A 288,358-nucleotide genomic window follows, 5' to 3' on the forward strand; every position below is an offset into this window, starting at 1 on the left:
TAAATTGGGAATACTGCCTTTTTGTTTTTTTTAAACAGGGCTCTTGTAAGGTCCATATAAAGCACTCGGGAAGTCATACCCATTATTAGCATTATCATGATATCACAAAACTATGTGAAATAAAATGATGGGCACCCTATGACTGTTGTGAATCTTGTCATAAGTCTGAGGGATGCTAACAACAGGCAAACTCACGTTTCCCTGTCGAGCTCTCAGCCTGGGGTAAGTGACTAATTGAAGGATAAAGAAAGGTTAAGTGATGCACCCTTGTCATTAGATGCTGGGGGTGTGGTTGGATCGCACACTCTGATCTGGGGCTGCCAGGGCAGAGAGCACTTTGAGGACCGTGGGGCCGCTGCTGGGAAAGGGGAGGAGAGGAGAGGGAGGGGGAAAGTAGATGGGGCTGACCAAAGAGTAGTCTAAACCACGCATCAGCCAAGGGGCCGTGAGCTCCTGGAAACCCTCCTACCAGAATATGCTAGTTCACCAGCATCACTGAGCTGACGATTGCTTATCAGTCCTTTCCCAGGGAGTGTCACTCAGAATGGGACCTGGGGAGGGCTGGCATTGTGACATCCCCCTTCCCATGCGCTCTTTCTTCCCCTCTCTTATTGATCAGGACAGCTCATCCTTGTTAGCACTCAAAAACCATAGGATGAAAGCTTGATAAACCTGACTATGAAGCTGTGAGAAGTTTCAGGCATTTGAAACTGGCCTGGATAAGGCCTGAGGGAATCGATAGCAAGTGAGTCAAGAAAGTCAGAAGGCCCCTGGAAGGTTGGGAAATAAAGCATGGGGCCGAGAGAGCCGAGTGCTTCAGAGCAAATTAAAAGTCCACGGAGAGTGACGGAGGCCAACGCTCTGGGAGGTAGGAAGACAAGGACTGGCTGCAAATATCATATCCAGCTTCTTGAATGTTTAAGCTGCTTTGCCAATGGGCGTGCTCACCACTGAGCTCAGGTCTCCCTTCCACCCTAGGGGACAAACGTTTTGGTGGCTTTGTACACTGTCTGGCTCATGCACGATCTACATTCTGTATCATGCTGGTGATCCAGGCCTCTCTTTGCTTCCCCATAGGCCTCATAGACCGGCATTCAACTGCCCGCTGATTCATTGATCAACAAGGCTGTTACTAGGACTTCTTAACTCTTAATTTATTTTTAACATTTATTGAACAGCATTACATGCTAGACACTGTGCTTTACCTGCATCATCTCATCTTAATCTCATAAAAACTTTATGAAGCATGTACTCTCATTATATTTGTTTTGCAGAGACGGAAACTGAGTCCCAGAGAGGTCACATAATGCACCTAGTCCTCACAGTTAGTAAGTAGTGGGGCCAAAATTCAAACTCAGCCTCTAACACCAGTGTCCGTGAGGTTGAACACAGTGTTCTATAGCCTGACCAGCCACCATTGCTTAAATTTTGACTTCTTAATGTCTGTAAAAGTGAGTGCCTAAAGATAGAAGATCAGTGATTTTTTTTTTTGGAGGGAGCAGGGATATTAACCTAATTATAGTACATTTTCACAATTTTCCATTCACTTATAAATATATTTTGTTCAGTAAAAATAATAGAGCACTTGGGGCTGGCTCAGTGGCATAGTGGTTAAGTTTGTGAGCTCTGCTTCGGCAGCCCGGGGTTTGCAGGTTTGGATCCTGGGTGTGGACCTACATACTGCTCATCAAGCCATGATGTGGTGGTGTCCCAAATACAAAAAAAAAAAAAAAAAAAATAGAGGAAGATTGGCAACAGATGTTAGCTCAGGGCCAATCTTTCCCACCAAAAAAATAAAAGTAAAAAAAAATAGAGCACCAACTATTCTTGGCTTGGTTGATAACTGGTGAGGATTCAAATACAAAGGGCCATCCTTGCCTTTCAGGAGCTTTCCATCTCATGGAACAGGGAGACATATTGGTAAGTGAATTTTGTGTTTCCTTATGATGAGTGCTAAAGATAAGTGTGCTTGGAGGCTGTGGGAGCTCCTGGGAGGGGCACCAAATCCACACTGGGCAGAGGGTGTCTTTCTGGGGAAGTTGATGCCAAAACTAAGTCTTGAAGACCAGTGAGAGGGAAAGGGTGTCTCATCCAGGCAGGACATTGAGGCCTTGGAGATGTGCTAGAACCATGTGGCTGGGATATGAGGCATGAGAGGTGGGATGACAGGTTGGTGAGAGATGGGACTGATGATACAGGTATGATCAGACCATGAAAGGCCTTGCATGTTGGCCAAGGAGTGGGTCCGTATCCTCACAGCAATGGCGTGCCATTGAACAGCTTGCCATAGAGGAGAGACATGGTAGACTGGAAAGCCACTCTGAGAAGAGTGGAGAAGAATCAGAACAGGGCTCCTGCAGTGGAGGGACAAGATAGGAAGTGAGTGCAGAGATCCAAGTGAGTGATTGAGGAGCAGGGCGGCAGAGGGCTTTGAGTTGGGGAGACGGCTTTAAACACTGGATTCCCCTCCATCCCAAATCAGAAAACACATGCGATGCCTTCATTTTAACGTTGTTAATGTCAAACTCAAATTCAAATTGGTATTTCTATCTTTCTTATATCTAATGTTCATTGATTAGCACTGAGTCTACAGACATTATTGAAGCCTTAGTGGCAGGTACCGTTCAAAGTCTTTACACGTGTCATGTCATTTCATCTGCCTCTCAACCTTCTGGGATGGGTTTTATTCTCTTCATTTTAGAGATAAAGAAGTTGAGGCTCAGGAAGGTTAACAATTTGCCCAGAGTCCTTCAAAGTAATGAAGCTGGGATTCAAAACAAGCCCAGCATTCTCAGGGAAGTCCCATCATGGATTTTGGGTATTTGTTTTGGGGGGTATTTCTTTCCTTTCCCATTCACACCCACACTTTATTACTGTATATTAGTAATCCAGGTCCTTTAAGAAATTCATTTTGTACCCTCCAATTTCACAAAAGTCGGGCAGTTAACTGACATAGCTTGCTCTTAATGCTCTGAATATATCCTTTTCCTTTTTATTATCTTTTATTGACTGCCTTCAGGTGGCAAATGGCATCACATGACAATCTTTGGTGTATAGAACTCTGGGAAAAAAATCGTTTGTTTCTCTCTTGACATCCAACCCAACTCATTCAAGAACCACTGACTAGCTGCAGTGTCCCGGCACCGGGTGTTTGAAGATGTCCGACTCAGTCCTTAGGGAATGATGGTGCACAGAGGGGATGGACACAGTGCAGCCAAAGGTGAGACCATGTGGTCAGTGCCATCCTAGAGGTACATGCTGAACTCTCTGACTCTTGGGGAGGATCACTCCTTCTGCTTAGGGGGCCGTGGAGGAATGGGGAAGGCTTCTCTGAGAAGGTGACAATTGAACTGGTTGTGGAGGTGGAACAGCATATCTTCAGCGAGAGAAGGGCAGAACAACAGCAACCACAATGACACAGCATCATCGTTAAGTCCTTGCTATGTGCCAAGCCCTGTGTTAAGAACTTTACAAGTATTATTTATTTGTTCCTCCCATTAACCCTACGAGGTATCAACTGCTAGTATCCCCATTTTACGGATGAGGAAATGAAGGCTTAGAGAGGATTTACACCTAAGCGGTGTGATGCCAGCACATTGTCTTGAGCACTGCAGCCCAGGGCCAGGCACTCAAGCTAGAGAAGAGAGCTTGAGCAAAGCCTCAGAGATGGGAAAATGCCCAGCACGCTTGAGGCGAGGGGTGGGTAAAAGGTGGGCGTAGGCTTGAAAGGCGGATGGGGCCCGTGTGTGATAGGCCTTGCATATCATGATGTTATTTTGCCAGCAAAGTTAAATTGCAGTCATGTGATCTGATTTAATCAGGTCTGTGCTTCACACAGGTTACTCGGGCGGCAGGACAGAGCAGGAGGCCCAAGCGTCTCTGCCCACAGGGGATCAGGCCCATAAAGTCAAGGGAAGCAGGCTGTGTGGGAAGGAGGGAATGTCCCTGCTGAAGGTGACAGGCTCCACGCCTCCAGCTCTTCCTGGCTCACTGTAGCCATGTGGGAATGAAACCTCTTGGTTGTCAGGCCCTCTGATTTTTAAAGAAACTTTTGAAACCAAAATTTTATTTGAAATTTCCTGATTTTAAAATGTAGGAAACTAGTTCAGATTATTATAGAACATTTTCAGAGCCAAACAAATTATGTGTGTGGGCTGCTGCTAGTTTGCCACCTCTGATGTGGAAGATGGCTTGGAATAGACTCAGAGGAAGGAGACCAATGTTAGGAGGCCAATGTAATAGTCTAGACTAAAGAAGACCTGACAAAGGCCATGGCCATAGGAACGAAGAGGAGGGGGCAGGCTTGAAATGCATTTTAAATGGATTAAATAGAATTTGGTGATTTTGGATATGGAAGGTGGAAGAAGGAGGAGTCTAGGTTGACTGGGGGATTGATGGAACCATTAATCCATTTAATTTCTGGACAATTATTTATTGAGTATCTACTATCTGAAAGATACTGCGTTAGAAGCTGAGATACAGCAAGGAACAAGACACAGTACTTCGCTAAGAAAGAGCTCAGAATGTAGCAAAGAGGTCCATCCGAGGTTAAGCACAGAGAGACCTGGGGGCACAGAGGAGCGCCTCTCCCAGTCTTAGGAAGCAAGGTGTCAGGGAGGCCTCTGCTCATAAGGAATGCAGAAGTGCATGTGTGAGAGGGAAGATCGCAAACCATTCCTCCAGCTGAGCCTTATCGCCAACCCAGCAGTTTCTCTGATCTGACAGCCCCTGTGATTCTTTTAGGTGTGTGACAGTTAAAAGTCCACACAGCTTACTCACAAAGGAATGTGACACATTCCTTTCTTGCATCATGCTTTCTTTTTGTCCTCTGTTAAAATGGTCAGCATAAGTGGGCACATGGCTGAGAGTAGCAGATGCTGGTGTTACTGCCATCATCCACGTCCTCCCCAGGTCCCCTCCCACTAGCTCAGCTGAGGTGTCACAATATTTGTGAAATGAACCTGGGCTTGTTTTTTTTCATTTACTTATTGCTGTTGTGAATAATCTGCTTTCTTTCAGGCATTATTGTTATTGTATGGTGGATTAATTAAGGGGGAGGCACTATGTGCTGGCAATCACTGTACTCCTTCCTGAGAGCACCGACATTCTTTTTTCAAATTTAGACAAGGTTTTGCTTTATACATTCAACAAATAATTGTTGGGCACCTACCATGCACCCGGAACTATTCTAGCTGCTTGGCATGCATTCGTGCATAAAGAAGGACTCCTACCCTCATGCAGCCTTATTTTCTTGCAGCCTAAATGATTTGGCTCCTATTGATTTCTGTGTTGCCATTTTGGGATGTGCACACATGGATGGCCCCCTCCCAGCCAGGAGAATGTTCCATCCAGCCCTCTCTCAGGTGGGGCTGTGTTCTCCATCATCTGGGCCTCCCTGTCCCCGAGTATGGATTGTCCACAGCATGGCAGCTTCTTACCCTGGCAATCGGAGCTCCACTGTCTCAAATAGAACCTTAAGTGCTTTGCCCAAGTTCTAAATATCACTGTCATTGCCTTTTCTCTGACCATAATTTCTTTTTAAATCCCATAGATAGTACCTCCTCTACATACTCTGAAAACAATTTATGTTCTCTTTTGAGAAGATAATTTAACTGTGTCCTTAAATGCTCCCATTGACCTATTCATCAAATGTACACCTTCTGTCAGAAAGCCCTTATAATCTTTAATCCTTTGTCCTCAACTAGGAGTTCCTTCTGGGGGAGAGTCTCCAGATGCATCCAAAGGGTCCTGGAACCTAAGCTTGAGCTGGTCCACTGATGTGAATTTGATAGTGCAGGATACTCCGGCAAATTCCCCAGGGAGGCTGGTTCTCACCAGATCATTGGGTCTGCAAGATAAGCCTGGGATGAGGGACCCAGAGGCCACTGCAGGCGTCGTTTGGGCTGGGTGCGTTCCCCACTCAGAGAGCATGGCTCAAGGATCTCTTGGAGACATAAGCTGCCCCCTGAGGGTCAGGAAGCTTCAATTTGGATAGCAGCCAACTGGGGTAGTGCCAAACCACCAAACACCTCTGGAAGTCCTCCACCTTTTTGGACCATCCTGCATCTACAGCAGAGTCCTTACAGCTTCCATGAGCCACAAAAATGCAAGCAATATAGAGGAAAGAGGAAAGTTACACCAAAGGAAGAGTTAAAAAAGAATCTATGAAATCTCGATGCTGTTCCTTAATAGCTCTGTAGCCTTGGTCAAGCATTTAGGCCTGTCTGAGCCTCACTTTTACCCTTCAAATAAGGTAAAAAAAGAAAAAAAGAGGTTAAAATACAGGGAACCTATGTCCATAAGGTGCTCCACAAATGTCAGTTTTTGCTGTCGTTATTATCATTTTTAGCAGACTTCCCTCCTGGAGTCCACACTATTCTGTAACTGAGCTACTCCAAGGGCTCTCTCTCCCTCAGCAGGCTGAGGAAAGTCCAACAGTCCAACAGTCAACGCCAGTAAGCCACTCTCTGCCCTGCCTGTCAGTCAGCCAGCACGGGCCTGAGAATCTGTGCAGCTGTCGCCTTGCCACCAGCTAGTGTGGACCTTGCATTTTATTGCTTCTTATCTAAGCCTAGAAATTCTTTGGCAAGGGCTCCACTAGCACAGCTTTGTCTGTGTCACTGCACCCAGTTTACTGAGGGCACCCCACTGGACCCGGAGACAAGGAGGTGTCAGCTCACCAGGGATGGGTCACTGGCGCACTTTCAGCTGCCCTGCTGAGTTCTGTGTGGCTCCAGCCTGTGGAACTAACTGACTAGGCTCACATCCTGAGCCTTGGGGATTAAGGCATAAAATGAGGGTAAAATGATGCCATGAGCCTGGAATTTTGGGAAATGGGTGTGCTCGAACTGCACACACTAATAGAGATGTCCATGAGATTTAACCAGAACCAAAGAATCGTCTAAATCTCAAATTCCTGGCAGCCACCTGGACCTAATTTTTTAGGTTAGGCTTCCACTGGCTCCATGTTCTCAGATGAAAATCAGAAGTACAACAATATGAAGGTCAATCATTGTTCATGAGACAAAAAGAGAAGGAAGAGAGCAGAGAGAGCTGGTTGACATCCATTTATACATGCTTCACATGAGTTTTTAGAATTGGGCAAGTGACCATAAAATGTTAATATTAGAAGGGACCATCAAGATCATGAGGAATAGAATCCAGAGTGCTTAAGTAAGTTGTCTAAGATTGCACACGATTTAGTGGTGAAACCAGTACTACATGCCAGTCCAATGAACGGGGAATGGCACATTTAAAAAGATGGCAAATATGTCATTTCATGTACAGATATGTCATGTATCAGGAGTTTTACCATGGTGTTATTTTTGGAGACAAAAAATCAAAGCAACATAAATATCCATAGTCCATTAATAGGGAATTGTTTAAATGCTTTACAGTAGATGCACATAATAGAATACTTTGTAGCCATTACAAATAATGAGGTAGACCTACATTATTGACACGGGCAGCTGTGGGGCTGAGCTAGGACACTTGTGACCTACTGTTGTGTGATAACAGCAGATGCCAATGCAGCACGTACCTTATCTTGGGTAAAAGTTTATATATATATATATATATATATATATATATATATATATATCTGTGCACATATATATGAAAGAATGTTTACAATAGTTATCTCAGAGGTGAGGGTTTGGACGTTTTAACTTGCTCATTTACATTTTCATGCAATGTTGGAATTTTGTTCAAAGATCATGTGTCATTTTTTATCATCATAAATCCAACAGTAAAAGGATATCCTCTTTTTTGTCATGGGTCCCCGTGCGCAGCCTCAGAGGTTTGCAGGATGGTGGGAGTGAATGTGCCCACATCTGGTTGGTTTGTTGCTGCTTTCCCCCTCAGTAACAGGCCTGTGCTGCTGGCACATATTCCAGAAGGAAAGGCATTATGCAAGGCATGACACCTTGGATCTTCAAATGGAAATTATTAATGCAAGGGTCAGAGGAAGACGTCCCCAGAACATCCAGATACAGTCTCCATTTAAGAGTAAAAATTAGGAGGAACAGAGTGGTTGGTTTGAGCCTCTGTGGATGTGACCACCCTCAAAATAGTCACAAATGAGTGGCAGAGGAAATTTAATAAGAATAGGACCCCTAACTCTAATTAAGATGGTTGGGTGTAGTCACAGGCAAGCATGTTTGAAGTGAAGTTATAACTAGAAAGATGAAAAAAAAAGGAAACGGAATGAGTCGCATGGGATGGCGCCATCATTTGGCTGAAGGCACAGAGTGTTAACCAAAGGGGCATGATCAGCCTAGGGTCTGGAAAAGGAGGTGTGTGCTTGTCAGCGATTTCTCAGCCCTGTCAGGGAAAAACGGCTGTGAATCCTGTGTCCACAAACTCCGCCAGGTTCCAGAGCCTTGAGGCACCTCCCTACATGCCACCCACAAACAACCCGGGTGGACCTGGCATCCGTGTGTTTGGAATGGCAAATGCCACCTTGTGTGTGTGCATGTGCGCGGGTCTCAAGGATTCGAAAGAGGTCTGTTTAGTCCTGTAAAGACTTAAAAATATTCAATCAATTATCCTAAAATTTAACCAGAAAGAATATCCCATTTTCCAATGAGGCTGAAAAAGTGAGTCGCTCTGCTTAGCGTGTGTTTGCTTTCACCAAGAAACAATTCGTGTCCCTGACAGTGTTAACTTGGTCACAAAGATCACTTCTAGACTGTCTATGTCTTGGGGGCTCTGCTGACCACACAGCTCCAGTGGGAAACATGTTTTAAGACTCCTAGGCTGAGCTGCCCGGCTTTGTGCCCCTTCCCTGTTGATGTTCCTCCAGCAAATGTAAAGATATGCGCTAACTGCCTTTCCTACAGCTGTGGGGGCTCAGCTAGAGGGATGCTCTCACCAGCATCTGAGTTTGAGGGAAAATCCTAAGGGAGGACACCAGATTCTTTTACTTGGGGATTGGACGTTTCATTTATTGAATGTAGTTAATTTTAATTGAACACCTGCTCTGTAGCCAGCATCTACCTAATGGAGCTGCTGCCCACTGTATGCAAAGGGAGGGAGAGTCACTCTAATTACTTACGAATATTCAGTTCTTTACCTGAAATGGTCCTTTGAGCAGCAGGAATAACGCGTTTAGTAACATAGAGGGGCAAAGGGAAGAGGTGATATACCTTTAAGATCTACCTTCTAGCATTGCAGTTGACATTAGTTGGAGAATGACAGGATCGTTTGACTTTTTATTTTGGCCACAACTGCTTATCTGTTGGCTTGTTATTCTTCTCTGGCTATGAAGCCACAGCCGTGTGGACATGGCTAAGGAGGTCTGTTCTTTTGGCCATTTCAACCATCCATGCCACATCCCAACTGTCTGAAGAAGTTGGTTACAGCTATTACTATCAATCTGGTAACTGTCTGAAGTGGCAGCATAGGCTTACTTCCCTGGCCCAGTTCCGATGTCATTGTCAACACAGCCATCTCTCTGCTATGACTGTATACATCGCACCGCTTGGGTAGTGGGGCCTTCCACTCAGCTGGAAGTGTTGGGCCAAGGACCCACATTCTGGGAACGCTGTTGCAGTTTCATCAGTTTTATCTTTCAAGAGCAGTTTCAGGATGAGCTTGCTAAGAAACAAGAAAGGGGGAGTCTAAGGGGATTTAAGGGGCTTCTCATTTTATGAATTTATATTAAAATTATATTTCCCTGGGAAGAATTTAAGAAAGTAAACAAAAAAAGCAGGAAGGAAAAGGCCAGAGGGAGAAATCAAGAGAGGAGCATAGCAGAAAGAAGTGACAGGAAGCAAAGAGGGAAGAATATGACATTTCTGGTAAACTCTCAAATTTCAAGCAAGAGTGGCAAGGAACAAACATTCATTTAACTTTGGAAGATCCTACATAACTTTTTGTTAGTCTATTTACCTTTCCGGTAATGTTTGCTAATATTAACATTGACATCCCCTGCCCATGTAACAACTTTGGGGAACGTGTTTGAGATTCTTTTTGGCTGAGTTTAAGCAAAAACAATTTCAAGCTATTATTACTTTTCTTTTCGGGGGGCCATAGGCGCCAGACCTACCTCCTGCATCTAGTTGTTAAAAGCCCTTGATTCATACATTCATTCAAAGTGTTTATACTGGTTCAAACCGTTTACACCAGTCTAAACCTGAAAACTCTGCCCCAAATGGCATCATGCCAGGAGTTGATTGTTATTGCCTCAGAAGGAGGGGGAAATATTCCTGTGGCGAGGGTAAAGCTGTGGCACTGGGCAAAAGGGGACATTCCTTCCCACAAATATATGGCTTTATTGAGGTCAGTTGAAACTTTGCCCGCTTCTTTACTCATGTGGAAAATGAATGTGTCTAAATGAGGGAAATGGAAGCACAGAGCAGAAAGGCAGATTATCCCAAATTGTTTGAAAAGACTGTGTACATGCCAGAGAGAGCTGTGTTCTCCAGCCCCGTGTGGCTTCAGATCCCTGAACCCTTTACTGTCCACATCTTAAAATTGTCCCACTCATGGCCACAGAAAGAAGCAACTTAACACTTTATTTACATCCAAAGGCACAATAAATTGGAGCTTCAGCCAGAACAGATTCAATTTCCTTCCCAGACTTGATAACTTTGTTTTATAAAATGAGCTCACTGACATTCATGGGTTAATTACCAGCCTTTGGAAATCCTGGACTGGCATTTATCTTTCAAAAATATTTACACAACTTAGCTTTATATGGTACCACTGTGTGTGTGTGTGTGTGTGTGTTGTGTGTGTGTGTGTGTTTGAAGAGCTCAAAGCATTTAACATTTTCTCTCCAAAACCTAAACATCTCCGAAAGTAAACAAGAAGGTGAGATTTACTACGAGGCCCATCTGGAAGGCTGTGACATCTACTCACTTTAAGGTTGAAATGCAGGAGGCAGATCGCTTGCTCACTCCACTGCCGGGCAGTGGAGAGGAAAATGAGAATTCCTGTTCTGAGTCCCACTTTCAGAACCCCTTCCTCAACCCACTGCTTCTCCCTCTCAGACCCAGTGCAGGAATCCAGAGGGACCAAACGACTCCTCTCCTCAAGTACCTTAAGGGAAGTTTCTGCTTTTTTCCTTTGTTAACCCCAAGACAGGGGCAGGAGGGAGAATGCTTCTGTTCCCATGTTCTCTGGCTCCAGATCTCTCTTTAGAAAATGCATCTAGACCAGATACTCCTCAGCATCCCAGGATGCTGCCTCTGGAGCCTGGCCCTCCTCTCCTTGCTGCTGGGGGAAGAGAGAGTTTGAAACCGGCAGGTGGCCTTGGAGGTGAAAGGCAAACCCCGGGCTGGGAGAAGGCCTGCAGAGTGGCTGACTGCAGCTGGGCAGAATGTGCCAGTCATTCCACACTCACAGCCAGTCATTCCACACACACAGCCGCAAGGTTCCCGGGGCCTCACCAGGAGACATCCTCCCCTCCCTGAGGGTTAAGCTGCTCAGAGATCACAGGGACTGTTGACCCACCACTGGGAGTGGCTCCTCTCAAACAGGTCTGTTTTATCACCAAATGAGTGATGGGGGAGGGGAGAGGTGAGGAAACATATGGGAAACTGACACAATCTTCCATCACATCATCATTTTTTTTTTTTTAAAGATTTTATTTTTTTTCTTTTTCTCCCCAAAGCCCCCCCGGTACATAGTTGTATATTCTTTGTTGTGGGTCCTTGTAGTTGTGGCATGTGGGACGCTGCCTCAGCGTGGTTTGATGAGCAGTTCCATGTCCGCGCCCAGGATTTGAACCAACGAAACACTGGGCCACCTGCAGCGGAGCGCGCGAACTTAACCCCTCGGCCACGGGGTCAGCCCCGACATCATCAGTTTTTAACAAAAAAATCTACATTGTCTCATCTTTACCTGGACAGATTTCAGTTCTCAGGGACTTGGGAAGATGCAGCATCAAATCAGTGTGTGTGTGTGTGTGTGTGTGTGGTATTGTCTCCATCAGTCAGTTTAACAAATATTCTCTCCTTTCCATTTGGAAATATTTTTTCCTAAAAACCAAAGTAATATAGGTTCATGGCAGAAGATTTGGAAAATATAGAAATGCTGTCCAGAAGAAACTAAAATTCACCTATAATTTTACCACCTAGTTTGTCAACGTTTTGGTGGCTCCACCAGCGCGTTCTCTATTCTTCTGTGGAAACTAGGTTACCAGAGGACAGGGATCTGGCTAACAGCTGTGACCCAGTGCTCAGAACAGTGCCTGGTGCATGGTGACGTGCAGACGTATTGGTTGAGTGAATCAATAAATAACTGTATAAGAATAAATTGAACGGAGGTCGGTTTTCACGATACAGCAGTGAACAACAGAAATAGAGTTGCGTGGACAGTGGCAGACTTGGAACCAAGCTGCTGCTGCTAATTCACTGAGTCTCCTTGGCTCAATCATTTCACCTCTCTGGGCCTGAGTTTCTTCTTCAGTAAAATAACTGTTATAGTTAACATTTATTGAGTGCTTACTATATGCCAAGGATTGTTATAAGCTCCCCATGTACTTTTCTACTGTAATTCTGTGAGATAGGTACCTTCTACCCCCATTTTATGCACGGGGAGACTGAGGCATGGAGAGGTTGTTATGCCCACAGTCACACAGTTAATAAGTGGGGAGCTGGCCTTGAACTCAGGCCCCTGGGCTCTCTGTCTCCGGTGGAATGCCTCGGCTGTAGGATGAGATACCTTCCAGGGTCCCTCCCAGCTCCAGGGCTGAGTGAGAGAGGAGGGGTGCAGGGAAGTTGTGATGATTGCTCTGCTGCCAAGCACAAGAAGCTCAGTTGTGGAGCAAGGTCCAGCTGATTATTACATGGAGATCAGAGAGCAAAGTTCTTAACTGAGGACTTCCCCCTGAACGTGTGGAGTCCATCTGGGCATTCCCTTAATTAGAGACCAGTCCGCTGTCCAACCTGCACTCCATCATTCAGAGAGCGTCTCCTTCTGCCTCCAGCGCTTCATCTTACAGCCACCCAGAGGACGGTGCGCCAGGACCAGGCAGGGAAGCAAATCAGAAATCAACCCATGGCTCCTGACAGCCAGCAGCCGCTGATGCATTTGGTGGGAGGAAGAATGGGAATCTCCTTGGATGATGAGCTAGGATTTCAATGGGCAGGGCACTGTCCCCTTCCCTCCCCCTCCCCAGAGGAAAGTTTGGGCAGATAACTGATGTTTTGTCCTATGGCCATGGTAACCAAGTCCCCTTTTTGGTGAAGAGGAATGGGCTTTGGTAAACAGATCTATTTGTGTGACTCCTATTACTCATGTGAAGCAATGTCACTCCTTTTTCCACTGTGGTCTGTGTGTCTGAGTCAGAGAGAGCCTAAACAGGCTTCTTTGAATTGATGGCTCACTCCCAGCCTCTCTTGACGGACTGCCAATTTAGCAGGGCGTAGCTTACCAACAAATCTTTTTTTTTTTTTAAAGCCAGACTGATTCATAGAAACTCCTTTAAAACTCAGTGAAAAGAAACCGCCCATCACACACCCCAGCACACCAGCGCAGGAAACTTATAACCTCGGGAGGCAGGGCCCTCCCGTCACTGCCTTCACATACCTCCAGAAGAGCGGACGAGCGCCAGCTCCTGCCACTCAGGGCGCCTCCGACCCGGTAAGGCGGCTCCCAGCGCGGCGGGGAAGCTCAGCGAACTTTCTCTCCTTCCCGCTGCGCTCCTTCTTCTGACCTCATCTAAGCGTAGCTGTTTCTTCTCTCCTTCGACATTTTTCTATGATTCCTGGAATTGAATCCTTGAAACTTTTGGCTAAAAGTGGGTCTCGAGACGACTTTTTTCCATAAGATTCAGAAAAACACACTTTCCCCGGGGAGGCGCGGAGGGGGTTAGGGAAATCGGTAAGACTGGGCTGTAATTCTGTCTCGTAGTAACTGGGTTCTTGCTCTGAGGATGTGAAGAGAGCAGGGACTTTGGAACACAGCTGGATAGGGTATTCTTTGCGCGGGAGAGACTACACACCTTCGAAATGACGTGCCGCACATGCCAGATGTTCTTAATTCCTCCTTTTTCCCTCAAATTTCTTCAGGACGTGAATTGTTTCTCTGCTTGTTGGCTGTTTGCTGGCCCTTTTGGGCCCATGGTGAATAGATAGCTGCTTGGCAGTTTATTTTTGTTGTTGCTTTTGCTGCTGCCCTTTGCTTGTTCCTCCACATCTGTTTAAATTTGTTTTTTCTCCCCTGCGTGGGACGAGGGGCTTGGTTTGTTGAAATAGAACCGTTAGAGACAGAAAGAGAGGGGTTGGGGGGGGGGGACCAACTGGTGTTGCAAATAAAACGCAGGAGGGGTTCGTTTGGTGGAATCGGGAGACTGATGTGGATCCCAGAGTTCCTTCTCTCCTCTGCCAGATGTGGAGGAAGGGGAGAGGCAGGCGGGAAACTGAGTCTGGAGGAGCGGGTAGAGCAGGGGACCTTCATCCCGTAAAAAAAAAAATGTTGAAGGCTTTTTGCTCCCACCCCAGAAACAGCCGCATGTAGTGCTGAGTGGAAATGTGGTGTATCAGAAATGATCAAAGAATTTTTTGAGGTGGCTGTGGAATTTTTCTGCATGGGAGGCAGTGGTCCTTTCAAAACATTTACCTTCTCACTCTTTCCAAAACATGGTTGTACAGATGTCAACACTCGTGCTCGTCATGAATCTGGAGAAAGGATGAAGAGTGATTTGTATTTGCTTTTTTTTTTTTAGATTAGCATTTTCGTTGAGGTGTGGCCCATTTCAACATAGAGACTGGTGTTTTTCTCCCACATAAACAAGATGAGGAAAATGACAGGATTCAGCTTGTCTTGCAAAATTAGGCTTTTCCTCTAGAAACACAGCACGTTGGAAGAGAAGATTTCAATGTAATCAGTCTGTGTACATTGTACGGGCGAGGCTCTTGGTAAAACTGCCCTGGAGGGGATGATGAAGTAAGTGTGAGGGCAACTTTTCAAGAGGCAGGGAGCTCCCACATTTGCTTCAAATGTTTATTATTTCCAGATTACATGGCTGTGGATCAGGGAAGCCATTATTAAGTAGATAGTAATGGTATTCCGTGAAGTTAGTACAAATCCTTTAGTTCTGTGCAGGTTAAAACTAATAAGCAATATTTAGCCAGTCAGCCAATAGAAAATACTGGCAATTCTGGGGGGCGTATACCATCGTGAATTGCATTATTTGTGCAGCGTTTTGCATCACGCTATAGTTTTATAAATGAGAAAATAGGCTGCATGTTGTTTCCCGGAGTTTGAGGGCAACTTAAAAAATGCCGTTCTGCTTCCCACTTTCCCTTCTTTCTCCAAGAAGTAGTGAGAGAGTTCCTCGGAGGCAGGAGTTTTTCTGGATTTCAGTCATAAGTCTCTGACAATACTAAATGTGAGGTTTTTTTTTTCTCCCTGCTGCCTTCCACCCTCAGAGGCAGATCAAATTCCACCCCAGACTCTGGAGAATGGGGCGGGGGCGGAGTGCTGTCTGGAGGGCGGCAGGACATCCGGTCTGGAGTCCTGGTCAGAGGGCCCCCCAGATTGTACATTGTCTGAGGGTACTAAACTGTCCTGGGAGTTGGCAGAAGGCCATCCAGGACCAACCCAGAGCAGAGCCCGTCCCAGAACAGACGCTGGCTACGTCCCAGGAGTACGGGGCAGACCTCTGAGGAGAGGCAAGACATCCCTTCTACGGCTGCCAAAAAGATTGACTGTGGCTTTCCCAACTCCTCCTGCTTCCCTCCCAAGACCAGCTTAGGCCCACCCGTTCCCAGGGGGACATCCAGACTCCAGGTCTGGGGGAAGTGGGGGGCAGGGAGGACGGGGAGGGCTAGAGAATGGGTTGCCAAGAGACCATCCTGGGATGCAGACCCTCTTGGCCTGGTCTGGGTGACTCTGGGGATTTGGGTTCCTGCTGGACCCCCTGGGATCAGTGGAGAGAGAGCAGTCAGAGACCCAGATGACTTCTGGATGCAGCAAAACGGCCTTTCTCTGGACTCCTCAGACCCTGCTGGGGAATAGAGCTGAAAAATGCCCACAGAAAAGCACACACAAGGCAAATTCAGTTATATGGCATCCTTGATTTTGTTCACTGAATTCTTAGTTTGGGAGGGCTCCTGGAGATCAACTTGTTTGTTCTTCTACGATATGTAGAAATGTTGTTTCTCTGCCACCCAGGACAGAGGGCCGTTTCATGTTTCCTTTACACTTCCGGGGAGGCGAGATCTGTGCCTCAGAGTGCACCCCTGTGCTCAGCCCCCTTTGCTGGACAGCTCTAACGTTAAATCCAGCAAAGCTGGCTTCTCTATGACTTCTATGCTTTGTTCCTAGTTCTGCGGTCCTGAAGTGACCCAGAAAACATCTGTTCCTTTGTTGTTGTTGTGTTCTACCTAATCCTCCTTATCCTCTAAACATTTAACCCTCGTTTAGTATTCAATAGGTAAAATTTGATGGAACTGGATTGTATTATTATTATTATTTTTGCCTAAGACTCAGAAAGAGCAGGGGACATTTTTGAAGCTTTGAAACTATGCACATAGTCAACCATATCCACCTGATTTGATTCCGAGGTGTTTCATTTTCTACACACATGAATATGTTTCCTTCTTTAACTTACCCCATGGATATACATAGCTGCCTAACACAAAGGTCAGAGACATTTGGGATGCTCAGATGTCCATACTCAGAGGGGCACACCCGTTGCTACTCATGAAGTCATGATTAAACAATCCGCTACCAGAAACACAGGCTTCTGGGGTTATCCTATAACTTGGCCTATAGTTCATGTGGCCCACGCCTGTATACTGTTGTCACTGTAATGGTGGACACTATAGGAACAGGCTGCCAATCAAATGTAACCTCTTGTAATTGCTGGCTGACAATCTGGATGTCAGTCCCTTGGGAAGAGCTCATAATGCTTAACCAACGTAGAACTGGAATTTTCTGATCATAAACTTCCCTTTTCCAGTACTCATCCCAGTTTTGCCCAGATGACCCCGAATTTCTATTCAGTAATCAAGGGAGCCCAAATATGGCTCTAATTAGGAGTTCACTTGGATTCCCAACACCACGCCTCCAAACACATGTGTCCCAAGACCACTCTTTGTGTCACTTCAGTGCCTGGCGTGCTGACTGGGTGAAATCATTTTTCTCAATTTAACTGGGAGAGCCACTGATACTTAAGCATACAGATAAAAGTACAAACCCTTGCGGGGAATTGCTGTTTCTCCCTCTTCCTTTTTTACAAAATAGTTGGGGCAACGTTTTGTTCCCTGCTGTAGAAATCGCATTTCCCTGGAAGTAAAATGGACTCGTCTGCTCTTGGTGCCGTTGGCCTTATGAGGATGGAGCAGTTTTTGTATTTCCTGAGGCTGTTCCATGAAATCTCTCTTCAAATGGGGTAATTAAGATTGAGAACCCTTTAGGCATAAGTTAAAACTGGTGACAAGAATCCTGGCATAGATGCAAAATGGCTGAGTAGGAGACCGAGGGGCTGTGGTCGTATCCCACCTCTGCCTCGTGACCATGGGCAAGACCTGGTCTTCTCCACTGAGGGAACTGAACTTGGGAGTCTCCAAAGCCCCTTGCAGCTCTGAAATTCTGTTGTTCTGAGGTCCTACCATTCCTATTTTGAGAAATCCCTTGGTCTCATGCTAACAGCCAGTTTAATCCCTAAAAATTGGTAAAAAAGTGAAACTAGACAACCTGTTGCATTGGAAGGAATTTTATGGAGGCTTGAGGACCCAGTGCTTCATCTGCTGAGAGATTCCTCAGATGTGATGTTCACAGGACTTATCATCAGATAGCAGTGAGCATTCATCTGGGTCTTAGAAGAAAAGAAAGAGGTTTGATTAAACATGAAGGATGCCAGCTTAGATGGGGAGGGGCAGGCTAGCTAAGCCTGTTAAGACACTGACAACAGCAAGGAATTCACCAGGAACCAAACCAGACTCGGAGAAACTGAGCAGGTCCTGGGAAAGAACTCCACCCTCTTCTCAAGGAGGGAGACTCTGCAGCATGAGGGTGTGGCTGGAAAGGTGCGGATGAGAGCAGATGAGCAAGAAATGGAGAGGGAGAAAGGGGAGGTGCAGGGGGGAGGGAGGCGGGGAGGGGGCAAGGGGGACTGCGTGTGTTTCCTTAGGCCTGTGTGTTGGGGGAGAGAGGTGGGCAGACAGAAAGGCCTAGAAGAGGGAGAAAGAGCTAAGTGGAAAGAGAAAGACAGGGAGAAGGTGAAAGAGCAAGGGAGAAGTGCAAGGAGGATGTTTCTACTCCTAACGGGCCTTCCCTCTTGTTTGGGGCCCACTCACCCTCAATGTTTCAGGACAGTCCTAAGGGTCGAATATTCTGTTATTTGTCCTGCATGAAGAATCTTTTGTTGCTCAGGCAACAAATGTTGGTCAATACATCCTTGGTATCATGTGAGTTTCCATCAAATATTTGTGCCAAAGGGCAGTGATGTCCCCGATGTTTCTTCTCTTCAGAAGGGTCAGATCAGAGTTGAGAGCAAAATGAGGTCCGTGATACTTGGACTTCTTCTTTCAAATAATCAAAGACCCCTCCCTTAGGGGCTGGAGACAGGGAATTGGAGAGAGGCCTCTTATCCTGAAGCAATGAGTTGGGCAAGCCGGAGTGTTCACACTGATTTTGGAGATAGGTCCTGAAGCTGAAACGCCGGGCTTCCCTTTTTTGGGCTGTGGTGGGGAGGGAGCCCGGGTGCTGTGGGTGGGGGCCAGGATGGAATGTTTGAAGCTTGTCTCGGGGCTGGCGGGGTGGGGATCTGGGTTGGGCCTCTGGTGGCCCTGCAGGGCTGGCTCTGCTGGTGGACCTTCTCAGCAACGTGACAGGAAGCAACAGCAGCCCTGGAGAGACCCTTGGTCTTTTGCCAGTGGAACCGTTTTGAGGGGCTAAGCTGACCCACTGATCAATAGGTGGTAGTGGGAGAAATAGAGTGGAAGGTAGTTCTGGTAGAGGTTTTAGAACTTCTGCCGAACCCAGAGACAACCAGAGGAGAGAGAAGATGATGCTGGAGTGGAAGAGGCCTGGCCTGGAACATGCGAGCTGTGGGCTTCAGTTCCCATTCTACTCTCCTCGTTTGTCAAGGGATTGGACTGAATAACCTCAATGCCTCTAGACCTCTGAATCACCAGTTGCCTTCCAAAAGAGAAACATAGCTCGCAGCCCACCCAATGCCCTCGCACTGAGGGCGCCTCTGGCTGTGGCCACGTCCCTCCCAGCTCGCTGCCACCTCCCACAGCTGCAGCTGTGCTGGTTGAAGCGTGTTGCCGCCATCTACTGTCAGACCGCCCAAGCGCCACTGGGGCTGGGCCACACCTTGGATTTTCTTCCCAGACCCTAGTTATTATCTTGGCAACATCTCCCTTGAAGACATTCTGGCCGCCAGAACACTTCTCTTTCGTCAGAAGCAGAAGACAACGGAAGCTTCCGTCCTCCCCCAGGGGACATGGCCCGATGGCATGACCAGCTGCGGTCTGGGGGTGTGGGCTGGACCCAGCTTCACAGCCCAGGTCCAGCCTGAGCCTTTGCAGATGTTGCCCAGATCCACCCCCTCCCCGGACACAGAGGAGGACAAGAGGAAATAAGAGTGAGAGGTTATTCCCCTCGGGAGCATTTGCAAAAACAAGATTCGTGCTACTTGTTTGCCTTTAGCACATGTGTTGGTCCTCAGATTCTGCCAGAGAAGCTCGAAGCCCATTTCTCTGGCCCAAGCCTCTCAATATACATAAAGGAACAAAGGGAATAACCAGCAACCATAGAGCTTTTGCCCTGTGTCAGGCACGAGCCCTTCAATGCTCACACTAACCTCTGGGGTCTGCAGGTCACAGGTGAGAAGTGGGAGAGTCAGCAACACCATGCTGTACACTTTAACCATCTTACAATTTTCTATGTCAGTAATAACTCAGTGAAACTAGAAGGAAAACAAAAGAAGAGGCGGAGTCAGAATTTGAACCTGGAACCCAGGCTCTTTACCACTATGTACCCTGTCTCTCTAGGAGTCACTGGCCAGAGAGGTTATGTGATTTTCCCAAAGTCAGCAGTTAGAGGCAGAATTTTTATGAGGATCTGGCTTTCTACTAGATATTCTTTTTCTTTCTTTTCTCCTTTTTGAAAAATAACATGGTTGTTCCTCCACGCCAGTTCCTCATCCTGAACTCTGTCAGAGCCTATGCTAGTCTACACTTGTGCCAAATAAACACCACTCTTTCTGTAATAGCCCCCATTTATGATAGCCCGCACTGGGGAGAGGCAGTCCCCGCCACCCCAGGACCGTGAAAAGATAGCTGTTTTCCCTGGAGCATGTAGTAGTTACTTTTGTTGCTTGATTCTTGCTGTTTCTCCCCACCATAAACACTGCTCTGCGCTTAAAAACATCAGGTCCCAGGATGGTGTGCACATAGCTAGGTGCAACCTAAAATTCTTTCTTTCACACCAAACATGAGACATCCAGAGGCAGGAAGAAGTGGCCCTTTAGGATCTTTTTTCTCCACATTTCCCACAGAGAAATTAATGCTCCCTCTCCCTCCCCTACGTAAAAACAATATTTAGAATGGAAAAGCACACTCGACATAAAACAACAATAACAATGGCCAGAAGAGCTCATCCAAGGTCTCGTCCACTCAGCCTACCTTTGATTCCAGCCTTTTCCTTCTCTGGCTACATCCTCTATGGCTGTTCCCCAAAGAGAGTATTTCCTCTTCTGCTTTTGTGTAAAATGGACATCCACTTTGTCAACCCAAGTGATCCGCAATGGGAGATGAACACATCAAAAAACAACCAATGAGAGCAAAATGTGCCCGACGGGCAGAGGGTGGAAAGGCCTTCGTGCCGCCGCCACCCTGCCCGGGGTTCTTAGGGAGAAGCGGCAGCCGCAATGTTGGGTGTCGCCCCGAGGAAGATGGCATGGAGACACGGGCTGACTCAGGGAGATCGTATGACCAGCAGTGGCCTTCCTATCGTCTTTCTCATGCCTTGGAGGAAGCACCCTGTCTTCGGTCAGATGGTATGAGAAAAACTTTCTTCACAGTTTGTAGTTATCCAGAAAGAGAGGCGATGTCCCTGCCAGGAAACCATCAACCAATCAAAGACAGAGTGGTGTCTAGCAGTTGAGTCATCTCAGGATTGTGCTATGAGTTGATTGGGATTTTGAGATCTAAGGGGATGTCCTCTGGCTAATTCTCTGCTAACGTGAAAGTTCTGCTGCAGAGGTGACCATTCTACAAAAAATCTGAAGAGGAAGCTTTAGACTAAGGGCAGAAGATCAGGGGCAGTTGTTGCCAAGAGCAGACGCTGATGCATTGTCTGAAGGACCTTTCTAGTGGGAGGGTCTTGATAGGTAGTGAGCTCCCCGTGACTGGAAGAGTTTAAGCATGATTTAGATAGCTCCTTGGTTTAGCTTTGTAGATGAGTTTCCCCTTTTGGGGAGGAATTTTAAAGCCCCGCTCCAGTCCAGAGATTCTATAACTTAAAGAGATAGATAGAAAAGGTAAATCTGTGGACAAGTTAGTGTTTGGAAATTTAAGACATTTTCTTTGTATTCACCTATTTCCTCTTGAATAAAAGGCAACAAACACGTAGATACCCTTGTATATTCAAATGTCAGAGGTACTCAGGAAATATTCACGTGTTTACACAGATATTTATATGAAAATATGTAACAGTTTGCATATAATAAGATGCTCAGTACATATTTATAGTAATTATAAATTATTTCTAAAAATAATAGAGGACTAAAGTACATGTATATAAAAAAAAAAGAGAAACACTTTCTATCTATAATTCTGTTCTTTATTATGAAGCCTTCAGTCACTTTGACATTGATTATTTTCCCACCAAGAAGAAAACATTGCCTTTTACTCACTGAACAGCTATTTATTTGGCACCTGTCATAGACAAGATTCTCCCTTCAGCAACTTAGAGTCTAGGGGGTCGGGGAGCCAAGCGTTTTCATAAATAACTCTGTTGGCAGGCAGGCTGCCACTGGTGGTTTTAATAAAGGGCTATGTGAGAACTATAGCATAATAGGGGAAAATGACTACCTCTGACTTATGTATCCGGGAAGGCTTCCTGGAGGAGGCAGGATTTGAGCTTCCATGAAAATAATTTGATAGGTAGTTACTGGAGAAAGGACACAAAGGCAGGGCTTTCTTTTAAGAAACCAAATTCTTAGGATTCCCAGGGCCAGTGGGAGGTGTTTGGAGCCTCTTTCCTGGTGATTGGTGGTGGGGTGGTGGGGTGTTTGGAGGATTTTGAACAGAGGAGTGACATGGTCAGATAACACAGGGGCATGGAGGGTATATTAGAGGGGAAGGAGTTCAAAAAGAGGATCACGGGAGAGGCTGATGTCATGGTCCAGGGTAGGACCTAAAGGACAATGACAATGGGAGTGGAAAGTAAGGAATGGATGAGCCATAAATAAAGGAGGAAGAACTCATGGCCTGACTGTGGTGTTTTGGGCAATAAAACTGGGATGTGAGGAAGGAGAGAGAGGGAATTTGGTAGCTGACCATATTGCTCCCTTCTCCCCAGAAAAGCTGGGGCTGCCTTAGGCTCTCAGGGAAATGGCTGAATTGTCTCCTAGGTGGCCAGCCGGATGCACACGCTGCTCAGAAAGTCTCTTGCGCCATGTGGTAGAGGATGCCCTGCTTTGCCTCTGTCAGGGAGAATCTCACGTACTCTAATGAACCATGGACGTTTGAGCTCTGCGGGACTCCCCCACTGCTCCCACACCTCCTGCCCCCCGTTTCCGATTATGTTATGCCCCCAGGCTCAGGCTAGTTCTTCAGGTACTCAAGCCTAGGATTGCCACCACTTCCTTTGCCAGAGAAGTAGGTTTCTGGTTGCCCTACTTTACTGTATTGCTCCCAATTATTGTGCCTTAAGCCACCTCAAAGAATGTGTCCCCTAGGCTCTGGTGGCAGTTCAATAAACACAAAGACTCCATGGCAGGAAGAAGTTGTCTGACCCCCAGCTTGGCAATCATGGAGCCAAGTTACCAACATCTAAACTCCTCTACTGTGCATTTAGAAGTCAGTTATTCTCAAAGTCTCTGCAGTATTAGTTACCCATCAGAGAAGGAAAGGTATCCACAGGGGCCTGATTCATTTCTCATGGCTGAGCCTCCTGAAAGTGTGTGGCCACCTGAACTAAGGCAAAGAGACAATGCAAGTCGGCCTCACAACTCTGTTCCTTTGATTCTTACAATTTTTTGGGGGGCGGAGGTGGTCTCAAAGGGAGACAAGAAACCAATAAAGATTTAAGTGGATGGAGACAACTAGAAAGGGCTGTTGTCCCTGTCCATCTGCTCCCTCCCACGTTAGTCATTTACACCTCCCATCGCCAGCAATCGTAATTCTCAGGGTCATTTCCACTAACAGTAATAAATTTTCTGTTAGCAAAGAACCCAATCCAAATCTAGAATGGTCAGTGGTGGCAAGGCTTGTATCGGGGACAGGAGCATAAGGAGGCCTCTGCTCTAATGTGGTCTGGGCAATTCAGGGAAAAAAAGAGGAAGCGTGGTCAAAAACAAAAGATGGCGGTGGTGGAAAGGGAACCGGCAGGCCTGTGTGTTAGGGCAGAAAGAAGAACAGAAAAGGGATTACAGAGAACTCATGTGGGGCTCTCAGTCTCTAACCTCCATTGCTCTTAACAGTCCCTCCTCTCTAGAGTCAACATTCATGTCTCGTATACGTTTCCCACCCAGCCCCAGGGAGCCCTGGCCACCCCTGTCCCAGGCATGTTGGGTAGATGAGGGTAAAGGAAGAGATCTTACTCTGCTTACAGTGGTGGGTGGAGAAATGTGTTCCTGGCACCCTACTACAACAGTCAGTGGACGTCCTATCCTTTAAGAACATGGTGAGTTGACCAGTTTTGATGCCCTGGGTCTGAGAGCCTATGCACCACATAACTTGCTGTTATAGGGGTTCCCAGCAAACAGCTGACAAACTTTGGGACTGTCCAGTGCTCCAAATGCTCTGTGAGCGGCAGGCATTTCACCCAGGGATTCAGCATTGCAGTGCTGTTACTCTGGTTTGAGCTGCCCAACTACGACTAGGGGTATGCTTTCCATTGGAGAGTGCCATCCATAGCATTTTAGAGAGGTGTGAGAGAGAAATCAGTGATTGCTTTAGTGACATATACTGCCAGGAAAGAAAGTCATGGAAGCCAATACTTCCAATAATATAAATGCTCAGAAATGGTCTCTTTTCAGTGCTTTTGTATGAAGCAGATACACACCAGGGCAGGGAATGAGGCTCCTTACGAGCCACACTGCAAGTAATGGGTGGGTGGAAGTCTCTAGTGTGAACTCTACTGTTATTTATACTCATTCTGCTCTGCTATTTGATAAATGCCCCATTCACGCGCTAGGTACCACTCGTGGTTGTTCATAAAGATTTCAAGGATTGCTTGCCCACCCACCCCCGGCTGAGGGTTTTTCTGCTGGGGGTTCTCTAGTATGGGGTCTGAGCAACTGAGGTGATCCAGGCCAGAAATTTAAGAAGATAGTTCATTCTGTTTCCAACTGTGTTGAGGAGGGCCATTGAAAACAATGGAAGCCCCTCTAAGCTGACAGTGGCTGATACTAATAAAACCTGATAAAATTTGGGCCAGTGAAAAGATGGACAAGTCATAGGTATTATGTGGTTAGTCCAGCTAAACAGCCCCCACCTCTGGCTGGATACAGCAGCCGAAAGCAGAGAGAATTGTTTGTTCTGTACACTAAGAACACTGATAAAACAAGACGTGATTCTCCTTTCCTTGGTGAGTAGGCGTGGCACAGTCACAGAAATCTAAAATGAAAGAGAGTCTCCTCTTTGCTGGATTGCCCCAGCCTCTCCTCCTGCCTGTGATTGGCAGGGGCAGAAGGATCAGGCGGGGCTTTGTGTAAGATCAGAAGTGAGACCCAGAAGCCAGGAACTCGTGCGCCCTGGGGGTGTGGTGGGCAGGCCAGGGTGGAGGTGCCGTGGGAGCAGAGTGCTTTGAATGCAATAATGTTCAAGTCATCAAAAAGGAGAGTAGAGCAGGGGTGAGAGGAGTCAGATGTGACTTTGGAGGGTGACAGAACAAGCCAAGGAGACAAAAGATGCTACTGAATTCCCAACAGCATGTCAGGGAGGGAACACAGGACATCTTCCTCTGCCTCGTGGAAGAGGCCTCACTTGGGGTGTTACATTCTGTTCTTGGCTCATCAACCACTTCCTGCTCTTAAGAGGAGGGTGTTTGTAAATTAGAAGCTAAAGGAACCGAAAAGCCATTTATAGAGCCCAAGGAGGATTAAATGTAAGATTCTTTCTATAATATTTTAATTCTCCGCATTCAGCTTGTTCCTTTCCCCATGAGGGGCGAGATCAGGATCAAGTGATGGTGGGAATCTTGGTGATGTTGGGAGGATGGTCTGAGGGCTGAGAAAGTGAGCTTTCTCCTCCTCATTATCCAGGCTGTGTTCTTAGTGGTCTCCCCACTCAAGGGGCAAAGATTAGGCATCATGACAGTTTCTAAGAGGATCAAAATGATTTTGTACGCACGACCTTGTGAACTAGATAGCAGATCTCCTCTTACTTGCACTTAACCTAGGGCAACCTGGTGATTGACTGGGTTGGGTCGACAACAGCTACTCAACTTCATACAATAATAATAGTAATCCTAATAGCCACAACCAAAGCAGCCCCATTAGTACTGCCGTGTGCCAGGCACTGTGCTAAGAGTTTCACATATGATCCAATTTATACCTCACATTTCCCTGTACAATTGACATTGCAACCCCCGCTTCATATAGGAGGAAACTGAGACCCAAAGGTCAAATCACTGTGTGATTCTAACTCAGCCTCTGTCTGATTCAAAAACCTCTTTTCACTGTGCATTCAAGTCAAGCAGAAAATTGTGGAGGTGTGCAAGAACTGAGAAAAGCAGAAATGGATTTGAATGTGTGGGGAGATTATTAATAGCAGGCATGAAAGCTTCCAGCTCTCCCCTGAGGTGGCAGGATAAACTTCATCATTTTTGTCGTTCACAGATAAATTGGACAAATGCCTACAAAATAGCCTGGGTTGGAAGGAGGGCAGAGGTGGTTAGAGCCGGTCGGGGGGGGGACCGTGGAAGCCGGTGTCTGCCTCTCATTCCTGGCCTGTAAAGAGCCAGGCGGCCTCCAGTACATTAGATCAATCTGGATTTTGAGCACCTGATGAGGAAAGTGAGAGAAGATAAAAGGCACCTGAAGTGTCGGTCTGACAGCATCAGTGCTCTCCAATAAATAGCTGGTACAGTAGGAGAGTGTTCGAGCGCACTCAAAGCTTCAATTAAATCAGGTGCAATGAGAGAGAGCAGGGACAACTGCAGAATGTGCACAGCCATCTCCTCCCTGTGTCGGGACATCCACACATCCCCCCCTGCCCGGGCTGTGAATAACCTGGAGCCCTTCCCTTTTGGAGTCCCCACGAGCCTGCGCTGCATCCGAACTGTCTTGGGCGTGACAAAGCACTCCTTCTGCAGCTGACATAAATCAGACTAGCGTCCCCCATGTGCCTCCTTCACACTTCCTTTATTGTCGAGGTTTTATGATCAGTGGGCTCCCTTCTCCACTGCTGAGATCACGGCTGAATGCTTTTGTTTATCCATGCACCTTCTTAATCTATATTAGTTCCCAATTCTCCCACCTCCCGGGTGATTGATGCATTTGCCTGTCTTTGTCCTGAGTCCTGAGGGACTGAAATTTGTATAAATGGCATGCACAAGTAGAAGGCATGTTTGGTGGTATCTCAAGCTGCATATTCTAAAGCCCCCTGAACTGTCATATTGAGCAGAAGGAAATATAACACTATGCCCCCAGATCCATAGCAGAGTCCCCACGGTGAGGCACACACAGCCCCAAGGCTCAGGTGCAGTAATACAGATCCGGGATATTCAATCAGGAGGTGATCAGACCACTACACTGTAATTAGGTTGTTATAATTATTGAATACCAAACAGCATTATAATCATAGAAGTTGTGGCTCTCACGTTTTATATCTCACCCGGGATCAAATTAGTAGCCTGTTCAATCTATGGGCATTGAGTAATAGCTGCTGTTCTGTGGAAGGCATCCACTTCTATGAAAATTGCTGGATGAGCAGTCTGATAGAGGCAGGGACACCTCCCTAGTGGAAAATGGAAATTTATATGACATTGTTGCACAGAGATCTAGAAATTACAGCTGTGAAAAGGCCTTTTAAAAATCAAAACACCTCTAAAACACAAACAGACTAAAATGTTAAGTTACCATTAAATGTTCTTTTTTTGAAACAGGCTGTATTTGAGAGATGAGTGTATAAACACCCGAGAAGCAGAATTGTGCTTATATTTAGGTATATTTACATAGACTAATAGGCACTTAGCGAACTAGGTGTTTTCAGGAATTTATGATGAACTTGTGATGGTTTTTATTGCAACTCCTCCTGATGTTAGCAGATGGTCCACACATGTGGGAAAGCTGAATTGAACCTGACAGTAACTTTCTTTCCCTTTTGTCTTCTTTCTTTTCAGAACTCTCGTTGCTCGCGAGTCATCAAAAAGCCAACATGCTGGTATTACTGGCTGGTATCTTTGTGGTCCACATCGCCACTGTCGTTATGTTATTTGTTTCCACCATTGCCAATGTGAGTAATGTTCTTTCGTCCATTCATTCAACCAGAAGTTGTTTGAATATTTACATAACGCGCTACAAGAGAAATTTAAGCTGCCATCCCTGCCCTTCATGGAGTTGCAGTTTATTTATGGAAAAAAAAAAAACATATACACTCACACTTCAAACAATGAAATAATAGGAGGAGAAAAGCCAGTGTCTGCAGGAGTAATCTCGCCAGGGCTGTAGGCGTCTAGAGCCTGGAGAACACAATGAGGCTGCTTCAGTCTCTAGAGCTTTCTAGTAGGAGGTGGGGTTTGAGGTGGAACTTGGAGGGCGGGGAGCTGGGTGGGGTTTTTCTTGGTGAAAGATGAGTGGTGGAAGGAGCACAGGGTTGCATTTCGGGCAGGAGAGCTAGCTAAGGTGCCCAGGGACCGGGGCGGGCTTTGTTCGGGGCATAATGAGGATCCCTGTGTGGCAGGAGCAGCACGTCCCTTCGTCCTGGGAACTCTGATCAGAAGGACAGGTGGGAGTGAGACGATGAGAGGCTTGGGTGGCCAGACTGATAAATTCAAGTTCTGAGCAGAGAGTAGCATGTGAAAGTGGAATTTTGCAAGATTAACTTGGTTCCACGGAATTAACTCGCTCAAATAAAACAACATAAAAATATCATGGAGGTGCCGAGTCTCTTGTCTCTGAATCTTGGGCTACTCTGACCTCTAGTGGCAGTTTGTAGTGTCCAATTTGCTTTTATTGTGCTTTTCTCAGGAGAAAAAAACAAGATAGCCCCTTGGACATGAAAACCAAGGCCAGCCATCACTAGACAGGCAAAAGATGGTTCCAGAATCTCTTTAGGTCCTGTTAGAGTTGGAAGATAAATGGGTTTAAAAGTTCAGATAGAAGAGTTTGGCCAACATCGGTGGGTGTGATTGTAAGCAAGGCTAATTTAAGCGTAACTATGCTAAGACAGAATCCTCACGCATGCGGCCTCCTCCAGACTAATTTAGCCGTTCTCTATGCCAATCCCCGAGTCTCACAGGATAACAGGTCTGATAAACAACTTCGGACTGTACTAGTGGATGCCGAAGTGCTGTATATCTGAATTATCAGCCTCTAATATAGGGATCGGCACACAGTTTGTTGAATCAAGAGCAGGCGATCGCACCTCCGCCGCCCTGCCTTTTCAGTAACGTGCATTTTAACAGACACTCTGTGTGGACAGGGCTGGTGTTTGTTTTCCGTCCCAGCAGGATGACTGTTTCTCTTGGGCCAGGTAGGAGGGGCGCTGACACCATGGCAAGCATCGGGGAATACATTTTGGTCTGTTCTACTTTCAGCTGCCCCCCAGGAAAGCTCTTGCTGTCCTGTTTTACTAGGAAAATACTTTGCATGTCGTGACAATTTGATCTTTCTGTTTAAATGAAAGTGGCTTGCTGATCACCCAGGCTCATTGCTGTTTTCTTAGCCCTATGTTTCTTAGTTGTCCAGTCGAACATTTTTCCTTACCATTTTTTCCTTCTTAGCCAGGCCCTTACATGAAACAATCTTCATGGAGTGTATGAATTGTGCTACTGAAAACCAATTTCCTCATGCAGGGTTTCCGTTTCTTAGAACCTTAGAATTTTAAACCACTGTGGTTGAATTACTTCTTTTTCTAAAAAGTGATGAGGAATGTGACGCCCAGAGAGGCTTGGCGAGTTTTCCTGGGTCACACATGCTTCTCTTTCTTTTTTTTCTGGGGAACTTTGTGACTTCAGCTTTAGTTGGACTTATGTCCACCGACAGATGGGCTGCTTAGCCGTATTTATGGCTAAATATGGTGCCTTGCTTAAGATTTGGTCCTGACACAGGCTGATTTGTTGTTTCTTTTTCTTTTAAAGCAGAGGGTCAGTTTTTAATCAACATTCTTTTTCTTTTCGTTATAGGTCTGGGTGGTTGCAAATGACGGATCATCATCATTAGGTCTTTGGAAAAACTGTAGCAATGGTGTCTGCGATCCTTTATCATATGGCGGGGAAGGTATATATGAAGATACTATATTCAATGCTGACAGTTCACGTGATGAGGGAAATTCCCACCTAACGCCCTTGCTGTCCTGCCCCTGTGCCCACAGGCGCCCTCAAGTCAGTGCAGGCCTTCATGATCCTCTCCATCATCTTCTCTGTCGTCTCTCTCGTGGTCTTCGTGTTCCAGCTCTTCACCATGGAGAAAGGAAACCGCTTCTTCCTCTCGGGGGCCGTCATGCTGGTGTGCTGTGAGTATCTCAGGGGCGGACTTCAGTTTGTACTGGAGAACGTTTTACGTGGATCTGACCGGGGGTGCTCCTGCAACTTGAGCAGACGAGCACATGGCTCAGGGAAACTGCCTTGTACAGTTTTCTCTTGTGGTTCTTTGCTCTCTTTTTGAGAACCCCTGATAGCTGCTTGGAATAAGAAGCCTTATCTGTTTCAATGTTTAAATCTAGTGCTTTTGGCCAGCAACCAAGTGGCCGGGGCATGCCCATCAGTAGCACTTGTATACAAGACACTTGAAGAGGGCAGGCAGGTGGGAGTCCTTGCAAAGACGAAACCACTGCCACAATGCATGAAACCACTGCCATTTTCATTCTCCTGACAGTCTTCCCAAATACACGCGGTTTGGAAGGTGGAAGGTTATGTTCTTTTGCATCCCCGGGCAGCCTGCCTGTATGCGCTGGGGTCCAGGTGGGAAAGCTGGGTGGTGGACACGAGGTTCTGAGTGGTACTTTGCACTTGCAGCCACACAAACCAGTGCATATGGGAGAGCCCAGACACCTCTAATTTATCAACACAACCATCCAGCTTGGTTCAGGGCAAGCCAACAGAACTACTATTTGGGGCCGAACACCAGATTTCATTTTCCCGTTGCTGATGAGGGAAATAGGATCTTTTAAACATCTAAAATGTTTTGCTTGATTTTAATGTTAAAAAACCCCAAAATAAACAAAACATTTTTCCCCCCACAGGGCTGTGTGTTCTGATTGGGGTATCCATCTACACTCATCATTACTCATACGAAGGCGGTTTCCACCACGGCTATTGCTTCATTCTGGGCTGGATCTGCTTCTGCTTTAGCTTCATCATTGGCGTTCTCTATCTGGTCCTGAGGAAGAAATAAGACTGAACCAGTTTATGGGGATCTGGGGGGTGGGGAGAAGGAAGCTGTTGAATCTGGGAGGGAGGTGGACGTTGCTATGCAGGGAAAACCAAGAGAGGGAAGGGGGGCGGGGGAGGGGGAAGTAAGGGTGGGAGAGGCTGAAACCCAAACGTTACTGCAGAGGTTATCTACTGTCAAGCCTCTGTCCTTGGGAGAAAGTAGTTGGCTAAAGACTTCGATGCTCCCGTGATCCGGGCCAGAGAGCCTCTCTCCAGCCACCAGACTTGGCCTCCAGCAGTTCTCAGTCACACACACTGCAGGGGCCCCATCAGCTGCCACACCACTGGCTCCACTTCTGAGGGTGAGTTCTGAGTCTCGCACTGGGATCCTCAGACCTACTGCTCCAAGTTAAAATAGCGGTACAAGTTGCAGCAAGAGCTGATCCTGTTTTTGTGCTGAATATGCTAAGCCTGGAAGCCATACCACCCTTCCGATCCAAAGCAAAACATCACATTGCAGTCTGAAGGGTTCACAGGAGGGCTTTGGCCCGGGAACCATCATCCCTCTTTAGAGCAGATATTTAGCTCTGTGGAATTCATTGGTATTTGTGACAAAATGGGAGGAAGAGATATAGTCATAAGATCAAGTTAGTGGGTTAGCTAAACCAAGAAAGAACTTTTCCCAATGGAAGGCCTAGGGGCTGGTCAGAACCCAGACCAGACCTCACATAGCTGTCCCTCATGGAGACCTCTTGCCCTGGACTTTGCTAGACCTCTCGCTTAAAGCCAAGGCAGCTCTTCTGGAGTTTCTGTAAAGCCACTAATGACCAGTTCAGTGGTGAAGGCACCACACAAATTATGGGATCAAGGGGCATCTTGCAACAGGGTGACATTAGGGTTATATTTTTAGCGTCCCCTCTCCATACAATCAATGTTTCTTTTAAATATATAATGGGAGAGAGATGGACATGGCCCCTTGTAACACAATCTGTTACTGTCGCTCTAAATTATAAACTTTTGAGGAAGTTTTATCTAATTATCCATGTTGGGGATCAGGGCTCCTAGGCGCAGTGGTAGCTTGAGCTTTGACACTGGCTGGAGTGGTCACCTTTCAGAGGCCCTGTCTATCCCACTTCAAGGTGAGGCAGGGCAATTCTGGAAGCTTATTAAAACACACACAGACTAAAACCAAACACCAGATTCGCGGGTGGAAGGTGCTATATAATTGTAAAGTATTAAGCATACTAGATTTCAGTCATGATAAAAATGGTGCCTGCACTCCTAGGAAAATAAGAAAATTCTTGTGAGATAAATAAAAATATAGGTAATGGGCAGATATTTTCTTTAAGAAAAAAAAGAAGGTAAAAGTCTTGTGGTACCCAGTCAGATGGTAACCGAGCTGTCTGTTGCCACAGGAGCATTTCTATAGAGGACTTAGTAGTAGTATGCTGTTCTTGGTTATGCAGGCATTGTTCTGGCCTACAACAGTTATTTTAAGTCATCTCAGATCCTAAAGGGGTTGTTTCGAGAAGACATTTCCTTTATCACCCAGAAAAAAGATTTACCCCAGGGAGAATCTGAGACATCTTGCTTTCTTTCCTTCTCCAAGCTCTCTCCCCCTTCCATTTCTTACATTCTTTTGCTTTTTTGGGGAGTTGTTGTACCATGATTGTTGGTATTTATGTAAAAGGACTATTACTAAGTATATTTCTCTATGTTCATTCTGGTTAAGGGAATGTTGAGAGCAGGCCATCAAATTACCTGGGCAGGGTGTAGAGAGATTGGCAAGCAAAAACTGGGGGATGATAAACTTTTTCATTATGGTGTAATTATCACATGATTACAGAAGGCTGTCTTATGTGCAGTAGCATGCTTACATGTCAGATTATCCAAAAGAGATAGTTGCATTATGTTAAAAGTCAAACTATGACTGGAGTGAACCATGTATTCCCTTGTCTTTTACTTTGTTTCTGTGACATTTATGTCTCATGTAATTTGCATTACGTTGGTGGGTTGTTCTAGTACTGTATTTGGCTTCTTCTTTAATAGGTTGATATTTCATATACTATAATTGTAAATATTTTGATACAAATGTTTATTACTCTAGGGATATTAAAATAGATTCTGATTCCCTTCACTGTGTGGATGTTTTCTTTTGAAAAATATAGTAAAATGTGGATAATAGCAACATTTATTCCTACTGAAGTTGTTAATGAGTTTTATTTGGACAACTTGGCATTTATTCAAAACATTAGGCCACTTTGTGGTAATATATTAGGTATTTCTACAATAACTCTTTCAGGCAACTGAATGTTATTAAGTATAGTTTTATCTTGCTTTAATTAAACTTCTGAAGCAAAAAATGAAACTTTGTAAGCTAAACATTAGAGAGAGGTTATGATCTGAATCACAATGGCTATGACATTAAGAAATCAGACACTTGTAAAGTTTCCTTGAAATAGCCAACTACTGTAATGTGTCTTTAAAATATAAAGTAATTCACAAAGGTATGTGTGATGTACGTTTGCAGGAGCCCATTCACTGCATAAACTGGGTGTATCTATATGGCCCTATGAGAGAAGGAAAGCTTAACAGATTTCTGTAAGGAATGAGCACTGGAACCAACAGTGGAAAAGCAGGCTAGACACTATGTACCCCAGCATCATATCAACATCAATATGATAAGAATGGTTTTAATGTGCAGTGGGTAATCTTTCAGTTCCGTGGTCTTGGATAAAATAACTGCACAGAGTAATGCACAAAAAATACACATTGTGACCTGAAAATGAAGCTTCAACATATTTTGAATTCAGTTAATCAAATTGCATTGATTATTGATACCCTCTCAGAGACCTGTTTGATTTCTTAGATTGCTTCTGGGATATTATTTGAAGAGGCTACTTCTCTCCCTTTGTTCTTCCTGGGATTCTTTCCCCCATGTCACGTGCCCAGTCATGGATCAGACCTCCAAAGCACCTCTTCCTCTCTTCTTCCTATAGGGCTTTAGTCAGAGGCTCCAACAAACTCCCAGCCTTACCCAAGGCGTCCTCTCCCACCAAGCCAGAATTACCCTCCTCAAAGACTCAGATGGTGAATGGGGGTGTATTAGTCAGGATTCTCCAGAGAATACAATAAGATGTATAGATATGCATATTTACTATTATTATATAGTATATAAAATATTACATATATTATAAAGTAAATTATATATATTTTAAGGAATTGGCTCACGTGATAATGGAGGCGTGAAAGTCCAAAATCTGCAAGGTGGGCTGACAAGCTGGAGATCCAGGGAAGAGCCGATGCTTCAGTTCAAGTCCAAAGGCCATCTGCTGGCAGAATTGCCCCCAGGTTGTCAGGGGGTGGAGAGTGGGGATCAGTCTTGTTCTATTCAGGCCTTCAATTGATTGGATGTGGCCCACACAAATTATGGAGGGCAATCTGCTTTACTCAAAGTCCACTGATTTAAATGTTAATCTCCTCCAAAAGACACTCATAGAAACATCCAGAATAATGTTTGACCACATATCTGGGCACCATGGCCCAGCCAAGTTGACACATAAAATTAACCATCACAGAGGGTAACATCCTTATCAAGGATCAGGCACTGGCTTATTAAACATTTTCAGAAATGATTTAAAAGAAGCCTAAACAGTGGAAATTTTTATGTTTACAGTTGACACTTTCTCTTTCAAGCAGTGAAATAGTAAGTCATGAGGGTTACCTTGCGAGATGATCTTGGATATCCTGCGAAAAGACAGAAAGTTGTCAGAGTCCCTTTTATAGAGGAGCTCAAAAAATATTTGTTGAATTAAATGTCTTAGGTAGAGTCAGATTGAATTGAAGTGGTTAAATAAATCCTCTTAGGTGAAATTGGTCCAAATCCTGAGCGTAGGGAAGATGAGCTATAGAGTTCTCCATTACCACTCAAGATTGGGACCCGTGGACAATTGACAACTTATTTATTCATCAAGATGAAAAACTTGAGGTACCAAATGGTTAATAGACACCGTTCTGAGTCAGACGCAGCCATTACAGTCCCTGTGCAAAGCCCCACTGGCTTTCAGGCACAGAAAAATATTTGAGAAGGTTTTGAAAGAGGGCATACGAAAACTAAAAGCATATTGTGCAAGACTTCGCACTTGAAAGGAGAAGCTCTCTCTTATGTTTACTAAGGAAATAGCCACAATATACCAAAATACAGCTAAAATGCCCCAGAAAAAAATGTGTAAATGAGTTTAAAAGAAGGCTAGATTTAGGGGAACAAAGGCGAATAGGGTAGAGCTTTGGGAGGCAGGATGAAAAGAGGAAAACTTGCTGGAAATTTTGGACTAGATTCTCAGGAGGAGTAATTCACTTAAAATGTGTGTGCAGTCCAGAGGAGCATGTAACTCATAGCAGGTAGGAAAGGATGCATGCTGATTGTGAGGATCCCAAGGAAAGGAGTGTTTTGAAATCCCACTTGGCTTTATTTCTGCAAGGGAGACACGTGGAGTCTGCTCATGGGGCAGGGGGTAACCATTAGAACATATGTGCACAAACTACCGGATGCTGGGTATTGCACCCAGAGGTTGGGGGAATGAAAGATCAAGCAGTTGTGTTTCCAGTCTTCATCCAGCCTACAGTCTGCTTTGGGGGTAAGTCTCATACCTAGAGAAAACAGAAGGAGGCTCTGAGGAGCACAGCGGAGAAGGGGAGCACTGCCACCTCGGGGAGGATAGAAGGAGTTTTTGGTCTTCAGCCTTTCATCATAATCCTCATCCCACCCTATGAGCACTTAGGTGATGGCTCCTGTGGACTTAACCTCTTCTGTGTCTCTTCCCTGCCAAAATCATCCTGCCCGAATGCCACCCCTTTGTTCCAGGCCCTCATTGTCTTCCATCTGCATAACTGCAGGCGGGACACGTTCCAACAGCCTCCATGCCTTCATCTCCAGTCTCTCGAACCTGGCCTTTATGCCGATGTCAGGATGAGTGTTGACAGATGCTTCTATCACTGTCAGGAAGTCCACTCAGGGCTGGGAGGACCAGAACTCCAGCAGAAGTTGCCAATGTGCATAATCTTATGATAGGTTCATACTCAATCTCCCAGTTAACTGCTGATCTATGAGGAAAATAGAGTGAGTCTCAAATCAAGTATGACTGCCTTCACATGGCAAATGAGGGACTTTATTATATTAAGAGATAAATTGAATAAGGAAGTCAGGGATAGAGAAGCAAGAACAAACTGTTGAGTTCTTTCCAAGTTAGGAAGGAGTTGGTTCCAAACATTATTTTCCTAAATTGGTTGTTTGGAACTCAGAACATAATTTTCCATAGAGACAATTTCAGAACTATTTTACTTACGATATGGGCTAAAAACACTTGTAATCTAGCCTGGAAAAGAAGTTTCATAATTATTAAACTATTATTATTATTTTCAATGGGAAATGAGCTAGTTTAAATTTTGGAAATTAGAATCCTCTGTTGCCCCTCCAAACCTTTATGGTAAGAGGAGTGTATCTGATAGAGGTGGGATGGAGAGTGAATATGGGTTGAAGATCAGAAGACGCGGCTGCCTGAGGGCCAGAGAATTGCTCTTACCTGGCCATGATCAGAGTTTGCCATCGAAAGTAGGAGAACAGGGTGTGTAGCATGGCTCTGTCTGGCTGTAAATATGCATATATAGTTTTGTAAATTGAGTCTTCTTAAGCTGGGACTGCTTGTTCCACTCTCTTGATCTCATGGTTCAAAATCAATCGTAATTTTCCCACTTGAATTAGCACGTCAATGGCTTAAATCTAGTTTACCTAGGAACTTTAGAATGATTCTGACTCCTTGTATAGTAATGACAGGCTTTTGGACATTACGAAATCTTACTATTTTAGTTTGATTTCACAACTTCTCCTTCTCATAAAATGCTGACATAGGGCACGTATATTTATAATTTTTAAGCTGAATCAAAACTAAACCTGTTTTGAGTATTGGGGTACAACTTTGCAATAGCTCTTGAGGTAACCAGGCTTTGCAAAATCAAGTCTGAGAATCACAGGACTGGATTTATGAGTGAAATAGGTTATACTAATTAACCTGACATTCAGTCATCTGGTTTTAAGAAATTTAAAACATTCTGGCAGTGATATTTAAAGCTATATTCATTTCCATAAACCAAGTTACCAAATTCGCTTCAACGTGGCATACTTGAACTGACTCGACTCATTTCTTTCTCCAGAGTAATTAAAATTCTTTACCTCTCGTTGTATTTAATACTTGTCAGAGCTCCTGGAAGGACAGATAACAGATAAATGCAGACAACTCTTAATTGTTCAATTTAAGTTCATTTCAGGCATCCCTTCCCATGAGCTTCCCTGGGCCTTCCCATTCCCAGAACTGCTCTTCTTGACTTGGAGGAGGGAGCTCCCCTCCTGCTTTCTGTGGTTAACGCCCTCCACCACCGTTTTCTGAATTCCACGCTATTTTAGTCCCTCAGAGATGCTTTCTGGTGTACACTCCTTCTCCCTGCATCTCCAACCTCTCTCTCTCTACTGGAAATTTTCTCTTGTGGATAAAATATACTTCAGTTTATTAGCAAACCAAAACAAAAGACTCCTTTTTACCCTAATACTTTACCTCTTGCCGTCTCTTCATGGGCAAGCTTATTGAAAGCGTGGCTTATTATTTGTGTCTCCATCAGGTCGCACCTTGACATTTGTGGGGCCTCAAGCCAAAGCACAAACGGAGGCCTGCACACTGTATGTCTAAATATTTAAAAGTTATCTATCAAGTTAACGAGCCGTTAAATAAAGTGCGTTCTATTGTTCCACCCTGAGAAATATACCTAGAAGGTCGGGATCAAATTTAGAATTCTCAGGTCCTTAGATTTCTGGGGTAGAATGTGGTTTGTCAGGGGAGACTTGGTGCCGGGCCTCTGGCCCACAGCCTGCCTTCCTGACCATTCACTTCTGTCTCCATCCCTTATCATGAGGGACCTCGAGTGCATACATGTGGAGACCTCAGCCCACACATCCAAGACCAGTCCTCACCCCTTCCCTGTCCTGCAAACGGCTGCCCCTTGGCCATCCCTTAGGCTAGGAGTGTGCACACCCTGTGACACGGTCTGACCTCTATATGAACTGGACTAGAGAGGACCCCCAGGAGAAGGAGGCCTAGAGATGAGCTTGGGCCGTTTGGGGAGGGAATTTGGTGTCCTGAATAACCAAAGAATATAAGCTGGAAGGAGAGTGTGGGTTCCAATGGGTATGCTCCTTTGGCCTCAAGCCCAAGGACTTCTTGTTCATGGGATGTGTGGCTGGAGGAGGGTCAGAGCAGAGCCTTGAAAGCACAGGCCCAGTGACGGCCCTCTCTCCTGGTCTAAGGACACTAGTTTCACAGTCTCACTTCTTACTCATTCTTTTTTTTTAAAATTTAGTTTTATTTATTTATTTTTGAGGAAGATTAGCTCTGATCTAACATCTGCCACCAATCCTCTTCTTTTCCCTGAGGAAGTCTGGCCCTGAGCTAACATCCATGCCCATCTTCCTCTACTATTTATATGTGGGACACCTGCCACAGCATGGCTTGCCAAGTGGTGCCATGTCTGTACCCGGGATCCGAACCAGCAAACTCTGGGCAGCCTAAGTGGAACATGTGCACTTAACCAGTGTGCCACCTGGCTGGCCCCATTACTCATTCTTGTACAGCCTCACTTAGCCAATCTGCTTCTGCCCTCACGGCTCCAAAGTGATTGGTCTCCTAAGGGTCAACAGTCACTTTAGATTCTCCAGTGCAGTGAGTACTCTTAGCCTATATCTTCTTGTCTTTTTTCTTTTCCTTGACCCTCTGCTCATTTTATCTCTGTATTTTGCATAGGTGACAATTAATATTCATATAATTAATCACCACCTATCTAGTAATGATTCCAAAATCTGCATCTTGACTCAGACCAACTTTCTGGGTCCAGTCCCATAAGAACTACAAAGTCAACTGAACTCGTTGGTTCCTCCCACTTTCTCTTCCTGGTCTCAGGAAACAACCACCTATCACTTAGATGCACAGGTCAGAAACCCGAACGTCATCCATGATTCTTCTTCTCCCTCACTCTTCACATCTTATTAGTAGCTGTATCTTGTTGATTCTAACCCCTAAATATCTCTAGACTCTCCCTTTCTTTTCACCTGCTTTGCTAAGATACCAGTTTAGACCTTTAATGGTATTTATTTAAAGGAGTTGAACAGACTTTTAAGAATTCATTGCTACAATTCATTTTCCACTCTGTTGCAAAAATGATTGTCCTAAAATGCAAATATTGCCATGCCCTTCCTGTGCTTTTAATCTTTCATTGGCTCCTTCATGTCGTTCATAATAAAATTGAGTCCTAAACCCGTCTATTGCAACGTTTTCTCCCCATGCCCATTCTATCCTTGAGCCAAAGCATACTACTTACACCTTGCTTTTGGGAGTGTTTCCTATATGCTGTACCTTTTTCCTGAAGATCCTTCCTCCCTTTGGTATCTGGCTACCTGCTTCTGATTCCTCAAGACTCAGTATATTCCTCATCTCCGAAAGGGTGGCCTGACTATCACAGGCCCTAGTTGGGATGCCCTTCATCGCTGTTTACATAACACCATGTACATACTACATCAGGGCATTTTTCACAAACTATTTTAAGTGTGGGTTTCACTGCATGGCCCTCTCCCTTGACTGTGAGCTCCACACAGGCAGGGAACACATCTTTCTTTTCCTTACCCTTAGCATTTAGCACTATGCCTGGCAGTTAGCAGATGTTCAATATAATTGTGTGAGACGTGCCAGGGAAGGTGCTGGCGGATATCATGATGGGTGACAGAGCCCGTCACTTGTGGCACTTACTGTCTAGAGGGGAATTAGACAAGTGGTCCCAATGCAGGTGCAGTGTGGTTGATGCTGAGAAGGAAAGTTACCCTTAGGTGGATGTTTTAAAACCTTTTTAGGGTCATTAAATTTGATTAAAAAAACCATCTCTGCAAAAGGTACACATATCTTTTAAAAAAAACACAATTTAAGGCATTCACGAATTCCCCGGGAGCCATCCCTGGATTTCCGAAGTAGCGTATTCCCTGGACCTGGGCCAGAGTGGCCTCTGCCTTACAGCAATCTGCTCTGGCTCTCATCCAGCTGTGCCCCAGAGGCACATGCAACTGAGGAGGATTTGAGATGAACTAGAACAGTGGGTAAAATTTTGGAAGGTGTACATATGGGAGGAAGAGGGAAGCTAGTTCAGAAGGAGGGACCAAAAAAAGCACAGAGACGGAAAAGCTAGCTGCAGCAAGTGACTCATTTGGAAAGGTAGATTGGAGTCTCTGCTGCAGAGGGTCCTGACTCTCAGAGTTAGGGATTTCAAACTGATTTGGTGGGATCACGGGGAGTCGTTAAATGTTTTTGAAGAGGGAATGATGTAATGGAAGGGTGCTCTGAGAGGATTGATTTGGCAGATTATAGAATGGGGAAGGAAAGGAAGGTGGGGAGAGGGTTGGAAAACTATTGCAGTAGTTGAGGAGAGAAGTATAATTGAAGTAACTGGACGGAGTGGGTGGGATGGGAATGGAAGCAATTAAAATAAAAGACATGACTTAGACACCACATGATTCGGCAAGAATGCAAGGAGAAGGCAACAAAGATGATTCTGAGGTTATAAGACTGGACATTGGGAGACTGGCTGTGCTGTTAATGAGACAGTGAAGCTGGGGGAAGAATTAATTTGAGGGGGAAGATGAAAATCTCAGATCTGGGCACGCTGAGTATAAGGAGCCAGTGGACATTTAGGTAGCTTTCCCCTTCAAGTCTAAAGAGGTTCTATGACAATCTTGAAGAGTTCCATTCTAGAGTGGTCCTGGAGGTCCCTGAAGCACCCCAAAATATAAATCTCTAGGAGGCTGCATATTTCCCACGTTTAAACTCTAGATAGTTGAGCTCTTCTGGGCTCATCATCGTCCTGGGTCAACTCACTTGGGACTGACCCTTCTTACATCTGTTTTAATTCAGCTGTCTTTTTGTTTTAAATTTGACTTTCAAATTGTTTTATGCAAAATTTAGCTTCCTCAAATTAGCATCCTATTTTTTCTTTATGTTAGTTCCAACCCAGATCCTGTAGCCCTATAGGGAACAAGGCAGTTGGGGTGTGGTGGCCATGGAGGGGTGACAAGAGGACAGGGCATGGATCTGGGCCACTCTGGAGTTTCAGTTTGGTAACCCATGAAACTTCTTGTCAAAATATCTGATTTGCTTAAATTTGCTTTTCAAAAATGTTACCCTTTACTAATTTTTCCTTTTGAATAATTTTAACATCTGCTTTTGGTTTTAAACTGGTTGGCTTTTTCTTTTTTAAAGACATCTTTTACTTTTGTCCAAATTTTCTTACCCTCAAAACAGAGTCTTCTTTTGGGCTATTTTGCCAAACTCTGAACATCAATCTCACCAATGAGAGATCTAGAATGATGTCTGGACACAGGTAACAGTGACCTGGCATGGACATTAGTCAGATGACATTATGAAAAAGCCCGTGTGATACTAGGATGTATGAAGAAATAGGGAGATGAGGAGCAAGAATTTCTCTATATTCTGAATTAGTCAGATTATAGTCTGAATTAGAGGACTGTGTCAGTGTTGGTCACCACTGTTCAAAGGGATGTGAAGAAATTGGGGTGACTGTAGAAACAAGCAACAGAGATGATTAAAGGATTGGAAAATAGGTCCCAGGATGAAAGATGAAAAGGTTTTTGATGTCTCCAGAAGGGAAGACTAAGGTGGGGCATGATTCTGAAAGGTTTTTATAAGGGGGTGGTTAACAGAAAGATAGAACACTAGAATGTATGATGGAGGAAGATTGTGAGCAAAGCTAAGAGAAGAAAAAATGCTCTATCTTGGATAATTTAGGCCAGAATCAACCTTTTACCCCTTCCCGTACTTTTGGCAGACATTACTAATTAATCACAACATTGTTTTCTGTGGCGCTTGGGCCAGCCCTCAAAAGTCCTCCATTCAGAATTCCAGGCAGCCTCTACTAGTCCTTTGAAATTTTTACTTAAGAAGAAATTTGCTACTCTAGGTTTAGACATTTAACTTTTTGAGGGCTTGAGGTTTTACCAGGTGAGATCACAAAGCTTGTTTCAGAGCCGGGGTTCTACTAAATCATTTGGTGAAGTGAGTTTCATGAGGAATAGATTTAATTTATAGATCATAATGGATCTTGGACCTATGAGAAAACTGGGACATCTTTGGAATTGGTAATTTTGCTATTTTACTATTTTATCATATAAAGTTTTGTCGTCCTCTCAAACTATTTACAAGTAGCCTAGAAAGTCTCATAAAGCTGATGAGCCTGAACAAAAAGAAATACATGGCTGGAACTAGTTATAAGGCAGGAGTTTCTATCAGGATCTTCTCTTTAAAATATAGTCTTTGGTCTGGGAGAAGAAAATTGGCTCTCAGTTGACCCTGAATGCTGATTGGCTGAGAAAGTTATCATGATGCGCTAATGAAGTGAATTGCAATCTCTGCTTTTTCTGTAGCTTTTTATGTGTTGTTATGAAAAAACCTGATGAGCAGTGGTTTTCTGACATCGAGTCTCTGGGAGGTAAGCAGTGATAAATGGCAGATCAGGAAGCTGAAGGGCAGAAATCAATACTCGCTGGGACCCTGTAGTAAATTATGAGAAGCTTTGGACAAGAAGGACAGATGTTGTTTTTCAAATCACACTGTTTGAACTTTAGTTGCCTATAAATTTCCTCTCTCCCTGTGGGTCTAAGTTTCTATCTTTGCCATGTATACCCTAAACATATGGGGATATACATCAGGACAATTAAAAAGGTAGCAGGTCATTCAACCTGCTGATATCTGAATTTTCTTCTCTATTATCTAATTTCTCAAGGTTTTCTAAAGATTACCAGTATGGGTTTTTTTTTTTTTTTTTTGAAGGATAGCCTTTGGATCACAAAATGGATTAAAATGAAAGAAAAGGACTAATTGTGCTTTAAAAAAAAACCTTAAGAATTTCCTAATGCTGAGTTTCAAGGGCAATGTCCTTCTCAGTGCCATTTGGCTCATGAACGTACATTCTGGAGCCACTAAATTTGAAACACAAAAATAACAAGGATTTTAATAAAGCCATTTCTTCCAATGAGGTCAGCAACAATTTTCACCACTTTTTAGACAAATTCACCATGTTCTCCCAAGTCAGATATTTACATGTATTTTAAGCTGAAGTTTCACCTCTGACAAATAATAAAGAAAAAAATCTGTCTTCAAAGATACTTTTGTCGTTTTGAGGGGGCAGTTGTTAACCTGTAGTTTTATTGATTTTACTCTCTTTTCCTTATCATAGTCTCTCATCGTTTCTTTCTTTTTTGAGAGAATGGAGCAGCTTCTTGAAATTTGAGCTAATAAGGCGGCTGTTAGGAAATTTGCTGTGTTATAGTTGCCGATCAGGCTGATAATCAGAAGAAATGTAGGAGACCTCATTGGACGAGACCTCTTGCAGCCCATCACACAGGTGTGTGGTGCTCCTGTTGTGGCCAAGGTGTCTTCTAGGACAAGCCCGGATGGAGTCTCCAGAGTCAAGACGGCAGAGAGAATACAGCCAGCACAGCGCCGATATCCCCCAGGGCCACTGCACCTACAGAGCGAGGGCTTGGCTCTTCCTGCCACCTGTCTTGCCTGCCCAGGGACTGCATGCCCACCTGCCCAACCTGTAGACCAGAGCACAGAAGGAAGGGGGCTCCTGCCAAACTTGGTAAGGATTATTTTGAAAGAGAGAGAGAAAAATTTTTTTATAAAGTAACCAGGAGAGGGTTACAGACCTCAAGGCTGGAAAGGAGAGAAATGATGGTTTGAGGGGCTCTGACTTAAGGCCAGATCATCCTGCCTACTGAGACCTGATCTAATGGACACAAGTATCTCTCCCTTGACTGTCAGTACCTGGAAGTCTTATTCTACGACTTTTCCTCCATTGTTTTCTGTTCCCTGTTCTGTTGTTTGGCCCACCACATTGCCTGGCTCACAGTGGATATCAAGTGAACATTTTTCCAACAAGTTAAACAAGAGAAGGGATAAAAGAATCTTAACTCAAAACAAAGGAGAAATGGATTTACACTGAGGCATCAGGATAGAGGTGTACCTGCAGGGGGATTTCTTGGCAGGGAACGTTACTGAACTCTGTTATGGGTTGTTGAGGAAGTTTCATGTAATCCAAGGAGATGCATGATCACAGTAGAATTTTGACAATTCTGGAATGATTTCAGTGGGCTGCCTGGAGGAGGGCATGGCCCAGCTACTCGCATACCTCATCCTTCCCTTGACGTTGATGGTTCTCATTCTCAGGAAGGTTCTGCCTTCCTTTTTCTCCTAAATGGCTGCATCTATTTTGCTGGATGATCCTAATTTCCTTGCAGTCACCGCAGTACAGCAGCCACTGAGCCTGAAGCATCTTTGACGGTATAGTACTGGCAAACGCTTTCCAGAGCAAAGATGGTACCTTCTCAAATACATGACTGGCGCCATCTGCTGAGGGGCCCAAAGGACTAAAATGTGAGAGGGCCCAATGACCCCTCTGCTAAAAATATAGTGTATAATCATGCCCTGCTGCTAGCTAGCAAGTGTTAAGAAATAGAAGTCAGAAGCTACTCCCACCCTTTTTTTTCCCCTCATTGGCATCTGTTGACCTATATTGTTCATTCTGTGTAGATTCCATAGGCCAGAGAAATCAAGAGTAAAAAGGTCGTGTGATGGCAGAGACTGAGCTGGAGAGGACCCAGAATAAAAGGACCTGGAATAAGAAGAGGGTTTATGAAGATATAAGCAACGATTTCTGATAGTTTTTCAACCAGAAGATAAATAAGCCCAGAGGGTGCTGTATCAGTCTTGGATCAGTAAGGCATATTTTATTAGAAGAAAAATAATGCATTTCCATTTTCTGGGTACCTCTTCGCTTCTTCTGTCTTGGGGCTACCTATGAGGTGGTGAAGTTGCCAGCTGCTTAATGATGGATCCTGCAGGGCTGACACCAAGGGCCACCCTTAAGGAGTGCTGCCTGTCAACCCAGTTAGCCACAAATGAGATTAACATCCCCATCCTAGTGAGTGGCTCATTCCCAGTCTGTTATTTCACACTTTGACACTAGATGTCAGGGGAAGACTAAGCGTTCTCATTTGCAGGTCTCGAACCACTTCAGCAGAAAGGATAGCTGCCTGCAGAGAGAAATCAGGTATTGAAAATTGGCAAACTTCCCATTGTGAGCCACTGGGGATGCCAGGGTTCTCATGCCAAAACATCACTACCCTGCTCGTGTCCTACTGGACATACTCTCGATACTGTTAAATCCCATTTACAGAATGGGTTAGATCAAGGTCACTTCAGAGAAATAGATTTTTTGGGGGGAGAAAAATGAGAATCACCAATTTACTCTTTCAATTTTATTATAAAAGATACTCAATTTTACTTCAGGAAAAAAGACAGTAGCTATAACATGGTCACGTTCTTATAATCCTTTTTATTAGTGAATTAGGAAAGAGTCAAACCAATTAAAAATTACACGAAAGTCTCATAAGATCACTCTCATACTCTGGGTAGTTCCTTTCATTTTGTGAAAATGGCATTTTGTTTTAAATGATATTAAGTAAAAATGTGGTTTTACCGCAGAATAACTCAATCTTGACCTGCTTTAGTTACATTGCCAGATTCCCAAGGCTCTCGGCCCCTTAGCAGGGTTTCTGATGTAATAAAAAACCATGTGCTTTCTCATTACTGTGGAGGGCACATTCAAAAAAATTTTTCTTTTCTCTCTTCCTTTTGTTTTTGGACCTGAAGGAAGGCAATGTGAAGACACTGAAATCAGGCAGGACAGTGGTAAAGGACAAAGCCCGAAAGGGGTACGTGATCTTCCTCAATACGCACATTTTCTTTTTCCAGTTCCAAAGGGTCACAGCCATGGTGTTCTCAACCATTCTTTGGAAATAACTATTCATCTACACGCCTAACGTTAAAAATAGCACTGGGAGCAGGGTCCACCCAGACGTGGTGGAGTAGCCTGTGGACAGACGTTCCAGGAGTCGTCTTGGTGATTCTGGAAGCCATTATATCATCATCAAAAAGAACATTAGTAATATCACATGGGTGTGTCCTTCATTTATTTGTGAGCTGGATGTTGTGCAAGGCACAGGGAACATGAAAAGGAGAAGACAGAGTTTCTCTGAAGGCTCAATGCAGACAGGAGAGGGACACCGCAGCAGCTCACCCTAACGCTCATGAAAGATACTTGCAGTGATGGCTGGTTGTCACATACAGCGACCTTGACAACTCCATCCTCTTGGAAGTTTCAGATAAAAATCGATGTGGACAAATAATAAAGGCAGCTTCATGGTATAACTCAGATTACAGGATTACTCAGACAGGAATAAAACATAGAGGGCTGTCAGTACTATTGATTTATTGCTTGATTTGTTGATTTATTGATAAAAAACACCTTTGACACATACTACGTGCTGGGCATGACTCTAAGAATTTTGAAACTATCAATCCATTTCATCCTTAAAACAACCCACCAGGTGGATTCCAGTATAAGTGCCATGTTTTGTCGTCATTGGTGCCATCTAGTTGATTCTACTCCTAGCGACCCTGTGTACAGCAGAGCGGAGGCTGTCTGGTCTTTTTGCATCATCCTCTCACCTTCCAGTGCTCTATCAGACAATGCTCCACTGCTATTCACAGGATTTTCTTAACCAATTTTTCGGAAGTGGGTGGCCAGGTCCTTCTTCCTAGTGTGTCTTAGTCTGGAAGAAACCTTAGTCTGCTGAAACCTGTCCACTATGGGTGACCCTGATGGTATTTGACATGTTGGTGGCATAGCTTTTAGCATCACAGCAACACGCAGCCACCACAGTATGACAACCGACAGGCGGGTGGTGTGGTTTCTTGACCAGGAAACAAACCCCGTGCCTTGGTGGTGAGAGTACTCAATCTTAATGACTAGACCACCAGAGTCCCACATTATGGATAAGTAAACTGAGGCACAAAGAGCTTAAGTAACTTGCCCCAATATTGACGGCTAGGGCTAGAATGGTGGGGGGCCATTTCACTTACCTTTTCTTCTACCCAACTTGAATCTCCATCCAACAACCTATGTTTTTCCTCCTGCACCCAGAAAGAGAACATTTTGTGTTTAACAGCTCGTGATTTTGGAGTCAGTCAGCACCATGTCTGCCTCTTAGCTCTGCCACTTAGTAACTATGAGTTTGGGACAATTTTACTTAGCCTCTCTGAGCCTATCCTCTCGCATAAGCAACAATGATAACTAACTCCTACAGTTGTTGAGAGAATAAAAGGACATATCATAGTAAGATTACAAGGGCTGGTAAATGTTCTTGCTTCCTGTGGAGGTTGGCCTCCAAGATCACCTCCACTGATTCTCGCCCCCTGATGATCACGCCCTGCTGTGCTTCCTCCCATTCTGAAATGGCTCCTCTATGTAACCAGTAGCATATTGCAGAAACATCAGAGTGTGACTTCCGAAGCTGGGTCATAAAACAGATAGCAGCTCCCGCTTTGCTCTCCCGTTGATCACCCGCTCTGGGGAAGGCTAGCTGCCGTGTCACGAGGGCCCTCGAGCAGCCCAATAGAGAGCTCCACATGGTGACCGGAGCCTCCCGCCAACAGCCAGCATCAACTTGCCAGCCATGTGAGTGAGCCATTTTAGAAGAAGATTCTCTAGCCCCAGTCAAGCCTTGAGGTGACAGCAGCCCTGGCCAAGATCTTCACTATAACCTCATAAAGGACCCTAAACCAGAACCACCCAGCCAAGCCACTTCCAGATTTCTGATTCACAAAAACTGTGTGAGATAGTGTTTATTGTTGTTTTAAGCCACTAAGTTTGGGATAGTTTGTTATACAGCAATAGGCAACTAATATACTTTCCCTCAAAATTCTTTCTCCAACAGGTCAATCTAGACTCTTCTTGTCTCTGCTTTTCACAGAACATTCTGCTCCAGACATAAGTTTGGTGGATGAAGTTTGCCCTGAGAACACACTCGCTCAGTCCATTTCTCCTTTTTTTCTGTGACTGACCAACACCATCTCTCTGCTGACAGCTGGAAGTGTCTCGGCCTCCTCATGGGATTAACCAATCTTTGCTGGCATTCACCTGCCCACTAGACATTAGTAGCTGCGGGCTGTCATGTGTCTCTTTGCAGGAAGGTTAGTACTATAACAGCAGAAATGGATGATGAAAAGCCTTCACAGCATGGTATCTGTCTCAGGGTGAGGTTCTAATGGCAGAAGGCAAGTGGTAGGTCTGATGGTTTGGAGGAGACCCTACTAAGTCACCTTTAGGGAGATGATTGCTGAGAGTGTTGGTAAGTATGGATGTCGATGTGTGCACACTGTGGTGGATAAAAGGGAGTTGCCTGAAAGTTTGAAAACTTCATACAACTGAAAGCTGTCAGGATTTTTGGGGTGGGTACCATCTGTGTTCCTCTGTAGATTTTTTTGTCAGCTGGAGTTTAGGCCTGGAGCTTGTAAAGACCTAAGTGTTGGCCCAGAATGTCCAGCTTCCCACCATTCAACTCTGTTGCTTAGGGGACATCTGCACACGTTAGATTTGGTGGACTTGAGTCCCTGAGGAGATCCCACTAATGTAGCAAATGTGCTTAGTGGAAAATAGGCTGGAATTTGAATTCAGACAGATCTGGGTAGTATCTTTTTAGACCTGGACAACCAAGGCCCCTGTTCTGGGCCTTAAAACTCTAGAGGGCTCTGCTTTGGGAGTTTAAGAGACCAACGGGACATTCTTGCCTGGAGCCCAGCTCATTCCTAGACCATACTTTGAATACTAGGGACCTGGGATTTCCTACCCAAAGAGACGCAATCACCCTTCTGGAGTCCCTTCACCAGGTTTATCTTCCCAAGGGTGGACCCCTTGGTTCCCTTGGCTTGAGAAGTGAGCAGGGGATGGCTGTTTGTGGGGAGGATGGACAGAGTTTGGACACAAGGGTTGGGATGTCCACGCGTGTGTGTGAAACCCTTTGTGGTGCAGGATGAAGTGGAGTGGGAAGAGACATGTGGCCTGGGGCTTCCCTTTAAACTCTTGTCCTGGGCCCTGAAAATGTTAGATATGGGCCTGGACCCAGGTTTGAATAACTTTCCGTAAGTTAATGTAAAATCCAAATTCCTTGTACAGCCAGCCCTTCCTACCCGTGGATTCAGAATCTGCGAATTCAACCAACCTTGGACAGAAAGGCCTATGTCAGCTGCATCTGTACTGAACATGCACAGGCTTCTTCCTCTTGTCATTATTCCCTACATAACACAGTATAACAACTATTTACCCAGCATTTACATTGTATTAGGTATTATACATAATCTAGAGATGACTTACAGTATGCGGGAGGGCGTGCGTAGGTTGTATGCAAATACTATGCCATTCTATATAAGAGACTTGAGAGACAATCAGGTCTTCACTTGACTGGTTCATTCTCGTCACTCAGATTTCAACCCAATGGCACCTGCTTGGAAGGGCTTTCATTTGTCAATCAGTTTAAAAGTAGTTCTTCTCACCCCACCCTCCCTGTTCTCTACCTCTCAACATGTGATTCTCTTGATGGCAATGAGCACTATCTGGATTGTCTCATCTGTTTCTTTGTTCACTTGTTATGTGACTCCCCCCCACCCCCATGTCACATTCATTCCGTGAGCGCAGGGGTTGTCTTGTTCATTCCCTGTATTCCAAGTGCTTGGAAGAGAACTCAGTGTATAGTAGATGCTCAATTAACATCTCAGAGAATGAACTTCTTGTTTTGCTGGCTGTAAAATGAAGCCATGCATAGTCATCATGTAGAAACCATGTATATATTAGAACGACAGAAAAGCACTTGGCACACGTTCCTATATTTTAGGAGCTCAATAAATGAGATTTTCCATTCTCTCTTGCCCATATTGCAAATTCATCTCAAATTTCCTAAAACGATAAGAAGTCCATGCCTCTAGCCCTAGTTTCTCCCGTGGACAAACCTACCATCCCTCACCCCTTCCCACCCATGTCCTGCTTTAATTCCTGATGTCTACACCCCTGCTGGGTCTACTTTTCCAATCTCTTCCACAGTTAGTGTAAGTGTGCCCCCTGGCGGTCACCTTATTTATGACACATTGTGGAGGATGGGAGGAGCTTGGTAAAGGAGAGAGACCTGTTTATGAGTTATTCTCAAGTGGTTTCAAGAGGAGAGTTATCAACCCCAAGTTCAGATAAAAGTTTGGACCAGAGAAACCATAGTCTCCACATCCACTTATCATGAAAGCTGCATCTTCCTTTATGATCTAACCGCCTGGCTTCAGTTCAGGACCTAGCATCTCATCTGGATTACTGCCTCCTCTCCTCTGAAAAGTCAGCTTCTAATTGATTTCCCTTCCACACATTCTTCTCCTTCAAGTAGACAGTCATCTTCCTAAAGTTCAGGTATTCTCAGGTCATTACTCTGCTCAAAAACATTCAATGGCTCCCTACTATATGAAGAGTAAAGTCTCATCTCCTCAGCCTGGCATCCCAGACACTTCAAAGTCTGGGTTCAACCTGCCTTTCCAGTTTCAGTCTCCTCCGCTCTTCTCGTGCCCTCCACCTTTACATGTTCACGTGTACAGCACCTTGACTAGTCCTCGAAAATATGCCTCTGCTTCATCAAAGCCATGTCAACCTTCACGCTGTTCTCCTGAAAGGCTCTCCCCTCACTTTTACTTGCCAGTTTAATCCCACACTTTCCAAAGCCAGCTCAAAGCCTCTGCTTTCCATGATCTGCGCCCTGCTCCCACTCTCCTCTTGGAATCCATGGTGCCCATAGATCGTTGTTCATGTTTCCACCATGACAATTATGTCTTAAAATCCATTTGATTTTTCACAGACTTGGCTTTGCCAGGTTTGTAAGTCCCTTTAGGGCTGGGATGGTGTTTAATTTACTCTACCACAGCACCATGTGCATAGTAGGTCAATAATACTTGCTGAACGAGTAAATGGATATCAACACTGAGGCTGGAGTCTGTGTTTTCTGGAGCCCAGCCTGGCTGGTCTGAGAAGTAAGAGGTCATATATGGTAATATTGGGACAGAATCTTTGAAATTGTAGCCATCTTGGGTAATCTCGGATGCACAGTTACTCTAAACTGGAATAGAGTCTTCACTGCAATTCTGTGAGCCCTAGCTTCTCCAGGGGAATCATGCACACAATCATTTCTGCATCTCCTTCTGTATATTGTGAGGATGAAGGTGAGGGTTGGGGATAATGTCTTCTGTGCTCTGATATGCCAAAATAAAAGGCAAAGGGTAAAAGTTGATATTATTAAGATATCAATCACATGTGTATGGGAAATTGTCTTCCTGCAACACTGTATCTTTTCCGAAACTTAACTGAGTTTTATATTTCTTTGGTTAGTGTCCCAGGGTAGCTGTATATAAGTAGTTGAGTTGAACAAGACTGATGCTATGATATAATCTCTCAACTGATTTTTAGACAAAGGATTCAGTAATATCTAATGGACACAACACAGACCTAGAGATTCAGTAATCAGATGCATAAATTTATCTTTTTCCTGAGTCATGTTGTTGCGTCTCTTAATGATCTTTTGTCTCATTTTTCTCACCTGAAATTTGGGAATACCTGACTTCCAATATTACTGACAAATTTGGTGTCCAGTGAAGACACCCATAAAATTGAACATTTTCTAGGAAAATCCCAACTGTCTTAGAAAAAGTTAAATTTGAAGTTACATACTTGGGATCTGTCTTTCTAGATCACAGACCTACATCGGGAGAGCAGCATTGTAGGGCGTGTTGTCTTCCATTGCTCTTTTTGGCTTTTGGAGAGGACATTTGCCTGGCTCAAAGAGCAGCCTTCCTACGTTCTTTGATTGATTAGATACCCAATTTCTATACACAAGATCCCCTCCTTCTTCAGAAGAGAGCAGCAGGTGGCTAAGTTTGGAATATCTACTGCCAGGTTCTGTGCAGACGGCTACATCAGGCCAGGTCCCAACAACCCAACCTCACTGGGAGATCCAAACCAGCTGGAGAGACTGCTGGGAGCCACTGAACCAGTCTCTGGGTCTCTGTTTCTATTTCCGGGTGAAAGAATAATTTTCTCAAGGGCATGTTCTTCTGATTAAAAAAGGGATGAACCACACTGCATACAACCACTTGTACCACGTGGTTTAACAAGCAAGACATGTCATAACGCTTAGCTCTATGGCTTATGGTAGTGTAGACTAAGTTCTTGAGTGTACCTTTTAGAGTAATTGGAGTCTGGTGGGTTCCACGTTTCCTGGGGTTTTTAAATACTCTTAGGCCAATCTTGGATCTTGAGTAACCTTGAAGAACAATTAAGTGATGTTTCTCCTTGGTTGTTCAGGACGACTTTTCATTTGGCACTTATCTGCCAGATCTTGAGAGTCATCCTTGACCCAAGGTTCAGAGGTTCCTTGAAGGCACTAGCTAGAACTTGTCATTCTCAGGTCCACCATGAAGAGAAAGTGCTCCCTGAGACCCACCGTGGTCAGATCCTACACTCTAATGCAAACTTGTAGAAGAAATATTCCAAAGGTCCCATCCACTACCCAGAAGACAGTATAATTAATATCACGCTCCTGATAAACATAAACTCCTCTGTGAGGCTCTGCAGTTTAGATGAGCACCCATGAGAATAAAGCCAAGGCCTACATCAACCCGTGTCCCTGGCAAATACTTCATACCTCACTACACTCTGCTTATAACCAGATCACATCTGTGAGATAAATAGCTAGTTGCGTGGTGTATGGTTCCTGCGTTGTATTTGAAAGTCTCTTTCAAACACACCACCCCCCATTGCTAGTACCAGTCCTTGAGTAACTGGGGGTGCATGCTCCTAGGCTATATATGAGCCGAGTTCAACCGTGTTCATGACTCCCCCCTAAGTTCAGGCAAAAGGATGCCCACCAGGGCACTTGCTGCTATGAGCTAACCAGCTGCAGAGCAGTGCAAGCACATTTACAGATGAGGCTGTGAATGCTGATGCTAGTGTCCTCTGTTCTGAGAGCGAACAGCGTCTTCCATAATCAAGATGCAGTCCTGGCCAATGCATATTCAGCAGGCTGTTCCTCTCAGCCCTGTTCTAAGGAGATAATGGATAATGCTGTTCCACCAGTTGTGCGAAGTGGGAGAGGGTCAAGAAAATATTTTCACTTTAGAGCAACAGGCCGTGAGATGCATTCGAGCTCAGGCAATCCTAAGTCCCAGGGCGTAAGCTACATGAACAGAATTTGCAACCAGCAAGGAAACACTTTATTAGAAATTCATTTTTTTTGTGGGAACGAGTGAGAGAGAGAGGTAGAGAGGAAAAGAGGGAGGGAATGAGAGAGGAGAAAGTGAGAAAGACAATGAGAAAGATGAAGGAGAATGAATCATGGTAGGTAGAGATAAAAGAAAAAGGGATATAAAACAGAAAAGGGATAGAAATGAAAGAATAACTTCCGACAATTGTGGAAATATATCACAAATATAATTGTGGAAAAGAAGAGATTAGGACATTGAACAAGAAGGTTGAGAGGACGGCTGTAGCTAGAAGAAAGACCGACAAAATGAATAATAGGAAAAAAAAAGAGGGGAAAAAGGAATCGCTTCAAGAAATAGGTAGAAAACAATTGGAATTTAAATGAATTATTTTGTCTCTCAAGTTTTAAATTTACAATGTGTTTTTCTGATGACAGTCTAATTCATAATTAAGGTATGCTAATAAGGCTGACCATCTATCACAGACTCACCAGATCTGATAGCCAGCCTATTTTCTTTCTGGGTTGGGGGAAGGCGGTTATCTTGTGTTTCCACACCTAAGTTTCTCATTGGCATTCCTCCTCCAAAGCCACGAGATGACCACATACTGTTCGAACTAACATTTGCTTTAGTCTAATACAATTTCATCTCCGCTGAATTGACTACCAACTGCTCATATAAGCTTCGTATTCCTCCGTCTGCTTTCAGTTACCTTGACCAAAAGTCATATTCACATGCATCTTTTTATTAATGAGGAAAATGGATTTCATTCTGGTCTATTTACCTGTGGATAAATTAATTCTTTTCCAACATGTAAAGCATTTTAGGAGACTGTAAATATGCCTTAGAAGTAACATTGACAGAAAAGGAGAATTTGCGTCGCAGAGTCAACTTGCTGACCTGCAAATAATAGACAATGAACATGAGCTGAATCATGGCAATTGACTGAAAATTTGAATGTCCCTTCAAGAGATGTTAGAAAGAGTATCAGAAAATGGCAGGAAGACTTAATGTGCGTAGCCATCAATTACTGAGTGACCGAGCATGGTGAAAGACACTGTGCATGTGTGATCACATTTCACAGAAGCAGAACCCATCCTTCTCACGGGCACATTTCTCCAAGGAGAGTCCCTGCCCTGTGGTACTCCAGGGTCTTTCCAAGGGCTTCTGAAGTTCTCAGGAATTGTTTACGTTCCCCTAACATTACTGTCAAGCTCTCGCTTCGGGTTTCTCCCAGATTTCCTTGGCTGGGATCATTTTCACCTCTCTACGGTGCACCAAGATGTCTGGTCCACTCTACTCCAAAATGCCATTGCAGATCCTTCCTTTATTTCCCACGCCAACACAAACAAAGATAGAGAGTGTAGTAGTGGTTAAGGCTATGTGCTCTGCAGTGAGACCTCATGAGTTCAAATTCAGGCTCTGACTCTTACTAGTTGCATGACCTTAAATAAGTTACTTAACTTCTCGGGATCTTGGTTTCTTTCTCTGTGAAATGGGAGTGATGACAGTAGTTCTTTTATAGAGTTGCTGTGAGGATGAACGCATTAATAACATGTGGAGCACTTGGAAAATCACCTGGCACCTTGTAAGCCCTCAATAAATGTTAGTTATTATTAGTGATCGGTTGTAACAGTGAAGAAAGTTTACTGAAGACTTCAGGTTATAGGAAAATTATAGCTTTGGGAAGAACAATGTGAAACTGAATATGAGACACTGCTGTGGCTAGAATCCGTTGGCCACTCTCTGACGCAGAGTCTCCAATGGGTTGTTTTTCTTCTTGGTCCTCAGCTTCCACCACCCTGCTGGAGTCACACTCCTCCTCAGTTTGCACATTCCTCTCTCCTTATCCATTTTCCCCACATTCTGGACTGCAATCCCTAATCTCTAAGTCCTGAGGAAGTAAAATATTGGTAAACAGCATGACAGTCTCTGCCCTGAAGGCAGACAACCTCTCACTTTTACTATTTAGAAGCCTTAGGTCTTCATGGTCTTAATTTCCTCCCCCAGACTGGGCACTGAGCCTTACATTCGCATAACCACAAGTCCCATTCAAGAATTTCCTAAACAAAACAACAGTCTCTTCCCAAAGACGAATTGTCCTGGCATTCCCAGGATGGAGAAAGGGCTGGAGGGAATGGGAGCCCTTCCAGAAGCTTGGGATTTGTCCATTAACATTGATAATGTTAAAAACATATCCCTTGACTAAGACGAGCTTATTTTCAGCTCGTGAAAGCGTTTGGTGTTGATCATCACCTGGAGGAAAAAATCTGAAGTGCTTTAAGAAACAGTCTAGGAACTGGATGAGTGAAGGGAGAAACTTGGTGGCAATGACTCTGAGAATTGTTCTTGGCAGCATCTGGTGCAGCTGGAAATTGAAGGCAATGGTTGTATATTCGTTCCATATGCTTCTCCTCACTACAAAATATATTGCATTTATGTTCTAATCACTCTGGCTTGTATTTCCATTACTCTACAGAAGAGTTTTCTTGAAAATCATTCATATTCTCCAAGTTGATACATCCAGTGGGTTTTTCTTAATCCCTGTCTTCCTCTTTGATTCCGTTTTTTCCCAGTTATTTTATTGAGGCCATATTGGATTATAACATTGTGAAATTTCAGCTGTACATTATTATTTATAAGTTTCTGTATAGACTGCATCATACTCACCACCAATAGTCTAACTTTTATCCATCACCATACACATGTGCCCCTTTACACCTTTTGCCCACCCCCAACCCCCTTTCCCTCTGGTAACAACGAAACTGTTCACTTTATCCATGCGTTTACCTTCCACATAGGAGGGAAATCATATGGTATTTGTCTTTCTCTGTCTGGCTTATTTCGCTTAACATGATACCCTCAAGATTCATCCATGTTGTAGCAAATGGGATGATTTTGCCATTTTTATGGCTGAGTGGTATTCCATTCTATATATACATACCACAGCTTTTTTATCCATTCATCAGTTGATGGGCAATTGGGCTGCTTCAACATCCTGGCTATTGTGAATAATGCTGCAATGAGCATAGGGGTTCATAAATGTCTTTGTATTGTTGATTTCATGTTCTTTGGGTAAATACCCAGTAGTGGGATAGCTGGATCATACAGTATTTGTATTTTTAATTTTTTGAGAAATCTCTTTACTGTTTTCCATAGGGACTGCACCGGTTTGCATTCCCCCCACAATGTATGAGGGTTCCCTTTCTCCACATCCTCTCTAACATTTGTTATTTTTGTCTTGTTAATTATAGACATTCTGACAGGTGTGAGGTGATATCTCATTGTAGTTTTGACTTGCATTTCCCTAATAATTAGTGATGTGGAATATCTTTTCATGTGCCTGTTGGCCATCTGTATATGCTCTTTGGAAAAATGGCTGTTCATATCCTCTGTCCATTTTTTGATTGAGTTGTTTGTTTTTTTGTTGTTGAGTTCTTTATATATTTTGGAAATTAACCTCTTGTTGGATATATGATTTGCAAATATTTTCTCCCACTTGGTGGGTTGTCTTTTCATTTTGTTATGGTTTTCCTTGCCTTGAAGAAGCCTTGCTATTTAGTCTGATGTTGTCCCATTTGTTCATTTTTTCTTTTGTTTCTCTTGCCTGAGTAGACATGGTATTTGAGAAGATGCTTCTAAGATTGATGTCAAAGAATGTACTGCCTATATTTTCTTCTAGGAGTTTTATGGTTTCAGGTCTTACATTCAAGTCTTTAATCCATTTTGACTTAATTTTTCTGTGTGGTGTAAGATAATGGTCTATTTTCATTCTTTTGCATGTGGCTGTCCAGTTTTCCCAACACCATTTATTAAAGAGACTTTCCTTTTTCCATTGCATGTTCTTGGCTCCTTTGTGGAAGATGAGTTATCCATAGATGCGTGGTTTTATTTCTGGGCTTTGACTTCTGTTCCATTGATCTGTGTGTCTGTTTTTGTGCCAGCACTATGCTGTTTTGATTACTATTTGTAGCATATATATATTAAAAAATTTTTTTTAAAAGATTGGCACCTCAGCTAACATCTCTTGCCAATTTTCCTTTTTTTTTTTCTTCTCCTCAAAGCCCCCAAGTACATAGTTGTACATTCTCATTATAGGTCCTTCTGGTTCTGCTATGTGGGATGCTGTCTCAGCATGGCTTGATGAGCAGTGCTAGATCTGCACCCGGGATCTGAACCAGTGAAACCCTGGGCCGCCAAAGCAAAGTGTGTGAACAACCACTTGGCCGCAGGGCCAGCTCCTGTAGTATATTTTGAAGTCAGAGATCGCGATGCCTCCAGCTCTGTCCTTTTTTCTCAAGGTTGCTTTGGTTATTCAGGGTCTTTTGTTGTTTCATATAAATTTTAGGATTCTTTGTTCTATTTCTGTGAAGAATGTCATCAGGATTTTGACTGGGATTGCATTAAATCTGTAGATTACTTTAAGTAATATGAATTTTAACTATGTTTTGGGAGGTTATATGAGTCTAAGAATTTATCCATTTTTTCTAAGTTATCCAATTTGTTGGCATGCGGGTTTTCCTAGTTTTCTTCTGTAATTCTTTGTATTTCTGTGGTATCCATTGTACTTTCTCCTCTTTCATTTCTAATTTTATTTATTTCAGTCTTCTCTCTTCTTCTTAGTGAGGCTGGCTGGGGGTTTGTCAATTTTGTTTATCTTCTCAAAAAACCAGCTCTTAGTTTCATTGATCCTTTCTACTTTTTTTCAGTCTCTATTTCATTTATTTTTGCTCTATTTTTTATTATTTCCCCTCCTTTTGCTGACTTTGGACTTGGTTCTTCTTTTTCTAGTTTTATTAGGTGTAGTTTAAGATTACTTATTTGAAATTTTTCTTGTTTGTTGAGATGGGCCTGTATTGTCATAAATTTCCCTCTTAGAAGCACTTTTGCTGCATCCCACAAGAGTTGGTATGTTGTATTTTCATTTTCATTTGTCTCCAGGTATTTTTTGATTTCTTCATTGATCCAATGGCTGCTCAGTTGCATGTTGCTTAGTCACCACATATTGTGGCATTCCCAGCTTTTTTTCTTGTAGTTGATTTGTACTTTTATAGTTTTGTTGTTGGAAAAGATGCTTGATGCTTCCCTCTTAGAACCTCTTTTGCTGCATCCCATGAATTGGTATGTTGATTTCAATCTTCTAAAATTTATTGAGGTTTTCCTTGTTTCTCAATATATGGTCTATCTTTGAGAATGTTCCATGGGCACTTGAGAGGAATATGTAGTCTATTGTTTTTTGATGGAATGTTCTATATATATCTATTAAATCTATCTGGTGTAGTGGTTCATTTAAGGCCACTGTTTCTTTGTTGACTTTCTGTCTGTTCATTGATGTAAGTGGGGTGTTGAGGTCTCCTGCTATTATTGTGTTGCTGTCAATTTCTCCCTTCAGGTCCATTAGTAGTTGCTTTATATACTTTGGTGCTCCCGTATTAGGTGTATATATAGTCTTGTGTTACGTCCTCTCAGTGGAATGCCCATTTTATCACTATATACTGCCCATCTTTGTCTTTCATTGTCTTTTTTCTCTTGAAGTCGCCTTTGTCTGATATAAGCATGGCAACATCTGCTTTCTTTTGCTTGCCATTTGCCTGGAGTATCCTCTTCTAGCCCTTTACTCTGAGCCTATGTTTATCTTTAGAGCTGAGATGTATTTCCTGGAGGAAGCGTATTGCTAGATCGTGTTTTTTATTCCGTCAAGCCACTCTGTATCTTTTGATTGGATAATTCAATCCATTTATATTTAGAGAGAGTATTGATATATGAGGGCTTAATATTGCCATTTTATCTCTTGTTTTCAGGGCGTTCTATATTTCCATTGTTTCTTTTCCCTTGTATTTCTGACTGCCATTTCAGTTTCGTGGTATTCTGTGATGGTTTTCTCAGTTTTCTCTTTAGGATTTGTGGTTCTGTTCTGATTCTCTGTTAAGCGGTTACCCTGAGGTTTGAATAAAAGATCTCACAGATGAGAGAGCCCATTTTCTGATAGCCTTTTATCTCCATTAGCCTAAGCAGATTCCACCCCTTTCCCCTTCCCCTTCTGAGTTATTGTTGCCACAAATTCTTCTTTTTTGTGTTGTGCATTTGTGACTAAATTGAAGTGTTTATAGCTATTTTTGATGCTTTCCTTGTTTTTATTTTTTATGTTACAAGTAAGTGTTTGCTAACTTGTTCTAATAGAGAGCTACAATTTTCTGATTCTGTCTTTCTATTTATCTCCTTGCTCAAAGCTTTGTAAATCTTTGCCTTTTTGTTTCAGGTAGAAGGGTTTCCTTCATCTCTTCTTGTAAGGGAGGTTCTGTAGGGATGTACTCCCTCAGCTTTTGTTTATCTGGGAAACCTTTTATTTCTTCATCATATCTAAAGGATAGTTTTGCTGGATAAAGTATTCTTGGCTGAAAGTTTTTGTCTTTCAGTATTTTGAATATATCATTCCATTCTCTCATAGCTTGTAAGGTTTCTGCTGAGAAATCTGCTGAAAGCCTGACAGGGGTTTCTTTGCACGTTATTTTCTTCTGCCTTGCTGCCCTTAATATTTTTTCTTTGTCATTGACTTTTGCCAGTTTTGATATTATGTGGCTTGGAGGTCTTTTTGCAATGATGTAATTAGGAGTTCTATTGGCTTCAGGGACATGTAAGTCCAGTTCTTTCCCCAGGTTTGGGAAGTTCTCAGCTATTATTTCTTGGAACATGTTCTCTGCTCCTTTCTCCTCCTCTCTCTCTCTGGCATACCTATAATGCTTATAATATATATTATTATATTATATATGTTACATATATAATATTATATATGTAACATATATAATATAATACAAGCAATATAATGCTGATATTGCTTTTCCTAATTAAGTTGGATATTTCTCAAAGAATTTCTTTGTTTGTTTAAAATCTTTCTCCTCTCCCCTTCTTTACGTGAAGCATTTCTATATTTTTGTCCTCTAATTCACTAATTCTGTCCTCCATAACATCAGCTCTATTATTTAATTATTAATTTTTCAGAATTTCAATCTCTTTGGTGAAGTATTCCTTCTCTTTAATTTTATTCTGGAGCTCATTGACCTGTATGTCTGAGTTTTCTTGTAACTGGTTGAGTTCCTTTATGACAACCATTTTGAATTCTCTGTCATTTAGCCAAATTTCTGTGACTTCAGGATTGATTTCTGGAGATTTGTCATTTTCCTTCTGCTCTGAAGTGTTGCTGTAGTTCTTCATGTTGTTTGATGAACTGATCCCTTTCTGGAACATTTGTGGTAGTATCAGGTCACATATTCCATCTGCTGCTGCTGGAGGGGAGTGGGAGGTGTGTTTTCTGATCCTGCCCCATCTGCTAGAAGTTGTGCGACTGGCTGTAGCTGCTCTGCATGTTGCACTCACATGGGCAGTGCCTCTGCCCTGGGTAGGTGGGTCAGACACCATAGGCAGGGGCTCTGTGCTCTGTAGGGGACTGGCTGAGCTGCTGTGCACTAGGTAGGTGAGGTGCCCATGCAGGGGCTGAGCTACCAGTTGGTGGGTCGCATGGGTTGCTATGTTATGCAGGCTGGGGCACCTTCTGAGCAGGCAGGGTGCTTTTTCACTTGTGCTGTGCTCAGAGGGTGGGCACCTTTGTGGTGGCTGAGCCACTGCTACTTGGTGTAGAGCATTCCCATCAGCAGGGTTGCTGCAGCAGAGTGGGTGCTCTGGTGGACCAGGCTGCTGCTCTGAAAGCACTTATGCAGTCCAGGCTATCCCTTCCTCCTCTGACAGTTGCACTGGCTGCTGTATGATGATCTGCGAACTGGCATGCTGCCACCAAGGAGGGAGAGGGGTGCACTCACCTAGTTCCACTGCCTCCCAGGGGTCCAGCCCACCCACCTTCAGATGTATAGTTGTGTGGATTTCTCAGAAGTCCTGTTGTGCTGTGCATGGAATCTTCTGCTGGTTAATGAACGTCTATTTAGTTGTAACTTACAGGCGAGAGACTAAGGGAACATCTCACTCCACCATGATGCTAATGTCATTCTCCTCCTCCTTGACTCTTTAGCACATTTGACATTATTGAAACTGCTCTCTATTGATCTCCTGGTCCTTCATCTCCTGATTTTCCTTGCATCTCTTGTTGTTCCTTCTCTAACATTTTTGTGGTCTTCTTTTTCAACCTCATTCCCCTGAATGTCATTATGGCCCAAGGCTTTATCCTTGACATTTTTTCTGTTTCCTACAACCTTCTCCTCTAGTAACCTTATTCATTGCTATAGTTTCAAATATAATTTCTCTGCAGATGAATCCCAAATTTCTGTCTCTAGCTGTGACATTTCTCTATACTAACTCTTTCAACTGCGTCTACCCTTTCTATTTAGATATTCAGCTGAAACCTTAACCCCAAATCAAAGTCTTCATCTTCAAAACCACTGGTATTTGTTAATGTGTTAATCTTTTTAAACTAATTGAAACATTGCATATTTAAAATCTCAAGTCAATGTTTTCAATTTTTTTTTACCATGACCCACTATAAGAAACATATTTCACATCATGACTGGTATACACATACTTACACACATATGTGTAATTGAAAAAAATTTTCACAAAATAGTACTTACCCTTACTATGCGTGATGAACTCTAATCTATTTTATTCTAATCTATTCCATTTTATTAAGAAAATCTGGTTGTGAGCCAACCCTGATGGCCTAGTGGTTGAAATTCAGTGCACTCCGTTTCAGTAGCCCAAGTTCAGTTCCTGGGCACAAAACCTCACTACTTATCTGTCAGTAGCCTTGCTGTGGTGGTGGCTCACATAGGAAAACCAAAATAACTTACAATTATACACAACTGTGTACTGGAGCTTTGGGGGAAGACAAGAAGAAACAAGGAGGAAGATGGTTATGACTCATTAAATTGATTTCATGACCCACTAAGGAAATATGAATTGCAGTTTTAAAAATACTGCTTTTAAATAATCTTTGATTCACCTTTCTCTTTTAACTCCCAAATCTAATCAGTCATTAAGTAATGGGTTTATTTTCAAAATGTCTTCATTTTCAATCTCTTTTTCTCACTGACTCTTTCAAATGTCCCCTTCATTGGGAAGCTGTCTCAGGTTTACTCAGCGTAGGGTAATCCCACTTTCCTCTAAGCAACTCTATTTCCTTGGTTGCATCTCTCTTAAATTATTTAAGTATCATACTCCTAATTTTCTGTTTTGCTCTCTTGTTTTATTTTTTATACTTGGACTTTGTCTCTTGACAATATGCAATGTATTTATATGTTTATTTGTTTTCTTTCACTAAACTGTGAGATTGAAGACTTGAATCTCTAGTACTTAGAACTCTACTGTGCTTGGGACACAGACCACCAAAAAGACAAGGCTGGGGAGAAGAATGAATGAAGGAATGACTCCCAGGAGCAACAGGGACTAATGCTTTCTCCAGGGCTAGAGAGAAGGAGGCCCTCACAACCTATTTTTGTTTTTGTTTTTTATTTTTAACCACCTTGGATCTTGTGCCCAACCTCATGGCCAAGGGACTGACATGTGCTGATTGACTTAATGCCTCAATGTACTGCTCAGAACTGAATCATTCACTGTGAATGGTTCTTCACACTAAGCCCATCCTTACAGCCATGAGTGAGGTGTTTTCAACAAAAATCCCTGGGTGTTACACAGTAGGAATGAGGGAGGAGCTGGAATGGATGTCGAGAGGATGTTGATAGGCAACCACAATGCCCACTACAAGAATTCAGAGGAGGTCTGTCAGAAATAGTTACCTTCAAAACTAACTTTTCACTCCCACTGCACATGTTAAGCTGGCCACTGTACAAAGTCAGTGAAATGACACATATTCCCCTCCAGACCTGCCCCTCCCTCCTCCTTCCAGCTAAATCCTTTGGTCTAAAATATACCACTTGCCATTCTCCAAAATACATAAAAAGGATACACTGTCACACATTTGCTTTGAATGGAATGAAAAAAAATGAATGAACAAATCAACGGTTAAAATTTTGTACAAATGAATTATGTACCAATAGAAATGGAAAAGATACAGAACATTATCATCTATACTCAAAGATGCTCTGGAGGATAAAGGTGGAGGGGCATCAGAGACATCAAAAGTACTGCTGGAAATTCTTTAGGTGGCAGATGCAGAGAATTCTCCCCAAAGGAAGTCATTTCTGTAATGTATTGGTGCTGTCCGGCAGGCAAGGACCATTTCCTACAGGAGCCCCCTGAGCCAGGAAGGGACTTTGGATTCAAATCCTCCGAGACCTCAATATGCTGACTCTTCAGTACCCACTGTGTTTTCCCATACATGAAAGAGAGGGACACCACCCTCATCCTTTTTCTCACACCCTGAAGCCACATTTAGAAAGACAGGGCCAACTCTGTGGCCAGTTTCAGGCTCCTTTGAAGCTCATAAAAGCCATATCAGCCTGTGAAGTTCAGGCACCTCTAATGGGGATAATGTTAGCACATATTCTGACACATTGATCCCAACTGCTCCTTGTGGCTTCTATAACCCTTAGCATACCCAGCCGAGGAAGGGCAGATTCTGTGAATGTTCCAGGCTCTGCAGAGGCCTCTTCCAGCCCTGCTGAGAGGACTGAAGGATGCAGACATTGACTGGGGCATGGAGAGGCAGCCCAGTTAGCCTGTCCTACAGAGGACCTCAGATTCCTTTCTGTCCAAGTAATCTTGGTCAAGATGTCATTCTGACATCGAAAGTCCCCTTTAAGCCTTTCACAATAATCTGCCCTCTTGTGCCACTGTCTCCCTTTTATTTTCTTGCCTCGATGGTCATTTTAATCAGAATTAACTTGGATAAAAGTACAATGCAGGATTTGGAGATAATAGGATGGTTGAGGGTGGAAGTCACCAGTGAAGTAATCTGTGGGAGCAGGAGACATGTGTCTCCAATATCTTTTTCAATCCAAGAATGTGGAAATCCACGCTCTTAACTACTGTTTTGAATCAAAGTTCAACGATTCTGACATATTCTGGGAGGATTAACACCTCAACACATGTTCTATTAACCACTAGTCTATTAGCAGAGATTGCTTTTCTCAGATTATCTCATCTCTTCTGATACAGAGCAGGATGAAGCTTTACATATAGTATTTCATTTGATTGTCCCAACAACCTTATGTGGCAGATCTTATTTTACAGATAAGAAAATTGAGGCCTAAAGAGAGTGAAACTTTGTTCATTCATCCATCTACCTCTCTGTCCATTCAGCCAGTGTATTTATTAAATGCCTGCAGTGTAATAGATACTGTGCTAGAAGCCAGGATACAGAGATGAAATAAGATAAGGCCTCTGACCCTGAGGGACTCCCAAACAAGTAGGACAGACGGACAGTGAATTCATACTGGTAATCATACTCAGAGTTGTATGTGGCTAGTAAATGGATGACTGGGATCATGACTCAGGTCTCAGAACTCTCAATCTAATATTTTTTTCATTGCATCAAACAGTTTCATTGGAGCAACTGATTTCCTGAGGTGCGAAATATAGCTAATGTATGAGATGCGGCATAGCTTTTGCACATGCTGTTCCCTCTGCCTAGACTATCCCTACTCACATTCTCACATTGTATATTAGTCAAAGTCCTTCAGAGAAACAGAACCAAAAGCAACAAACTAATTATCTATCTACCTACCTACCTATCTATCTATCTATCTATCTATTTGAAGGAATCGGGTCATATGATAATGGAGGTGGGCAAGTCCAAAGTCTGCAGGGTGGGCCAGGAAGAGATGCTGCGGTTCTAGTCTGAAGGCTGTCTGCTGGCCAAATTCCCTCTTGCTTGAGGAAGGCCCGTCTTTTGTTCTAGTCAGGCCTTCAGTTGACTGGATGAGTCCCACCCACAGTATGAGGGCAATCTGCTTTACTCAAAGTCCACTGATTTAAACGTTAATCTCATCCAAAACATCCTCAGAGAAATATCCAGAATAATGTTTGACTACGTATCTGGGTACCAAGGACCAACCAAATTGACACAAAAAGTTAACCAGCACATATTATTTGCCGGGAACTAGTCCTAACTCTGTAAGGTCCAGACTAAAGATTTTGGCCCTACCAAGCTCCGTTTCTGTTCCACCGCTGGACTCAGCACACTCTGATACTCTACTCCTTATCCCACAGTACTGTAATGATTTGATCACATGCCTGCGGGCTCTGCTAGACATCGAGGCTTCTGAGGGCAGGGACTGCGGGGTCTGTTGGGGATGATGTTACAAGACGATGAGGCAAGCGCCTAGCACAGAGAATTGCTCAGTGTAATTTGTGAAATAAGGTGATGAATTAATGGAAGGATTCAGAAGCTAGAAATAACAGCAGCATTAAGTTACATAATCTCCAAATAATGAACTTTGTTTCTGAATATTTGTTGCATCAGAAGTGCAACAGAGCTTGGCTACCTTGTCCCAAGAACACATGTACACACACACCCATACTCATTTTGAAAGATTTGCCAGCGTCATTAGAGATGTATACAAGGATTAGCCGTTCCTGCCTTTCCCAAGGCAAAATGAAGCAGAGGGAAGAACCTGGGTTTATAACTTCAGACAGATTTGCCTTTGACTCATATGGCAGCTCCTTGTTAACTGCCTGAACTTGGGCCTAATTCTTATATTCTCAAAGACTCAGGCTTTTTTAAAAAATGAATCATATGAGAACAATAATAATACTTACAACACAGTGTTGTTAGAAAAATTAACTGCCTAGCCTATAGTAAGTAGATCCTTAGTAAAAGCATCCTCTGTCTCTCTTCCTTATCTATGTTGGTGCCTTAACTACTGAAAGTAGCTAAGAACATCTTGGTGAGTTCTGAAGATACTCAATTTTTCTTGATATTCTAGGCTTCCTTTTTGTTTTCTTGAAATTTTTGACCCAAAGGGAGGACGTGAATTGTGTAGTAGATGATCCCATGTGAAAGAAGAGAGAACGTGGCTGGCGTGTGCACCATTTTGTTTTCTGTTGCAATTGGTAATTTCTAATCTTTTCTGGGACATGGGCACTTTTGAGGATCTTCAGAAAGCTAGGACTCTTTCCCCAGAAAAATGCACATCCACGTAACACTTTGCCTGTAATCTCGGGGAGTTCATGGATACCGTGGACTCCGGGCTAAGAACCCTGGCTCAGAGTCTCCTCATTTGCTGTCTGTTTGTCTTCTGCCTCCTGCCTCACATGTTCTCTCTCTCTCGTCTTTGCCTCTATCTTTCTGTTTCTCTTTCTGTCTATATTTTTATCCACTTAACTAATGTGCTAAGGATTAGGATAAGGGTTGTGGATGGATAGATGGATGAATGCATAGGAAAGCAGAGGGCAGGAAAGAGCTATGGAGTCAGAACGGTTCCTTCATTTTTCCTGGAAAGTTCGCTGGTGTGTCACCTTGGGGATGCTGGTCTATCATAAGGCAGAATGTAGTTAGGGCTAAACTCATAGTCTCTGGAGCAAGACTGCTGGGTTCAAAGCCTGGCTCTGTGTGACTTTGGGAATTAATTCTGTCTATATCTCAGTTTCCCCATCTTTAAAATGGGTACCATGCTACCATATTGAATTTTTATAAGAAATAAATAAGCTAAGACAGATATAGATTTTAGAATAATGTATTTTAGTAAATGCTCAGTAACTGTTAGCTGCTACTATTATTAATTTGGATGATTTAAAACCACCAATAATATGATTTCTTATAGACAAAGCATGACCTACTACAAATGATAAATTCAACATCATTAAGAGGAAAATGCAATTGGAAATCCTCCTTTCAGAAAAAAAAGAACTTCTCTTCCCTTCAGGCGACTTACTCTTAAGTAGGAATTGTAGGTAGCTAGCATTAAAGGGTAGCTAGGATACCATCCTGGATTTTTTCCTGAGACCCAGTGAGAAGTGAAATCCATGGTCCATGAGACATTTTTTCTATAATAACAAGGCTTTTCCATTAGGAGAGGAACCCAAGCCTACTTCTGGACCTCGCAAGGAGGGTTTATATCCTTTTGTTTCTTACTCAGGAAGGGTCTCTAGACTGGGGATTATTTTTATACTAGAGCAGAAAGGTATACCATTATATCACATTACAAAGCTGACGCTTTCCCATGAGAGGATACTTAGAAGAAAAAAAAAAGATGAAAAAAGAAATGTAAATGTGTAGTCATCATGCTAACACATCATATTTTTAAGGTAAAAGACTGTCTAAAATGGAATTTATAATGTATAGGTGTTGTTTACATTTGGCCCTTCATTCTTCTCTTACGTCCCTGTTTTTAGAAGGAAAATATTAAGTGTGGCGGAACTGCAGCAGAATGGTAAAGTTAATGCAGTATTGCCAGAGGGGAAGAACCCTTCATTCTAGAGCAGCTCCTGGCACCCCACCCCTGCTCCTGGGACGTGAAGGTGCAGCTGAGGATGCGTCCAGAAGATGGCGCTGCCCGCAAAACCTGGGAGGGCGGGAGGCCAGGAGCTGTCAGTTACAGGGAGAGGAAGGAGGGAGGAGAGGTGCAAGGAGCCTGAGCAGGGGCCGCGGTCGGAGTTCTAGTGGTTCCAGAGGTACGAATTGCCAATGTAAAAGGGAGCATAATTTAATTCTAATTGTAATTGAGGTGGGAGGAAACACCTGCCTTAAGTCTAAGTACATTCAGATGAATCTGGGAACCAGCCTGGTCTCCTAGTAGCTTATTTGCATGAGAACTGAGGATCCTCCTGGGACAAACTCATTGGAAGGGAAGAAGGAGTGGTGCCCGCCCAGTAACAGTTTGGTCCTGGACCACTAAGTGTTAATTGTGGGAATGGCCTGGGAGTGGCTCCTGAGTCGTGAACACAGTCTGCATCTTGTGGGGAGAGAGAGGAATCTATGTAAACCCCGGAAGAGACATTTTACTAAAACTCCTAGAAAGCACTGCGGTACAAGCCACACAGCCTTGGATCTCTTCTGGCAGAGTGTGACACCATCAGCTGGCCCAGGGATGGTCCCAGGTGCTGGCCGACTAGGATTCCGTGCTGTGACTGGGGTGGTGGGGACATTGCTAACAGTGGCCATAATCGCCATGCACCCAGAACTTATTCTCTGCCCAGCCCGGGCCAGCGGTTTATATTTTTGTCTCATTTAGGTTTCAAAATAAACCTAGAAGGTAGATTCATCTCCAGTCTCATTCTATAGAAGAGGAAACCGAGGCTGACTTAACTTGTGGGTGGAGCTGGAGAGTTGCAGGACCTGGGTTTGCAGCCAGGTGGGCCTGGCTCCAGGGCACAGGGCTGCTGCCATTCTTGCCCCGGTGCCTGTTTGAACTGTGGCAGCAACAGGCCTTGCCCTCAGTGTGTGCGGTGAGGACAAGATGGGGTTGAGGAGGACGGTTCAGTTAGCAGTGCTAACTGGCTTTGTCTCGAGGTCTCCAGGTGCTCCTGGACTTAAGCAGGCCTAGAAGACTTGGGTTTGTGGAAGGAGTCGAGCAGGAGAGGGGTGGCGTGATCAGGGCCGTGAGAGGCCAGACTGACCGTGCTGGGGGGCATGAAGCCTATGCAGGAAGGGTGGGCTGGAAGGGCATAGTGCTGAGGCTGGCACATGCAGGCACAAAGAGAACACAGTGAAGGCAGAGCGAGGTGGGCTTCACTTCCCTGGGACCCCAGAAACCTTCGGGTTGTTGTCTCCCTGGGGGTTCATTCACCAAGCTTTGAGTTCTTGGTGCTGCCCAGAGAGTATGGGTTATTTATGGGTCCCGGTCAACTCGGCATGAAGTTGGTATCAGAAGTGAAATATTTTGTTTCTGAACAAGGTTGAAGAGAAAATAACTTTACTGTCAATTCTGTTATCTGTGAGGAAATAAGGTTAATTGAAATCTACAGATTTCAACAGCTAACAGCTTTGCCTGCTTTTGCAACCTATCTTTCACCACTGCTTCCAGAAAAGAGCAAAATTGACTAATCAGATTTTCACATTTACTCCTTCGTGTCTTCCATATGAGGTGCTAATAAGCAGTGAAATGGCCCAAATGTGGACAGCAGGAGGGAGAGGAAGGGAAGCAGAGGTCTGGATAACAGTCCAGCTAGATATTAAGTTCTCAGAAACCCAGAACTGAGCGTTGGGATGTGTTTGTGCCCATGTTATTGTGGCTGGCCACTGGGAGGGAACCAGGACATGGAATGGGGTGGGGCGGGAGGGGTGGTGAATCTGGGGCCTAATAGACGCAGATGTCACTGAAGTTCAGAATTCAAGGGCACCCCACAAAGTCTACATGCCCTAAGAAGTTTGACAAAATATCCTGTTTGGGAGGCTTCCCTGGGGAACACAGGCACAAAATTGGGGTGGGCTGAACTGAGCAGCAGCCAGCAGGGTAAAGGAATTCAGTGAAGAACTCCATGCCCCTCGTCATTCCTTTCCTCTCCTGTTCCCCCGGATAGTGGCTTTGTGCGGTAAATGTTTATGTAATATCTGAATTACTGGTGATGTCATACCTGCCCTTGCATCTTAGAACACATTGTGATTTAGAATTGAAATTCTTTATCATCTCCATTTCTGCTAAGTAGGATCTATTCTTGATGTGAGGATGCGGGACCTTGGGAAGAACATTTATATCTGAGAGAAAAGGGCTTGGTGTGTAACCTCTGGAGCACCCTTCCTTTCTCTTAGAAGCAGTGGAAATGGGTTTCCTAAATGAGGAGGTTGTAAGTGGGGCTGATGGGGTAGGGGGCTGGAGAGAGGGAGGGTGAGGGTTTTCTACCCTCCTCGGTGGTAGGAGTGTACAGAGCTTACCACAGACCCAAAGTAGATGCCCCAGGGCGGGAAGAACGTCTGCAGCAAGGAGCTGTGGAGAAGATGTTGAGGCCACCCGGCAGGAGGAAGAGAGGCAGGGATAGGATGAGCTCTGTGCGGCTGCAGCCTCTGCTCAAGCCCTCATGTACTGTTCTGACAGAGCTGCAGGGAGAGGAGAAGGGCCTGGGGCAGCTCCTTTTCTCTCATGGTGCACTGCCCATTATTCCACAGCCTAGGAGTTCTCACCCCCGCCAGCTGCTACTCTGGCCTCTTGCAGCCCAAGAGCCCAGAAGCGATGCCCGGGCCATTGCGGCTTCATTCCACACTGGGCACAGCCCTGGAGCCTGCTCTTCAGGGGAATCCAGACCCTGATGGGCTTTCCACAGGCTGGGTGCCTGGCCCTACCGATCATGGTGCATCACAGCCCAGGAGAGAGGCCAACACCCTCAGAGGAGAATCCCTGAGGACAAATATCTACCAAGGCTTTCCACACTCTTGGTAACATCTCATCTTCTTATTATGGGATGTGGGTAATTATGATAAGGGTGGAGAGATGGAGTTGTGTAGGAAATTTGAGTGCTATTATAATATGGTGAGGGGATTTCTCTATACCAATTTTGTGAAAGTTTACTCCCACGAGATCTCTTGAGTTATTGTGTTGCTTACTTTCATTGAGAAGTTAATAAACCTCCCTAGGATTCTGTAAGCAGACATTGTCTCTGACCATGACCCTGGTGACCCCAGGGAGACCCCGCTCTGGAGTTGCTGGGTGAGAAGTCTCAGTTTTGGTGCTTACATTCCTGGGAAAGCTGGACTTGAACATGGACCACCTTATTTACCAGGATTCTAGGAAGCTTAATTTTTGTTTTCGGCTCCATGAAGGGTCAGGTGTGTTATTTGGCCATTAACGACACAGTCTCGGAAAAGTCACGTCATCATCCTGACTTCAGTTTCTTCATCTGAGAAATGAGAGGGTTACAAAGATAATGTCAGAGGATATTATTCACCTCTAAAAGTCTCTTATTCTAAGTCTGGGACCAACAGTTTACATCTCTGACTCTATTTCCTTATCCTCAAATGGGGATAATCATACCCACCCTTATCTTCTAATCTAAGTGAAAGCACTTAGACCTCTGAGGAGGAAAAGCATTACATAAATCCAGAGCAGAATCATTATTATATTCTGTTCTCTCCTCGTCATTCATCCTTGCCTGCTCTGCAATTATGCCCTTGGGTGAGTTATGTGAACAAGTAGTCACACCTAGCACGTTTCTTGGGTGATGGAGCATTCTGATTGTGCTGGTGGAAAAGACACCAAAAGTCTTTATTTAGTTATTTTAGTGTGGAACTCTCTATCTATTTAGTATACAAGCCAAAATTGGAACACATTAGTACCTCTAGAACATAAGATTTGTGGTTGTTTGAACTTTGTAGTTGGTTTTCTTGACCTTGAGTTTCTGTGGGTGTTGTTTTGACCAGCTCCAGCCTGGGAAAGCACAGCATGAGTTCTCTTGGACTCTCAGCGAGACCCTGATAAGGCCCCAAACTCTGACACCACCTGGGGTTCAGAGTAAAACCAGGCTCCCCATGCCTGGAAAATGTGCACAGCCAAGTGTGCATAAATACCACACCTAGCTGAACACACACACACAGGTTTATAATTGCTTTCATATTTTCCCACTGTAGCCACCAGAGGCCTCCCAAATTATGGTTGATTTTTATGTCAGTGGAAATCTACTGGGAATTAACAACAAAAATCATTTTAAAATTGAATCGAATGCCTACGACAGTTCAAAGTCGGTTACCTTGTTCATTCAACATTGCTATTCATGCAAAATGTCATGCAAATCAGTCCTTATTTACTGAGCACTTTGCTTCAGCAACCAAAAAAATGCTGAGAAAAAAATTGCTTATGTTTAGCCATCTATTTTTCCAAAAATAGGACAGCAATTAAAGTAGTACCACATGATGTGACTGATGATATCAGTGCAGGAAAAGAACGCCATCTCAGTGGCTGGTGCTCAGGGCTGAGCATCTGTCCCTCGTCAGGGGCTGGGCACAGCGTCCAGAAGAGAAGTCCTGGAGCAAGGGCCATGAGCGATGAAGATACTACGCAGGACACAGGATGATGAAGGTATCCTTTGTGGGGAATAATCAGGACGACTGTGCCTTCCAACAGGGGACCTTAGAGAGCTTTTGGGAACCCGATTTCACCTCTGTGGTCCTCAGTTCCTTCTACGAAAATGAGAGGTTTGAGCCACGTGGTATCTAAGTCCTTAAGGTTCTGTGACCATTTTCTAAAGCATTTAGGACCCCGTATCGTGCCTCTGTTATATGCAATTGCAACACAAGGTAATTTGCAAACGTTTTATTACTTAACCCTCATGACTCCCCTTTGAAGTACGAGCCAGCTCCATTTTATAGATGGTGAAACTAAGCTCAAAATAGTGAAGTCACTTGCCAATGGTCACAATATTGTGACAAAGCCAGGATTTGCACTCAGATCAGATTGATTGCAAAACTTCTCACTGCCTTATCCTATCTTTCATGCATTCCTAAACTGAGAGAATAAACTCAATTACCCAATGTAATTTAACTCCTGGGGTGTAGTATTGATTGCTGGTTGCTGTATCAGTTAAAAATTGCACTGGTGGTAAGCAGCCCAGACAAATAATGGCTTCAACATACACTAGTTTATTCTCCCACATAAGTATGGATATAGGCTGAGCTCTTTCTGTCATTCTGCTTTACCATATCCTAGGATGTGGTTTCCATCCTCAAGGTCGACTTATGGTCCAAGATGGCTGATGGAGATCCAGCTATCACATTTGGATTGCAGGCTGAAAGGAGGAAAGCAAAAGAATACAGTTGGCAGGTCTCCAAGTCGAGTTTTCTTCGTTTAAGCAGCATTTCAAAAGCTCTGCATGGTCCCTCTGCTTAGATCTCCCTGGCTAGAATTTAATGACATGGCCACACACAGTGGTGAAAATGTAAAGCTGACAAATGTAATCTTTATTCTGGGCAGTTAACTGCCCAGTTAAACACAAGGGTTTATGTTGTCATGGAAGAAGAGGAAATTGGGTACTGGGAAGCAAAGAGCAGGTTTTGTTATAGTTACCAACCTCACAGCTACCCCTGGATCTTTCCTGCTGCTGGGTCCCTGATTTTCTTCAGGTCCCAGCCCTACCCCAGCCTCTCAGGTAATCCTTAATAGTCAGACTCAGTCAGGGTGGTACCACTCTCCTTGCCTGTGATGCCTGTGATTGGTTGTGATTAGGCATATGACTAGTTCTGGACAACGAGATATCAGAGGGCTTCTGGAAAAGGTTTCTTTGCTCTTAAAAAAGTGATGCTTGGAAAAAGACTGACTTTCTTCTTCTACTGGACATTGTAGCACGTGGTAATGACACCTGGAAATATAGCGGCCATCTTTGTAACCCTGTGGAAAACCTACTTCTGAGAATTAAGCTGTACTTGGAGTATGGCAGAGGGGAGAGACGGAAAGAAGCTGGGCTCTTGGCGATGAGTTGACCAACTCTGGAGCTGGCCTACCAGACTTCTTATGAAATACATGTCCATATTGTTTAAGCCAGTTGAATCAGGGTATTTTCTTCCTGCAGCCAAAGGTATCCTGACTGATACACAAGAGGAAGAAAGGAAGAGACCCATTCCTTTATGCCCTCAGGATGGCAAGCTAGACACCAATCTATGTCTGTCTTTGGACTGAACACTTGTATTGCTCTATTTCTTACAAGAGGTACCTTTGTTTTTGATTTCCTTAGAGAGGAGAGCTTTATATAGAGGATTTAATAGGTTCAGGTTAGAATCAGAATATTTTAGGATTACAAGGGACTTCTTCACTCAAGGATCAAAGAGAGTCAACGATTTCTCCAGGATCACATACCAAGTTAGGGGTAGAAGTGGGATGGGGGCCAGCCTTCTGGAGACTTCTCTGAAGAACTCTTTCACCATATCATTGTCCCTCTCCCCTCCAGTCCAACTACTGCTGCAAGGACTGAAATGCCGTGGGTCTGTCTTGGTCATGGTTTGAACTCTTCCAGAGAGATGGCCCTCTTGGCCTTGCTTTCTGCCCCGTGCATATGACTCCTCTCCGTGTCAGGCTCCAGGGCTGGCCATGTCGGGAATGATGACTTATAATTGTAGGCAGGAGGTGATTTTCAGCTTCAGCTGTTGCCAACCACATCAGCCATGGCTGTCACCCTTCCCCTCTACCTCCTCTTGCCAAAGCATGCTGGAAATCATTAAGGTGGCCATGTCTCCTTCCCTTGAAATCAGACCCCAAAGGGTTTCCCTGCACTCAAGCCCCATCTGCTCTTCATTCCAGACCATGTCATGTCACAATTATTCCCAATCATGTCTCATTTGGCCAGTCAGCACGCACCTGAATGGGAGAAATTCCCCCACCAAGAGTCAGAAGTGTGCAGCTGTACAGGGCTTTCGGGGAGGTGCTCTGGGACTGAAGTGACAGGATCAATCATGTTCTGGGGATATTCTCCAAGAGAGGCAGCATGGCAGTCGTGGGACTGGAAGTCAGAGGGACCTCGCTAAGCCACCTGCTAGTTGCAAGATCTTAGACAGGCTATTTAAATTCCCTGTGCCTCATTTTCCTCACCTGAAACAGTGAATATAATAATACCTACCTTGTAGAATTTGAATAAATACTAAATGACATAATATATATAAAGTACTTAGCATACACTCAATAAGCAATTTTAAAAAGTATCTAGAAGGCACTCAATAAACTATTAATTTAAAAATAAACATTTGGGGGCTGGCCTGGTGGTGCAGTGGTTAAGTTCGCACAATCTGCTTCAGTGGCTGAGGGTTTGCCGGTTCAGATCCCGGGTGCAGACAGGGCACCGCTTATCAAGCCATGCTGTGGCAGGCGTCCCACATATAAAGTAGAGGAGGGTGGGAATGGATGTTAGCTTAGGGCCAATCTTCCTCAGCAAAAAAAGAGGAAGATTAGAGGCAGCTGTTAGCTCAGGGCTGATCTTCCTCAAAGAGGAAAAAAAAAACATCCAGCATGGAGCTACAATAGCATTTAGGCTTCAACTTGTGTCTTGTTTTTTTCTGAGTTAATGCTCTTTGCTCCTCTGTCTGACTTGATACTTACTGGTTCCCTGCAAGAGGTTGTGTCCCTTCTCCCCAGTCATAGATTCTTAGCGTTGTTGGGAACTTGGAGCTCTGGGTCAGGATCTGCTTAGTTCCGGCCTCTCATGTACTCTTCCTGAGCAAACAGGATCAAGAAAAAGGAAGTCAGTCTAACCGTTGGAGCCTGAGTTACCACCACCCCATGAGTTATCATCACTTTGCCGGGAGAAAATATCTCCCGTGAGATTATGGAGGCACCAGAAAGAATGGCACCCTGTTAAGGGCTTATGGTACAGGTTAGCCTGGCTCTAAGTCATCCTCCGTCTATCCAGGCCATTCTGGCCTTCTTCAGCTGGGCTTGTCCCCTTTCCTCCGAAGTCCTCCTGGAGCTTATCTGGCCTTTCAAAGGGTAGATAATCCTGGAGAGAAGGCAGCCCCAGGTATTATCTTAATCACCCATAGCAAGAGATGGAACTAAAGGGATGAACTGGGACGAATAACAGAAATGGTGTCCCCTTTGCTCTACTCACTGACAACTCCATCTCCTGACATGACGACCAATTTTATGTGACTTTGAGAACATAATATCATCTTTGATGTTTACCATCCTCCCTGGAGGTGGAATGAGGGGTTTTGAAGACCCCTCCCATGAGACTCTTAGGTTTGATCAACAATGACCTCATAATAGCTGGTAAATTTGGTTAATCCCATTAATGTTCTTAATTTAATTGCAGTGGTCATATTAGCTTCCTGTTCAAACACAGCCATATTGTCCACCTCTGGCTGTGAGTTTCTTGTCTGTACTGACGATTTAGGGATGTAAGCTCTGCTGCGGTGAGCACAATGTCTACACCAGCACAAGCATCCTCAAATCAACGTCACCATAATTCAGAGAATGCCTTTCATGTCTTCCACAGAAAACAGGTTAAGAAAATAGTAAATGAAAAAAAAGTCAAACAGATTCTTAAGGGAAACATTTGCTATTTCAAGGTTTGAGTAGCTGGAGGGTATCTTACAACAAAGTCAGGTAGTCCTCCTATCCTGGGGACTCTTGAAAAATCCCCGATAGGCACTTGTTCCAGAGATTGGCCTGAATATATGGAACAAACGCTGCTGGGACAGAGATCCCACTGCACTGTCAAGGGGCCAGACCCTGAAGACTTCTAGAAGCCGCTGTCCTCACCTGGCATCTGGTCTGAAATACCAGAGGACATGCTGGGAATTGGTGAAGGACGGAGAAGGATGTCCTCAGGAACAGGGCTCACGGAGGCTCTTGTGACACAAGTGGTTGTCTCCAATTTGCCCCCAAAGATTTTCACAAGGGAGGGGTGGCGCCGGCTCTGGAGTGCACTGATCTTATCCTATATCTGCAAGAGCCCTCTTGTTCTCCGAGCTCCACAATTCTACTTAGAGGCAGTAGATGGCTCCCTCGGCAACACGGAGGGCCAAGCTGCTTGGGTGCTGAATCTCCATCCGCTGCTGGCTCACACCCTCAATTCCTTTGTTCTTTGTCTTGATTTTCCCCTAAGGTGTGTTCATCAATGTAGGTCCTTCCTTTTACATTTATTGTCTTTTTCACTCTCCACTGGCTTTTGATTCTCAATTTTTAGCATTCTCCAGCCTCTTTCTCTCCTCCTTATCCTCCCCCTGCATTTTCCTCCCTCAAGCTTTCCCTCCCCACTGCTCTACCCACCAGTTTTATTCTTCATTCTCTCTCCCTTGTTATCACCCTACTTTCTCCATTCTGTTGTCTTTTTTCTTCCTCACAAAGCAGTCTCTGAACATCTTTTAAGACAGATGTTCGTGCTCTGATAAAAACAAGAACCTGACACAAATATTTTACTGAGAAAGCCTACTCTCCACTCATCTTTAGGCCCCGCGGTGGCTCACATGCCCGTGTCCGGTGGTGTTACTCACCAGGCACATAGTTAATGTGCTGTTTCACTCCAGAATAAGATTGGCTTTCCCAAGACCAGTTATTAGTTTCTGAAGTGGTCCATTATTTTAGATGAGGAAGCTGAATGGTAGAGCTTGGTGTAATACAAAATATGTAGCAACCAAGCTGAAAAGAGGACTCCTGGAGATAACCGGGATGAGGCTTGGAGGCCAGAGCCTTTGGGAGGTCCTCCCTGACTCCCAAACATACGTTAGATGTCCACATACATGCTGGCACTGTGTGTTTATCCCCTGCCGTCCTGCAAAAGATCCTGGTGAAAGCCTGTCTCCCGAGTAATTTCTTTGCTCCCTCACCTCTAGAGCGGTGGATTTCTGTGAGTAGCCACCGTGAGGAGTCCTATTCATATGTGAAACCAGAGAGCATTTCATTTTAAATAGGTATCCTAATTAATGATCCAGCATTTCTTTCCAACAAACACTTCTAGGCCTATGCTAGGATATATAGGTATTAGGGATACCAAAATAAATGAGCATGCCTCCTGTCCTTGAGGAACTGACAGTCTGCTGATATATCTTTCCCCAGTCTTGAGTTCAATTTTTCCCAAATCCCAAATTTGGGCTAACTGTACAGTTATCTGAAACAAGGACTGTCCTTGGTCCTCGGATACACCCTTCCAGCCCCGGTGGATGTGAGCTGTGACATCTGCTAGTGTGGTCCATGGGACTGGATGACAGACTCACTTCCGCTGGAAGTTTCCAATGTAGAATTTACCCATGGTCAGTGCCAATGGATTCTCCTAACCAGGAATTGTGTAGAAAATGCTCTCAGGTATGGTGTATGTTTTCTGGAGATTATCATCCCCGCCTGATTTTTATATGCAAGGAGGTCCACAGCCTGTTTTTTTCCAGAATTATTTCCAGAATTGTGAACAGGTTTAAAAATCACTTAGTTCTACCGCCAGCGCCAATGGCCTAGTGGTTAAGTTTGGCACGCTCTGCTTTGGTGGCCCGAGTTTGGTTCCCAGGTGCAGACCTATACCACCTGTCTGTCAATGGCCATGCTATGGCAGTGGCGGCTCACTTGAAAAAAAAAAAACAGAGGAAGATTGGCAACAGATGTTAGCTCAGGGAAAATCTTCCTTGGCTAAAAAAAAAAAAATAATTTAGTTGTAAAGCTACATTTAGTTCACAAAAATGTCATTGAGCTCTGCTTTGGTTACCAGAGTCACTCTTATCCATAAAGTCACCTTGCTCAGGAACTGGTCCAATTTAAGGGAATCAAAAACCCATTTGCCCCACAGGAGGAAACTTTTGGGCATGACAGAGAGGTTCATTATCTTGAGTGTGGCGATGGTTCACAAATGTCTACCTAGGCCCAAACTTATCAAATTGTATACATTAAATACAGGTGGTTTATTGTGTGTCAATTATATTTCAATAAAACTTAAAAAAAACCCACCAGGCCCCAAATATCTCCCTTTCCTCTACCTGAAAGTCATCATTTTGGTTTTTTTGACTGTCTTCGACTTTATCAGTCAGATAGTCACTTGGTTCTCTCAGATTTCATGAAGAAAACAGGGCTAGGAAAGTTAAAAATACCCCCAATAGATTTCACACTCTTGTATCAGTTCAATCAATTTACTTGCTTTTTAACAACGGGGCTTCTGAGCTGTAAGTGGACAGAACTGGAGTTCAGGTGAGGCAGGGAAAGACAGAAAAGTCATTTTGGAGTCTGGGGAAATGTGGAGGGTGAGGGGACATGATGAAGTCACTCAGCAACCCACCAGATTCTGGGGAGGGGGACCCAGGAGATAAAAGTGGTAACGTGCATGAATTTGTGTCAACGGTCAACCCTGTTATTGATCAACAAGCTGTCCCCTCATTCTTCTATTCATTAGTGTAAATGGAGATCTGCTGGAGGCCTTGAAGTCAGGCAAACACGGGCATGAGAAGTTCGGGCACTGATTAGATGTACGACCTTGGCTAAGTTTTTCAACTGACCTTAACTTGACTTTCCTAGTGTGTAAAAGAGTCTGAGAATATTTATCTCAGATGGGTGTTGGGAGGCCCAGATGGGATAATACGGATGGAGAGCTTTACCCAGTGCCTTGCACATAGTAGGGCCTATGTGTCTCCCATTCCCCTCCAACCTTTCCTTACGTAAAAACCATTTTTTTACCTATATATCTTGAAGCTTCATCAAATCCATTTAAATATACGTGTATACATGCCTTTTTCTAATTACAGAAGTAATCTATTCTAATGGTTTTGAAAGAATGAAGAATACTGATCAATCAATGGGGAAAAAAATCTCCCTTCCCTACGAGTTCTTAAGAGAAAATTAACACCCCAACATATAAACATTCATTGTAATCCTCGCAGACCCCTGTTAAGGGCAAGTAGCTGTGGAGTGGATAAGATATGGGACACTGTGTCACATGAGTTTGGCTCATTACCTTTGGCCAGCTCTGATCTCCTTTTGGCAGATCCAGGTTGACACTTATTTTCAGATATCATTGTCTTATCTTAAACCAAAGGCAGAAGAAAATTGGGCATAATATTAGATTGCAGAGTTCCAGAATGCTCGCTCTGTGTTGAGAGCGCAGAGTGGATGCATCGCACGACCCGAAACAGATCTTTCCATTCTGCTGCTTCCTTTTTAATAAGGCCAGATCCAGAGTGTCCAGTCTTACTCTTAACTTCTCATTTTTTCCAGCCTCCAAGCACAACAGAATTAGTCTCTGACTTATCACTGACCCCTCTCCTTCTTCCCCTCCAGCACAGGCTCAGCCACCAAACCACGCCTGGCCTCACTGGCCTGCACATCTGCTCCAGTGTTTCTGCTGGCTCTTCAACCATCACACTGCTCGTCACACACAGAGCATCTTTTTCCCTTGCCAACCATTCCATCTCCAGTGCCAACCAACCACTCCCTTAAATTCTTTATAGAGTCATGTTTTCAAGAGCTAGAAGGGACTACAGGGGCCATCTCATCTACCCCTTCCATTGCATCAGTGTCTAGTCCGAGGCTATGTAAGTAGGGTGTGCTGCGTCTGATAGCCTGATGCCCAGGCCTGGAATGCGCTGGAAGAATGGGGCAAAACTGGAGCAAGAGATGTACTGATACGTGGAGCTGGCCAGGATCACCTGGTATCACTTACTCTTAAAGCTGGGGGCGGGGGGAAGGGGTGTTCAGGATCCCCTTAATTTTGGCATTTTTGTATCACAAAATCACTTAATTTTTGGTATCACAAAGAAAGGCTCTTCTCTCTAAACAGTTTATCTGCTTGTGTCACTCAAGCCTGAGAACTTCCTGCTCAGTTGTGTTAAGGGGATTAATTAAAGTTTCAATCCCCTTAAGGTGGTGATCAGTGTCCTCATGGCCCAGGCCACACCACATGCCTTTGCACACACTGATCCCTCTGACTAGAATGTTCTTCCCACTTTTCCTACCTAGAAAATGTCTGAGCCAATCTCTCCTCTCTGACATCTGTGATGCCCCCCTCGGTGGTCCCCTTGCCTGTCATCATGACCCTCTTACAGCCACAACAATGGAATAAGAATGATAAGGACAACCACGGTAATGGATATTTATTGAGTATGGACTGTGTGCTGGGCAATATGCTAATAAATACTCATTATTTTATTTAATCAACAGAAACAACTTCATTATGATGCCACTTTCAGGGATGAGGAAATTAAGCCTTAATGAGGTTTAGTCATTCACCCAAGGTTACAGCTAGGAAATGTGGTGGCCTGGGGCTCCAACTTAAGTTCCTCTGACTCCAGAGCCCAAACCCCTAATTATGACAGTGCCTCTCACCACTTACCATGTTGTCTTAACAATTATCTGTGCGCAAGTCTTGCTTCTTGAGGACGGGGACCCTCGGCAGATCCCCAGTGCCTAGAACAGTGCCTGGCATACACTGAGTCTTCAGTAAACAGTTGTTGAATAAATGAAGTAGGAAACAAATTTCCACGGAGCCCTCCCCTCCTCCAACAGTCCTTGAACTGAACGCAGTGACTTGGGTGGAGGAATGTTCATCCGTGCCCAGGAGCAGCAGCAGCAGATGGTGCTTCTCGGCTCGGCTCTCCCTTCACTCCTGCACTGAGCCGTGCTCTCTCCATCCCCTCTCCTCCTCTGAGGAAGCCCCATGCTCTAGGAAGATGGCCAAGGGAGGCCATGAGTCTTGCAGCAGGAAACACCTGGCTGGTCAAAGGCTTTTGCAAAGCTTTGTTTCCACAATTACCCTTTCTTTCCCTCTCTCTCTTAGATTCATGCAAAGCCAACTGGTATTTCTTTTTAAACAGCTGAGAACACCAGATGGAAGGGTAGGGGGAGGTGGAGGCACAGTGAAAGGCAGGAAGGGGACAAGCAGGGGCTGTGGATGAGGGGGGAACGTTCTGGAACATGTGATGTAGGGAAAATGCCAGACAGGTCAGCAGAGGTAGGAAAGGAAAAAAAGAGCTGAAAAAAACGAGCAGCCACCATATGTGTGCGTGCATATACATGCAGAGCTTTCAACATACCATTGAAATAGAGAAAGAAATGTTCTGGTTTCCGTAGCAACAAGGCCTATTGGTGCTTCAGCCAGAGAAACTTATTGGAAAAAACGGCATTTGCCTGTTAAGGAGCCTGATGATTTGGGAGATAATTATACAGCATTCCGCCACCACTAAAGACTCACAAATACACTCCAGAAAATATTTTAAAGAGCACGGATTGTCACAAATCCCACGAAGCCAGGGGGTGGGAGTGAGAGGCAGGAGGCAAGGAAAAAAGGCTACTGGAATGATTCTCGGTGAACACCCCGGGGCGGTGGGCATATGTGAGGGACAGGCTAGAACCAGCTCGTCTGTCAGTCATCTGAGAGCTAGTGTAAGCTGGAGGCTTGACGAGTTTGTATCTGATCCCCCGGGGCTGGTACATTGAGTCCTATTCTCTGTCCCTTCAGGAAGTGGGTGGGTGGATCCGTAAAACCTAAGTGGTTAGACTCGCTATGAGAGAGTTTGCTGACCAGAGTGGTGGGATGGGCCTTTATTAGAGCCTTGCTACCAAAATGGAATGAACCATGTGAATCTCAGAGGCCATCTGGTTCCTCTGATGGGGCGGGACAAAAGTGGGAAGTCCTTAAAATTGAATAGGGTAATGTAGAAGCTTGCTAAGGGTAGAAGGAGAGGCAACACATAATTACTTTGTACTCCTCATACCACAGGGCACAGGGCTGGGCACACGACAATTGCTAATTACAATATGCAGTGAACGAATGAAGGACTGAGTGGGTACATGGATAAATGGACAAAGGATAAATGGATAAATGGATGCTTATGGAAGTGAACTGATGCACAAATGGAAAAAGAATCATGCGTAACCAGGTCCCCATCTTCTTTCATCTTGGTCCTCCCTAGAAATGTAGTTGCAGCTCAGTTTTGTTCTCCAGAATGTGGGCATGGAGCAGGCATGCTCTCAGAGGTGGAGTCTTTGGAAGGGAGTCATGCCCTGAGATGAGCCCCTAGGTCCTGGGGCTAAAGATGGGCCAGTGTTTGCAGGACACTCTCACCTTTGAGGAGCTAGATTTTCTGCACGGGTTCTTCCCCACCGTGGATGGTACACCTGTGATGTACCCTCCTAGTGATACATCTTGAGTTAGAGAGAAGCGCTCATCCACTTCATCAAAGCACCATGGCCACTGTCTGTGGCTCTTGGGGCTCAGTGAGCTCTCAGCTTTCATCTGAATCAGTTTCCATCCTCTGGTTTCCTACAGTGCTTGGCACTGTACACTTTACACATGCCATTTATTTAATTTCTTTATTATTTGTTCTTTCCTATGTGTATGTCATACCTGTGCAACTACATAGATTATGCTCCTGAGGGGCAGAAGCCTCCTGCAGAACCTCTTCATCGTGCCAGCCCCTAGCGGAGAAGCTGGCATACCCAAAGCGTTGAAGGCTTGCAATGCTGACATCGAAGAGAAGGACACTGATCCGCAGCCTTTAAGAACTGACTGAAGGCATCAGGCTCCACCCCAAGCTAGGATCAGCTCCATTCCAACATGCTCCCTGCACACCAAACACACCTACACCCACACCTACCATTTTGTGGGTGCTGCCTGGTCTGCTTGCACATTTGGGTCTGGGCTTGAGAGCTGTGTGAACTGAGGAGAGAGAAAGGGAAGGAGTCAGGGAAAGGGATGGAGGACTCATACCCCTGTTACTCACAGGTGCTTGGCCTGTTCTTGAGCTGAGTGTATCACAGTCATGCCCCAATGGGGCCTGTCTGGGAAGGGAAGACAGAACCAGCATCCGAGAGGTTGCCTGACAGGAGCACCTGGGACACCACTGCCTCTTTACTGCCACAATCCCGGAGGTGCATTTTGCTCACACTCTGTTTTCCAGGCAAGGAAATGAAGGTTCAGAGAGGTTGAGCAAATTGCTCAAGATCACACAGGTAGTGAGTGCCATATGCTGGATTTACATTCAGGAATCACACTGTCTTAAGTGTCCAGGCTCTTGACTCCTGTCTTATATTGGCTTTTGTGACTCAGGCTCACTGAACGCACTGGAGGAAGCCAAAGTATGTTTCATTTCCCCAAATAGATGCTTCTTTCAAAATACAGCTGGTTTGGGAGCATGAAAGAGAAAATCGGATCAGAGCCCACTGCTAGTTAAAATGAAGATGAAGGAAGCAGAGTTCAGAGCAGGGAAAAACTTATAAATCTTATTTTGTGTAAGCATCATATTAAACAGATTCGTTTCCAACTATAAACAGATTTTCACATTTCCACCTCCCCCCTTTCATTCCTCTTCATCAGCCCCCAGCATCCCTAACAGACTGTTCCCTTCCTTCTTGTTTGGATTACAAGGAAGCAAAATTGGCTTTCTTTCCATTCTCCATCCCCCCACCCGCCGCCGCCTTGCACCATCTGGGGGTGCATGTTTCTTACCCCAGTTTCCATTAAAATCCTCCCTTCGCTTCCTGTCCAGCGGCCCATTCGCTTGTGCAGCTCTGCGGGGAGTTTCTCCGACGGCCGCCAGGGGTCGCAGTCGAGCAGCCGGAGCCTCCTCTCCGCAGGGGCGCAGCGGCCGCCTGCCGGGAATCGCGAGCCCGGCTCCTGTGGGTATCAGCGCCCAGCATTGATCAGGCCGCAGCTCTGCAGTGCTTTCTGGGGGAGCGAGAGGCCAGGCTCGGGCTTTTTCAGGCAACTAGAGCCCCGCCGCCTCAACCCTGCCGCCCCAGGCTCAGAGCAAACAGTGCTCAATCAAGTGGAGCGAGGGCGGCCGCTCGCCCTGGCGCAGGGTCGAGCCCTGCCTTTCAGGATTCCTAAAGAGAACAGGCGTGGGAAACCACACGGGGCCTGGGAATCAGCGGGGCCAGCGCCAGCCAGGCCTGACTTCCTCAGGAGGGGAGGGACGTGGTGCTACAGGGACAGCTCTGAATGTAAGAGGGGAGCACGTCTCCCACCCTTGTCCTCTTCCTGCCCCGCATCCCGTCAGCAGCCCAGGCCCCCCAGGCACAGTGCCGCTCTCCTCCTGCACACACGTGGACCCTCCCTGCTCACAGGGGATTTCTTGGTCACTTCACACAGTCTTGGCTCAGCCTCCCATGGTCTCCGCATGTGCCTGGAAAGCAAGGCCTCTGCCAGAATGTGATCAGATGGGATGCAGAGGAGGGGAGGGGAGCACGTGCTTCCTTTAGCATATGAATTTTTCAACGTTACATTTTCATCTCTCTGCCCTATTTCTCTCGATTCCCTCCCACTGCTCTTTTCAGAGATGGAGCTGCTGCTTAAGATTTGATGCAATTACTGGGCACCTAAGATGGAGGCACAGGGGGTAGGAAGGAGGCGAGAGGGAGCAGAGGGGAGGCGGAAGGCGTGTGCCAGCCCGGGATGCCTACAGTCTGTTAATGAAGAGAAGCTGGGGGCTCGCGGAGGCTTTTGCCGGCCTTGGGAAGCACTGTTGAGCGGTTTTATTCAAGCCAGTGAGGTGAACCAACGGAGGCCCACAGGCACCTCCGCTGCTTTTCCTTCCTCTTTTCTCCTGCCTCTCCCTTCCATCCTCCTTCCGTTTGTTCCTTTCTTCCTTCCTTAGAGACCGACGCAAGGCCACATATAGACAAATACACCTGCATAAATATATGCTTCTAATACAAGACAGATTTTGATCTTTTATAATAAGCTTTAAAGGACTAAGGAGCTATGGGAAGAGAAAATAATTTTAATGCAAGGATCTGGTAAGTTTTTTGAAATAAGTGGGATTTGAGCTGGATCTTGAGGAATGGGTAGGACTTCTGCAAGAGGAAACAAGGCATGCCAGGCAGAAAAAAGAGCTTAATGAAGACATAAAAGTGAGAGATTTCATAGCATTTGAGGAGAGTCATGAATAGGCTGCAGTGGTTCAGGGACAGGTAGAGAGGAAGGGTTGTATTGGGTGTAAGCACCCTAAGGTAGGTTGGACCAGCGATGGAGAACTCCGCATGCCCAGATGAGGAGTTGGAGCATTGTATAAAATACAGTGAAGCCATCAAAGGCACACCAGATTTGTGGTTTAGGGGGATCTCACCAAAGGATGGATAGATAAAATGTTGAGGGTCTAGTGGGGTGCTGGGCATGAGAAATCCAATAGGAGGCCATCATGGTCATAGAGATGAAGGCAGTGAGGGCCTGAATTAGGGCTGTTGCATTGGGAGTGGAAAGAGAATGTGAGAAACCATGAGGAGATGCCTCACACTTGCTCTTCAACACACCCTCCCCCATCTCTTTCCCTTCCTCCACTCTCCATCATAGCTGGTGATCTCCCATCACTCTTCAGTGAAAAATGGAAATGATTGGAGGAAGACTCTCTCTTCTCCCAATCACCAGGTCTACACATGTATCTGTGTGTGTGTACCACTGTCTCCATCTTTCCTCCTCCTGGGCAGCAAAAAGTCCCCCTTATCAAAGGCCGGTGCCTCCTCTCTGCTCTTCTAAGGAATTTTTCTTCTTCATTATGCCTCTGTCCTGTACCATCAATCTCTTCCTCTTTTAAGATTCATTCCTACCAACATCCAAATGTGTTCTGTTTTCCCCCATCTTCACAAAAGCTTCAACTGATGCTACATTCCTCTCTATCTACAGCGTCATTTATAGGAAAACTTCTCCAAAGTATTGTCTATGCACACTGCTTCCATTTCTTCACCTACAAATTGCTATTCAGTTTGCTCCAACCTGGCTCACAGCACTGCTTTGCCAAAATCAGTCTTCAATCTCTATTGCCCTAAACCCAGTGGGTGGTTTTCTGGTCTTACCTTGATCTTTTTTTTTTTTTTTTAAAGATTTTATTTTTTCCTTTTTCTCCCCAAAGCCCCCCGGTACATAGTTGTATATTCTTCGTTGTGGGTCCTTCTAGTTGTGGCATGTGAGACGCTGCCTCAGCGTGGTCTGATGAGCAGTGCCATGTCCGCGCCCAGGATTCGAACCAACGAAACACTGGGCCGCCTGCAGCGGAGCGCGCGAACTTAACCACTCGGCCACGGGGCCAGCCACTTACCTTGATCTTTTAATAATATTTGGCACATTTGACCCCTTTCTCCTTCACGAAACTTCTTCTTTCTTAGTTTTATAACATCATGCTCTCCTGGATGTTTTCTATATCACTGGCCTCTGCTTCTCATGCAATTTTGCTGAGTCATCTTTTCCCCGTCCCTTCCCTTCTCTCCCCTTCTTTTGTCTTCCTTTCTCTTCCCGTCTTATCTGTTCTTTTCTCTTCATCTGTGCCCTACAATGGCATAAATTCCACCTCTACAGTGATGTCTTCTGAATGGATCTCCATCCCAGAGCTCTCTCCATGGAGCTCCAGGTTGTTATATCCAACTGTCAAGTTGCCATCTCCACAAAGATGTGTCATTGACGCCTTAAATTTAGCACGTCCAAAACAAAATTCTTAATTCCCTGCTGTACCCATTGCCAGCTGACCCTGTTCCTCCTTCTAATGTCCCCAGCTCATGAAATGGCATTATCATCTACCTAGTTGCTTACATCAGAAACCCTGAGTCATCCTTGATTCCTCCTCTTCCTTCATTTCCATATCTAATCCATCAGCAAGCTCTATTAGGTTCACCTACAACATATATCTCAAATTGATCCATTTCTCACCACGATCACTGCCATCCCGGCAGTTCATGCTGTCACTACCTCTTACCTGGTCTGGTACAAAAGCTTTGAACTTGCCTCCCTGCTCCCTCTCTTGCCCCCTCCTTCCCATAATTCATTTCATGCATCAGTGAAAGTGAACTTTTGAAAGCATAAATCAGATCAGATCACTGCTCTGTTTAAATGCTGCTATTTGATTTTCCATCACACTTAGAGTAAAATCCAAAGCCTTGAATGGCCTCCAAGGCCCTTCATAATCTGGCCTCTGGCCACCCCTCACCTTAATCTAGTTATGATCGCTTCCTCCTCCATAAATTCTCTCCCTATAGCTTTGGCATCTGCTGATCCTTGAACCTGGAATATTTGTTCTTCCTCTGGGTGGTTCTATGAGACATTCTCTTCTCATCCTATAGAAATGCCTTTCCTGTCCACCCTCACGCCCCTAATTATCCACATCACCCTGCTCACTTCTGTCTTAGTATTGATCACACTATGCAACACGATGCTTATTTGTCTACTGTCTGTCCCCAGAGAATAGGAAACTTATTTGTCTTGCTCACCCCTACATTCTACATTCTCAGCACCAAGAAAAGCCCCTGGCTGTGAATTAGTAGTGTTATACATTAGGTAGAAATGAATTAGTAGTGTTACACATGGGGTAGCAATGAAAGAATCTAGTGAGTCATCCCATATACAGAGTGAAGGAGAAGGGAGGATTTCATTAAAGATGAGATGGAGGGACTGGAAGAATGCTAATAGCTAACCCTGCGAGAGACAACAAAGGAGAAAGTAGAGGCTCTGGTGGGGGGTGAGTAAGGTAATGATTTCACATTCAGTGTGAGATGCCTGTGGGACTTCTAGCTATTAGATGAGGAGGTAGCTGTATAGCTTGGCAAAGAAGTGAAGGCTAGAGATATAGGTTTGGAAGACATCTACACCAAACTGACAGTGAAAGCCTGGGCATGGGTGAGACTGATTGTGGTGGGTCAGGTAGAGGGAGAGTAGAAGAGAGACAAGGACTAAACCTTGGGCACTGCCTGTCACTGGGGATGAGAGGGAGGGAGGAGCATGTGGGGGAGCCTGAGAGACAGGAGGGAAACCAGGAGAAGGAAGTATCCTTGAAGCTTAGGAAAGGCAAGATTTTAAGAAAAAATGGTAGTAAAATTTCACATCAGCTCAAGAAATGTTTATTGTGCTGCTCCTCTATGCCAAACTCCATACTTTACTACAGATCTACAAATACAAAGAAACTGTCATCTCCTGGGGGAGGAGTTAGAGTCTGTTAGGGGAAATAAGCATGTAAAAACATTTATGTAAGTAAAAAATATGCACTGACACAAAATAGCACTATGTCCTTTTACGTGTATAGCCAGGATATAAAGATATATGTGAATATGTTAGAGCAGTTTCCGGTGGGGGAGAATGAGTGCAGAATGGGAATAAAAAGGAATCAATCCATAAATAAAACAAGAGTGGAGCTCAGCCACACAAGGATGTTGAGGGCCATGAACCGAGGCTTCTGACCATTCAACCATCTTCCCACCCCAACAGCCTTGCAGTTTTTTCTTAATATCAAAAAACTTTTTTTTGATTATAAAGTGCTAAAGATTCATTGTAAGTATAAGTAAGAAATAAGCACCGTTTGACATCCCATCACCCGGAAATAGCCTATGCTAGTATTATTGTAACCATGTATATATGCATACACGTGTGCATATTTTTGGTGCCTTTCCTTATTTAAAAATTGCTAGCAGTTTCTGTTTCAAATCACCTAGGAACAGATCTCTTTGGAGAAGAACCACTTGCACGCCTCCTTTTAGATAGCAGATGTAAGGGGAGTATCCGTCTGTCCATTGTTCTAGGAGGAAAGTATAATAGAATATGTTTTGGTTGCCAAAGGCCTAAAGCTTAGACACTGGGGTGGGTGAAATTAGATGGTGAACTTCCTCAATATCTTTTTGCCTCCATTGATTTACAAAGAAGTCAAAGAACCTTTTCAAAGAAGGGGAGCGGCACTTCTTCTGTTGAGGTCGAAGGTCACTAGTACATGTCCAGTAGATTGGTGGAAACCCAGTTGGCACGAAAAGGAGAAGGAAGGGAGACATCTTGGCCAGACCTGCAGAAGGCGTTCAGGGAGGGCTGGAACCTCCCACAGCCCCTACTCCCTGGACCATGACCACACGTTGGGGAAAGGCTGTGGGTGGGTGTACACTGAAAATATCACGCCGCCAAAGAGCTTTAACATTGGAACCCAGGCCTGCTTAGCGTGAAGTGTGATGCACATGCAGCCAAGCTCAACTCATCATCTCCCATCTAACCAGATCTCCTACAGCCAGCCTGAGAGTAGCTGCGGGTCCAGTTACTCCAGCACTTTCTGTGGTGAGCAGGGAGTTGAGTACAGGGTGTTTCCTGCAGTGTGAAGAACCTAAGAAAGGATTCGTGGACCACTTTCTGGGGCAAAGGTATTGAGTGGTGGTGACAGCAGCTATAGCTCTAGGACTGGGCCTTTGGCAGATTGACCAAACCTTCCATTTTCATTTGTCTCTTTCTTGGGCAGAACAATAGTCCCTGATTGTTTTGACCTCAGTAAGAACCTACTTCTAGGACTTTTGAAGGGAGTCATCTGGGGAAGGATGGATGAATTGATCATGATTGGTGGAATGAGAGTTTAAAGGAATTTATTTAGTTTTTAAATGAAATATTAACTCGATATTTACCTGAAATGGGGGAAGCAAAACATAACAATGTTAAATATATAGATAACACACATGTTTGTATGCCACTTGTCTGTATTGCTGGGGCCACAGTGGAGAACCAGACAGAGAGTCTACTCTCTAGAACCCTGAAGTTTATGTTCTAGTAGGAGAGTAGAGAGATGAGAGATGTGTAGTAAGGAATTTGGCCTTGTCCAGTAAGAGGTTTGGCCTTTGTCTGCTCCTGGAAGGTAATCTAACCTCTAACCCCCTGGAATTTCCTAAGTAATAGGAATGTCTGTTATTCATGGTAAACCCCTCAGACCCCAACTGATAGTTTATGCAGTTGAGGTGGCTCATGGTGGGTCTCTGGGGCTGCAAGATGTCAGCCCCACCCCTGGTGGAGGGAGGAGCTGTAGTTTGATTTCAGCGATGTGGGCAATAATTCAATCAATCATTCCCACATAATGAAGAGCCAATAAGAGCTCTGGACGCTGAGGCTCACATAAGCTTTCCTGGTTGGCAATTCTCTTTGTGCAATGTCACACATCAAGGTTGGGAGGAGGCAACACTGTACCTGACTCCACAGAGAGAGGACAGCCAGAAGCTCCACCTCTGGACCCTGCCCAAACTCCACCCTATGCATCTCTTCCTTTGCTGGTTCTAATTTGTATCCTTTCCCCATAATAAATGTGACCCTGAGTATTATAGCTTTCAATGAGTTCTGTGTGTCTTTCCAGCAAATTATCAAACCTGAGGGCGGTTTGGAGAAACTCTGAATTTGCAGCTGATGTCAGAAGTCCTGGGCAGATTTAGCCTCTAGAAGACTGTGTCCTAAACCCTGCAGTTTGGCTAACTTCAGGTAACAGACAAAGGACAGACCGAAAAAATGGAGAAGTTGCTTTCAAGTAGTGATAAGTTCCTGAAGAAAATCAGAGTGATGTGAAAGAGAGCGACAGGGTGTGGGTCATTGTGAACTGGGTTGTTGAGGTCTTGAGCTGAATCTTCAATGACAAGGCGAAGCCAGTGGGACAAAGATCTGGGGGCAGAGCATTCCAGGCAAAGCCAGCTGGGGCCACAAATGGTGGGAACAAACTAGGAGTTTTCAAGAAAAGGGACACAGTTCAGTGTGGTTGGAGTGAGTGAGGCAGACAGAAATAGAGGTGAGGTTGAAGAGGGGAGTGTTTCCTATTCAGAAGGGCCTTATAGGCCAGGTCTGGCCTTTGTGTTTTGTTGTTAAGTACAGTTGGAGATTCATTGGAGGAGTAAGACAAGTGAGTGACATGACTTGCTTGTGTTTTTCACATGCATGTATAGGATTTTACATAAAAGGGATCGTACTATCCATTCCATTCTATTTTTGCTCAGGAGTCTGTAACATCCAATTGTATCTGTTTTGTACCGGAAGTGCAATGACATACTCTTGCAGAGGGAGCTGTGGGAGCACACAGGAGTGGCATTTCTAGCCTTAAGGAATCATGGAAGTTTTCCTGGAAGAGAATGCCTGAGCCAGGTCATAAAAGATGAGAAGTAGCCAGCCTAATGAAGACAGTAGTGAAGGAATCTCAGGCAGTGAGGGACCACACACAGGCAGAGAGGAGAGAAACGCAGGAGGGGGTGGGGCAGGTCACCAGTGTGGAATGCCGCAAAAGTTAGAACAGGACAAAGAGGCCACTGGAATCGATTTTTAAGAAGAGATGATCAACAATCTTTAAAAGATCAGCTTCTGGCGTGTTGTGAGGATGTGATTTAAACAGACATTATTTTTATTATTATTATTATTATTTTTGAGTTATGCAATGTCCTTTTTTTTTTTTTTTGGCTGGGAAAGATTCACCCTGAGCTAACATCTATTGCCAATCTTCCTCTTTTTCCTTCCCCGCCTCCCCAAAGCCCCAGTACATAGTTGTGTGTTCTACTTGTAAGTCCTTCTAGTTCTTCTTTGTGATCCACTGCCACAGCTTGGCTACTGACAAATGAGTGGTGTGATTCCACAACTGGGGGCGTGCTGAACTTTAACTGCTAGGCCATCAGCGCTGGCTCTTCACAGGCATTACTGAAATACAGGGACTGAAGCCACTCAGTTAAGAAGGGCTGGTGGTTATTTTAAGGATATTACAGACAGTCTAGTGGATATCCAAGAACAGGATACATGGGGATTGGTACTGGAAAGTCCGGAACCCATGCCACTCACTCTGTTTTTCACGGGGAGAAACTGATTGGCTGAGCTCGATGTATTACTGCATGTGGCCACTCCAGGTTCAATTAGCTTGGGCAGGTTGACAGTTTCAAAGAAAGGAGCGTGGATCGGGCAGTCTTTCTAAATATGTCCTCTGCAGCTGTTCTAATGATCAAGAGTACAGACTCTAGAGCGAGAGTGCTTGCTTCAGAACCCCAGCTCTACTACGGACCAGCTCTGTGATCTTGGGTTATTGCCTTCACTACTCTGTGCTCAGTTTCCTCTACTGAAAAACGAGGATGCTAATGACAGTGTTTACCTGACAATATTATTGTGAGAGTTTTAAAATGAGTTATTATGTAATAGGTAAGCACCTAGAACAATGCCTGGCAGATAGAAATGTGTTAACTATTATTTTTATGAGGGCCTGACAAGAGAATGAGAAAAATAGCAAAGAAGATTATACTCGAAGAAGTTTGACAGTGAAGGAAGGGAGAGAAATACAGTAGTAATTTCCTGGGAAATCAGTAGGATGGGAGGATGTATCAGGACACAGGAAGTACGAATACCTTTATGGGTTCAGGGGGCAGAGCCAGGAATGATGCAATAGGTGAGAGTGAGACTGGAGAACTGATGGGGCAACGTTGCAGAGGACGTGGGAAGGTGTGGCATTAACAACAGAAGTGGAGAAAGAGCAAAGGGTGATGGAGATGTGGGGAGACATGGGGGAGGAGAAAACTCACATCTGATGGCCCTGCTAACTGCTGTGAAGGAGTTGGCAGAGTCTTCTGCCAAGAATGAGGGTCAACAGCATGTTTGAGGGCTTCAGGGGAATCAAGAAAGCTCCAGAGTAGTTTAGATGCTCCTTCCCTATGAAATTAAAATAAAAGGAGGCAAAACCTCATAGCCCTAAAGGGTTCCTCTCTTCTCGAAGCTCCAAGTACATATGGGGCACACCTCTCTTACAGCACCTATCATATTTAATTCTAATGAGTTGTCTGTCTGACCACCTTCTTGAATGTTATCTCTAAAAGCTTATAAACCTTAGTGGGTTGGCAGATTTCCCTTAGCTCTAAGTATGAATGTGAGAAAAAATACCCTATCTGGATGAAGACAGCTCAGAAGGAGAGATACAAAAGTGCTATATGCTTGCCAAGCTCCCCTTCTGTGAAATAAATTTAAAAAATCATAGGCAAACACTGCCATCAAAGATTGGTGAGTGAATTTCAGTCCCTTCAAAGAACTATGGGATAAATAAATTTTGTCGATATGGTGAATTTTATATAGAACCTACTAGGGATGGGAAAAAGGGATCATTAATTGCTGGGAACATTCTAAGCACTTGAAACGTGCTTGTTGAATGAATGACATTTGAGACAACTGAAGTGAGGAAGAATGTGTATGTCTTCCACTCAAGTCTTCTTGTTTTATGGTTTTCATGAGCAAGACAGAATCAGCTTGGGTAAAGAGGTTGCAAAACTCACTGGTTGGATTAATCCAGGGCTACAGATTGGCGGAGTAATATGGAAGACGAATCAGTGAACAGATTTTTTTTTCTAATCATCCTCAGAGTTAGAGGACCTCTGGAGTTGATCCCAGAAGGGGTCCCTTAAGGATGCTTCCGCAAATCTGTGTAAAACTTGAAACCTAGCATCTTCTGGTGGATAGCCTATTAGTTCCTAAGGTGCCCTTGGACTATTCTGAGTACAGAGTGGGGCAGCCCTGGGTCTTTTGACTATCATCCCATGCTGGCAAATTAAGGCCACAGAGCACCAATTCTTCCCTGTGCTAGCCTATGCCAATTCTTTCCCAGCCCAGAGAGTTGACATCCTTCAGTGTAGGCTGGTCTAGGGCACAGGATCTCAAACTTTAGAGTGGATCAGAACCACCGGGAGGGCTCCTTAAAACACAGATTGCTGGCTTCATCTCTAGCGTTTCTGATTTAGTCAGCCTGAGAGGGGCCTGAGAATTTGCATTTCTAACAATTTCCCTGGTGATGCTGATGCTCCTGTTTCTGGACCACACTTTTCTTTTTCTTCACCTCTTCCACCTGGCTTTGCATAATAGTGATCTATCCCAGCACAGTGCATGTCCTTTGTTCTCTGACCAGGCTTTCCTCTGATTCTTCCACTCCTTGTTCATCGCAGTCTAGCAGCTGTGGGCTCTAGAGTGAGAGGAAATTTGGAAGATCAGCTGCAAAAAAAGTCATAATGTCTTTTCAGTTGGGTGGGTCAACTCAGCTCAGGGGACTCAGAGTGCCCTTCCCATCATTGTTGGCAAAGGTTGGGTACGTCATTCTTCTTCTCTAAAGAGCACTTCTTTTGAGGCCCAGGTCCGTGGCTTTGGTCTTTGTTGACAGTGGGGCTCTTGTTTTTACCTACTTGGCAGAGGACCCCAAGTCTGACTTTGAGGAAACACCCTGACCTTCACTCTTGCAACTGCCCCATGTGTGTCTTGGCTCAGCTCTGAGATCCTGCCCTGGCACCTTCTTCCCAGCCGTTCCCTCCCTTTACCTTCTTCTTGTGCACTCAGTGCAAACCCTGTCCCACTCCTTCCTCAGTGCCCCAGAGGTCCCACATTGTCTCCCTCTGGCAATTGCTACTGTTTCCCAGTTGTTTATGGGCTCTCTTTCCTTTAATGTGAGTACCCCCCAGGGCAAGGCTCATGGCTTACTTCACTTTGGATGTCTTCCTCACGCTCCCTCACTATGAGATCTAGTCCCTCATTGTGATAGCTAGCTCAGTGCTGTGGGATATACAGTGGGTGCTCAGTTAATACATGTTCTCCAAATATAGAAAAGGTCTCAGTCTCATTCCACTTAGATACAGTTCACCTGATGTCCATTTGCAACATCCCTTTCACAACACACGCTTGCTTTTTAAGAGACTACTTTCAAAATACTTAAGTTCTTGCAGTTGCATTGGAAAAGAGTCAACTCTGGCTTCTGGTCAGGGGTTTGTCACCCAGCATTGTAATCACTGTTTGGAGAAATCCTTTTACTGGAGTTCAGAATGAGATGGGCCTGCTTTACACTCTGGAAGCACACGAATGTTGAAGCCTGTGTGTGGGCAGAAGGAGGTTTGTGATTATTGGCAATCAAGTAAAGACTGCTGTGAATCAAGAGAAATTCAGTTCTATGTGTCCGTCCTTCCATTTTACATCATTGTATTTCATCTGTCAAATTGGATAATGACACCTGCAGAACCTACCAACTTTACTCATGATTTTCAAATATCTAAGATTATGAAAATACTGTGAAAAGTGCCAGGTGGGATGTAAATATAGGGTATTCTGTTTCTGCCTGCACACAGGTTTTCAGTTTTCAGTTCTGACATGATATGTCTTAACTATTGAAGAATATCTATGGGCCGTTATGTGTGTGTGAAATGCATGCATAGACAAACAGACTCTTTTTTTTCTTTATCTGCAGTAGAATTTATTTTAAAGAAAATGTTACATATATAGTTAAAATCTGCTAGGTACCCCTCCCCAATCTCATGTTTCTCCTTCCTTTCTTAGAAGTAACCAACACCTTGATTTGTTGTTTATCATTCCCACACATTTAAAAAAACTTTTACTATATATATGGTCATAAAAATATATAGAATTGGCTAAAATTTTATAGAAATGGTCATACACTGTGCATATCATTCTACAACTTTTTTTGTTTGCTCAGCATTATATATATGTATCTATACATGTGTGTATATACTTTATTGAAGTATAATTGATATAATAAGAATTGCACACGTTTAACGTACACAACTTGATGAGTTTGGACATAAGCGTACACCTGTGATACCGTCACCACAATCGAACTTCTGAACAGATCCATCACCTCATGATGCTTTTAAATAGAGTCTGTATGTCTGTGTGTGACTATTTTCTTACCAGAAAGGACTTTTTAAAAGATCCATCCATGGCAAGTGTATGTCAGGGAAATCATGATGACACATTTATATTCCAGGTTTAGCCAGATGGTCTTAAAGCGTGCCCCTGAACATATCCAGGAGGTCATACACATAGTTCTTAAATATTCTTGTAGAGTCAGATGTGCTATACATCATGTCATGTCCCCTCTAAACACAATAGGCACATATTGCCCAAGTCTGATTTAATAGTTAGCTTCCTAGGGAGTTGTTACTCCTATGCCTCCATCCACAACATTTTGGTAGAATTTCTTCAGTGTTTCAGTCTTTGATTTTGGATTAATATCCATAAATTGGCACTAACTGATGCAAATCATTTCTCAGAGAGCTGTTTATGTATCCTCTCTTAAGAAAGATAATTACTTGCTAGCACAAGAAGGTTGCCATCCCTTAGTGGGAACTATAATTCCAGGAAAAGGTCACTGAGACTGGTTCTTACCAGGAAAAGTAAGACTTTGCATTTCAAACATTCCTGGGAAACTCAAGCACACTGCTTCTGACTTATAAGCAGTACAGGCTTATGATAAAAGAAGATCTTATTTCACGTAACTGATTGCATTTGACATGAGAAGTATAGACCAGACCTTGACCCCAATTAATGAAAGTGCAACTTGCTATTTACAGAGTTTAACCCAGTGCCTGTGATATGTTTGTAAAACCTCATTAATTCAGACTTCATTAATTTAGAATTTGGGTTCCTTTAGAGAGGCCATCCTTTACATTTATCTTTGTGTTAACTAGAGAAAAGATTCTACCGCAAGAACTGGCACCATGAAAAGTTGTAGTGGGGTTACACTGAACACATGTAAGCATAATTTAAGCAAATTGAGCTCTCTCCAGGCTCTTCTACTGGTCTGTATTTGAGTTGTTGAGTGTTGGGGGGGATATAGCAGCATCGCATGGAGACCCAAGGCTCTTTCTCTCCTATGACCACATGTGTCTTGCTTGTGGCACCTCTGCTCTCTGATATCTGCTCCATCTTCTTCACTAACCAGTTCTTCTGTTTGCCTGTAGTTTCTGGGGCTTCAAAACTTCAGTTTGCTCCTGGCCATTGTTCTCCACCCAGACTTTCCTCCAAATTCCAGCTGCCCAGTCTTCTCCTACACAACAACTGTCTTTTATGCAAGGCTTTAAAGGTCATACGCTGAAGGCTGGCCCAAATATTTATAGCCCTTGTTCTAATCAGTCTTCCCTAGTTGGGAAAGAGCTGCATGTTACAAGCCATGGCCATCTTAGCAGGACAATACCTTTTAGAATTGGGACTCTGAGCAAGTCAGACATTTGGTAGTTGGCTGCTTTGTTCCACTTGCATCAAGGGAAGGAAATAGTGGTCCACAGAGGGTGAGACTTCTGTTCTAGTCACAGTCACACATTCACTGGGCAGCCCTTGACCTCCCCTCATCATTGTTTCGGTACCATGTAAAATGAAAAACTTTGACCTGGGGTCCATTTTGGTAGTGAGGCACAGGACTCCTAAGGCCCAACGTGCCTTCCAGTGCCCTTCACACTGCACTTGACCAGTGAGGAGTCTTCAGCCCTCTTCTCTTCTTCAGACTCTTCCTGAGAAATCTTTACTCAAGCCCAGGGCTGAAGTCATCCCTGTGGTGGCCCCAAATCTATGTCTCCAGCTCAGCTCGTCTCCAAGCACCGGACTATTGTGTCAAATTTCTTCCTAGACATCTTATCTATATGTCCCACGGGCATCTGAAATTAGGTATACATCAAAATCATTATCTTTTCCTAAAACCTCTTCTTATGTTTCCCAGCTTCCTAAATTTCCTAATTTAGTGAATGTCAAAAGCTTCTTGCCAATTGTGCAAGTCTGAACAATCCTAACAGTTTTGAGTTGTCTCTTTCTATCTACCAGTCACATCCACTCAGAATCAACTCCTTCCTCATAATACTTACTGCCACTGCTTTTGTTCACATCGCCTCCATTTCTTCATTAGATTTCTATAATAACTTCCTAACTGGAAGTTCTGATGCCTGTTTTTTCTCTTCTAATCTCACTGCCAGAATTATCTTTCTAAAAATGACCTACTGTCAATTCCTTAATTAAACAACTTCAATGGCTCCCCATTGCCTATAGGATAAACTCTAAGTTCCTCATCATAGTTTATTCTACCCTTCATGGTCTGCCCCTAACTACCTTTCCCTCTTCATACCCTTTTGTTCTCCATTACTCCCTGGGCCTCAGTCACACCCAACTATCCATTATCCCCACATGTGCCAAGTTTTTCTGCAACTTTACATATTTGTATAACTGCTTTCTGCATGGAATATTCTTTCTCTGTTGATTCATAAGGATCAGTTCAAAATCATATAACTCAAATCCTCTGGTCCATCTGTCTTAAGGCAACTGCTTCCTCCTTGGAGCTCCCAAAGTTCTTTATCCATTCTTCCATAAAGCACTTAACACATTGTATTGGAATTACTAATTTGCATTGGAGATGAGCAGACTCAGGTTAGAGGTTAGCAGATTCACAGTAACGTCAGGGTCCAGGAGGGTCACATTAATGAATGATGGGACTGAGTGTGACAGCTGAAACTGTGGCCACCTAGAGAGTGCACGAACTGAACGGAGGCTTTGTAGTGGACGTTTTTCCCACTATCAATTTTTCCCTCACCGCATTTGAGCACCTTTCCTATATTTCATCATTTCCACACATTATGAGTCTTGCCAGAAAGCGGAAACTCTTCTGCAGTGGGGTGTAGGTGTGAGACCTTGGCTCCACCAGTCAGAAACACCTGCATGAAACGTGGATCTGCAAGTGAGCAACGTGAGGAGGGCAGGCCGTGCCAGGGCGTTGATATTCTGACTATCCTGGTGGTGAGGGCATCTGGTTCTCTGGATGATCGTGCGGAGCTTCAGGAAGTGGGTTCCAGGCAGTAATGACACAGAGTTCTGTGCAGGAGGCCTCTGGGATGCGATTGGGCTTGTTCCGGGCTACAAACTGAGTCAGCCTCTCTGGCTCTTCTGGGGAGTCTCTGACCTACTTAATGTCCTATAATACATTTATTTTACGCTTTACCTAGCTAGAGTGGATCATGTCATTGGCACCTAAGAACTCCTGATTGAAAGATAATTAGAAGTGAAAACACGTGTATAGCATTAGTCTCCTATTACTGTGGTAACAAATTACCGCAAACTTAGTGGTTTATTATCTTACAGTTTTGTAGGTCAGAAAATCAGGCTGTTGTCAGGGCCGCATTCCTTTCTGGAGTCTCTAGAGGAGAATCTATTTGCTATCCTTTTTGAGCTTCTAGAAACCTCACATGTTCCTTGCCTCTTGGTGCTCTTCTTCCATCTTCAAAGTCAACAACAGCAGGTCAAGTACATTTCACACTTCAAATTTCTCCTGCTTCTCCTTTTGTCCCATCTCTCTCTGTCCTGACTGAAACTGGGAAAGGTTCTTTGCTTTTAAGATCTCATGTGATCAGATTGGGCCACCTGCGTAATCCAGGATTCTCTCTCCATCTCAAGGGCCTTAAACTTAGTCACATCTGCAAAGTCCCTTTTGCCCTGGAAGGTAACATACTCACAGGCTACAGGAATTAGGATGTGGACATCTTTGGAAGGCCATTATTCTGCCTTGATGTTATCATTATGTATATCTACATCATTATGTATGTATCATTAGGTATGTCTCTATCTATAGATACCTGTAGAGATATAGATGGAGATATATGGATATAGATCTAGATACAGATATGGACAGATATATAGATATAGATATAGCTATAGATGTCTATATATCTCCACAACTACTTTCTCTGCAAATGTTGGATTTGGTTTGCATTTATGTGTATGCATATATCTCCACATTTTCAGAGAAAGTTTATGATTCCCAGTTTTTTTGGCTCACTCCCAGTTCACTCTATACCCAGGGATGTGATCCTGTCCTACTTAACTTCATGTGCCCAACATATGGTTGATACTTACTGAATAGATTGTTGACTGTACCATCAACCAGACAAACTTTGCCAGAAAGCCACGCCATCTTTCCCATCCCTCCTGGTGGGTGTGGCCAAGGCTGCAGCAGTGCAGACTCAGCCCTTGGCCTGGAGGCAGCTCCTCCTGGGCTCTGCTGTGGGGCTTTTGGGTGCTTCCCTGTTGTACGGCTTCCGATTTACGTGTGCCAGTGGTTACCTCAGCACCCCAGAGCATCACACTTCCCATCTTTAATTTAATTCTTCCTCCCACATCCGAGGGAGGTGAGGCAGACTCTGGGGTGGAGTACAAAAATGGAGACACAGGGGCTTGGACTTTTCCACAATCCCCAAACGAGAGTCCAAATAGGTCAAGAGAAGGGCAGAACTGTTGACTGCCACTCAGGCCTCCCTCCACGGGACATCACGGCTGTCACATGGTAACTGAGTTTAGTGCTGGAAAGACAGACTGTGAGAGCGAAAAGTCAAAAATGCTTTCTGGAAGCCCAGGGGAGCTTTTCAGGAGACAGCACATCTGGCAATGCTTCAGACTAAGATTCTGTGATGAAATAAACAAACAAACATGGTGGATCCATTTAACTCATGGAAACTCGGTTAGAGTTCTTAAATGACTTCCCTCTGCTCACTGGATAAAGTCCTAAAGCCTTAACAAAGGCCCACAATGCCCTGCGTGATCTGCTCCCTGCCTGCTTCTCTGGTCTCCTCTCTCACCAAAGTTTTCCTGGCTTTCAACAGCCCAGCCAAGCTAGTCATCTTCCAGTTCTTCAAAGTGGCCACAGCCTGTGCTCATGCTATTTCCTGTCCCTTGGTCCTATTCTCCTTCCCCTTTCCTACTCCTTTGTCTAGCAAACTCACACTCCCTATAGGTCTCTGCTTAAATTCATTTATTCAAGGAAGGCTTTCCTGACACCCTAGGATAGTATTAGTCGGTGTTCTCCAGAGAGACAGAACCAGTAGGCGATATATATTTCCAAGATGTTTATTATAAGGAATTGGCTCAAGTGATTATGGAGGCTGAGAATTCCCACAATCTGTCTGCGAGCTGGAGACTCAGGAAAGCTGGTGGTATAGTTCCAGTCCAAGCACGAAGGCCTGAGAACCAGGAGCACCCATGGTCAAGTCCCAGTCGAAGGACAGGAGAAAACCAATGTCCCAGCTCAAGCGTCAGGCAGAGAGTGAACTCTCCCTTCCTTTGCCTTTTTGTTCTATTCAGGCCCTCAGCAGACTGAATGATGTCCACCCACATGGAGGAGGACAGTCTGCTTTTCTCAGTCTACCTATTCAAATGCTAATCTCATCCAGAAACACCATCACAGACACATCCGGAAATAACATTTACCCAAATATCTGGGCGCCCCATGACCCAGTCAAGTTGACACATAGAATTAACCATTACAGCTCCCCTGCTATACATAACAGCATACCACAATTATAACCAATTAATGACCTGTAGTGATGTGATCACTTCTTTATGTATCTTTCCTTTTTAGCCTATAAATTTCAGAAGGAACTTATTTTGTTCACCATTTTATCCTCAGAGTATAGCATACTGCTGGAATAGAGTTGGCACTTAATAAGAATTTATTGAATTAATAGTTTTCCAGTAAAATTCCACGAATTGTGAAGGAAGATATTATTGAAGAAATTAGGAGGTGGAGAGTTTCCAATTCTATTGCAAATTCTGAGGCGAAGCATTTCATCTTACATTATTTTATCCCTTAAAATTTTATCTCCCTTATTCCTTATTCCTAAGTCCTAACAATTATTGAACAAATAGTCAGTGATAGAAGGAAGAGAACTAATGGTTTGCCATTGGGCGAAAAAACTCAAAGAGCAGGCCTGGTTCCCAGGCTGGTTTTGTCGATAACCTGTGAGGTGACTCTGGGCAGTTCCTTCACTTCTCCCTGCTTCATCTCTAAGTTCGGTCTGTGCCTCAGCTCTGCTGCCCTCTGAGCCAGGAGCAGAAGGGCCTTTCCATCTCTGTGCTTAAGGAGGGAGGAATGGTGGACGCTTGTCCTCCTGCGAGTCCGCATTGAGAAATCTTGAAATTGCTCCTCAACTTTGTAAAAATGCAGGGAGAAGTCAGCTAACAGACAGAGGGTGAACTCAAGTGGTCAGGGCAAAGATGGAAGGCAGAATGAGTCCCCTGAACGATTGGAGCTGGTTGGGATCAGAGAATGTGTCTAGTTCAGGCCCGTATTTTACAGTGAGGCATCTGAGGACCAGATACGCTCACTGGTTCATCCAAGGTTAGTGACCAAGCCAGGACTTGGATTTATCTCTTTAGACATCTAACTCAGGGCTCTTCTTACTCCACCATCCCCCATCCCCTCTAATGACTTGTGCACATGCCTGAACACAGACACATGTAAGCAATGTAATCGATAAACACACAAAACCCAGCTGCTAGCTGGAGCCCCCTTGTCCTCTGAAATGCAACTAATACTGGCCAGAGACCCTCATTCTATGGGCAATGGGGATCCATCTTCCCTCCCAGTCTCTCCAGAGGTACTTAGGGAAACTTATTCTTCTGCTGGTCCCCTCGGGATCTGAGTTCTTGCTTTAGCTGAATTAATTCAGTTTATGGAGCATCTGAGCAACCTGCACATGCCTTGCCTTTCCTCACAAAATCCCTGGCTGGGATTCCTTCACCTCCCCCAAATGACACCATCATGAGACTGTGTGTGTAGCAGACACAAGCGAAGGTTCAGGGCCATAGAGAGTTTACATTGCAGCATCACAAACAACTTCACTACATAATAGGTGCCCTGTTCTTAGGTGTTCTTGGGCATTTCCTGCTAGCTACCATGCTAAGCAAGGGCCAGCCTCCAGTCACATTATGCACGCCCTTCTGTCTCCCCTCTTGTCTCTCATCTTACTACAAATCCTGTTAGAGTTTTGTGCAGAAATATTTAACTGTCGTTAACCATCTCCTTTTGGACCAAGCTCTTGGACCCCATCTTCTGTGCCTCAGTAGCATATCAGGGTATTTCCCTAACCAAAGGCAGTTCTCCTGAGATGAAGTTTATCTAGTGCCATCTGGGTGTGTGTGTGTAAATATATTGTGGCTCATTTGTTCTTAATATTTTCCTAATTTTTCTGCTTGTTACATTAGTTTAATGTTCTAAAATCCTTTTATAGAAGCATGAGAGCTCAAAGAAGGATCAGGAGGAGAAGAATGTAAATGACCATCATAGGCAGGGAAGGAATGTGCTGCAGAGGGGCAGAAAAGCCCAAGACAAGGTCAAGGCCAAGATTAAGGGAGGTGGGTGTGCCAGTGGTGGGGCACATAAGGCGAGACTTGCAGGGGGACGAGTAGTTGAGGCCCCACAGATGGGCAAGGCGTCAGATGGAGATTGGACAGAGATGAGAGGAGCCATTGAACCAATGGACCAGAGCCTCAGACTCCCACTACCACACCTGTTGCTGCAGCCCCAAGTCTCGCTGTCAATCACCATTAAAACAGGTCCTTGCAGGGCCAGCCATGGCCCAGTGGTGAAGTTCATGCACTCTGCTTCAGTGGCCCAGGGCATTGCCTGTTCAGATCCAGGGCACGGACCTAATACTGTTCATCAAGCCATGCTGAGGCGGCATCCCACAAAGCAGAACCAGAAGTACCTATGACTAGAATATACAACAACGTACAGGGGTGCTTTGGGGAGAAGAAGAAGAAGAAGAAAGAAAGAAAAAGGATTGGGAACAGATGTTAACTCAGGTGCCAGTCTGAAAAAAAAAAAAACCAAAATGCCCCAGGACCTTGGAAGGTCCTGCAGGGAGGCCCGGGAGTCAGAGATGAAGGCTGAGCACAGAAAGGGATTTTGTTGGGCCATTCTCCTTGGATGGGGCCACAGGGCTGCAGTAGTCGCGAATGGGAGGCGGGGTATGGGAGAGCTAGTGGTGGGGGTTTTGGAGGAGGAGTGTACACCTTCAGGGTCTTTACTGCTTCCTTCCAAAATGTGGGTCCAGCCCAAATGGAATGTACTCATTTACTTCCAGAAGCTCTTCCTTGTTCTGTTTCCAATTGCCCAAGGCCTGGGCAGGGAGGCTGCTTAGGTGATCATAGAGCCTGAGTCTCTTTCATGTTAATAATTGTAATAATAGCTGATACTTACAAATGCTTTACATGTATTTATTCATAACAAACTTATGAAAGTAGGCATTATCTCTATTGTACAAGTGAGGAAACTGAGACACAGAGAGGTTGAGGGGCTTGTCCAAGGTCACACAGCCAACAATTATGAGATCTGGGAATTAAACCCAGGCTGTCTAGCATCAGAGTCCAAGTGCTTAACCACTACACCAGCTGCCTTTGAGTAAAGACTTGAAGCATGAACTGGGTATCCTGGAAAAAAGCAAACCCCAAATGTAAGGCCACTCCATTTTTTCAATCAGAAAAATGACAAAAGAAATGGTTGACCACTTTGAATATATAAACTTTTAATCAAATATCAACTTATAATAGGAATGTAAAAATTATGTAGGGTTGTGCTAGTCGGGGTTCTGAGTTGCAAGGAACCAAAACTGACTCTGGCTGATGTAAAGGATGTTGGCTAACAGATGGGACTGAAGGGGTGGATGGAGAACCAGCACCCAGAGCAGAGCTCCTCTTTGGCCCAGCTCAGCCGTGAGGACACTGCTGAGGTCCTGATAGCATTGAAGTTAAACATATGTTCAGAAAAGTGCATGCTCATAAGTGTGCAGCTCCAAAAATTGACAGAGAAAATACATCCGTGTACCCTGCACCTGTTAATATGCAGAACATAACCCATAAGAAAAAAGTTCAGTGTCAGTAAATACTTAAAACAATTCCCTAGAGTAGTGTGCCAACATGTGCTCCTACCAGAAAGGTATGAGACTTCTAGCTGCTCTGCATCCTTGTGATGCTGAAGCTCTTAATCTTGATTTGGTGTGCCTGATGTGCAGGAAGCCAATCACTGAGACCTTGGCACTTAGAAATTGAGAAAGGTTTATTTGGATTGGCCAAAATGAGAAGGCAGGAGGATAGGTTCTCTTAAATCTGCCTTATCAAGAGACAAAAGTAGGGAGTTTTATAGAGGCAAGGGGCTTGGCAGGAGGAGAAACAAGGGGGAAATCCGTGTTGCTTTCATTCAAGATAAGCCCTTGGGGGGCCAGGCCTGGTGGCTCAACGGTTAAGTGTGCACGTTCCACTTTGGCGGCCCGGGGTTCGTCAGTATGGATCCCCGGTGTGGACATGGCACTGCTTGGCACGCCATGCTGTGGCAGGCATCCCACATATAAAGTGGAGGAAGATGGGCATGGACGTGAGCTCAGGGCCAGTATTGCTCAGCAAAAAAAGGAGGATCGGCAGCAGTTAGCTCAGGGCTAATCTTCCTAAAGAAAAAAAAAGCTCTTGGGCAGTCTGACTTCTGGGCATCAAGGGCAGCTGGGGGCTGGCTATCTGGTGATGGTAACTTCCTTGAAAGCATTCTTTTTCTTCTGTAAAACAAACTCATCAGTCCTGTGACCCTTGAGTTACCCCTCAGGTTAAACAAGAAAACAGCAAATTAACAAGATTAATTTCTTTTCGTCTACATCTGTGTTGGGAAAAAGGTCGAAAAGTAATCATGTTCTTACTGAATGTTTGTAGCAACCTTCGGGTACCTGGCTTCACCTACCTAATCTGCTCCTACTGTCTTCTTCATTTTAGCCATTCTGGTGGATTTGTAATGGTGTCTCATTGTGGTTTTAATTTGAATTTCTCTGATAATTAGTGTGGCTGGGCAGTTTTTCATGTCATATTGACCATTTGATATTCCCTTTTGTCCCTTTTTTTTTCTGTTGAACTGTCCTCCCTTTTCTTGTTGATTTGTAGGACTTCAGGTATTCTGGATATGAGTCCTTTGATAGATTTTGCTTCTATTGTAAATATCTTCTCCCACTCTGTGGCTTGTGTTTCACTCTCTTATGACATCTTTGAGCAAAAGTTATTAACTTTAATGTAGTCCAATTTGTTGATTTTCTTCCTGTTAATGTTAGAGCTTTTCATACTCTATTTAAGAACTCTTTGCCTATTCTGAGGTCATGAAGATATTTGTCTGTGTTTCCTTCTATTGTTTTGCCAGGGCATTGGTTTTTAAAATGACTTTAAATGTTTCAATTATGGCAATGAACAGTTGTGATTCCCCTGAGAATAATTGCTAAATCTGTGTTAAAATGGTTTGTCCTCTTTTAAACACACCATGTCAGATTTATATCAGATAACCTCTAAAAGCACCAAATACAAGCAATGGCGGAGATCATTTAAGGCTAATGGGTTTTCCTCAAACAATTTTTATTGTTCAAAATAAAGTAATTAAGGAGGAGTTTCATTGGTAAAGAAGAAATTCTCATTTTATATATCAGCAAAAATGGTATATATCAGGCCTGTTTTGATTGCAGACAACAGGAATTCAACTCCAAGTAGCTTAAGGAAAAAAGAAGGATGAGAAGGAAGAAGAGGGAGTTGAGTTGGCTTTAAATCCTAATAACCAAGAAGGACAGGATGGGTCTGGCTTCAAGCATAGCTGGATCTAGGAGCTGAAACGACATATTAGGACTCTATTTGTACATCTCTCTCTACACCTCTACAACTGCCTTTCTATGTGTTTTGGCTTCATACTTAAGAGGAAGAAAGGATGGTCACTAATAGCTCTAAATCTATATTCTTATAATGCACAATTCAGGAAGAAAGATCTTTTCCCCTATGTTCATGTCTTACAACTCGGAGAAGGCTCTGATATGACTTACTTGTGTCATAGGCCCACCCATGAACCTATTACTGTGCTCAAAGAAATGGAATACTCTAAATGGTCAGCCTGGGTCACGCGCCTACCCCTGTGAGAGTCTCCTACCCCGGTGCGGGGGAGAAGGGCTGGGTCACTGTGAAAGACGTTCTGCTTTGCACACAGGGTGGGTGGGTGGCTCTCCAGTAGGAAAGTGAGGCAATATTTTCATACTTCCACTGAAATATACGTCTGTTAAATTAAAGTGGCGAGAAAAGGAAGAATCTTTTGGTGCCAAGGGGTTTCCCTAGTCTTTCATGTCATTTCTGCTTCTTGTAAAATTCTATGTGACAGGAGCTACGCTAAGTGCTGGGGATAAAGACATGAAAAAGCCATTTTCTGTGTCTTTAAGGCCCACACAATCTTTTAGCTGGATGGAAACATCAAAACACAAATGTAAGACAGTGTGATGTTTTCAGAATGGAGGCCTGTACAAGTTTCAATGGGTGCATCTAATGGTGTCTGCAGAGTATCTGATGAGGAGCAAATTGAGCTAACTCTTAAAGAGGTGAAGTTTTCTGGCAGGTAAGTGGAGGAAGGGCAAGGGTGCTTTCCTGGCAAAGAGAACAGCTTGGCAAACGCAGAGAAGCAGGATGGAGCAGGGCGTGTTCAACGGGGATCCAAGTTCAGCACGTTAGCACAGCCGAGAGCCTTTTTGCACTGCTGGCTCCATCAGGCGCGGCGAAGATGGGCACGGAATTAAAGGGGCAGCCGGGAGACAGCATCTTTGGTAGGTAAACTTAAGACCGGTGGAGCATTTGTCCCTAGAAGTGGCTGCATTTTGGCCACACCAAATTGGAATTCTCTCCAAAGAGCCTGTTAAGGGCTTTGGGGAAGCGTGCATGAAGAGGCTCAGCCCTCCCACGGTTTCTTATCAAAATGAGATGTGCGCTGTTGGGCTGTTGCTACATTGAGGCGTATTTATTTGAGTCACATTTGTGTTTGAGCTAAATTTGGGGTTGCCCTTTCACTGAGGTCTTCCTCCTCTCCCTCTCTTCTCCGTGTCTGTGTGCGCACGAGCGTGTGCCTGCATGCTCTGGTGTCTTTCTCTCACTTTGAAAGGCTGCCTGCCCTGTGTCATGTTGACAAGGAGAAGACATGCTGGGAAAATGTCACAGCTGAGTGGTCCCAAGGGAGAGAGCTTTGTCAAATGCCAAGTGTATAGGAGAGATAAAGCCCCGCTGAGGTCGGGAGTGACTAAGAGAGTGTAAGCTAGGGGCTGGAACCATTGGTGTCCCCGAGACGGCCTTAGTGCTTGTTTCCAGGGTAAGCTATGGGCAGGGGCCTGTCATTAGGGAAGGGTGGAGTGAAGTTTCCTTTAGAGCTCGGAGCCCGCCCTGCCCACCTAGGCTCTGGGGTTGGTGAGCGAGGTGCATAGATGAATTTGGGCGTGGAGGATCTGCCGCCCCTCCTGGGATCTGGAGAGAGCAGCTTCTCAACCAAGGATACCTTTGGATCCTCCCATAGGGGTTTGAGCCGATTTGTAGGGGGGCAGAAGTCAATAGGAAGCTATGAGTTAGACAAGATTTTCAGGACTCCCAGCCCCGTTCCATTCTCAATTCCTAGTGCAGTTTTTCTGGGACCTTGAAATTTTCCTTACACAAATGGACAAAACCACCGGACACAGATGCTGTGGTTTTTGGACAGGAATTGGTATGCTTTGGATGTTTCCTAAGCCATATTGAAACCAAACCCATGTAACAGGTTGGATTCTATAAGAAGCAATGCTCATGCTTTGAGAAAATAGCAAGGCTCTGTCTCTTTATTGCATGTTGTAAAGGGCTGTCTCTTCTTTCTTTCTCCCAGGAGCATGTCGTGTACTAGATTTACTCAACAAAGCCACATTTGTCCTTATCCCTGCACCTCAAGGAGGCACAGACATGTAGAAGGAAATGGACGAGGGGAGGTGAGGTACCAGGTAGAAGACTGTACCGTCATCTAAAACATTGATTTAGGCAGCAATTACCTCCTTTTACTCACAGACATTCCCCAAATTCATGAAATGCCTGGTCATGGGAATAGGACAACGGACATTTTCTATTCATTCATTTGTTCATTCATTTAATGAACATATTATAAGAGCTTACTACGTTCCACAATAGGGGCTTTATGGGCATTCAGAAAGCAGTAACCCATGATCCTTGTCTTCAAGAATCTCATGGATTCATAGGAGAAAGAAGACATGTAGAGAAATAAGGGTAATTCAACTTAAGAAGTAATCAGCATCATACCAAAGTAGGTAAAGGGTTGTGCATGCCATGTCTCATTGATTACAAGCAAACTATGGCCACTCTAAGCAAAAAGAGATTTACTAGCATCCTGAGATAACTTATAGACTAAACTTCTAAAGGACAGAAATGAGGAAAACTCCTGGGAACCCCACACCTGAACTCAATTTTTAGGAAGCTGCCCTAAGCTCCAGCCACATTTTGCTACTCCTTTTCTGTTCCACTCAGATCAGTTTGCATTGTCTCTTTCTTATAGTATCTTAGCAGAGGCTGCCAGAAGTAGCCAAGACACTCTTGCATCTAAGCCTAGAAGGAGGTGGCTAACTGCCACCCATCCTTCATCAGCTCAGATTATCCCACATCTTAGAGGGTTGTCACTTTCACCTTCTTATTTCTAGTACTAATATCAAGGCAAGGTGGGTGAAGTACTGAACTTGTTTCAGCCTGCTCAGTGCTTGCCTCTTGGTCTGGGGATGAAGGAGGGGTGTTTTAGAAGAAAAGGTGTAGGGTAAGGATGCTCAGCAGAAAGTACATCAAGTCATCACTTATACATGGTATAGGTACTCAAAGAGAGGAGAGGTTGTGTCTAGATGGTGGAATCAGAGAAAGCTTTGAGAAGGAGCTGGAATTTGGGCTGGAGTTTTGATGTAGGAAAATTTTAGGGAGTCTGCCTAGGTCATGCCCTGCTGCTATTAGAATGTCTCACTCTCAGTAGCATAGATATACTCACACAGAAGCACAGCCAAGTTGTATTTGATGATCCTCCCCTCCTTGGTCATAGCTAAGCAGAATAGAGTCGAACAGCCAAGAGTCAGTCCAGTGGACAAGTTAATCCAATGACACCTCCTTCCTCATACATTGGGGATTGGTAAACAGTACAGGAGGTTAGTCAGTTGGTCACTGGGCTTGGAGCTGAGAAAACATGGAAAAGTTTGAGGTGGCCACATTTGGTCAGTATGTATGGAAAGGTAGAGAAAGCAGAGTCTGAAAGCAGCAGAGCAAACTCATGGAAGGAAGTTGAGATAGAGCATATTTGACTAGTGAGGAAAGAAGGAGGGAGGGGAGAGCGACAGAAATGGATCATTGCTCCCTCTGGCTTTCCAGTTTCTTATTCCAGTTCCTCGTAAGGTCTAGTTGCATTTGGTACTTTTGATTTTGTGAGATATGCTTCCATCTTCCCAATCCATTCCTTTGGAGTCAATTTCTGTCTCTTGCTATTCTTGAAGGGAGGTAGGATGTGGGCCCGCAGAGATGGGACAAGAGGTGAGGAAGAAGATTACAGGCAGCTTGGACAAAGCCTAAAGGTGGGAGAGAGTGGGGCTTAATTAAAGAACAGTAAGAATACTTTATCTTGACTTGTTCATTTTGTAAACAAAGGCTGGGACGTGAGATGGGAAAGTAGGTAAGGCCAACTTGTGAAGACGAAGGAGTCTGGAAATTACTTAAGACGTAGGGTTGAGCCATTGAACTTTTCAGCTGGAGAATGAGCTCATCAGACCTGGTCTTTGGGAAGATCACAGTGAGTGGACTCTATTTTTGTATCCAAAGAAGGTGCAAAACTCCTGCTTTCCTAGGAGAGGGGGAGGAAATGTCCTCTATGCTTCACTTCCATAAGGTCTGGCCTGAGACAACGTATTTCATACTGGAAACAGTGGACCCACTCCCTTTTTGCCCTTTATGGCGGGTAGCACCCTAAACAGAATCTGAGATTCTTCTATTCTGTTTGCCAGATCGGTCATATCTAAGCTGGTGTGGGAATGGGGAATGAGAAGTTTTAAAACCTAACAGGTCAAAATCTTTGAAAAGATCCATTGTCAAGCCAAATTTCCTCTCACCTCCAATAAGCAGATTATATAAAACAATGCATTCTGAGATATTCTGGTTTTGAGAACGTTGTTTGGATGACTCCAAAAAGCAGAGAAAAGTTGCCTAATGATAGAAGTAATGACTTTTTTTTAATACTAATTGTACAGAAAAATATCTTCATGCCCACACCCAAGCTCATCCAGCCATGGAAAATAAGTAAGGTGTGGATCTGCAGTCTCAAATACATGAGGACCTTGTTTGTCACTGCATGCACTCACTTTTACGAATGCTCTGTGACAGGAAGAGAAACATAAGGAGTACAGGAGCAGTGAGTACCAACTAACCTAGCAGCCAGCCTGCTCTCGGCAGTGATGGCTAATAACCAGGTGAGAAAGCAGAGATGATGTTAAAAATGATTGCTGAGGGTGAGTTGAAAGAGGCCAGTAATGGCTTAGTTAGGCAGGTATGTTCTGGGGAAGCTGTGATGGGCCGAGAGGAGACTGTCTTTTAGTTTGAGGTGGGGGATTCCACAGAGACAGGAGAGGAAGGAATAAGCCAGAGTGATAGTAATCACACCCGTCCTTATCACTGCTTGCCGGCTACAGAGCAGTTCTGGCCAATTAGCCAGGGCTTCTCCATACTTCTCTTGCTTGCCAGCGCTGCTAATGGTGGTGAGGTCAAGAGGACACCTTCCCTTCAGCATTCACTTCATCACTGCCTGACTCTACTTACTGACTGTCAATTCTGCAGTTGACAGTTGGTGGCGGCACATACAGAGGTGCCAGTGGGAAGGGAATAATCCAGAGAGGGAAAGGGAGAGAAGTTAAAACAGTGAAAAAACTAGCGAGAAGCAGAGGGGTAATGGAGAGTAGGTGGTTCATTCATTTTTGCTCAAGTTGTGTGGAAACAGGGCCTTGCTGTGCTGTAAAAAAATGTGCCCCACTCTGGGTCTCAGCCCCATGGCCTGTAAAATGTGGAGGTTGGAGCAGAAGCCCTCAAGGGCTCATTCTAACGCTCACATTGTGTGAGTCTGTGGATTGCTGAGCTCATCGGGGGTTCATTCTCCATCACTTGGAGAGGAGGTGGGAGGGACGTCATGGCCCTGAATGAGGCCCTTTCTGCTCAGAGAGACTTGGATCATAGTTTGAAGAGGAAAACAGGCATGATAAAGCCTGACTGGTTTCCTGGGGGCTGTGTTTGGTGGCATTCTGAAAAACTGATGAAGAAAACAAAATCTTTCCCTGCCTGACTTTTTCAAGTGCGGGTCAACAGCCGCGCTCTTCCCTACTGTTTGGGTAGACAAAGGTTGAACTCTGTATAACCAACGAATGTGGAATGGGAAAGGAGTCTTCTACCTTCATTTATTCAAGGTTTGAAAATTATTGTTTCAAATTCTCGTTTTGTTTTTTAACGGTTTTTTTTAACCGTATCTCTTTGGCTGATGTGATTTAAATTAACATTGTTTCAACTAAGCCAATCATCTCACCAATGCAGAAATCCCATTTATAATTTATTCCTCCCCAGGCCCCTTCTCTCTTCCGGTAGATGTTTTTAATATATGTGCTCAAGCAGGGCAATAAGAATGCATAGAAATTCAAGTGGCTCATATGTCCAGTGGGGGCAATGGCCATCTAGACATCATAATATAGATCAGAGCATAGTGTCTGGCTCATGATAGAGTTTACTCAATAAATTTTTGTCTAAAATGATAAAGAATGGAAGAAAGGAAGAAATACACCCTCCATAGTTTTGCTTCCTGCTTTTCAAGGAAGGTTTTTTCATCGTTGAATGACTATATCAGAAAAGCCTTTCTTCTCTTGTTGAGCTGATTTGTCTGTCTCTGGGTTTTCACCCGCTGGCCCCTGTTCTACCTTTTCTTCCTCTCAAACTTCGTTTCATCCTTTAAAAACCATCTCAACTATAGCCTTTATTTGCCTTTCCCATCCCATATTTTTCTTCCTCTGTTGACCAGGGAAGTGACGGAAATAACTCCTGTAAGATCCTCCAGAAGGGAAAGCCTTGGACTTGCTTGGCTGCCTTCGTGAATCTCCTTTGCTTGGGTTTAATCTTGTAGAGGCAAAGGTTCAAAGCAAACCTAGCTGAGATATCCTCTAACTGGGCATCCTGCTCCGGGGCCAGTGTACACGGCACCCGTAATCCTGCAGCCTGATTACAATTACAATAGATCTTCTGAGGGAAGTGCAGTCCTTTACTCCCATGTGTGCCAGCAATGTGAAGCCACTGATAAACCCAGCCTTCACTCTTTGTACTAGGCCTTGAAGGATTCCATCATAATTTGGAGTATTAGTAAAACGTCACAATGTATGAGCACAGTCACGAAACTTTAAGAATGCCTCGATTTGTCCCAAAGTGGAAGGGAAATGGGCGTGCTGTCCAGTTACAGCAGTGTTAAAGCTTTGTGAAGAGGACTCTCAGCTATGATTCCAAATCTGGCTTGGGCATCTTTCTCTCACGTCTCTTCAATGTGACACAGACCTTTCTCTTTTGCGTCAGTCTCCTCTGTGGCTTATATTCCGTTTGTAGAGCTTCCATCTATTGTCCTACTGCTAAGCCCAAGCTTTTGATAATCTAAATCTTAGTTTTTGCTCCCAGCAGTCCTTATTAGTTTACTAGGTCACAAAGTCTTTTTTTTAAGACTAAATCAAACATTTTCAAGTTTCCAAGGCTGAAGTTTCTTGGCTATAGATTGGTGATAATGGCAGCAAAAGGTAATCAAGTTTTAAAACTTGCTTTGGGGTGTTGAACAATTGTATTTGTAGTGATTTTACAACCTCATGGACATTTATTTTAAAGTTATCATTGGATCCCATAGGTTGGCCACTTAGATTTTCTCTATTGATTTTTCCTCTAAGCTCGGTGTCTCAGCTCAGCACAGGAGTGTCACTCTTTGAAATAGGGCAATGTTGTTTTGTTTGTTGGTTTCCTACCCTCTACTCCATTGTACGTCTTTAACAGATAAAGCCAGAGCACACCGCGCCTGCAGACTGAGGAGGCAGTGCCTGCTCGGTGCGGTTTACTGAGTCAGAGAACCCGTTCTCCCTCTCCCCAACCCCAAAGGCGGCTGGGGCAGTGTTTTCCTTTCTCTCGATAGAATGCCACACGCCTGATGTATCAGCCCTAATTAATAAGCAGTGGAAGGCTCAATAGTGCATGCATCTCACCACCACATAAACTCCTCTCGGTTTTGGGCTTTGCCTCAGTTGACTAGGTGGAAACTCATCAGGTGTGGCGGAGAGGAAGGCAAGCCCAGACCAGTGCAAAGCCAGGGGAAGAGAGAGCTACACTGAGCACCATTTTAACTCTTTGCCATGTGGCCTGGAGAAGAGCCCACAGGAATATTAGCAATTCAGCTGTTGAAAATTTCAGTTTTCCATGTGGTCTCCCCTCCCTTGTAAAGGATCTCTCAGATCTTTATTGGCATGAGAAAAAACAATCCATATGCTGATGACTCTTCAGTTAGTATCTTTATTCCAGACGTCAAATTGCCTCTGTCACACTCCCATTGGATGACTAATGGATAACTCAAATTTATCGTTATCAATCCAAGAGGCTGAGATTCTCCCCACACTTGCTCCTTTTACTGTCTTCCCCATCTTAGTCAATGCTAGTTTCAAACTTCTGGTTGCTGAGGACTAAAACCCTGGAGTCATCCCTGAAATCTTCCTCTCACATTCTATATTGTTGACAACTACAATCTCATTAGCTCTCCATTCAGACCATATCCCAAACCTGATCACTTCCCGTTGCCTTTTTTGCTGCCCTCCTCATTCAAGCCACCATAATTTCTCCCAAACAGCCCCCCTGCTTCCGCTCATCACAGTCATGGCTCAGGAGATGGAGTGACCCTTTAAAAATTGTCAGATTATGCCACTCTTCTGCTTAAAATCTACATATGGGACCTAAAAGGCCCCTTGACTCCCTGACTTTACCTCCTACTGTTTACTCCATTCCAAACACTGGCTCCCTTGCTGTTTGTGAATGTGCAGGGCACATTCCTGCCTCAAGGCCTTTCCATGCGCTTTTCCCTCTCCTCTGAATGCTCCTCCTCCAGAAATGGGAGTGGCTTGTTCCTTGATCTCCTTCAGATCTTACTCCCATGTCACTTTCTCACTGAGGCCATCTCTGATCATCATCAATAAATCGTGTCCCCACTGAATCCTTCCCGCTCTGCTTCCTTATTTTGTTTTACATCTTAAGACTTATCACTATCTCGCCGCTATCTGGCATACTGTAAGAGTTGGCCAGTGCTGAGTAACAAGCCCTCCAAAACTCAGTGACAGCAGTGATTTATTTCTCCTGTGAGCACATCAGTGAGTGGGCTGAGGATTAGGAAATCCAGGCCGGGTTTGGCTTCATGCTCTGCTTCAAGCTGTCTGTCTGACTGGTCTGGCCTCCTCTCTGCAGGTAGAACTCAGGTGGGCTCCACGTGACTTCATTCTGGGGTCCATGCAGAAGCGGCAGCGACTACTCAGGGAGAGCTCTTCTCAGGGTGATGGAAGAGGTGCAAGAGAACAACCCCAACCTGATAGCATATTTTGAAGACGTTTCCAGCATTCTCTGGCATTGGTAGCATGTCTATGGTCAAAATTTTTTTGTGATGTGTTCATTGTCTCTCTCTTGTCTTGAGATGAAATGTTTGTATTAGTCAGATAGGACCCCCTTCCATGGCTCACTCCATCACGTCTTTTTTCAAATATTACCTTTTCAGAGTGCCTTTCTTTGACAATTGTTTCTAACAAGGGCATCCCATACTCCATCTCCTTACTCTGCTATATTTTAAAACAGCATTTATCTCTGCATAACATTACAGAAAACATTTATTTGCTTGTTTCTTTGTCTCTCCTACGAGGACAAAGGCTTCATGATGGTAAAGACTTTGTGTTGTGCACTGATGAATTCTCAACACCTAGAACAGTGCTTGGAGCCTAAAAGGCTTTCAATAAATATTGCTGAATGAATTATGAAAAACAGTTACAAAAGAGGCCTAAGACTGTGTTCAAGGAACACATGGATGAGAGGGGCTCATCCTGAATTATGTGGTGTTACTCTGCAACGTCCATTTATTCAGGGCAGAGCCCTTTTGACATAGTATCGATATTTTTGGCGTTTGTGTTTTTTTTTATTTGCTCATAAAACACTGCCTGTGCCCCTGGAAGAGCATCTCTAAATTTTTCTTGATACTGCATGTGATGTCTTGATTATTTCTGAAGCCATTCTCTGAGCCCGCAATATATCTGTACCTCTTGTCTGCAGATACTTTGAAAGTGGTAGAGTTAAGCTAAAAATATTCAGAAGTAGCTAAGCAGTCAGCATTGCTTCAACTTTGTGCACTGACTGCTTTTGTGTCTTATCTTTGCATCTGGTATCAAAACAAAAATCTTGAACATGGGAAGATATTCTAGTCCTAAAGCAATCTATTATTGTCACGGATAATGAACAAGGCAGCTTTTCAAAACACCCAAACAGTGTTCTCTAACCTGTCTCTCCAGGCATCCACCTTGCTCCTACAATGAGAATTCGTCCCATATAGGCTTACTTTTATATAATTTAGAACTATAATGATTTTAATAATCGCACATATTTGTATAGCATTTGTCTTTTTTCGGAGCACTTTTACGTCACATATATGTTTTCCTTATATGTCAAAATAGTCATGGCTGCTGCCATTTGGCACAGGTCAAATCAGGCACAGAAGAGTTCATTGCCATCCTCAGGGTGGCTTGGCTAACTAGTGACTGAATCAGTACAAAACTCCAGGCTTCTGTGCTGTACAGGTTTTGAATGTTGAAATATTAAGGTAACTTCTGATGTCCAATATAGACTCCCTATTTTCTAGATTTGGAAACATATCAGTAAGCTTAAAAAATAAACTCGTAAGGAATAAAATTGTACTTGGCAAAGCTGTATGGCCGGGGGAATCTACATTAGGTTCTCCCCCTCCTGCCCCCTCTCCGTGTTCATGGGGATAAAACCAGAGTGGTTTCAGTGGAACAGGGTGGGCACAAAAGGGCAACATGAAATGTGAGAAGGGGAGAGGGGCTCTGCCCAATAGTACACATAAAATGAGAACATGCCTATTAATGCTCTAGGGCTTTCTTTGTCAACTCTGTCTTTCCCAAGCCCTCCCAAAGAGAGGCTTAGCACTGTCTAGTACTTGAACCAATCCTGACCAGGGTATCAGCAGCCTCAGGCCTCTAGATAATGGGTCTGAGATTTTCTGTCATAAATCAGGTGTCTGAAATGAGCTATAAGCAACCATATGCCCATCAAGTTCTTACCTTCTTTTGGCCACTGCAGTGGTCAGTTCATATGACTGGGTTTCTGTTCGGAGCCCTGGCCTGGATACTAGACCATTTATCTGGGACCCTGATGCCCCTACCTGTTGGATGAGCTCCTACCAGCTCATAACCTGAGGGGGTGGCTGGGTTTTGCCTTCTCTAGATTTAGTCACTGGTTGGGAATGTGAACCGACTGATTATTGATAATGCTGCTACAACTGCCTACCTGACTTTAAGCATGACCTGTAGTGTTCACTGCTAAAATCTCAATGCCTTACATTCTACCTGGAAGGTGGTAGACAGTCAATGAATAAATGAGTGAATAAACAAACACACTTCCTGGGTTCTTATGGCCACTCATTGGAGAGAGCCTTTTCAGATAGGACATCTGTCTGGATAAAACCTGAAATACATCATCCCTTTGGACTATGAGTCTTGGAGTTTCCACCTGCCCTCATGGGGCCCATTTGCAGCTACTTCAGTATTCCATTTCCAGATTCATGGGCAAGCATATGCCTTACAAGGATCTCTGATTCACTTGCCCCTTTATCCAAAATAGCCATCCCGGCCTCCTACCACCACTGCTCCATTGTGAGAAGAAAGAGTGCCCCTTTCCACTTTTGGGGACCGTGAAAGCCATTTCTGAAACCAACAAGTGAGCCCTTACTAAATGGATTCTAAAAACACCTTTTGAGGAGAAGGAAGGAGAAATCTCTGGCTCATGCTCAGGGTTTTGAAGGCAGAATTAGATTTGGCAGTAGGAAAAATTCAATTCCATTTAACAGAGATTTATTTATTTTTAAAATGCTTTTATATTCCTGGAACCACAGGGATGAGAAAGAGGGGTCAATCCTGGACTCTGCTCTCTAACGATTAACATCTAGTGACCAAGGAAGACTTAATGATAACCGAGGTGGGCACAACAATTCCTGCATCAGGCAGACTGAGCAAATGCTGCGGCAGGACAAGACTGGAACAACTGTGGGGCTCAGCACTTATTACGTATTTCTTGGAGACTGAGAAAATGAGAAGTCCTAGAGACCTATAGCTTGTCTTCAGTGTCTTCCCATTTCCTTTTTGGGATCCTCCCTTTTAAATTTAATCAGCTAATTAATTAAATTAGTTAAATTAAAATTTTGATTACTAGTGAATACATTCCATTGTTCAAAAACCAAAATTATTTCAATGGATGTATATTAAGAGTCTTACCTTCACCACATTCCTGTTCAGACCATTCCCTCAGCTCCTGTCCCTGCAGGTGAGCTTCTGTGTCAGGCTCTTGGGTATTCATCGAGGGCTATTTTATGGAAACAAAGCAGATAAGAATGCACATTTTTATTCCATTCTTTTCTTACACAAAAGTTACTATTATATATAGTCTCCATCTTGCTTTTCTTCCCTTTATAATATATCCCAGAGGTGATTCTATATCAATAAATAAAGAGCTTCTTCATTCTTTTTTAATAAATGTGTAGAAATTCTCGCAGTTTATGTAACCAACTCCCTATAGATGTACACCTGGGGTGCTTCCAATGGTTTGCTATTAAAAATATTGGTGCACAAACTATTTACATAATCATTTCATGTGTGTGCTGGTGTATCTGTAGGGCAAGGACCCAGAAGGCGTACTGCTTAGAGATCTGCTCTCTTTTCTTTTGCAATCAAACTCATCATTATTCTCAGTCTCCAAGATATTTGCTTTGCCATAGAGACTCTCAAAGACCAAAGAAATGGATCTCTTGTGGTTGAATTCTATGAGGAGGTATAAGATGAGATCTCAAGACACTTGCTACATCTTAAGACATATCGGAAGCCTTTTATTTCTACATGACCTACTTATTGGATGACTCTATTATCAAATCCCAATTTCCAATTCCATTAATATTTGTTTTATCCTGGTTAGTGGCTTGTTATGCCCTCCTTCATCTGTGCAGCCAACAAACGTTTACTAGGCAATTACTAGACCTCAAGCTCTGATAGATACTGGAGTTAGAGTGGACCGATACTTGGTCCCTGCTCTCTAGCTCATCTAGACAGAGATGTAAACATCTAGTACACATCCAGCATGGCAGGCATTACTGTAAACATATATATAGGCCAAGCTTTATCTCCAGCAGTCCCACCTTCTCTGGGTATGTTCTTGACAACATATTGGGATGTCTCATTGCCACTTGCCATATGCTCCTCATAAAGCATGAAAATTGGGACCAGAAAACTTGAATTTTGGTTTAATCTATGTTATTTATTAGCTGGTAGTTTTTCAAAATATCAAAATCTTCATTGGAAATGTACGTGAGTATCAAATGATATAAAAGTTTGAAAGTGCTTTGTAAACTATTGTTTACATCATTTCTCCCCTAGGAAACAGCATTGTGAGTGAGAACAATCAAGGGTTGTGGGAATAATTTCAGTAGTAATGATACTATTTTTTTCTGGATCATCAGAGCATCTCAAATCCCTTCCTTTTCTAGGTAGATTTATCCAGGTCACACGCAGTCAAAGGCAGACATTAAATCTCCTGCAACAGCTGTCAATGCAATTTCTCTGCTCCACCAGGTGGGCTTGGTGTCCTGCTTATGGAGGCATCAACTCTGGCCCACCTGACCTTGTCACTGTCGGTGTTGACTTCATCACCGCTGAGCCACTGAACTGACCATCTTGCTCTCAACAAGGTGGGGGAGGGCTTTTTGAGATGATGTCCCTGTGATATATGCCAGAAACTGTTAGAGTTGCATCCAAAGTATTACTGCACACGGATGACACATCAGTATCAGCCCATGGTCAGAATCAGGCATCTATTTCAGACAGGATGTGGTCAGGAAGAGAAAGCCCAGGCCAGATAGTCCCACAGAAGAAATGTGATAGGGGGAGTGCATCTCAAAGTTGCTGGAAGAGCAGAAAAGTCAACTTGCGGATAGTGAAATAACTCAGAGATTAGCAACAGGAACAACCTGCCACCATCCCTGGGATGGGAGGGAACAGGGGAGGAGACGGTATTATCAAGAGACCAAGAGACAGACAGATCTGTCAGTGGGAGCATGGATCACAGAGCAGCCCCAACCCATTGATGAGGCTGCACCCCGACCCCTGACAGAGAGAGAAAGAAATTCTGTCTTCTTCCTTCCTCTTATCCTTCAGTCTCCTGCTAGTGCCTTGCATGAGCTGAACTTAGCAAGAAGACAGTTGGCAATGATCCTGGGAAATATGTCTTGCTGGAGAATGTCAGGGAATGAATCTGAGAGCAAATAGGCAAATGACCAGCACAGAATCTCAACTTGCTCTTAGAAAGTGTTCCCTCTAAGTGGGAAAGTTTGCCTCCACTTTTCCTTTTGTTCCTGAGGCTAAATTCTTTTGTCTTGAGGCCTTTTTGTTGTTGTCATGAGTGCCATCAAGTTGGTTCCAACTCCTAGTGACCCTGTGTATGGTAGAGTGGAGCCCTGCCTGGTGTTTTTGCGCCATCCTCTCACGTTCTGGCACTATATCAGACAATGCTCCGCTGCTATTCACAGGGTTTTCATGGCCAGTTTTTTCAGAAGTGGGTGGCTAGTTCCTTCTTCCTAGTCTGTTTTAGTCTGGAAGTTCCACTGAAACTTGTCCACCATGGGTGACCCTGCTGGTATTTGAAATACTGATGGCATAGCTTTCAGCATCACAGCAACATGCAGTCATCACAGTGTGACAACTGACAGATGGGTGGTGTGGTTCCCTGACTGGGAAACGAACTCGGGTTGGGGTGGTGAGAGTGCTGAATCTTAACCACTAGACCAGTGTCTTGAGGCCTTTCAGGTTTTAAATTCTTTGCTACTCTTTTTCCCAGCAGGCCCACTGAGTCCTGTGCAAATGGTGCTTCTAGCAGTCTCCAACTGGGACCATCAATACATCTTATTCTGCCTATTCCCTTTGACACCTACAGTTGTCTAGGTAGCCCTTCGCTCAGTGGCTTGGTTGCTTCTGGAGGTAGGAAAGAGGAGTGCCAGAGTCAACAGGTCACCTGGAAGGCCAAGAGCATTAATTCTTTTTGAATCACAGAGAAGCTAGAGAATTCTGGGAAGGAGCAAGAAGATTGCTGAGGCTTCACGTTGGGTATTACTGATCACTCCTCCAGTGGGTTACGGGGAAAAATTCTCCAAATAGCTTTACCTTTAACCACAGTCTTCTATTCTTGATTAGAATTACAGAGTCATTTATCTCAAGATTTTCCTTTCCTTCATTTTACAAACAGTGAAAATGAGGTCCAGCAAGGTCAAGCGATACAATCAAGATCACCTGACAAGTTAGTAGTGTGAGCTGGTTTTAAAACATTCCTTTTCCATCTGCACAAGTTAATTTCACTTAAGTTCCATGTTGATTCACCATCTTAATACATTCTTCCAAAAACATTTAAACAATTCCTCTCCTTCTACTTCAGCATTTCTCGGTGTTGAAGATCAGTTTAGGTAGTCTGCCGGGTTTCTTTTACAGATGACTTTCAGCAGATTTTTATTTTCCCCTGTTCCCTCCACCTTACCTGATACAGATTATTCTGAATTTAGGAATATCTAGAATGAGCTCAGGTTTTAACGGGCAGTGACTTGTGTTATTAGAGGGCGGGGTCGTGTGGCTTTCCCTTCTCCGATGTTGTTTGTAGTTCCAAGCATGCGAGGGCTCTTTCTATGAGAGGAAGTTCTGAGATTTTATTACCAGTAAAGTAAAATGGAAAACCAATACTATCATTTTCACTGTAGGTTTTATTTCCCTGGTGATACATGAAGAAATTGGCTCAGTGAAGAAGCCAGCTATAAGCTTGGAAAACTGCAGACTGCAGGTCCACTGGAACCCGGGGAGAGTGTGGAGTCAGGGGAGGGGGAAAGACTGATCCCTGGTGGGAGATCTGATCCCACAAGGCTTCTCCCCAGCTCCAGGCAGTGGCTTTCTGTAGTGGCTTATCTGAATGGAGAAGGGGAAAAAGGCAAAGGAGCTGAGAGAATAAAGATGGAGGGAAAGAAGGAGAGAGGGTGCAACAGAGACAGAGAATAAAGGAAAGAGGGAAATTGAAGAAAATGCTCCCCTAGGAGCATAGAGGCCATGGAGAATAAAAATCAAAGAAGGGGGCCACGAGTCACTAAAAAGTGCATTTAATGTAAATATGACATTTAAAAAAATCAGCAGCACAAAGATGAATTATTATTTTTATCAGTGTGAGGTAATCAGACTCAGGCCATGTTCTCTGACTGGAGAGAAATCAAAGTAATCAAAAGACTAGATCAGTCCACTTTGCAGCCACAGGGTCTAATACACATGGGATGGAAGGTTGGAATGGGGAGGAGGGGGAGGAGGAAGAAGAGGGGACTGTGCTAATCCGTGGGGAATGGGCACTTGCACATTCCAGGTGCTCAGAATGCTCTCCTCCCTTTCCTGTTGGTTCCAAGACAGACATGGTGACACCAACTTAGAAAGAGTACAAAGATTCATCCAGACTTTTTTTTCAATCGTTGGTGCCAATACTTGGCTAGAAATTGGGCATCATCAAGTTTGGAAGGTAGAGGAGTGGGTGGGAGGGAAAACTGCATGGGTGAACATAGAGGGAAAAAGGTGTTTGCTCTTCTGGGCAGTAGTGGAGGAGAAGGAATCTTTTAGAGTGGCCTGGTGCCAGAGGGTTGTATGAAATGGAAAACAACTGCACTTTAATCAGCTGGAAGGAGAAATGGGATAACTCGTTTGATATTCTCAAAGTACTTTGCAATTATGTTTGTTGGTGAGGCTATCAGTCATGATGCTCCAACTGGACTATCTCTTGGAACTTAGAATCATTAGCAGATGGAAAAAACAGTTGAAGCTAAGTTATCCTATGGTTGCACCCTGACAAGACCATCAATTGTCTCCTGTTACCTGGATTCTCAGAGCTGCCCTGGCTCCTGCTCTTCTTGAATTTGTTTGGCACTTTTATGCATTTCTTCAATTTTGGGAGCTACTGTGGATTCTTCCAATACTTTCTCTTTTTTGACTTAAATTGGGAAGAATTTGTTACCATTGCTAAAGTCAAAGGACTCTAGATGCTCTACTTTACTACAAATCACTGACTTCTCCCACTAGATTTTTGAATCTCTAGCTTTTCCAGTAATAAATACTGTCCAGACCTTAAATAGACTGATGTCCTCTCAGTTTAATGGTAAATCTAATAAGCCCTGGCCTCTCTCAAACCCCTGAATGAGCCATTCTACCCTTACAGGCTACAAAAGAAGGTTTATAAATGTCCGCAAATAAACATGTGGATCAGACCAGGAAAGGCAGCAATGATGCAAGAGGTGAATTCTAACTCTGTGACTAGTCAGCAAGTCACTTAACCTCTCTGGACACAATTTAGTTTCCTTTTCTATGACATGGACTTCACAAGGTTGATAAGGAAAAGTGGCTGAGCTCACATATGTAAGGGGTCACACAGCACCTGGCACATAACAAGACCAGTCTCATGTTTCCCTATTTGAATGTAAGTGCCCAACACTTGTGCTTTGGGAAATCCATTTAGCAACATGATAGTGAATCCAGACTAGGGACTTCATAATCCTTGGAAATGTGAGCACTTGACCAGAGTCACTGAGCTCAATGCTTCTGACCAGAGATGACAGATTAGTGCCCGGGAGCTTAAAGACAAGAGAAGGGCAATGGGGCAGTGATGCAGAGATTAAAAAAATAAAGGGAGGGCCCCAAAGAGAGGGAGATAGATGTACAAAGAGAGAACACAGTCAAGGCATAGGACAGGAGAGATCCAGAAACTCACAGCCAGAGATGAACTGTGTCTCTTGAGTTCTGGCTGGTTCTGAACTCCCAAGTTGTTTTGTAACCTGAGACGTAAAGGCCAGATGATGAGAACATTGAACCAGAGCACTAGGAACAAAGGTGAGGCCTTGTGCACAAGCTATAATTTCTGCAAACTACTAAGCTCTCATTAAGCAAACTTTAATTTCTGTGTGTTCTCTCCACTGTACCTTAAAATAAATGTATTCTTTATGATCTGGAGAGATGCCTACTCTTCTAATTTGGAAGAAATATAAATGTTGGTAGCATCGTCTCTGGAGAATGTTACTACCTATCATCATTAAGGGAGAAAGTAATGAGAGAGCAGGAGATGAACTAGCTAGTTGGGGAATCTACGAAAAGAAGGGAATTGACACCTCAGGGCCTAATCTTGAAAGCTGTTCTGGCACTGACAGCAACATGCTGAGCAGAGGAGGAATGGGATGGGGGTTGCCAGAAAAAAAAAAGGAGTACAAAGTAATTATCAGAAATGCTAATCAAAATATAATGAATATAAAGTGCTAAACTATTTTAAATAATAACAGTTTTGCCATGACATCTTTATTCAGTTATTGATTACATTTGTTAAAAATGCTCCCATACTCAAGGCGTCTCAGCACATGGGCCAGATAGAGAAACCCAAGAGTTAAATTGGTGATGGCTGCAGCTAAATTCCTCATATCTTTGTGCTGTGTGGGGTGTTATTCGGGATGACAGAAACAATAGCTAAACACATCACTGAATTACAATTGTCACAGGGCTCTTTCCTGGGTTCATCTAACTTACTTAGCATTTTAAGTCTCTCCTGCTTAATGAAATGTCATCTTTTCATAGCTGGAGACCAAATAATTGTTTAAAAGTGAATCAGAATGTGAAAGGTGAAGGTTTTTATAACTTGAAGCTTAATTCATTGTGATACTTAGAATCATGTCTCAAGTTAACAAAAGGATGTCGTATTTCAGGACATGTGACCTTTCACCACCCGCATTCACCAACCACAGCTCATTTCCCTTTATTCAGAGTAGCTGGAGTTAGGTGGTTCCAGCTTCCAGCATGCTGATTAACTGGGTATTGACATATAATCCAATTATCAGAGAATGAAAATTCGTCTTCTCTGGATGATGGGCCTCAGCTTTTTGACCTTTCTGCTCCTTCTAGTCTCTCTTTGGGTTCATCTTCTTGAAGAGTAACTCATTTCTGCCCAGCTCAAAACCTTCAATCATTCCCATACGGGTGGGATAAAGCTGCTGTTCAAGGTCATTCATGATCATTCCCAGTGTATCCATTTTCACCCCTGTTTCTTACTTCTGTGCCTCTCACACTCTGTTTCGCAAACACCCTGACCTTTCTCCACTCTTGATGTTCCCTCCATACAGGATGCCCTTCTCCCCTGTTTCTGTATATTCAAATCCTGCCCATTCTTAAAGACTAAGGCCAAATCCATCCTCTTCCTATAGCCTTCCTCAATCTCTCCTTCCCCCCACCTCTGTTTTTACAGATACCTTCCTCTTCTGAAATCCCATATTCTTGATCTCTGCCTCCCTTGGGAAATGACTTTCCCCTTTAAGCCATTATCATTTACACCTACTTTACTTTACCAATTAATTACAAATTACAATTTCCTTGAATGTGTTATCTGTGACAGATAGGTCTCCCGGTGACCTACACATGATGCTATCACATGCCTTGCACACAGTAGGTGTTCATTAAATGAATGAACCAATAGAACCATAAATTCATGACTAAAATGGGTCAGAAGGTGGTTTTCTCTTTCTTAGATGATTCACAGAACACTTCGGATCTCACAGTGCTTTTAATTTATTATGATTACCATCAACTATCATTAGAGAGGCTGCAAATAAGTCTGGGTATTTGAATTTTCTGGTTTGGATTTCTGAACAAAACTGTGAGCAAGTACATTTAGCAACCAGGGGACTGACAGAACCTAAAGGAAAAATATAAGTGTTCATTGACTCACATAAAACATGATAAACGGCACAGGGAATTAGGAGAAAATTAAATCCATCTAGATGTGGAGTGACTTTGTCTGAGGAAATTTAACTAGTCACGTCAGAGTCTTATCAGAACCTCAGTGTTAATACTACCATCCACATCCACTCCCTGAGGATGACTTCAGGAAACAGCCACACCAAGACACAGTCCCAGGCACTAGGCAGAAGCTAGGCAGCTTCCTTCTTAATCCCAGAGCCACAATGGGGGATTGAGCGATCACGGTGATTCCCTCCCCAGGGGCTGCAGGGCTTGGCACTTATTTCAGAGGTGGCACAGTCACAGCTCATGATGCCATGCCTAGAAGCTGTCAAGCATCCATGTTGTCATGCACTCGCAGATCAAAACAGGAAAGAGGCCAGGCATCAAGTGTAGGGGAGACGGCAGTATCTACTGGTTTCCTGAGCAGGATCAGGCTAAGTGATCCGAGGAAGAAAGAGAAGGGGAAGTAGATGCTCGTGGAAAGATACAATCAGGGTAGCAATGGATCAGCTGCCAAATAAGCTAGTGGAAATCAATCAAAGAGAAGTCGATGTCAGGAAAAAACAGGAAAACAGCCCAGGCAAGGAGTCAACATCTCTGAAATCCACAGAAGTTGAAAGAACAAAGCAAGATGGGCTGTCAATCTGGAGCATTCTGGAGTTTGCTCTCCAGTAAACAGATGCATGGTCCCAGCAGCCAGGGAAGGAGCCATATGCCAGGGGAATTTGCTGTTCTAGCCCCAGCTGCGTTGATATGGTCTTTCACTCCAGTGAAACCCGTTCTGAGGTCTCTTGTTGAGAGTTAGTGAGGGATGCTCACTGAAAGCTGGTTGTAGGAAGTGTTGGAGTGATCATTGGAGGTGATTCTCTAGGCAGAATAGTTTTCCCAAAACAGGGGCACACGGTTGTCTGGAAATGAGTTCTCACTGGAGCATTAAGCCGATCAGGACCTCTCCCAGAGATTCTCTTTCTTAGACTTTTATCCAATCTCTCCTCAGAGGCTATGGGAACCCAGAGTTCACTCAGCATCCTCTCCAAGCTCTATCTTGATCTTTGACACTGGCCAACAGTGACTGTGGTTCTTCCCACAGCCGGTTACAGCGTTCTGGCCACAGCTGGCAGCAGTAGGAGGCAGGTTCACACGCCCTCCGAGGGCAGCCTAAGCCTGTCCCAGAGCAACCTCCCGGCAGACAGCTAAATGCAGTTGGTTGTGTAATGGAACCCTCTAAATTATGGACTCTATAATGTTAAAGCTAGAAGAAGACAACTTTGTATTTTACAGAAATAGAAACAAGCTCAGAGTGGTTGCGTGATTGGCCCAAGGTCACAGCGTCAGGACCAGCAGAACCTAGGTCTCCTGAATTTGTCTGTTAAATCATATTCACGTGGCCATGAGGGGCCACACCAACTCCAACCCAGGCTTTTGTGTTCCCATCTGATTAGTGAACATGAAATTCTGGACCATCTTCCATGCAGTGGAAATTGATTCTTAAAATGATTACCATCAGGATATGTAAGAATCGTGGCCCAGGTTTGTTTCCAGGTCAGGGAACTGCACCTCTCATCTGTTAGTTGTCATACTGTGGCAGCTGCATGTCACTGTGATGCTGAAAGCTATGCCACTGGGATTTCAACAGGTCAGAGTCAGCATGGGGGAAGGTTTCAGCGGAACTTCAGGCTAAGACAGACTAGGAAGAAGGACCTGGCCACCCACTTCCAAAAAAACTGGCCATGAAAACCCTATAAATAGCAGCAGAGCATTGTCTAATATAGTGCTGGAAGGTGAGAGGATGGTGCCAAAAGACCCGGCAGGGTTATGCTCTGCTGTCCACAGAGTTGATAGGAGTCAGAATCAACATGACAGCACTAATGACAAATGTAAGAATGGGTGAAGATGTGTGACTCTGAGCAATTTACCAAGCCACTCTGTACCTTAGTTTTTTAATTCATAAAATGAAGACATCACTCCCCTCAAAAGATTATTGTAGGGATTAAATGGATAAAAATGTAGGCAGAGCATTAGGTGCATTGTAGGTCTTTGCATCATCAAAAGAAACATTCAAGATGTTCAGTTTGGGTGCTGTGTGTTTCACTGCATTAGAGTTCTTGGAGCTTGGTTAACTCCTGCAGGGTTTTTTGTTTTTGTTTTCAATGTTCTGCTGCCCAGAAAGAAACACCATGTGCAAGAGGAATATGTATTTACTAGAGCAGGAATCAGGACACCCAGGCTCCACTTCTAGTTCTGCTACCTACTAGTTGGATAATCCGGTGTAAACCATTTAGAGTCCATGGCTATCAGTCCACTCCTCTCAAAAATTCAATAATAGACAGGTTTTACATGTCTGCCTCATAGGATTATTGTGAAGATGAAATAAAGTGATAAATGAGCAAGTGTTTTTACCATTAACTCAGTGGCCACGCATTGAGTGTGTTTGTTTCCGTCGGTCATTTAATCCCCACAATAATCCCGCACAGCAGACATAGCTTGCTCCATTTGAAAACTTGAGCTCAGAGCCACATTCAGTGACCGGCTAAAGCTTAGCAGTTACTGAGCAGGAGAGCCAGGACTCAAGTGCTTTTTTCACTATTATGTTGAATCACATGAAATTGCTATTTCTGTAGGTCAAAAAAAATTGAATGTCAGCAATTTCATATGGTTTAAACTGATATAGCACATCTGTGTAAAGAACTATTGAAATTCAAGAGAGTAGGACTACTGAGTAGTAGCTTGGGCTCTGATCAGCACCGTTCAGGACAGTGTTCCATTAGACCACGTAGAGGATCAGAAAGGGTCGTAAATTCCGCATTTCATCCAAACCAGATTTGGCAGAACTCTGCTCTGGTTGGGCGTATTCACACAATAGTTCAGCCACAGCTCATGCTTAGGAGACAAGCTCTGTCAGTAGCACCGTCCACAAACTGGGGTCCTGATATGTTATGTAGTGTACAATGTCTACACATTGTCTTATAGAAAATTGTAAATTTATGATGAACCTGAATTCAGGCGCAGACTGAGATACTGAATAATTTACTTAGTAATGTAAAGTGTGTGCCTGTAGCAAATGTGCCTTTATAAAATTGAAATTATTATTTAGATTTTTAGATTGTTTTAGATTTAGTGGACTTAGATTGACCTGTTCACGAAAATTGCTGTATTTTGAGGGGAAATTCTGAAGTATTTTCTCATAGGACCCTGGGAATTCTATGAGGAGTGCTGGTCTGAGCTTCTGTTCACTCATGCTGGAAAAAAGACTGTGAATGAGTTTTGGGATGGGCTTAACCTAGTATTGCTTGTACTGGAGTCTTGGTGTCCTCCATATGTTGTGACACAGGATTGGTCAGCTGACATCTGGGGAAATACATACAGAGTATCGGGATTGTCTTGTCTGGATCACTAAGGCCAGATTATACCCCACAGATAAGTGTGTGGATTTTCCCTGAAGATAACAAATCCTCCTGCTATTGGTCATCCTGGGGCAGGGAAAGAGGGCTTTGGACCAGGGAAGGGGGAATCTTCTCTCTGTGGGTTGAAGGGGAGATAGGGGTCAGGATTTCAAGGTAGGGAGAAGTTTGGATATTCCTGTAGGATTGAATTCAGCCAGTCACTTCCAGATAGTGGCCTTGCTGTGTGGCATTTAGAGAATTTCCTCTTGGAGTTGTAAAGCTCTTATACCAAGCCTTCAGAACGATTTCGTTAATTATTACAGATTGGCTTCTAGGTAAAGACAACAGGTTGACCACATGTATTTACTTTCACTTGCCCCCAAAGCCCTACTAAAATGATAAAAAAGGGATTTTTAACGAAAGTCTTTATCCATAAAGACAAAGAAAAGGAGAGGACACAATGACAAACTTTAGAGGTTGGGAACTAGTTGGATAAGTGATAACTGATTTAGCAGACCTGAGAATGTGTGGGAAATGAGTGTAAAAAACTGAAAAGTAATTGGAGTTACATTGTAGAACTCCAAAATTGGTGTTACTATGGAGGTGGGTGTGAAGGTGAAGCTGATAACAGGACGACTGGTTGAAAGTCTGTTTAGGAAGCATTTATAGGCCCAAATCCTTGCTCCCACTCAGTGCAGCTGGCCCTCTGTCTCTCTCCACCCTGGCAGAAGATGAGAGAAGACAAAACAAAAAGTCACTAAAAGAAGGGGACACCAGGCACTGTTGAGAGTAGAAGCCATAGAGAGTGAAAGCATCAACGGAAGAAGGGTTCAATCAAGTTAATTTTCTCCATAGTAAACCCCACCACCGACAATCTACCCACTAGCTCAGAGCCATCAGTCAGCATTTTCAACCAATACTTCCACATGTAAACAGACTACAGCGATTTCCATACATGTCGAGGGAAGTCTATAACGTGAAAGCAATAGATAAGAACAAACACACAAAGAAAATTAGAACAACTTGGAGGAAACAAAGATTGCGCAGGCACAAGAACACTTAAAATATTTGATATTCTCAGAGACATCAGAGAGGATAATACATCTAAAACAAGAATGCAATATTGTATAAAACAAAAACTTTCAGAATACAAATAAAAAAGCCCTTGGAAATTAAAACTGATAGCAGAAATTAAAAACCTGGAAGACTTGAAAGATCAGATTGAGAAAATCTCCAGAAAATAGAACAAGAAGGCTAGAGATGCAAAATAGGAAAGAAAAGAGAAGAAAATTAGATAATCAATCGAGACTGTCCAACACTTAAAATATAGGAGCTCCAGAAAAAGAGAACAAGAAAACTTGGGAGGAAATAGTATTAAAGAAACAATTAAAATAAATTTCATAGAATCAAAGGGAATGAGTTTCCAGATTGAAGTGGCACATATCCAGGCAAATTATATGCACTTTCAGAACAATGGCCACAAAGTCAAAACTCTACATGCCTCCACAGTCAAGGGACAAAAAGTGTGTCCACAAAGGATACAAAGTCAGGATGGCTGTGGACATCTCCAAGGGAATACTAGAAGCTGGAAGACAATGGCGAAATGCATTAGAAATTCTGAAGGAATTGATTTCCATTGGAGAATTCTATACCTAGCCAAACTATAAATTTAGGTTGAGGGTAGAATAAAGACATTTACAGACACTTTTTCTTAGCAGATGATGTGTTACAATTAAACAAATGACTAAATCCAGAAGAAGGAAGATGCGGGACTCAGGAAACTGACAATCTATCAGGGGAGAGAGAAAAAGAGAATTTCTAAGGCAATAGTGAATGGAGTGCTTGAGGTGACAGTTGTGTACAGTTATAGAGTTGTGAGTCTGTATTTGAGCAGCTCAGAAGTCTCCAGGAGACATTTCTTCAAGATGAAATTGATAGAATACTTGATGAGAGGATTTAGACAATTGATGGAGGGCTTGAAGCTGAATTAGTGGTAATTACATGGAAAACTAAACAAAATAAACAATTATTGACTCCAAGAAAACAAGAAATTATGTTCAAATATGAAAGCAATCATAACACATTCCATAGCTCAGCTGTGCATAGTATTTATATATCCATAATAGTACAACAACTGAATATTGATATAACTAAAATGAAATTTATCTGTATCAGGACGACAGCAAGATGAGAAAAGGGTATGGAATGAAGAGGTAGAGGGTACAGGTGGGAGTCAAAGAGAAAAAAATATTCTCTGATATATTGTGGTAAATTAGTGCATAGTTTTATATACAAATTTGTGCATATATTTACATACACATACACACATGAATATATACATATACAAGTATATGAATAATATATAAACCAACATATATTAATATAAGCATAGCATTAACATACAAGTGACTGCCTATGGGTAGGGGAAAATTGAAGAGAGAAGGTTGGGCAGAAGAGGCTACTAATTTTAATAATCTGCTTTGTAATATTATTTGGTTCTTTAAACTATATGCATATATAACTGATAAAACAAAATTCTTTAAAATATTTTGAGACTATCCTTAGTGTGGTTAGAAAGTCCACGAGTGGATGAAGAGATTCAGGGGCCATGGAGAAGTTAAGTACCAGAGAATAAGTTAGTCACCATGCTCCCAGCAGGGATGTCTGTCAAAGGGATCAAGACCCAGAAAGGTAGATTTTGGTGAGATGTGAGCGTTCTTTAAGGCTACTGGGAAATGATGTGGAGAAGAAAACCAGTGGAGGAATGAATTTCTGAAGTATTCAAGATTGTGGTCCTCAGAATGGATACCCCGGCTGTTGCTATTTGAGAATTAAGAAGGGAACCCATGAAGGCTGGAAAGAAAACATGTGTACCTCATTGTTACATGCCTATATATATAAGGTCCATTATCTAACATCTAGTTACATTGTAAATTACTCAATATAATAACATACCGTGCTGCCTTACAATATACTATATGGCCTATCTTAAATACTTGTGTGTATAAATGATATTCTATATGCAAATCCTCATGTCTCTTATGTTGCCCTGCTCACAGTGGTGCCCCCCACCAAGATCCAGGCCACTGAGCCTATACATAGCTATTGATAGTTTTCCTTATTGATACAGTGGAGCATTTGGTTGTTCATCAATTAGTACTCAAGACAGAGTGCGTCTATTTGATGTAAATGTTATTTAAATCCCAATCACCTCTTCTATTTCAGGATGGTTATTTATGCCAAAATGCTAACGTGCTATAGGCAGGGATCCACCCTGGGGATACAGGACCAGTCTACTTAGCCTGGAAAAAATTCAATTTATGCAGTTTTGAAAATAGATGCCTAAGGGCTAGCGGCCTAATGGAATTGTAACCAGGCTTCAGCCTTTACCATTACTTAACTGGTGAGTAAGGCAGAACCTGTGTATGCTGGGTGGGCTAAAAGGCAGCGCCCCCAATCTAACAAGAATGGGAGAATCAAGCATAGAGCAATGCATCAAGGTGTTGTTTCCTTAATGCACTTATTTTCATATCCATGATATCATTGGTCCTCAGATTCCTTTTACCAGTAGCATTAAAACTCCAAACCAGGCTTTAGGAGACTTGGATTCTGTTCCTAGTTCTGTCACGAGCTTGTTGAGTCAGAGTGGAATAAGCTGGAAGGTATCCGAAAGTTCCTTCCATCTGTGACGTTCTATGAACTATGTCTGTTATCTCATTTAAGCCTCACAACAACTTGGACTTAGAAGTTACATGACCTGCCTAAGATTACACGGCTAAGAAATGAGAGGCAGAGCAGATGCTCCAGCCAAGGTCTTCTGACATTGCAACAGAACTTTTCTCGTGGTGCCATTACCTTACAGAGAAGGAATGGTAATCAAACGGCACACCTGCCTGTCTTCTGCACCTTCTCATGCCTTGCTCAGAGGATTTACTGGTACCCACGCCAAAGACATAGCGTGCAAGGGTGGCAGCAGAGGGCGTCATTCTCTCATCCAAAATACACTCATTAAAAAAAGTAGATATTAGCTACCTATTACAACTTGGGGAACATGCCAGGCCTACACCTTGGCTTACAGTCTAGTGAGGTGGACAGACAGATAATCAGTATGACAAAGGCTGTGATGGATGGAAGCACAGGCTGCTAGGAGTGCCGGGTCTCTGGGCATTTCTCTCAGGAGATGCCATAAGCTGGGGATTTGTTTTAACTGATCAAAGGCAACTTTGGAGGGTAAGCCCACAGTGGTGATCACAAAACAGGGTAGATCTAAATATCCCTTTGTGACCCACAGCTGTTACAGGGGAGGTCGTATCGTCTAGCTCCAGAGGCTCCCCAACATACTCCATGTGTCTAGGTGTCACTCAAATAATAGTTTTGTCCTGACTAAAAAAGATTCCTCTTGGGTCACTGGGGGCTGGAAAGGCCTCATTCCCCAGAGCCAGTGTGTATCAATGCAGACAGTCTGGGTTATGCTGTAGTAACAAATAACCCTCAAATCCTAGTGGCTTAAGGCAACAGATGTTTATCTATTATGTGTTAGTCAAGGGCTATGCTCATTGCAGCCACTCATGAACTGGGACTGGTAGATGGTCCATTTCTACATGTTCTTCCACTGTTCCCAAAGCAGGAAAAATGGGATATAGTAGCACACATTGTCTCTTAACAACGTTCACCTGTAAAGGATACACTACATTTCTGCTCATGTATCATTGGCAAAACAAGTCATATGGCCACGTCTACCACCCAAGAAAGCAGGAAAATGCAATCCTACTCTGTGCTGGGAAAGTAAGGAGAACTGGACTATGTGTGAAAACCCCTAAAACTAACAGTGTTTAAAAGTCTGCGGTGGAGTCCTTAGCTTTTGGGATTTCACCCTAGCCTGTGAGCTCCTGGAGGCCCGAGCCTGTGCCTTGTGCATCTCTGTATTCCAAGGGCCTAGCACAATGTGGGCATGGCATAGGCTCTCAATAGACACCTACTGAATGAATTAAGTAAATAGACAAAGACTCTTTCCTAAAAGAAAAATCCTTCCTACTGGTGATCAGAAACTTCTGCATCACCTTTTATGTTTTTAAATTAAGGTTCAGGGACTGAGTTCCATCACTATTTGTGCTCTTCTAACATAGTTAGAAAGGCACCTCGAAGGCCTATGCAGCCCTTCCAGGAGGAACAAGCTCAGGTAACTATTTTGAGACTCACTGGTGACTTTTGGGAATTACAGGCAGAGCAGCCGCTTGTGTGCAAGTCTAAGGAAGATGCTAGGGGAAAGGTAGGCAAGGAACCAAGCAACTTCCAAATGTGAGAAATGATGACAGAGCATGGCCCCGGGAGGGCAGCGAGGGACCTTATCCTTCCTAAACATTGGTGAAGGCAGGGGCTTAATCTGCTGAGACCAGAGCTCTGGCTCTGTTTGAGACACTCAGAAAGGCTCGCAGAGCAGGATGCTCTGCTTTCCAAAGTAGCAACGCCAATGTCAAGTTTCTAGGCCTTGAGTTAAGGCCACAAAATCAAATAATATCGCTACATTCAGAAGACAGCTAAGTCACTGGATGACTACTAGAGTGTATCTACAGCAGCCACAGAAGTCAGTGGACCAGGATGGGGAACAAATAGGCCATAATATGATATGCTCCTGATTTTTCACCGCCCTTCATGTTCCACGATGTTGAAGCTCCAACCGTGATCTCTATCTTTACTGTGCTGCTGTAGACAAAAAGATTAGTGCATGGTCATGGGTGTGAATGCAACGAGACTGACAAAAGGCTCAGAAGAAAGAGCAGTATCATCCTGGTGCTGTGTGCAGCGTGAACCTGAAGACAAGGTGCAGAAGCCGAGATGGAATGTCTTCCCTTGGGGGTGGGGGTTGGTATACACAGGACAAATAATGCATGGCCTTTTTCCTGAGAGGAATTTGAGGCCACCCCAATGCCTGAGAGATGGGGCAGATAATAGACATCCTTTGATGCTACCAGGATCTGCAGCTTTCCCCAGTGTATGCCTCCCTGGCATTACGCACACCGCTTAGGCTTCTATGCTTGTGCACAGGCTGGCTGTGTACCCCTCAGGGGCTGTACATCTGAAGCGTTCTGGAATTATATTTGGAGTGGAAAGAGGGTCAAGGTGGTGCACAGAGATGTGTGTAATGACACGACTTTTGCTCTTTCTTCCAATCATTTTTCCCAAGCTAGATCCAAGGGTACTGGGATTCTCTGCAACCTGAGGCTGGTGACACCTCGCCCCCGGGGAGGTGCCCCTAATCCTTCTTCAGACAGGTTTGACTGGGCAGACAGATGCTCAGGGGGTGAAGACATGACTTTGACATTGGATCATTGGAGAACAGTAGCTTGTGACTGAAGGGTCACTTACTAAATCCTACTTGATGCTAAAAACAAGACTAGCTTCCTAACTTTATGAGCTATCGGAGTCTTAGAAAGTAAAGGGAGTTTCAATTTCTTCTGGGGAAGGATAATCTGGTTAAACTGACCTGCTTCGAATGAACCCCTGGAGATAATAGACTCTCATCCCCAACTATCTTATGAAATTGATACAAGAGTTCCTTCTTTACATTTTCTGAAAAGGATCAGTCACATATGGTCTCTGTACTTTCTCCTCCTCCCCACCCCCCTTTCCTTCCTCCTCCTTCTCCTCCTCCTTCTCTTTCTCCTTCTCCCTCTTCTTCTTCCTATTACCAACATAATAACTAGTCTTAGCTCAAGGTCCATACAGAGACTGGCCTTGGGCTGGGTTTGGCCCCCAGGCCTGGGGTTGCTGGTCCATGCTCTAGAGCAGAAAGTGAAGAAAGCCATCTAGTGTCGGACAAGGTACCGTGGGACTTGGCAAAGACTAAGTTGAGGACCATGACTGTAAGTTTGTGGCTCTCAATGGGCCATTTGCACATTAATGTAGGTCAGATATGTAGATTTGAGAGGAGCTGAGAACTCAAAAGGACTTCTCCATCAATCTTACATAAAGAACATGAAAATCTACCAGAGACATGTTCCTACAGGTCAAGGCTTACACATCCAGGAGTTCCCAGTGGAAAGATAAATAGTCTGGAAAGGTTTCCAGATGGCTTCCCAGGTTAAGAAGTGAGTTAAAGGAGTAACATGCAAGACAGGTAGGTTGAGATGCTTTCTAGACCACAGTAAAAATCATAAATATCGCTTGTTTGGATAGGAGGAGCTAAGAAAATAATTCAATGACAACTTTCCATGCTCACCCTAGCACCAGGTTAAACTATGGAATTAAGTGTATGGTCAAAACATCCAGATAGGGTTGGGCAAATCTGAGACTATGGTGGGTAGTGCCCTGCTTCCCCAGGAGTAGCCTACAGAGGTTGTACGCCTGCCAGAGGAATCCCATGGTAAGCCAGGAGCCATGCACACCAAGAGAAATGGTGGAGGCCACTGCCAGGCTGGATGCTGTGGCCTGGTAGTCATTTGGCTCACATGATTTGTGTGTGACATGTAGGGGACCTGGTAGTTCCATGATCCCCAACTGGGAGACAGAGGTATTGTTGATGGAGCTTAGTGAAGACCTCAAAGGAAGGGTGTATTAGTTTCCTAAAGGTGCTGTAACAAAGTACCACAAACTGGGTGGCTTTCAACAACAGGCTCTCTCCTTCCTTGCCCCTTCCCAGCTTCTGGTGCTGGTGGTGGGTCCTTGGATTGCAGCTGCATCATTCTAATTTCTGCCTCTGTCATCATATGGTGTTCTCCCCTGTATCTCTGTCTTTACATGATGTTTTCCTCTTCTTATCAGGACTCCAGTCATATTGGATTTGTGCCCACCCTAGTGACCTCCTCTTAACTTGATAACCTCTGCAAACACCTCATTTCCAAATAAGTCAGATTCACAGGTAGCAGGGGTTAGGGCTTCAGCATATCATTTTGGGGAACATAGTTCAATGGGTAACAGAGTGTAAGCACTGCAAAGTGCAAAGGGGCTCTTAACTGTCATCCAAGCAAATGACACCCCTGGGTCTCAGAGGATCTGTGTGCTCAGCAGGATCCAAAGAAAACGATCAGTCAGTAAAGGGATTGCAGGGGCTTCCAGGAGGCTAAGAGATGAGGACATGGAATACATTACTGTGGACTCCAGCAAGGCATCCAGCAAGAGCCAGATGGCAGCATATGGGCTGGGTGTGTCCCCTGACCACCAGCACCACGAAGCTGCTTAATACTGGGGGCTTAGATCCTTCCTTGGGTAAAGGGAAGGAGAAGGGCAAGAGGGAGAAAATACTGCCTGTCAGATGATCTTTATCCTGAAGGGATTAAGCACAATCTGAAAGAGGCTTTCAAACCAGAGGATGCTGAATTACTGTCAGTTGGTAAGTTTAAATTCCCTCACCCTCCCCTCCGCCTCCATCATCAGGAATAGAGGTTTGGAAGTAGAAAATAAAGCTCTCTGTATACGTCCACCCCCATCATACTTTGGTCTTGATCTATGTATTAACCCAATTATTGTCAACCACGTGCAAGACACTGCTATTGCATGTGAACAAGGCAGACATGATCACTGCCCTCATGGAGCCGGCAGCCTTCCTTCGTGCTGGTCTGTCATTGTAAAGGCGCTGGCCATCCCCAGTCACCCTGTAAGTGGACCTCAGGGTGACCTACCGCCCCCACCCGACTACCACACAGCTTGAGTTCTCAGAGGCAGGCTCTTAATTTTCTCTTTTCACTCTTGGTACTGAATTTCAAGAATAAATGCAGGTGTCTGGGGCATAGATAATTTCCACCACAGCCTGTTGGTCACTGAGTGGTTGCTTGATCTTCTCACATCTCTTTAGTATTTGGAATGGGTCTTATAAAGACAGTTTCGTCCTGTCAGTCTAAACAGCCTGCTCTGGAAAAGTCACTTGTCTGGTACCACCCACTCAAACCAGGGCTATTACAACTACTTTAGGTTACCCCAAAGGGTCATCAGAGCCTCAAGTCTAGCTTCAAAATCTCTCTTGTCCCCATGTTCTTCTGGTCATCCCCACTGACACTGACTGCAATAGCCTCCCATTGGTCTCTCTGTTCTAGCATTTTCCCTGCTGAAACCCATTGTCCCCACTGCTACTAGAGTGCTCTTTCTCAAAAGTGCAAATCTAGTTATGCTCCTCTTTTTAAATCGTTTAATATATACAGTATATAAGCATTTATATACACAAATATTGAATCATTATGTTGTACACCTGAAACTAATATAGTATCTCAATAAAAAAAATTTAAATAATATGGTATTGAGAAATATTGAAAAAGAATATGACTAAAAAGGGCCAGTCTATGCAATATAAGCAGAACTTGGTGAGGTAGTATCATTCATCACATTTTAAAAGTGAGAAAAAAGAATAGTATAAGCAAATTAAAAGGACAAAATAGAAGTTTTGTTGTTGCTGTCAATTTTAAAAAGAGTTAAAGTGATGGGGGTTAACAGAGTCAAAAATAAGCCCAATAATGACAGTGGCCCTCAAGTATAGAGAGAGAGCTGGGGAGGAAGGTGCTGATTAGCTGGTCTTTGCAATAAATCTGTGAAGGTCTGTGTGATAGAAAATGGGCTTAAATATTTCCCCTGGAAGTAATAAAGTATCTCCCAACACATGCCTTTCACACACACACACAATGTATTTAATGGTCCTCTATTACCCACAGGATAAAATCCTAACTTCTGAATGTTAGACAACCCCTACACAAACCCCACCTTAGACGTGGGATTCTCGCAGCTCCCCAAACAGATCAAGCTGCTTTGAGTCTTCAGAGCTCTGTGCTTGGCTCATTGTGCTCTGCTGTGGCCTGGAAACTCCTACTCATTCTGCAAGCCTCTCTTTACGTCAGTCTGCTGGAGCTTTGCTAAGAACCCCCTTTGCAAGTTTCCCACAACACTTTGTGGTACCAGAGCGCCTACCATACTGAAGGGTCATTTTTATTAGTTTATGTCCCCCATGGTGCTCATTCCTTGATTTGTTTATTCAATTAATATTGTTGAGTACCTACTATGTGCTAGACATTGAAAAGATACAGTCGTAGCATTTAGGGAGGTAATATTTTAGTGAAGGAGATGCTTAATAAATTTAGAATGCACCATAGACAGTGAGCATTTTGGGGTCAGGAATGGAATCTTATTCATCTTTATGCCCCTGATGACTAGCACATGCGTGGCATATACACATCCCTCAGCAATGCTTGTGAATGAATGAATGAATAAAGGCAGCAGAAGGTTATGGTATCGGCTGCATGAGTATATAGAGAAAACTTTTTGGATATTATTTATTTTTGGTTCCTCTGAAATTCTCCCCTTTCCTCAAAACGCTCTTCTGTCTTCTCCACTAGAACTCTCGCCTGTATTCCCAAGCAGACTTTTTACTAGATTCTCCTTATTTCTTCCCTTGTATCTCATTCCCTCTTCATTGTCCTTCCCTCATGACATTCACTGCCCTGCAGATTTCTCATTCTTCTCCAGACAAAGCAAACCGTCAGCCTTTCTGGGAAAAAGAGAGCCATCTCCTGGGGCTCTTTTGCCTCCTGTTTCGTGCGGACTGGATATTCCTCATTATTATACACGATAGCACACTCACTAAGTGTACCAAGGCATGGCAGGGTCAAATGACTCTCATATAACAGAATCTTGTTCATTTCTGTTTCTCCAAAAGGCTTGAAGTAGTAAACCTGCTACACACAGAGACGCATGTGTCACCCCAGAGGACAGTGCACGGGTACCTGTGCATGACAGTACATGGCCAGCAGAGACACCCAAAGTGGCACCCCAGCCCCTGAGGTGCACTGAAGCAGATGTCTATCTGAGCCTACCTTTCTGCGTGCTAGCCTTCTCCACAGCCGCCAGGGCTTCCTGGCCTTCCTCCTCCACTTCAGAGCTGCCCTGAGCCTTCCCATTGGATTTCTCTCCCTGTTCTTGGGTCAATAACCTCTGTTCTTTTGCAACATCCATACTGAGATAAAATTCACATTTTCTGATACCCTTAACTGAGCTCTGTCACCCACAATTTATTAACTATTAGCTATGCACACCTTGACACTGTGCTTTTCTATGGGGCCCCTTTCCACGGTTGTCACCATGCTGTGGGGCTCCTACACTGAGAGCAGGATACAGTTTCACAGCCTTGTCCTCTTAGGCCTCCTTTCAAGACATAGACTAATAAATAGTGACTCCAGAAGCTTCCAAACAGGGCTAGACAAAGATGGCTAGTCCTTGAAAAACGACCTATAATTAAACCTCATGTAAATACAATGTCCTCACAGGCATCTTGAATCAGTCAGGATGAGCTAGATTACTCCGTGGTGACAAAATACCTCCCAAATCTCAGTGGTCTATAATAGCAAAAGTTTCTTTGTCACTCATTCTACTTCACCACAGATTGACCACACTCTGCTCCATATCTCTGCTGTAAGGCCCAGGTCAACAGAGCATCCTCTGGCTGGAACACAAATCTCACAGCAGAGGAAAACGAGGTCATGGGGACACACAAGCTGGCTCTTGAAGCTTTCATCATGTTCACTCACACTTCATCAGCCAAAACAAAGTCACAAGACCATGCTGATGAGTCCCGGATGAGGGCCAGCAAATAATTTGGTCAGTAATACAATCTATCACATATTGGGAAATTACAAGGTCTTCTGAACAACTTCCCTTTTTTCCCCTCCAAGTTATCCCTTCCTTCATTCAGATTTGGGTGAATGGCGCTAACAGCTACTCAGTCACATTTCCCCAGGATACACACAATTCCTCAGAATTGTCTCTCTAATTCATAAAATGAATCATGTCACACCCCTGCCTGAAAGCCTTGAGCGCCTGCCCGTTGCTCATGGAATAAGGTTCCAACTCCTCAGGGTGGCCCGTGCGGTTCTTCACAGCAGGGCTTCTGCCAAACATTGTATCTCCCGCTATGCCTTCCCCTCGATGCTCTATGCTGCATCAATTCCAAATAATCTAAGGTTGCTTTTAAAACAATCCCATTTTCATGGCTCCATGTCCATTTCCATGCTCCTCCCTCCCCACAAACCTGGTATACGCTTCCTGTCACCATCCTAGAAAAGTCTTATCTATCTTTTAACAATCAACAAAAATCTCACCTCCACTATAAAATTTGGACTCCCATCCCGTGGTCCCCAAACCATCACCAAGGTAAACTGTTTCCTTTGTGCCGCTACTACATCTTCCAGAACAGCAACTTTTTAACTTCTCTGATTGTGCCCCTCTAAGAAATATATTTCATATCACAGCCCAGAGCACACATACATATACATATATATACAATATGTATATATGTGTGTATGCACATATGTATATATGTGTATATATACACGCACATGTAAAAGTGAAACTAAGAGCATTAGGAATAATATCTACCTCTACTATTTGTGATAAATCTTGTTATTTTCTATTCTTTCTATTTCATTTAAAAAATGTTGCTAGGTACCACTGAATTGGTTTCATGACTCACTAATGGGTCATAACCCACACTTTTAAAAATACTGCTATATAATAAAGATGGATCTTAAGAGCACAGTGCTTAGTAAAAAAGTTAGAAATAGATTGTGAGATGTGATTCAGTACCATTTATTTGAATTAAAAATACATGCACACAAAGCAGCAATATACATTTTGTGAGAACATAATACAAAGAAGAAAGATACACTTTAAAATGGTTGTCTATGAGGCAGAGAGGAGAATGGGAATGTGGTATGGAGATATAGAGGATAAATAAATGAATAAATGGATCAATCAATAACTGGAGAGGCCTTGCAAGGACAACGGTAATAACAGGTAGTGACTTAGCATCTGAGGCCCCAAAGAAACTAAAACAAGGATTCACTACTATGGAAACTTCTGTGATAATATCTAAGACCTCTGTCTTTGGTGTTCTGCAGTTTCATTGTAATTTACGTAGAGTGTTTATTTTGATCCTGTTTAGGATACATTGTATTTCATGCATCTATAGATTCATGCCTTTCTTCAGTTCTAGAAAATCCTCTGGCATTATTTTTTTGAATATTGCCTTTCTTTCATTCTCTATATTCTCTCCCTTTGGGACTCTGATTAAACTTATATCAAATGTTCTCTTCTCTCTTCCACATCACGTAACCTCTATATTTTCCATCTCCTTATCTGTCCATGATGTTTTGTGGATAATTTTTTCAGCTCTAGTTTACTAATGTTGTCTTTAGATGTGTGTAATCTGCTGTGTAACTGAAGTTCCATTTGATTCTTCTTTCTTGATAGTTTCTTATAGCATACTCAACTTTGTGATCCCATCCTTTATTTCTATAAACATTTCCTACATAGCTATTCCACACTCAGTGTCTGACAAGTCTATATTGGAAGACTTTGGAGTCTAAATCTATTATTTGTTGTTTCAGCTAAAAGTGAAGTGACAAGCAGGATTACCTATGAATGATCCTAGGTTGTCTGAGCTGTCTAGGAATGAGGTGGTAGGGATCAATGACTCCTATTCTCATAGTGAGAAGGGCTACAATTTCCCATGGGACCAGGGATACTTCATTTGCTACCCAATCCTAACATGTTCCAGTGGAACTCAACTCTATAAAACTGGTGGGTCCCAGGATCTGTAGGTGCTAGGTAATTGACATTTCTTAGCATTGCCTTAAACAGATGTCCCCTTAACTAAACTGCTTGGCACTTGAATTCAAAATTCTTATGCTACTAGATAAAGCTTTTTTCACACTCACCCTACAAAAGAAGAGTAGCAGGTGGTATTGTCAAGACCCAAAGTGAATCCAGCTTTGCCCAGGCCCAATCACATCTCTCTTTGGAATGTCAAGAGCCTGGAGGGCTTATGTGCTTACTGCCATTCTGCTGATAGTTCCAGCCTGTATGGATGACAGCAAAAGGGTATGCCTGACTCTTATTCTATATGACCCTAACTCTCAGTCATGGTGGCTTTTGATGGTGAGCTCATTTTTTTTTAAAGTAATTTTATTAGGATTATAATGGTCTATAACATTGTGTAATTTCAGGTGTACATTATTGTTTATCAATTCCTGAATACACTTCCTCATGATTGTGAGCTCATTTTTGCTTGCTGTTAATCTGTGGGAATCCTGAGGGCCTAAAACAGGGATATTTCTCTCCAGAGAGGGTCTGTATCTACTTCTGCTAAGAGGTAGGGTCTTCTACTGTCTTGTGACTATGTTAGCATCCTTCAAGGACCTGTAAGTGTCTTGGGTTTAATTTTCTTATTTTGTTGCTGGTCCAGTGCTGATATTCTGATAGCACTGCTATTGGGATTTGCCCTTAGGGCAACTCCATCTTTCCCATTTGCCTATAGCTTTCCACTCTCAGCAACAAGTTCAGCTTTCTTTTTGAGGGGGCCATGGAGAAGGTTGGTGTGAATCATTAGTAGAGATTTCTTGTGAGTCCTGTAATAAATTACAAAGTGTGTTGTATTTGGATCTAGTTGTGATGGTGGCAGAAGGGTCCTTCTAGTGTGTCTAAACAGCCATAGTGCAGAAAGCAGAAGGTTTTACATCTCTCTCTCTCTCCCTACTAGATTATGAGCTTTCTGAGGAACAAAATATGTCTATATCTAGCACCCAGCACAGTGTTTGGATTATGACAGGCCCTCAAAAAAGGTTTGTTAAAAGAATATGTGATGTAGCAACACTTTCCTCCCTCAAAACACTACCAAAAGCAATCCCCCACTCCAGCCCAAACACATAGCACGAACCCCTTAGTCTGAATGTTGTTTTTTAAAATTATTTTCTGGATTTCTGCTTTAATGGGGGAAAGAGAAGGAAGAATCATTGGGGTTTGTTTTGGATCCAAACTACCACTCCTAGCCTGTCACCCAACTTTCCAGCCCCCAGGAGCAGGAGATGATGGTTGTTACTGTGAAGTTAAGAGGTGGTAGAGAACTTCATAATAAAGTTCAGTCTGCTCAGGGCGTTGGGCATCCCTGGGGATGCAATTGGTGTATACATTTTAAATACTTATATTACTCACTTTTATCACTATTGGTATCCAGAGTCCCCTGCAGTTTTCTAGTTCAGACATTCTGATCCGTCCCACATTCCCTGATCCCCAGCAAAGCAAGAATTCCCCGTAAGGAAGTCGCAAGCATTGGCAGAATGCCAAGGTGGTATTATTGTGAGGCTAATAGTGCTTAATAGTCAATTAGGATTATTCATTAGTATTATTAACTCTCTCCCGCCAGCACCACCTGCAATCAGTTACACGATGGCAGACAGATGCATTCCAGATGTTCACAAGGCCAGTTTTGTGGGTTTTCTTCTCTCTAATCAGGCAGGCTGCGAAGATGCCTGAGGTGGAGAGAAAGGGACTGGCGGTGGGAGTGGAAAGATGATTAGAGCAATGAATGAGCATACATCTTCAAAGGCGAAGTCGTGTAAGCCAGGTCTGCTGTTAATTAGTGTTGGGTTTGTTGAGAACACGTCGTCCAGGCTGCCGCAGACAGAAGGTGCACCCCATCTGTGAGTAGCTCTGGCTAGGGAGGGACTAGTTACAGGAAACCATCGCTCCCTCCCTGCCCCGCTCCCACTGCCTGGTGAGCACATTCCACCCCCACATGGTGGAGCGGCAGTGGGTTCCGTGGTAACTCCAAACACTTTCCGGTTGTCTGGAAAGTGAGGATCGTGAGTGTCTGGGTGAGTCACAGTTGCATCACTAGTTTGTAGACCTAGGGACAGCTTTTCTAGGATGTGAAAACTGAAGATTCTTAACCACAGCAACTTGGATAAATTACATCTTGCTGATCAGAACCACTCTAGCAGTAAAGTTATCTGTCCTGGTAGGGTCGACGCCACAGCCCTGGATGTGCCCCTGCCCTTGCCTTTTGGCTGGTGGAGCCCGCGCGTCCACAGGGACGGAGGGCAGTGCTGCACCCCTACCACGCCCGCCCCGCTCTGTAGTCAGACTCCAGAGCCTGCCTTTCCCGAGGCTCCCCTTCTTGCTCCAGCGGAAGCAGATGGAGAGTGGGAGTGAACAGCTCAGGCAGCCCCTGAGCCAGGGGGCGGGATGATTGTAGTAATTACAATAATAAAAATAAAATTGTCACCAGTTATTGAAGGTTTGCCAGGCATTCTTTTTAACCCTCACAGCAACCCTATTAGTATTGTGACATTATTGTTCCCATTTTACAGATGCAAAAACCAGTCCAGAGAGCATAAGTCCACATGCACGTCATTTGTGTAAGTCCACATCTACATACATTGCTAAAAGTTGCACCATCAGAATTCAAACCTATGCTGCCCATCTCCTAACTGTGCCTTCCTTTCCATGTTCTACCAAAACTCACCATTCTTGATCCTAGCATTGTTTTTTGGTGGTTATGGTAGGTAGGCAGGTTTAATGCAATCTTATTTTTGGTAGAGGATGCTCAAAATTAAAACATGGTGTAGTCAATGGATAAAGAATTCTTTTAAGCTGAGAACTTGTGAGTCTAGATAGTGTCAAAAGAAAATCCAGAGAGCTTTACTTGATATGAATATTTTATTGAGTAAGGAACAAACCATTCACGAATGGGGAGACTTCAAACTTGAAACTGGTCTGCAGCTCGGAGGCCTGATGTTACAGGATGACTTATAAGGTGAAAATGAGGAAGCTGGTTAACCTTTACAGTAATTGGTTATTACAGTGGGGGTTTCCAGATGGCGGGGGATTGGTTAAAGTGATGATCTTACACCATTTTAGGAAGAGGAATTAAGTTTTGTTTATGATTATCAGAGGCATTTACGAGAAATAATCTAAGTTTCACTTATGTTCATGAAATAAGCTAGATTGTTTTGCTTACATTGCTTAACTGGTTTTCTCTGCTTGAAGGATTTTTAAGCCTGGTCTCAATTTTATTTTATTTTAGCCGAAGGAAGATTTAGGTAAAAAAAATTGGAGGAAGCATGTTTATAGGTGATACATACATTATTTAGGATTTAGACTAGAGAAACAACACAACACACCCACATACACATACACACACGCACAATTTTTGTAGCTGAATAACTGATTTGGTTTCCTGTATTGTTTACCCTGGCTGCCTGGGAGCAAGATGGCCTCCGAGAACAGAGAGTTCAAATGCAAGAGGGCAGATGGTGTCAGGAGAAGCACAGGTGGTTGTGTAGTTTGGAGACAAAGCCCCTGCCTCCAGGGCTGCTCTTCAGGCCCTCTCTACCTGGGGGAGCTCACCCTGTCAGTTCCCTGGGTAAGGCCTTCTGGGAGAAGACCCATGGCAAATGTTGCCCCAGGCTGCATTCTCACTGGAAAACCCCTTACATTTGTAACAAAGACTCTTCAGTGCCAGTGGGAAGTACCAGGGCTGGGAGGGCTGTGAGCTCAGATGCAGGTCCTTACTCGCCACACACTGTAGGGCCCGAACACTGAATATTGTTGCTGGACACCCAGCATACTTCCCACCTCCAGACAAGAGGCACTCCTAAAGACTGAGAGATTTTCTGGGAATGCCTGGCTTGCTCATTTCTATGTTATTACCCTTAACGTGGCTAACACATACTAGGCACTGGTAAATGTTGCCAGAATAAATTAATAAATGAGTAAACTCATTGCCTGAGCATGAAGACAGAAATCAAGCTGTGGGGAAACATTTCACACCATATTTAATAACATTATTCATTCAGTGTCTATTGAGGTCCTTTTTATATAGACCTGTGTAAAGCATTGTGAGGGATACAAAAATAAAACATGGTTTCTATCACTAAGGAATGGAAACTGTGGTTAGGAAGGCAAATGACAATTGAATATTCTTCCCTTTGCCTGGATTCTTTTCCTTCAATCTCATGTCTGAATTTTCCCCATCATTCAAGAGCCTGTTTAAATGATGCCTCCTCCATGAAGCTTCTCCCTCCTCCTCATTCCAAAAGTGTATTATAATTGTTTTTGTATATGCATTATCTACTATTTTAGGCTATAAGCTTCTTCAGGACATCATTGGCATCTGAATCATTGCTGTGTTTTCTTATCTTAGAGCCTAGTGTAAACCATAGCAGAATCTCAATGTTTTTTAAATTAGTAAACTGTGGAACTAATGAACAAACACTAACAAAGAAAACAAATTTTGAGAACGACGCAGGAATGGGGATAGGTGAAGAGGGACGGAAGGAATCCAGAATGCTAGAAGGATTCTCCACTCCATGGACGAAGAATTAATCATGAAGTCTACCTGAGGCAGCGGTGAGTCAGAGAGCTCAGTGAGGAAACAGACTTGTGATTGGGTCATGCTGGTTCATGAAAGTCTGTGATGTCATTGAACTTTAAAGGCAAGTTTTAAAGGAACTTCAGCATGGATTTTGGGGCCATCAGGAATGCACTGCAGTAGCGAAGAATGTAGTAGAGTAGCAAAAAAAAGTCCTTTAGGTACTTTAGTGACCGAGGAAGGTGCGAATGTATGTGGGGTAAAGCTGGGAACCTGGATGGGAAAGGGACACTAGAAAAGCAATGATTTCATGAGTGGAATGGATTATTTCATGGATAGAACCATTGAAAAGTGAAGAGAGACTAGCGTATTAGTAGTCTGGAACTAATAGTGGGGAAGGTTAGCTATTGCATGGGGCCCGTAGAATCCGGGGGAGCAGAAGAAGCTGAGGGTGTTCAGAGAGAAATAAACAGAAGGTTTAACCTGCATTGAAAGGTTAATTATATCTCATTCTGGGCAATAAGACCCTGGATAAAGTTGATAAGTAGATTCAGGCTATAAAGGGGTTTAAGAAATTTCTGGTCAAGATGTCATTGAAAGGTCACTCTTTAAAGCTTCTCAATGACTTCCTACACAAAGAAAACTTTTTAAAAAGACAATTTCAAAGGCAAAGCTATGTTCAAACACAAGGTAAACGTCTCTGTGCAGCATAAATAAAACAAAGTGCAACATGGGCTGAAACTGGGAGCCTGTAGGGCTGTGGGTCCAGAAATAGGCAGAGACTGCCAGGGGTTTGAGTTACTGCAGAGTGACATAGACCAAAAGGGCCCCACTCCAGGTGAGGGACCAAAGTCAGTGATGGTCGTGGGGGTGCCACTCACAAAAAGAGGGTAATAAAACTTCTTCATCTGACTGTTTCCCGGGGCTCTGACTTACACCATGGTGAGAGGAAGCAGACTCAGACTTCCACCTGGGACCAAAGTCAAGAAAGTCTCTGATCTGGGACACACAATATGAGGTCTAATTCCGTTCTGGGAACACAAGGAGGCTGCACGGAGGGAAACATAATATTGTTAGACCAGGAAGGATACAGGGAGAGGGAGATAAGAGAAAAGAAAGAGGGAAAGGAGAGAGAAAGAGAGAGAGAGAGAAAATAAACTCTCAAAATAACATTGGAAACTGAAATTTCCAAAACATGAAGGGAAAGTAATGCTAAGAGAAGGAGAAAATAAAATCAACAATTGGGAGATGAATTTATCCCAAAGAAATGAAAATAATAAAGGAGTCTAAAGAAGACTTTAAGGCATTTGTGCCCAGAATTTTCACACAGATAAAGGGAGAAAGAACAGCTCCAAAAGAATAGTAAATTATGACACAATAGAGTAAGAAATAAAACAAGAAGAGAAGTTTATAAAAATGAAACAGTTGGAAATCCTGGAGGGAAAAATTGATCATTGAAATGGAAAAATCTTGACAGACAAGATAAATTCCAAGCTGGACACAAAGGGAGAATTCATGAATTGGAAGACATTAGTGAGGAAACCACCTAGATAGAAAAGATAAAAATATGAAAGGGCAGTTAAGAGATGTGAATAATAGCACATGGAATAGGAATTCTAGAAGAGGAAAAAGAGAAGCAATATTTAAAGAGATAACAGCTAAACATTTTCCAGAAGCAAAGAAAGAGGTGCATCCTTAGACTGAAAGTGCATATAATGGCCTGAAAATAAAGCTACACCTAGACACACACATTGTGGTGAAATTTAAGAATATAAAGTTTAAGGGGCTGGCCCCGTGGCCGAGTGGTTAGGTTCGCGCGCTCCGCTGCAGGCGGCCCAGTGTTTCGTTGGTTCGAGTCCTGGGCGCGGACATGGCACTGCTCATCGGACCACGCTGAGGCGGCGTCCCACGTGTCACGGCTGGAGGAACCCACAGCGGAGAGTACACAGCTATGTACCGGGGGGCTTTGGGGAGAAAAAGGAAAAAATAAAATCTTTAAAAAAAAAAAAAAAAAAAAAAAAGAATATAAAGTTTAAGGGAAAAAATTTTTAGATCTATCAGAGAGGGAAAAAACTTAGATCACTTTAGAAAAAAGGAATTTCTTTTATACCATCAGCAGGCCACTAAATTAGCAAGAAGAGAAAAGTTACTGAAGTAATATCTTCAAAATACTGAGGAAAAAAATAAGGGTTTTGAAGGATTAAAAATAATCTAGGTTTAAAAATATAAATGTAATGTAGGGGCAAAATAATGACTAACTGAGTTTATGCTACAACTCCCCCACTCCCCCTGCACCCTGCACACCCTTGCTCCTTGTTAATAGAGCTACTCCTGAGGGCATACCTCAACTAGAGCAGCTAGAACTAGCTTCCCTACTCGGCTAGTTAGTGGTTCTTCACTGGAGGAAATTTTGCCTCTCGAGGCACACTTGGCAATCTCGAGAGACATTTTTTTCTTTTTTTAAAGATTGGCACCTGAGCCAACAACTGTGGCCAATCTTATTTTCCTCTTCTTCTTCTCCCCAAAGCCCCCCAGTACATAACTTTATATTCTAGTTGTGAGTGCCTCTGGTTGTGCTATGTGGGACACCACCTCAGTATGGCTTCATGAACAGTGGCATGTCTACCCTCAGGATCTGAACTAGCAAAACCCTGGGCTGCTGAAGTGGAGCATGCAAACTTAACCACTCGACCATGGGGCCAGCCCCAAGAGACATTTTTGATTGTCATGACTTGGGAGATGCTCCTTGCATCTGGTGAGTAGAGGCCAGGGATACAGCTAAACATCCTGCAATACATAGAACACTCTGTTGTAAGAAGGAATTATACCATCCAAAATGTGAATAGTGCCACTGTTGAGAAACCTTTAGCTAGAAGAAGGCAAGAAGCAATACGAGCCCCCAAACTACTAAAATACATTGTTTAATTAACCATGGATTATAAAAAGCATTAGGAATGTATAAAAAAGCTGGAAATAAATTCTAGCAATGAAGAATGATTTTCAGTAGTTAGTAAAATCATGGTAAATTCTTTATCTTGCTAAAAAGGAGGATAGAAATAATAATTTTAGACTTTATTAAAAATGTCATATTAAGTGTTTGTTAAAAATTTGGGGATAACAAAATAATAAAAAAATAGTCTACAGGTTCCAAACCAGCAAATGAGGAAAAGTGGGACTATTGACAACTTTATTAATTTAACAAGAGGCAGGAAAAGAGAGACAATGAAGCAAAAAATTATAGAAAACAAAAGACACAAAATAAGATAGAAAAAATTCAAATATACTAGTAGATACAAAAATGGAAAGGATTGATCTCCTCTATTATAGATCTCAAAAGCATAATGGTGGATGGAAAAAGCAAGTTGTATAATGACATATACAGGATGATGATACTATTTGTATAAAGATCATATATTTAAATAAATGTCATTTATAGATAAATGCATGCACAATAAATATTTTAAAACATAAATGGAAAAGATACACTCACCTTTAGCAGAGTGGTTTATTCTGGGGTGGGAGAGAGAAGGATGAGGCTAAAAGAAGAGAATATAGGAAACTTCAACCTTTTCTGAAATATTTTAATTCAAAAAAAGGAAGAATCTGAAGCAAATACGTTAACAACATTGGGTAGTGGGTACACAAGTGTTTATTATATTAGCCTTCATATTTTTATGAATATTGGAAATATTTAAAAAATTCGTTATAAATGGATTGAAAAATGTAATAAAAGTCATCCTAAGAAAAGATGACAAAAGACAATATTCTGATAGCACAGTTTTAAAAGTAAATCTGCATTTTTTTGTGATGATGTTTTCTTATAGATCTAGTCTCATTACTTCTGAAAAATGTCTAATCAGTAATTATTTTAGACTGTTGTATTTAATTATATATTTATTCCCCTATCAGATAGTCATATAACAAGTAACATAATTTATATAAAATAAACCAACTAACAAATTGATAAATACATTCACAAATAGATAAATATAAAAATAAAGTGTATCAAAATTCTCTCATAGAAAAATGTAATGTCTCAGGCCATAGTTGAAGAGTCAGGGACATGACATGTATAATGGAGAGAAGACTGCTCCTGTCCCAGCTCTTCCAGGTAGGCCTGTGAGCAAGTCATTTAATCACTAGGAGAGCAAATTCCTTGTAAAAAATAAAATAGGTTAATAATACTTGCCTAATATGGCTGAAATGATAAGAGAGAAAGCACTATGCAAATTTTAGCAGGTAAAGTAAGATATCCGAAATAGGACGACCAGAGGTGAACTGAATTGGTTGTGAAAATTCTGGTAGGGGAAATAGGAATAGAATGTGTATGCCCCAGCTGGTGGGGCATGGAGCATAGAGGTGCTTATAAAGTAGAAGAACATTTCCACACCCTACTCAACATGTCCTTTAGCCTAAAGGAGGCTAAAACTAATGCTAAGTACTCCATCCCACTGGGCAATGATATGGGGGAGGTCAGTAGGAAATTGGCACTCATTGGAGTAGCTGGCTGATGAATACAGATGGGCCATGCACTTTACATATATATATGTATATGCATAAAACTGACATGTGTATCAGTGGAAAATATGCTGAGAAGGATAATTGCTTCAGAAGTCACATCTCCAAATATTGCCCCAACCTGGGAGTGTTAACATAACTTTTGTCTCCTGATACCTCGGGAGGTGGTAGGCATGCTAGCCATGGGCTAAATGAGTTCCCACAAATTCTCTGGTCCCCATCAATCTCGCTGTTACTGCCATGCTGGTCCCTGTGGCAGCTGAGCAGCACGTTATATTGGTTTAATATAGTTTGGGAATCTATAACACTTTTCATTTTCCTATGTATCCTAAAGCACTTTGTGTTTAAAGAAATGAAGTCAGAATTTTCTCAGGACTATAATTGGAGCAGTTGAGAAGAAAAAGAACTCCAATAGCTGCAATCGATATGGAAAGAGGCCTTACAGAAGTCCCCAGTGGTCCATGAAAAGTATGCCTAGATAGAAGCCTCTATATTCCCCAAAACAACAAAAGCAACAACACAGATAGCATTTATTGAGTGATTTGTATGTGGCATGCACTTGGCTGAGTGCTTTATGTGGATTATCTCATTTACACCTCACAACAACACTATAAGGTAGTTATTATTATTATATTGATTCTATTAATGACAACACTGAAGCTTAGAGATCACACAGCCAATAATTACCACAATGGAAATTTCACCCCCAATTTGTGGCTTTCCAGAGCCCAAGATCTTAAACACTATTTTAGTGTTTTTTGAACCCCAGTCAGCCAAGCACCTTCATGACTTTTGCTAAACCCACCTACCAGCTGAATAATTACTTATTAAGCAATTGTGGAACTCAACTTCCCCACACTCAACTTAAAAAAAATGTATTTTACAGATAAAATACAGATATAGAAAACCACACAAGTAGAGTATATGGATTAATGAAGGCAAACACACTTATAATCACCACCCAAGTCAAGAAACAGAACTTTGGAGTGATGTCAGCATCATAGCTGAGTGAGCTGTTCCCTTTTTCTCTCCCCTCTAAGTTACAACTAAGTGGACATTTATTAACCAGCAGAGGATTCCCTGCACAGCTCAAACCAGGACATCTGAGCGATCCATACAGCTGTGCTTCTGAAGGCAGGTGGACTGGATCCCTGGGAGGCAGTGGAGCTAGGTGAGTGCACCCCTCTCCCTCCCTGGTGGCAGTGAACCAGACTGTGGATCCTCACATGGATCACGGCCGGTGAGACTATAAGAGGAGGTGAGGGCAGCACAGCCTGCACAAACACTTTTGGAGTGGTAGCCCAGCCTGTGGGAGTGTCCACTGTGCTGCAGTGGCCCCATGTGTGAGAACACTCCCCACTGAGTGGAGGTGGCTCAGCCCCCATGAAGGTGCTTACCTGCTGAGTGCAGTGCAGGTGAGAAGGTGCCCTGCTGGCTCTGAAGGCACCCTACCCATGGAGCACAGCAGCCTGTGGGCCCCATCAAGTGGTGGCTCAGCACCTGCATAGGTACCTCTCCCACCTAACACAGCACAGGTGAGAAGGCGCCTCACCTGTTCAAAAGGTACCCTGCCCACAGAGCACAGCAGCCCATGGGACCCATCAAGTGGCTGCTCAGCCTACATGTAGGGGCCCCTTCTGCTGAGTGCAGAAGTCCTACCCATGCAAGAGTGACTCACCCACCCAGCACTGAGGCTCCACCTACAGAGTGCGACCTGTCCACCCAGTGCAGAGGCCCTGCCCATGTCAGTGTGACCTCCAGAGTGGCTGCAGCCAGCCCATGCAAACACAGAGCAGCCCTACCCCACAACTTCCAGCGGATGGGCCGAGATCAGAAAACAACTCCTGCTCCCCACCAGCAGTGGCAGGTGGAATCTGTGAACTGATACTACCACAAATGTGCTGGCAAAGAATAAATTCATCAAACAACATGAAGAATTATAGTAACACTTCAGAGCAGAAAGAAAATGACAAGTCTCCAGAAACCAATCCTGAAGTCACAGAAATTGATAATCTAAATGACAGAGAATTCAAAATAGTTGTCATAAGAAACTCAGTGAGTTACAAGAAAACTCAGACAGACAGTTCAATGTGTTCAGGAATAAAATTAATGAGCCAATGGAATACTTCATCCAAGAGATTGTAGCTCTAAAAGAAAACCAAACAGAAATTCTGGATATGAAGAACACAATTGATGAGATAAAAAAATAATCTAGAAACTATAAAAAATAGAGCTGATGTTATGGAGGACAGAATTAGTGAAGTAGAGGACAAAAACATAGAAATGCTTCAGGTAAAGGAGGAAAGAGAACAAAGATTTTAAACAAATGAAGAAATTCTTTGAGAAATACCTGACTCAATTAGAAAAAGAAATATAAGGATTATAGGTATTCCAGGGGGTGGGGAGAGGGAGAAAGGAGAAGAGAGCTTGTTCAAAGAAATAATTCCTGAGTACTTTTGAAACCTGAAGAAGGAACTGGACTTACATGTACATGAAGCCAATGGAACTCCTAATTACATAAATGCAAAAAGACCTTCTCTAAGGGATATAATATTAAAACTGGCATTAGTCTTGACAAAGAAAAAGTACTAAGGGCAGCAAGGTAGAAGAAAATAACCTACAAAGGAATGCCTATCAGAGTTTTAGCATATTTCTCACCAGACCCCTTACAAGTTACGAGAGAATGGAATAATATATTCAAAATACTCAAAGACAAAAACTTTCAGCCAAGAATATTCTATCCAGCAAAACTACCCTTCAGATACCATGGAGAAATAAAAGGTTTCCTAGATAAACAAAAGCTGAGGGAGTTTGTCACCCCTAGACCTCCATTATAAGAAATGATGAAGGGATCCCTCATACCTGTAACAAAAAGGCATAGGTTTACAAAGCTTTGAGGAAGGAGATAAATAGACAGACAAAATCAGAAAATTGCAGCTATCTATCAGAATAAGTTGGGAAACACTTAATTATAAAATAAAAGATACAGGGAAGGAAAACATCAAAAATAACTAAACACTTCAATTTAGTCACAAACTCACAACACAAAAAAGAATTTGTGACAATGGTAACTCAGAAGGGGAAGATGAAAGGTATGGAAACTACTTAGCTAATGAGGATAGGAAGCTATCATAAAATGGACTATCTCATCTATGAGATCTTTTATACAAATCTCATGGCAACCACTAAACCAAAAATCCGAGCAGAGCCACAAAGCAAATAAAGAGAAAACCATCACAGAAAACTACCAAACTGAAATGGCAGTCAGAAATACATGGGAAAAGAAACAACGGAAATATAGAACACCCAGAAAACAAGAGATAAAATGGGAGTATTAAGCCCTCATATATCAATAATCACTCCAAATGTAAATGGATTGAATTCTCCAATAAAAAGACATATAGTGGCAGGATGGATTAAAAAACAAGACCCAACAATATGCTGTCTATATGAAACACATCTCAGCTCTAAAGACAAACATAGGCTCAGAGTAAAGGGATGGAAGATGGTACTCCAAGCAACTGGCAAGCAAAAGAAAGCCAGTGTCACCATAATTATATCAGACAAAGCAGACTTCAAGATAAAAAAAGACAGCGAGAGACAAAGTGGGGCAGTATGTAATGATAAAAGGGACATTCCACAGAGAGGACATAACACTTATGAATATATATGCACCTAATAGAGGAGTACCAAAGTATATAAAGGAACTACTAACAGACCTAAAGGGAGAAATTGACAGCAACAGAATAATAGTAGGAGACCTCAACACCTCACTTACATTAATGGATAGATCATCCAGACAGAAAGTCAACAAGGAAACAGTGGCCTTAAATGAAACACTAGACCAGATGGACTTACTATATATAGGACATTCCACCCTAAACCAGCAGAATACATATTCTTCTCAAGTGCACATGGAACATTCTCAAAGATAGACCATATGTTGAGAAACAAGGCAAGCCTCAATAAACTTTAGAAGACTGAAATCATATCAAGCATCTTTTTTGACCACAATGCTATGAAACTAGAAATCAACTGGGAAAGCTGGGAAAGGCACAAATACGTGGAGATTAAATAACATGCTACTGAACAACAATTGGATCAATGAAGATATCAAAGAAAAAGTTTTAAAATACCAAGAGACAAGTTAAAATGAAAACACAACATACCAACACTTATGCAAGAGAGCAAAAGTGGTACTAAGAGGGACATTTATACCAATACAGGCCTACCTCATAAACAAGAAAAATCTCAAATAAATGATTTTAAATTTCATATAACAGAACTAGAAAAAGAACAAACAAAGCCCAAAGTCAGCAGAAGGAAGGAAATAATAAAAATTAAAGCAGATATAAATGAAATAGATGCTAAAAAAATAATAGAAAGGATCAACAAAACTAAGAGCTGGTTCTTTGAGAAGATAAACAAAATTGACAAACCCTTAGCCATACTCACTAAGAAAAGAAGAGAGAAGGTGCCAATAAATAAAATTAAAAATGAAAGAGGAGAAATTACAATGGATACCACAGAAATACAAAGGATTATCAGAGAACGCTATGAAAACCTATATGCCAACAAATTGGATAACCTAGAAGAAATGGATAAATTCTTAGACTCACGCAACCTCCCAAAACATAATTAAAATGTCCATATTACCTAAAGCAATCTACAGATTCAATGCAATCCCAATCAGAATTCCAATGACATTCTTTGTGGAAGTAGAACAAAGAATCCTAAACCTTACATAGAACAACAAAAGACCCCGAATTGGCAAAGCAATCCTGAGAAAAAAGAACAAAGCTGGAAGCATCACAATCTCTGACTTCAAAATGTACTACAAAGCTATAATAATCAAAACAGCATGGTACTGGTGCAAAAACAGACACATAGAATAAAGGAACAGAATTGAAAGCCCAGAAATAAAACCACACATCTATGGACAATCTTCAACAAAGGAGCCAAGAACATGCAATGGAGAAAGGAAAGTCTCTTCAATAAATGGTGTTGGGAAAACTGGACAGCCACATGCAAAAGAATGAAAGTAGACCATTACCTTACACCACACACAAAATTTAACTCAAAATTGGTTAAAGAATTGAATGTAAGACCTGAAACCATAAAACTCCTAGAAGAAAATATAGGCAGTACACTCTATGACATTGGTCTTAACAGCATCTTTTCAAATACAATGTCTACTCAGGTAAAGGAAACAAAAGAAAAAATAAACAAATGGGACTATATCAGACGAGAAAGCTTCTACAAGGCAAAATAAACTGTGAAAAAAACATAAAGACAACCCACTAGCTGGGAGAAAATATTTGCAAATCATATATCCGACAGGGGGTTAATTTCCAAAATATAAAAAGAACTTGTACAAGTCAACAACAAAAAGACAAACAACCCAATCAAAAATGGGCAGAGGATATGAATTTTTCCAAAGAAGATATACAGATGGCTAACAGGCACATGAAAAGATGTTCAACATCACTAATTATTAGGGAAATGCAAATCAAAACTACAATGGGATATCACCTTACACCTGTCAGAATGACTATAATTAACAAGACGAAAAATAACAATGTTGGAGAGGATGAGGAGAAAAGAGAACCTTCATACACTGCTGGTGGGAATGCAAACTGGTGCAGCCACTATGGAAAACAGTATGGAGATCTCTCGAAAATTCAGAATAGATCTACCATGTGATCCACCTATCCCACTACTGGGTATTTACCCAAAGAACATAAAATCAACAACAGTAAGAGATTTATGCATCCCTATGTTCATTGCAGCATTATTCATGATAGCCAAGATGTGAAAGCAACCTAAGTGCCCAGCAACTGATGAATGGACAAGAAGATGTGGTACATATATACAATGGAATGCTACTCAGCCATAAAAAAGACAAAATCGTCCCATTTGCAACAACATGGATGGACTTTGAGGGTTTTATGTTAAGCAAAATAAGCCAGATAGAGAAAGACAAATATATGATTTCCCTCATATGTGGAATATAAACAAACACATGGTTAAAGAGAACAGAATAGTGGTTACCAGATGGGAAGGGGCTGATGGGGTGGGTAAAACAGCACATGTGTATGTTGATGGATAAAAACTAGACTATTGGGGGTGAACACAATGTAGTTTATACAGAAACTGATATATAATATTGTACATCTGAAATTACACAATGTTATAAATCATTATGACCTCAATAGAATAATTAAAAAAAACCAAACTCCCAGAACTTTTCTGTCTACCTCAGAATGTCATTCATGTGCCCTGTCTCAATCAGAAGCCCCTCCCTTATCCCACAGGTAACCAGTATGTTGACTTTTGGGAGTTTTTCATTATAGTTTATCATCCCAGTGTGCACCCCCGGACACTGTAGTTTAGTCTTGCTCTTCATAAAAATATGATATGTCTTTTAGGTTTCCCTCCATCATTTCATTTTACTTACAATTCATTTGTCATAGATCTGTGCTCCTTGCCTTGCAGAGTTTTACTCAGTCTGGCGTTTGCTAATTGCATATTCACAGTGCAGTTCAACATGTTCCTCTGTCCTCCGTATTTTCTGCAAATTTGCAGCTGGATCCAGAGGCTTGGTTAGACTCTGGCTCAATCCATTTGGCAAAATTCTAGGTGCTGGTGTGCTCTCTCACTGGGAAGCACATTATATCTGTCGACTTTGAAGCCTAGATCCATTAATTCATTAGGTGATACAAAGCGATGATATTCTAGTTCTATTGTTTCATTCTTCTAAAGTGACCAATTAGTTTCTTCTTACTGTCATTATAAACTCATATATTTAGACAAATTTGAAAGGTTTAAATCTATTACAATTATTATACTTAATGAAGCTCAAACTGTCCTGTCTTTGGCCTATTGGAACCTATTCAGTTTGGCTCCTGAGCTCTTTTGTGATGACCCTAGTAGTGTTTGATAGCCTTCCTGCTATCTGATATGAAAAATATTCCAAGATTATCTTGTATGTTTCATGCCTCAGACCTGGAATTTACCATTTCTCCAAGGAACTTGGTTTCTCTTAGTGAAACATCATGTTTTAAAACCATAATCTGGCCTCCAGGGAGACTTATTGTTACAGGATTGGTAATAGTTTCCATGCATTTTCAGTGGATAGAGCTAGGAAATAAATTAATATTAAAAAATTGAATAAATACTGTTATATTTACAAATATATGTCAATAGGAAATATCACATGAATTCATACTAACACTTCCAATTCAAATCCAGAACTATAGAGTTTTTGCTTAACCTTTTCTATATTACATTTTATCTTGTTTGCATATTATACATTTTTTTAATCTTGTTTCTCCCATACCGAGTATTCTGTTTCCTAAGGACACAGGGAATGTTAGAATTGGAACAGTCCATGTTGGCTTTGTCTCACATCACACACTCAAGAGCCTCAGTGTAAGAATGAGTCTAATTCTGCGTTTGATCCTTGACTGCTCACTGCTTTCAGGCTTCACTTTTCTTTCTTTCCCTCTTGCCTATATCGTCTGGATAAGCTGGTAACAAAGCTTGCATCTTCCCTCTCCTGGCACCAGTGGAAAGTTCAAACCATGCAAGCCCCAGACTGTGCACCGGAACCCTCATCCCGGCCTCATCCCCAACCACAGTAAAACGCTAAGCCAGTTGCCCCTCCTTACTGAAGACATTTTTGGACCTGCTGGGAGCCTGTCCTGCACTCCCCAGAAAGCCTCATTATGTAGGTACTAAATTTTTTCACACTCTTTTGGTGCATTTGTGGCATTGTTATTCTCAACACCTGACCTACTAATTAGGAAGAGGTCCATCCTGTCTCTGAGGGATGACCTAAACACTCAGAATAACAGCAGTACTACCACCATCAAAATGATACTAAAAGGTGTTAAAATTGTTATGTATGTGAACTACCCGTTTTACTCCTCCCACTATAGTTATACTATATCTACATTGTCAGAGTTATAGCCATCTCACACTATACTTTTTCTTTTACAGCCTTCATTTAATCACAGCTGTTCAAGTAATTATATGTTTAATGCTCCAATCCCTGTGTAAAAGTTGCCCTGGGCATTTTGATTGTCTGAAGCTTCTTCTCTACCACATTTCCCAGGAAGTGCTCATGAGAACAATGTTCCCTAGGTTCTTGTGTGTTACTAGCAGTTTGTGCTTTTCATCATTGAAGGTTAGTTTTGCTTGATATAAGGTCCTTGGGTCATTTTTTTGTTCCTTGATTGTATTGTTAATGTTTCTTCATTGTCTTCTACTAACTTTGCTTTGAGTTCAGGTTTTTTGTTTTTTTTTTTTAAATTAGGTTTATTGAGGTGTAACTTACATGCAATAAATTTCACCAGTTTTAAGTTCTTTGAATTTATCGGAAAGATTGCATCATTCTTATGTCACTTTGTATATTGTTTTTGAGAAGTTGAAGGCTAATTTGCTATCCATTCATCGTAAGTGACCTGGTTTTTTTGTCTGGTATAAAGCATTGCCTGAAAAATCTGATGATCTAATTTTTTTTCTTTATAAGTCACTCGCTCTTTTTGTCTAGTTATTGCTCAAAGAATATTTTTCATTTTTAAAGTCAAGTAATTGTACAAATTAATCTGTTCATGGTCTTTCTGAGTTGATATTCTCAGATACGGTTGTGCTTTTTCAATATGCAGTTAAATTTTTCTTTTTGTAATTACGGGAAAGTTTACTTGGGTTATAATTTTTTGTATTTGTTATGTTCCCTTGCCTTGGTTTCCTTCTTCAGGATTCCTATTATCCGTATGCTAGATTTTCTTTGTCTATCTTCAATATTTATCCTCCACTACAATTTTTTTTCTCTTTCTTCCATCCTATTTGATTTAAAAGCTTTTCTTTCATTTCACCTCCTATTTATTTTAAAGAATTATCTGTTGTACTTATTTACTCCTGTGTTCTTTCTTGTTTAGTCCTCATTTCTGAGATAATTTGTTTTTTTGTTTGTCATTATTTTCTGAATTCTGTTACCTCATTTCTGAGTTTTTTGTAGTTCTGATTTATATTTTTTTTAATCTCTTTTATCACTTTTAAAGTCTTTTTTAGCTAGTTTTGAAATAGAAAGTTATAATTTTGGTCTCTTTATGGGTATCTCTTTTTCCTGGAAGGGATATTTTACTCTTTATTCTTACTTTTTCTTAGAATTAGTTTGTTTGCAATTAATCTTGATACGTTTCTCATGTTCTTATTTATATAAATTAGTTTCTCTGAAATTTTAGAAAAAAGCTGTGTTCAGGTCAAGATAGACTTTCAACTTCACAGAGCTTTCTCTTCTGTGGTTTTTTGGAGGGTTAAAAAAAAGAGCAGTTTGCTTTCTGAGGTCTGCTGGCTATGTTGCTGTTCCACAATTTCATCTGAATCTTCTTTTTTTTCTTTATTTTTATTTTTCTTATCCTGCTCAATTTTAATTCTATTCCATAAGTTTCTCCTCAGTCTGAAGCTCTCTCCTGGAAGAGATTCTTAACTGGCCAAACTGAGAGTTTATAGAAACTACACTTCTCCATTCTCTTCAAACTTTACTGCAGTAAAGAGTTCCATTTAAAAAAAATTAGGCGTATTGAAGTGAAATTTATGTGTAAAAAATTCACCAATTTTATATTTCTTGAGTTATTGGAAATAGTGCTTCACTTTTGTGTCACTTTGTATATTGTTTTTGAGAAATTGGAGGCTACCTTGGTATCCAGTCATTGTAAATGACTTAGCCTTTATGTCTGGAGTCCCAGAAATTTTTTCATTAAATTCAGTGTCTTAATAATATTACTAGCCTGTATTCTAGTGTTAACTATTTGGGATCAAGTTTTTTGAGGTATGCTATAGGCCTTTTCAATATGTATATTCAGTTCTTTTTTTATTTTTAGGACGTTTTCTTGCATTATTGTTTAGAATTTTAATTTTGTTCTACTGTCTTGCTTTTCTTCTTTGAAATCTCCAGTTATACATATGTTGGATCCACCTTGCTTATCCTCTATATATCACTTTCTCTCTAATATTTTTTACCTAGTTATTTATTTTCTTTTCGTTCTCTTGAGTGCTTTTAGTTCTCTTCTCAATTTCACGTAACATATTTTCAATCAAATCTATTTTCACCTTAGCACTTTGTAATCTAGTCTTCTTTTCTGAGAAGACTTTGTCTTTTTCTTCAGCTTTTTTCCTGAGTTTGAGTTCATCCTTCTCTCATTTTATGTCTTTTTTTCCATTTTGTAATGAGTTTTTGAATTTATGGTTGCAAGAGAGTTCTTTTTTCTTCAAGTGCTGTTTGAATGATATTTCATTCATGTTGGAGCACTGTGTTTCAGTTTTCTTCTGCTTCCTGATTGATTTAGGGGAGAAAATTTTTTTTATCATTTGAGAAGTTTTGATTCTCAATTTCTAATTTCTTCTTACAGCAGCTTTGCTTGTTGTTTCCTGATATTTCCCATATAATTGTAATGTCTTGAGCATTTGCTAGACCAGCAATAGCAGGTGTTTATAGGGAGGAGTGAGAGGAGTTGGTTGGCTTGCTAAATTTCTTCTCTTTTCTTTTATACAGTGAAGTATACTTTCTTTTAAAAATGGTGTCTACTTGGGAAGAGGAAGGCTTTTGATTTTCTGATGGTGTCTTCTACTAATTCTGTAGAACTCTTACTTCAAGTTCTTGCTTCCTGTTTTCCCTTCACCACCAAGCCACTCCAAGGGACACTATATCAGTCAGGGTCTGGTCAGAAGATAAAAAACGCACCAATAATTGGAAACTGAAAACTTAGTTAAATTAAGTTATATAGAACTTAATATAAAGCTTAGCTGTTGACTAGTAATAGGTAGTTGACTACTAAAAGAGAAAAAAGAGGACCCTAAGAGTTCCAGAATTAGCAGGTTAAAGAAATCAGCTACTACTTTTAGGCTGACGAAAAATGCCAATAAACAAACTAAGGACTTCGAAGAACACTCTCATACTCATAAGCTGGAGATTCAGACTTGTTTAAAGAGGGACATGCAGCCTGTCTGTAATGACAAAACTTGCCGGAAGATGTGGGTCATGTGGGGATACGGTTGCCTGAGGGTGTAGCTATAACTGCTGTAGAAGTGGCCCGTGGGAGCCATCCAGAATCAGCTGCTAAGTGGGAAAGAAGATGGCTTGAAGATGGAGTTGGAGCTACCAAGGAAGTGGCCTACTGGAGTGAGTCAGAAGTGGCTACTAGATGGGGACAGAGTGGCCTGAGAGCATAGCCAGAGTGGGTCCATGAGGGCCACTAGCCTGCAATGATGAATAAAGAATAGTGGACTAGAATCTGGAAGAGAAGTATCTTCATGTAGCTATCACCTTGCAGTGTTACTCCAGCACCTTCTGTTGATAAAGCTTTATATCATGTCAGCTGACAAAGGTGACATGTTTACAGGGTCTAGCTTCAGTAAAACAAAGCAGAGCAAGGAAGGATGGATTTGGAGCTAGGGGAAAATAAATTGATAACTGGTATGGAGACTTTCTTTCCCAAGTTGTCTTCTTCTCTCCCAGAAGCTGTACCTTCCCAGTACTGCCACGTTTGAAACTGTACTCTTTCAAGTCCCTTATTTTCAATTCTCAATTGCTAGCAGTCTTATCTGCAGTCTCAGACCTTTTCTCAGTATTGTTCAGCTCAGAATGGTCTCTTTCTGGAGGTGAATTCATATGTATCTGACATCTGTACGATATTGCATTCTCCTTTCTTCATAGTCTCTCCGTGAGTCTCTGCTCTTGCATGAGCTACAGATGTGGCTCTGCTGGTTTCAGATACTTACTGTCCCATTTATTTGTAAAATGAAGTTTGTAGCTTTCTTTTTATATCAGTAAGCTATTGCCATGTAAGAAATCACTTAAGTGGCATGTAGCCACAAGCATTTATTTCTTGTGTATCCATCTTTGTGTCCTCCGGAATTTGGTGATTTAGGCTGGGTTTGGCTGGGCTTAGTTACAACTGCAGGTTGGGTCCAGCTCTGCTCCAAGTACCTTTTATCCTCCTTGAACTAGTAGCTATACAAGGCATGTTATTTTCATAACAAAAGACAGGAGTGCAAGGAACCAAGCCCCTCTATGAGAACACATTTCAAATCTCTACTTGCAACCCATCCCACTGACCAAAGAAAGGCATACAAACGAGTCAAAAATCAATGGGGCAGAAAAGTTTGTTTTCCCCATGGAAGTTGGAAGAGACAAGAGGTGAATACTTGCTGAACAATAATTTACCATAGGCTTCCCTCCTGTTCATAAATAAATATCTACGTCCCCCCCCATACTCAAAATATACTCACTCCCAGCCCAAAAGCCCCCAAAGTTTCAGCAAATCATGGCATAAGGCTTGAAGACCAGGGTCTCATGATCCACATCACATCTGGATGTGGCTTCTCTTGATCCAGAGACCTTTGAACTAAGAAGACAATTTATTATCTACCACTACTCCATACATACCCCATGTACAATGGTGGACCAGAAACAGAGTAACTGCACTCAGTTAACTGCACTCTAAACACTCTGAAAGGGCAAGAATGGCAGTCACATAGCACGTAGTCATTTGTCCACAGAAATTCTAAAATCCTGCTGGACGGTTGTTGTCAGAGTAGAAGTATGTCTGCATTAGGCTCTCGTGATGCCCTGTAGGAGTAGTCCTAAGTCCGTAGTTCCTCACTATTCCTGGCTCCACCCTTTGGGAGTTCTTATTTGTTTTATTATTTGATTCCTGTCAACATACGTGCCAAAAGTTGTGCATGTTCTTTTCTTTTTGATACATGCCTTTCTCTTTCTAGACTTAAATTTCAGCAAATTTGGACACAACAGACTTCTATGGGATCACGTTCTCAAGCTTTCTAGTTGTCCATTTGTCTAGTTGAAAGGCTCTACTAGACTTTACCTTCCTCTTTTCAGAGACATAAGCAAGTGTGATGGCCCCACCCTTGATCTGATCTTTAACCTGAGGTCCTGTTTTACTGGAATCACCCTGGGTTTGGCCTTTTCTCTGAGGCTGGGTCAAAATGGTGACACCTCTGATTTAGTAATAAGCACTTTTATTTTCCAACCCTGCAATTCTCCTCTAAATACTGCTGCAAAGTGGTTATTATTTTCTTGACCTAATCACTTTTCATGTAGTGAAAGAAATCCAGTCCGTTCATTATGTATTTCGTCATCCCATGGATCTTCACAGCCTGGGTGACTGGTTTGGCTCTAGCACTTGGCATGTAATAATAACAAACACTTACATAGCACTCATTATGTTGTAGAGGGGTTCTAAGTGCTTTACATATTAGATAATTTAATCCTCATAATGACTCCTGAAATTGCTACTATTGTTCTCCCCATTTTACAGATAAGGTAACTGAGGCACAGAAAAATGTAAGCAATTTGCCCAAAGTCACAGATTTAATAAGTGACTAAGCCAGGATTCAGACTCAGGCAATATGAAACTGAGTCCATGTTCTTAACCACTCTGATACTCGACCTCTCATGGTTCTGCCACTCAGTAAGGATTTGTTGAGTAAGTGGATGCACAAAATCTAATACATAGTTAAGCAGAAAAAGCCAATCAAAGTTTAGGGCCATTATATGGCGTTTTAGAATGACAGGACACCTTACAGCACAGTCCACTCTCTGAAGAGTTAGGATCTGTTGCTTGTTTGTTTCATAAATGGATATCAAACAGCCCCATCCCCCAAGCAGCTATTAAAGCAGTACTCTATTTAAAAAACTAAATGCAATGTGCTATTTATTTGGTACTTTGCCTGCAGACAGGCATTAACACACCACTAGACAGAAATGAACATCCTGCTCCTTGCTGCTCTAGTGCACTTCTTGCTAAAACAGTATCAGATACCCCATGAGAGATTTACGTAGATCCTGAATGGGTTAAGCGCTTCAGGCACCAGCCTCAGGCACCCTTAGGAACAATGATCTCCTTTCTTTTTCCTTTCTCCTCTGAGGCAAACATTAACTCAGCTGGCTTGTAGAATTTATTTGTGCTTAAGATAAATTAACTAGAACCAAAGAGCCTTTCTCAGGTGTTGGTAGTAGCAAGTGTGCCCTGAAGACAGTAATCCATTTCACTTCCAATATCTCTGCCTTTCTGGCCATATGATGGGAGCCCACAGTGTTTGCCATGGTCCTTGGCCAAGCCCCTTGCAGGCTTCTGGAGCTGGGAGCCCCTCTTGCTTTGAGGCATTAATATAGATTTCTTTGTCTGCTCGTCTGTACATAATTGTGAGGGGCAGTGGAGCCAGAAAGAATAATGTGACCTTCCAGGGCTGTGAAAACAATTGCGTCCTCTGTGAATTTGTAGGTTGAGTGATGATGCAAATTAGGGCTTTAGTTTACTCTTCAGGGTGAAGTACCTGAGACCTTGAGTTACCCTGAGAATGTTTCATCATTACTTCTTCACACCCAGTAGGAGCTCTGCCCTGCCCTCCTGTTAATTAGAGAATTCCCAGGGCCTTGTAATAAAATTGTACCCTGTGCTCCCGTCTCCTACGCCACACCTCAACTCCGCCCCCTTCCCCGCTTCGGTGTAATAAGGATCAAAGGCACATCCTAGCTGACCAAAAGCCAAACAAAAGAATTTATTTAACATTCGTTTAATGAGCATTTATTGAGCATCGTCTAGATATTTGGAGAATTTTCAAAGAGCCCTACTCTTCCATGCCAGGTCTTGCAGCAGTGGGCAAAGAAGGGAAGCTTAGATTTCTTTTCTGGTCCAGCTCTGTGGCCTGGGTAGATTAATCTCTCAGTTGCTTCATCTGCATATTTGAGATTATATTGTCTACACTGTGAGTTTTAGAAGAATTACCTTATGTGTGATGTGTAGCACAGTGTTCCACTTAACAGCAGCTCAACAAATGTTGGTGCTCCACCATCTCCTCCTCCTCTCCTTTCTTCCCTCCTCCCCGGGAACAGAGGAAACACAGAACAAGAAGACAATCCTTGTTCTTGAGGGGCTCAAATTCCAGTGGGGAAATGGGTTTGTAAAGAGATAAACTCTAATAAATGTCTATACAGAAGGATGAACACTGTGCCATGTGAGCCCAGAGGAGGAAGCAACTGATTTACTAACAAAATTAAAGCTGGAGAGACTTTAAAGGTAGTATAGCTCAGTTTCCTTATTTTGCATGTGGCCCAGAGAGATCTTGTGACTTGTTCAAGGGCACGGCACATTCGTAGTAGAGTGGTGAGTAAAATTCAAGAGTCCAGATTCCCAGCTTGGTGCTTATGTCACACAGGATATGAGATAGCCATTGAGATAGGAAAGAATAAAGATTTGTTACAAACTGGAAAGCACAAAGGTAGAATTGGAGTAGATGGGCCTAGAAGCTAGAAGAGGGTTCTAGGGTTCTGTCTCTTGTGCTGGACAGAGCCCGAGCCTGCTCTGTAATCGGGAACCTGAGTACAGTCCATGCTCGGACCATCCCCACACCCTCTCAGAAAGTAGGCTTATTGCTCCAGAAGCCAGACCTAAGAGTGAAGTCTGCAGGACAGTTCATTCTCAGGAAGGGCACAGCAGAGAGAGAACCAGGTGGAGGAGAGGGTATGTCCTTGACGTCGGAAACCACCAGGAAGGGCCTCAAGAACTTTGGCAGTGACAAGGAGCCTGCAATCTGAAATTAAACCCCATTCGAATCTGGAGCGAAAGCTTCATTTCGCCAAATGAAGATCCAAATCAAGGCTTTGGATTGTGCCAGTTTTTAATGAATGTCTAAGAATTTCTTGTGCCTAAGGAATTGTCTTCAGAGACCCTGACCATGGATCTAAAACTTCTCTTCCACTTCCCCCGCCCGCCCTACCACCATGGGGAGAGCTGAGGAACTCCCGAGCTTAGTAGGGTAGGAGGTGGGGTAGAAGTCTATGGATGTGTCTTCACATTGTTACCGGCAGCTTCAGGATTAGCCTGAGAAATTAAGAACCAGTTTATGCAAACCCTCCCTAGGCCACCAATGTTTCAACTGCATTGGATGTTTTAAACTCCAGAGCAAAGAAAAAAGCAGCCTAATTATTTGTGTTGGAAAAGCGAGGAAGAAACAGAAATAATCACTCACCTTGCTCCTAATCTACTACCTGTGGTTCCAAAATGAGAGCATATCTACACTTCAGGTATTCGAAGGAAGATAGAGTCTCCAGTTTTTGTCTTGTAGGGAAAAGATCAGAATTGTGTTGGGCCTCAAAGCAGCAACAAACAAAGGTGTGTTCCACGCATCCTAAGTCCATGACAGGAGGGCGGCCAACTTAGGGTGGCTTCCACTCCCGCTGTCTTCCTCCCTTTCCCTAATCAAGCAGAGCAGGGGCTCCTGTCAGAATGGGGGCCTTTCTCTCTCTAAGACTTCTTTCTTCTTAAGACCAGATCAGAGTCTAATTATTATTATTTGGCCAAGCTATTTACCTTATTTCAGAAGTTGAGTTTAACTAATAACACAAATAAAAATATTTCTCTGGCTGGGTGGGTTTTGCTGATCTTTACAAGATTATCTCTTATTTTTGGTATATTTTAAAGTCAAGACATACTCATTCTTAGAAACAGTATTAATATGATTATTGTTAATCATATTATGAATATGATTTTTGTTTCTTTTTTCTAAGGGGGAAAAGAAACTAAAACAATTATCCTTTTGGGAAAAGTGTCCAATGTTTAAGTCAACGTCTGTTTTACAATTCTTCATCTCCCAAGGCTACATCATTACAGAGACAACTTTAAGGAATCTCCAAGCTATCCATTTGCTTAAATTCCCTTTTTCAGTGAGAAGGCAAGGAATGCAGGGCTGTCTGCCTTCAGCCCCGCCCTTCTCTCAGCATGGCATCCAACTGCGCTTCGATTGGGCTGTCCATGGGTTTTAATTTTTTTAAATTCAGGTAGCATTGGTTTGTAACATTGCATAGATGTCAGGTGTACATCATTGTAATTCAACTTCTGTATACATTATATTGCATTCACCACAAAAAGTCGCCATGCAAATGACCCCTTTTACTCATTTCACTTCCCCATCCCTCTTTCCCACTGGTAACCACTAATCTGTTCTCTGTATCTATGTGATTGTTTATTGTTGTTGTTTTTTATCTTCTACCTATGAGTGAAATCAAACTGTATTTCTCTTTCTCCATCTTACTTGTTTCACTTAGCATAGTACCCTCAAGTTTCATCCATGTTGTCACCAATGGCAAGATTTCGTCTTTTTTAATGGCTAAGTCATATCCCATTGTATAAATCTACCACATCTTCTTTATCCATTCACTTGTCGATGGGTACTTACATTGTTTCCATGTCTTGGCTATTGTGAATAATGCTGCAGTGAACATGCGAGTGCATATATCTTTTCAAATTAGTGTTTTCATATTCTTTGAATAAATACCCAGAAGTAGAATAGCTGGATCATGTGGTAGTTGTATTCTTAATTTTTTGAGAAATCTCCATACCGTTTTACGCAGTGTCTGCACCAATTTACATTCCTACCAGCAGCGTATAAGGGTTCCCTTGTCTTACATCCTCTCTAACACTTGTTATGTCTTGTCTTTTAAAATAATAGCCATTCTGATGGGCATGAGGTGATATCTCAGTTGTGGTTTTGATTTGTATTTCCCTAATAATTAGTGATGTTGAACATCTTTTCATGTGCCTGTTGGCCATCTGTATATCTTCTTTGGAAAATGTCTTTTCAGATCTTCTGCCCAGATTTTAATCAGGTTTCTAAAAAGCTTCTGCACAGCAAAGGAAATGATCAACAAAACGAGAAGACAATGTACTGATTGAGAGAAGATATTTGCAAATCATACATCCGATAAGGGGTTAATAACCAACATATATGAAGAACTCAACAACAGGAAAACAACCCCATTAAAAATGTCCATGGCTTTTTAAATTCCTTCCTGCTCCCAGTGTGCTCCTATGGTCCCAGTGTCCTGATTGCTGTAGGAGAAATGTGGCTGGGTCCTATGCTTTTTGCCGGTCCAAAGCTCTTAGGGGACCCACAGGGCAGAGGCTGTGGAAATCCCTGATGTTCTGCTTTCCTTTGGCCTTGTCAAACATGACAGCTGAAAGTGGGAGCCTTTCAGCCCTTCTTCAGACTCCGATGAGGCTGGCAGCCTGTGGCGTCTACGCAGATTGTAAATGAGCCTGAGGAGTTTGCGCATCCCCTAATTTGTCACCATCTTGGAGAAATCAGAACAGCTAGGCTAACGATAGTGCAGTATTTGCAAAAGCAGGTGCTGGGAGGCAGGACTGGACAGTGCCACTGAAGCCGGTGGCTGGCACCCACTCTCCCTAGCAGCTTTTCAGCTATGGAATAGGGTTGAGAATCCTCACCTGAGTTCCCCAAACTGAGAATGAAAGCTAGGTAGATAAAAATGCTTTTAAGAAGTGAAGAAAGTTTGTGTTTTAAAGCTGGCTAGTGCTAAATTATGGAGGAGCTCTTTGGAAATTCTTTTTGATCTACATAAATGACAGAAGTGTAGCATGAACCATGTAACTAACATCTGTCACATGTCATCTGCCGGCATTCATGCCTCACATCTTCCTTTAGTTTCTGCCCCCTGCTTCTCATTGGCAGTCCTCTCTGCAGTCCCCTGTCCTGTCCCCTTCCAGCAATGCTCCCTTCTAGTCGTGGTGGATTTTGTTGGTGAGGAGCTAGTGCGATGAAGCAGGATGTGTCTGTGAGCACTCAGACCGCCCTAGGGAATGACTCCTAATTCCTGACCTTTTGCTAGAGATAAGCAAGAGGTTGTACTTTCCTGAGGCCTGGACGTTACTTGAACATTCAGGGGAAAAATCAAGACTTCTAAAGAGGAAGGGAGAAAAGGGTAACAGCAGCGCATTTTCTTTGCATCAGGAAGGAGGAGAAAGCACAGAGAAGATGTTGCCTTTTGATTCCGTGGAGAAAGCCGGGCAATCAATATGAAATTGGCAGTAAAGAGGCAGAGGCTTTTCAGAGGTGAGATCTTCTTACTTCTGTCACTACAAAGAAGATCAAGGAACTCAGACATTTGGAGCTGGCACCTCTCAAGTGACAGTAAGAGCCCAGCTGATGGTGGGTTCTGCCCTTACTTTCCCACTGACTGGATGAGCCACCGCTGGGGGCTTTTAACACCTCTGCTCTTCAGTTTCCTCATGTGGAAGGCAACGGGGCACAATGAAATTGGTGGTTTTCAAGTCCCTCCCACGAGGAGGAGAAAGCTTCAAAACTAAACACCTCCTTTCCACTCCCTTTTCATGTTTTCACTGGTTACTTTGTTTTTGTCACTTCGTGTCCCCGATGCTGCCACCTTCCTGTAGTAAGACAACTTGTCTCACCCCTGTCTGTCCCCCCCTGTGAACTAGTCTGAGATGGGATGGAGCAGGTCATTGCCTCAGTCGTGTGATTTGGGGGGATGTGTGTGTGTTGCGGGAGGCTCAAACAGTTTCTTTCCCCAAATGCCCTACCAATGCCCCAAATATTGCCATTGATTATTCCTTCCTTCCTCTTCAAGATAATTTGAAAAGTCTTAGAAACCTTGAGAGCAATAATATAGGTCTAGTCAGTCATTGGCTCTTCAACGTATATCAATTTTCCTGAAAGCAGGTTTTGAGAAGGGTAGGGGGAAACTGGGACCATTGAAGGAAAACATCCCTTCATATTTTAGTCTAAAGGGCGTTTGTTGGCCATTCCTCTGGCGGCCCGGGTGCTGACACGGTGACGTGCTCTCATGCACAGTTCTAAAGCTGAATTGCACCCATGGGGAAACTAACAGCCTTTTATCATCCCAGAATTGGGCACATCCAATGCTCCATGCTTATGGTAGTGAAATCTGAAGCCAGAGTCGCAGAGCCCAACTCACAGCAGCTGTTTACTGGGTTTGAAATTCAAAGAATGCGCTCTTTCAGGAGTTGCTTGCTGCAAAGAAAAAAAAATCCTGGAAGACATGGGAGTCTCCCCAAATCCCAAGATTATAGGTAATAGAGCCTGCCCTTCCATAGCTGTGAAGTTTGTTAGAAGAACATCCTTTTAATGTACCGTTGCCCTTATCCTTCCTCTTGTATTCTAATACCCACTAGCATGATAAGGAGCAAGGGAGCTAATTTTCAAATATTAACGAAGTTATTCAAGGGAACTGCATCTCCTGTTGCTGTAGTTGGCACATCTTTTCCAGAAAGCTCGCCTGTGGTTGACAGCCTGCTTGGCACATTCGTATTAAACTCCTTCGGTGATGGAGAACAAGGCTGACAAGATTCCAGACAGGCTGGTGAGGGGAACAGTCTGAAAACCGGGGGAGACGGAGGCCTTAGAGGGGCATCAGCTGATGGATGTATCCATCTAGGAAAGGGGGGGAGGGTATAGCCAAAGAGAGTCATTTTGGGAAAGTAGATTGAAAGCAGCTATGAAAAATCCTTAAATGAGGATATAGGATGATGCTGGTCACCTCCACATGCCCCACATAGAAACCCACTTAATTAGCAGAGCTGGGCCTTTCGGGAGATGCTGAGCACCAGCTTCCTAGATATTAAGCACATTTCTATGTTTAATATGGTGGAAACCACTGCTAATTTCCCAGCAAACCGTGGATAATAGAATTTTAGCTGAGAGGTAATTATTCAGCCAAGGACTCATTTCTGGCTCCTTTTGGAATTAGGTGTGCCCATATGACTAAGCTCTCACCAAAAGAATGTGAATGGAATTAGTTGTGCCTATGTGCTGTAGCTCTCACACATAGAAGGTGAGTGGAAGTGATGTGAGCCCCTTACAGACCTGGCCATAAAACCTTGTTCATGAGCTACTGCACACCTCCCTGGCAGCTGGGATGGCAGTCCCCCATAACTTTGGGAGCCATGAGTGGAAGATGATAGAGCCACCATCTACCTGGATCCCTCAAAGAATGCTTGGAGCAGAAGGCCAATCAACTGCCTGCTCTAGATTGTTAACACAAAATGGAAAAAACTTCTATTGTGCTTGTAATTTGGAGTCTATCCATTGTAGCAATTTAGACAGTACTGCTTTAGTCCTTTCTGGCTGCTATAACAAAGTACCACAGACTGGACAGCTTACAAACAGCAGAAATTTATCTTTACAGCTCTGGGGGCTGGGAAACCCATGAGCAAGATGACAGCAGATTCACTGGTGAGGGCCCACTTCCTAGTTCACAGATGGTCGTCTTTTCACTGTGTCTTCACATAGCGGAAGGTGCTAGGGAGCTCTCTGGGGTCTATTTTATAAGAGCACTGATTTCCATTCATGAGGGCTCCATCCTCTTGACTTAAGCACCTCCTAAAGGCCCATCTGCTGATACCATCACCTTGGCCTTGGCGGTTAGGATTTCAACACATGAATTTTGTGGGGACACAAACATTCAGTCTGTAGCACTAATTAATATATACAAAAACTGTGCCAAGTAGGTGATGTCACCATTTTATAGCTTTGGAACTTTTAGCTCTGAGAATTTAAGAGATTTATTTATTTGCCCAATGTCAGGATTTGAATGTGGAGTCGTGATTTGAACTGGAGTCTGTCTGGTTTCTATCTCTAGCACCCAGAAGTTCAGGCCTCCAGAGAAAAAGAGGTGGAAGGAGATGGTTTGGATTAGAGAGAAGTCTAATTCCGCTAGTATGCCTGGCAACTCAAGCCCAAATTCATATCACTCTTTCCACAGCTCCAGCTGCTGCCCCACTGAACTTTATCTTCATGTTGGAAGAATGTGAGAGCTAGAAGGGGCCCTAGTAATTACCCAGCTCAGTGGTTTTCAAATTTCATTTTGGCAACAGAATCTCTTCTTCTAATGAAATCTGACTTGGAAGCCCTATGTGTGGAACAAGCAGAGCTTGTCTCTTTGGAGCGGGGTCAGGAGCTGGGCCTGCTCACCTCTTGCCTGCACAGCCCCTGAGGGCTTCCTCAAAGCAGGTCAGAGAACCACTGATTGGGCCCAGCCCTTCATTTCCTAGGAAAGGAAACAGTCAGGCACTATGTGTCTTCATCAAGGTCGCATAGATGTAAATGGTAGGGCAGGACAGGAATCCAGGCTCCTGACTTTCAAATTTGGAAATCTTTCCATTGCACTGGGCTTCTGATTTTGAGATACCAGCCCTAGACCCAGATGCAAGACACCCAGTCTGTTTATTCAGTAAGTATGGAAAGGTAGAGGGTCAGAGGTAATTATTGTATTTGTTTTTATTTCTGTGTAACAAATTACCACAACTCTGTGGCTTAAGCACCACGCATTGATTATCTCAGAGTTCCGTAGTCTGGGTGGGTGCAGCTGGGTTCTCTGCTCAGGATCTCACAGGGCTGAAATCAAGGTGCTGGCTGAGCTGCACTCTTGTCTGGAGGCTTTGGGAAAGAATCCACTTGGAAGCTCATTTAGGTTGTTGGCGGAATTTCGGTTTCTGTGGTTGCAGGACTGAAGCCTCTGTCTTCTTGCTGGCTCTTGGCTGCTGGTTGCTCTCAGCTTCTGGAGACCATTCTCCTCAGGTCACTTCCTATGGCACCCTCCCCCTTGCCGATGGAAATTTCCCTCACATCATCTCTCTCACACTTTGCATCTCTCTCATTTCCTCTTCCGCCACCAGCTAGAGGAAGCTTTCTGCTTTTAGACAGCTCATGTGGTTAGGCTGGGCTCACTTGGATAGCCTCCCTCTCTCGAAGTCAACTAGTTAGTAACCTTAATTACATCTGCAAATCCCTTTGCCATGTAACATAGCATAATGATAGGAGTGACACCAGGCGGCGAAGGTCATGGGGCCATTTGTGCAGTTGCCACTAACTGTAGATCACATCACCTTCTCCTGGGGTCTCTGGGAACAATGGTAACACCCTTCACTCCTGTGACCTCCTAACAACCTTTTGCCTTATTCTCTCTGTGAGCTTCCTGGGTAAATGAAAAAGCCTAGCTATGCCTTGGTTTTTCTTTAAAGTGGTCTGTGGGGTCAGGGGAGGTAGTAAGATCTGCTGGGTGTGTTCCCAGCACTGGCAGCTCTGACAGGTCAAGCTCAGGTCCTGAGTCCTCCCTACGGGCTATTTCTGGCTCCACACAGGAAGGCAGGTGGCAGGCCTGGGATCCCGGGGCCATCAGAGAAGACAGGGGCCGCCATTCCTCTACTGGTTGTTGTAGAATGACAGACGCAAAAATCTGCTCCTTTTGTAGATGAGTCCAGAGGGGAGATGGGGTTTAACAAAGTTCACAGGACTAGTTTGAGCTCCGAGTTCAATGTTTTTTCTGCTACTCTAGGTCAATAATAGCATCAGCTCTTTTCTCTGCTGGTTCTTCATTCTGGCCTTGAGGTGCGCTGAGAAAAGCCTTCCAGAGTGTCTTCAGTTTGTTTCCTGCCCTGCAGTCCGGCAGGTAGGGTTGTGGGCTGCATCACCCAGGCCTGGGCAGCAGGGAAATCGCATATTCCAAGCACCATTCCGGCAGACTCTGATGGAACATCTCGGAGAAGCTGTCTCCTACCAGCTATAGAAGAAAATCAAGGTGAGCTAGACAGGCAGGGCTGGGAAAGAAGATGCTGAGAACAGTCAGTGGCGTGGTTAAGCTCCTGGCTTTTGGCTTTTCTGTGGCAACTGGTTTGTGCTATGAACACTGAGGGCCAGCCCAAGGCCTGGGCGTGATCCTGAAGGTTCCAAGGCTTGTGGGCGAGGAGGGCTGGGTTCAGGAACCAAAAAGGCCAGTGGGTATGAGATAGCACAGTTCATGCTTTAAGGAACATCTGCGTATATGTTATCTGATTATTTTTTCAGAAGTGAGAATTAAAAGAATGAAGGACAGAGAAAATGAAGTGAAAAATAGAGCCGTTAGAGGTGGTGATCGTGAAGTCTGATGCCGAACTGGTTCTTTGAGAAAATTGCACCTGCTTGCACGTCCACTGACCAGCTGAAGGGCTGGCTAAGCTTCGTGACTGCTTTTCTTCCGCTCACCACTGGAATATCCACACTGGTCTCCCTCTAGGAGGGATCCTGATACCTGTGATATCCAAGTTCTGCCGGTGAGGAATGTGGCTCTAGTAAGTCAGATCTTTCTAGAGCTAGTCTCGTAAACCACAAGAAGGAGGCCACACACAGGGCTTTCCTCAGGGCCTCTTGAATTCTGTGAGGTCCCAGGGTTGACGACACCCTCCCCTCCACCAGACAACTCTGGAGGTTTCAAATTTCAAACTGTGTCTTCTCCTAAAACAAAAGCTTTGGAGGAAAAAGGTGGTAGAGAGTTGGAAATGGACCGGGACTTAAGGGCAGATGCTGGAGGAGGAGTTGGCTGCAGTAGCAATCTTTGTGAGTCCTTTCTGGGTTCTCTGAACATGCCTTTGGGTTGGGGCTGTAGGGTGGGGTTGGGTAAAGTCATAATTCATAGTTATCGGCTTGGGAGAGGGTGAGTCACAGCCAAAGTCCAGATCTTGATCTTCAGGCTTGGAAGGAGCCTCTTTTTGCAGCAGAGAATGTCTCCAGATTCCTGGCTGGAAGCTCTCCTGGGCCCGCTTCCTTCCCCCTGCAATCCAATATCCTGCCACCAGGCTGGCCTTCTGGAGAGTGCTAATTCAGACCCAGGCACCCCAGCCAGAGATGGTGGGGAGGGCTCTGGTGCTGTGAGGGACCTCCACTGCTGGCTTCAGTCATCTCTCACAGCTCTTCCCTTCCCTTTGAAGGGATGCGGTTTACAACGGGCCTATTAGAGGCCTAATTGAATCGTTAACACACCAGCCATTAGCAGCTGCTAATGAGGGAATCCAGGGGATTACAACATCAATTATCAAGTTTGACTTCTGAATGTGGCTCTGCCAACAGTGGGCTCTTGTGAGAGTCTCTAGAAAATGTGGCAGAGAGAGAGAGGAGAGCCACGTGCACTTTGTGTGGCTGTGCCCTGCTTACCCAAGATAAGCTCTTATGGGCCCCACTCTCAGGTGGCTGCACAACACAGGGCCTGGGATATCCTGTGAATCTGGAAATGGAAAAAGCATTCCACAAAGAGACCTGCACGCCCCTCTCCCAGATCTTCACACCCTCCTTACAACTCAAACTCTTCTTTGTCCTGACAGCTGTTTTCTCCTCCTCTACTCCTCTGCTTTCTATAAATCTTGCCATCTCATCTTTGGTCTTCTTCTTCTTCTTCTTTTTTTTTTTTTGCTGAGGAAGATTAGCCCTGAGCTAACATCCATGCCAACCTTCCTCTACTTTATATGTGGGTCACCACCACAGCATGGCTTGACGAGTGATGTAAGTCTGCGCCCAGGATCCAAACCCATGAACCTGGGCTACCGAAGTGGAGAGCACCAAACTTAACCAGGTCATGGGGCTGGCCCCCATCATCCGTGGTCATCTTTAATGTCTTCAGTCAAAATCATTCCCAAATTCCCCATTACCCAGATCCTATCAGTCACAAAGTCCTTGGAATTTCAACTTCTAAATATCTCTTGACTCCTTCCTTCCCTTCCTTTTCCTCTACTATTGCTGTAGCTCAAGCTCTTTCATCACCATGGAATGGTCCCAGGCAGTAAGGGAACTGGTCCCTCCATCTCTAGTTCATCTTCTCTCCTGTGTCCAAATCATTTTCTTTCTAAAAGCTAAACTTGATCTTTACTCCTCAAAGCCCATCAGGGATCCTTACTGCTTACAAGATAAAGCATGAGTTCCTAAGCAGGACTTGACAGGGCCTCCACAATCTTGATCTCACCTATGTCTCCACTTCATATTCCACCATTCTCTGCTTTTCACATCTGGATGGGGTCATAGTGAACTGCTCGCCCTTTCCCCAAAGTGCCAAAATCTTGGGTCCATCAGCTTATTTTGCACATGCAGATATGTCTACCCAGAGTGCCTTCTCCTCCTGGCCACCTGCAGCTTATCCTATCTTTTAAGCCTCATGTATGAAGTCTTCCTAACTCATCCTCTCTTTCTTGTGAGCCCTGTACATATTTCTCTCTTACTACCTATTTATAATAGAATTATAATTATTTGTTTGTCTCCCCCACTGGACCATGAAATACTTAAGTGTATCAGTTTCAATATTTATTTCTGGAAGCCTAGGGTCTGGTACACAGTGTCTGGCACATCACGGAACTCAGTGAGCTTCCACGACTATCATGTGTGCTTCATTAACAGATTAGAAAATTGATGATGTTTTTCACAGTTCATTTCATGGACCTCTACTAACATACATTTTTTTATTATATGTGGGACTATTAGTTGTTCACAGTAGAATTGTTTTGAACCCAAAGAGAAATGCCTTAGTCATCAGAGCTACCTGCTCTCTACCCCAATAGCTCAGTGCACAGCCTTGGGATCCATGAATATTTACTGAATTGAATCAAAATCTGCAAGTGTTTATTGAGCCCCTTGTTCTATGTAGGCCCTAAAAGTATGTGCTTGAGAAAAATGTCAGAATTAAGCATTGTACTTGCCTTCAAGGCCCTTCTAATTATGACACTGCCCAACTGTTTGTGCGTAATCACAGGCAGATGCACCAGGTCTCTGCTCCTGATTGTGTCAGGATATCATTTGTGGAAAAGGTGCCTTGCAACCCGGAGAGGCTTCAGTGTAATGATGGCAGCTCCAGTTACGTCACTGCCTTCCACGGGGCTATCACTGTGCTGGATGCTTTGGTCTGTGACTTACCTGGACTTAACTGTCACCACAGTCTCTGATGGTGTGTAGTCTTGTGCCCAGACTACATATGAGAGAACCTCACCCCACGGAGATGATGAAGAGGTGGAGGTAGGGCTTACACCAGAGTCTGCCCGCTGCCAAGCCTGCGGCCTCGCACCCACAGTGACAGTGACTTACTGCCCCGGAGCTGTGAGCGGTTCAGAGAAACCAACTGCTCTGTCTGGGAGGGAAGCTCTTTCCACGGCCCCCCTCCCCGCCATCTGTTAACGCTTTGCAATCCCATGGATTGTCGGCACATCAAAGCCCCGCAAATTGGACAAAATGAGATTGCAATGCAGAGATCAGACTGCTGCCCAGCCTTAATTGAGCCCAGAACTCGCTTTGGTTGGGGACTTCTTAAGTGGAATCACTCAGGCTCAAAATGAGGAGATTTAAGCTCCAGGAAAAAAGAGGCTGTTCAGGGTGGTCTAACCTGCATCTAGAAAAATGCCTGGTCATAGTAGGTCCTTAATAAATATTTACAAAAAATACCACACATTAAAGAAACAGGACCATTTTGGCAGCAAAGTCCATGCCCGTTATTGTGTTCAAGCAACCTCACACCAGGAACACCTGTGAGATCCTGAGCTGCTTTGTGTGTACACAGTGCTGTTCCTCCTCTCTCCTCCGTAAGCCCAGACAGGAATCATAGCCGAGTCTGCATGGCCTGCAGAGGGGGAGGCCACGGGCTGCCCTCTTTCTTGAGCAGCCCCTTTACCCCTAGTTCACCAAAAAGTGAAATTTCAAAACAGGGATGGGGCTGAGAGTGAGCTGAGGGGGGCACTGAGGTGCAAAATTTAATGGGGACCCCTCTTAGGGCCGTGCAAGTTTTCTCACTCACCTTATGGGGGCCTGGTTCTGATAAACCCATTCTTTCAGCTCTAGATAAGTGGGGGTCTCCTTGCCTATAAAAATATAAACTTTCTCCTAAAATGTGTTACATTAAATCGTTTATTGTTACCTCACTATAGGTGAGTTTATCCAATTCTTTCCTGAAACTGAAGAAACATTGTCCCTATAATGATACTTAAGACACGCCCTCTTGCTCCAAATATGTTCTTTAAGTGAAATTGTTGCTGAGATAATTGTTGATTTAATGTGTAGTTTTATGAAAGAATACAGAGACCCCCTTTGTTTTTCACTCAGTTTCCCCCAATAGGAACATTGTGAAAAACTGTAGTACAATAGCACAACCAGAATCTTGACACTGATACAATCCACAGATTTTGTTCAGATCTTCCTCGTTTTACTTGGACTCACTTGGGTGTGTGTATTTAGTTCTATACAATTTCATCTCGTGTGTAGGTTGTGTATCCCCCACCACAGTCAGACAGGGAGCAGTTCCACCCCACCAAGATCCCCCATGTTCCCTTTTATAACCGCACCCTCCACCCCACCCACTGCCCCCACTTCTTACATTTCCATGGCTTGACGTGATCTTTCACCATTTGATGGCTACAAGCATTCCCTCACATGGATTTACTATATTTATCCGATCGTTGAGGGTTGAACATTTCTGTTGGACGTATCCTTTTGTTTGTTTGATTGTTTTGCTATTCTGGAGATCCACTTAATCTTTTCACACATCCAGGATTATTTCCCTAGGATAAATCCCTAGGACTCATCCTTCATTTTTTAAATTCTTAATTTGATTACTCAGAGCTTACTCCATTTACCAACTCTGCTCCAAAGGAAATAGAAGGCTGCTTCAAAACATTAAATCCATGAAGAGTGGACAGAGGCCGGCCAGGACTAGGATATTCAAAAGTACGTGCTGGGTCCGGCCCCGTGGCCAAGTGGTTAAGTTCACAAGCTCTGCTTCGGTGGCACAGGGTTTTGCAGGTTCAGATCCCGGGCACGGACATAGCACTGCTCATCAGGCCATGCTGAGGTGGTGTCCCACATAGCACAGCCAGAGGCACTCACAACTAGAATCTACAACTGTGTACTGGGGGCTTTGGGGAGAAGAAGAAGGAAAAAAAAAAAAAGAAAGAAGATTGGCAACAGATGTTAGCTCAGGTGCCAATCAAAAAAAACCAAAAAAAAATAAGTACGGGCTGCAGTTCCCAAAGGCAATTTCAAAAGAGAAGCTGCAATAACATTTGGGGCCGTAAGAGTGTTATTTAAGTAAGTGAAGGTCACTAGTTCGAAGATAGCAATTATCTGGAAGTGTGAGTTCTGGTTTTGTTTATCAGACAGCTTGCCTAGCAGCCTGTTCTCATATGACGGGTAAGGGTAGAGAGAGAAGGTAAGGGAGTGGAAATGAGGCCAGGATGTTAGCCAGGATGATAGGAGGGAGTAGGTTTGTCTACGAACCTTGGGGCATGCAGCTCCCTTTGAGGGATGAAGGTCACCTTCAGGCAGGAAGGGGTCCGCTACAGGACACAGCCTGGCTGAGGAAGGGAAGGGCAGGTGGGCACTTTGCAAAGGAAACCGGGTTGGGTCTGGCCATAGTCTGGATGAGGGACACAGGAGGGGAATGGAAGCATCTAGAAGATATTGTCAAAAGAATTCGGGGAAGAAAAACCATTCAGAATGAGAAAACTTGATCCACCCAGAAGAGGTAGAGGTATCAATTGGTAGGGAGAAGACCACACGAGGAGCTGGGTCTTGTTCCCTTCTGGGGCTTGTGTGATGAGAAGCTATGGGTCTTGTGTGGAGCTCCTGCCAGAGAATGAGGTCTACCAGAAAAAGGCTGAAATACATGGTGGAGGGTTCTGTCCCCTCCACGACAGTGGGCTGAGTCTTTGCATGCAGAGACTGCGTGCACGGGCAGTGCTGTCCTAAGACCCAAGACCTTTATCCTGTGGTTTCGAGGGTCCCACTTTAGCCCTCCTCTAGTTTTACCTTCCCCCATCGACTATTGAGTCAGTTGGGCCAAAGGATGTACCCACCAGAGCCCATATCCACTGCCATAGTCTAGTCCACCATGCTCTGTTGTGCTTTCTACCTGAAACCCAGGATTCCCAGCCCAAATGGTCTCAGGCCCATTCTAGAGCTTTTGTAGGCCTCTTCCCAGGGTCTGTGCTATCAAGGGTGAACTGCACTGTTGAGTGTGCACCTGGGCGGGAGGGCTGGCTGCTTGGGCATATGCATGGAATTTCATTCTGGGGGCTGGGCCGTCTGCAGTCTACAGACGTGCGCATGGGCCCTGCTGGAGCCTGGGGTTGGAAAAGACAGGGATGTGGGCTGTGGGCCTCGAGCCTTCCTTTGTCCTTTTCCCCAGGCCCTGCAATATTTAGGGGCAGCCTGTGGGAGAGTCCCCGACCGGCTCTAACTATGCTGCATTCTGCCTCCTGTTGCCTGGAAATGCATCTGATCTCATCTTGGCTTTCTGTTTGAAATGGAAATTGCTTCATTTGTCAGTTTGTCAGGCTCCCAAGTAATTACCCTTCCACAATTCCTGAGGCCTCCCCCACACCGCAGTCTTCACTGGCCATCCCAATGTGTTGAATGAGTCACCCCACTCTTCCCACCTCTATTTCCTGGCAAATGAAACAAAGTTTAAATGAAGAGTGTCGGGGGGGCAGCCTTAAAAGGAGAAAGAGGTCTTAATAGGGCAGTGTTCCCCAGCTTATGTAATCATTATAATCACATGGGGCGCTTGTTAAAAATACTAATTTCTAGGCCCTATGCCTGGAGTCTCATTCTTTTGGTTTGGGAGGAGACTCAGGAACTGTGGTTCTCAGCCTTGGCTGAACACTGGAGTCCCCTGGGGAGCTTTAAAAATTGCTAAAGCCTGGGTCCCCACCCCAGAAAGTCTGGGCTAATTGGTCTGGGGTGTGGCTTAGGCATCAGGATTTTTCAAAGTTCCCTGGGTGGTTCTAATGTACGACCAAGGTTGAGAAACACTGCTCAGGACTCGCTGTTTTTTAACATAAGCCCCAGGTGACTCTTCTGACCAGGTAAGGCTAGAAATACTGCAGGGGGTCCTGCAAAGGGAGTTAGGGAAAAGAGTAACAGGGACAGCATCTCCTACCTCCAGGAGGTCTGGTTTTGTTTTTGTTTTCTGTTTTTCTCAGAAGCAGTTGGCGAGCTCCGTTGTCCCCTGCCCCTGTCTCTCTGAGCTGGTTCCCTAAAGCGGTAAGATAATTGCCCACGGATGGAAAATTCCAGGTGTGACCCTCCCAACCCTCCCTCTCTCTGCCATCCCCCACCCATCCAGTAATAACCCTCACTTTCCAGTGCACAAACATTGACTCATTTCCCCGTGAGGAAGGTGGAGCAGGGTTATTACCTGCCGCCAAGTCCTAAACTGGTAAGTTTCAAGTGCTGTTTTTTCTGGGGTACACAATTCCCTTCATCTCGTTCCCATTATTTCACAAGCTTTGCTCCATCTCTGTCCCTCCTTAGGGACTCACATTCCCAGCCTGTGACCGGGATAAGCAAGGATGTTGCTGAGGACACTGACTCAAGGCCTCAGAGGAGCAGCTGAGGTTAGCATTGGCTCAAGACAGGAAGGATGGCAGAAGTATCTGACAGTCAATGGCAAATGCTGGACTCTAGGCTTCTGGAATTTCGCTTGGCCCTAGACTCATTCCTTGTATCAGGTAAACCAAAGCCCAGTGGTAAGGCCCAGGCTGTCCCAGGACAACTCATAGGTGTGGCATTGCAAACTTCTTTTCCCCTAGTGTCTGCTTCACTGCAGTGTGTTGGACGCCCATTTAAGAGGAAAAAGGCTGACATACAACTTGCAGGAAAGGGCAGACCTGTGTTGGAAAAGGCATCAGGCCTAAAAGTGAAGCGGAGAAGAGGCAAATGACGGTCTGCCCGACAAATGTCTGCCGCAATCGCTAATTAGCCAGGGTACAGGCTGCAGTTTCAAGAGATGGGAGCACATGCCAGCCTCTTCAGTTATGTCAGTCCCTAGATAGGAGTCTGATTTTGTAAGTAAGTACCCAAAAGGCAGATTCTATACACTATAAATCTGTGAGCTCGACATGAAAACACAGCCCCAATTCACCAAATTATTGAAAATCTTGTTTAGGAGCACCTAGAAAAAGACTCCAGGACCTCTTGGATCCAGCATGGGTCTACTGAGGGCAGATCGGAGCAGTTAATGACATTTTTCTCAACAAGGTCATGTTAGATGGCCAGTGAAGAACATGTGGACGTCAGGAGCTGAGTGACAGGGGCTCTCATGGTCTAGCTGTGGACAAGAGAGAAACACATGGTTGAACATACGGATATACAGGCATGTTGGAAACTAGCTAAACATCTGGGTACCAAAGGTACTGTCTAATGAAAGTGGAAAAAATCATCTGTAGTTGTCTGGTTTAGAACCCCTCCCTTCGCTCTGCTACATTCAAGTTTATTATCTATGACTTTGATGGAAATATAGGTTTTCAGAACACAGGAAGCTTGGACGATCTTCCTCTCTATCTCTCATATATGCATATGTGTATATACACACGCAAACACACACAGAGATAGAAAGATAGATAGATAGATAGATAGATAGATGATAAATAGATTTTTGAAAGGCTGGAATAAGGAGTGGAATTGGGTGAGATGATGTTTAACAATGCACCTAATAGCACGACTACAAGAAAGGACATGGCTTAAGCAGCTCATGTGAAAAGGTTTAGCAGTTGGTGTCAACAGAATCTGCAATTGTGTTGTGAGGTCTCCTGTAATGCTGCTTGGATCTCAGGCTGTAATAATAGAAGTAGAGAGTCTATGAGGAGATGGTCTTCCACTCTGCAATGTCCTGGTCAGATGTCGTTAGGAATTTTGCCATCCATTCTGGACATCGTGCTAAGATGTTGGAACAGTCTGGAATGGAAGAGAGAAGCTAAGTTTAATAAAATAATCTGAAACATTCTCAATTGAGGAAGATAGAAGAAATGTGGATGAGAAATTTCAGGAGTCACAGGAGAGAGAACTTTGATGCATGAAGCCTGTCTTAGACTTCTGTGATGACTTCAAAGGTGGAACGAGCATGTGTGTTGAGAAAGCTCTGGAGGACTCAGGGCTCCATGTGAAGAAAGCTCTCCAGAGGTGGGGATGCTGGGCTCAGAATACCCCAACACACAACATAACAGACAAGTCCGGAAAACATGTAGCTGATGTGGATATCATCAGAAAGGCCCCCATAGGTAGCTGCAATAGGAAACTCTATACTCAGTTAGGTTTCAGAAACTCCTGGAAGGCCTTAATGGCCAGAAACATCTTTCGTGGCCACTGCCTAAAACTTCCCCAACAGCATTCCGTCCCTATAGCTTAAGGCTTTGATTCCTGTTCTGTGAAAACACCCCTGGAAGTTCTATCAGAATATCATATATAAATGTGAAAGAAGGAGAAAAGCGAAAAGTTTTGGGGAGAGAGGGGTAAAGGGCGGGTGTGAAGACAGGAACCTGGAGGTAAATTGGGGGATTTTAAGCGTAGGGAATCTGCATTCATTCTGTTCGCCTGGCCCAAATCCTGTGGGCAGAGGGAAGGTTCTCACTGCTAATGAACTCAGATGATCGCACATTCACTGACCTCAGGAAGGAGCCCAGGGAGCCATTCGGTCTCTCTCCCAGCCCAGGTCCTGGCCTTCAGTATCTCCAGGCATAGGCCAGAGTCTGCCACTGACTCAGGCCTGGGAACAGACCTGGCGCCGGTTCTCCTGGATCCCACCCAGAGACCGCCCGCCCCCACCCCCCCACCCCCGCCGCCAAGTCAGCAGAGCCCTGCACGAAAGCGCCATGCCAGGAAGAGCAGAGGGAACAGGTGCCTGGCCTTCTGCACCACCCATCCTGGCAAGCTGGAAGTCTGGCTGGCATCACGCCCAGCTCATTTCCAAGAGCTTGCTAGCTAGATATTTACGGGGAGGGAGCCTTGGCAAGAGGAGGCAGCTCGGCAGAAATGTCGCCCAGGCCCATTCACCCGCTGTGCCGTGGCCACAGGGGCTTATTGCCCTGATGGAGTTTGGTTTATGACACAACTTTAGCAAGCTTGCTCCTCAGGCTGTTCCTAGCCCGCGTGGCCAGGCGAAGCAACTCTTCCATCACCAGAGGCAGCATGGAATGCTTATTGTATTTCCCTAACTCTGTAGCAAGGGAAATTTGATTTATTTTCGAGTTAATCCATCACCCTCTGGCATCCTTTCAAGACAGGCCTTGAGCATAATTGCAGGATCTGGAGAAAATGGGGAAGTCAAGTTCAATTTATTTCATTAACATTTTTGAAACATTTAATTACGATAAAAACTGAAAAGCATTTAATGTGAATAGGACCATGACTTTATCTTCTCCGTGTGTTCATCCCACCAGTCACTCTCTCCCTGCTGTCACTGGACTGTTATAACTTGGTTCCCTGGCTTTGAGGGCTCCCATGAGCCTCAGCCACATTGTCACCTTAACAGGCTACTGCAGAAGGCAAGGAGGTAGGATGTCTACTCAACACCATTTTTTTTAAACATATTTTTAATTTCTTTTTTTATTGATTATTTATTAATTTTTGTGAGGAAGATTGTAACTGAGCTAACATCTGTGCCAATCTTCCTCTCTTTTATGTGGGACTCCACCACAGCATGGCTTGACGAGCAGTGTTAGGTCAGTGCTCGGGATGCCCCATCGTGAACCCCGGGCTGTGGAAGTGGAGTGTGTGAACTTAACCACTACACCATGGGGCTGGCCTCCACTCACAAACATTGTTGCAGGCCTAAATTCATCCATTCCTTTCTGGATGCTCATTGCATTATCTTCTGCTCCGCTATACTCTCCTTTTCATATATTCTTCAGCCCACTCTCTGCACCTGGGGCCAAGAATAGGTGGGGCAGCTGTGGGAGGCAGGAGAGATGAGATGCGGTCAGGACCTCTGTCAGTCTGGGACTGTCCAGCAGGCAGGCGGGGCACACATGTAGAGTACCACAAAACAGGGGCAGCCAAGGATGTGATTTTGGAAAACATATTTTATGTCATTTCATTAAAAGTCGCTGAAGTAGTAATTATGGGAAAGATTAGCATTTTGTCAGATTTCTTTCTTTCTTTTGGTGAGGAAGATTGGCCCTGAGCTAATATTTGTGCCAATCTTCCTCTATTTTATATGTGGGATGCCACCACAGCATGGCTTGATGAGCAGTGTGCATGTCTGCACCCAGGATCTGAACACCTGAACCCTGGGCTGCTGAAGCCAAGCACATGAACTTAACCACTATGCCACTGGGCTGGCCCTTGTCAGATTTCTTTATACCTATTTTATGATGAGGTATTGCTTTTATTTTTAATTCCATATGGGATTCTGTTATATAGACAAAAGCCCCGCCCCCCCACCCCACAGATGTCCATGTTCTAATCTTGGAAACTGTGACTAAGTTATGTTATAGGGTAAAGGGAAATTAAGGTTGAGAATGAATTAGGGTTACTAATCAGCAGACTTTAAAATAGGGAGATTACCCCTGTTACTATCTGGGTGGGCCCAATGTGATGATAATGATTCTTAAAAGTGGAAGAGGGGGCAGAAGACAAGGCCTGAGTGATGTAATGTGAGGACTCAACCTTCTGTTGCTGGCTTTGAAGATGGAGGAAGGGGCCAGGAGCCCAGGAATGTGAGTGACCTCTAGAAGCTGGAAAAAGCAAAGAAAGGGATTCTTACCTAGAAGCCTCCAGAAAGGAATACAGCCCTATGACACCTTAATTTTAGCCAATTTGAGATCTACATTGGACTTCAGATCTACAGACTGTAAGATAACAAATCTGCACTGTTTCACATCATTGGATTGGCGGTAGTTTGTTACAGCAGGGATTGGAAACTAACCTGGGCCCTGCCTAGATTGGGAGAGGAGAGAAAGGCCGGGAGCCACATCATCATCACCAGCAAAGGCTTTTATTCCCAAGTGTCTGCCAAGTGAGAAGCAATGCCTTGAGGCCTGGTCCCTGCCCTACATAAACCCAAGAGGAGACGGCATAAGCCAGGTGCTCAGTGAGGGTCCAGACGCGGATTACCCGGAGTTTGCAGGATGGAGCCAGCCCAGGCTCCATCACTTCCTAGTTGGGTGAACTTGGGAAAGCTATTTAATGTCTCTGAACTCCCATTTCCTCACATTATAATGGATATAATAGTAATATTATACTAGGGTTGATGTGAGGAATGAAGTTAATATTTGTGAAGCACATGTAACATTGCCTGGCGTGTGAGAAAGGCCACGTAGGTGTTAGCTATTATCATCATTATTGTTATTGTTATTACTGGACTTTCAGGGAAGTCTTTAGGGGCAAAGTGGGCTTCAGGGAAGGAAAGTTAGAGAGATAATAAAAATAACTAATATTTACCAACTGTTTCCTGTGGCTGAGCATGTGATAAGCACCTATCTTTGTAACACTATAAGCAAATACTGGTATTAGTCCCACTCTACAGGTGCAGAAACTGAGGCTTAGGAAGTCTAAGTAACCTGACTTACACAACGGTTAAGAGGCCAGGAAGGAATGTGAACCCAGATCCTTGTACTTACAGCCTGCACTCTTACCTCACTACTCAGAGGCAAGGATGAGGCTGTGTTGGAAGAAAACCAAGAAGTTCAGGAAGTTTAGTGGAAGCAGAAGGTTGGTGCGATGGAGTAACTACCTAGCGACCAGGCTGGGAAGTCAGCAGGGGCCAGACAGTGACGGCCTGCACCAGCAAGATTTTATCCTTTAGGGAAGAGAGAGCCGTGGAACGTAAACAAGTGGTATTGCAGGAATAGGAATCCGGCAGATGTGTGGAGCATGGAATCAAGACAAGGGGATCCCAGAGGTAGACAAAACAGTGAGAACATTCTCCCGAATGCCGAGGTCCCGAGGGGCTGCACTGGGGTGGAGCAAGAAGTGAGGAAGAGGCAAACGCGAAAGGCCAGACAGGGAGCATCGGCAGGACCTGGCTGGGGGTGGCTGACAGTGGGGAGAAAAGGAGACGAAGGAAGAGAAAATCAAGGGTTTAAAGCAAAGGGCTTGGAAGTCAGCCCTGAGATGTAATGGCTGTTGAGGCAGGCAGTGTGCGGAAGGTCTGTTTGAATCTGATCCTGATGACTGGCTCACTCTGGTCCTTGGTGTGTGTGTGTGGTCACTTTGTCTCTCTGCCTCAGTTTCTTTATGTGTAAAGCAGGGCTGACTATGTCTGCCCTCCCATCTCACAGAAATGCCCAGGAAGGTTCCTGTGAGATCATAGGTGTGCAGGTTCTTTGACAGATGAGAAGACTGTGCAAATAGAATGCACTGACTAACATGAGCCGCCCTGGCAAGACGGCCAGACCTCTGGGCTGCGCCAGGATAGAGCTGCCTCCCATTTACATGTGTTTGGATGGCAGTCTCAGGTTTGAGTATTAGAAGACCAGAGTTCCCACACGCATTGGAGACTCTTCCTTCAGAAACCACATTGAGCACTCTCCGCTAGCTCTCCTCTGTGCCCAGGGGCCCCTTGGGCTTGGCCACTGACCTCTGAATAAGGCTGGATGTGTCATTCCCAGCAACGGGAAAGTTGCTTCTTTTCTTTCCAAGAAAACAGACCTGTGAGAAAGCTCAGCAGCCCCAGAGGGAAGCTGGGCATCGCACAAAAGAAGAGTCTGTATTCTCACACTGAAAACATAATTAAAACAACTCTGCCTCCCTTATCTGAGACATGGAAGAAAAATGAGTGGGGAGACAACAGAAAGAAAAAGCCCTTATCTCTTGTTTTGTAAATGAAAATATTTTTCTGCCTTATATGAAAGCACCAAATTGTGTCCACAGCGAGGGGAGGCCTGAGCGTGCTGGGAGGGACCCGGCACATGGCTGTGACAGGTCTCAGTGCCTTGGAGGGTTGCAGGGAAGCCGGGCACAGCCGCAAAGGGAGGCGGCAACGGATGTGCTGCAGCCGACACACCATGGAACAGGCTGACGCCCTCACCGCCTACCGTCTCGGACAGGTTTCCTGCCATGGCACTAACAACCCAGCCGCCTTGCCCACATCTGCCCCAGGGGAGGGAGAGAAGACCTCATCCAAGTTCCCCTTCTCTGCCCTGCCTTCCTGCAGGTCGTCTCCTGTGCCTGCCATCCAACCTGTTCTTTCACAGCGAGCTCTCTGAACCTTGAAATACTCCCCCGATCATTCTGCACACCTCTGTCAGATCAGGATTAAGTGGGAAGGAAGAACAACAACAAAACCAAGACAAGCAAATTAGGGAGAAGAGGCTATCGAGAGAAGTCTCCCCACCTTCTCCATGGTCCAGCTCTGCCATGTAGATAGAAAGTCACTCCGGAGTTGACATCTCCCGCTATGCAGATGCCAGCTACCAACCTGAGACCACCCTGCCTGGCGGAAGCTCCACGGAGCAACCAGCAGGACACCTGGGTTCCCTTTGTTGGACCTCTTTTGGAGGCAGAGTCGGGCGCTGTGAGAGTTCAATAACACAGATGGTGGCCGACGAATGTGGGCTTTAAGGAAAACAACCTCACAAAGGATTTTATGGTGACTTAATTAAAACATTCAGTCACAGAGTCAATAACAGAAGCAACAGAAATTTAGAAAGTGTGGGCACAGGAGAAAAGACATGCTTGGGAGAAGACTGGAAAGCGCGGGCATTGATGAGGTAGATAAGGCAGGAGACATGAGCGCCCTGAGTAGAGGCCAGAAGCGGGGTGAAGAACAGGAGCCCCCACGCTGCGGGGTCCTGAGGAGTGGTCGCAACCTCTTTGCCGTGGTCCACCCAGAGGCCTGACCCTGTAGACTAGGGAAATCTGTGGAAGAGCAGAAACAGGAGCCTGGAGGGTGGAGCGAGAGGGTTTATGGCTAGAGTCAGTCAGGAAGCTTAGAAACTTGCAAGGGTTACTATGGTGGGAGACCTGTTCCGGCTGGAAACCAGAGAATGGTGACAGGAAATGGGTCAGAAAGTTAAAGAACGTGTTTCAGCACATTGAGACTTTTGGCAGAGTACCAGGAAGGCTCTTGCTTCTTACAGGTTCCTGTTTTAATGAACCCAGTAGATCAAGGCTTTTCCTTGAGAGGTGCTCAGCACGCGCTTGTGGACCTCTGAGAGCTGCCTGCTTCTTTACTAAGTTTTGTCGATTAAAAGTAATGTTTTTGTGCTCCTCCATCACCCACTGGTCTTTCCACCTTAGTTCAGACTCATCTTTTTTTCTCCTGCATTATTGAAACAGCCCCCTAAATGGTCTCCCCACCTGTAGTCCCATTACCTTCCAGTTCATCTTCTCCCATATTCTAGACTGACGCTTAGAACTCACATCTGATTGCCTCACACAGCCACTTAAGATCGTCCTGGCTCCCTGTTACCCATGGACGTGTTCGCAGGGCTTCCTTGAGCATAAGGTCACCTGAGATGGTTGCTAGACTACAGGTTCACAGGTCCATGTCCTCCCCCCAACCTCCGCCCTTGAGACTTGAATTTAGCAGATCGGCAGTGGAGCTGCAGAATCTATATTATAAATAAACATCACAGCTGATTCTTGTGATCAGGAACGTAGGGGAAACACAGCCTAGAGCGTAACGCTGAACTCTCACTTGTGGGAAAGGTCTGCGTTGGGCGCACCACGCGCCTCTCCACGCTCATCATCTCTGCATCCTGATAGCTGAGCTGTATCTCAGGGTATTGATTGTTGGTGCTCAGCCAGGCTGGGCTCTGGAACTGGGGTGCAGAATGGAAGGCCTGTTCAGAATACCAACCACTGGGCAATTCAAGCTCATTTACAAAGAGACCACCCACCTCTGGGCTGGGGGAAGGCGGGAACAGGGGTGCACCTGCTGTGCAAAGATAGGGAGGAGGTTTTTTTCTTTCTTTCTTACAAAAATGAGAGAATAACAGACTGTAGGCAGAAAGGGAAAAGCAATTTAAAAAAAGGTATTATATAAATAACTTGTGGTGCTCACTGCCTCCTGTCGTTCTGAGACAAATAGGTTAGTAAGTAAACCGAGGCAAGACAGACATTATGGTAACAGCACTAAAACTGGCTTTGCCGTGATTCTCCGAATTGCACGCACCTGAAATTTCAGAGCTCCAGATGGCAGAATCGTGAAGTCGGCAAAGTTTGCTTTGACCTCCGCAGATGTCTCCCTTTGGCTTCTCCTCTTGCCCTGCGTTGCCTCCGTCAGCTATTCAGTGTCCTCCTTTGGGCCCAGATACTTAGAGCTCCTCACCACAGATCCCCCCTCAGCAGCCGGCCTGCCCCACTCCCACGTCTGTGTCCATCCTTGGTACTTACCCCACCCCCCCCGTTCGTACCTTGACACTTGCTTTAAAGGTGGAAAATGATCTGATAAAACAGCCCCTACTAAGATTTCAATGCCTGATACTCCCTTCAAGGACACAGTGTTTATGTTTTACCAGGAAACTGCTGGAACACAAGACTTTACTAAAGGTTTAATTTATGGATGAAATTTTAGGAGCGTGCTAGACTTAAGAAAAGATTATCATTTCCCACCTGATGGCTTTGACAATTGTATTCCAGCCCCTATCTGTCTATCTGGAATGGAGTAGGTACTTAATAATCTGGCTTGATGCCTTGGATCACAGAAAGATTGGTCTCTGACATTTAGATCCACCTGGATTTTCTTGGACTAGCAAGTGTTAATATAATTATTTTGACAAAGAGGATTAAACGTTAAATTTGCAAGAAAATATTCTTTAAAAAATATTAAATATTTAATGAAAATGGTATAATAATTTTTATATTTATGAAGACTTCATTTAAATAGTTCCCAAATTTAAAAATCTACATCAGCCTGTGTGTTTCTGATATGAAGTTTATTGATTTAGGGTTTAATAAAATATTATTACCCCTATCCTGTCTCCAATATAAAAATCTTAGAATAAGAGTTTCCCTCATCCCAGGTGAGTTTTCTTGTCTCCAGTGCAAGCAGTGTTCTCAGCCATAAACTCGAGTTTCCAGTATGGATCTGCCCTCGGGATCTGTTGGCACGCCAGGCTGGAGGGTTCTTGACTGTCTTTGATTTTAACAATCTTTGACGTGGAAAGAATCTGTCATTCCTGTGTTAGTTTCCTAGAGCTGCCATAACAAGGTACCACAGACCGGGTGGCTTGGAACAAAGAAATTTATCCTCTCACAGTTCTGGAGGCTAGAAGTCTAAAATCAAGATGTCAATAGTCATGCTCTCTCTGAAGGCTCTGGGGGGAATCCTTTCTTGCCTTTCCCTAGCTTCTGGTGGTTGCCAGCAATCCTTGGCATTGCTTGACTTGGCACTGCATCACACCAGCCTCTGCCTTCACACGGTATTCTCCCCGTGTGTTTGTGTCTCTGTTTTCTTCTAAGGACACGAGTCATTGAATTAGGGCCTATTGTTATCCAGTATGACTTCATCTTAACGTAGTATATCTGCAAAGACTCTATTTCTAAATGGGGTCATACTCTGAGGTTCTGGGCGGACATGAATTTGAGGGGACACTCAACCTGTATTCAACCTGATACACTCCCCTTGGTGTTTCTGCCCTCAGTTTTCAAGCTCCGGGTACAGTGAACCCATCTAAATACACACCAGTCTCTTCATTTTCTCCCTGACTGACTTCTCTTTGCTAATGGCCTTAAGCTGTTTCCAAAGGGAGTAAAACGTTATTATCCTGATTTTCCCAGCGCAGGAGCTGAAAACGTTCTGGCTAGAGATGGCTGGGTCAAAGAGTGGTTGGTGCTTCAGTAAACTGGTTCCTCATTTCCCTGCACATGAAACTTGACTGTGTTTCTCAGCCTGTCGTCTTCCAACCAGGTGCTAATCAATAGACTCTGAACAGAAATCTTGTGCTCCACATCCAGGATTGGGCCATGATCACCGCCCACACAGGCTCCTCCAAGCTCTGTCCTTTTCTGCTAGCTTGAGGCAAATGGGCAGTGAAGCCTTGAAAGCTGTGTGTTAAAAATGGCAGAGCCAAGAGATGAAAGGAGTTGGGTCTCTATTATTTCCTAAAAGAGAGCTATCTGTAGACCATTTTGGATTTTGTATGAGCAAGAAATAAACTTTGATTGTATTAAATTTGGGGGCTTGTTTGTTATACGCATTAGCCTACTCTGATTAACCAGGGGTCTAGTCCAAGTTTATATGGCCACATTTATATTAATGGCAGAGACATAGGCCTCAAAGAACCAGTCCTTCTGACTCTCATTCCAGTACTCTTGTCACTCATCTACTCCATACTAGTTGAGTTTCAATCATTCCTATATTGTAGTATTTATTTCTTTGTGACAAATTTAAGACCACGTGTTCTTGGCCTGAGTCTGTTCATTGAAACATAGCTGTGTGGAGTCATGAGAATCAGTGTGGACACTGACATGTCCATTTCTCCTGAGCATGACTGGGTACCTCATCCATGAGTACTTTTATTCTGTGTCTTAGTCTGTTTGAGCTGCTTTAACAGAATACCACAGACTGGGTGGCTTATAAACAGAAATTTATTTCTCACAGTTCTGGAGGCTGGTGCCGGCAGATTCAACATTTGGTGAGAACCTGGTTTCTGGTTCATAGACAGCTGCCTCCTCACTGTAACCTCACATGGTGGAAGAGGTGAGGGTGCTCTCTGGGGTCTCTTTTATAAGGGCACTAATCTCATTCACGAGGGTGGAGCCGTCATGACCTCATCACCTCCCAAAGGCCCCAATTTCTAATGCTCTCACATTGGGCATTAGGTTTCAACATATGAATTTGGGAGGGGGACACGGATATTCAGTCTATAGCATTCTATAGTTGGTTTTATGGTTTTATCCAGCTATTTTCACTGAATTTTAGTTAAAGCTTTCTTGTGCTTTCTTTCTGATAGCAGTGTGCACTGCAGTTTTCTCTGTGGAAGACAGTTCTACTTCAGGATGAAATATCCTTCAACGACACCTGGGTGCCCTCGTCTAGCTGTTTTCCTGCTACGTCCGAGACATTTTGGCTCCATTCAGAGTCTCCTCCTTGACCACCAACCAGGTATTGATCTCCTAATTCTTGACTTTTCCTCCAAGGACCCTTCCCTTAATTTGTGAGTGTCAGGAACCCATATGCTGTCTACAGAGCTATCATCACGTTGAAGTGTCAGCATCCACCCGGATTTCCTCTTCCGAGGGACACTTAGGACTCCTGCAGAGAGCACATGGACTGTTAGATCCAGTTCTGGTGTTATAAGGGGAGAGGGTGGCTTTGACCTATTCCTGGCCTCCTTCATGGATTCCTAAAATAATTCTGACCTCTGGCTGTGCAGCACTTCATAGGGCTGCACATCTCCTATTCTACTTGAGTGTTTCGAGGTTTGTTATAGCCATTAAGTTTTTTTTTTTTTTTTCAATCTTCCTGCTTGGCTTTACTCCCATATTTAAAAAAAAAATCTTAAAGTTTATTTTTCTAAGCTGAATGTCATGGGGCTATTTTCCACTTTGTTTGTTCTATCTGAATCGTTATTCTACTGTTCTCTTGCTTGTAGTAGCTCCCAATTGAGCATGAATATACCATTTCCAACCACTTCCAGATCATTAATAAGGCTATGAAAGAAGACGGGCTCTTACCCCAAACCCTGTGGCACCAATTAGACACTTACCCCAACATGGGCTCCTTGGCAATTTATCATTACCTTATAATCTTTCAGCCAGTGTTTAATCAATGAGGCTGGGTTCTTCTCCAAGCGAATTTTAAACTAAGTTTCCGAGGCAACTTTCTTGAGACCAACTGCTTTTCTGAATCTGTCAACTGTCTTCCAGCTGCTCAGTTTGGAGCACAAAACCTGCCAGACCATTTATTTGGCTCTAAGACTTGTTCAGGGTAGTAGCATTCATCTCTTTTTACTTCCAACAACCTTCTCTCTTGAGGAAAGAAGTTGAAAGAGAATGAAATCACAGAGGACTGCTCCCTTCTGTATTACCAGAGGCTGAATTGTTGCTGAGATGGGGTTGGAAGGGGATGCGCATCTTCCACCCTGGGTAAGGGCTTGATCACCCAGTCCTTCTTCCCAGACACACCAGGAACAGACCCCTATATAGCATCTAATAAAAGGAGGCCAGCGACATGGGTGGGTGCCCACCCGTGCTCAATGAATCTGAGGATCAAATCACAGTTATTGAGCACTGATTATGTTTTAAGAATTGTGCAGGAGAAGCCCATACAACGCTAAGGAAGCCATAGCCTACATCCTCAGATGGCTTCAAGTCTGGGGGTGGTGGAACTGTAGGACTCAACAACCATATTATCTGCCTCTCATCTCTTGCCTGAAAACTATTGGTCCCTGCTAGGGCTTGAGATATCAGAGGATCCTGGCAAATAGAAATATTTGAAATTGTATTACTTGGCAAAGCAAAACTTTAATGTTTTATGAGTCATTACCCTTCTCAGCTGGGTTAGTCTATCAGAGAATGAGATGTGGAACAGGTACTTTTCTTGGGTGAGTTATTTAAATGAGAAACTGTAATGGAAGAAATCTGGGTGTCTGAGTCAGCTCCAGCACTAGGCATGTGGGGGACACCAAAACTAGGTGGAAAGCTGTCCAGGGCTGTTCTTCAGGCCATTGCCTCAAAATAGCACTCTGGTGCTAGAGTCCCTGCTCCAGAATCATGCGGGTGATGAAGATACAGATTCCTATGTCTCGTGTTAGATCTACTCCACCACAGTTTCTGAGTCTAAATCTGCATTTTAACCCAGCATGCTTAGGTGGTTCTAAATCAGGAGTTTCGTACTTGGGGTTCACAGACATGATAGGGCAGAGTTTTCAACCTTTAATATGCATTAGAATCACCTGAAGAATGGGATAAAAACCAGACCCTGGAATCTAACACGTACAGATGCTGCTTCAGAAGGTCCAGGTGGGTCAGGGAGCCTGCCTGCATTTTTAGTTAGCATCCCACATCTCTCTAATGCAGGCGGTCCAGAGATGTCACTCTGAGAAACCCTGCCTCAGATGTCTCAGGAGTTCTATGTTCTGCCAGCCTTTCTCTGCACCCGCACTCCTGGACAACTTACATGCAAATCTTCCGTGTACGTGCCTTTGTGCCATTTTATGCTAAAGAAAGTCTTTCGCTCTTTTCAGATCTCCAAAGAAATTTCAGTTCAGAAAAAAAGTTAAGACACCCTGCTGTAGATGTGGGCTCTTCTTACCAGTTCCAATACTTTCCTGAACCTCTGTGTAAGCAATACGGAAAAGAATGTATCAGCCAGCAGCTGCAGAAGCTGCTCCCTCAGGTAAGCGATGTGCTGCTCTAAAGACGCATAAGCCCCGTCCCAGCAGAAGCTTGGGGACAGGAGCACACCAAAAGCATTCAGTCTCCAGGTTCTGATTCCTTTCTCTCACTGCCCAGCCTTCATGCATTATTTTAGGGAAGCCAACTTTAAAATTAGGAAAACAATAATAATAATTTGTTTATATCACTTTCCTATGATTTACAGTGAAACGGAGCACCCTGTCTTTTCGTGTGTCCATGGTTTCCCCTGTGTTCACCCTAGCTCCAAGTATATCCTTATAAGAGGTTTTATTGTTGTTTTACTTTCTTTTCTGTTTTCGACTTATCTTGCATTCAAACAGAAGGGAATAAAAGGATGTGCAGATGTTGCTGTTATCTAGTCGTCAGGTTGGTGGAAAATAACCACAAAACATTTCAAGGCCAGAATTTTTGGAGTAACTGCCAAGTTACCAGCCTAAACAGTCCAAGGACACTGCACGTTGGAGTGGAAAGAACTCGGGCTTTGGAAGCTGCAAGATCTCAAAGCTTGTAGCTGTGTGACTCTGGGAAGGCAGCGTACACTCTTTGAGCCTCAGTTTCCCCATCTGCACGTAGGCAGGTGTCCTTTCTCCACTCCTCTGGGCAGGCTGACATTTTCTCAGCTCAGCCAACAGGAGGCAGTACATCTGCCTCTCTCGCCGTGAGTCCGCCCACCCCACAGGATGGTAGAGTAAGCTTTGAGTTTACTGAGGGTTTTGCATAGAAGTGGAGGGGGGTTTATATCACACCTCCCGAGTAAAGCTCTGTAAGCCCCCATGAACAGGTCTGCGCTCCCAAGTCTTTCCATCTCGCTGCTAATCAACAGCTCCTCTTCTCCCTCTCTGCGTCACCCTGTGCCCAGACTCACTGGCTGAGCTTTCTTGGTCTCCCCACTTCCAGCATCCGCATCCTCCACAGTCCTCTAAATCACTCTTCACTTCCTCAGTGCTCAGACCCCGCACCTCCAAACTCGTAAACCTCCAGCCACTGAGTGCTCAGAGAACAAGGACATCCCTCAGCTCCACCAGCCCCTTACCCTGGAAAACATACGCAGTTCAGCAGTTAGATGTTTTTTCATATTAATGACACCTTTTCTCCTCCTTTTTAAGAACCTTTGAATAAATTACAGTCATTTCCATATCACATATAAAAAGTGATAGACAGAAGAGGTGCCCATGGCTAGGGCTACTTCCCAGGAGCCCCAGCGACCCCAACAGCTGAGGGAGGAGCAGTATGTCACCAGTAATCCAACCAAGGCACACTCGTGTTCCACTACAGAGACCAGGAAGCTTGGCCTCTGGAGAAAGACGGTAAGAAGAGCTGGTGCATTTCTCACTTGTTGAAAGGGGAAAATAAGGCCTATGTGATAGGGCTATTCTAATGACTCACTGAGATAGCACCTATCAACCACCCAGCGGAGGGTCTGGCATCAGAAGGTGTTTAAGGAAGGACCTTTGGTCAGACCTACACTTGGTTTCCACGTTGATTCACTTTCCTGGCAGGAATTCCTTTTGCTGGGAGTTCCTTTGTTTTCCTTCATTTCTGTTTCATTTTTTAAAATATCCATAGTCTCTAAACTTCTTTCTTTGAAGCCATGCTGGCTGAAGTCAATTATCTTCACGGTGTGCATGGTGTTTCAGTTGCTGGGCCTTGATTGTGGTCCCCCCTGGGATGCACCACATTTGGTCTATCTTTGCTGTGTTTTAACCCCACCCTGCCGCTGCCCCTTGCCCCCACCAAAATCACTCACCATCAGTTTCCCACATTCTTGCTCCCAAGCCTCCTGCTGCTAATGGCCTGTGTCCAGGTCCCTTCATCATGTTCTCTTTGTTCCCACCCATTCTGGGTTAGACTGACACTTCTCTGGAGTCAAGGGAGCCTGTGACTCTCACGTTGTCATGTATTTCGCCCTAACTCGTCAATATTGGTCATTCATCTGTGGATCATCTCCTTTGCAGATTATCATGGAACCACTACATTTCACAGGGGAAGATCATTTTAAAGTCACTTCCGATTGGTCTCATTATTCTCTTCCTCACTCTGCTTCAGCCACACCAGCCCCTTTGCTGCATCTTGACCCTCACGGCACAATGCTGCCTCAGGACCTTTGCTGCCCTTCCCCAAGACAGCCACTCGGCCCACACCCTCACCTCTTTCAAGTCTTTGCTCAAATGTCATCTTCTCCTTGAGGCTTTCCCTGCTATATCCCTGTGCCACCCAACCTCTGCCCTGCTTTTTTGACTTCTAATGTGTGTGTGTGTATGTGTGTGAGAGAGAGAGAGACAGAGAGAGAGAAATGTATATAGTTTATAGTTTTCCTGCTTCCACTAGAATGTAAGCTTCAGGAGGGCAAGGATTTGTCCTTTTGCCTCACTAGGTATCCCCTATATTATATAGGGGAATATATATCTATATCTACATCTGGAATATTCTCTCTCTATATGTATCTAGAGTAGACCCTTGCACATAGTAGGTGCTTTGTATATAGTTGTTGAATGAATGAGTGAATCACTTATTTCAGACAATATATAGGCTCAGAGAGGTGAAATGAATTGTTGAAGGTCACACAGCTCTCTAAAGATAAAACTAGGAAGTTAAATCAGATCTCTGTCACAAAGTTCACTGTCTTTCCTTTGCCTCCAGCTGCCTCCATCATCAACCACAATCCATAGTGTTCTGCCTCTCAGGGTCACTAGCTCCTAGAACATACCTAGGGGAAGGCTTAGAGTCTGGCCCTCAGCAAGAATTAAAGGATGCAATGTCTTTAATGTTTTAAATGTATATATTCTTTATAAAAGCTGCTTCATTCGTTATGTTTCAGCCATGCTGCTCTCCCTTCAGTTCTTCAAATCCACCTCAGGGGCTTTGCACATACAGTTCCCTGGAATGCTATTTTCCCAGCTTCTGTTTTGACTGACTCCTTTCTCATCCTTCAAGCTTCAGCTTAAATGTACTTTCTTGAGAATTCATCCCTTACTACGCACATCAAAAACATGTCAGGGTTTTTTCTTTGTAATAATTGTCACTATTTGCTTGTGGTTATTTGTTTAGTCATTCTCCTCCTGTAGGGCAAAGGTCATTTCTACTTTGTTCACCTTTGTGCAACCAGTGCCAACACAGTGTCTGTAATGAATGGATCAATGGATAAGTCTATTATCAAATAAAATGCAAAGGATTTGGGGAATTACTTTGCCATTATTATGTGTTATTTCATGTTAGCCATCATAGCCACCTTTGGAATACATGATATCTAAAGAAGCACTACCAGTGGGTAAAAGGCCCTACGAGCCAACCACAGGGTGTCTGAGGAGCCGTCACATTCACTCTATGGTTGTTCATGTTGCTTTAGGGTTGTTTGTAACTCGCCAAGTAGATCCCAGGCTAGAAACTTGATGTCTCTTCATCACGGTAGAAATGCAGACACAGAAAATATACGTCCTATTGTATATGTTTATATGTAACATTGTAAGTCCTTACTTATAAACTGAGCTGTATCAAGCTGTGAAAACACTTATATTCGTATCCAAGTCAAGCCTTATGTGTCTTGTCTAATGTCTGTCTTGTTAGATTATTCCTAACTGGAATTTGGAGCTATTTCACATTAATGAATAAATATTCATCAAAAACTTATCCAGTGCCCATCCCTGAGAAGAAGGTAGGAGAGTTCTGGGATAATGGCCCTGTTCTCTAGAAACAGGCTATTTAGTAGGATGAACACGTTTTATACACAAGATGTCATAAACAGGATTATGTTCTATAATGCGTGTTGAGCAGGACAGACAGTAAGTACAATGGAATTTGGAGGGAGGAAAACAAATGTGTGTTGGAATCTTAAGAGAAGGGTTTACAAATGAGGTGGCATTTAACTGGACTTTGAAGGATGGGGGAAAATAAATCAACATCATTGTTGAGTGCCTACTGTGCATAAGGTACTGTACTAAATACTATTGGGGATACAAAGAATTATAAGACAGGGTCTATGCCCTGGGCGAGTTTGTGATCTAGTTGTAGAGACAAGACATAAATTAGTGAAAAGTTAAATAACATTATGAGAGGTAAATAGCAGCTTAAGACAAGAGCAGCCCAGGAGATGCCAGAAAGCATTGAGTGATTAATTACCTAAGGAGTGATGTAGATGGTAAAGCTTTAGGAGTTCAAAGAAGGTGGGCTGGGAAGGCTTCTCAGAAGACATAGGACTTCAATTCATGTTGGAAGGATGGGTGGGATTGGCTAGGAAGATGATGGAAGATGAGGAAAGACATTTTTGGGTAGGAAGAGTGGAGAATGACGTAAGCAAAAGTGAAGAGGCAGGGAAGGAAAAAGGTGTCAGAGGAAAATGACTGAACCAGATTGACTAGATCTGGTTAAATCAGATGAAAAATTAGAAAAGAGAATAGTTAGAAATAAAACTGGGGAGAAGGTTTAGGACCAGATCATGAAGGCAACGAAAGCTATACTATTGAGTTTACATATCACCCTCTGTGCAATTAAGAGACACTAACGATTTTGCATAGGGGCATGGTGTTTTAAAATGATGTGTCCAGCAGTGTAAAGAATGTCTTTGAAAAGAGCAGCTGTTCAGGAGGCTGACACAGAGGTCCAAGCTAGAAGGACCTAGTAAGTGCAATGGTGGCCATTCACAATGGCCATGGAAAGTAGGTAGACATATGACAGAGAAACTGCAAAGGAAAAATAAACACATTTTCATGGCTGGGTGAATAAGGAGTTGAAGAGAGAGATGGGTCAAATGTGGGTCTTGAAAGTTTCATGCCTGGATTTCTGGAGGATTCAGTAAACCGCACCCACTTATGCAAATGCACACTTATTGATTGAGCACATGCTATTTGCCAGATGCTGGGCTTAGATGTTGAAAATACAAATAGAAATAAGACAGGACCCCTGACTTTAAATTTCTTACAGTTTAAACTGGGGTAACAACATTCAATAAGCAATTTTGGGGTGCCCAATACCTTCAGGAATAATGATAGGCAATATCACATAGAGAAGTTTAGGAACCAGGAGAGAGAACTTTAGATTTTTGTTGTATAGAAAGGGATGTAGAACTTTATTTTAGATGCACAGAACTCAGGGTAATCGAAGGTCATAGAAATGTTCAGAGCAAAGACAAATGTAGATTTAAAGCTCAGCACAAAACCCAGGAAGGAAGATGTAGATCTGAGAGGGCTTTGGTTAAAGTGAATGGTTCACAAAGAGAAAGTATCCAGAGAGAAGAGATGGAGGCCGAAGTCTGAAACCTTAGGCTAGAATTGTGGTTAGAGTTGGCAAATTCAATATCAACTAAGACAGGATAAAGCTTAGTGCAGAGTTGAGACAGTGCAGATCACTCAAAGGTAGAGAGGCCTTAACTAGTCAACAGTGGGGGCTGCTCTGCAGAGATCAAGGCAGGGGCATTACCAAGAGGCTATGGAAGGGGTCTAGTTACGCAAGGAACCCTCTGGTCCCAGGACTTTTTGACCAAAGACTGGATGACCATGTCATGGATATCACAGAAAAACCCCCAAACTTGGTGGGAAATTGGGTTCAATTAATGATTTTCAACTCTGGTGTTTCAAACTGTGGTTACTAATGGTAACAAAGTATCTAAGTTTATAAATTATTTGCTTTTTTATAATAAAGCACAATAATTTACTCAAATAATAATTTTGTATTTGCTGACTTGCATTTAGATAGAGTTCCTTGAGTGGGAAAGAAAGGTAACTGTCTTGGCAATTGGACACAACTCCCAGCCGACGGCATGCCCACCAGCATCGGTAGCTGATCCAAATATTGACAGCACTGATGTGTATGGTTGAAAAATGCTGGGTGGGTTAAACACACCTCAGGTTCTTTTGTAACTCAAGACGTCAGTAACACAGTGACTTACCGATTACAGGTCATAGGTTGCAAGCTTCTGGAGAGTGGGGAACATGTATTTTACCCCTACATTTGTATCCCTTGCAAGATCTGATTCACCGGTGAGTACTTAATAATTTTCGTATATAAATAAACTGATCGAACCCTTTAGGAGAGCTGTATAGTTTCCATGGAGCAGGAAGAATTTTCTAGTACCCAGTCAGAAAGATGATTAAAAGAATCGAAATAGAGATAAAATCAAAGAAAGTGGCTTTTGTAATACGTTCACATCTGTGAATGTTCATTGCATGAGGACATATATCTGTGCTTTGATAACAGTAACTTAGGTTGGATATATGAAAGCCATTCCAGGGAATAAAGACTGGTAGACACTGAACTAAGATTGTCAAAAATGATGTGAATGGTAGTTCTCTGAAATTGCTTGAAAAATGAAAGCAATCAGTAGCCAAGGCTTTGGCCCTCTTCTTTTCCCTTCAATGATACAGCGATCCAGCCCTCCATATCCAATTTCTCTCCTTGCAACATATATTTGAGTGAATTTTCTATTTGTGAGAGTTTGACACTAACCACCTATTGGACCACTCTTAGGGACCAAACTCAGTCTGTCTCCTCGAAAATGAAAGTGACTTGGTACAACTGCATTGAACATTCAGCTGTGAATGTCAGGGAGTGAGATGCAACTAGCAATGAGCAATGAGTGTGAGTGAGAGGAGATGGGGTATGTATGTGTGTGTAATTTTTTCATCCCTCCTTCCATTCGGAGGGCAAATATATTTCTTCTTCCTTACAAGAGGACCCAGCATCACTGCTTATTGTAAATTGTAAGTTATATTTTCCATCCAGATATACCAGGAATGGAAATCACGGACTGAGTACATTATATTCCACTTTGCCCAATTCTCTCTTGCCCTACTCTCTGTTTTCATTTGTCCATTTATATATAACTCTGTTTTGTGGTCAGACGTTTACTATAAGCATTTCTGGAGCCTTTAACAACAGTCGTCTTCGCTTGACAGGTGACTCTCTGCTGAGAAAGGGCCAGAGGAACTTGAATACAAATCCTTTCTCCCACTTGGCCTCAATCTGGACTTTCTCCCGTCTTCCCTTCTGTCAGCTTCCTGCTCTATCTTTTCCATTCCATTGCCTCTCCCAAATTCATATTCAAAGAAGCTTTGAACATAACACAAGTCCTGCCAGAGCTAATTATAATTGCACATGGATTTTGTTATATGACATAGATTTTCTTCTAGCCTAAATATTTCAAATTGACCTATGAGAGGGAAAAAGAATTAACATGATAATTTTTCCCAGCCTCCCCTCTCCCTCTTGGGTTTCTCTTGAGGGGGACATTCTTTCCTTCCTCCTTGTGTGTGTCTATTTTTAATTCCCTGTCCCCTGCACCCTTATTTAAACCTGAAATATTGATGAACTCCACTTCAAGCTCAGCATTCATTAGCAGAAACTACATCTTAACTCAGTATAGGTGGATGAAAAGTCATAGGATTCCTTAGAGGCCAGAGGCAGTGAGATGCAGAGGCTAATATGGGGAGAAAAAGTGACAGTAAGCACTGATTTGAATGCTCTGTGGACTTGACACATAGTTGCGTGAGTGGGAGAAAAGGTGAATTTTGAGAAATGATCCGGGAAAGTCCCCTAGGTCACCGGGGTTCTGCGGTGTCTGGTGTAGGGTATGGATTCCAAGGGAGGTGAGAAGCTATTGGGGTGAGAATGTAAATTTGCAATCAGGCTTCCTGCGTTCAACCACCATCTGCGGATATTACTAGCTGCTGGATCTTGGGCATGACCCTTACTCATCTAAGAAGTTTCCTATAAAATAGGGGTAGTAACAGTTTCTATCTTACAGGGTTTGGGGGAGAAACTAGACAATGCTTATAAAAGCGTTCAGCACAGTGGCTGGCATATAGAAAGTCGGCAATAAGAAGTTGTGCTTGTTGTATGTTGTCTTCTTTACTAATGTCCACCCATAATCAGCTCATTTTGACTATTGTTTCTTCAACTATCTCTATGATAAGTTCATAATTCATGAAAGTGATGTTCAAAACTAATCATCAGCCTTAGAAAAAGGAGGGAAGGAAAGGACAGTTTGTCCCTTAGACAGTTGGGGTTGACGTCAATTTATTGTTTTCTATATTGTTCAAAACAATAATCTTAGTTGTGAGATATATATAAATAAATAGGTATGATAATAAATATGATGTATATATCATACATAACAGGACGGTGAGTGAAATGTTTCCTACTGCTTTGGAATTCGTATCTGGGGTGCAAAGCCCACCAGGAGTCAGGATCTCGGCAGCAGGAGGCTGAGGAGGCGGCGGGTAGCTCACAGGGCCGAGAGCTGGAGGACCGAGGGGTGGAAGAGGTCGAGCCTGAGCTGAATCTTCTCTACCGAAGGGTTGTGTTGTGAAGCTCACAGGGCACCCTGTAGAACTCGCACGTGTGTTTGAGGAGAGACAGCCCACATCTGGAAGCCTGCTGCACGGAGGGCTTCAATGGCCAATCTGCGCAGGCTACAGAAGCAGCCACAAGCAGCAGAGAGAGGACCACGACAGTGGCCCCACGTAAAGAGACACTTTCCTCCTTCCTCTCCTTTCTGCCCACCCCAGCATTCCTGGAAGAGTCAGGGTTTGCAGTGTGGGGGAACAGGAGGTGTCTCAGAGTCAGATTACTGTCCCAGGTCCCAACTTTTATGGGCTGAATTGTGTCCCCCCAAAAGCTATGTTGAAATCCTAACCCCCGGCACCTCAGAATGTGACTTTATTTAGAAATAGGGTCTTTACAGAGGTAGTCAAATTAAAATGAAGCATTAGGGTGAGCTCTAATAATATGACTTTTGTCTTATAAAAAGGGGAAATATGGACACAGACATACACAGAGAGAGGACAAAGTAAACAGACACAGGAAGGATGCCATGTGAAGATTAGAGTTATTCTACCACAAGCCAAGGAACACCTGGGGCTCCCAGAAGCTGGAGGAGGCGAGGAACGCTTCCCACCACTTTCAGATGGAGCGTGGCCCTGCCAACACCTTGACTTTGGACTTCTAGCCTCCAGAACTGTGAGACAATACATTTCTTTTGTTCTAAGCCACGCGGTTTGTGCTACTTTGTTCTGGAAACCCTAGGAAACTAACACACAGCTCAAAGCCGTGCTGAAGGGTGAGGAAGGAGACATGATTGAAGTCCACTGACGCTTTAACCTGGGCTATACTTTAAGAGCCAAAAATGACCAGAAAATTCTGTAATCTGCCCAAGATCTTATGGAAGGATGTGCTCTGTATTAGAAAAAGGAGGTTCTACAGAGCATCGATGGAAGCAGTGACTGGAAAAAATACAATTATTTTATGCACACACCCCACTGGGTTCTGACTGCTCAATAAACCAGTTACACACAGATTCAAATGTTCTCTGCCCACCAGACGCTTGGGCACTTCGCCAGGATTACTCTCAGGCTGCATGCTGGTTGTCATGACGACGTAGGTAGGAAACAATCCTATAACTTCCCCAGTTTATAGACTAGGACCGATGGTACTTCTAAGTGCTCTAATTACTTGTGTTTTGTGATTAAATCTGATGTTTAATGATGAACTCTTGGGACTGTAAATCTCTGAAATCTGACGCAGCTCCAAGGGCCTTAATGGAACTCCCTCAACGTAAGAGCTACTTCATAGGCAGCTTAGGGAAGAGACCACTTTTCACATCTTGCCTTTGCCTCTAGATTAATACCAGGAAGCTCTATACCCAAGAGAATCTCTACCACAGTCTAATTCCCAGTGGCCTCCATCAAGCTCTACTTGGGTAATGGGCTTTGTTCTTCATCCCCAGTACCTCCCACTGAGCTGTCCCATTAAGCTTATGCACAGTCCCAAGAGAGTGTGGGCCTCAAGCTGAGACTCTGGGGTGGAGGGCCACCCAGGGTTTCTTCCCCTCTCCCTCCGGAAGAGTGAAGACAGGGAGAAAAGAGCTTTGGCAGGCTGGGAAGTCCGTTATGTTCATCCTGCTGGACCTCAGCAGGGGCTTATTGCTGCAATTAGCACTTCTTCTCTTGTGGGACTGTAAGAGCAGCTCGACCAGGCTTCCTCATTACAAACTTTTGTTTTTTTCACCTTATGGGGATAGAATTAGTTATTTTCCTGCTTCTTTGATAAAATGGACGGTTCTTGTTGGTCTGCCTGGGCGTGACCAGCATGGGTGTTTTGGAAATGGTAGCAGCTCTAGAAGAGGAGGATTTGAAGGAGGAGACAGTAAGGGATGGTGGGGACGGCAGGAGGAGACATCAGCCCGGACCCATCAGGGTGTCATTTTCTCTAGGATGGAAGGAAGAAGATGTTTTGAGGGGTCTAAGAAGGTGAAAGAGAACTCTCCCACATATGTCTGTCCCTTTCTAATGGTTACCTCCCAGCACCCCAAGTATTCTTGGTGGAAAACCAAATTTCTCCTTGATACCTAACTTCCTCCGCATTGCAATTGGGCCCCGGATGTTGATCCTGGGACACTTATTTCTGCTCATTAGTTGCATCTGCTGGGGAAAGAAGAAAGGAAAGATGGGAGCCAGGATTAAGGAGGTGTATGTCTTTCCTCTAAAATAAGCTGTGGTGAGTGGGGGCATTGCTAGATGTTTCTGTCTCTATCATTCTAGAAAAATCCTCTTGACCACCCCCTCTCTCCAGCTCTTCTCTCTCTCTCTCTCTCCCTTTATAAATCAGACTCTACTGACCACTCTCTCTTTCCTAAAAACCCACTTTCCTTGGCTTCTGGGATTCCACCCTTGTCTAGTTTTACTTGTCTCTTGGGCTGCTTTTTCCCATTTCATTTTTCTGGTTACTCTTCCCCTACCTGTCCCTAAATACTGGTGTTTCTCAGGGCTTGTTCTTAGCCCTCTGCCCTTCCTTTTTTCTGAGTTATTTCCCTCATTTCCTGACTGATGACTTTCAAACCCGTATTTCCAGCCTGGGAACTGGTTTTGGGGGTTCCAGGCTCAGAAATCTCACTTCTTATGGAAGAGTTATCTTCATCTGCATGTCATGCAGACAGTTCAAAGAGGAAACATCTAAAGTACTCTATTCATTTCCACTCTCCAAACAGCTCCCTCTCTTCTATCCCCTACAGTTTACCAGTTGGTGAAACCAGAAACACAGAATTCTTTCTTAACTCCATCCTCTGCCTCACGTCACATCCAACTAATCACCAAGTCCTAAAAATGCCGCCTTCTAAATAGACCTTGGCTCCATCCATTTCTCTCCTTCTCCACGGCTACAGTCCAGATCAACACCATCTATCCTTCAAGGGTAGTTGCAAGATGTGTAGATTCTCCAGGCAGTCTGGTTTTTCGGCATACCTTTAAAACAACATTGTTGCTGTGTATATTCACTGTTTATTTAAAGGGAAGCCACAGAGAAGAATCACTCATGGAAGGAGTGCTCAAATTATCTTCTATTGCAGGAGTTGGTAAACTAAAGCCAGTAGACTGGTCAGCTGTTTCATAAATAAAGTTTTATTGCAACACAGCCATGCCCATTCATTTATGTATTGTCTCTGGCTGCTTTCATGCAAAATGGCATGGCAGAGTTTGGTAGTTGCAACAAACCATATCTAGCTATCAAAGCCCAATACATTTACTATCTGGCTCTTTACAGAAAATATTTGCTGACTCCTGTTCTACTGTTCTCAACAATTCAGCTCTGGCCCCACACTTGCATCCTTCCTTATGAAATAATTTAGAAATCAGCTGTTATAGTCTACCATTTTCCCTGGTAGTGTTGAGAGTGGGTAGGTGGGCCGGGAGGTATCCCTCACAACCATGGGAGCTTATCAAAGGGTTCTTCCCAATCGCATACAGTGTTTCTGCTTGGCAGGACATCTGAAACATACAATTGTCTCTGTCTTGATACATTTCCACTGATATTTTAGAAGGTTAGTGAGGTTTCATTTCCCCTCAGAGGTTAACATCCCAGGCACTAGCCAGCTGGCTCCCCTTAATTTGGTTCTGATCTTGTCAGAGTGTTGCATCCGCCTCCTATCTGGTCTTCCTGCCTCAAGTCTTGCTCCTCTTCAAATCATTCTCCACAATGCAGATAGAATGATCTTTCCAAATGTGTATCTGATCACCTGATAAGCCATGTTGTAGAGTTTAGAGACTTTATAGTATATTCTGAACTCTGCAAAAGTGTTTACTAGCCCTTTAGGATCTGGTCTAAACTCTCCGATTGCTTACTAAGTATTTACTTTCTGATTCAGCCTTGTTTTTGGCCTCATATCCTGCCCCTCATTGTCTTTTTCTATACTCCAGCCATATTTCTCCTCTTTCGATTTCCTGATGTGCCATGTTCTTTTCCTCTGAGTCTTTGCAAATTATTTTTCTCTGTGCAAAACACTTTTTCCTGCACCGTTGTCCCTACCTGGCTAACTTCAACTCATCCTTCATGTATCAGTGTAAACATCACTTTCTCAGCTGGGCTTTATCTGTCCCCTAGACAAGATGAATCACCTCTAATCTCTCTGTACTTCCCTTATCATAACACTAATCATTCTTGTTGTTATCACTTGTTTAATTATCTGTAAGTTTAATAAAGACAGAGATCATGACTAGCTTGTATTTCTCAAGCCTAACTAGCAATTAGCAAGCACTCAAATATTTATTGAGTAGATAAATAAGTGATTAAATGAATGTATGAAAGTATGAATGAATGATTTAGTAGCTTTCCTATACTACTCATTATCCCCCAGTGTCCCCATCTAACTGGTAACCAAGTCTGGTGCATTCTAATTTTCACCATCTCTCATACGCCTTCCCTCTTCTATCTTATACCTGGACTGTGACAATAATCTCCTATTTGCCTTCAGTCTAACACCTTATTTAGCATCTGATGCCACACAGATATCTATGTCCTTTCCTTTGTGGCTCACAGTATACACTCAAAATCTTTTTGCTTGTTTGATCAATTTCTGCAACCCACTCCTTGCCCCTCCTTCCTCATGACCCTGAATTACTTACAGTTCTTCAGAAGATACTAGGATGTTCCATGCCTTCACACTTTCCTCTGGCTTCACTTCATACTTCTCTACATACTGTCCCACTTTGTGCACCTGGAGAAATCTTGTGTACTTTTCAAGACATGGTTCAAGGGTATACCTTCTGTGGAGAAAGGGCACTCTCCTTTCTCTGTGCCCTAGCTGAATAAATGTATATCACAGCCCCAGTATACTTTTTTTGTATGCATTTGTATGTTCTGGCCTTTCCCACTCTTGGAGATGAAGGCTACGTCTGATGCATGTTTACATTCTCAGTAACTAGTCCAAGGTTGGCACTTTTTGCTGAAAGTGGAATGAATGGAAGTAATCTCTAAGGTCCCCGCTAATGACAGTATTCCAAGCATTAAGGAACTAGTTCAAGATTTTCACCATATTGAACTTTTCTGAAGTTACTCTGAACTCCCTTTTCCTGTTTGGAAAGCCTGGGCAGCCTAGGTCTGAGCCCAGCATGCATATATTGCTATCGTGAACACCACAACCTGTTGGTTGGGGCTTCCCTTCCTGTGGACTCTTGCTAGAGCCTTATCTGGAAGGTAAAATATAATCTTGAGCCCATTTCTACCTTTTAAAGATGTATCTCTTTCCCTCTTTTCTAATCCCAATCCACAGGAAGAAGTATGCTAAGTTGTGGAGGGTTCCAGAAGGAGCCAAGCAGTGGTTTATGGTGAAGGAGGAGATTTCCACGTCATGGGAAGTATCTCATCATTTCAGCTGTAGCAAAGAAGCAGGGTGAGGTGCAGTGGTGGACTGGAAGGGGATGGATGTAAACAAGGATCATGAAGGCCAGTTCTAGAGAGACCTATCTGGCTGGACAACTAGTCTTGCAAGCAGTCAAATTATGTCATAAGTACTGGTCCAGTCTGAGATGCTGAGATGATATTGTAAGAAGTTCAATCTGTAAGGAGAGGGCACCGTGGAGATTCTCAGAGCTCAGCAGTCCAGGACCTTGGGAGCAGGGCTCTCCTTCCCTGCTTAAACAAAACATAGGACTACGACTGGAAATACTGGTGCTAAGGTTTAGCCAGCCACTCCTCCTACTTGGAGCAAAATATCAGAGGTCCAATCTCAATGGGACCCTAGAGGGAAAACTGGGAATTGTGGCTGGGGCTAGGGGAGAATTGTCTTTCTAGAAGCACAGAAGACATTACGGGTGCCCAGGTACTCACTAAAGGAAAACTAGTTAGGGGCTAGAGACTAAGCCCAGACTCTTCTCTAGTAGAGAGAGGACCAAGATGTTACAATCTTTGTTACTCAATGGTCAGGGATGGGGTAGGTCAGCCTGAGACTTGGAATTATTTAGAATATTTATAATCAGAATTTAACTTTCAAGGCTTTGAAATCCTGTATAGCCACAAGCACATAATAACAAACAAAGAAATATAAATTTATATAGGGATGCAATAATTATTTGGGTCCATCAAATTGGAATTGGGTGGTTTAAAATTTTTACTTAATAAATAATCAGTGCCAGTGAGAGTACAGGTCTGGCTAGACCTTCTAACACACTGCTAATTTTACACTGGTACAACCCTTATGGAAAATAGTTCAAAAATTTGTATTAACCCCCTTAAAAAATTCTTTCTTGTAGTGAATATTTGTTGGTGCTTATTCAGCTCTCATTTCTGCCATTCTTCTCCCTAATACTGTTTAGTTTGTTATTGGGACATTCATCCTTCTTCAAGGCACCATGTGTTTTAGGGGAAGTTGGCCCCCTTGCTCCCTTCATGGACAGTCTCTGATTGACTTAAGCCAACCAGAACATTCAAACACGTGGTCCATAGTCATTGGTTTGCAGATAGGCACAAGACCTATACTCCAGTCAGGGTGAATCTCAAAACTCTGGCTTGGAATGTAGGGACAGAAATGAGCTCTCTCCCCCTGGATGTGACTGAGAATGTCTGTAGCTCTCACTGTGTCTGGTAGCCATCCCACAACCATGAGGGGAGTCAGCCGAGGATAGAGTTGACTTTGCTGATGACAGATGAGAGAGAAAGAAAATGGATCCCTAAACACATCATCGAATTGCTGGATCAGTCAACCTGAAATCTGGCCAACTTCTGGAAGTCTAATTTACATGTGACACTAAGATCCTTTTATTTTTTAGCCAGTTTGAGTTTTGTTTCCTCCTATTTGCCACTGAAAGCCTGCTAACTTTGACCTAGTAATTTCACTTCTAGGAATCTACCCTAATGAAATAATTGTAAATTTATACAAAAAACTTAAGTACACCATTATTTGTAAGAGAGAAAAATAGGAAGCAGCGTGCATAAATGTTTCCAAATGGGTGAAGGTTAAATAAATTATATTGTACTCTTAGGAAGAAATTTTATGAAACTATTACAAATCATGTTTCTGACGAATATTTAATGACTCTGGAAAATGCTCATGGTATAGTGTGAAGTATAAAAATTAAGACGTAAAATTGGACTCCCATAATGTGATCCCATTATCTCATTTACATATAGAGTGATTGGAACCAAAATATTAACCGTTGTTTATGGCTAATTTTTATTACCTTCTTTATGGGTTTTGAACATTTAGTTTTTAAAAATGTGCACAACTTTTATAATCAGAAAAAATTCAATCAACATTTCCAGTATTTTTATAGTTTTGACTCTTTGCCAAAGACCCTTTGCCTATAAAGGGTAATAACATGTGCTAATTTTTAATTTTGCTGTGGCGCGTATTCGATTTGTGCCCTGGGAGGTAGCGTGAGGGAACACGTTTCTAAACTCTGTTACGCCTCATGTAGGCTGGACCTCTTAAGGAGCTCAGCCCTGGAGAGAGAGTAGGCTTAGGTGAAGCTGGGGCAAAATCTGTCACCCGACATTGAAGCAAATACTTCCCAACCAAAGGGAAGCATTGGTGCCTTGCTTACTTCTTCTTGAAGCCAAACAGAATCTGAAACTCTGTCTACTCCTTCCAGACTCTTCCTGCTCCCTCCCCTCCCCGTGCTCAGGTTTCAGACTGTCACTGCATTTTGCAGATGGGAAACTGAAATGCTCTGGGAAGTGACTCATTCACAGCCAGACTGTGATACAGCTACAAAGAAACAGTTCAGAACCAGAGCCATCTGCCTCTCCAATTAGGGGCTTAATCCCCAACGTAGCTTATCACTTGGAATTTTTTCCTACAGACGGATGTTGAGGGTAAAGTCCTGCACCTAGTTGGCTCTGAGACCATTGTTCTTCTAGCACAGTCCCAGCGGGAAACATTCTAGTACCGGAGGCCCGGGATCAATGAGGCCCATTCTCTATTCTCATCCAGAAAAGGTCATATGAATAGATAATATTTCCTCCCTAAAAGATATGGATCCTGGGGCTTGTGTGAGAAGCAGGATTGTCTCCTCTGCCGGCGCTCTCCCCTCCTCCTTCTCTTCCTCTCCTTCTTCTCCTCCTTCTTTTTTCAGTGTTTTCAATGGCTCATGTTGCTTAAGACTGGACTACTGGTTTTCAAGAGCATTCTGTTGCAGAATGAGATGTCTGCCTTTCCCATTATCCCCAGTGACTCAGGCATCGGACTGACTGAGTCCTCCCTCGCTGTTGGACTCCTGGCTTTGGCCCTGCTCCATGTTCTCAGCAACCATCCCCTCATCAGGGTACAGAGCATTTAGAGCTTCACTTCTAGTGTTGGCTCCTCCCAGAGCCAGGCTTTTCTAGATGAGGCTAACTTCAGCTCAAACTTACAGTGGGAATAGCCTGATGGTGTTATTAAATTCTGGGCCTTCTCAGATCCAACTCCTTTGTGCTTTCATAGTTTCTTTCCCTTTTAGAAATACGATTTATGAAAATTATCCTCCGCTTATTCTGAAGCCCGGTCATGGCCAGGGCTCAATTGTTTGCTCAGAGTTGTGCCAGAAGATCAGCTCATCAGCTGCATCTCCCTTGCTGACCTGAAGTTCTCAATGTTAGCAGTGTTCCTTAGAGAGGAGACACATTTTAGCCAGGAGCAAGATAACGCGTCCTTTGTCTTACAGGTTCACAGGGCTTCATTCCTGAGATGAGACTCTTCCAGGACAGAGAGGAGTCCTGGAGGAATAAAGAGACCTGGGAGCACACAGCTGTGGATGCCCTAGTTGATGGCATTGGACAGAAGAGGAACCAGGGTCCCTGAGAGCCAGGGCCAGGCCTTGCTTGTCCTGCACTCTAATGTGGCACCAAGCACAGAGCTGGATGCACAGGAGTTAGCCAAATTCAGCGCCCATCCTAGCCCCCTTTTAAGAAGAGGTATTTGGTAGAGTAAATAGACACACTTGAATGTGTGCATTTCTGAATCATGTCTTTAAGAAGCTGCCTTAGAAAGGTGAACTCTGCTGGCCCCATGGACACTGTCAGCACATCTCTCACTTCAGCTCAGTCAATGTCAATGCCTTAATCTTTAGGCCCTTGCTGCTTTTCAATCTCCTCCTCAACAAGATCAGCCACAACCACACGCGTGGCTTTTCTCCTGTGAGCATGAGGATCTGGTGTCTGCATGCTGGAGTCACGTGGGCCATAGATCCGGGCTAACAGCACACAGTATTCCACTCTCTTGCTCAGAGCTCCTGTGGCTGCATATGCCATGTGACTCACCACACTTTCCCATAGTTATGTAACTGCTGGTACACCCTCCCTGGCTTTGCCACTGTGACCTGCTGACAGTGCTGGGACCATTCCTACTGTGAATGGGTCACCACACCCTTGATGCCTACCTTCTCCAGATCTCAAAGACTGAATAGAACTTCTGAGGCTTTCAAATCTCCCACTCCTGAGGATTCAACTCACCAACACTTACTGAGTGCCTCTTACGCTCCAGGCTTGGTGCAAGATGTGTCCATTTATCTCAACTGACTGTCGGATTCTTCAGTAGCTATTATCATTATCCCATTTTACAGATGAAGAAACTGAGGATTAGAAAAGGTAAAGGATTTGCTCAAAAATCACCTGGCTAGTGGTGGAGTGTGATCCAAAATGAGATCTGCTTGACTTTAGAAGAGCATAGCATGTGGCTTTGAATGGCATGACTTGGGTCAATAGTTCTAATTACAAACGACAATTTCATATTTGAATTGTTCTTCCTACATGACAAGATTTTATGCCTCATCTTCCAGTAGGTGGAGTCCCAAGAATGTCTGCTTGAGAAAAGCAGTACTAGAGGGAGCGACACACATCTGAGTCTCATTTCTACCTAGTCCCTCCCTCCCCTCTTGCATCCTGATTCATTTTCAAAGAGGGCAAAGGGAGTCTGCGTTGTGTAGTGATTAAGAGCATATTCTCTGGATTCAGGTTGATGGATTTGAATCCTGGCTCTGTCGCTATGTGACTTTAGGAAAGATAATTGTTCTCTGTCTCAGTTTTCTCATCTGTAAAATAGGATGATAATAATACCTAACTGATAAGTTTGTGATAATGAAATACAAGAATTCATGTACAGAAATTATTACTTTGTGCACAATGAATGCACAATAAGTTGATTATAAATATTACTAATAACTAACAGCTAGAATGGTGTGCAAAGTGGTGTAACTACTTTGGGGAACAATTTGATGATATCTAGTAAAGTTGAAGATGTACATACTCTATAACCCACAACTCTTCTCCTAGGTACACGCTTGCATCTGTGTAAGAAGCATGTATAGAAATGTTCCTAGCAGCATCCTTCATAATCACAAGAAGTTGAAACTATCTATATATTCATTAATAGAAGAATGAATAAATCATGATATAGTTATACAATGAAATACTACACATCCATGAAAATTAATAAGCTAAAGTTACATAGATAACATGAATAAATTTCAGGAATATAATGTTGAGGGAAAATAGCAAAGCAAAGAGTTGCAAAAGAATATATAGAAGATGTTGAGTTTAAAACGTGTTTTCTTATGATTAAAAAAACAATGACTCTACGTTGGTTAGGGGTACATACGTATATAAGAAAAGCATAAAGAAATGAAAAACAATACATTTAGTATCGTGGGGAAGGGAGGGGCACACAGGGGCATCAGTTCTTTAGAATGTTTTCTTTCTCCAGCTGAATGGTGGGATCAAGTTGTGGGAGGCGGAATGCTGAGAGATTCCTCAAGATTCTCGCTACCTGATGTATGCACACCTTATCCCAGTTTTCAATCAAACACTAATTGAGGTCTTGCTCTGAAGGGATTTTGCAGATGTAATTAAGGTCCCAAATCAGTTGACTTTAAGATAGGTCTTAAAATAAGATTATCCTAGATGGGCCTAAGGTAATCAACTGAGCCCTGTTAAAAGGGACTGGACTCATCCTGGTGAGAAAGATTTAAGCATGGGAGGGATTTGACATAAGGAGGATTCTTTGTTGCTGCATTGAGGATGGAGGGGGCCATGCAGCAAGGAGCAGAGAGTGGCCTCTAGGAGCTGAGGGTAGTCCCAGCTGACGGCCTGCAAGGAAATGGGGACATCTTTCCTGCATCTGCGAGGAACTGAATTCTGTTAACAACCTGAATGAGCTTGGAAAAGGCCTCTAAGCCACAGACGAGATGAATGGCGAATCTGGCTGATACCTTGATTCAAGTGTTATGAGATCCTGGGCGGAGAACCCAGCCACACCATGCCTACTCTGCTGACCTACACAACTGTGAGCTAATAAACAGGTGTTGTTGTAAACTGCTAAGTTTGTGGTCATTTGTCATGCAGCAACACAAAACTAATGCACACAGGAACTCACAATAGTATTCTTTGTACATCTGAAATATTGTGTAATACTTATTAAAAGCAGCTAAAATGGAGTTGGAGGTGAGTAGATTCTTAGAGTTCTAGGCCTGACCTAGAATTAGAGAATAATTACCTGAAAAATAGCCTGTGTATTTGGCATATAGTGAAACCCAATAAATGTTGACTTGGAGACAACTGACATGTGTTGTCACTAATTTAGCCACTAAGTGGGGTGCACCATGAGTGAAGTGGATATAGATTGTAAGAGTGAAAGTCTTCATTGGACCAGATGAGTAGAGCTCTGTGAGTTTGTTTTTGAAGAAGTTCATGAGAGCCAAACAAATGCCCTATCACACTGGTTAAAATCTCTTAGTCTATCTGGAGGATGTTGGGCTCCTTGGTCAAGTTATTCCTCTTGGCTTGGAGTAGGGGAGTAAGATGAGCTGTAGAGAAGGTGGAGAGGAGTGGTCTTCCAGGAGTGGCTGTGGTGAGAGAAGACACATTAGTCCACCCTGGGGAAAAATGTCCCATCCTGCATTTGTTGGAACCAGTACCCACTTCTGCCCCATCATTCATCAAGTCCTTATCCTCCTCAAACTCTTCCTGATTTCAAACTGTGATTCCTGGAGCTACAGGTAGAGGACCACAAAAGTCTCTGAGGTTGGTGTCCTGGAATGACCAAATTGGGCTGCAGTAAATGGAATAAAAAGAATGTGTGAACTGGGGCTTCGTTCTTCTTCCCACCTTCAGGAGTTATTGAGCGTCACAGGATTGTTGCACAGAGGAGCCCCAGCCCAGCCCTGCCATCTGCCTGCTGCGTAGTAGCACAACTCGGATGTCCCACTAGCAATCAAACTCAATACTGCCCCAAATGATCTCATTGTCTCACCCCCACCCCCCCCCCACCCTTCCCATCTCCCATGGTAGACTTTCATTTATAACATCACCATTTATCTAATTTCTTCATCAGAAACCTAGGAGTAACCCAATCATTTCAATCATTTTCCATATTCTGTTCCATCCACTCATTATACCTCTCTGGAATTTATCACCTCCTTTTTTATCCAGTCTTGATTTAGACTTGTTTATATATAATTTCAAACTTTACAAAAAAGTTGTAATAGTTGTAAAATTCTCATATGCCCTGCACCCAAACTAATTAATTGTTTACATTTTGCGTCTTTTTCTCCCCCTTCTCTTCCCTCTCTCTCCTCTATCTCTCATTCCTTGAGTACCGGTGGTTTTTCTCTCGGAATCATTTGAGAGTAAGTTAAGGCATCATGTCCCTTAACAACTAAATACTTCTTAGTATATTTCCATATTTCCTGAGAACAAGAACATTCTCTTACATAACCACAGTACAATAATCAAAATCAGCAAATTGAACATTGATATAATAATTGTATTTAATCCACAGTCCACACTCAAATTTTATTAATTGTTCCAATAATGTTCTTTATAAGATTTTTTTTTTCCTGGTCCAAGGTTTAACCCAAGATTATACATTGCATTTAGTTATCATGCCTCTTTAGTGTCTTTTAATCTGAAACAATTCCTCTGTTTTCCTTTGTCTTCCTTGACCTTGACATTTTTTTGGAGTACAGTCTAGTTATTTTGTAGAATGTCACACAATTTGGGTTTGTCTGAAGTTTCTTCATGAGTAAATTCAGGCGGGGCAGCTTTGGCAGGAATATCATTTTGGCAGGCCCATGATGTCAGTTTGTCCCAATATTGGTGATGCTAACTTTGATTATTTGGTTAAGGTGACATCTGCCAGTTTTCATTTCTGTTAAGTTACAGTTTCTTCCTTTGTAACTGACAAGTAGTTTATGGGGAAATAGTTTGAGGATACAGAAATATCCTTTCATCAAATTTTCACCCGCTAGTTTCAACATCCATTGATATTTTAACTCCTTTATTCCTTCTATATTTACTCATTGGGGCTCTTTTTAAGGAATATTTATTTCTTTATATTTGTAAAAACTTATGGATTATTTTATTCAATGGGTTATCATCAATTACAGTCAATGTTTCTTTTGATGTTCAAGTTTCCCTGTTTTGACCAGTGGGAGCTCCTTCCAGCTGGCTTCTGTGTCCTTCTGATGAGTCCCCACCATTCTTTGAGAATTTTCTTACTTTCTTATGCAAGATGTTTCGTGCTCAACCTGTCCTTTCCTTGCCTGGAATCAGCCTTTTCTCCCCGGAATTCTAGTTCCTTTTAATGGAGAATGATATTTAGAAACCAAGATCTGGGTTCTACATACACTTAGTGCTCCTGGTGGATCATTGTTTCTAGGCTTTCTCAGGAGACAGAACTAGAATATATACATATAAAATAGAAAGATTACTATATACGTATATAGTAAAATCATGTGTACCACAGGACACATTCTTTCTCCTCTTTTTATTTGTATGCTTCTCTTCTCCAGCAGTAGGAAACCTAGCTCTCATTATCCTCAATATATTTACTCATTTTTTTCCAGCCTAGAATAAACAGGAAATACATTCAGAATTCCTAATCTGTACCACTGCTAAAAGTAAATTTACTAATTAGAGTTTAACATTTGTTTATATTTTTTTCAGGTAAAATATACAGTGTGAATGCACAGATCTTAAGTGTTGGCAAATGCATATACATATATATCCCATACTCCTATCAAGATTTCATATATCCATCACCCCAGAAAATTCTCTCGTGCTCTTTCCCAGTCAATACTGCCACCCCCCAAGGGAACCATTTTTCTTTCACCGGATTAGTTTTGCATGTTCTAGAATTTCATATAAACGGAATAATACAGATATACTCTTTCATTTTTCAGCTCAGAATAATGTCTGTGAGAATCATCCATGTTATTTTGTGTGTCAGTAACCCATTCCTTTTTCTGGTTGAGTTGCATTCCATCATATGAATATACCTCAAAATAGCTTATCCATCTTCCTACTCACGGGCATTTGGGTTGAATGCAAATATTATGAATAATGCTGCTATGAATATTTGTGTACAAGTGTTTTAGTGGACATGTGCTTTCGTTTCTCTTGGGTAAATACCTGGGGGTGGGATTGCTGCATCATAGGGCAGGTGTGACAGGTTGCATTTTCCAAATATGGCCACGAGAATATCTTCAGTCCTACGTGCTCTTCTTGAACCTTGCCTCTTCTCTATCAGGAGGTGGAGTCTATGTCTTCACTACGTGAACCCGGGCAGACCTAAAGTGACAGCAAAAACAAAAGACATCATGTGACTTCTGAGGCTAGATCATAAGATACTATGAACTACTCCATGTTTCTTTCCATTTTCTCAAAGATCACAGTCCAGGGCTTCCTATTTCATTACCCGAAGAAAAGTTATTTTATGCATTTCTCAGTTTGATAATTTTTTTCAGTGGGAAGGAAAGTTGTACTGTCATGAATGGAAATCTAAGTACAGTGGCTTAAAACCTCTCTGTATTATAATATTCTCTGTATTATAGTATCCGGAGGTGGGAAGTGTGGGTTAGTAGGGTGGCTGTGCTCCACGTAGTCATTTCAGGAACCCTCCTTCCTTCCATCCTGCTGCTTTACCATCCCCTATGATGTTTCCATTTGCGTGCTTGAAGCTGCTCTGAGTCCCAGTTCACAGAAAGAAAAAATTCCTGTCTTTGAACTTGGAGATAACCTAGAAAAGTCACATATAACTTTTGCTCACATCCATCCCATTGGCCTGTCACAAAACCGCACCTCACCAAAAGGGAGGCCGGGAATATACTCTCTAGCTACATAGATGGTCATGTGCCAAGGTTAAACTCTACAACTTTGAAGAAGAAAATAACAGAGTTTGGTAGATAATTAATAGTCTTTTCTACTCCATCCTTTATCCATTACTTCAGAAAGATCATTCTAAAATGTTTAATGATTATGCAGTTCCTATGCCTAAAACCCTTCAGTGGCTCACCATTTCAAAATCTTTAGCTTGGGATATAAGTCCCAACATGATCTGGGAAAAATCCATCCTTCTTTTCAGGCTCAGAACCTCCCTTCCCCCTTCATACTGCACTACTTTATATCTCCTCAAGAGTTTATGTTTTTCCCACCTCTGATTTGCACAAGCTATTCCCTCTAGTTACAAATTCGTCCCCTTTTTCTTGGCCATCAAATTCCTGTCCACTTGTGAAGACCCTTTACCTCCCCTAAGAAGTATTTTTGTTTTTGTTCCCCCTATTACTCTGCCTTTTTGTACACTTTGACTATACCCAGTGGTTTGCTGGTAAATGTTTAACAGCAATTTCTCTGGGAGAAAAAAATGATTGGCATCTGCCCATTTCCATTGTGTGATTATTTTCACGCTTAGTATTCAGCTCTAAACTTTCCCCCATGTGTCAGACGTATGTATATCTAGTTACCAACTGGACAGCTACAGCTGGATGGCTCCAAAGATATTTAATTCAAAATATCCAAATCTGAACTCAAAATCTCTTTTTTTTTGAGGAAGATTAGCCCTAAGCTAACATCTGCTGCCAGTCCTCCTCCTTTTGCTGAGGAAGACCGGCCCTGAGCTAACATCCATGCCCACCGTCTTTGGCTTTATATGTGGGATGCCTGCGAAAGCATGGCTTGTTAAGCAGTGTGTAGGTCCACACCCAGGATCCGAACTGGTGAACCCCAGGCCACCAAATTGGAACCTGTGAATTTAACCGCTGCGCCACTGGGCCGGCCCTTCAAAATTGTTTTTGCCTCAAAATGTTTCTGCTCGTATATTTTCTTTCTCTATATGTAGGATCATCATCCAGGAATCTGAGATTTATCTTAGACTTTTCTCTTTCCTTAATAAATCAACCAGTCCAATTGATTTTATCTCCTAAAACTATCTTCTATGTTTTATTCTTGCCTATCTCCTTTGACCTTTACCATCTGTCACCTCAACTGTGACAATACCTCTAACTGCTGTCTTTGCTCCATCTCACATCCCTCATGGCTCCACAATGCAGCCACGGTGACCCCTCTAGAGTGTAAATCTAACCATCTCATCAAAATAAAGTCTATGTCTCTAAGCATTTGACGTATGTTACGGCTTTTCATGATCTGGACCCTAATTCTCCTCCCTTCTGCTCAAACTCTATAAGCAATAATCTTCATTTTCTTCGTCTTCTATCTTTACATAGAATGACCTTCATCATTGTTCCACAGTCCTCCAAATCCATTGTCAAGTATCATCTCCTCTGTGAAGTCTTCCCTAATCCCTTCTCTGAAGATAAAATAAATAACTCTCAAATTTCTTGTCTGCTTACATTTCTATTATGGCACATCTTATGCTGTATGTGTTCACTGGTTTATTTGTTTATCTCCTCCACTAGATTACGGGCTCGCTGATGATGGGGATCTTTTATTTTTCTCTTTTCATCGCTATTTTTGCAGCGCCTGACATAGTACCTGTCCATAGAGAGTGCTTATTCAACTCTTTTTTTTATTGTTGAAATAGAGTGTTAAAACTACAGTCAAATGCTGCTCTTGTGCAATATTCAAAAACTGGAAATTCTAGCTTTATAAAATGAAAGTGACTGACTAGTGAAAAAGATGTGAAGGATGCTTATGAACCTTTTATGTGCTTTTTTATTAGGTCTGAGTATCTCCTAATTCATTAATAATGAGGGAAAGGAAGAATGCTGGCAGTTTTTTTTTTTTTAATCTCAAGTCATTATTAAAACAGAATATTTTTTCCAAAAATATTCTCTGTGAGAAGCACAGTTAGAGCTTCTCTGGAAAATCAGCATTCAGGAAATGACTTGGGTCCTGACTGAGTCCATAAAAGTGGGACAATGCTTGGCCTGGGGAGCCCATTTACTGCTCTCATGTACTTTCCTGATAACGAGTTGATTCACGATACGGGTAGAAACGAATGGAGCTCCACATCTCGGTGTGTGCAAAACAGAACTCGTCATCTTCCCTCTCAACCCAGCACCACCTCCTGAGTTGCCTATTTTTGTTAATGGCATCACCATCCTCTCTGCCACCCAGGCTCAAATTCTACCTGTTATCTTTGCTTCTCTCTCTCCCTCCCCTGCCCCCCAATAACCTGCCTGTTGTGAGTTCTGCCTTCCTATTATCTCTCACATCTGTGGCCTCCTCTCTTCCCATTCCCGCTGCCCTAATTCACGTGCTTATTACCTCTTGCCTGCACTGCAGCAAGAACCTCCCCTATGGTCTCTCTGCCTCACTCAAATCAGTCTGGTGTATCAGGTTAATCTGCCTGAAGCACAGCTCTCATCATGTCCTAACCCTGCTAAAATCCTTCCAGTGGCTCCTCTATTCCCTGCAGAATAAAGTCCACATTCAATCAAGATGTGGCCTTTGCAACATAATTTCTCATTACTCCTTCCAAGCTCCCTATGCTTCAACTAAATCAAGCCACTTTTTCTTTATTCGCACACTCATTCATTTACTCAGTAGATATTTACTGAACCACTAGGCAAGGCATTGAGGATACAGAAAGGAAAGGCAACATTTCTGACCTCAAGCAGCTTACAGGGTCCGCCCTGTCCCACTTCTGGGCTCTTAACCTTTCTGTCCTCATTGCCTGGAATGTTCTTTTCCCCTACTCCTCCGTTTCCACCTGCCCCAATTCTGCCCAAGCCTCCATGCTTCCTTTCCTCTGATTCAAATATCACCTTCTTCCTGAAGCTTCCTCTGCTTGCCTCTTTCTCCCTCCACGCCGGAAAAAATCAATTCCTTCTCTCAAAGGTTGCAGCACTTCACCTGCAATCTCGGAAGGCTAGGTCTCGTTCGCCTCAAAGCTCTGTGTTCCTGAGAGAAGGCTCTGTGTCAGTTTCACGTCTGCATCTGAAAGAAGATTCAAGATGATGCTGTGCAAATATTAATGACTCAATTAAATTTAATTGAGTGAACAAATCTCTCAGAGATGCACCATGTGAATGAGGCCTCCCTGAGTCTCAGATTTTAGAACTGGAAAATAGTATTTTTCTGTTTTTTGCTCCTAATTGTCAAAAAGACTCTGGCCATTTCACTACCCATGCTCTTTTGTCCTGGGCATAATCCCCAAGGCCACATGGATTGGAGGGGTCAATGCAAAGGGCAAGCTGGGTTCCCTGAGAAGCCTCCTGACTTTGCGTTCCTGGGGCTGTGCTGTTTCATAGCCACATGTTGGCTCGGTTTCTTGGTGACCTAGATTACGCAGGGCTTACTCTGACTTCCCCTGGAGACAAAGTGGGCTCAGTCTTCTGGGGCATATCTCCACCAATTCTGGGTGGCAAAGACAAGATTGGCTTTGAGCAAGGAGATGGGCGGACGGCAGAGCTTGGGCAGATGCTCCAGCCTTGTGTGTGAGGCAAAGGCCACTGGCGGGTGGTGAGAGCCAGAGGCTGTGGTTGCTCTAGGACATTCGAGTCTAGTGGGGCTCCCATGAGAACATAGCCTGGGGGTAATTTTTTGGGCAGCAGTATGCTGGGAGTAGGTCCAAGCTAAGTCTAGGGCTTCCAAGGGGTAGGGGAAGTTCATTGGCTCCTCCAGTAGTTCTCTATGGATGGAAAATTCAGTTCATACCCCTTGGCATTGACAGATCCCCCCTGACTTGGCCCTGCCTACTTTTCTTGTCTCAGCATCCACCACATCTCTGGGCATAGCTTCTACTCCCCTCATAACAGACCGCTCATGGTCACTCAAGCACACCCTACTCATTCATGTCCCTGGATCTTTGCCTGAACTAGACACCATCCTACTTCCTGCCCCATTCTCAGTCTATTGGAATCCTGTCCCTTCAAAGCCCTACTCAAATGCCACATCCACTCAGAATCTTGTCTTGAATACCTCATCAAAATGTAGCACCTGTTCCTTTAGGTTTAGCTCTTACTTTATTGTGCTCTGTCTGATAGAGAAAAGAGCTAGTTAGGTTGGTGAGTCTGTCTCCTTCAACGGATTATAAGATCCTTCTAAATAGCCACATTTCTTTCAGATGTGTGACTCAAAAGCCTAGCACAGCTCCCAAAACACAGTAGACCTGCAGATCTCCAATAAGTGTTTGCTAAATGAGTGTCCAAATGAAATGTCACCACACTGTTCAATTAATAGGATTAATTGCTTCCAGACACTTTTTCCATCTTATAAAAAAAGCAAAGCAAACACAAATGCCTATTCCCCCTGGCGCGTTCTGCCTATGCCCTGGCCCTGGGGGTGTTTTCTGTCCAGTTCAGTGTAGGCCCCTCAATCAGACATACCTGGTTAGGTCCCCAGTGACATGGTGCACTACCTAGGTCTGAGACCCAGTTCTGTGAGTCGTCTCTCTCCTCTGACTCCCTCATTCATGCCTCCCTCTGACAGCCTGGGGCTCACTTGCTCCCGTCCCTAATTTCTTTGGACTTGGCAATCAGCTGGCAGTAAGTGAAGCATAGTGTCGCTCTGAGAGAGAGTGAGGGCAGGCACCCAGGCTTCAGGGCAGGCAAGGACACTGAGGAGGCAGACGCTGCGCTTCATTCTCTCTGTCTACCTTCCTATCATCTCCCTTGACTCGCACATTTTTCAGAGCGCTCAGAGCCCTTCGTGTCTGTGCAGTATAAGGGTATCATACTGTCCTTTCTTACACAGCTCCCATGGCCTCATGTGCATTTGTCTCCTTCTCAACTAAATTGTAAATGTCTTGAAGGAGAGAATTGTGTCTTTCAATATTCTATCCATAACACAATGTTAAGCGTCTGGTAACGATACAATGAATATTGTTGAATTTTACAAATCAAGCTCTGAATCTGGGCAACCTCACAAGTCAGGGGCATCAAAGTGAAACAGTATGGTCTATAATTAAAATATCTTCCCTGCAATGTTATGTATAACAACAAATAACTGGAAATAACATAATGCCCAACAATGAGGTGTAAGATTCAGTAAATGATGGCGCATCAGCGTGACAGGATATTATGCAGTTATTAAAATGGTAATGATAATGTCTATGGAGCAATATGTAAAATGTGACAGACTGGAAACCAATGAAAGAAAATTAAAAAAATCATCTGAAACTATAATTGTAACCATCACTATGCAGTACACCAAACCTGGGAATGTGATATGCAAAATTGAACCTGGTATTAATGCTGTAGGAGTTGGAGTGATTTTTTTCTACATCTTTAATAAAGGCTGTGGCTATATCATCTTTTAAATAAAAATTTGGTATAAATATAATTAATGTAAAAACAGATAAATCATTTTGCTTGAAAAGTTTAAGGCCATTAATAGCGAGAAGTCCTTCTGGCAAAAGAATGGAAATGCAAAAAGGTGACTTTAATCAACGCAAATATTCTGTATATCTTATACTCTTACCAAATGAATTTTGATGATGATGGTGATGATCATGATAATCAAAAGAAAAGATTTCTTTGACTGTTCTCTTGAAGTCTGCAAATCAGTATGAGAACTGACAATAATCATGGAGCCCAGTGAAAAATATGCCAACTCCAGTAAAGGTCAGGAATTTCAGGGAAGAGGGCTAATCTGACCTTGAGAATGGTTGGTCCCTGACTATGTGGCTCATGAAGACAGAGTGAAAGACACAGTGGACAGAGAGATTAAAAGATTGGATTCTAGTCCCACTTCTGGTACTAAAGACTCATGATATTTTGGGAAAGCCAATTAACCTCAATAGGTGATTTCCTTCTTCCAGCTGGCCAGCCAACCCCATTCAACAAAAATACAGTGGGTTCCTACTGGGTGGCGGTGTCGAGCTCAGCATTGGGTCATCTGTGATTTCTGCCAGAGTTTGTTCACAGGGATAGTGGGAAGAAAAAATGAAATAATGCATGTAGAGGCTGTGTAGAAAAGCTGCGCTAAATAAATGTGAGCTATTATTGAGGAACACAGGAGCCTCGCTGTTCTGGTTAGTTCCACAATGCTAACAGCTGATTCAGACCTCACCAAAATTGAGACAATCAACTCCTAACAAAGCTGAGAAAAACAAAGCCCTGATTGAAATGGGCTGCAGCTGACTTTTCCAAGCCTCCCAGCTGGACTCATTTGGGTCTTCACAGCAAACTGTTGTACCTCATCAGAGCACTGATCACCCTGCCTCGGGCACCGGTCTGTCCTGTGCACCTGTCTCTTCTCCTAACTGTCAGCTCGCCCTCAAGAGCTGCTTAATAAATACTTGTTAAGTCTGAAGGCTCTATACGTCTCTTTGTATGTGTGTACGTGTGTGAGAGACAGAGACAGAGACTTTTCAATCTTGAGAAGTAATTTGTGACCTAACACAAGGATGGGCAGAACTTCCCCTCTGAGCTTGAAAGAGACAAAATACCTTTGTACGGAATTTTAAGTGGACCTTGGCCTTTTCCTGAATGTGGTTCCCTTCTCATTTGGGCAGAAATAAGACGAGTTAGTTTAGTACCTCACCAAGGGAATGGGGAGAGGACATAAAAGAGGAGACAAACAATAGAAAAGAAAAAGAAATGGATGAGAAACAATCAAAAAGGCAATCCAGTCCAAGCTAATGGAGAATCTCTGTTTGGAGATGAGGCCCTGACCCTTCTCGGCACCTTCTCATCCTCCCTCTCTGAGAAGTGCTGCAAACAGGGACGTGAAGGTGGCGTCTGAGGTCAGATCCTTAGTCCCTCCTTCCCTAAGAAAAAGGGCTTAGAAATGTTAGTCACAGCTAATGAGGTTTGATTTAATGAATCAATAACAACAGTGTCAGTCCTTTCTTTATTGCCGAATCACTTATTGGCAGGTCCGTCATTTATTAACTTGCCATCCTCGTTGCAGCCCCACAGTTAGTGCTGAGTAGGGGCAGAAACAGATGGGTATCGACTGTGGAGATATGTTCGCACCTCTCCAGTTCACCCACTGCTGTGCTGGTGTTACAAAGGAGCAAGGAGGTTCCCAGCCTCTGTAACTATCCTGTAGAGACTTTAGGGTTATTTTTTAAAAAATAAATTCCAAATTAGGATAATACTAATTCTAATAGAGCTCATTAATTGATGGCTTACTATGTCCAGATAGAATGTCAAGCTTTGTTCCTATAAATTCTGTAGGGTCACAGAGCTAATAAGTTGCAGAGTGAGAATTCAATTCCTAAGCATGGAACTGTGAACTTGATAGGAAATGATCATATTGAATATTTATTTATCCAGTGGCCAGATACTGATTTAGCATCTACTGTAGGAAAAGACCTGGGCTAGTCAATGGGAGGGATATAAAAAGTTCTATAGCCTGGTTCCACTTCTCATGAATCTTCAGGCTCATGTGACACTCATTAAAGTAATGGATGAAGACACTGCATTTCCCACCATCACTGTCACCAGCACTACAGCCATCACTGCCAGAGCTCTGCCAACATCATCAGCACCTCCACCAGCATCCTGGCCATCATCACCAACATCATCAATGCCAAAAAGCATTTGTGAAGCGTCTGTTGTTTGCACGTGGCCATGTGGCACTTCTCAAAAGTGGCAGCTGGGTCACAGCTGGGGCATGCTGAAGGATTAGGTGGTGCCTGAGTGAAGGTGACATGTGGCAAACTCTCCTCTTAGCCTTAAGCAGACTGCAGATGTCAGTCTCCCGGGAGCTGTCAATCCAGGACAGAACCTTGTGCTTGCAGAATGGGAAATGAGTGTGGTTTACATAATGTTTTAGGAGGAGTTGATGGCTGAGGCTTCAATCTCCCTTTCTGAGAGCCCATCTGTGCTGACTTCTCTCTTCCTGATCAAAGGCCCCAACATGTCACAAAAGGTTCCCTATCACATCAGGCAGTGCCTCACCTCTGCAAAACTAGAGGAGACGATGAATGCACCAAGGCAGCACGTCACCCAACTCTAACTTCTTGAAACACACACAAAATAGCAAAGGCAGAACCAGAGAGATAAAGTGAGTCAGCGTCTACACTGGGAATTTATATATAAACAAATTTCATGTACATGGGCACACTATTCAGACGCATTTAGATTCACTGTAATACCCTAATCAGAGCCAAATGAAACCAATCACTCTTTCAAGCATACAAAACCACTTCCCTTCCCATCTCCATGTCTTGGCTTCTTTTCTATCTACAGCCTGGAATGCCCTTCCTTTGAATTTGCAAATGCCCAAATACTGTGGTTATAGGCAGAATTATGTTTCCCAAAAGATATTGAGGTCCTAACTCCCAGTACCTGTGAACATGACCTTATTTGGGAACTGGATCTTTGCAAATGATCACGTTAAAATGAGGTCATTAGAGTGGATCCTAATACATTACGACTGGTGTCCTTATTAAAAGGGAATATTTGGACTCAGAGACAGCCATGTACACAGGGAAGATTTTGTGAAGACACAGAGAGAAAGCCATTTCCAAGCCATTGAATCTCAAGGCTACCAGAAGCTAGGAGAAAGGCCTGGAGCAGATTCTGCCACACAGCCTTCAGAAGGAACCAGCAGGGCTGACACCTCGATTTGGACTTCCAGCCTCCAGAACTGTGGGACAATAAATTTCTGTTTTTTAAGCTGCCCAGTTTGTAGTACTTTGTTATAGCAGCTCGAAGAAATCAGAACATGAATCAAACCTCAGGATCAAGCTAATTCCCACAGAACATCTTCCCCGAGTGCAGCGTGGTCTTGGCATTTAACATTCAATCATAACTGTTGACTGACCTACTGTTTGACTCTTACCTCATGAATAGCACTGTACTAGACCTCGTGATGATGCAAATGGGACATGATTTCACCCTCCAGACTCTTCTAACCTTTGTGCATGACAACATGTAAACTATGTGTGCAACTATAAGCCAGGCTGAAAAGGTGTGAAACAGGGATTTTAAAAAAATGAGAAGAAAGGAGTTATCACAAGGAAGACCTTGTGGAGGAGGTGGCAAGCTGTGAAGTAGCTCAGATAAGGGTTGTCACCTTCTCCTTGACAGTATAGGGGACCCCCCTGATAATCTGATGGCTCCTGCATGTTCTGCTGTGTTTAAGTGGCCTTGGGGATCAGAGCAGCTATGCATTCAGGGGTCCTGAGATGCTGTTGACAGGCAAAAAGATGTAGATGAGAGAATCCTAGGCGGGCTCTATGTGTTGCTTTCCCTTCTGGAGACTTCTCTGGTGCTAACATAGGATTATGAGGAAGCTGAGTGTCAGAGCAGACCTGGAGCGTCCTTGCGTACAGAACGTGGAAGCTACACAGTATGCCTGCCACTTGCTTTCTTTGCTGAAGTGAAAACTCCACCATTAGAGTCTGGGCTGGGAGTGGAAAGTGGTATAGGCTGTGCCTGACCCTCCACCTAGTGCTGAATCACAGTGATGTTTGCCATCAAGAGCTTTGAGGATCCTCAAGAACGTGCCTTGGTCCATTTCTTAGTCTCTGAAACTTAGAACGTCCCAAGACTTGTACATCTGGAATACTAGGTAGAATGTGACTAGCATCACAAGATGAGAAGAAAACTCAAAAGAAGCAGAGACAACAGCACTCCCAGCTGGCTGGTAGGGGAAGAAGGGTGAGGGTTGGAGGAGGAGTCTATGTCCCTCCTTCACCAGATTTTTCCCAGTGACTCTGTCCATCACAGAGCAAGTCCTTGATCAGACCTCCAGTGTGAATAACTCAGGAAGCCCAGGTTCAGAATATTAGTGATGGCATCTGTAGCTGTCCTTGTTATGAAGATGCCACCTAGGTGACCCTCCAAACAGGCCTGCTACCTCCTCCATGAAACCATCCCTTATGGTTTCAGCTAGAGCTAATGGCTCCACCTTGGCATTTTAATTTCTGCTTAGCATTTATGTCATTTTGCCTTGTATTTTAGCTAAATGTTGATCTCAATACCTAGATTATAAGTGCCTTGAGGTTAGGACACATGTCCAGTTCATATTTCTATCATTCTAAAGGCTGGCATAGTCTGATCTGTTCAATAAGAGTCAGTAAATAAGTCAACAGATATCTACTTACTGAGTGCCTATTACATGCTATGGGCATTATTCTATGCTCTGGAGATGAATACTTTGAACAGAAAAGTGTCAACAGATGCAGTAAGATCTCCTCTTTTTCCTGACCCTTATTTCTCTCCACACTCCAGCTCCCTAACATGACTTACTGACCAAATCTGATGAGCTCACGCCCCACTTACAAAATGTACATAAAATGCCCCCTGAGTGTCCTGAAGTTTCCTCAATTTCTCTTGGTTGTGATGCCTTGTAACTGTGGTCGGGACAACTTGCTAAGTCCTGTCTATCCCTTGCTTGTCCAGATCTCTGGTTTCCAACTGCTCACCTATATCTGGCTCCTCACATTGGCTAGACTTCCCTGACTTCTGTCTTCTCATCTAACTCTGACCTTAGCTCTGCCTTGACTATTGGCTCTCAGATGCCCCTTGGAATCTGGCTCCATCAGGCTAAGCAACTGGTACTCACCGTAAGTCTTGTCTCACCATCTGTCCTGGATTTCTAGTCTTCATGGCACACATCGGCCCTCAGGCAGGTCTCCTTCTTGCAAGAAGAAAGGAAGGACAAAATTATACATGTATGTTCCAATATAAGTGAACTTGATTGTTGAAATAAGAATAATAATGTCTTATCAAATTAAAAATAAGGAAAAAGAATGAAAACATCCAGCAAGAATAATATAGATTGGTGAGGTCAAAATTGATTAATTTTAAAATTTTGTAAATTAAGTACGTTTGTTGCATTTTTTTAGGGTAAATACTAAAACAATAGAAATATAATGTATAACCCCCTAATGGGAGGAAAATATAAATAATAAAAATAATTAAATCTAAAAGAAGACAATAAAGACAAAGAAATATATGAGAAGTAGGGCAAATATAAGCACAGAATAAGATGGTAGATTTTTAACTCCTAAATGTTAGAACTTACAAAAGTTTAAGTGGATTCAGGTCTGCAGTAAACAACAACATCAACAACAACAAAAAAACTCAAAGATTTTTTGGCTGTATTATGTATGATATATATTCCCGCTTATGCAATTTTCAACAGACATGTCTAAAACATAAAGATATAAAAATGTACAAAATAAAATAATGGAAAAAGTATAAAATGCAAATACTAATCAACAGATTCATTAATATGAAACAAAATAGGCTAAATATTACTGGAGAAAAGAGTATACTTTCATTATTTCAAATTAATTAACAAAAAATATTATAATTTAAAATACGTAAAAAACCTAAAAAGTAAAGCTTCAGAATATATAAAGTAAAAATTGACAGAAGTACAAGAGGGAAAAAAATAATCAGAATGGGAGATTTTAATATACCTCTGTCAGTCATAGATACATCTTGCAGAAAAAATCACAATGATAGAAGATTTAAACCAGATAAGAAATTGGACCTAATGGATGGATATAGAACATTTCATCAAATAGTTGCAGAAAACATTGCTTTCAGGCATACATATAATGTTTACATGAATCAATTATTTCTGAACTTTGAGTCAATCTCAACAAATTTTATTGAATTGAAATCATCTCGAGCATGATCTCCAATAACAATGCGAGTAAGCTAGAAATAAAAAACAAAAATTAACTAGAATATTCCCACATGGTTGGGAATTTAGACACACTCTTCTGAATAATCAAAGAAGGGTGGCCAAGAAAGAAAGTATAGTGTTAATCAGAACATATTTTGATCTAAACAATGGAGAAAATACTATTTAAAATTTGAGCCTTACAGCCAGCGGCATGCTAGAGCTGCCTTGTGTCAGCCTGCAGGAGCCGACTGGTAAATAGTCAGGAAATTTCCCAGCTGATTGTTAACCTACTGGTAGCTTGAAATCAGTCATGGCAGAGTACTTACAGCGCATAAGTGAGGAATAGGCACACTAGAAATCAGGACTTTTTCTTTTTCCTTTTTTGTTTTGCACGTTAGTTACCAGAACACCAAGAGATGTGATAAAACACTATATAGAGGGGAACCCATAGCCTCAAGAAGATGGATTAGAAGAAAAAAAGGGCTGGAAATTCCAGCTTCAGAAACTGGGAACAACAAAGCAATATAAAACCAAAGAAAGCAGAAGAAAGAAAACAATTAAGATAAGAAGATAAAAAATGGAATAGAAAAATATCATGCAAAATAGAAATATAATAAAGAGAACAAACAAAATCAAAAATTGGTTCTTGAAAATACGAATAAAATTGACAAAGATCTGGGGAGATTGATCAAGAAAATAAAGAAGAAACACACAAATAATCAACATCAAGAATGAAAATGGTGGACATGACTGCTGATACTACATACCGAAAAGCTAATAATAGGATACATGAAAAATTTAACACCAATAGGTTTGAAAATAAATGAAAAATGTATACATTCCTGGAAAATATAACATACAAAACCCTTCTCATGAAGAAATAAGAATTTTGAATTTTCCTTTAACTAGTAAAACAAAAACAAAGACAAAAACTTCTTATCCAGAACTCTCTAGGCCCAGATGGTTTTACCACTAAGTTCTATAAATGTGCAAGGGAGAAATATTTCCAATTTATACACGTTCCTTCAGACAATAGAATAAAAGGGCAAATCTTCCGTTATGCTTTATGATACTACCCGTAATCATGATTCTAACTCTCAACAAAGGCGGAATGAGAAAGGAAAATTAGAGCCCAGACGCATTCATGAATGTAAATGCAACACATAAACTACAATTAGTAAACGGAATCCAGCAGTATACATAAAAAAAGCCACATCGTGACTAATTTGAGTGTGTCTTAAGAACAAGATTAGTGTAACTTTGGAAAAGCAATTCATGTAATTCACCAAATGAACAGAAAAAAATGAGAAAAAATAGTGTGATTATCACAGAGACGCAGAGAAAGTATTCGGTAAAATTCAACCTTCATGATGAAGTTCTTATCAAAACAGGAATCGAATGAAATTTCCTTAATTTTCCAGAAGGTATCTGCTAGAATCTTGTTTCAAAAATGATGCTAAATGTTGAAACTTTGAGAGTTTTCATTTGGAAATTTGGGACAAGAATTCCCACTGTTGCTACTTCTAGTCAGCCTTGCCCTGGCGTTCCTTCCAGTTCAGTAAAACAATAAAAAGAAATAAGAGGTGTAAGGATTGAAAAATGAGGAAAAACAAGTGTCACTATTCACAGATAATTATGTGTGGAAAACCCAAAGGAATCCATAGAGAGATTATTACAATTATTATGAGAGTTTGACATGGTTGTGGTATTCACATTCAATACTTAGACGATAAATTTAATTCATATAATCGAGCAACAAATTGAAAATGAAATAAAAGAGCTACCATTTACAACAGCATAAAACAAGAGGATATCCTTTTGAGTGAAGCTCACCAAGGACTTTTGTCCAGGAATTCTACAGAGAAAATTATAAAATGTTATTGAGAGACACTAAAAAGGAAAACTAAATAAGTAAAGAGATACACCAAGTTTATGAATCAGAATAGTCAATTTTTGTAAAGATGTCACTTGCCTCAAATTGTTATAAATTTAACACAAACCCAAGCAAAGCTCCATAAATTTGTTTGTTCTTTTTTTAACTTGCCAGGTTGTTTTAAAATTTATGTGGAGATGCGAAGAGTTAATAAGAATATCCAAGACACTCTGCAAGAAATAGAACTCAGTCGCCCTACCACATATCAACATCAGTGGGAAAAGCAAGGATTTTTTTTAACAAATTGCTGGGACAATCAGCCACCCACTAGGAAAAAAATGAAGTTGGATCTTTACCTCATACCATACTAAAAAAGTTGATTTTAGTGGATTAAAAGACTTTAGGTGGAAAGAAAATCAATAAGGAAAGATATTGTCATGGTTCTGGGGTAAGGATTTCCTAAAGGAGATATAAAAAGCTTTAACTACAAAAAAAATTTGTAAATTTTTCTACATTAAAATTAAGACATTATCTTCATCAAATGGCATCATAAAAAACGTAAAATATAAACCATGGAGTGGGAGAAGATATTGGTAACACACATAAAAACAACAGACTAATATTTGAAGTATTTAAAGAGTTCCCCTGAATCACTAAAAAAAAGGCAGAGAACTAAATAGGAAAAATGGGTAAAAGGCTTAAATAGACACTTCACAAAAAGGAAATATCATTGCCACTAAATAAGATTAATAATAAGTGAAATCAAATATGATGACAGTGGGATTCCTTCCATACCCACTTGATGGGCAAAAGTTGGGAAAGGCTGGCAATGAAGAGTTGATGGTACATTAGGAACTCTTCTTGACTGCTGACGAGAGTGTAAGCTGGTGCAACCACTTGGATATTAATTGGGCATTACTTAGTATATTACCCAGAAATAGAAATACCCAGAAATATAACCCCTAGGCACATACCCTAGCAAGTTGTGTTCATCTGTGCACCAAGTAACACAAGAATATTCATAGAAGTACTGTGTGTGACAACTCCAACTTTGATACAACCTAAATACTCATCGACAATAGAGTAGATGAATGACTGTAGTTTATTCACATAACGGAACACTGTGCAGCAATTACAGTGCTCTAAGTTGTGCAGGGATGTGGGTGAATCCCACAAACACGATGCCGAATGGAAGAGTACAGACAGAATGGCTCCATTTGTATAAACTTCACAAATGGGAAGCAAAACTTTATTGTTTACAGTTGCATATGTGCATGGTAAAACCACCAAGAAAAAGCAAAAGAATGATGATCATGAAAGTCCACACAGTGGTTACCACCAGGAAGAAAAGGTGAAGTTGTCACCAGGAAGGGGCCTATGGGATCTTCTGTGATGCTGGCAGTGTTCCTTTTCTTGTCCTGGCTGGTGGACATGTGGATGTTCTCTTTATTTTATTCATTTATTTGTCGAACTGTATATATGTGCTTTGTGTACTTTTCTGTATGTGTATCCGTACATCACGACGTTTTAAAATTGGGGGGGGATTAAATTATCATCACTGGATGGCAGTTTCCATTTGCTGATAGCCATGGAACATACTTGACCACAGAAGTTGCTGAATGACCTAGCTAAGCCTCCTAGTAAGGACTATATGGGAAATACCCCACGGGAGGCCATTTGGGAGCCAAGGACACCCAAGGTCTGAGTAAGACTTTTGGAGAGAACAACCTGAGTAGGCTTTTCTGTTCATTCCAGCTTCTCTTGCAACAGCTCTTGGCACCAGTCACTTAACATAGTGCTAGTCTATACAGCAATGTGCCAGGCTGTGTGCTAGGTGCTGGGATTCAGAAAACCATAAGACATGGGCTTCAAAGAGTTTACCGCCCATAGAGGAGATGAAGGAGGAGGTCAATGACTACAGGGGGGTGCAGGCTAGTCTAAGGGTGGGGATGGAGTTAGGTGGGTCTTGGGTAGGGCCCTCATCCCAGAAGAGATGACACTTGAGCTCTGTTTCAGAGGACAGCTGCCAGGCGAATGTGGAGTAGTGAAGGACAGTTCGAGAGAAGGAGCAGCATGCAGAGAAGTGAGAACCAGTAGCTGCGTTCTAGAAACAACAAGCGGCTCTGCACGTCCGGAGTGCTCTTGAGAGGGCTGCTCTCCTGGGAAGGGTTACTATAGGAACCCCATCCATTCCTGGTGTGCCGCGTTGATGGGTTAATTCAATAAACTCTACGTCTTTTCAGCTCAAAGAGCCCCTACAAGTATGCCTAGAAAGGACATCCTCAAGATGTAAATATCAATAGTAATGCCAATACATTTCACTGAGAGCCTACTGTATGCAAAACAGCTGCTGGACTGGCAGATACAGAAGGCAGGATGTGGGGAAGTCAGATTAGAAGGTATGTCTCTCGGGGCTCACAAAATACGAAGGTGACAATAATGCTTTACATTTACACAGCATTTTGCCATTTTAAAACTTTTTCACACATATCTCATTAGGTTTGAGGTGGGGAGGAGCCCTGACAAGGAGTTTTGTCTGACGGTTCTGCCTGTGATTGACACCACATCTTACGTGGCATCAGTAGGCTATCCCCGTCATGGCTGCTGCCCCTTAGTCTGGGATCTGTGAAAGGCTGGAGGAAGATGAGATGCTCGCGCTTCTTGGAGCATTTCTACGTGGACTGGAATAAAGTGGTTTAGCCCCTCAAGGCCTGGTTTTTACCATGGGTAGAATTGCTTTGAAATCCTTGGCTGAGTTTTTTTATAAGGTTCTGCTCAGTAGACTTGTTACCAATAGAGCCCTGATAACAATAATAATCCTGTAAGTGTAATTCAGGCTGAGGCAGCCAGAAAAAAAGGCCACACAAGGTATTCCACTATGTTGACCCAGAACCAAAGGATGATTGGAGGTATGTAGTGTTTTCTACCTGTAGCATAGTCTCCTGATAATAGCACTAAGTTTGGAGTAAAAAAGATGTGGTTTTAGCTCTGGCTCAATCACTACTTAGCTGTGTGGCTTTAGGCAAGTTCTTGAACCTCTCTGAGACTCCATTTTTTCTCCTGTAAAATGGGGATGACCACCTCTGCCCATCTCAGCGATTATGGCGTGAAACGGAATGAATGGCTTGTGAAAGGTGTTTCAAACTGAGCATCAGCTTGTCTCAAAACGTGGAAATTATTGTTGTCGTTACTTAGCCATTGTGTAGGATCTGCTTGGTGGGTCTATTGTCAGGCAAAGTTTATTTTTTATTTTTTTGTCTCCTGCATGTAGCTCTATATTCAGTCTACCAAATAGCAAATTGCTACATTGTTTCTTTGTTGTTTGACATTTGGGTTCTGGACCTAATAGTCTGTTTACTTAAATATTTCAGAGCCTCTTAGCATTTCAAAAGAATATTTTTAAACATTAGCTATGAAAAAAACAGAAGAGGAAATAAAGGCACAATTGCTCACTTTTCTAGGCTCAGCAGTTATCTATTGAATTATGCATACGTACAGGCAGAGAGGAAAAAAAACAGAAAAAAGAAAACACATTCACTTGAGAACAGAAAGAGGAATTATCTGCAAATTTGTTAAGCCGTGCCAGGCCTTGGTGATTATTTCTACATGTGTAATTTCACCCCCACATGAAAGCCAGGTATGAAAATGACAGTTCCCGAGGAAAGCTTTCATTATCCTAAGCAGCGGTTCGGAAGAAGTCTCTGCTTCCATCTGATAGTCTTGTTAGGAGACACGTAGTGACAGGAGATCCCTGCAGCTTTGAAAACCAGAAACGAGGAGGTTCCAACTGCGTCTCAATTCTAGATCGTAACTTCCCTGTCTTTTCTTTGTGATGTTACAGCCCCACTGCGATTTGGTTCTAGAGGACGTTTGATTAAAATGTTATTTTTAGCGAATACATAATTTCCTACATTAAAATTCAAAAACCCAAGAGCGCAGTTGAGGTTGGTAACTGCGTGGTGCTGTTGGCCACTGGCGTCCAACAAAATCTGAGCAAGAGGGAGAGGGAGAGAGCCCGTAAGAGCACGGAGTATGCCTCAGCCTTGAGAGAGGGTGCTCGAGCCCCAGTCTCCAAATACGCCACCTTCTCTGGTGCTCACCAGAACTCATAACCCTATCTTTGGGAGCCCATCACCTGAGTGACATGACCTTCTCCAGGGTGGGAAGCAGCCCTGGGCTGTGGCCCACATGTCAGGCATCAAGCAGGCTGGAGAGAGAGAGGAGGTGGTGAGTTTCCTGCCTCCTTCGTTCGGCACAGGCCTAAATTTGCTGTGATCTGATTCAGACATCACGCTGCCCAAGACACTGGATATAGTTGCAGCTCTGAGTCAGCCTCAGGCCCCACTCCCTCATGGCTGTGGAAGTTGTGTGGGGCTGGGTGGCAGACATGGACATGAGTGTCTCACCAGGGTTCACTTGCTCCTCATGTCAGACTGAGGTCCTCATTAGGCCTGACCTCTTGTCACTAATGAATGCTTTCAAAGAGACACAGTTGGCAGGAAACCAAAAGTCTTTGTTGTCTGTTAAATTTGAGTAATGGAGAGTTCTGGTTAATTTAGATTAATAGAGGTGTAGATTAATCCATTAATAGAGGTTTGTCATATACAGTCATGTGTCACTTAACGACAGGGATATGTTCTGAGAAATGCTTCATTAGGCGATTTTGTTATTGTGCAAACATCATAGAATGTACTTGCACAAACCTAGATGCTATAGCCTACTACACACCTGGGCTATCTGTACTAATCTTATGGGACCACCATTGTGTCTGCAGGCTGTCGTGACTGAAACATTGTTATATGGTGCATGACTGCATAGAATTTATATATTTCCAATTTTCAAGGGATTGAAATTTATTTACGATTCACTTACTGTGTTTCTAGTGTTTAGGTATATCTTAAAGATGTTTAAAATCTAAATGGTAAGCAAACTAAACATATGAAAAAATCAAGAAGGCTTGACCATGAGAGAAACTGGAACTCAGGGAAGACAGCAATGAAGGAGGGAGCTGTGGTCAGAGATGACTTTCTCAGGGAGGGGAGGTGTCCCCAGGACTTTGAAGGACCAGCAGGGTTTGCCTGGCACGAGGAAGAACAAACAGGAAGAGGAGGGGACAGGAATGAGAGCATAGTTAATAACGAAACAAGAAAGAAAATAATTTAATCTGTCTTTGTCTGCTCAGAAGTCTCGTTAGGACTTTACAGAACTCCAGGATCCTTCTAGATCACAGTGGGCAACATGCAGCAACACTGACTAAGAGAGTGTGCGGGCTGAGTGTGCAGGCTGATGCTGCGCCTCTGAGAGAAGAGAGTGCTGACAGCCTTCATTTCAGCTCCCAGGTCTCCTTTCGGAGATGTGAAAACTAATATATTTTTAAAATCAAATAAAAGAAACTTTATTTATTGGGCTACTAAAAGGACCAAGGTACATACATCTGGTTGGGGCACTAGCCTCTTACACCAAGAGCCATTTTCCCTCACTTGGTAAGCATAGGTCACACAGGAAACAGCTTTATGCCTTCGCCTGAAAAATGGAACTAATAACAGGTCGCTTTGTGAGTAAATAAAACCACATCAGGGATAAGCACTATGCGTGTTGTGCCTTATGCTCTCTGCAAGAAAAGATTAGAACAGTTTCAAAGAATTATTATGATGATTACATATGCTTGGAGACTAGGGGTTGATTTTTCAATTCATTGATTTCAAAGTCCTTCATGTTGTCTTAGAATTGGAAGAAGTGTTCCAATTGGAGTTAGAATTGGAAGAAGATAGTCTACTGGAGAAATCTTGGGCTGGTATCAGATAGTCTGGGCCTTGAATCCCAGATCTACCACTTATCACCTGCACCGTCCTCTCTTCCTTCGTTACAGAAATATGTATTAACCTCTTATTTGTGTTCTGAGCAACTATCTAAGCTCTTGGAACCTAAGTTTCCTCATCAACAAAATAAAGATTAAGGTATAAATCTCTTCAGGTTATAACAATGTCTGGCATATAGTAGACCTTTAATTAGTATTAGTTTTCTTCCTTTAGTTAATGAATGAGGGAATAAGTAAGATATGGTTACTTAAGAAGCTCAAAGTATGTGATAGGAGGAAAGACGGCAGTGCCTGACCATAACACAGGGCAGGATGCAGCTCGTGTTTGAGATGGGATATAATGAGCTGAGAGCGTCGGGGTGGACAGGAGAAAGCTTATTAAAGGACTGGGGCCATGGCGCTTGAATGGGGAGTGTGGATCCTGATCTGCTGCTGCAGAGAGTGACGCATAAATGAACACGATGGTGTGAGGTGAGGCAAGGAAGTGTCCTGAGTCAAACTTCACCTCACTTACCATTTAGCTGAGCATTGGCATTTGGGGGAAGATACACGCACGTAAGCATATATCCATCCATCCTTTCCTTTGTTCAGGTATTTGTCCGTTGAAGAACAGTTTATTACACTTCTTCCCTGTGTCAGGCATTTTCCCAGCACTGGGGAAACAACCAAAGTACTTACGGAAGAGTGGAGAAGAAAGACAAGTAACCATACAATTTTAAATTATTGTGATGAAACTAAGAGGTGATAAGACATATGCCAGAATCCTTCCTGAGAGTGACACAAAAGTGGGAATCGGTCCTGGCTTTGCCACCACTAGCTGTGGTATCTTAGGGAAGAGGATAAACTCTCTTAGTCTCTAGGTCCCCTCTGCCCTCTAGTTTATTTGTTTGAGGCTCAATTGAAATCATGTATTTAAGAGTTCTTTGGAATCTGTATTATGCCATATTAATGTACATTTTAATAATATTAATATTAATCATCAGTGATCCGTAATCTTATATTATCCCACCACATATGAGCTCTTTTTAAATTTTCTATAATAAATAGTAGCTGACATGTCAATTTTATGGTCATTCCCTTCTTTTTATTTCTTGGTATAGCTACTTTTTCCTTTCTTTCTTTCTTCTTTTTTTTCTTTTTGGTGAGGAAGATTGTCCCTGAGGTAACATTTGTGCCAGTCTTCCTCTACTTTGTATGTGGTATGCTGCCACAGCATGGCTTGATGAGTGGTGTGTAAATCTCCTGGGATCTGAGCCCATGAACCCTGGGCCAGCAAAGTGGAGCACGCAAACTTAACCAGTATGCCACCAGGCCAGCCCATGTGGCTTCTTTCTGATGTGAACCTCTGTGACCCTTATCTTCTAGTTTTTTCTACCAATGTAGTTGTATTTGTACCTGTGTGTCCTGTGTCACATGGAATTTTAGGGAAGACTAATAAGGTTTTAAACTGCCTTTGGAAAGGGGTAAGAGGTCTGATCATTAATGAGGAAAAGACCAAGGCGTAAAGATTGGAGAGAAGAGTTAGGTGCCACAGAGAGATCACAGTAAGAACATGAAGGGTAGGGTTTAGCAGCATAAGGGGATCAGAGATGGAAATAAAACCTAGAAGAATAGAATGATTTGAGAGCAAAAGACGGAGGAAGAGACAGATGCAGCCATCCAGCTGGTGGAAGAGAGAAGAAGGGGCCTCTCATTTTAAACAGCTTATCTCCTCTATCTGCAATATTTCTGCTGATGACTGAACAGAGAGAAAAATGTATGTGTGTGTGAGTGTGTGTGTGTTTGTTAATAACAGTCATCTATTTATAGGCCTTAAATTATACACCACGAAACCCTCTCTGAGACAAGATGTGTTATTTGGCTGCCAGAAAGAAAAGTTAAAGAAAAAACCACCACCACCGATAAAAAGGGAGCTTCTCGATGTCTTTCTCACTTTTCCTCATCCTCTTTGTCCACTTTCCTATGGGTAATGACAACTGTCAATTCTGTTTTGGAGCCAGACTCCAAAGAGGTGAAGAGGAGTTTGTTGAAGATCTTCTTCCAGGAGGAAGCAACTCCATGATTTCCAAATCGCATCGTTTTCCAGCTGAATCAGAAGGGAGATTAGATAGCATTCGTTCCAACTTCCTTATATTTCAGAGGATGAGTCTGGGGCCCAGAGATGTTGTCCTGCCCAAGGCCACCCAGCAAGCCTGTGACTGAAGAGTCGCTAGTTCATTCTAGTGCTCTTTCTACCAGGATGCCCGCCAAGCCATCAATCCTCTTTTTACCTCCAGTTCTCTTACTCATATATGAAACAAGAAGGTTCAGTTTACTTTTTCCTCTGAGCTTATCTTTCCGGAGAACTATCTGAATCCCCTAATGACCTCAAGATGACCTTCAGGTAAAGGGACTTCCTTACTTGGTTCTAAGTTCAGAGTCAAAAGAGAGTGGTTAAGATCACGGGCTTGGGTGTCATACCCAAGTCTTCCAGCTACTAACTATGTGACTTCAGGTAAGTTACTCAATCTTAATACCTCAGTTTCCTCATTAGTAAAATGAAGATGATAACAGAACTTCTGTGGTGAGATTGTTGTGATGAGAGTATATATAAAGCACTTAGCAAAGAGATAAAATATAGTTGATCTTCAGTAATCTTTTTTATTATTCTCATAACATCCTAATGGATTAGAAAAGTTAAGACTCCAAGGATAAGAGCTTTGAATATGGACCTCACATGCAGTGGCCACCTCTTCTGAAAGAACTCTCATGTGCAAGATGATGGTGGAGGACAGGATGACCAGCCAGTAACCGGCCAAGTCAATCTATTGATAGTCTTATTGAGGATGTCAGCAACAAGGAAGAAAGACAATGGTTAGGGGGACTAGGGGAAGTGGCCAGAGGCAGTCAGTGAGTATCAAAGGAGAGGCTGGACCTCTTTATTTGACAGGAAAGAACCCATGTCTACTGTCCTCTTCCTCTCTCTAGAGGCCTTGGAGGTGTCAATTGGGAGCTCATACTTTATGCTAAAAGGGACCACTGGCCAACTTCCATAGGCTGAAATACCTTCTCCCATCTCACAGACCAGCTCTCTAATGTTCACCCATATATAGTTTGGCTTACCTTCAACCTCTTGATCACCTTTTGCTAGAAATTTAACATTTTCTTTTATGAAATATTTATGACTGTTATTTTATTGGATTCAATGATTCTTCCATGATTTGAGAGCAGATTATGGTTGCCATTTGCAGAGAAGTCAAATGTCTTGCCCAAGATCCTGTGTTTAGTAACTGCCCTCCTAAGTCCTAAGGAGGGGGCTGCTCTTCGTACTATGTCACCTGGATGGGTTCTTCACCATACCTGTAACCTTCTTTCCCTCTCACATAAACATTCAGATGTGCATGCACCCACATTTTTTAAAATCATCAAAGCATGACATATTAAGAATTTCTGGCTTAGAGTTAAGCCGAACAATATATTCTCTTCTTTCCTTTCCCCCTAGGGAACCACAGGCCCTAAAAATCAAGTCCAAGAAGATCTGTTGAGGAAGGTATAAATGCAGCCTGCTATTAAAATCTAGCCCCTAAGCAAAACATTCCATTCGGACAGCCTTTGTAAACAATCCAAGGCCAGGGCTATTATCTTATTTATTTTATCTCCTATAATGTTTATGACAGTGCTCAGAATTTAGCAGGGTTTCAAAAAGTGTAATAAATGAAACTGATTAAAAACATTTTAGGGTGGGAGGTCGGGTAGAGAGTCGCCTTGGGAAGCTTCAAATGCTGATATGGGCAGTAAGGTTAATAACATTAATGGTTATTCTCTGATCATATAACTCCACCTAAGGCACACTGCAAGCATTCCTTCTAGTTCTCAAAACAATCCTGCAAGGTAGATATTGTTCCTATTTGATATTTGGGGAAACTGAGGCTCAAAGAGGTTAAATAATCTGTCTAATACACTCAGTAGATGTGAGACGGAGTAGGAATCTAGGGTTCCTTAGTTGTGTGTGGTTTTCTGTGGCTCCAACACCACTAAGCCACTACTCGTCATCACGCTGGTTCCAATGCAGTCCCCTGGCCTCCCAAAATGCATTTCTCTCTATTGGCAGAGTCAGGGTCATTCTTCTTCTGTGTGTGTGTGTGTGTGTGTGTCTGTGTGTGTATGTGTGTGAGAGAGGATGTGCTCAAAGGGACCTAGCTGAGATCCCCTTCTGCAGCCTCAGTAGGGGGTGCCATTGGCAGGCTGAGAGTTGGTGGGGCCTGCGTGGGAGCTACTGTTGGGAGAACTTGAAAAGTGGGAGGGGGAATCTTCCGTTACTAAGCAAGGATCTAAGAGCTGTTGTCAAGGAAGGATCCCAGGCCTTCCATAAAAGGAAGGCCTCCCTTCCCCTGCTGGCAGCAAGTCCTGCCTTGAACAGTGAGTCTGACAATTTCCCTAGCCCACCTGTACCCGGGCAGCTTTGGAAAGGAGGCCCCAGGGAGTAGGGCCAGGAGGAAGTGACATGGAACTTAGTAGGTGGGACCTTTGCTTGAAGGGATCTGTCAGAGAGCATCATGAGAGGCAACACTCAGCAAAGCGCCAGAGCAGAGCTCGTCAGACGAGCCATGTGACAGGTCTCCTGCCCTCCAATCTTGTCTTCTCTGATCAGTCCTCCAAGATCTACCTGGGAGACTTTCCCAATATGCCACAATTCTGCCCAAATGTCCTTCAATGATTCCCCATCATTACTGATAAAACCCGACTTATTTTGCCAGCTAAGAAAGGACTTTTTCTCAATTTGACCTTTGCCTACTTTATCAGCCCTTTGTACCAGTACCTCTCTGGTTTTTCCAAAGTACTTGTCTTCCTCAAAGCAGAGCAGACTTTCCTTTGCCTCTGCCCCTCTGTGCATAGTATTTCCTCTGTCTGGTCCACCACCCTCTTCACATTTACCAAAAACCCTCATTGGCCTGGAGATCACACTCAAAGTTTTAGCACAAGCATTTCAGATCAAGACCAGGGGCAGCTCTCCCACTGACTTGTCAGTTGTCACACCACCCTTGGTACCACTCCCTCCTTTCTGAACCCCAAGCCCACCACAAACCCAGAGGAGCTGGACTTTGAGGGGGGAGATGGAACGGGTGTGTTCCCAGCTTAGTCTGTGCCCCTCTCCACTCGAAACCGCTGATGAAGAGTGTAAGATACCAGGGTGGAATCCCTCGACTTTCCTCTCTCAGCCTGTTCGGGCTGGTGCAACAAAAATACCATAGACTGGGTGCCTTACGAACAACAGAAATTTATTTCTTGCTGTTCTACGAAGTCCAAGATCAAGGAACCAGTAGATTCAGTGTCTGATGAGGGCCCACTTCCTGGTTCATGGACCACCATCTTGTCCTTGTGTCTTCACATGGTGAAAGGGGATGAGGGAGCTCTTTGGGGTCTCTTCTATAAGGGTACTAATCCCATTCATGGGGACTCCATTCTTATGACCTAATCATCCCCAAAGGCCGTATCTCCAAATACAATCACTTTGGGCATTAGGATTTAACACGTGAATTTTGGGGGCCCATAAATTTTCAGTCTGTCACATTTCCTTACGTCACCTCACCCTGAACTCCCTGGGGAGAACAGAGGATACCTGATTTAAATCAAGTTTGAGATCTAAGTCTTAAGCTCAGGTGATTTTTTTAAACCTGAGAATGAAGAAATGCAACCCAAGACTTTACTAAGGAAAGAGAAAAGGAGATTGGAAGACAATTTGATTCTGACAGGGTTGAGACTTCCCCCAATTGGCTACACCTGATTCTCATGTGTGATTTTTTGACTGACAGTCAGTTCCTCTGCCCCTTCCATCCCTCTCTCAAATGTCTGTAGAGAGATGTTCTTCCAGGGGTGTCTAAGAGCTTCGTGTCCAACATGCGGACTTGCAGGGCTGATGACTCATTGTAAGCTTTCACCACAGGTTTCCCCTCAGTATTACAAAAGATGCCTGGGGAACACCTGTGCTGACAAAGTATCTTCATTATCTCACAAAATCCTCTCCACCAACTGAGGTGTTTTATTACACCCATTTTTCTGATGAAGCTCAGAGTTATGCTGTTTGCCCAAGGTCACAAAGCTAGCACATTCTGAGGCTATCAGTCAAAGCCACGCCTGGTTCCCAGGTCCATACTCTTTCTATGGTACCACTGCTAAATTCAGCTCAAAGGAAGCATTTATTAAGTGTCCACGGTGTGCCAGGCACTGTGCTTGGGTCCAGGAGATGTAAATGCAGAATGCTCAATTCTTGCCTTGGTGCGGCTCACGTGATACTGGGGGAGACACCCCATAGAGAACTTGTTCAGCGTGATGTGGTGAAGATGGCCGAAGAGGTATGCATCGGGGGCAACGGGAGCACAGAGGAGGGATACTTAAACCTGCCATGAGGGGGTGATGCCTGAATAAAGAGCAGAGTTTTACATATGAGTTTACTCCGGCGAGGAACTGGGGGGAACGAGATGCTCTGCAGTGGGAGATGACCAGGAGCCCAGGGAGGTCTCTCCACAGGTACAGACTGGGCTGCCTGGTGGTGATTTCACCTTCCCCCTCCTGCTCTGAGGACGTTCTCATTTGTTTGCTGCTTAGTCACAATCTGTTCCCATGCCAGGTGTTCTTATTTTTTAAGTTCTATCTCAAAGTAGGGAATAGAGCACATCGTCCAGAAGAAATTTCAAGCACTCTCTGGGAGGGGATGCAGGTAGAGGATGATTATTTTAAGGGGTAAGTGTCCCATTTCCTGGATCCTAAAAATTGTACCACGTAGACTGACACCTGTGGCTCCTGACTTAAGGTTGGTCGCGCAAGGTGCTACGGGAGAACCGCAGACGATTGGGGTGAGAAGGATGCGTTAAGGATAATGTGGCTGACGGAAGGAAAAGCCTGGGCATGTCTCTTTAGCAAAAGCTCTATATTATTAGAAACTGGATTTACTCAGTGATATTTGGGTTTTATAGCTACAAAAAAGGTTTGCTTTTGAAATTCCTGCAGGAAAACAACGTTTTTATTAAAAGGCTGAATTTCTCTACTCTTTGACCTGTTTTTCCCATTGCAACAATTGTTCTTGTGATACACTTTGTGAATTCAAGATTTCTTAGCCAAATGAATAGAATAGCATAACTGAAGAGACTTTACGTGACAGAGTCCAATCCTGGAACAGCTTCCAAATTCATTTAGAAGACAAAATACACATGAAATAATTAAAACTGCCTAATATTGTTCACTAAGTGCTACAGCATGAAGCCACTTTTACCTCTTAGTGAATCACCAAGCTCGTAGGTATTTCCCACAGGTGGGGCACACGAGTCACTGCAGTCTGTCCCCAGCATTATCCAGACGCTATCCCGGCACAGCCTGTTCAGGATCTTCCTCTAGCTGTTGTGGCTGACTCTGAGCGCTCCCTGCCCTGGGCGGGAACTTGCTCCTCCGTAGGCCAACAGCACCGCAAGAGTACCTCAAGGGAGAGGTTAAGTGAAGAATAACAGGTGAATGGAGGCAGAACAACCACAGGGCACAACTCCAGGGGGCGCCATTCACCTAGAATACAATTGAATACATGGTGAGGATGCTCCCTGGGGGAGCTGACATGGTGGCCAGTTGTGGGGCTGAGATAGCAGGAGGAGGAGGGTAACAAGGAGAGGAAGCAAACATAATTGCTTTTGGAGAGAAGTAATTATCATCTGTTCTCTCTTTTTACTCTCTCTGCCTCTCTTAGAACTTCAGCAACTGTTCCTTTCCTCTCGTTGCTTCAGCTTCCTCTTTCTTGACTTACTCCATCTAAGGGTCTCTCCTCTCCCTGACTCCTCCCCAGTCACCAATTTCTGGTCCCCCTGTATCTAGTGCATTCCTTTCTCTGCCTCCATCATCTTTAGCCTTTGTTCTTTCCCTCTCGTTATAGTTTTCAAATATTGGCTAATAATTTCAGGCCTCCATGCAAAAGAAGAACATAAACTGTGTGCAAAAATGTAAAGCTAATTTAATCAAGATTACCCATAAATGACTAACTCCTCTAACTGAGAGAATTTCTCTAGGATACCTCCAACTGTGACTCATGTCATCTCTTTAAATTACTTTCCTGGCCACCCGGGGTGGTTAAGGAAACATTCAAATGTTTGGCCCTAATTTTGTGCCTTCCTTCCCACACTAATCCCTTCCCCCCCAGGTCACTCTGGGTCCTGCTCGGTTGTCTGGCTGACCAGGTTCTTCATGATAGACCAAACGTCCTCTCCTTCTGGTCGTCTCTTCCTTGTCTATCTTTCTGTCACTTCTGTCTCTCTGCATCGTGAGACATCATGTTCCTGGACCAGCTGCCCAAAGCCGTCCTACAATCCAATCTGCTCCTGCTGAAGTCGCACATCTCCCAGCGACTCTTACTCAGAAGCATCAGCCGCACCCTGGAAGCAAAGCCTCTTTGCCTCAGGAAGGGTCTCCAAACTCGCCTGATTCCGAGAATCCGAGACAACATCTGAATCCAAGAATCTGAGACAACCTCTGAAACCCAGATTTCAGGGCTATGTCACTGCACAAGGAATCTAATGAAAACGCCATAGTGAAAAATGCTGGCCTGGTTTAAGGTCACAGGAGCACTGGGTGGGGGCACCAGGGCGATGGGGAGAAGAGTTAGTAGCTGGTCCACAGCACATGTAGAAGTCGCATCCTCCTGTCTCTATCTTTCCAGGTGCCAGGTTAAAGTTAATTCTGGAGGTGGGGTATAGGGAGGCCTCAACCCAACCAAAACCCAGCTGAACGGTTCACGAGATATGAATCAGCCGGAAGCACCCGCTCTGGTCCCCAGAGCCCATGTCTCAGTTCCACCTGGCATCACCAATTATCTCTGCCTCTGACATAGGGTTTTTTTTTATTCCCTCGAAATAGGGCTATAATTAAATCCAAAATTGTACTGGAGACTTTATAGTCATGGCAAAAGCAGAACACAGTGCCTGCAGACAAAAAAACTCTTTCAATAAAAATTAATTATTCTCAGCTTGTGTCCCACTCCTGGTGGTGATGTGGGGAATGCATATGAAGGCGAAGGCACAGGGAGGACCTGGCTGGGAGGAGGCACGGAAGGCGGCTCCCCCACCCTCCCTCACTCCCGCTGTGCAGCCCCATCTCCATTCATGCAAACCCCCCACTGCACCTCCCTCCCTCCCTCCCTCAGAGTAACTGCTTGTTCTCCGCAGCCCTGTAGGTCACTGCTTTTTTATTTCCCCTTCAGGGTCTGAGAAATTGAAAGCGGCATAGAGACGGCTGTGAGAGGCGCGAGAGAGGAGAGATGAGGCACAAAAGGAGAGAGTGAGCCTAAGATCTGTCATTCCAATTCAATCTCTTTTTCTTTCAAGAGGAAAAATTCTCGCTCACAGGGAATATAAGAATTCTGCTGGCAGCATGTGCCTTACGCTCCCTGCCACGGGGAGTGTGCAGCTCCAGCTCCAGCTCCCACAGTGAGCTCTCTGAGCAGCTGATGGAGCCTGGAGCTGGTGCCACTTAACACCCATGGGACACAACCTGCTACAGACCAGGTCCTTGGACTTGGCCTTTCTCTTGTCCAGAGAATAAGCCCAAATGTGCAGTAGAGTCAGAATAGAGTTCTCACATGGATGAGCCTCTTGGGGAGTAAGCTCACTGAAAAGTCAGAGATACAAGGATATGAAAAGGGAGGCATGGTGGGAGGGTCTTACGCCAGAAACTAGTCGTCAGATTTGACCAGGGAAAAGGAAGAGGACCTGCAGAAACCAAAGTGGGCACAAAGCAGGGTTGGACAACTTCTGATTCATCTAGGGAAGTAGTGACTGAGGGGTGGGAACCCCATGTAAGTTGATCTGCTGGCATCTAGAGTTTCTTCCTGCAGTAGGTTAGGTCTTTACCATCCCCTCTGCCTGGAGGAGGGTCCCACCACGCCTCACTGAAACCCGGGTCAGAGTGCCCAAGGCTGCGCATCATGGAAACATGCTGAGTGGCACAGAGGGTGAGGGGCTTCCTCAACAGGGAACAACAGTAGGAGACTCCCCTGTGGTCAGGGCTCAGCCTCATTGAATACCCCTGGCCTCAGGAGTGGCAGCTCACACAGGCATGCTCCTCAGGCCTCTGTAAGTGGCAGGTCCAAACTTACAACCCACAGAAGCAGTGAAGGTACAATGTGAGAACCATTCCTGGCTTGGTAAATGTTTGGTGGTGGGCAGGTAACTCTATAGGGTCATAAACTGTGGAAAGGAAGAGGCAGGGGTCACAGAAGGGCTGTTGGGATGTTACTAGAGATGCTCTTAGATGTGAGGGTGACCACAGTTGTCCTTCAACCCCAAGCTCTTCAGGATATTCCCAGGGACTCATGCCTTGGGTAGGAGATTGAATGAGATGTCCCCCAAGTCTAAGATTTGGTGATTCTATTGAGTCAGCCAGATTCTCCCAGCAATGAGGGGTCTTAAGGACAAGCACGTCCTTATTTCCTGCTGATGAGACTCCATCTCCTTTTCCAACACCACAGGAGACACACAAGACACAAACGTTGTACTAGCTGCACTACAGATGGGCAAAGCAAGGGTGTGGCGAGTCTGCCATTTATTCCACAGGGTTTTTTCTCTTCACTTCTGCTGAGGGAAATTCTCCCCTTCTGCACTCCCTCCCACCCCCGACTCCCTTGCCCAATCTCAAAGCTTATCAAAAGCCCAGATTTCTTGACCTGGGAAGAGGAGAGGCCTTGTTTTAACTCAGATGGTTAAAAACTCTGTCGAGGCTCCCCGATCCTGGGAATTAAACAGTGACACCCACTGTCTCCACTTATGGTCAATGGCATATTGCAGGTCCCAGCCAGGGCAATAAGACATGAAAAAAAAATGTAGGGATTGAAAAGGAAGTAATCAAGCTATCATTAGTGGCAAATGGCATAACAGCTTATGCAGAAAATCCAAAAAATGTACAGATAAACTATTTGAATTAATAAATGAATGTTGGACTCAGGGTCAATATAAAATTATTTGTATTTTATGTATTTGCAACAAATTTTTCAACTGAAATCTTTTTAACAGTTACAATTTAAAAAGTATCAAAAACAGGGCAGTGGTGTTGGGAACCTCGCGGACGCGGCGCCGTTACTCGCAGTCGGGCGGCGGTGCAGGCGGCGGCGGCAGGGGCACAGCGCTCAGCGCACACCGCCCCTTAGCAGCAGCAGGAGCAGCGGAGGCACCCCCGCCGTCACAGCCCCTGCGCTGGTGCAGCCACCCTTGATCTCTGTGCTCTTCCTCCCTTCGCTCGCACATGGCTGATCAGCTGACAGAAGAACAGATCGCTGAATTCAAGGAAGCTTTCTCCCTATTTGACAATGATGGCGATGGCACCGTCACAACGAAGTAACTTGGAACTGTCATGAGGTCACTGGGTCAGAACCCAACAGAAGCCGAGCTGCAGGACATGATCAACGAAATGGACGCTGACGGTAATGGCACCATTGACTTCGCAGAACTTTTGACTATGATGGCTAGAAAAATGAAAGATACAGACAGCGAAGAAGAAATCCGTGAGGCATTCCGAGTCTTTGACAAGGATGGCAACGGTTACATCAGTGCGGCAGAACTACGTCACGTCATGACAAACTTAGGAGAAAAACTAACAGATGAAGAAGTAGATGAAATGATCAGAGAAGCGGAGATATTGACGGAGACGGACAAGTCAACTATGAAGAATTCGTACAGATGATGACTGCAAAATGAAGACCTACTTTCAACTCCTTTTCCCCCCTTTAGAAGAATCAAATTGCATCTTTTACTTACCTCTTGCAAAAAAGAAAAAAAGTTCATTTACTCATTCTGTTTCTATATAGCAAAACTGAATGTCAGAAGTACCTTCTGTCCACACACACAAAAAATCTGCATGTATTGGTTGGTGGTCCTGTCCCCTAAAGATCAAGGTACACATCCGTTTTATGACATAAATACTTGTACTACCTTAACTATAAGGAAGCACTTGGTGGACTCCTTGCAGTTCCATTTGCTAATGAGTAATACACTGTTTGGGCTGGCCAGTTTTTCATGCATGCAGCTTGACAATTGAGCACAGTCAGGCATTTGTGTTAAAAACGAAAAACGAAAAAACAAATTCAAAACCTATTCAAATGGGTTCTAGTTCAGTTTGTTAGTATAAATCGTCATAGCTGGCTTACTGAAAACAAACGCATTTAAAATTGGTTTACCTCAGGATGCTGTGCAGAAAAGCGAGTGAAGGCTAAACTGTCTAGATACAGCCCCACTAGCAGGATGGTCCTCTTGTACTTCCATGTGCCCCGACCCATGGTGACAATGACACCCTGGTGGCAGGCCTGTGTGTGCTGGTTTAGCATTGTCTGCGTTGTACTAGAGCAAAGCGGGTGTCAGGCTGTCACCGTTCACACAAATTTTTAAAAAGAAACTTTTCCAGGGGAGCATCTTTGGACTCTCTGTTTTTAAAACCTTCTGAACCATGACTTGGAGCCAGCAGAGTAGGCTGTGGCTGTGGACTTCAGCACAACCATCAACATTGCTGTTCAAGAGATTACAATTTACGTCCATTCCAAGTTGTAAATGCTAGTCTTTTTTTTTTTTTCCCAATAAAAAGACCATTAACTTAAAAAAAAAAGCATCAAAAACATAAAATACCTATGAATAAATCTTACAATATTGTGCAATTCCGCTATACTATCAACAATAAAACATTACTGAGGCAAATTAAGAGACCTAAACAAATGCAGGGATATTCACCATGTTAATGTACTGAAATACCATAATGATGTAAATTCTCCCTAAACTGATCTATAGATTTAACATAATCATAACAAAAATTCCAACAGAGGTTGGGTTTGTGTGTCTGTGTGTAAATTGGCAAAGCAATTCTAAAATTTATATGGTTATGCAAAAGGAAAGGAAAGGCATTCTTGAAGAAGAACAAAGCTGGAGCCCTGACACTAATGTATATTGAGGATTATTATAAAATAACAGTAATTAAGACACCGTGTACTGACACAAGGCTAAACAAATGGACAAATAGATCAGAGTAGAGTCTAGAAATAGATCACACATGTGGTCACTTGATTTATAACAAAAGTGACAATGCAGTGCAGTGAGGAAAAGATAATCCTTTCAGTAAATGGTGTTGGCTTAATTGAGTATCTAAATGGGAAAAATTAATTTCACCCTACCCTACACCATACGCAAAAATCAATTCCAGATGGATTGTAGATGCAAATGTGAAAGGTAAAACTACAAAGCGCCTAGAAGAAAACCGGAAAATATCTGTGTAGGCTTGGCACAGGGAACAGTTTATCAGGTAGAAAACGAAAAGCACAAATCATAAAGGAGAAAAATGATCAATTGGAGTTCATAAAAATAAAGAACTCCTGTTCATCAAAAATACTGTTAAAAAAAAGAAAATGCAAACTACAGAGTAGGAGAACATATTTGCAATATGTTTTTATGCCTGTTCTATATTCAAGATATAGAAAAGACCTCTACAAATCAATTAAAAAAAGAGACGGACAACTGTTTACCCAAAAAATGAATAGAAGACTTGAATAGTGTTTTACGAGGATGTCCAAATGGCCCCTAACCATTTGGAAAGGAGCGCCGCCTCAGTGGACATCAGGGAACTGCAGCTCAAAATCACAATGAGCTTCCACTAGACACCACCAAAGTGACTAAAATCAAGTCTGGAGGAATTAAGTATTTAAGTGGAGCCTCCAGACTCTCAAACACTGCAGATGGGAGTGTACGTTTATACAACCACTTGTAAAACTGTTTGCTAGTATCCACTAAAGCTAAACATGATATATTTTATAAGCCAGCAATTCACTTCTAGAAATATACCCAATAAAATACAAGCCTATGGGCACCAAGAGACATGTATAAGAACTTTTGTAGCATCGCTATCTCCAGTAGAAATGATCCAGGTGTCCATCGATGGTAGAATGGATAAATAAATGTTATGTTCATACGATGGGATATTGTACAAAGTTTTGTTCTTCACAGCAAATAAATCTCAAACTTAATATTGAGTGGAAGAAGCCAGACACAAAAGAGTATACTCTATATGGTTCTGTTTATATAACATACAGATGGGAAAAGTGAACTTGTGCGATTAGAAGTCAGGATACTGATTCCTCTTGGAGAAGGTAGTAATGGGTGGGGGACAGTGGGGCTTCCGCGGTTCTGGTGAGGGTCTCTGCATTGATCTAGGTGTTGGTTATTCAGGTGAGGCCTCTTTGTGAAAATTCATCGAGCTAAACTCTCATGATTTGTACACTTTTCTGTGAGTATGTTATACTTCAAGAAAAGATTTGCTTAAAAAATAAAAAACTGTTGAAGGAAGTCCTCAGAAGAGCGTAATCCCCATGTTTAGGGAAAAAATAAAGAAACTGGGGCTTGGGGAGGTTAGGTCACAGGTTGTGGCTAAAATAAGAAGGTGGAATGGTGACCACCCACATGGTGTGCTTTGAGGATCTTCTTCACATCGTGGTCACGGTGCCCGAAGTCCCAGCACTATAAACATGACACCTTCCTTTGAACTTTCAACACTTCCCTAGAAGGCTTAGACTTTGTGCCCTGTAGTCAGCTGACAGGTCAGGGAGATTTATTGCCCGACAGCCGAGAGCTGGCCCAAGCTTCTTGACATAGAACAGGCCTGGGGAGTTCTGGGTCCAGGACAGGGGACCGTATTTGTGACTAGCAGGCAGAAGTGTCCACAATCATTCTCTATCATCTACTCAGGGAAGCCTCTCACTATGGCCTTTCAGTTCAGTCATTTCTTCATTGATTTACATCCAATAAATATTTATGGAGAAGCTACTGTGTCGCCATTGTAGTGAATTACAGACATGAACAAGATAGCTGTTGCCTCTGCCTTCTTGGAGTGTACAGTCTGGTGGGTGGGCACACAAGGCTGAATTTCTGGTAGATGGATTAGCTTACTCCTCAACAGGGCAAAAGCCAAGCTGGCCTTCATTTTCCAGTCCTGAGCCCTCACCTATGAAAGTGGTCTGCAGTGGGACTGGATGGACCCTTCCCCTATCGTGTTGCTCAAGGGGAACAGCCTTGATCTTCTCAGGGTGCAACTCAGAACATGAAAGGTTATTTTGAAATGGTTGAGAAGACTCGGGCACATCATATCTGCAAATGGATTCTAGCCAATATTATGAAATTTCCATAATCTCACTTTATGTTATAATTATAGTGTACTTGTTCTTTACTGTCATCAGCCAGAAGGGGTTCTTAACAGCGTATTTGTCATTATAAATGTTATGTATATAATCATGGAAATTTGTCACTGAAGCAAGAGAAGGAGAGTAATCATATTCGGGGAGATACATTACCTACTACGAAACACAGGACCAATTATGGGAAAAATGTACCACAAGCCCAAGGCCACAGAGTGCCTTCCCTCATCAAGGCTTTCACGGTCACATTGGCGCCCACTGCCAACACTGCAGCCTAATTTATCTTCATCTTAGAAATTGAAGAGAGGCTAATTACCAGAGAAATGAATTTCATCAGGAGAACCAGAGTACGCTGTGCATGTGTAGGATTCGCACCAACCACACAGGATGCACATGCAATTTGGTTCCATTTTATTTATAATATATGTTAAGTTCTTATGTTCTAAATAATAAAATGTAATCATCCTTTCATTAAAAAACAATTTTGTAGCCTTTTTCCATAAGAACACAAGTATGAGTTCTTTATCTCAACAAACCACACATCCCAGGCCTCTCTACGGGTGCTGGAAGATGCAAAGTAACTTTAGCAAGGCACCAATGAGTCTCCAGTGACCACCTCACCCGCTAGGCTGACTTTACAGCATCACTGGGCAAAGTCGATCACTCATTAGGCCCCAATACAGTCTTTTATCTTAGTTTAAGGCATTCTCTCAACTATCATTCCTTCAATAGATTTAATGAGTTCCTCCCCCATGTCAGGCATCATGCCTATGACCACTCCACCGGGGTCCATCCACCATTGACCATGTGGGCAATCTACAAATGATCCCTAACCTAGATCTGTCCTTTCAGATTAGTCCTCTCTCTGATGTTCATTATAAGTTGTACATAGAATACAAGTCTAGAAGTGGGACCCTCTCATTTATCCACTCTGCTCTTTCTCATACATCATGCTGATTCTCACTAGTATGTTGCTGTGCAAATAGCCCCTTGATATGTGTTTCCTGGTTTGTTCTTTGCAATAGCCAGATCTAGACACAGTCCCTTTTATAAGACTGTGTGTTAATAATGTGTGTTCATGAGGCCAGCCCCGTGGCCAAGTCGTTAAGTTTGCACGCTCCACTTCAGTGGCCCAGGGCTTTGCCGGTTCGGATCCTGGGCATGGACATGGCATCACTCATCAGGCCATGCTGAGATGGCGTCCCACATAGCACAACCAGAGGCACTCACAACTAGAATGCACAACTATGTACTGGGGGGCTTTGGAGAGAAGATTAAAAAAAAAGAAGAAGATTGGCAACAGTTGTTAGCTCAGGTGCCAATCTTTACAAAAAAAAAAAAATGTGTTCATGCCTTTCTTGGCAGTGTGGGCAGACTGTCCACAGTGGAACTCCCTTGTAATTCACCCAAAATCTAGAGGAGACCTTGCTTTAAAGGACTCATCTATATGCTGTGGGACTTGCACTTTGTTAAATTCGTACCTTACCAGGGCACACTGTGTTCCTGACAAGGCATCCAGATTCACAGGGAAAGAGTCCTCAACCTGTAATTCAGGGATCACAACAACATCATTTCTATTAACACCACCTGAAAAGTTTAGTTGTCAAGCCTCAGGAGGCCACTGGGTCAGGTGAGGTGCTTGGGGGTTTCCTAGTGTGTCTTTATTCTGAGACAAAAACTCCCAAACAGACTCAATGATTAGTGCAATGAGGGATGTGAAGAGATCAGACTGTGTGCCCAGTGACAGATGAAAGCAGAAAAACCTCACAGAAGCAGAGTGAACTCTCCCCAAATTTCTGAGAAGAGGCTTACGAAACAGCACATGGGCAGCCTTAAATCTTCAGACAGACTCCCATGTGCTCCGTGGGACTGTGGGGTCTGCGCTGATAGCGATTCAAGTCTACAAATTCATGTGGTGAAACTCCAAAGAAAAGTAAGAATTGGGCAATAGATAGATGAGACTAGAAGACACTCAAATTTAACTTAATCTTTTGTTCCTATAAACAAAAGGTCGCACAAGTTCCAAGAATGGATGAGAGAAATAGCAGACATAAGCTTTTGGAAGTGGACAAGGTCACTCAGGACGCTGCAGTCCAGCAATGCATATAAATTTTATGGTCGGCGTAAACACACGCTAGAGACTCAAGAGCCAATGATCTTAATCTAAACTTACTGAATAACTTTAACCAAATAACCTCCAAAGATAAAAATTTTCAGTTATACATGCAGAGAAAAAATGTTAGCTGAGAATAATATTGACAAATAGTGATGAGGATCCTATGAGAGGAGTGAAAGAGAGATGTGTTGCCAGCCTCAAGGAGAGAGGAGAAAAGAGCTTCACTACTGGACCAAATAGGAGAGCGTTTATCCCCACTGTCCTCTAAGATCAGGCATGGGCTTGATGCCCATTGTCTACTGCAGGGAAAACAAGTGAGCGTTAAGAACCAAAAGAAGAGCCCAAAGCAAGTATCTAAGGTGTGAAGTCCAACTCCCCAAAATGTAATGACCTCAAAAATGCCCTCTTTTAGCTGGATTAAAGGTGGCATATACGTATATAAATTTGTATTCGTCAGTCTTGAGTACGTTTAAGACAAAACACTCACCACTAAAAGGAACCAGGCACGATGGAGTAATGGTTGGTTGATTGTAGTTCTTGGTAAAACTCAAGCATCAAAAAGAATAATGATAGCAATGGATTATAATGATATATTTAATAAAACAAAGAATCCCTGTGTTCAGAATATTATTATAAAAAAAGAGAGGTGGGCTTTTCTAACAGAAGAATGCCAGCTAATAGATAGAGAAGGAATGATAGAAGAATAATATGCAATCATTTTATAATCAGCAAATAAGTTAGACAATAGCATCCATGGATGATAAAACCACTGGGCGAATGTTATTGGAAGAGGATATTCACACAGTTTTAAAGCATCACCCCACAGATTACATATTAATTACAAATGAAAACATGTGACACTCTGCAATGGAGAAATCCGGAAGGCACCTCCTCAACCAACTGAACATATTCAGCATCGCCAGTAATGGGACAAACTGACATTCTACGTTCCCTGAATTGATGTACTAGGAGGTCACAACATCACCTATGTTGTATTCTTGACAAAAATGTTTAATCTAATCACAAGAAAACAGTCAGAGAAATCTAAATTGTGGGACAATCTATAAAATAACTGACCTGAACTCTTTAAAATGTTAATGTTATGAAAGACAAAGAAAAAAAAAGGTAAGGGACTGTTCTCGATTAAAAGAGGTTATGGAGACATATCAACTAAATACAATGGGTGATCTTTGATTGGATTCTGGATCAACTGAGGGAAAAATCTACATAAGACATGGGAGAATTGAAAAGTTGAATATGAGCTCAAGATAAGAAAATATTCTTGTATCAGTGTTAACTTTCTTGAGAATTATCGTGGTGCTCTTAGGAGACACTTGTTCATGCATCTGAGGGTAAATTTTAACCATGATATCTGCAATTTACCTTCAGATGGTTTGGTGAGGGACAGAGAGGGACGTGGGGACATGAAGAAAGCAAACACATGGCAAAATGTTAACAACTGGTCAATCTCTCAAACGTAAGTGAGTCTTCATTGTAATATTCTTTCAATTATCTTGTAGGTTTGGAATTTTCCAAAATAAAAAGTTGGGAGGAAATGTGCTTGTTAGGCTATAAAGGAAATATGAGGTCATACCATTTCAATATAATTTATCTTCCCAGGTACACTGAATGGAATATGCTAGCAAGGGATCCACCATAAGTGTGCAGCCAAAAGGAAAATATTCCTTCTTAATATTCCTAAAGTAATAATATCTCAAACTGTGATACTTACACATGGGCCAGGCATTGTGCTAACTGCTTCACATGGTTTAGTCTCATTTAATTCTCACAAAAACCTTCTGAGACAGGCACTAAATTACAGATGAAACAACTGCGGCTCAGAGAGGTTAAGTTACCTACCAATGTCTAACAGTAAGCAGATGAGCCAGAACAGAACATCTGCCTGACACCAAAGCTTGGCTTTCAACCTCTCCTCCACACTGACTCTGTGGCTAATACTGGGGGCCCTGACCCTGTGTAGAAAATCAAGTGATATTAGAGTGTGAGAAGAGTGACTCCAAATCATGTATATGTATATACCTGATATATACATAGTTGTATATATATATATAGTTGTATACATATATATACACACACACACACACAACTAGAAATATACATGAATTTGTTAGAAATTGGGAAGAAAGTCATATAATTTTAGGAAACTCTACTCTGAATACTGTTAATCTGCTAGTCACCAATTATGAAAGAAATTCTCAGTTATTTAAAACTCTCTATTACTCAGTATTACCACTTAAATTTATTATGGTTATTTAATATTCTTGTCAGCAGAGTTATATATACCATGAGTTGCCAGTTTTGAAACAAAAAAAATTTTGAAATTACTTATCGTAAAATTTTACCAAATTCAAAAGTCATTTATAATAGTAGCAATATAAATAACAAGACCATCGTTTACTGTAATGTGTGTTTTAGCTTTTCAGAATGCTTTCGCAGTTATTCTCCAATTTTGCCTCAGCTCAGGAGCATCGTTAACATGCAAGGAGACAGGTGTTGGGGTTGGAAGGATGGCGCTCTATCTAAACTGATTTTATGATTCCTCTCGTTTTTCTTTAAAAAAGTACACTCCTTGACTTGTGCCTTGTTTGTTTAAATGTGGAGGCCAGAATGAGCGTCTCTGGCCCTGTTTGTGAGTGGACAATTTGGTTTCTAGGAAACCAGATAAAACAATCTTAATAGATCAGGAATCTGCGGTAAATGAAAGCATTGTGGCCTACGGCTGTGGAAACGTAAGCAGAGAATAATTCCAACAAGGTTTTCCGAGAGCACTGGAGCAGACATTTCAGACCTTCAGATTACCAAACAATGAGCTTCGGCACCAACGAGGTCAAAGCTGGCACGGTGGGAGGCAGGGCTGCATAGAAGTTAAGAACGTGTGTTTTGTAGTTAGTCCACCCAAGTTCAAATTCTAACCCAGCAATCCTCTAGCTGCATGACCTTAGGCAAGTTATTTGACCTCTTGCCCCTTCATCTGAAAAGTGGGAAAAAATAGGAGCTCAATATGTCTGGCATTTCATGAGACCAACATGGGAAAGTCTTTCGACGGTCATTTGATGGTAGCAAATAAAGCATTCTAGAAAAAGACTTGGGATATACTGAGTGACTTCAGCTAGACTTGCAGCCATTTAGTCATTGGTATTTGCAAAGTTGTAATTCTCTGCTGACATGTTATTTGCTGTAGCCACCAGGGCTCTCATACAGCACAGTGCCCCACATGAAGTTTGCAGGGAAAACTCCTGAAATGCAAAGCCTCTGGCAGGATTTTCAGGGGGCAACAGCCACTTCCTCCAAACGATTCCTGTAGGGGCTGGAAAATAAACAAAACATGGGGCTTACAATCCTTTATAAACATTAGAACTTAAATTAGATGAACCTCAAAAGCAGGCAAAGTCTGTCTTCGGTAATTTCCTTTTCTCCTCCCTCCCACTCAACACAAGTACCCAGTGCTGTCTTGCTGCTCTCTGAATATCCCCAATCCCCAAATAGGGCAATGGCCCTAGGCCTGTCCTACCAGGCAAAACCCACCAACCCCAATAAAATTACTGTTCTCTTAGCTAGTAGGAAAACAAACAACTGGATTAATGCTATTCATAAGGAGTTGCAAGTAACTGATAGGTTTGAATTCAATTGTTTTGAACCTAAAAGGAGAAGTTTTCCTAACGGGGTTAGGATGTGAAGGAGATGTTTTAGGAAAGAGACCTGCACGCTGCTGTAGGCCTCTACAGCTCATACACATACAACCGCCACATGAGGGAACAGGTTTAACCTACTTTTCAAATTTGCCAACCGCCTTGCTTTGTGGAGCACCAAGCCAATGCCCCAAAAAAATGTCTAGCAGGGGCTGCACCAATTCTAGAGAGACCCATCAGCAACTAAGAGTGCCTGTACTTACAGGCAAATATTGCCACAAAGAGACGAAACTACTTGGAACCTGCAAAGTCACGTAGCGCTGCATCTCTGTTCATTTCCTTCTTGTCGCCGACTGGGAGGCTAGTAGAACTGCGGCCAAGACTCTATTAGAGTGATGCAGGACTCTGCACACACCATCTGGAATGCTCCTCCCTACCCCGCAATATTTCTATGTTAGTGACAATAAGGTACAAGTGAACATTAAGGACAGGCCAAAAGAGGGCTCTGAAGCGACAAAGTGGCAGGTGGGAAGTGGTTGGGAGCAGTGACAGTTCCGCCTGCTTTGCCTTGGTGATAGCAGGTGCATTTATAAACTGATGACAAATATCTGAGCCTTTCTCTCCCTTAATGTGTCCTCGTCCCTTCCTTGCAGCTTCCTTGAGTCCCTGCCCACCTTGCAGCCTGGGCTGAAGGATCTCTGTGCTTGGGTCAGCCCTGATGACAAAGGCTGAGGGCACTGTGACAGGACTTCTTCCTCTATTGATGTTCTAGAAAGCTAGCCCCGAGTTCCGCCAGCTTGGCGTTTTCTCAGCTGTGGCACGATACTCTTGGACTTCATTTGTGATAGGCCCCTCACTGAGCATGAAAGCTGCTTTCCTTTTTCCTGCCAGAAAACCTGGCTCTCTCATTCGCCATATTTTCTGGGTCTGCTGGACTCAGCTCAAAAACGCCTCAGCAGAGTCTGTCTCTAAGAAAAAAGCAGCCCCTGAGAAAGGGCAATTAAAGGCAGCGTTTGTCTCTGATTCTTATTGGCAGCTGTGTGCAGGTGAAGACAGAGAAAAGGCCAGGCCCACGGCCCATGGCCCTCACACAAGCCAATTGTGCAACTAAGCAACTTTCCATAAGCGCTTCCTTTTGGAATAAGGGCCTTTTAAGCGGCTGCCTCATGGCACCCGCTGGGGGAGGAGGATATGGGCCACTTACCTACACAATGAGGCAAATGTCCTACTTGCTAAGTCTGGAAAGGTGGGTGGTGAGAGTGGTGGCACCTGTTTTTCTGAGAACACGGTTTGTCTCTTCAGCTCCATTTCCTCCCTGGCATCACCCCTAGACAGGACCATCCTGGAACTGAGGGTCCTGACTGAAGCCCTGTGAGTCAAAGAGGGTTCTATGGGAGGCAACCAGGGACATATTCAGTGATGTTTCCTCAGCAAACTGCATCTTTGACTTCATTCACTTTTGTGTAGCCTGGACATTTGGATTTAGTTCAGAAATCCCAGGGAAACAAAAGGAGAAGGATCGATCTCCTAATGTCATCTTCTTTTGCCTGTTCACTAGGCGTTAGGTGCGGGTATCACGGAAAATGTTGTCTAGATGACTTATTAACACAATAGGCTTTGACAGCTTTTCACTGTTGCTGTTGCTGTTGCCCAGACTCTAAGTAAGAGAGACTCGAACACCACTCAAATTTCACATTTCATTTAGAAAAGGTATTAAAAAAACCCAACACATCACAACAGGGAAGTCATTTATCCTGGGCTGATACTAAGCATTAGTTGTAGGAGTAACGTAGTCTCTGGCATGAAATGTAAAGCCAAAATAAAGATATCGATGAACTTCTCAGCACTTCTGGAGTTGGCTCCTCACAACTACCCTTATTGTGGGTATAAGTGTGCTTATCTAGTCTCTAAAATATCAGATACTACTTATTAACGCAAATGTAAGTTTAAAAATATTAAATTCATGTGGTAGCTATCACATCCTTCCATTAAAGATAATCAAGAGCTGAAGCTATATGATTATTTCTGGGAAGGATATTCACTTTTCCCCTTCGTAAACCTAGTTTTGATTATGACCTTCAGTACTCCCAAATTATATTGTTCAGCCCCTAAGTGAAATTGTGGAAAGATCCATTGGCCTTTGGTGAATACATAAAATAAACACTTCTCCAGTGGGGAGGGTCCCCATTCTCTTGGTGCTATTGAGAAATGCACAAGATCCTAGGGCAGGGCAGTCTTCATATATTTCTGTTCTTGGTCCAGAACTCTGCAGCCAACATACTCAAAAGCTTCACACCACGAGGATGTGAAGCGAGTGAACTCTCATACACTCATTTATTATTAGAATACTCATTAGAATGCAAAATGGTAAGGCCACTTTGGAAAAAAAGTTATGTAATTTCCCATAAAGGTAAAACACGTTTATCTTATGATCCTGGAATTCCACTCCCAGGTATGTACCCAAGAAAAATGAAAACATATGTCCACACGAAAACATATAAGGAATGTTAGAAATAGCCAAAACATGAAAAAAACCATATGTCTGTGTGGATAAATTAATTATAATATATTTATGTAATGAAATATTACTGAGCACTAAACAGGAACAAACTGATACACACACCAACCTGGATGAATTTCAAAAGCATTAAGTTAAGTGAAAGAAGATAGGCACATAAAAGACTACGTACTGTATGATTCCATTTATAAGAAATTTTAGAAAAGACACAACTACAGTGATAGAAATCAGATCAGACTTTTGCCAGAGACCAGAAGTGTGTGTGTGGCAGAGTGACTCCAAAGACGCACAAGTAAACTTTTAGAGGTGATGGAAATGTTCCAGATCATTATCATGGTGGGGGTTACATGATTATATGCATTTCTCAAACCTCATTGAATTGTACACTCAAAAAACAAAAAACTTAGCACCAGCTTCCAGGACTCCTCTTCCTTGGCTGTACGCATCCAGATCCTATTGATTCTCTCTATTGCTTCAGAAATTCTGTCTTTTCTTTTCATGGTGTCCTCTGCCACCATTCTAGTCCAGGTTCTCATCACTTCTATCCTGGACAGTGGTGTCCGTTTCCTGACTTACGTCCCCTCTCCAAGGGTGGTAGACATTACTACTGTTCGCCAGTGTCAGGCTTCCCTGCACGCAACGCCTCCTTGAAGTAAGGTGTGGGTCCATACCTTTCCCTGGCCAGTGAAATCTGAGCAGAGAGATGAGCAGAATTGAACAGTGTCTCCTGCTCTCTCTTCTCCTATGATGGAGAGTTGTATCATTCCAGAGAGTGGAGCCTGTGCCAGTGGGGTCTCTGATGAGGATGTGGAGGAGCAGAGCCCTGCCACTGTGGTCTGGACATGTATAGGGATGAGAAATAAACTACTCTTTTGAAAGCCACTGAGATTTGAGTTTTGTTTGTTTTGTTATTTAGCTTAACTTGATGCATCCAGTCTCTTCCTCCTCCAGTTCTCTTTGTACGTTCTTGCCAGGGCAATCTTCAATCACAGGCCAGATTATTCCTTAATCAGAAGCCATCAGCAATTCACCATTATCCATAAATATAAATCCAAATTTCTGGCTTTCAAGAAACGGTGAGCTCTGTCCTCGACCTCCTCTTCCAACTCTCTCACCATACCCATGTTCCAGCCCAATGAGAAGACTCACTGTTACCTTCAAACATTCATGTCTTGATTTGGGATGTTAACCTTTGTCTGGGGTGCCTTTGTCCTGATTGTGTCATCTTGAAATTCTGCCATCCTTTAGGTACAGGTTCAAATGGCAAGAATTTGCTGACTCCCACCAGTGGGTAAGTACTATCTTTCTCCTGGGATCCCTTAGCAAATTGTATCTCATCTGTAATACTTATTACTTTCTACTGCATAACACCATTATTTGTGTACACATCTCAACTCTCCTGTTAGACTATAAGCCATGTTAGGGTAGATAACAGTATTGTTTATTTTTGCAATTCCATACAATACCAAGCTGTGTAGTTGCTCAATAAATAATTCATGAACTAAATATTAATCTTCAGGGGAGGACCATAGAGATCTGTTTTAAATTTCAAATGATCACAGTTCAGTAAGTGATGAGCAATGCCACCTGTAGGGCAGACATGCATTTTCCTGGAGAGCCTCTTTCTCTGTGGGAGATTCTGCAAGACTACTGCTGGGTGAGGCATCAAGGAGCTTGATTGCCAGGAAGGCCTGATTAGACTTTAGAAGTATAGTAGGTTGGGTTTCTTTACCCTGTAAATAAGCTAAAAACTAGAGGAAACCCTAAGGCAATAAATGATAAACATATTTAAAGAACCAGAAAGAATCTTTGAAAAAAGAATTGGTAATTCCTGGGTTCAAAGAGACCTGCTCTATTCAAGAAAGTTTCTCAAGGCAAAACAGCACTGGCTATTGAAACCTTGGAAGTCACCTGTTGGGGAGAAAAGAAAGGGAAAAAGGGGAAGAAGAGACTAAGTAGAAGAGGCTAGCTTAGAATAATTGGTGTTATAGTAGGAGAATAGCATGAATAATCAGCTAGGGGAATTCTTCAGTCTAATGGCACCGGGCAGAGAGATACACATCAAAAGGCAATCTAGAGACATTTGTAACTTGGGCGCCATTGGGATGGAATCGTTGTGGTCGGGGGTTGAATTGGGAAGGGCCTTCCCCAGCTAGAAGATGAGGCACCAGCTCAAGATCTCAGAGGAACAGGCATCTGTGGAGTGAAAATGAAGAACATTCTTGAGATGGTGCAGACAGGCAGAGAAACAGGAGGCGCTCACCTGGTCTGGAGCTGTGCCAATCGGAATCTGCCTTGAGTTTGATTATCTTTAACCATCTGGCCTAAACAAACCCAACGAAACCGAGGATCCCACAGGCTATGCCAGCCCAGCTCATGTGTTTTTAGATAGTAGCTGAAACAGAAAAGGACCATACAACTATAGAGATTAACAAATTTATATTAATTTACAAAGAACAATTTTCTGATTACAATTTTGTTCTCCTAAGAAATCTTCTTCCTAAAGTAGGCAGATCCTCTTCCTCCTGAATTTGGGAAAGAGGTAGATTTTTTTGGCCCCCCATCAACACACACTGGGACAGATGTGTGGGCACTGGAGTGTTAGGACATACCAGATATCAGGTGTGGCAGAAGCAGACACGTTACACAGGCTCAAATGCCTAGAAATGGGGACGTCACAGAGAATGAGATGACAGTCGGTCAGATCCCTTCTCCTGTGGTCTATGACCCTATACTTTTCACTTCTTAGAGCTGTTCATTCTCTTCTTTCTCAGGGGGAAAAAGGAGTACATTTCTTTTGTCAAAGGACTATTAAGAGATGTTGAAAGAACATATTGAGTCATCTCTGAGCACTTTAAAAATTTTGACCCCTTTTTGGCCAAAACCTTTGGAAGTGGCAGGAAGAAGGAGAAATGAAGATACACTGACACATGTGAATAACCGTCATATTCTTACTAAAATCACTGATATTTTAAATGGTTTTGCCTCAGTGATTATGTTGGGGATCAGGCTGGACTTAGGGCTTAAAAGACACTGGGGATATGAATGTAGAATATGACAGCCTGAGTCTAATGAATTCAGAGAGACCGAAAGACCAGGCAAAGCACCAGGGCTAAAGTCTTTCGAATCAACAACCAGGAGGGAAATGGAAACTAAAATCACAAAAGCACAGGACCTTTGACAAAGCAATGTGGTAGAATGAAAAGAAGATGGGCTTTGAAGTTAACTTGACCTGGTTCTGGATTCCAGATCTTCCTTAGGCAAGTGGCTCAACCTCTGTTACCCATTACAGGGAACTTTGATCATGAGGACACAAAAGAAGGTCAGAAATTGATCCATCTTTATTCAGACATCCACTAACATTTCAAGCTCTCCCTCTACATTAGGTGCTTGAGAAATAATGATGAAAAACCCAGGAGCCCACCTTAAAGGAACTCGTAGTCTACAGAGAGTGACAATGACCGTGCAGTGAAATAAGTACCAAGAAAGATATGTGCAAAATACCTGGGCCCCCCCAGGGGAAAGGTTGATGGTAGAGATTTTTGAGCTTGCTAGAGTATATCACGACAGAACAAAGTCACAGTTTGTTGTTCAGAGTTGTCTCAGTCCATTCAGGTTGCTATAACCGACTACCATAGCCTGGATGGCTTAAACAACAAACATTTATTTCTCACAGTTCTGAAGGCTAAGAAGCCCAAGATCTAGGCACTGGCAGATTTGGTGTCTGGTGAGAGCCCGTTTCCTGGTTCATAGACTGCTACCTTGTCAATATGTCCCCATATGGTGGAAGGGGTTGAGAGAGCCCTCTGGGTCATAAGGGTACTAATCTCATTCAGTAGGACTCAACCGTCATGACCTAATCACCTCCTAAAGGTACCACCTCCTAATACTACCACATTGAAGGTTAGGATCTCAACATATGAATTTGGGGGAACACAAACATTCGGTCCATAACAATGCTGCCTACCATCTACCATGGCTGCTTTCCTTTACAACACTGGAGCTGTGCAGAGCTGCAAAATGGCAGATGGTGTGGAGCCAATAGTTGTTTACCGGAATCCTCAAGCATAAGAGCTGTCAGTGACTTGAATATCCAGCTCAACTCATTCATCCGAAGATGAGGAAACTGAGGAAGGAGGAAGTAAAGTGATTTGCTCAAGTAAGTTGCCTGGCTGTTCTTCAAGTCAGAGCCAAAGCTAAAACTCAGATCTTCTGCCCCCAAATAGTGCCCTTTCTACCTCATCATATTGCCTCCTACTGACAAATAATATTACGTAGAGGCCAGAACTACTTCCCAAAAGATGGTAGAAACCAAGAAATTCGACAAGCATTTTTACAGATGATCTGTAACAATTTCCACAGGCAAGAAAATTTTTTAGGGACCATAGTCTAAAGTAATGCTGCCCAATAGAAAATTCTGCAATAATGGAATGTTCCATAACTGCAGTAATACAACGACCACTAGCCATGTGTGCTCACTAGCACTTGGCTAGTATGGCTGAGGAACTGAATTTTAAATTTTATTTAGTTTTAGGTAACTAAAACTTTAATTTCAATAGCCACCTTTTGCTAGTGGCTTCCATATTGGACAGTGCAAGTCTAAAGTATTGTCTATACCTCTAATTATGTCACTGGGTGTGCGATTGTCTTATTTTAGTTGCCTTGTCTTTGCACCCTGCGAGCTCACTCTATCTGGTCCCTGAGCCCTAACAATGTCCAAAGAATTGCATCCTCTCTGGTGGGTGGGGTCTGGGATTAATCGACTATAAGAAGTCCATTTCATTTAGATTGTATTTCTAGAAGAATACTTGTCACATTCCATCAGAATCATAAGGATAATTGTCATATGTTAGCATATTCTGCACATCCCTCACTCGTCCTAAAGGCTCGGCAGGCATTACGTCAATTAATTTCCCCAACTACCCAGTGAGTGTGCTCTATGACTATTAACAAGTGGCCAGAGGCAAATCCATCTACTTCCAAAATCTATGCTCTTACCACTATCCCGCACTGTGTCTCGAAGAACTGAGGATGGCTGCTAATCCCCTGCAGCCTGCGCAGGGCTGATTTTTATTCACTCATTCAAAAATATTTATTGACTGCCAGGCACTGTGCCAGGGAAAGTGCACAGTGAGGAATCGAGTAGAATGATCCCAGCTGACACCAAGCTTGCCTTCTTGTAATGAAATGCTGGTTTTCTGAGAGTGAAGTTTGGTAGGTTCTGCTAAGTAGCTAAGAAGTCAGTGCTTACATGCTGTAGACAACATTTATACTGGAGGCCATTCCTTTGACGTTTGAAATGCGGTAAAACTCTCTCATGGCTAGAACTTTTTTCTTTCCATTACAATATTATTTTTTATTCACTCAAGAGTTACACTCCTAGGATTTCATCATGAATCCACATATAAAGCCAATTTCATCACAAGTCACCACAGAAATCCCCCACATTAGTACTGGAGCAATTGACCACCGCTCTATGGCAATTTCCCCAGGCTATTAATTGGCTTTGTAAAATTTAAATATACACACAAAAAATGATTGTCGATACTGTTTAAGAATTTAAAAATTTTATTGAATAATTAAGTCAAACAAAATAAGAGTGAGTCCAAAATATGATATACCATATTACCTCAAATCTATCATGCCATAAATTTTAAGACATACGATGATTTTATGTACCAGAAAAAAAATGCTGCCAATTAAGTTATGACGCAATGCATTATCATACTGAATTTTTTTCTTTTTATTTATTTATTTATTTATTTATTTATTTTGTGAGGAAGCTGAGCTAACATCTGTTGCCAATCTTCTTTTTGCTTGAGGAAGATCGTCGCTAAGCTAACATCTGTGCCAGTCTTCCCCTGCTTTATGTGGGATGCCACCATAATGTGACTTGATGAGCAGTGCTAGATCCATGCTGGGGATCTGAACCTGTGGACCCTCAGCCGCTGAAGCAGAGCGTGCAAACTTAACAATGCCAATGGGCTAAACCCCACACTGAACTTTTATTTAATATTTTTCAAAAGAGCTCTTTTAGCTTATTTAAACATAATTAGAATTTTTCTTAGTAGTGAGGTGCATGCATACATTGAAAAGAAAGTGTAAGCCAAATAATTTGGTCAGGGAATTCCTAACAATGCTACACATTGAGAATGTGACTTTTTACAATTGTTTTCAACATCTGTGTTTTTCCACACAAGATCAGCTTCTGCACCATCAAGATCATTAGGATGCAGAATTTCTTAAAAAAAGATTTTCTTCTGGGATTTTCTTCTAAGCTGTTGAAACCCTTCTGCAAATTTTGAAAATAGTGCTTTCCTGTCTAGTGTGTGTCGATTTTTGTGCATACATCGATGAACCAACATAACATGGCTTCATCTACTATTGGGCAACTTCCTTCCTTATGTCTTACAAAGCACTTGGTGTTGCTTTGCAAGAAACGAAAGAATTGGGGTCATTCTTCTAACATCAAACATTTGCTTCAGTATTTTCAAATTTACGCCACATTGCTCTGTTTCTATACCTTTCTGTATATATACAATAACTCTTGCTGGAAAGCCAAATCACACTGCGTTCTTTGTGCACAAAGAGCAACAAATAAGCAACCAGAGTGCATACTGCTAACCGTCTACTGCCCTGAGTTTATAAGACACCATGTTGCTAAGATGCAACCTGGTCTCAGATATTATAAAATACGAAAAAAAGAATGTGTCTAAGAACCAATCGGCTATGGATCTTTGAATTCTAGTGATGCTGATGATCAAGCTTATCCATCTTGTTTAACATAGAAAGAAAATTTCCCAGCTATGAATCCTCAGAAGCAGAGACAGCGATCTCAGATTCCTTGTGTTCCAGAAGTAGCGCTCTGTGAAGCAAGATAACTCTTCAAGTTTCCGGGTAAAAGCTTAATTTAGTTATTTGCTTTGAGCACTGGAAAACAATCTGGATTACAATCCACCTACAATCTAGATTTCTGGCCTTTTTCTGTTTTTAAACAGGTCTCACCCTTGTCATCAGAGACTAGTGAGTTAGGAAAGCAATAAAAAAGTATACAATACTTTGTTTTGCTCAAACAGATGACTTCTAGTGTCTTACGTTTATAGGCATCTTTTATTCATTCATTTAATCATACATTCCAAACATATTTATTGAGTATTCACTATGTGCCAGGTGCTGGTACAAAATGAACCAAAACGCCTGCTCTTGTGGAGTTTCCAAGGCAGCAGGGGGAGGCAGATGACAAACAAGCAAGTGAAATATATACTATGCCCTATATGCAGAGCCCACAGTAAGGACTGTGGAGGAAAGCAAAGCTGAGAGGAGTGAGTGACGTCTAAATCAGCAGGTCACACTGGCAGGTGAGTCAACCAAGTTTGTACCTAGCAGAATGCCAACCCCTTGGCTCCCCCAGGCAGCCTCCTAGTCCAGACAGGTCGTCAGTGAGTCTTCTCCATGAGCCCTGAGCCCTGAAGGGCAGGTCTGGACGCTCCCACTTCCTATTCCTTGTGCTATGAAGGTTCCAAGTCTCTGGTCAGCCCGCCACATGAACTGGATAAGTCTTTGTCCACCTCCCCGTCAGAACCCACCTCACCCTGCACCCCAGAGCTGTGGTTAGCTGCCAGTGTCTTTCTTGGCCGCCTCACCATCATTTCCAGGCATTTGCAGGCCCTGGTGGTGAGACCTACAGCTTGCTCAGTAAGTGACAGTCTCCAGAAGTTGCATAATGGGACTGAAGAGGAATTTTTGCATCTTGGTTGCCTCCTGCTGAGCTCCACTTCCTCCTCAGCCAAACAACTTGGTTTCCACAAAATCATCATTCTCTTTTTCCTCTCAGATGTTTCCTCTTTTTTGACAAGGGGAATAAAATCCTCTTCTTGTGTTGCTACAGAAATGCCTGACATTTCCAGCTTGGACTGACTTGAAGGCTGCGAAGTTGGGCACTAAGTCAATCCAGGCCTGTTCCTTACCGCCTTGCCATGTGCCTCCTGCAACCTGGCCTCAGCCCTCAGGCCTGTGCTGGGTGGAGGAGCTACTTCCATGAGGACCATGTGCAGTGCAGAATGCTGGCTTCCCAGATCCTCTTCTGGACCCAGAACAGGAATTGTCCCTGGTCCTATGAGAAGATCCCAGTTCTTTAGGTGGAGTTTGGGGCACACTCTGAAATTGGGTCTAAAAGTACTTCTCAAATTAATAGAAGGAGCTTGGCATTTAATCTCTCCCTTTCTGGAGCCCCTATTTCATCAAAGTAAGAGATGGGATTCTCCTTGCAGGGTCTAGACGATGGATGGTACTGGGGTTTCAGAAGCATGAGTAGCAAGGAGGTGGGGGAAATCAAACCTTTAGCTTGTATACTGTCTTCCCACCCAAGTTTTACCTGGAATTACCAGATACCAAAAATAAGACTGCAAATCCAATGGTGCGTGGCCTCCCAAGGGAACAGGCAGCCCTCCCTCCTCCCTGAGGCTTCCAGGCTGGAATTCATAGCTCAGGTTCAGTCCCCACCATAACGCAGCCCCATGTCAGCTGCTGCTTCTGGAGGGAAGCACGCTGAGAGAAGCCTGCAGGCAAAGGAATTCTCAGCAGTGTAGCCATAGGCAGCCTACACAAGCGGGACTGGGCCGAGCAGCCCCCCACAAGCTCCCCTTCAGTGGCTGGGCTGTAATGAGCTTTCTTCAAGCCCACACAGCTTCAGCAGCGCTCTGCTTAGACACAGAACGCCTTGTGGGGAGGGTGGGAGTGGGGTGCTGAACACAGCAGGGAATGCTAAAAGAGGCAGAGGGAGCCAGTAGCTCAGTGCCTTTCAGAAAGGCAAGGAGAGGCTAACAAGCCAAGATTTAGAAGAACGGGGAGACAGTTCCTGGTTGCGTCCTCCCTCAACCTGCAGGGCCTGGCCTTTCTGTGTGGTGAGGCATGCGGTACCAGAGGCTGTGCTGATGATGCGGTCATGGTTCTGCCAGGAACCCAGTGTGTCCTTGCCAAGATCTGTCCAAGGAGGAGGAGACACTGGAAGGTCTAAGATAGAGGCATCTGGAAGGTCTAAGATAGAGGCATCTGGAAGGCTAAGATATCAATGTTAATATTAATCTGTTGAAAGGAAAGAAGAGGCAAATGCTGAATGAGGACATGGTCAGCGTCTTCAATAACACCTGAGGTAACAGGGTTCAAGAGATTGTGTGTGTCCAACACACCAATTACTCACGAGAGACGTAGATGCCTGACACCTGGCCATCTTATAGATGGAAAAAAGATAACTCAGGAAGTTAACATCACACCATGACAACAGAGCCCAAAGCAAGATCCTTTGTCTCCTCATCTAGACCAGAGCTATGTCAACTGGCCACTCTGCCCCTCTGCCTGGGTAGAAGAGATAGGGCAGAGAGAGTGTGGGAGAGGAGGTAAGGAGAGGTCAAAAGATTGGAAGCTGAGTCTGTGGAGGAGGTTGGCCAGGACTGCCACGCTGGAGGACCAGAGCTGCCCAGAATCGATGGCAAGGAGGAGACACATTTGAGAACTGGATCATACTTGCTGTACTAGGTTGAATAGTGTCCCCCAAAATTCATGTCCACATAAAACCTGTGTATGTGACCTTATTTGGCAAGAGGGTCTTTGCAGATGTGATCAAGTTAAGACAGGGTGGATCCTAACTACTGTGTGACTGGTGTCCTTATAAGAATATGGACATTTGGACACAAACACAGCCACAGGGGAGAAGGCCATGGGAAGACAGCAGCAGAGCTTGGAGTGACGCATCTATAAGGCAAGGGACGCCAAGGATTGTCGGCAACCAGCAGAAGCTAGAAGAAGCAAGCAAGGATTCTGCCCCAGGGCCTTCAGAGGGAGGGTGGCCCCGCTGATGTCTTGGTTTTGGACTTCTGGACTCTAGAACTGGGAGAGAATGAATTCTGGTGTTTTAAGCCACGTCGTTTGGGACGTTTGTTATGGCAGCTCTACAAAGCCATCCCACCGGAGATTAGGGCTACATTTCAGAACCCAGGTCAAAGCTCTCTGTGAGGTGGACAAGGGGGCCTGTTCCTCTGGGGGGCGCTGATTTCTCTGGTTATGGCCCAGAAATCCCTCAGCTGCTCCTTGATGTTCTGGAACTTCAACTCTAATTGTGGGCCTGTGAGAGGCTGGCAAGTCAGCAGTGCCTTCTTCAGATATCACAGAGAGGCCTCCCTAATCAGAGCTAGGCTCATTCCTGCAGCCCGCACAGTTTCACGCCTCAGAACGGAGCATTCTGCAAATGAGCGAACACTGAGAGGCACCTGCAGAACCAGCCTTCGCCGCTTCCTCTCAGAGGTCTGCCCCTCATTCCCACACGGCACGCTGTATTTCGCGCTTTCTCATCAGTCCTGATTTGCATGAAGCACCCCAGCCCACCTTCAGTCTTGATTGCAGACTCACACAAATAAAACTTCTGAATAGTGAAGCCACACTTCCACCAGCAAATGCTTCTTTCCTCCCTCAGAGCGCGGCGTTCCTTTTTTTCCTGGGATCTGCTGCTCCTATCTGCCAGCCTCTGGCACACACATGCTGATGTAGTTTTCTCCTTCACATCTTAGATACTCGTTATCTGTTGCTGCCTAACAAATTATTCCAGAATTTAGTAGCTTCAAGCAAGAAATATTTATTATCTCTCACAGTTTCTAAGGGTCAGGAATCCGAGAGTGGCTTGCCTCGGCGGGACCAGCTAATCAAATTGTGAGGCAGGCTGCAAGCCTTTCAAGACTTGACTGGGGCTAGAGGATCTCCTTCCAGGCTCCCTCATGGGGTTGTTGCCAGATCTCAGTTCCTCACCATGACGGCAACTCCTGACTGTCCTCATGACATGGCAGCTCACTTCCCCCAGAGCCCGTCATCTGAGAGAGTGCATACAAGACAGCAATCAAGACAGGAGCCACACTTCTTCACCACCTATCTAGGAAGCGACATGCTGAAACTTCTGCCATTTGCTGTTGGTCACACAGACCAACTCTGGCACAAGGTGGGAGAGACAACACAAGAGTGTGAATACCGGTTGGTGGGGATCTTTGGGGGTCATCTTGGAGGCTGGCTGCCACACACACATAGAAATATTTCCTATGTTTTCCAAGCATGGAATGGCAGACAGATTACTTATGGCCCCCAGAGTCTGTAAACATGAGCACTCCAGCATTTAGTCCTACCTGGAGGATCCAAATTTCTCCATTTTCCCATCAGCCAATGGAGATAAATGCATAGGGCTAAGAGAAGTGGGGCATTTTTTTCATTTCTTTTTGGTCAAACTGCCTGGATTCAAGTCTTTCTTCCTTCACTTATTAGCTGTGTGATCTTGGGCAAGTTACTCAACTTCTCTGTGTCTCAGTTTTATTATATATAAAATGGGGCTAAAATAGTATATACCTAATAAGATTATTATATGGCTTTAATGACATTCACATATAAAACGAGTAGCACAATAATAAGTGCCTCTTAAACTGTAGTTACTATGATCATTGTTGAACTATACCCTATCTTAGCAATCAGAAAGGAGGGAAAAGGGATTCTGGTGAATGGTAAACAGTAAAAAGTCAAGGGTTGTTCCTTGAATGGTCTACTGTGTTCTATGCAGCCTCAGATGTTTTGAGGTCACTGTTATTCCAAGTAGGTGTTCTTGGCCTCCTCAGCTCCTTCCTCTCATGAACACAGTGACATCAGTTCATGTGCATTTTACACCCAAGCAGGAAGGCCTGCCCAAATGCAGCCTGACATGTGTGCCCAGGATTTGGTGAGGTGATCTGCCCCAATACACAGAAAAACTTAATTCGGGCCTTTCAACTCAATGGAATTAATTTTAAAAGGAAACACATTAAAAACCAATGAAGTTAATAAAAAAATTTCTAATTAGAGTAAAACTCCTTTATTAAATTCATTATTTTTTAATATCTGTTTGCTGCATTTGGGATGGTTACATCTGCCAAATTTCACTAGGTCAGCCCAGATGTTTTTATTTGCAACATTCATTAATAAAAACACCTATCCCTCATTGTTAGGAAACCCTTGCCAGGTGAGTCGGGGGCTACTGGTTTAAGCTCCTCCTCATTCACCTCTATAGAGACTCTAGTTATTTGGATCAAAGGCTCATAAACCAGGCAGCACTAAATATTTGGTTGGACATTTTCTCATTCGTGTTTTAAATCTAGAATTAGAAACTGAGGCTATCACAAACAAAAAGAGTAACAGGACTGCAGGTTTGGCATTAGAAAACTGAAACCAAGGTTAATTCTAAAGGGGCCAAGGAGCAATGGTCAAGAACCATTCATCTGTGCTTTTTCCTGTTGGTTGCGTAGGCTCGCCAGGGTCCATCTCATGGTTCTCTTGAAAGAGTGCCTAAGACAGGCTTTGCTCTATTGGTAAAGCCGGCCCCCATGTCAACCTTGCTTTGCGTTTCCATCAACATTTCAAATTCAGCAACCACCGCCATTCCTCAGAAAGTTCTTAGAACAAACAACCCGGATCTTCTTTCTGTCTGATGCTGATAGATCAAGGCGGTTCCTGCTGGCAAGAATCCCTGAGTATCTTCCCAACACCAGACAACCTAGTGCAGAGAAGAGTGACTATTTCTCAGAAATGGAAGATGTGGGACAGGTGGCTCAGACAATTAACGGCCAAAAGAGTCAGCAGCCAGGCCAGAGCAGCTCTGAGAATAAACAAGATTCTTTTCCAACCCATTGTCTGCATTCTTACCCTTCTCCCTGCTGCCTCACGTAGGGAAATTCAGGAGAGTGGAGAATTGTCAAGCTCAGCAAATTTGTCTGCGCAGATAATGATTCCAATAAAGGGTGTTCAAGTTTGCAGTAATAATAATAAGGAAAATAATAATATTTTATACACCTCAAGCACTTCTTGTCCCCTAGTTTACTATTTAAAATGCGAGGTTTATACATTTGCATATGCCTATAGGAGAATGTGCACAGTGTATACTGAGTACATAAAATAATTAAATGAAAAGTCATCAGTTGTTTGATTAATTTCCAAAATTTATTCATCTTGCCTATTTTAAAAATTTAATCCCAGATATTACATTAGCCTCCACCCAATCTTTTCAATTTCTCCCATTTACATATTTAGCCTCAAAATTATTGTCTATTAATATGATATAGATGGCTAAGAAGTTATGGGTATATTCCTTTGAGCATTTAATTTCTTACTCAGAAAACTAAGACAGAAAGCACCAGGGGGACAGGAGCAAAGGAAACATCTTGTCATTTGTGATTGTGCCTGATTCCTCTTAGCTCTACCTGGTTGCTCCAAGGTCAGCAGCTCATGAACCAGCACACACCAGCCTGGCTTTACTCAAGTTTAGAAATGGAACACCAGACACACTGACTTTTGCTGAGCAGAAGATTCCTGCAGCCACAGTGACTCATGAATGCAGCAAAAGATATGTATTTGATTTGGGCTTTGGCCTTTAAATGGACCACATTAGTCTCCTTTTGGCCTCTTCTTACCTCATAGGGTTCCACTCAGGATATCAGAACCAGAGCTGCAAAGCTCCCCAACCGCTTTGAAGAGAAAGGCTGATTTTCTGCAAAGTATAGCTGTTGTTTTACTGAGGATTTGTGAGAAAATATAACTCGGCTTCACAGGGTGACTGAGAGAGGCCACTGGGCTGAGCTCAGCCATGTCTGGCCCTTCTAAGATCTTTGATCTCTTCTGTGCAGATCAAGGGGAAGTGGGTATGGGGGAGGAGCAGGACAGGGCCCATTAGAAGGAGGAGGAGGAGAGAAGGGATTTGGGGAGGAAATGCAGTATTCATTGATGTAGGTGCTAGAGTAAAACTCTACAAATTTCCTGCCACAAGAAGACAAGCGAACAGAATATTTCAATATAATGTCCTCAGAAACAGTGTACAGATGTCTAGGGAACCCTGGGAGAACCTCATGGGGTCACTGAGCTCACTATGGGGGTTTTAAAGAAGGGTCCCTGAACAACTGAAGCCTCAGCGGATAGCCAAGATGTATAGATAGGAATAGTGGTCCAGAAAAAGCGACAGCATCCAAGAGAACAGGAACCTTCAGGGAATATGCTGGGAATTCCTAGCACTTCATTACTATGAGGAGTGATAGAAAATGGGAATGGAGAGGTAGACAGGGCCAGGTCACATGGGGCATTGCATGTCGTGCTGAAGAAGCCAAACGTTGTTCATCGGTAGTGTGGAAGCCACTGAAGGTTTTAATCAGCGGACAGAGGGGGTATAAACCATGTTTTAGATAATCCTTTCACTAGCAGTAGATATTGAAGGGGCAAAACTGGAGGTAGAGGAGCCAGCTGGCACTTTGCCGATGATTGTAATAGTTCAAGAAAAAATGGCAAAAGCTTGAACTAGAACAGTGGTGGCAGGGAAGAGACAGACTAATATGAGAAAAAAAATCAATGGAATCTGATCAGTTATTCGTTGGGTGGGAAGAAAGTGGAAAAGGGGAAAGAGGAGGTATCTGGAACAGAGGTTCTCAAAATGTGATAGGCGGACCAGCAGCATCAGCATCACGTAGCAACTTGTTATAAATGCAAACTGAAAACTACAGAACATTGTTGAAAGAAATTGGAGAAGACACAAAGAAATGGGAAGATATCCCGTGGATTGGAAGAATTAACACAGTTAAAATGTCCATTCTTCCTACAGCAATCTACAGATTTGATGCAATCTCCATCAAAATTCCAATGACATTTTTCATGGAAATAGAACAAAGAATCTAAAATTTATACAGAACAACAAAAGACCCTGAATTGGCAAAGGAATCCTGAGAAGAAAGAACAAAGCTGGAGGTATCACACTTCCTGATTTCAAAATATACTAAAAACTTATAGTAATCAAAACAGCATGGTACTGGCACAAAAATAGATACACAGATCAATGGAACAGAATTGAGAGCTCAGAAATAAACCCACACATCTATGGACAGCTTTTTCTTTTTCATTGCAGTAACATTATACAACTTTCAGCTGTACATCGTGGACAGCTAATTTTTGACAAGGGAGCCAAGAGCATACAATGGAGAAAGGAAAATCTCTTCAATAAATGGTGTTGGGAAAACTGGACAGCCACATGCAAAAGGTTAAAAGTAGACCATTATCTTACACCACACACAAAAGTTAACTCAAAATGGATTAAAGACTTGAATGTAAGACCAGAAACCATAAAACTTCCAGAAGAAAACATAGGCAGTATGCTCTTCGACATCGGTGTTAGCACTATCTTTTTGAATATCATGTCTCATTAGGCAAGGGAAACAAGAGAAAAATAAACAAATGGAACTACGTCAACCTAAAAAGCTTCTGCATAGCCAAGGAAGCAATCAACAAATAAAAAGACAACCCAACAACTGGGAGAAGACAGTTGCAATCATATATCTGATAAGGGGTTGATATCCAAAATATATAAAGAACTCATACAATTCATCACCAAAAAACAAACAACCCAATTAAAAAATGGGTAAAGATCTGAACAGACATTTTTCGAAAGAAGATATACAGCTGGCCAATAGGCACATAAAAAGATGTTCAACATCACCAATTGTTAAGGAAATACAAATCAAAACTACGATAAGATATCACCTCACACTTGTCAGAATGGCTATAAATAACAAGACAAGAAATAAGAAGTGTTGCAGAGGATGTGGAGGAAAGGGAACCCTCATATACTGTTGGTAGGGTACAAACTGGTGCAGCCAGTATGGAAAACAGTATGAAGAGTCCTCAAAAAATTAAGAATAGAAGTGCAATAGAATCCAGCTATTCCACTGCTGGGTATTTATCCAAAGAACATGAAAATATTAAGTCAAAAAGACATTTGCACTCCTGTGTTCATTGCAGCATTATTCACAAGAGCCAAGACTTGGAAAAACACCTAAGTGCCCATCAGTGGATGAATGCATAAAGATGTGGTATAGATACACAGTGGAATACTACTGAGCCATAAAAAGGTGAAATCTTGCCATTTGCAACAACATGGACAGACATTGAGAGTATTATGCTAAGTGAAATAAGTCAGACGGAGAAAGTCAAATACTGTATGATTTCACTTATAAGTGGAAGGTAAAAACAACAACCACAACAAAGAAACAAACATATAGATACAGAGATTAAATTGGTGATTACCAGAGGGGAAAAGGAAGGGAGAAAGGGGTGATGGGGCACATGTGTACAATGACAGATGGTAATTAGTCTTCGGGTGGTGGACATGATGTAGTCTACACAGAAATTAAAATATAATGATGTACGCCTGAAATTTATAGTCTGTTATAAACCAGTGTTACTTTAATAAAACAAGACTAAAAAAAGAAGAAATGCACATTTGGGGCCCTCTCAGACCTTCCAAATCAGTTACTGTATCACAAGCACTGAGGCTGGAGCGTGTCCATTTGCATGGTAACAAGCCCTACAGGTCAGTCTGCTGCAGGAGCTCAAGTGTGAGAAGCACGCATCCAGAATAACCTCCTCCGCGGCTTTGCCTTGGATTCCTGAGTAAAGGACGTTGCCCTATGCTGAGATAGGGAATACTCTAAAAGGTGTAGAATGTTTTGTTTTGTTTGGAGGTGAAGAGTAGGCCAGAAGTTAAAGAAAGGAAGAGAAGTAGGGCTATATACAGCAAGGAAAAACAGAAGAAGAGTTAGAGAGAATGACAGGCAGAGAGGGGAGGAAGGAAGACATGACTTTCAGAGCACTGCTTGAGGTTAGTGGCTAACAGAGGGAAAATTTTGAAAGCCAGCTTGCTGCTCCTGGGGTGGCAATGGAAGGAAGGATGCAGTCTGAATGGTGGGTTTGCAATTTTTTTCTGAGTCATTAAAAAATCTGGTTTCCCAAACTATCGACTGTAACATATCCTGCTTTTTACACCAATGCATGGTAGCCACAGGTAGGCAGGGTTTGACTAAGACCTTCCTACTCTTGTTTGGCTGAGGAGATGGAAAGAATATGCAGAAACACAGGACCCAGGTTCACAAGTACCTGAGCCTGGGTCTTTCTTTTGTCCCGAGGGTGATTAACACGATGTTCAGGCAGCAGAGGTCATGGAACTTGTAGATCATGGCAAGACTTGGCCAAGGGGTCAGAAAAGCCCCTCTCACAGGGACGAGATTCCTACTTATTTGCCCCTGAACTTGTCTGTCACTGTGTTAGAGTTGAAGCTCAAAGAGATCCCAATGCGACCCTAGTGAAGGCTTAAGTTGACCTGGGGAAGATGGCAGGCATGATGGAGGATGACGGGCAGAGAGACAAACGTGGGTTCTCCTGCTCTATGGAGTGTCCTGGACTGAGGTCAGAGACGGATAAAGTGGCTAAGGAGAAGGAGGAGCCAACACATAGGGGAGGTGGTAAAAGAAGAAAGTTCTGCCTGGATCCAGCCCTGCATAACATAAAGAGAGATGAAATAGCATCCTCATCCCTTTGAAATGGAATTACTTGCTTAGGACATTCAAATCTGAAAATAGAAGGTTTAATGCACCAGAGAGGCCACTAACTCAGTAATGACAGATGTATGGAAGCTTCTTCTTAATATGGTATCTGAAGATAAAAGCAGCTCAGGGTGCACACATATTTTAAGTGCTGTCCTCCTAGTACAAATCCATCATCGGTTAGCTGTGCTCTTTGACCGGCTTTTAGCAGCAAGAATGGTTTGTGCTGATGAATCCACATGTTCTGTGCCAACATTCCCAAGCCCTTGGCTTCACAACACCATGTTCCCACCAACTGTTCTGTTCCCTGCTCTAATTCATTCTACATATCACTGCCAGATTGATTTTCAAAAGTAGGTCCCATGTCACTCTTCTGCTCGAAAACCTGCAAAGGCTTCCTCTTGCCTATGCAATTGAATACCAACTTTTCAACTTGGCCAAGATACCCGAAATTCTCATCATTAAGGCCTGTCTTTCCTCTAAAAGCCATTGTCATAATGGGACCATTGTGACACCTGGGAAAAATAGCACGTTCACTCAGCACCAGTTCAAAATTCAAAGTGGGTGCATTTAACAGATGGACAGAAAGTAGGTTTCTGGTGGACACAGGATGGGTGTTTTCAAATTAAGCTCTCTTTATGCATTTAGACAATTTTTATAGTAGAAGTTTCATATGATACATATTCATGGAGGGGGAAGGGAGGAAGAAGTTCTGGACTAGAGCATGGTGTGTTTCTTAGGGTCAAGGGGCTCTGATGAGCATTATGAACAGTCTGCTCTAAAGGCATAAGTGGACTCTCCATCCAGGACGTGGATGGACCAGGAAACAACAAGAGGGACCTCACAAGGGCCTGGAATCCTTTACGGTAAAGTATGTGCAGCCCAGCTCCTTGTGGAGAGAAGGTCAAGTTCAGAATCCCCTATTATAGAAACGCCTCTGTGAGGGGATGAGGGGACTCCACCTCTCTCGACTCTGCACATACTACCAGTCAGCTGTCTGCTGGGGGCTCCCCACCACCTTCGTGAGTGCACATGCCTTATCTCCAGGAGGAGAATGGCAGACGCATGGATGTTCCGATTTCCCTTTCCTGGAGCGTGCTCGTGATCTTGGTGGAGGCACTTAACCAGCTTGTGTTCGGTCTCCTCATCTGTAAACGGGATATGATGTAATAATATTGCCCACCTCACATAATTGTTGTAAAAATTAAATGAGATAATATGTGTAAAATGCTTAGAACAGCACCTTGTACTCAATAAGGCCTATGTCAGTACTTGCTGCTGCTGATACTGCTGCCACTCGTGGTAGAGAAGACTGGACTCTGGAGTCAGATTTTCTGGATTCAGACCCAAGATTCACCTTGTTGACCTTGGGCAATTACTTCACCTTCTCTCTGTGGCTCAGATGCTTCATCTGTAAAATGGGGATAACAGTAATGTTTTCTCAGAGGACTGCAGTGGAGTTATATAAGTTAGTGCACTTTGAGCAGAGCTGCCTGGCATATATTAATTCTCAAACATTAGCTGTTATTCTAATGATCTTAGTCCTCCTCCTATCCCCATTACCTCTCTCTGCCACCTCCACCCCACACTCATAGTTCTTTAAACTTTGGTGGTGATGTTTTAGAAAGGGTCAGGATTCCTGGAGTCTTCCTTCCTGCAAGTCTATTCTGTTTCATTTCTTGATCAGTGGGTCACAGATTTAGGGTCGTTGTACAACCCTGATACTTGGGTCCCGCCCCAGAGACTCTGACTCAATTTGAATGTGGCAACGCTTGGGCACTGGAATTTTCAAAAAATTTCCCAATCCGATTCTAATGTGCAGTTGGGATTGAGATCCACTGGTCCAGACTGATTTGAATCAAAAGAATGGAAGGAGAAGAGGTAACATACTGGACCCCTCATCACATCCACCGAAGCCTTTCCAAAGGAAGTCATCACTGGACCTTGGTAAATAATCCAGATTGATTTTGGAAGAACCTTGTGTGTGTGGAACTCTTAAAGCATCTCCAAGTACTCTTGGCTTCAGCTCAGGGACCTGTGGTCATACTTACTCCGGAGCCTTGCTCAGGTGTTCTGGCATGTTGCAGCAGAGTCTACTCTGGGCACGTTTGGCACTGAACTTTCAGCTATGCCTTTTAAGAAATCACTCAAGCTACAAAGGAAAGGGAGAATAACTCATTTCAGAGGGTTCCAGCTGCTAGACCAGAGACACGTAGGAGATCTTTCTATATCTAGAGGTGGCTTTTGCAGTCATTGCAAAAGGTTCTTTGGCTCAGGACAAGGATTTTGAACTTTATTCTGTAAACTATGGAAAACCCATAAAGATTTGGGGCAGGAAAGCAATATGGTGACAGCAGAATTTTAAGTGGATGGATGGCGGTGTGTAGAATGGATTAGATCAGGAAAAGAATGAGGGCAGAGACTACCATTAGAAGGCAAGCAAAATTGTCTAGGTGAGAGGTATTGGGAGAGAAAGAAGACTGTGCCGTAGAATGAAAGGACTGGAGTTCCGTGGGTATCCTCTGTCATAGGAGATGAGACTGGGGTTTTGAAGGAGAGGGAGAATTATACTCCTTTCAACACATCACCGGCCCCTCGTAGCCTAAATTATGAAGCCCAAAAGCCATTTGCTCCTCTCTCATGTAGCAAGAAATTTACTTAATTTGTAGGATGTCCTAGTTATAGGCAGTGGTGGGATAGGGAGCAGTGAATGGACAGAAGAGACTGCACAGAGCTAGCTCTCTAGTGGGGAGGGGAAGGGAAGACAGACATTATAAACTAAACACAGAGTTAAGTGCCATGCTGAGGATTAAAACAAAGTGGAATGATAGGATCACTAATGCTCCCTTTCTTGTTTTTTTTAAAGATTGGCACCTGAGCCGACATCTGTTGTCAATCTTCTTTTCTTCTTCTCCCTATAAGCCCCCCAGAACATAGTTGTATATTCTAGTTGTGAGTGCCTCTGGTTGTGCTATGTGGGATGCCGCCTCAGCATGGCCTGACAAGCGGTGCCATGTCTGCTCCCAGGATCCAAACCGCCGAAACCCTGGACTGCCAAAGTGGAGCACGCAGACTTAACCACTTGGCCACGGGGCCAGCCCCACTAATGCCTCCTTTAGATGGTGGTCCACAGCCTCACTGAGGATGTGGCATTTCAGCTGAGATCTGAAGGACAAGAAGGAGCCAGCCTTATGATAATTGCTGGAAAAGCATTCCAGGCAAAGAGAACAGCAAGTACAAAGGTGGTCATGAACTTGAAAAATCTGAGAAACAAAAAGAAAGCTAGTACAGCTGGAGCATAGGAACTCGGGGAAGATTTGGCTCAGGTGAGGTTGGAGGGAGAGGCAGCGGCCAGGTCAGTTATGGACTTAAAGGCAGGCTGAGGAGTTCATTTATATGCTATTCCAAGTGTGATGAGGATGCAAAACAATTGGAGGAGATTTAAATTTAAAAAGGGTTGTAACATGATCTGACTTATGTATTTAAAAATCATTTGGCTGTTCCATGGAGAACAAACCAGACAGGGCAAAAATGGCAAGGATGACATTGGCTTACATTAGGATGGGAGTAGTGGAGATTGATGGGGTGATCTGATTTGGAGCATATTTTGATGATGGGACTGGCAGAATTTGATGATTTAGATGTAGCAGCGAAGGATAGAGAAAAATCAAATATACGGTATAGAATTTTGTTGTGAGCAGCTAGATGCCATTTATTGAGGTGAGGAAGTTTCAAGGAGAAGCAGGGTGATGGGAGTAGATAATCCGAAGTTCTCTTTCCACCATGTTAGGTTTAAGATAATTATTAAACTTTTAAGTAAAGAGGCAAAGTAAATAAATATAAGTATTTGATATAGTCAGCTAGGTTTCGAAAAGTTAAAGATAGCAATAAAGTTTAGGATAAAGTAGACATGCAATGTAGGTCACACCATGAGAAGGGGTGACGTCACCTAGGAAGGGCGTGGAGATCGAACAGAGAAGGGGGCCTGGGACCAAGGCTCTTTGGCATATCAATAGTTTGTACACATGAACACATGAGAAACACATGAGGAAGAGTCGACATCGTTGTCTATGAAGGAGTGACTAGTGAAGGAGAAATACCAGGAGAGTGAGGTTTCAGGAGAGCCAAGAAAAGAAAGTGTTTTCAAGTGGAGAAAGTGATCTACTGTGTGGAATGCTGAGAAGGGGAGTAATATGAAAACAGGGGCTACGTGGAAGTCATTGGCAACTTAGTCAAATATTGTCTCAATGGAATAATAGGATTAAAATTCCAGCAGCGCTGGTGAATAAAGAATACAAGAATAGGAATTGGAGAAAGTGACCACAGGAAACTCTTTCAAGAAGTTCTGCTATAAAAATGAGAGGGGAAATAGGAGAGTAGTTGTTGAGGCTGTGGTGCTCAAGAGGAAGTTTTGCTTTATTTCAAAGTTAAGTGATGCTAGAGCATATCTGTGTACTGAACAGGATGATTTGGTAGAGAGGAAAGAGTCATTCATGTAGGAGGGAGGCTGGGGGAAGAGTTGCAGGACTGAAGTCCTTGAAGGTGAGAGCAGATGGGTCTAGGGCACAAGAGAAGGGTTGGCTCTGGATAAGAGCAGGAGGGAGGGTGAAGGGCATGGGTACGATGTCAGGAGGATGGTAGACTTGCTGGAAGGGAGAAACAGTTGCTATCCAGTTGCTTTTATGTCCAAATAAAGTCAGAGGTAAGGCCCTTAATTAAGAGTGAATAGAGAAAGAGAAAGGGTATAGGATCTTTAAAGTGAGAGGAGAACAATAATCATAGCAAATATTTCTGTTGAGCTTACCATGTGCCAGGAAGTATATTAATGCTTTACATCTATAACTCACTTAATTCTCATAACAATCCTATATAGTTCCATTATTAACCCCATTTTGCAGATGAGGAAACTAACGCACATTAGGTTTAAATGCACACAACTAGTAAGTGACAGAACAATTGTTTGCACTGGCTCTATGAACAAGGTGTGAAATAGTAATTGTGGGGATTGTGAGAGTAGAGATACTATGGAAGTGATGTAGGATTGCCCATCATCAGTGTTGAGTGCCATTTGAAATTTCTGCTCATGAATTTAAGGTGAAACAGCACAGCATGCGTTTTTCTTCAGGGTTCACCAGTTAGGGCATGCAGGCAGAGAGCAGGCAAACAATTTGGTCTAACCAGGCTTGGGCTTTGCTTGGCAAGTTCCCTGGAGAGAGAAAAGGGCAAAAGAGTTAGTGATGTTTGTGAGGGGATGAGTGTGACGATGCTGCTCAGCCATAGGTAGGGCGGTGAAGATGTGTGGGAGTAAAGGCATAGGAAAAGTGGCAGATGGATTGGAAGACTGCTCTAAGTCAAAGCCTTGCTGCAGAGACAGTGGAAGAAGAGAAGTTGAGCTGGAAGGCCGAGAGGAGGTGCTCAGATGCTGGAAAGTGCAACTCTGGAGAAGATGCAGTTATCAGTGATGACAAAGTCAAAAGCATCAAACCGAGTTCTCTCTCCATGTCGATTCTTACCTCTCACAGTCCTTGTGGTTGACTCCACATTCCTTCTTTACATTAGCACCACAATCTCCCATCTCCATACCTTCCATTGTGTTCTTTCCTGGCCCAAGATACTTTCCTCTGTGTTCTGTCATTCAAATAGTACTCATTCTTCAAGTCCTTTCTCAAACAGAATCTCCTTTGTTACTCCCTTCTTCCCAAACTCTGATGGATTTAGCCAGAAGTTATTTTCTTTGTTCTCTTGTGGTACTGTTTATACCATTAATATAGTATTTATTATATATTGCCTTTTAGTGAGATGTTTGTTCTGTGTCTTAGCTACTCTGCTAGGTTTCAAGTGCTCAAGGGCAAGGAGCATAACTCAACAACATGGTGTCCTGGTCCAGGCTGGGCTCAGTGCCTTCTACAGATATAGAATGTAATCTCCTAAGTACAAGGACTGTGTAGTAGATGCTCAATAAATGTCTATTGAATTGAATTAATGACTCACATTAGGAGCGCCATTTTATGTTTCTCACATTGGATTTGTACTTACGTATATCTATGAACCAGCATTCCAGCAAATCTACTCTCTCTTCTTTACAAGGTTAATAGTTCATGTCTAGTCCCGTTCTTTATTATAGACCATGAAAATAATATTAAAACCCATACAGTTCTTATTCTTTAACAAGCATTGTTCTAAGTACTTTATATTTTAACACGTTTAATCCTCACAATGACGCTAAGAAGTGAGTGGTGTTATTCTCATTTTATAGAAGAGAAAAACAAGATTTAGAGAGGTTAAACAGTTGTCCAGAGTCACACGGGGAGTTGGCAGCAGAGCTAATTTTCAATCAAATTCAATAAAGTTCATGCTCTTAACCAGCGTTTTCTAACTTTTTGGCAGTGATCCGTAGTAAGAAATACTATACTACAACCTACGATAAATACACACAAACACACACACACACACTCCTGAAATGAGTTTTCACCAACTAATACTTATCTTTGCTATGTGTAATGTTCTTTGGTATTTTCTATTTGATTTTATTCTATTTTATTTCATTAAAAATGTTCGACAGAGCTTCCCAACTTGGTTTCACAGCTTACTAATGGGGTGAGACCCACAGGCTGATAAACTCTGCATAAGCGATGTGTTATATTGCCTCCCCTTGGCTGGAATAGATAGCGATTCTCAATCCTTCCCCAACTCTCCCAAGCCACACGTCCAAGTTTCATTTCTTCGAAAAAGGAGTGTCCTAACGAGTATACATGGGACATAACATGACCTGAAGCTGCTGTTTAATTACACAGTGTTGAGCATGAGTTAAATGACATATTCCCCTGGGTTACAAGTAACTCAGCTACAGAATTGCTGGAGGATTAGTTAAGATGACTCTAATTGAAAAAGAAATATAATTAAGTTCAGAGAAGTCAATTGTGTCTGAGCCAAATCACTCTCCTATCAAAGGATCTTTTATGTCACACTGACTAAGCGACTTTTCAGGAGGTAGAACCCTGAATTCAGTTTTTCTCATTCATTCCTTCACTTAGGTACTAACTTACCAACTCATTTATTTGGAAAAGATTCATGAAAAGTGAAAGCTAAGCACTGTGCTTAGTTTTCATGGTAGTCCTTGGTAATACAAAGATGTGTGGTTCCTGCCTTCCATTTAAATTCAGTGTTATAGTGCCAAAAAGGAAAAATGTCCTGGTCACCATGGGAGGACAACAGGAGGCAGCCCTTAATTCTGCCTGAAGCAAAAGGGGAAGACATCAATAGAAAGGACGATGTTGGGACCTTGGAGCCAAGCCTTGCTGAGTGATGAGGATTTTACATGGAGGGAGGAGCTGGAGAAGATGGTAGTGGGGTGGAGAGAAAGGAGAGACTCTCCCAAGTAGAAGAAAATGGATGAGAAGGACAGATAATGGTACATTCAATAGGATGCAACTACAATGGAGTGTGCGGTGCTTGTGAGAGATAGATGGATGGCGCAGGAGGCAGGGAAAGTGGGCGGGGCTTGATTACGAAGATTTTGTGATATCCAAGGAGTTTGGACTCTGTTCTGTAGGTGACAAGGAGCTATTAAAGCATTTTTGGCAGTTGGATGACATAGACCGTGTAGTGTTTCAGAAAGATAGCAGTGATGGCATGTGGAGAAGGTGGGAACATAGGGTGAGCAACACTGGAAGTGGGGCGAAGGTGAGGGGCAGATTTGAGAGCCATCTAGGCAGTAGAGTGGATAGGAGTGAGTGACTGTTTGGTGTGAGCAAGGGCGTCTGGATTCTGCTTTGGGCAGCCAGCAGATGGTAGCACCATTTGCCAAGATAGGGGCTGCAGGAAAAGGAGCAGTTATGGAGGACAATCTAACAGTTCTATTTCAGAAAGGCCGCATTTGAGACCACGAAGAGACCTCCAGGTGCGGCATGTAACAGGTGGGCAAAAATATTATTCTGGAACTTAGACATAGGTCTGCTCACAGGTATAGATTTGGAAGTTATAGATTCCAGTTGGCAGTTGAAGCATTAGGTATAAACAAGTACGTGTATATGTGTGTGCAGTAAAAATAAGAGGGCTAAGGGCAGAGCCTCACAATGTTCAAGAGGTGGAGTGGAGGGGCCGGCTAGGTGGTACAGCGGTTAAGTTTGCACATTTCGCTTCTTGGCCGCCCGCGGTTCGTCGGTTTGGATCCCGGGTGCAGACCTGGCACTGCTTGGCACGCCATGCTGTGGTAGGTGTCCCACATATAAAGTAGAGGAAGATGGGCACAGATGTTAGCTCAGAGCCAGTCTTCCTCAGCAAAAAGAGGAAGACTGGCAGTAGTTAGCTCCGGGCTAATCTTCCTCAAAAAAAAAAAAAAAAAAAAAGAGGTAGACTAGAGAGGGTAACATATTAAAAAAAAAAAAAATCCTGAAAGTATCAGCCAGGGAGGTGGGAAGCGAACTGCGAATGGGGAGCATGATTTCCATCACGGACAGCACAAAGGAGAGAGACTTTCAACAAGGAATTTTCAACAGTGTCAAATAATAGAGGAGGCCTAGAAAATGTTCACTGTCTTGTTCAGAGGAAGTTCAGGGGTGGGGCAAAGAATAGGGATGTGGGAAGGAAGTTGGG

General features: G+C 43.3%; 1 protein-coding gene, 2 long non-coding RNA genes and 1 pseudogene across 3 annotated transcripts; 3 read left to right on the forward strand and 1 right to left on the reverse strand.

Annotated features, from left to right (window-relative positions):
- Positions 1 to 12,878: 12,878 nt before the first annotated feature.
- EMP1 (epithelial membrane protein 1) lies at positions 12,879 to 32,809 on the forward strand. Its single transcript, XM_008522941.2, has 5 exons — positions 12,879 to 13,590; positions 27,481 to 27,593; positions 29,485 to 29,578; positions 29,673 to 29,813; positions 30,543 to 32,809. The coding sequence occupies exons 2-5, from the start codon at positions 27,516 to 27,518 to the stop codon at positions 30,692 to 30,694; spliced, it is 465 nt and encodes a 154-aa protein (XP_008521163.1). The 5' UTR covers positions 12,879 to 13,590; positions 27,481 to 27,515; the 3' UTR covers positions 30,695 to 32,809.
- Positions 32,810 to 71,675: 38,866 nt separating this feature from the next.
- Positions 71,676 to 196,178, forward strand: LOC139083351 (uncharacterized). The gene is made up of 3 exons (XR_011539992.1): positions 71,676 to 71,809; positions 193,792 to 193,943; positions 196,027 to 196,178. It is a non-coding gene; the product is annotated as an uncharacterized lncRNA (long non-coding RNA).
- LOC139083350 (uncharacterized) lies at positions 72,061 to 84,237 on the reverse strand. The gene is made up of 4 exons (XR_011539991.1): positions 83,631 to 84,237; positions 82,780 to 82,841; positions 74,813 to 74,926; positions 72,061 to 72,515 (listed from the first exon to the last, which is right to left on the reverse strand). It is a non-coding gene; the product is annotated as an uncharacterized lncRNA (long non-coding RNA).
- A 53,861-nt stretch (positions 196,179 to 250,039) lies between the features above and the next one.
- Positions 250,040 to 251,496, forward strand: LOC103552747 (calmodulin-1-like; annotated as a pseudogene).
- Positions 251,497 to 288,358: the final 36,862 nt, after the last annotated feature.

Source organism: Equus przewalskii, chromosome 5 (genome assembly GCF_037783145.1).
Source record: "Equus przewalskii isolate Varuska chromosome 5, EquPr2, whole genome shotgun sequence".
NCBI lineage: Eukaryota > Metazoa > Chordata > Mammalia > Perissodactyla > Equidae > Equus > Equus przewalskii.

Bases quoted from the DNA above. Each gene is read 5' to 3' on its own strand.
- EMP1 (XM_008522941.2), top strand. From the start codon at position 27,516: ATGCTGGTATTACTGGCTGGTATCTTTGTGGTCCACATCGCCACTGTC. The intron at 27,594-29,484 runs GTGAGTAATGTT...TTTTCGTTATAG, and splicing joins TTGTTTCCACCATTGCCAAT to GTCTGGGTGGTTGCAAATGA. The intron at 29,814-30,542 runs GTGAGTATCTCA...TTCCCCCCACAG, and splicing joins GGCCGTCATGCTGGTGTGCT to GGCTGTGTGTTCTGATTGGG.